Raw genomic sequence first — 264,189 nt, forward strand, 5'->3', positions numbered from 1 at the left:
GGTCACCACCATCATTGACCATGCCCCTACATGTCACATGAAAATTGTGGGGTCAAAGGTCACGCAGGGGTCATAGGGGTCAAAAAGTGATTTCAGCTAAAAATGCATCTTCTCCCACAAATTACGTAGGACAGTGACGCCACTTGCACACATGCATTGTTATTACCCAGTGTCTATGGGGTGTACACAGATTTGGGGTCAAAGGTCATTAAGGGGTCACTTTCGGTATAAATCGAAATATCTTCAAAAACATTTATTAGCTAAGAAAAACATAGGAGAGTGATGGTATGTTCACACATGAATTGTGTTTACCCAATGTATATGTGGTATTTTTTATTTGGGGTCAAAGGTTATTAAGGGTCACTTCCAGTATAAAAACAAAATATCTTCAAAAATGTTTATCGGCCAAGAAAAACATAGCACACTGACGGTATATTCACATGAATTGATGTCACCTAGTGTACACGTGGTATTTTTTTTTTTTGGTCAAACGTCATTAAGGGGTCACTTTCGATGTCTGACCGAATACTTTCAAAATGCTTCTTTTCTCAAATTACACGGCGCAGGGATATGTGCCTGGTGCATATATATTGGCTATAGCCAGTGTCTATGTGGTGTAAAAATAATTGGGATCAAAGGTCATTTAGAGGTCATTTTAATTAAAAGACTTATATCCTTCAAATTCGACATGTATGCACGGCATAGCAGCCGACAAGCCTACACGTGGTAACGCGCAATGGTCGAGGGCTTTTATTACACAGCCGAGAGCTGTGTTTTGTTTCTTACGAGATCGTCTACCTTTCTTCTGTCAACCTTTACATTTGCTCTAGCACTGACATGCTTGTACCGATTTTGACCTAACTTGGTCACCACCATCATTGACCATGCCCCTACATGTCACATGAAAATTGTGGGGTCAAAGGTCACGCAGGGGTCATAGGGGTCAAAAAAGTGATTTCAGCTAAAATGCATCTTCTCCCACAAATTACGTAGGACAGTGACGCCACTTGCACACATGCATTGTTATTACCCAGTGTCTATGGGGTGTACACAGATTTGGGGTCAAAGGTCATTAAGGGGTCACTTTCGGTATAAATCGAAATATCTTCAAAAAAATTTATTAGCTAAGAAAAACATAGGAGAGTGATGGTATGTTCACACATGAATTGTGTTTACCCAATGTATATGTGGTATTTTTTTATTTGGGGTCAAAGGTTATTAAGGGGTCAATTCCTGTATAAAACAAAATATCTTCAAAAATTTTATCGGCCAAGAAAAACATAGCACACTGACGGTATATTCACACATGAATTGATGTCACCTAGTGTACACGTGGTATTTTTTTTCGGCGGGGTCAAACGTCATTAAGGGGTCACTTTCGATGTCTGACCGAATACTTTCAAAATGCTTCTTTTCTCAAATTACACGGCGCAGGGATATGTGCCTGGTGCATATATATTGGCTATAGCCAGTGTCTATGTGGTGTAAAAATAATTGGGATCAAAGGTCATTTAGAGGTCATTTTAATTAAAAGACTTATATCCTTCAAATTCGACATGTATGCACGGCATAGCAGCCGACAAGCCTACACGTGGTAACGCGCAATGGTCGAGGGCTTTTATTACACAGCCGAGAGCTGTGTTTTGTTTCTTACGAGATCGTCTACCTTTCTTCTGTCAACCTTTACATTTGCTCTAGCACTGACATGCTTGTACCGATTTTGACCTAACTTGGTCACCACCATCATTGACCATGCCCCTACATGTCACATGAAAATTGTGGGGTCAAAGGTCACGCAGGGGTCATAGGGGACAAAAAAGTGATTTCAGCTAAAAATGCATCTTCTCCCACAAATTACGTAGGACAGTGACGCCACTTGCACACATGCATTGTTATTACCCAGTGTCTATGGGGTGTACACAGATTTGGGGTCAAAGGTCATTAAGGGGTCACTTTCGGTATAAATCGAAATATCTTCAAAAAAATTTATTAGCTAAGAAAAACATAGGAGAGTGATGGTATGTTCACACATGAATTGTGTTTACCCAATGTATATGTGGTATTTTTTTATTTGGGGTCAAAGGTTATTAAGGGGTCACTTCCTGTATAAAACAAAATATCTTCAAAAATTTTTATCGGCCAAGAAAAACATAGCACACTGACGGTATATTCACACATGAATTGATGTCACCTAGTGTACACGTGGTATTTTTTTTCGGCGGGTCAAACGTCATTAAGGGTCACTTTCGATGTCTGACCGAATACTTTCAAAATGCTTCTTTTCTCAAATTACACGGCGCAGGGATATGTGCCTGGTGCATATATATTGGCTATAGCCAGTGTCTATGTGGTGTAAAAATAATTGGGATCAAAGGTCATTTAGAGGTCATTTTAATTAAAAGACTTATATCCTTCAAATTCGACATGTATGCACGGCATAGCAGCCGACAAGCCTACACGTGGTAACGCGCAATGGTCGAGGGTTTTTATGACACAGCCGAGAGCTGTGTTTTGTTTCTTACGAGATCGTCTACCTTTCTTCTGTCAACCTTTACATTTGCTCTAGCACTGACATGCTTGTACCGATTTTGACCTAACTTGGTCACCACCATCATTGACCATGCCCCTACATGTCACATGAAAATTGTGGGGTCAAAGGTCACGCAGGGTCATAGGGGTCAAAAAGTGATTTCAGCTAAAAATGCATCTTCTCCCACAAATTACGTAGGACAGTGACGCCACTTGCACACATGCATTGTTATTACCCAGTGTCTATGGGGTGTACACAGATTTGGGGTCAAAGGTCATTAAGGGGTCACTTTCGGTATAAATCGAAATATCTTCAAAAACATTTATTAGCTAAGAAAAACATAGGAGAGTGATGGTATGTTCACACATGAATTGTGTTTACCCAATGTATATGTGGTATTTTTTTATTTGGGGTCAAAGGTTATTAAGGGGTCACTTCCTGTATAAAACAAAATATCTTCAAAAATGTTTATCGGCCAAGAAAAACATAGCACACTGACGGTATATTCACACATGAATTGATGTCACCTAGTGTACACGTGGTATTTTTTTCGGCGGGGTCAAACGTCATTAAGGGGTCACTTTCGATGTCTGACCGAATACTTTCAAAATGCTTCTTTTCTCAAATTACACGGCGCAGGGATATGTGCCTGGTGCATATATATTGGCTATAGCCAGTGTCTATGTGGTGTAAAAATAATTGGGATCAAAGGTCATTTAGAGGTCATTTTAATTAAAAGACTTATATCCTTCAAATTCGACATGTATGCACGGCATAGCAGCCGACAAGCCTACACGTGGTAACGCGCAATGGTCGAGGGCTTTTATTACACAGCCGAGAGCTGTGTTTTGTTTCTTACGAGATCGTCTACCTTTCTTCTGTCAACCTTTACATTTGCTCTAGCACTGACATGCTTGTACCGATTTTGACCTAACTTGGTCACCACCATCATTGACCATGCCCCTACATGTCACATGAAAATTGTGGGGTCAAAGGTCACGCAGGGGTCATAGAGGTCAAAAAAGTGATTTCAGCTAAAAATGCATCTTCTCCCACAAATTACGTAGGACAGTGACGCCACTTGCACACATGCATTGTTATTACCCAGTGTCTATGGGGTGTACACAGATTTGGGGTCAAAGGTCATTAAGGGGTCACTTTCGGTATAAATCGAAATATCTTCAAAAAAATTTATTAGCTAAGAAAAACATAGGAGAGTGATGGTATGTTCACACATGAATTGTGTTTACCCAATGTATATGTGGTATTTTTTTATTTGGGGTCAAAGGTTATTAAGGGGTCACTTCCTGTATAAAACAAAATATCTTAAAAAATTTTATCGGCCAAGAAAAACATAGCACACTGACGGTATATTCACACATGAATTGATGTCACCTAGTGTACACGTGGTATTTTTTTTCAGCGGGGTCAAACGTCATTAAGGGGTCACTTTCGATGTCTGACCGAATACTTTCAAAATGCTTCTTTTCTCAAATTACACGGCGCAGGGATATGTGCCTGGTGCATATATATTGGCTATAGCCAGTGTCTATGTGGTGTAAAAATAATTGGGATCAAAGGTCATTTAGAGGTCATTTTAATTAAAAGACTTATATCCTTCAAATTCGACATGTATGCACGGCATAGCAGCCGACAAGCCTACACGTGGTAACGCGCAATGGTCGAGGGCTTTTATTACACAGCCGAGAGCTGTGTTTTGTTTCTTACGAGATCGTCTACCTTTCTTCTGTCAACCTTTACATTTGCTCTAGCACTGACATGCTTGTACCGATTTTGACCTAACTTGGTCACCACCATCATTGACCATGCCCCTACATGTCACATGAAAATTGTGGGGTCAAAGGTCACGCAGGGGTCATAGGGGTCAAAAAGTGATTTCAGCTAAAAATGCATCTTCTCCCACAAATTACGTAGGACAGTGACGCCACTTGCACACATGCATTGTTATTACCCAGTGTCTATGGGGTGTACACAGATTTGGGGTCAAAGGTCATTAAGGGGTCACTTTCGGTATAAATCGAAATATCTTCAAAAAATTTATTAGCTAAGAAAAACATAGGAGAGTGATGGTATGTTCACACATGAATTGTGTTTACCCAATGTATATGTGGTATTTTTTTATTTGGGGTCAAAGGTTATTAAGGGGTCACTTCCTGTATAAAACAAAATATCTTCAAAAATTTTTATCGGCCAAGAAAAATATAGCACACTGACGGTATATTCACACATGAATTGATGTCACCTAGTGTACACGTGGTATTTTTTCGGCGGGGTCAAACGTCATTAAGGGGTCACTTTCGATGTCTGACCGAATACTTTCAAAATGCTTCTTTTCTCAAATTACACGGCGCAGGGATATGTGCCTGGTGCATATATATTGGCTATAGCCAGTGTCTATGTGGTGTAAAAATAATTGGGATCAAAGGTCATTTAGAGGTCATTTTAATTAAAAGACTTATATCCTTCAAATTCGACATGTATGCACGGCATAGCAGCCGACAAGCCTACACGTGGTAACGCGCAATGGTCGAGGGCTTTTATTACACAGCCGAGAGCTGTGTTTTGTTTCTTACGAGATCGTCTACCTTTCTTCTGTCAACCTTTACATTTGCTCTAGCACTGACATGCTTGTACCGATTTTGACCTAACTTGGTCACCACCATCATTGACCATGCCCCTACATGTCACATGAAAATTGTGGGGTCAAAGGTCACGCAGGGGTCATAGGGGTCAAAAAGTGATTTCAGCTAAAATGCATCTTCTCCCACAAATTACGTAGGACAGTGACGCCACTTGCACACATGCATTGTTATTACCCAGTGTCTATGGGGTGTACACAGATTTGGGGTCAAAGGTCATTAAGGGGTCACTTTCGGTATAAATCGAAATATCTTCAAAAAATTTATTAGCTAAGAAAAACATAGGAGAGTGATGGTATGTTCACACATGAATTGTGTTTACCCAATGTATATGTGGTATTTTTTTATTTGGGGTCAAAGGTTATTAAGGGTCACTTCCTGTATAAAACAAAATATCTTCAAAAATTTTTATCGGCTAAGAAAAACATAGCACACTGACGGTATATTCACACATGAATTGATGTCACCTAGTGTACACGTGGTATTTTTTTCGGCGGGGTCAAACGTCATTAAGGGGTCACTTTCGATGTCTGACCGAATACTTTCAAAATGCTTCTTTTCTCAAATTACACGGCGCAGGGATATGTGCCTGGTGCATATATATTGGCTATAGCCAGTGTCTATGTGGTGTAAAAATAATTGGGATCAAAGGTCATTTAGAGGTCATTTTAATTAAAAGACTTATATCCTTCAAATTCGACATGTATGCACGGCATAGCAGCCGACAAGCCTACACGTGGTAACGCGCAATGGTCGAGGGCTTTTATTTACACAGCCGAGAGCTGTGTTTTGTTTCTTACGAGATCGTCTACCTTTCTTCTGTCAACCTTTACATTTGCTCTAGCACTGACATGCTTGTACCGATTTTGACCTAACTTGGTCACCACCATCATTGACCATGCCCCTACATGTCACATGAAAATTGTGGGGTCAAAGGTCACGCAGGGGTCATAGGGGTCAAAAAAGTGATTTCAGCTAAAATGCATCTTCTCCCACAAATTACGTAGGACAGTGACGCCACTTGCACACATGCATTGTTATTACCCAGTGTCTATGGGGTGTACACAGATTTGGGGTCAAAGGTCATTAAGGGTCACTTTCGGTATAAATCGAAATATCTTCAAAAACATTTATTAGCTAAGAAAAACATAGGAGAGTGATGGTATGTTCACACATGAATTGTGTTTACCCAATGTATATGTGGTATTTTTTTATTTGGGGTCAAAGGTTATTAAGGGGTCACTTCCTGTATAAAACAAAATATCTTCAAAAATGTTTATCGGCCAAGAAAAACATAGCACACTGACGGTATATTCACACATGAATTGATGTCACCTAGTGTACACGTGGTATTTTTTTCGGCGGGGTCAAACGTCATTAAGGGGTCACTTTCGATGTCTGACCGAATACTTTCAAAATGCTTCTTTTCTCAAATTACACGGCGCAGGGATATGTGCCTGGTGCATATATATTGGCTATAGCCAGTGTCTATGTGGTGTAAAAATAATTGGGATCAAAGGTCATTTAGAGGTCATTTTAATTAAAAGACTTATATCCTTCAAATTCGACATGTATGCACGGCATAGCAGCCGACAAGCCTACACGTGGTAACGCGCAATGGTCGAGGGCTTTTATTACACAGCCGAGAGCTGTGTTTTGTTTCTTACGAGATCGTCTACCTTTCTTCTGTCAACCTTTACATTTGCTCTAGCACTGACATGCTTGTACCGATTTTGACCTAACTTGGTCACCACCATCATTGACCATGCCCCTACATGTCACATGAAAATTGTGGGGTCAAAGGTCACGCAGGGGTCATAGGGGTCAAAAAAGTGATTTCAGCTAAAAATGCATCTTCTCCCACAAATTACGTAGGACAGTGACGCCACTTGCACACATGCATTGTTATTACCCAGTGTCTATGGGGTGTACACAGATTTGGGGTCAAAGGTCATTAAGGGGTCACTTTCGGTATAAGTCGTAATTTCTTCAAAAACTTTTATTAGCTAAGAAAAACATAGGAGAGTGATGGTATGTTCACACATGAATTGTGTTTACCCAATGTATATGTGGTATTTTTTTATTTGGGGTCAAAGGTTATTAAGGGTCACTTCCTGTATAAAACAAAATATCTTCAAAAATTTTTATCGGCCAAGAAAAACATAGCACACTGACGGTATATTCACACATGAATTGATGTCACCCAGTGTACACGTGGTATTTTTATTTTTCGGCGGGGTCAAACGTCATTAAGGGGTCACTTTCGATGTCTGACCGAATACTTTCAAAATGCTTCTTTTCTCAAATTACACGGCGCAGGGATATGTGCCTGGTGCATATATATTGGCTATAGCCAGTGTCTATGTGGTGTAAAAATAATTGGGATCAAAGGTCATTTAGAGGTCATTTTAATTAAAAGACTTATATCCTTCAAATTCGACATGTATGCACGGCATAGCAGCCGACAAGCCTACACGTGGTAACGCGCAATGGTCGAGGGCTTTTATTTACACAGCCGAGAGCTGTGTTTTGTTTCTTACGAGATCGTCTACCTTTCTTCTGTCAACCTTTACATTTGCTCTAGCACTGACATGCTTGTACCGATTTTGACCTAACTTGGTCACCACCATCATTGACCATGCCCCTACATGTCACATGAAAATTGTGGGGTCAAAGGTCACGCAGGGGTCATAGGGGTCAAAAAAGTGATTTCAGCTAAAAATGCATCTTCTCCCACAAATTACGTAGGACAGTGACGCCACTTGCACACATGCATTGTTATTACCCAGTGTCTATGGGGTGTACACAGATTTGGGGTCAAAGGTCATTAAGGGGTCACTTTCGGTATAAATCGAAATATCTTCAAAAACATTTATTAGCTAAGAAAAACATAGGAGAGTGATGGTATGTTCACACATGAATTGTGTTTACCCAATGTATATGTGGTATTTTTTTTTATTTGGGGTCAAAGGTTATTAAGGGGTCACTTCCTGTATAAAACAAAATATCTTCAAAAATGTTTATCGGCCAAGAAAAACATAGCACACTGACGGTATATTCACACATGAATTGATGTCACCTAGTGTACACGTGGTATTTTTTTCGGCGGGGTCAAACGTCATTAAGGGGTCACTTTCGATGTCTGACCGAATACTTTCAAAATGCTTCTTTTCTCAAATTACACGGCGCAGGGATATGTGCCTGGTGCATATATATTGGCTATAGCCAGTGTCTATGTGGTGTAAAAATAATTGGGATCAAAGGTCATTTAGAGGTCATTTTAATTAAAAGACTTATATCCTTCAAATTCGACATGTATGCACGGCATAGCAGCCGACAAGCCTACACGTGGTAACGCGCAATGGTCGAGGGCTTTTATTACACAGCCGAGAGCTGTGTTTTGTTTCTTACGAGATCGTCTACCTTTCTTCTGTCAACCTTTACATTTGCTCTAGCACTGACATGCTTGTACCGATTTTGACCTAACTTGGTCACCACCATCATTGACCATGCCCCTACATGTCACATGAAAATTGTGGGGTCAAAGGTCACGCAGGGGTCATAGGGGTCAAAAAAGTGATTTCAGCTAAAATGCATCTTCTCCCACAAATTACGTAGGACAGTGACGCCACTTGCACACATGCATTGTTATTACCCAGTGTCTATGGGGTGTACACAGATTTGGGGTCAAAGGTCATTAAGGGGTCACTTTCGGTATAAATCGAAATATCTTCAAAAAATTTATTAGCTAAGAAAAACATAGGAGAGTGATGGTATGTTCACACATGAATTGTGTTTACCCAATGTATATGTGGTATTTTTTTATTTGGGGTCAAAGGTTATTAAGGGTCACTTCCTGTATAAAACAAAATATCTTCAAAAATTTTATCGGCCAAGAAAAACATAGCACACTGACGGTATATTCACACATGAATTGATGTCACCTAGTGTACACGTGGTATTTTTTTCGGCGGGGTCAAACGTCATTAAGGGTCACTTTCGATGTCTGACCGAATACTTTCAAAATGCTTCTTTTCTCAAATTACACGGCGCAGGGATATGTGCCTGGTGCATATATATTGGCTATAGCCAGTGTCTATGTGGTGTAAAAATAATTGGGATCAAAGGTCATTTAGAGGTCATTTTAATTAAAAGACTTATATCCTTCAAATTCGACATGTATGCACGGCATAGCAGCCGACAAGCCTACACGTGGTAACGCGCAATGGTCGAGGGCTTTTATTTACACAGCCGAGAGCTGTGTTTTGTTTCTTACGAGATCGTCTACCTTTCTTCTGTCAACCTTTACATTTGCTCTAGCACTGACATGCTTGTACCGATTTTGACCTAACTTGGTCACCACCATCATTGACCATGCCCCTACATGTCACATGAAAATTGTGGGGTCAAAGGTCACGCAGGGGTCATAGGGGTCAAAAAGTGATTTCAGCTAAAATGCATCTTCTCCCACAAATTACGTAGGACAGTGACGCCACTTGCACACATGCATTGTTATTACCCAGTGTCTATGGGGTGTACACAGATTTGGGGTCAAAGGTCATTAAGGGGTCACTTTCGGTATAAATCGAAATATCTTCAAAAACATTTATTAGCTAAGAAAAACATAGGAGAGTGATGGTATGTTCACACATGAATTGTGTTTACCCAATGTATATGTGGTATTTTTTTTTTATTTGGGGTCAAAGGTTATTAAGGGGTCACTTCCTGTATAAAACAAAATATCTTCAAAAATGTTTATCGGCCAAGAAAAACATAGCACACTGACGGTATATTCACACATGAATTGATGTCACCTAGTGTACACGTGGTATTTTTTTCGGCGGGGTCAAACGTCACTAAGGGGTCACTTTCGATGTCTGACCGAATACTTTCAAAATGCTTCTTTTCTCAAATTACACGGCGCAGGGATATGTGCCTGGTGCATATATATTGGCTATAGCCAGTGTCTATGTGGTGTAAAAATAATTGGGATCAAAGGTCATTTAGAGGTCATTTTAATTAAAAGACTTATATCCTTCAAATTCGACATGTATGCACGGCATAGCAGCCGACAAGCCTACACGTGGTAACGCGCAATGGTCGAGGGCTTTTATTACACAGCCGAGAGCTGTGTTTTGTTTCTTACGAGATCGTCTACCTTTCTTCTGTCAACCTTTACATTTGCTCTAGCACTGACATGCTTGTACCGATTTTGACCTAACTTGGTCACCACCATCATTGACCATGCCCCTACATGTCACATGAAAATTGTGGGGTCAAAGGTCACGCAGGGGTCATAGGGGTCAAAAAGTGATTTCAGCTAAAATGCATCTTCTCCCACAAATTACGTAGGACAGTGACGCCACTTGCACACATGCATTGTTATTACCCAGTGTCTATGGGGTGTACACAGATTTGGGGTCAAAAGGTCATTAAGGGGTCACTTTCGGTATAAATCGAAATATCTTCAAAAAAATTATTAGCTAAGAAAAACATAGGAGAGTGATGGTATGTTCACACATGAATTGTGTTTACCCAATGTATATGTGGTATTTTTTTATTTGGGGTCAAAGGTTATTAAGGGGTCACTTCCTGTATAAAACAAAATATCTTCAAAAATTTTATCGGCCAAGAAAAACATAGCACACTGACGGTATATTCACACATGAATTGATGTCACCTAGTGTACACGTGGTATTTTTTTCGGCGGGGTCAAACGTCATTAAGGGGTCACTTTCGATGTCTGACCGAATACTTTCAAAATGCTTCTTTTCTCAAATTACACGGCGCAGGGATATGTGCCTGGTGCATATATATTGGCTATAGCCAGTGTCTATGTGGTGTAAAAATAATTGGGATCAAAGGTCATTTAGAGGTCATTTTAATTAAAAGACTTATATCCTTCAAATTCGACATGTATGCACGGCATAGCAGCCGACAAGCCTACACGTGGTAACGCGCAATGGTCGAGGGCTTTTATTACACAGCCGAGAGCTGTGTTTTGTTTCTTACGAGATCGTCTACCTTTCTTCTGTCAACCTTTACATTTGCTCTAGCACTGACATGCTTGTACCGATTTTGACCTAACTTGGTCACCACCATCATTGACCATGCCCCTACATGTCACATGAAAATTGTGGGGTCAAAGGTCACGCAGGGGTCATAGGGGTCAAAAAAGTGATTTCAGCTAAAAATGCATCTTCTCCCACAAATTACGTAGGACAGTGACGCCACTTGCACACATGCATTGTTATTACCCAGTGTCTATGGGGTGTACACAGATTTGGGGTCAAAGGTCATTAAGGGGTCACTTTCGGTATAAATCGAAATATCTTCCAAAAAATTTATTAGCTAAGAAAAACGTAGGAGAGTGATGGTATGTTCACACATGAATTGTGTTTACCCAATGTATATGTGGTATTTTTTTTTTTGGTGTCAAAGGTTATTAAGGGTCACTTCCTGTATAAAACAAAATATCTTCAAAAATTTTTATCGGCCAAGAAAAATATAGCACACTGACGGTATATTCACACATGAATTGATGTCACCTAGTGTACACGTGGTATTTTTTTCGGCGGGGTCAAACGTCATTAAGGGGTCACTTTCGATGTCTGACCGAATACTTTCAAAATGCTTCTTTTCTCAAATTACACGGCGCAGGGATATGTGCCTGGTGCATATATATTGGCTATAGCCAGTGTCTATGTGGTGTAAAAATAATTGGGATCAAAGGTCATTTAGAGGTCATTTTAATTAAAAGACTTATATCCTTCAAATTCGACATGTATGCACGGCATAGCAGCCGACAAGCCTACACGTGGTAACGCGCAATGGTCGAGGGCTTTTATTACACAGCCGAGAGCTGTGTTTTGTTTCTTACGAGATCGTCTACCTTTCTTCTGTCAACCTTTACATTTGCTCTAGCACTGACATGCTTGTACCGATTTTGACCTAACTTGGTCACCACCATCATTGACCATGCCCCTACATGTCACATGAAAATTGTGGGGTCAAAGGTCACGCAGGGGTCATAGGGGTCAAAAAGTGATTTCAGCTAAAATGCATCTTCTCCCACAAATTACGTAGGACAGTGACGCCACTTGCACACATGCATTGTTATTACCCAGTGTCTATGGGGTGTACACAGATTTGGGGTCAAAGGTCATTAAGGGGTCACTTTCGGTATAAATCGAAATATCTTAAAAAAAATTTATTAGCTAAGAAAAACATAGGAGAGTGATGGTATGTTCACACATGAATTGTGTTTACCCAATGTATATGTGGTATTTTTTTTATTTGGGGTCAAAGGTTATTAAGGGTCACTTCCTGTATAAAACAAAATATCTTCAAAAATTTTATCGGCCAAGAAAAACATAGCACACTGACGGTATATTCACACATGAATTGATGTCACCTAGTGTACACGTGGTATTTTTTTTCGGCGGGTCAAACGTCATTAAGGGGTCACTTTCGATGTCTGACCGAATACTTTCAAAATGCTTCTTTTCTCAAATTACACGGCGCAGGGATATGTGCCTGGTGCATATATATTGGCTATAGCCAGTGTCTATGTGGTGTAAAAATAATTGGGATCAAAGGTCATTTAGAGGTCATTTTAATTAAAAGACTTATATCCTTCAAATTCGACATGTATGCACGGCATAGCAGCCGACAAGCCTACACGTGGTAACGCGCAATGGTCGAGGGCTTTTATTTACACAGCCGAGAGCTGTGTTTTGTTTCTTACGAGATCGTCTACCTTTCTTCTGTCAACCTTTACATTTGCTCTAGCACTGACATGCTTGTACCGATTTTGACCTAACTTGGTCACCACCATCATTGACCATGCCCCTACATGTCACATGAAAATTGTGGGGTCAAAGGTCACGCAGGGGTAAAAAAAAAAAAAAAAGTGATTTCAGCTAAAAATGCATCTTCTCCCACAAATTACGTAGGACAGTGACGCCACTTGCACACATGCATTGTTATTACCCAGTGTCTATGGGGTGTACACAGATTTGGGGTCAAAGGTCATTAAGGGTCACTTTCGGTATAAATCGAAATATCTTCAAAAACATTTATTAGCTAAGAAAACATAGGAGAGTGATGGTATGTTCACACATGAATTGTGTTTACCCAATGTATATGTGGTATTTTTTTATTTGGGGTCAAAGGTTATTAAGGGTCACTTCCTGTATAAAACAAAATATCTTCAAAAATGTTTATCGGCCAAGAAAAACATAGCACACTGACGGTATATTCACACATGAATTGATGTCACCTAGTGTACACGTGGTATTTTTTTCGGCGGGGTCAAACGTCATTAAGGGGTCACTTTCGATGTCTGACCGAATACTTTCAAAATGCTTCTTTTCTCAAATTACACGGCGCAGGGATATGTGCCTGGTGCATATATATTGGCTATAGCCAGTGTCTATGTGGTGTAAAAATAATTGGGATCAAAGGTCATTTAGAGGTCATTTTAATTAAAAGACTTATATCCTTCAAATTCGACATGTATGCACGGCATAGCAGCCGACAAGCCTACACGTGGTAACGCGCAATGGTCGAGGGCTTTTATTACACAGCCGAGAGCTGTGTTTTGTTTCTTACGAGATCGTCTACCTTTCTTCTGTCAACCTTTACATTTGCTCTAGCACTGACATGCTTGTACCGATTTTGACCTAACTTGGTCACCACCATCATTGACCATGCCCCTACATGTCACATGAAAATTGTGGGGTCAAAGGTCACGCAGGGGTCATAGGGGTCAAAAAGTGATTTCAGCTAAAATGCATCTTCTCCCACAAATTACGTAGGACAGTGACGCCACTTGCACACATGCATTGTTATTACCCAGTGTCTATGGGGTGTACACAGATTTGGGGTCAAAAGGTCATTAAGGGGTCACTTTCGGTATAAATCGAAATATCTTCAAAAAAATTTATTAGCTAAGAAAAACATAGGAGAGTGATGGTATGTTCACACATGAATTGTGTTTACCCAATGTATATGTGGTATTTTTTTTATTTGGGGTCAAAGGTTATTAAGGGTCACTTCCTGTATAAAACAAAATATCTTCAAAAATTTTTATCGGCCAAGAAAAACATAGCACACTGACGGTATATTCACATGAATTGATGTCACCTAGTGTACACGTGGTATTTTTTTCGGCGGGGTCAAACGTCATTAAGGGGTCACTTTCGATGTCTGACCGAATACTTTCAAAATACTTCTTCAAAGGTTCTTTCGATAGTATTGATCAATATTTTCTATAATAGATAATTGTCCTTTCCTTTTGATGCTAAAACGCTCGTTTATGTTGCATCAAGTAAATAATTTACTCAGATCCGTATAAATTGTAACAATTTAGCTCAGTGTCTTCTTTTAAAAAGAACTATGTTACGGGTTACACATTTTGGACTCGGAAGGTTACGGTGATTAACTACTTTCCTGGGACTCCTTTATCGCCGCCTCTTCACTGGGCTCTTCATCGTAAAGGGTACATACCACAAAATAGATTTCCGTAGACTTTACGTGCAAAATAGGGGTCACGTTGTAGGCTTTAAGTCGAGTTACGTCTTACTTTGAAATATATATATATACTTAATCAGAACAAAATTCTGCATAACATATCTGAAAATGACACCAAATTTTAGGTCTACTTTTTGAGAAAAATAGCGCTATATAAAAAGGCCCGATTTTCCCGTGTTATACGTCTGACTGCTAACCGCGTTTTGACCTCGTGTGTTCATGCGCTCATCATCGTAAACATCACTCAAATTTCGCGTTTTCTGTTCAAATTAGTAGAGATCACATTCACAAGTTCTAGCAAAACACGATTTGCAACACTAAAAGTGTTAATATTGTACCGATTTTGCATAATTTTTATGCAAAGTTGGGACTATAGGCGTGATAAACTTTTGCCGGAAACCGCTTCACAGGCGGATTTAGTAGTATGAACCCTAAAACATCTTCATACCATTAATTAAAGAGGGCCATCCTCAAGCGTTTACCACTGAAGCAAAATGTAAAAGGTCATTTTGAGGCGATGTCCAATTTACACCGTGCATTACAATTATTTGAAGATTCTAATTACTTTTGTTGTGATGAGTATTGTATTATTGTATTAATAGGCCTAATATTAAACACGTACTAAATGCAGAGCGATACGAATTCTGTTTTCGGTATGGGAAGCTTGCCCAAGTACAAAGAATACAAAGCATACGATCAGATACATGGTCAAAATAAGCAAAAATACGACTATTAGTAGGCCTATATTCTGGATTCACCAAAATATACCCTGTTTTTTTTTGATATCGAGCACACCATCGTCAAAAACAACCCTATACATCACGAACATAAAATGTTTGCAAACATAGTTTACAAATAACCCCTTTTTAGCGAAATTGGGAACAACCATGCATTGTGTTTACCCAATGTATATGTTGTATTTTTATTTGGGTCAAAGGTCATTAAGGGGTCACTACCGGTTTAAAACGAAATACCAACAAATTTTATCAGCCACGAAAAACAGCACAGTGATAGTATGTTCACAAATGAATTGTGTTTATATATAAGTGGTATTTTTATTTGAGGTCAAAGGTCATTAAGGGGTCACTGCCGGTCCGAGACGAGAAACCTTCAAAATACCTCTTCTGCCACAAATAACATAGCAGAGTGATGCTACATGCACACACGCATTGACATTAGCCAATGTCTATGGAGGGTTAATAAATTTTGGGCTCAAAGGTCATTAAGGGGTCACCCCTCGGCTGTGTTTGTGGTCTTAGACCACAGCTATGTCTAGTTCTTTCTTCTTTCTTCTTTCTGTCAACCATTACATTTGCTCTAGCACTCACATGCTTACATCGATTTTGACCTATCTTGGTCACAATGATCATTGACCGTGCCCCTACATGTCACATGAAACTTGTGGGGTCAAAGGTCACGCAAGGGTCATAGGGGTCAAAAACGTGATTTCGACTCAAAATGCATCTTCTCCTACAAATTACGTAGAACAGTGACGCCACTTGCACACATGCATTGTAATTACCCAGTGTCTATAAGGTGTACACAGATTTGGGGTCAAAAGGTCATTAAGGGTCACTTCCGGTATAAAACGGAATACCTTCAAAAATTTTATTATCTAAGGAAAACATAGGACAATAACGGTATGTTCACATATGAGTTGCAGTTATCCAATGTATATGTGGTATTTTTTTTATTTGGGGTCAAAGGTCATTAAGGGGTCACTTCCGGTATAAAACGAAATACCTTTAAAATGCATCTTCTCCCACAAATTACGTAGGACAGTGACACCACTTGCACACATGCATTGTTATTACCCAGTGCCAATGTGGTGTACACAGATTTGGGGTCAAAGGTCATTAAGGGGTCACTTCCGGTATAAATCGAAATATTTTCAAAAAAATTTATTAGCTAAGAAAAACATAGGAGAGTGATGGTATGTTCACACATGAATTGTGTTTTCCCAATGTATATATGGTATTTTTTTATTTGGGGTCATAGGTCATTAAGGGGTCATTTCCGGTTTGAGACAAAAAACTTTCAAAATGCCCTTCTGCAACAAATAACATGGCAAAGTGGTGCCACGTACACACATACATTGACATTTGCCAATGTCTATGGGGTTTTCATATATTTTGTGGTCAAATGTCATTAAGGGGTAACAACACGGCTGTGTTCGTGGTCTTAGACCACAGCTAAGTCTAGTTCTTCTTCTTTCTGTCAACCTTTACATTTGCTCTAGCACTCACATGCTTATATCGATTTTGACCTAACTTGGTCACAATGATCATTGACCGTGCCCCTACATGTCACATGAAACTTGTGGGGTCAAAGGTCACGCAGGGGTCATAGGGGTCAAATAGCAGAGTGATGCCACGTGCACACGTGCATTGAGATTAGCCAATGTCTATGGAGTGTTCTGAGATTTTGGGGTCAAAGGTCATTAAGGGGTCACACCACGGCTGTGTTCGTGGTCTTAGACCACAGCTAAGTCTAGTTACACAGCCGTGACGTTAGTCACAATGATCATTGACCGTGCCCCTACACGTCACATGAAACTTGTGGGGTCAAAGGTCACGCAGGGGTCATAGGGGTCAAAAACGTGATTTCAACTAAAAATGCATCTTCTCCTACAGATTACGTACGACAGTGACACCACTTGCACACATGCATTGTTATTAACCAGTGTCTATATGGTGTACACAGATTTGGGGTCAAAGGTCATTAAGGGGTCACTTCCGGTATAAAACGAAAAACCTTCACAAATTTTTATTAGCTAAGTAAAACATAGCGCAGTAACGGTATGTTCACATATGATCTGCAGTTACACAATGTATATGTGGTATTTTTTTTAATTGGGGTCAAAGCTCATTAAGGGGTCACTTCCGGTATAAAAAGAAATACCTTTAAAATGCATCTTCTTCCACAAATTATGTGGGACAGAGATGCCACTTGCACACATGCATTGTTATTACCCAGTGTCTATGGGGTGTACACAGATTTGGGGTCAAATGTCATTAAGGGGCCACTTCCGGTATAAATTGAAATATCTTCAAAAAAATTTATTAGCTAAGAAAAACATAGGAGAGTAATGGTATGTTCACACATGAATTGTGTTTAACCAATGTATATATGATATTTTTTTATTTGGGGTCAAAGGTCATTAAGGGGTCATTTCGGTATAAAACGAAATACCTTTAAAATGCATCTTCTCCTACAAATTACTCAGGACAGTGATGCCACTTACACACATGCATTGTTATTACCCAGTGTTTATGGGGTGTACACAGATTTGGGGTCAAAGGTCATTAAGGGGCCACTTCCGGTCTGAGACGAAAAACTTTCAAAATGCCCCTTCTGCCACAAATAACATGTCAAAATAATGCCACGTGCACGCATACATTGACATTAGCCAATGCCTATGGGGTTTTCATATATTTTGGGGTCAAAGGTCATTAAGAGGTCACAACACGGCTGTGTTCGTGGTCTTAGACCACAGCTAATTCTTTCTTTCTTTCTTCTGTCAACCATTACATTTGCTCTAGCACTCACACGCTTACATCAATTTTGACCTAACTTGGTCACAATGATCATTGACCGTGCCCCTACATGTCACATGAAACGCAAGGGGTCAAAGGTCACGCAGGGGTCATAGGGGTCAAAAACGTGATTTCAACTAAAAAAGCATCTTCTCCCACAACTTACGTAGGACAGCGACACCACTAACACACATGCATTGTTATTACCCAGTGTCTATGTGGTGTACACAAATTTGGGGTCAAAGGTCATTAAGGGGTCACTTCCGGTATAAAACGAAATACATTCAAAATTTTTTATTAGCTAAACAAAACATGGTACAGTAACGGTATGTTCACACATGAATTGTGGTTACCCAGTGTATATGTGGTATTTATTTTATTTTGGGTCAAAGGTCATTAAGGGGACACTTCCGGTATAAAAACGAAATACCTTTAAAATGCATCTTCTTCCACAAATTATGTGGGACAGAGACGCCACTTGCACACATGCATTGTTATTACCCAGTGTATATGGGGTGTACACAGATTTGGGGTCAAAGGTCATTAAGGGGTCACTTCCGGTATAAAACGAAATACTTTCAAAAATTTTTATTAGCTAAGTATAACATGGGACAGTAACGGTATGTTCACACATGATCTGTAGTCACCCAATGTATATGTGGTATTTTTTATTTGGGGTCAAATCCCATTAAGGGGTCACTTCCGGTATAAAACGAAATACCTTTAAAATGCATCTTCTTCCACAGATTCTGTAGGACAGTGACGCCACTTGTACACATGCATTGTTATTACCCAGTGTCTATGGGGTGTACACAGATTTGGGGTCAAAGGTCATTAAGGGGTCACTTCCGGTATAAAACGAAAACTTTCAAAAAATTTTATTTGCTAAGAAAAACATAGGACAGTAACGGTATGTTTACACATTAATTGTGGTTACCCAATTCACATGTGTCATTTTTTATTTGGGGTCAAATGTCATTAAGGGGTCACTTCCGGTCTGAGATAGAAAACCTTCAAAATGCCCCTTCTGCCACAAGTAACATGGCAAAGTGATGCCACGTGCACACATGCGTTGACATTATCCAACGTCTATGGGCGTTTTCATATATTTTGGGGTCAAAGGTCATTAAGGGGTAACAACACGGCTGTGTTCGTGGTCTTAGACCACAGCTAAGTCTAGTTCTTCTTCTTTCTTCTTCTGTCAACCATTACATTTGCTCTAGCACTCACACGCTTACATCGATTTTGACCTAACTTGGTCACAATGATCATTGACCGTGCCCCTACATGTCACATGAAACTTGTGGGGTCAATGGTCACGCAGGGGTCATAGGGGTCAAAAACGTGATTTCAACTAAAAATGCATCTTCTCCCACAACTTACGTAGGACAGTGACGCCACTAGCACACATGCATTGTTATCATCCGAATAAAACGAAATACCTTCAAAATTTTTTTATTAGCTAAACAAAATATAGGGCAGTAACGGAATGTTCACATCTGATTTGCAGTTACCTAGTGAATATGTGATATTTTTTTTATATGGGTCAAAGGTCATTAAGGGGTCACTTCCGGTATAAAACGAAATAACCTTTAAAATGCATCTTCTCCCACAAATTACGTAAGACAGTGACGCCACTTGCACACATGTATTGTAATTACCTAGTGTCTATAGGGTGTACACAGATTTGGGGTCAAAGGTCATTAAGGGGTCACTTCCGGTATAAAACGAAATATCTTCAAAAATTTTATTAGCTAAGAAAAACGTAGGACAGTAACGGTATATGCACACATAAATTGTGGTTGCCCAGTGTATATGTGGTATTTTTTAATTTGGGGTCAAAGGTCATCAAGGGGTCACTTCCGGTCTGAGACGAAAAACCTTCAAAATGCCCCTTCTGCCACAAGTATAGTGATGCCACATGCAAATGTACATTGACACTAGCCAATGTCTATGGGACTTTCATGTATTTTGGGGTCAAAGGTCAATAAGGGGTCACAACACGGCTGTGTTCGTGGTCTTAGACCACAGCTAAGTCTAGTTACACAGCCGTGACGTTAGTCACGGCTGTGTCCTTTTTTTTATTTGTTCTTTCTTCTTTCTGTCAACCATTACATTTGCTCTAGCACTCACATGCTTACATCGATTTTGACCTAACTTGGTCACAATGATTATTGACCACGCCCCTACATGTCACATGAAACTCGCGGGGTCAAAGGTCACGCAGGGGTCAAATACGTGATTTCAACTAAAAATGCATCTTCTCCCACAACTTACGTAGGACAGCAACCCCACTTGCACACATGTATTGCTATTACCCAGTGTCTATGTGGTGTACATAGATTTGGGGTCAAAGGTCATTAAGGGGTCACTTCCGGTATAAAACGAAAAACCTTCAAAAATTTTTATTAGCTAAATAAAACATAGCACAGTAACAGTATGTTCACATATGATCTGCAGTCACCTAATGTATATGTGGTATTTTTTTTATTTGGGGTCAAAGCTCATTAAGGGGTCACTTCCGGTATAAAAAGCAATACCTTTAAAATGCATCTTCTTCCACAAATTATGTGGGACAGAGACGCCACTTGCACACAAGCATTGTTATTACCCAGTGTCTATGGGGTGTACACAGATTTGGGGTCAAAGGTCATTAAGGGGTCACTTCCGGTATAAAACGAAATACCTTCAAAAATTTTTATTAGCTAAGTAAAACATGGGACAGTAACGGTATGTTCACACATGATCTGCAGTCACCAAATGTATATGTGGTATTTTTTTTATTTGGGGTCAAAGCTCATTAAGGGGTCACTTCCGGTATAAAACAAAATACCTTTAAATTGCATCTTCTTCCACAGATTCTGTAGGACAGAGACGCCACTTGCACACATGCATTGTTATTACCCAGTGTCTATGGGGTGTACACAGATTTGGGGTCAAAGGTCATTAAGGGGTCACTTCCGGTATAAAACGAAATACCTTCAAATTTTTTTATTAGCTAAACAAAATATAGGGCAGTAACGGTATGTTCACATATGAGTTGCAGTTACCTAGTGTATATGTGATATTTTTTTATTTGGGGTCAAAGGTCATTAAGGGGTCACTTCCGGTATAAAACGAAATACCTTCAAAACATTTTATTAGCTAAGAAAAACAAAGGACAGTAACGGTATGTTCATATATGAATTGTGGTTACCCAGTGTATATGTGGTATTTTTTTTTATTTTGGGTCAAAGGTCAAGGGGTCACTTCCGGTCTGAGACGAAAAACCTTCAAAATGCCCCTTCTGCCAGAAATAACATGGCATAGTGATGCCACGTGTAAATGTGCATTGACATTAGCCAATGTCTATGGGGCTTTCATATATTTTGGGTTCAAAGGTCATTAAGGGGTCACAACACGGCTGTGTTCGTGGTCTTAGACCACAGCTAAGTCTAGTTCTTACACAGCCGTGACGTTAGTCACGGCTGTGTCTTTTTTCTTACAGGTTCTTCTTCTTCTTCTGTCAACCATTACATTTGCTCTAGCACTCACATGCTTACATCGATTTTGACCTAACTTAGTCACAATGATCATTGACCATGCCCCTACATGTCACATGAAACTCGCGGGGTCAAAGGTCACGCAGGGGTCACAGGGGTCAAAAACGTGATTTCAACCAAAAATGCATCTTCTCCCACAACTTACGTAGGACAGCGACCCCACTTATTGCACACATGCATTATTATTACCCAATGTCTATGTGGTGTACACAGATTTGGGGTCAAAGGTCATTAAGGGGTCACTTCCGGTATAAAACGAAATACCTTCAAAAATTTTTATTATCTAAGTAAAACATGGGAAAGTAACGGTATGTTCACATGATCTGCAGTCACCCAATGTATATGTGGTATTTTTTCATTTGGGGTCAAATCTCATTAAGGGGTCACTTCCGGTATAAAACAAAATACCTTTAAAATGCATCTTCTTCCACAGATTCTGTAGGACAGTGACGCCACTTGCACACATGCATTGTTATTACCCAGTGTCTATGGGGTGTACACAGATTTGGGGTCAAAGGTCATTAAGGGGTCACTTCCGGTATAAAACGAAATACCTTCAAAAATTTTTATTAGCTAAGTAAAACATGGGACAGTAACAGTATGTTCACACATGATCTGCAGTCACCCAATGTATATGTGGTATTTACACAGCCGTGACGTTAGTCACGGCTGTGTCTTTTTTCTTACAGGTTCTTTCTTCTTCTGTCAAATTTTACATTGCTCTAGCACTCACATGCTTACATCGATTTTGACCTAACTTAGTCACAATGATCATTCACCGTGCACCTACAAGTTACATGAAACTCATGGGGTCAAAGGTCACGCAGAGGTCATAGGGTCAAAAACGTGATTTCAACTAAAAATGCATCTTCTCCCACAACTTACGTAGGACAGCGACGCCACTAGCACACATGCATTGATATTACCCAGTGTCTATGTGGTGTACACAGATTTGGGGTCAAAGGTCATTAAGGGGTCATTTCCGGTATAAAACGAAATACCTTCAAAAAATTTTATTAGCTAAACAAACTATAGGGCAGTAACGGTATGTTTACATCTAAGTTGCAGTTACCTAATGTATATGTGATATTTTTTTATATGGGTCAAAGGTCATTAAGGGATCACTTCCGGTATAAAACGAAATAACCTTTAAAATGCATGTTCTCCCACAAATTACGTAGGACAGTGACGCCACTTGCACACATGTATTGTAATTACCTAGTGTCTATAGGGTGTACACAGATTTGGGGTCAAAGGTCATTAAGGGGTCACTTCCGGTATAAAACGAAATATCTTCAAAAAATTTTATTAGCTAAGAAAAACGTAGGACAGTAACGGTATATGCACACATAAATTGTGGTTACCCAGTGTATATGTGGTATTTTTTAATTTGGGGTCAAAGGTCATTAAGGGTTCATTTTTTTTATTAGCTAAGAAAAACAAAGGACAGTAACGGTATGTTCATATATGAATTGTGGCTACCCAGTGTATATGTGGTATTTTTTTATTTTGGGTCAAAGGTGATCAAGGGGTCACTTCCGGTCTGAGACGAAAAACCTTCAAAATGCCCCTACTGCCACAAGTAACATGGCATAGTGATGCCACATGCAAATGTACATTGACACTAGCCAATGTCTATGGGACTTTCATATATTTTGGGGTCAAAGGTTAAAAAGGGTCACAGCACGGCTGTGTTCGTGGTCTTAGACCACAGCTAAGTCTAGTTTCTTCTTCTTCTTCTTCTTTCTTCTGTCAACCATTACATTTGCTCTAGCACTCACATGCTTACATCGATTTTGACCTAACTTGGTCACAATGATCATTGACTGTGCCCCTACATGTCACATGAAACTTGTGGGGTCAAAGGTCATGCAGGGGTCACAGGGGTCAAAAACGTGATTTCAACTAAAAATGCATCTTCTCCCACAACTTACGTTGGACAGTGACCCCGCTTGCACACATGCATTGTCATTACCCAGTGTCTATGTGGTGTACACAGATTTGGGGTCAAAGGTCATTAAGGGGTCACTTCCGGTATAAAACGAAATACCTTCAAAAAATTTTATTAGATAAACAAAACATAGGACAGTAACGGTATGTTCACACATGAATTGTGGTAACCTAGTGTATATGTGGTATTTTTTATTTGGGGTCAAAGGTCATTAAGGGGTCACTTCCGGTATAAAACGAAATTCCTTCTAAATGCCTCTTCTGGCATAAATAACATAGCAGAGTGATGCCACGTGCACACGTGCATTGAGATTAGCCAATGTCTATGGAGTGTTCTGAGATTTTGGGGTCAAAGGCCATTAAGGGGTCACACCACGGCTGTGTTCGTGGTCTTAGACCACAGCTAAGTCTAGTTACACAGCCGTGACGTTAGTCTTACAGGTTCTTTCTTCTTCTTCTTCTGTCAATTTTTACATTGCTCTAGCACTCACATGCTTACATCGATTTTGATCTAACTTAGTCACAATGATCATTGACCGTGCCCCTACATGTTACATGAAACTCATGGGGTCAAAGGTCACGCAGAGGTCATAGGGGTCAAAAACGTGATTTCAACTAAAAATGCATCTTCTCCCACAACTTACGTACGACAGCGACCCCAGTTGCACACATGCATTGTTATTACCCAGTGTCTATGTGGTGTACACAGATTTGGGGTCAACGGTCATTAAGGGGTCACTTCCGGTATAAAACGAAAAACCTTCAAACATTTTTATTAGCTAAGTAAAACATAGCACAGTAACGGTATGTTCACATATGATCCGCAGTCACCCAATGTATATGTGGTATTTTTTTTATTTGAGGTCAAAGCTCATTAAGGGGTCACTTCCGGTATAAAAAGAAATACCTTTAAAATGCATCTTCTTCCACAAATTATGTGGGACAGAGGCGCCACTTGCACACATGCATTGTTATTACCCAGTGTCTATGGGGTGTACACAGATTTGGGGTCAAAGGTCTTTAAGGGGTCACTTCCGGTATAAAACGAAATACTTTCAAAAATTTTTATTAGCTAAGTAAAACATGGGACAGTAACGGTATGTTAACACATGATCTGCAGTCACCCAATGTATATGTGGTATTTTTTTTATTTGGGGTCAAATCTCATTAAGGGGTCACTTCCGGTATAAAACGAAATACATTTAAAATGCATCTTCTTCCACAGATTCTGTAGGACAGTGACGCCATTTGCACACATGCATTGTTATTACCCATTGTCTACGGGGTGTACACAGATTTGGGGTCAAAGTTCATTAAGGGGTCACTTCCGGTATAAAACGAAAAACCTTCAAAAATATTTATTTGCTAAGAAAAACATAGGACAGTAACGGTATGTTTACAAATAAATTGTAGTTACTCTGTGCATATGTGGTATTTTTTTATTTAGGGTCAAAGGTCATTAAGGGGCTACTTCCGGTATAAAACGAAATACCTTTAAAATGCTTCTTCTCCCACAAATTACGTAGGACAGTGACACCACTTGCACACATGAATTGTTATTACCCAGTGTCTATGGGGTCCTCACAGATTTGGGGTCAAAGGTCATTAAGGGGTCACTTCCGATATAAAACGAAAAACCTTCAAATTTTTTTATTTGCTAAGAAAAACATAGGACAGTAACGGTATGTTCACACATGAATTGTGGTTACCCAATTCATATGTGGTATTTTTATTTCGGGTCAAAGGTCATTAAGGGGTCACTTCCGGCCTGAAACGAAAAACCTTCAAAATGCCCTTCTGCCACAAATAACATAGCAAAGTGATGCCACGTGCACCCATGCATTGACATTAGCCAATGTCTATGGGGTTTTCATATATTTTGGGGTCAAAGGTCATTGGGGTTACAACACGGCTGTGTTCGTGGTCTTAGACCACAGCTAAGTCTAGTTTCTTCTTCTTCTTCTGTCAACCATTACATTTGCTCTAGCACTCACATGCTTACATCGATTTTGACCTAACTTGGTCACAATGATCATTGACCGTGCCCCTACATGTCATATGAAACTTGTGGGGTCAAAGGTCACGCAGGGGTCATAGGGGTCAAAAACGTGATTTCAACTAAAAATGCATCTTCTCCCACAACTTACGTATGACAGCAACGCCACTTGCACACATGAATTGCTATTAACCTGTGTCTATGTGGTGTACACAGATTTGGGGTCAAAGGTCATTAAGGGGTCACTTCCGGTATAAAACGAAATACCTTCAAAATTTTTTATTGGCTAAACAAAATATAGGGCACTAACGGTATGTTCACATATGAGTTGCAGTTACCTAGTGTATATGTGATATTTTTTATATGGGGTCAAAGGTCATTAAGGGGTCACTTCCGGTATAAAACGAAATAATCTTTAAAATGCATCTTCTCCCACAAATTACGTAGGACAGTGACGCCACTTGCCCACAAACATTGTAATTACCTAGTGTCTATGGGGTGTACACAGATTTGGGGTCAAAGGTCATTAAGGGGTCACTTCCGGTATAAAACGAAATATCTTCAAAAATTTTATTAGCTAAGAAAAACGTAGGACAGTAGCGGTATATGCACACATAAATTGTGGTTGCCCAGTGTATATGTGGTATTTTTTAATTTGGGGTCAAAAGGTCATTAAGGGGTCACTTCCGGTATAAAACGAAATACTTATAAAATGCATCTTCCACAAATTACGTAGGACAGTGACGCCACTTGCACACATGCATTGGTGTTACCCAGTGTGTATGGGGTGTACACAGATTTGGGGTCAAAGGTCATTAAGGGGTCACTTCCGGTATAAAACGAAATACCTTCAAAAAATTTTATTAGCTAAGAAAAACAAAGGACAGTAACGGTACGTTCATATATGAATTGTGGTTACCCAGTGTATATGTGGTATTTTTTATTTTGGGTCAAAAGGTCATCAAGGGGTCACTTCCGGTCTGAGACGAAAAACCTTCAAAATGCCCTTCTGCCAGAAATAACATGGCATAGTGATGCCACATGCAAATGTGCATTGACATTAGCCAATGGGGCTTTCATATATTTTGGGGTCAAAGGTCATGAAGGGGTCACAACACGGCTGTGTTCGTGGTCTTAGACCACAGCTAAGTCTAGTTACTTTTTATGATACAAACAAAGGTAGGGTTAACAAAGGTAGAGTTAAGCTAGATTTACGGTTAGCGTTAAGGCAGACCCACTGATAAGTTATTATGCCGCCATCAAAGTACAAGGACTTCAGCTGGGGGCAGGGGCGACCACGAGAATGTGACATTTGGGCCCCGTCCATCATGCAGCTGTGTTTGGTGACTTTTGTGTCTCAAAACTTTTCGGTTTTGGGAACTAAGTTGGGTCCCCGCCTCCATCATATACTTGCTCTCTCTGAGTGCGTCAAGGAGATATATAATTAACAATAGATATGTTGCGATATCCAAACGCCGTGATCGTAAGCCCTTCTATCTATTAGCCGCTTTGTGCTCCTTCGAGACGAAGGAGCACAAAGCGGCTCGGAACCGAGAGTAGCGATATGATAGCAGGCCTTGCCGTCTAGATTTTAAAGGCGAGTGGTCAATCACTCGCTAGCATGATGCTAGGCGAGTGGTCGAATCACTCTCTACATTTTAATCAAAGCACTCGCTAGGTCTGAAATATCATTCACATAATTATACTAATATGAAACAATATTACACACTGTTCACAAAGCTTCACAACCTTTCTTTCGTATCCAGGTTTAAGGCTAACTTATTACGGTAGATCGGATACAGGATACACTGAAGTGCTGAAACTTGAATGTAAATTGATATTGGATTCAATTTTGGGCGATTCGCAGCGAGTGATATTTAGTGTCTTTGGCGAGTTGAAAAGCGTTCTCTAGAAATTGAGTTTGGGCGAGCAGTGGCGAGCGAGAGCGATCGCTCGCCTCAAACGGCAAGGCCTGTGATAGCGGTATGGAATATCGCAATCTCTCTACTATCATAAAATGGCAACATCATAAATAACCATGGTGTCTTTTGAGTGAGACAAGGAAATTAATAACGGATTTTGGAAGTTCGAAATAATGTACACTGTTAAAAAACTAAACTATGAGCTTAGCAACTGTTGATTGAAAATCATGCAACTTGCTTGAATTTTTAAAATGATAATTGCTATGTTCATATGGCTACTAAACATCACTGTTTAATTAATTACTTTTAAACCCCATGTTAACACTGACATACATAACCAAACTGTTGTTGACATACCATTGTTGACAAGGTCCACCAAGCTGTCCACCTTTCTTTTAAGAACGTTCACATCAAGGGCCAAATCCAAGAAATCCAAGTACATTTCTTCCTTCACCTTTGCTGCTGTTGGCTCCCTTTGTATCTATACCAGATAAAATTAAATCACAAATGAAAGGAAATAGTTCAATTTCACCAAATATGCCTACTATTTTGATCTTGGTAGAGTGCCGTTGACTCCACCTGTGGCGTTTCATGACAGAATTCCGACCCAGTTTGACACAAGAGTTGTATTTGAACATGTTGAAGGTTCCATTGAATTTGTGCTAAAGCCATAATAGGCTCATAATGTACGATCTCAAAATACAGTCATAAACACAAGTTTGGAATATTTTTATTTTTTTTCATGGTCCCGCTTTTAATTACAGATTTCTTGCCATCAATGACTCGTTAACCATGCAAAATGGATCACGGATGTCTGGGAAGGTCTTAGGTACCATTCCACATCACAAAATACATGATGTAGGACAATGGCTTCTTATGCCTGATCAATAAACCACCGGGCATCCTTTTCGCAGTTATTTTAGCGATATGATTCATAAGGTTACACTGGCTTTGCATTACCGTATGAAGAAGCCAGCTTTACTTTGATGCATCTGTCTGTTGTATACAATATTTCTGGTGCGAGTTAAGCAGTATACAGACTTTTTATTGTACGTACAATATTGTATGTACAATATGTACGTTATTTATTCTATTGCCATTCTATTTCCAGTAATGTTTAAGTTCTAACGAATGTTTGATGACGTAAAATCGATAATATATTTCTGCTAGATATTGCATGTAACATATTATCGATTTTTCGTCATCAAACATTCGTTAGAACTTAAACATTACTGGAAATAGAATGGCAATAGATTAAATAACGTACATATTGTACATACAATATTGTACGTACAATACTCGGAGTCTGAAGCTAGCTTAAGCGCGGATTTATACGCTTGCATTATTGACTTACGTAATCACGGCAACAAACAGAAGCATATTGGTGCCGCTTTAGGAATTACTTATATTTCGTGATCCACAGCCTCATCCCCCCACTTTTCTCTAAAAAAGTTGAGATTTTTATATCACTGGAAACCTCTGGCTACATAATGTTTATGTACAAAATATTTCTTGCAGATTAATTCGTTTAGCAAAGATATCGTGAAATTTGAATTTCGTTCTGGTGCACCAGAACGAAATTACAACGTATTGTCTATGGAGCAGTGTAATACACATAATCATGCATAACTCGCAAACGCAATATCGGAATCAACTGAAATTTTGGGAATATGCTTTTTCGTGGACATGTACTGAAAAATATGAAAAATGTCATAAAAAGAGGATGCTAGGATCACGAAATACTCCTTTAAGGTGCAGTTTTTAAAATTTTGAAGAGACCTCCAGAGACCGGAAATACAACACCTAGACCAAGGTCAGGTCGGCCCCGAAAGACAACCGCCAGCGAAGACCGATCTCTCCTGAGACTTTGACGCAATGGCCGCACGAAACCTGCATCGCGGCTACGAACACATGACGAACAGAATGGCTGAGGTCCATAAACTCGCCTGTTACCAGGAAACTTGTGAACACTAGACTGGTTAGTGCAGGTTTTCGCGCAAGACGACCAATAAGAAAGCCGATACTTCTGCAAAAGCACCGGCATGTGCGCTTGCTTTTTCACCGAGACATAGGAATTTGACAGAAAGGCCACTGGCGCAATGTGATCTTCAGTGACGAGGCTCGGTTCCTCCGCTATAGGCAAGATGGCCAATTCAAGGTCCGAAGACAGGTTGGTCAAGCCCTGCTTGAGGATTGTATCCTGCCTAGAGTCCAGGGATATGGTGGTGGAATCACAGTATGGGGAGCATTTCACAGTATGTCGGACAGAGTGGCGTAGGTCGTAGGGGCACGGGGGGGCCCAATCGTGCCCCCCGTGCCCCCAATCGATCTGAAATTTTAGAGAATCCCATAGGAAAATTGCCGAAAAACGGCTTGTGCCCCCCAATCAGACCCGGTGCCCCCAACTTGCACCTCATCCAAATGTATTGTGTTTATACGTCAAGATAGCAAAGTTCAACATAATTTTTATTTTGACTTTATGTCCTCCCATAGAACTACATGGCTAAAATAACCAGTGTGATTTCTTCACTTTACCTTGTTATTTCAGCTTAACATGGACAGCACATTTCCCGGCAGTTATTACTAATATTATTTCAACATTTTCAATAAAGAATAACAAAATTAAAAATTTGACGGGTTACAAAATACAAACAAAACATCTTCAGGTCTGGTATTTTAGAGAGTAATTGGAAGGGATATGAGCTTGCTACTGATTCCAAAATCTCAATTTCGATAGGGAAAAAGTAGGTATGAGATTTTTCATAGGACCATCCTCGTTTAAAATTAGTCTGCCTGGAGAAAAAAGGTCACCTATACATATGGCCAACTTAAATGTGTAACATGACGGTACATATTTACTGGTATAAAACTTTTATTAAAAGTCTTAATTTAATAAATATATTAACTCAACAAGCACACTTTGCTCAAAATATTAGCACTACTTTTTAAAACATTCCATTTTAATTTTTAAATGTTCACCTCTGTAAATCTGTGTCTGATATGTTGTGCTGAGGTAAAGTGCTGAGGATGCAAGGTTTCAGACATGTAACAAATGCTTCCATGTCTTGAAAGTATTGCATCACTTTCGGGTCATCTATATGCATTTCATCTTTTATTGCCATATGGGCCAGGTCATTTCTAATTCCAGCTACCTGCAGTACAGAAATAAACAGGAAAACAACTTAAAAAACGCGGACAGTGAGACTATATTTTTAAGACAGTGAACGGTTTTGTAAAACAAGGACACCAAAGTGATACCTGTCAATCGTAAATCGGTATAGGTACTAGTTAATGATTTGTATCTCTCTTTCATTTTTATTCGGGGGTACAAAACACGCCACCCACGCACCCCCCCCCCCACATACACACACCCACGCATATAATTCATTGTTAATGGCCTTGCTAGTTTCTTTAAGACGGTGAAGAATACATACCAAGATCATAAAATAATAAATCAAACTGATTTGACAGAAATGGCCTTCTGCCTCAGAGATCTGTTAAATTCTCATTCATTTGATCTCCTAGGTGGTGAGGAGGACCAGAAGAGAATGTTCTGAAAGCCATTAACATGGCTCCCAGTTGGAATTAATTCAATATCTTACCTTCATAATGATGTCATAACAGGCTTTATCTCCATTGTGAAACCAAGTAAACCTATTCATAACCATCAAAAGCGACGCCGAGTCAAAGTCTGACATGTCGTTATATTGCCTACTTGCTGACGAAGCACTACCTTGTTTCTGTGGTAGTCTAAGAGCGAAAGCTTTGGCTACCTCCACATGGCTCCGCCCTAGATTTGATTGCTTGACGTTAGACCAGAGGATGATTTAAGCACTTCCCAGCAAGTCTTGCGGTTAGCACAGCTGTGTGCGTAAACATGACACCACTGCCCGCCCACTGCATACACACGTGCATGGTTAAATTTGAATTTGGACAGATATATTTACAATAAATACACCTTCAAATAGTTGGTCGATTTCACATTTTATGTTATCTACAGAAGGTGTGAATTATCATTCATGCATACATCACTTTAGATCTGAAATCGACCAAATAATGACGACACACGGGCAATTCTAAAACAACATCTTTTGCACAGAGTTCAATGGGATTTGAAAAGTAAAGTGGCAGTTGAAACTCTAGTGATAACACATTTACAGTGCATCATGGGGCTTCCTTAAATCATCCTCTGACGTTAGACCATGTAATTTGTGGATTTGATATAGCAGGGACTGTTTGTGGTCGGTACAGAGCAGTCTCAACAGCTTGACCCCACCCAACACAATTTTGACATGATACTATTTGGCCTGTTGATTTGGGCTTTTTACCATTCGGACACTGTACTGTACAAGGTGGCAATACATTTTGTTGGTTGACATGCCAGACTTTGAGACAATTGTTTACACATGGTATTGCTTCACTGGTGATTAGATGAAGTGCCTTGTGAAGACTAACGTATGCTCCGGAATCCTTGGTAACTGCAGCCATAGTTTAACTGCAGAATGGAAAACAAGCAAGCGAAACATTGATAAAAGTAAAACACAGAAAGGGGATGTGTTCAGACGCAACTTTACGGTAGAGGATGTATGCAGTGACTTTACCGCCTCAGTTCTCTCTATTTTGTATTATCATACTGCAGTTACTGTCCGTTTTCCTATACACAATACACAGTGCTCTTTCCATTGACGCGTGACCTCTACAAATAGTGTATGTTAGAAGTATAGGATATTTCCTAGTTAACGTCACTGTGTGAAAAATAACCGGCCAATATTTAAAGTATTCTCTGAAATTCTAGAAAATATTGTTTTGTAACATGTCCTAAATTTTTAGCTAATTTTGGTGTTTGGAAATATTCGCACGTTGGTGTTTTAGTGTATGTTATAGGTAATAGGACATTGCCTAGTTAACGTCACTGTGTGAAAAATAACCGGCCAATATTTAAAGTATTCTCTGGAATTCTAGAAAATATAGTTTTGTAACATGTCCTAAATTTTTAGCTAATTTAGGTGTTTGGAAGTATTCGCACTTTTTATGTTTTAGGAAGGATATGTAAACGACAGATAACACCAAAAAAATATGAAGAAATTATTTCCAAACCGTGTTAAGTCAACAATCATTATGTTGCTCATTTTCAAGAATGCTGGTTAACAATAAGCAGGCTATTGTCTCATTTCGTGAACAAAGGCCACATACTATTGTTACCTTGCGTATGCTTTATAATCGGTTACCCAACTGAAACTATAATACCAGCTCATTGCGATACCGCACAGGTAAATCAGAAACATGTGTTGTGTGGATTTAACCAGAGAAGATCTGATTTAATCATTTCAGCTGTTTTCAATGAGTGTTATCTTGGTTTAATAGCTTTTAATGGGGTTTAAGTCCTGCAAAGGTCGTGGTGAATTCTACTGTAGACATGACTGCATCATGTTGAGCATTGTGCATTACTTATGGCGTTGATATTGCTGTTGCTGTACAAAAACAACAACTTTATTTTCTAATTTCGGACATGACGCAGTGATTTTCTCACCATGCTCAGTAGGCCTATTACTCACGTTGCGTCACATAATTAGGCATCCAATGAATCAAGAGTGTTTTAATGAACATGGTCACCTTTTTTTAAATGCAGATTGCTGATACTTAGATTTAGTGGTTTCTGAAAGCATCATTTTTGGGAAAATGTGATTATTTTTGACAAAAACAATAAGAGCTGTTTGGCTATGTTGGAACCACAACTGCTTTTTGTTTCACAACAAAGAGCACTTTAACTCTGATAAAAATTTAGTTTGATAAATCACGGAATTTCATTGAAAGAGACACACACCCACCCCACACCCACGCTACACATACAATCTGAAATAAATATACATGAACGCATTACTTACCAGCAAGAGAGTTCCATATAAAACAAATGACAGGTTTCCCGTATGACCAAGCACGGCCCAACGGTGTAAACTGACACAATAAGTTGAACAAAACACGATAAATTCACCGGCTTATTCATTTTCATGATAAAAAGAAGAAAAATAGCACGTCTGAGAGAAACAGTCTGCCTTCTGCAAAGCTTATGGATTTTCCACATATTAATCAGAACAATAACTGATATATTTACATTAGATAATAATGTGTCTTTTTCGTTGTAGAAGTCACGACCTTGTCACGGTATATGCGAGTGGTTGCTTTTCAAATAGCTCAAAGTTCTCATTGCTTAGATCAGCAGATTAAAACTTTTAAAATTACTCGAAGTCCCGGATGGACATGTCGTATTTATATACAGGTTATAGTAGACCGGGAAGCTTTAGGTTCTTAGCAAATTTCTGTGCACTTCATAGTGTATGAGTTATGCATTGCGACGATACTTGGCAATTTTCCAGGACAGACTTGTACACGATTTTATTATCTAATTTCTAATCAGGCACAGAAAAAGTATCGAAAAAAATTCAGTTGTCCATATCCCTCTAGCTTTAAAGTAGCGATTTCAATCCAAATTATTGTTTAAATGTTTATACAATGAACAATCGTGTAGTGTCGAAGTGCAAATGGTAGACCGACATATAAAGGGTTAAAAACCCTCCCCCTAATAACTTACTTGACTTAACTGCACAGGACGTTGTGCCCCTTTGACCCTGCCGAGTAAGCCTCCTCCAGTCAGTTCTGTCTGTTGCTTGTGTCTTTGCTTCATGTGGGGTAATTCCCAAGTCCCTCTGAATTTGGTCCTTCCATCTGGTTGGTGGACGGCCTGGTGGTCTTTTCTTGCTGAAGTCATTAATGTAGGCTTGGTGGGGAAGCCGTTGTTGAGGCATCCTGAAGATATGCCCAGCCCATTTCAAACGTCTCCGGTAGATAACATCGTTGATGGAGCTAGTGATGTTGAGACTCTGTCTAATGGAATTGTTGCGGATTTTGTCAAGTAGGGAAACTCCAAGCATTGCCCTAAGGCATTGCATTTCAAAAACATCCAGTCTGTGTCGATCGGATTCACGTATCGTCCAGGATTCTGACCCATAGGTGGCAATAGGGAGGATGAGCGACTGGTAAATCCTTACTTTCAGCGATCTGGTGATGTCATGGTTAGACCAGATGGTATTTTTCAATCTACAAAATGCCCAGGCTGCCAACTTTGTGCGACGTTTAATATCCTCTGCTACTGAGGGCACACTACTACCCAGAAAGACGAAGTTATTTACTTTGTCAATAGGTATTTGGTTCAGCATGATATCTCTTGGCGAGCCCTCCTAATACCAACTGATTCTTCAGTAATTTTGTCTGTGGTGTCTCTGAACTATGCCAATACTGTAGTAAAAGCTTCTCACAGACATCCCAATTGAAAAAAACATGAACGGACCCACACTTAGGAAAACCCTAACAAACATCTCAAATGACAATGCTATTCTGCAATTATGTGCTTCTCACACCCACTCAAATAGCTTGAACATTCATGAACTGACACCACACCAAAGAGAAGCCTTTATACATTATGTCAATATTGCAGTAAGGGCTTCAATATGACAAGCCAATTAAAAATACATGAACGACGAATACGCACCAAGGAAAAACCTTAGAAATGTCAATACTGCAATAAAGGCTTCTCGAATAAACATAGAAGAACAGGGGTGTATTCATGAATGCTTAAATGGTGGTATACTTAAGGGTACTACACCCTGCCCAATTTTGTGCCTATTTTTGCATTTTTCTCAAAAATTATAGCGCATTGGTGACAAGATAGATATGTATATTATAGGACTACAACTACTGCAATGGAAATGTTATTTCAGCACAGACAACAGTTGTGGAGTTACAGTCAAAAATGAGGGGAAACCAGTATTTGATCAATAAATCAATAACTACTTGCCTTGATTTGCTAAATTTTCAGTGCAGTAGTTGTAGTCCTTGCCCCTATAATATACATATCTTACTTGTATCAAATGCGCTATATTTTTTGAGAAAAATGCAAAAATAGGCACCAAATTGGCCAGGGGTGTAGTACCCCTTAAGTAGCTTGAAAATGCATGATTGGACACACACCTAAAACCTAAAAAAGGAGCCTAATATTGCAATAAAGGTTCCAAGACGAAAGTGCACGAGCGGCGGATACACACCACAGAGAAATCTTACCATATAATAGTACGAACGTATTCATACTATCGAGAAACCTTACAAATGTCCAATGGTAATACTCGTATTACAAAAATACGGGCTTCTCGATTAAGTTGTCCATGGTACAACATGAACGAATTCACACTAAAGAGAAGCCTCTTGCAAATGTTAATATTGCAATACATGCTTCTCAAAGAAGAAGGTTTCCGTGGCTAAACATGAAGTCATGAAGAAAAACTTTGCATTTGCCAATTTTGCTATAAAGGTGTCATGCAGACATAGTTATGTCTGCTTTGAAAGCACACAAAAGGAGCCTGGCAGACCAATGAGAGGCCATATTCACTATATTCATGTCTTAACTGCAATAAAGGCTTCTATAGTTCACCGTATTCGGCTTAACTGTAATAAAGGCTTCTATAGTTCACCTCCGTATTTATGTCTTTAATGTAAATAAATAAATAATATTGCCATTGTGAATCATCACAATCAGATCGCATCAACTATAGGCATTATGCAACCGGAATAGCGCAAACATATCCGCACTTAGATTGTAACATCCACCATTTATCTATGCAGCTCCCCAAATTCCATTGGGTGAAGGAAGTTTTTGATAACCAAACAACTAATCAACGAATTTTTTGAAAGCAGGAGGAAACCGGAGATCCCGGAGAATAACCTGCGAGAGCGAGCATGGAATCGGGATAAACCAAGTGCACACGAGTCCTTGGGCCGCGCCGGGGCTTGAACCCGGGACCTCAGTGGTGTAAAGCGAGGGAACTACCGCTGCGCTAACTCGCCTTTATTGCAGTTAATAAAGGCTTCTATGTAATAAAGGCTTCTATAGTTCACCGTATTCATGTGTTTACTGTAATAAAGTCTTCTATAGTTCACCTTATTCATGCCTTTACTGTAAAGACTTTTATAGTTCACCGTATTGATGTCTTTAGTGCAATAAAGTCTTCTATAGTTCACCATATTCATGTCTTAACTGTAATAAAGGCTTCTATAGTTCGCCTTGTCTTTACAGTAATAAAGGCCTTTTAGTTCACCTTATTCATGCTTTAATGTGAAGGCTTCTTTAAGTTCAACGTATTTATGTCTTCAATGTAATAAAGTCTTCTATAGTTCACCTTATTCATGTCTTTACTGTAATAAAGGCTTTTATAGTTCACCTTATTCATTCCTTTACTGTAAAGGCTTCTATAGTTGAATGTATTCATGTTTTTAATGTAATAAAGGCGTCTATAGTTCACCGCTTCTTTGTCTTTACTGCAATAAAGGGTTCTATAGTCAGATAGTTCACCGTATTCATGTCTTCTTCTTCTTCTTCTTCTTCGTTATACTGCTTAACTTCCCAACGAAGAGATAACACAAGCAGGGATGTGGTGTGCGCAGTTAGTTTAGTCCTTCAGATGACTGTCCTGCTCACGCAGGTAGTCTATGGTGGCAGCTTTAAATTGATCTGGGTTGGATATTGAAGAGATGGTATCAGGGAGATTGTTCCAATCCCTTACTGTTCGGTTTATGAATGAATATTTGTGGCAATCAATCCTTGCGTGCTGTTCAATATAGTTGTTGGTTCCAGATCTCCGGGTTTGCCTTTGGGCTGGCGTCAGGTAGTTTTGCACAGGTATAGCAAGGTGCACCCCTATGGCTTTATGTAGAATTCCAAGTCTGTTTGCTTTCCTTCTAGTGGACAAGTTTCATTTCAGCTCCCGTATGAGTCCCTGAACACTTGTCTTCCAGTCGTAATTATTGTAGACCATTCTGGCCGCCCTTCTTTGAACTTTTCCTACTTTTTTAGTAAGATCTTGTGTGTATGGGTCCCACACAGCCGAGCAGTACTCGACTGTGGGGCGTACCAGGGTCTTATAGGCTGAAGACTTGATCTCCTTGGTGCAGGAACCCAGATTACGACGAACAAAACCTACCGTTTTGTTTGCTGTTGAAGTGATTCTGTTTATATGTGTATTCCATTTGAGATCATCCTGTATGTCTACCCCCAGATAGGTATGAGTTCTTGTTTCCTGAAGTGTGATATTACCCAATTTGTATTTGGTTATGAGGGGTGATCTAGAGGCTGGGATCCGGAGAACAAAGCACTTCTCGGCATTGAATTTCATTTGCCAGTGCTTTTCCCACAAGGACAGAGACTCAGGGTCTTTTTGGAGCAATGCAGCATCCTGAGCAGATGAGATATTTTTATAGATGACACAATCATCTGCAAATAATCTCACAGTTGAATAGAGATTGTTAGGAAGATCGTTAATATAAGCTAAAAATAATAAGGGTCCTAAAACTGTACCTTGCGGTACTCCGGATTCCACACTAGACCATTGAGAGTGTTCACCTCCAACCACCACACGCTGTTTCCTCCCTTTCAGGAAGGCTGCAATCCATCCATTGACTTTACCACCTACACCGTACTGTTTAAGCTTGAGCAATAATCTGTTATGGGGCACGACGTCGAACGCCTTCGAGAAGTCCATTATCACACAGTCTGTTTGGATGTTTTTATTACGTGAGGTGGTAAAGTCATGGACAGTCTGAATGAGCTGGGTGTCACATGAGTGGGCTACCCTGAAACCATGCTGTTGTGTTGTTAATATGTTGTTTGCATCAAAATGTGAGAATGAACTACATGCTCAAGTATTTTGCATGACACAGATGTTAAGGATACTGGCCTGTAATAACTGGCTTTTGTGCGTTCACCCTTCTTATAGATTGGAGAAATGTTTGCTGTTTTCCAATCTAGAGGCAGCTGACCTGTGTTTAACGATTGTTGATATATAAAGGATAATATGGGTGCTAACTCAGGGGCCAGTTCTTTAAGGATACGTGGCGGGATATCATCAGGGCCGGTGGCCTTATTAGGATTCAGATTTTTGAGCAGCTTTTGTATGCCCGGCACAGAAATCTGAATGTTACCAGTGGGGGGCAATTTACATGGTGTCATGTCTGGAATTGACGCCATATCCTCTGTCGTGAAGACAGACTTGAACTGGTTATTCAACAGTTCTGCTTTCTTGGTGTTATCTGATATCAGAATGCCACGATCCTTAAGAGCAGGTATACCTGTTGTGTCCTTCTTAAGCTTTTTTTATGAAGGACCAGAATTGCTTCATAGACTCCATACAGAATTCCTTAACATACCTTCTATAGGCAGCTCTTGTCAGCCTGTTTGTGTTCTTTCTTTGTTCCCTAAATTGCTCCCAGTCACTTTCGTTCCCAGTTTTGCGGGCTGTATTATAGGCCCTCTGCTTACGCTTTTGGAGCCTTTTGACTTTATTGTTTATCCATGGGTGTTTGTTGGTACTATTTATCATTTTGGATGGAATGAATTTGTCCATGGTATTCAGTAATTTGGCAGGCTGCTAACTCCGCCACCTTGTTCTTTATACTTTGGAAGTTAACAACCATGGCCTTTAAGGTTGGTCTGGAGGACGGTTTTGGGTTTTTGTTTTTCTTAACACTAGCCCTGTCAGTGTGCATACTCTTCTTCGGCGAAGATGTAGCCACTGGTGGGCTCAGGGGCACTTCATTACTACAACTACTCGTGCTCGTATTACTCAGTGTTGAATAACTATTTGTGAGTTCAATTGACCACTGAGAAAAAAGTGAAGTTAGCTAAAGTTAGCTATTCCACAGTTACAACAGGTCCATGATATGTTTGAGGAGTCAAGAATTTCATAATTTAAAGAGTTTATGCCCATACATGAAGTATGGTACCAGCCATCACATTCGTCGCACTGTATGGCCTTCTGTTCCCATGTGCAGGGCTCGTGACAAATAACACAAGGAAATTTGGAACAAGACTCATCGGCAGGTGGACCAGGATTTATCTCACAATCACCCGCCTATCGCAAGCCAAGGGGTCCAAAAGCGTGGAACAGCTACGCGTAGCTTCTTTCTCGTTACGAGCAGCTGTTTGACCAATCAAAATAGTCAAATTTAATCACGTGGTTGGGTCGTTAGCTGCGCGTAGTATAGTTATAGGTATCCTCTTTCACAATTATTATCTTATAATTAATTTACGGAATTAGCATAGATAACGAACGGGTAAAGGAGGCCAAATCACAGCACGTGTCAAGAGAACATGTTGCTAATGCCTGGCTAAAATGACACAAAGCATATTTATTTAGTGTTTCCAAGTTTACACCGTGTTTAATAGCAAGTAACTTTATACTCGTGTATTAGCGGTGCAGGGGATATGAAGGTCAAACAACAACTAGGAGCCTACTACTGATGTAAAGCGATGTGTAAAGATATTGCAGGGAAAGCGATATCACATGCCACTGTGTAGATATGGAGAGAGTAAAATGGGTCATCATTTTTTTCGGAAGGGGGGGGTCCTAAATTTACAAAAGGTCGGCGTCAATAAAATTGCGGCCCTCACTATTTCGGCATCAAAATGTTATGCCCCCCGACTCCCACCACCGATACACCTTACCCCTAGACAGGCTAAAATTGTATTGAAATCAGTCTTTTGAATACAATAAACACACTATCTGTAGTCATCTTGTGACTCCCTACATTTTGTCATTATCAATTTATGACCCCCTCCCCGTTATTTTTCTTTCCAAAAAAGTATGACCCCCTATACTTGGGATCCCCTTCCGAAGAAAATGATAGCCCCCTAAATATAGAACAATCATCATTCTGTTCAGATATTACTTTAATAGCACCTATAACATTTTTTGCTGATATACTACAGATATTTTCATTTACAAAACGTAACAACGTACTGTTTGTGGGTGGGGATGTTTACATCAGCTCCACGTGTTTAAAACCGCGAATCTGATTGGTTGATAAGCTGCACGTAACGAGAAAGAAGCTACGCGTAGCAGTTCCACGCTTTTGGACCCCTTGGCTTGCCATACCCGCCTGCATCAGCAGGAATAGGCCCAGGTACATCAAAATGGATCTGTTCATTGCTTTGATAAACTTTCTATTACGTCCTGGTATCAGGATTTGGATAGGGAATTTTTCAAAGTTGTATTGAGTTAGTTCATGCATGTTTGGTTTCAAGCCCACTCCTAATAGTAAATCAAAGAATAAGTTACTCCAGTATGCATACTTAATGGTGTGGTTTACATAATCATTCATATATGAACATTTGCACTAAATGATGTATACAAATTAACACATGGGTAGTATGAGTTTATCACTGGGTTACTGTATAGAGAAGATGTTTCAACAGTAATGAAATCCTCGTTCACGTTCCCCACGCGCCGAGACAGGAGCTCGTTTATCATCTGGATCTTGATTCAGTTGCTCGGTCACTATCTCAGCCGGAAAAACTACAAAGATCACAGTAATCCACGTGAACATGTTTGCCATAGGGGAAACACCAGCATCAACCAGTCTAGGGTCTATGAACCAGTACTACTCCTACACCATTGTACACTGACCTTGTATGTCTGGCTTTTGTACACATATGGTACAGTTGATCATGCCTTGCATTGGAATTGTGTACAAATATCTGGTGTTTTCATCCTATTATTTAACATTCATAACATCGAGACTTAGGAATAAAATTAATGCAGTGGGACAATATGAATGTTTCCTGTAAGAAAATCAAATATCAGTCCTAAGTCTCAACTATTAGCTCGTTGGCTGCAGTTTTAAAATGACCATTTTGTGTGTGTGGCAATGGGGACTTTGCCTTTAAAATTAGGTTATATTGATCAAATTTCCCAATCATAGTGCATTGTAGGAATGCCTTTAAGCCTCCTCTGTACCAGCCCGTTGCGGCACTTTAGCACTCCATGATGCCACTCGGCAGTTCACACGGTGAAAGGTCTCTTCTCACGTGTCAAAATGACCACCGGCTGTTGTTTCCACAATCCAAGTATGAAGAGCAGGATATCTCCACGAATCCAACAAATATCCGACCACAAATAGTTCCAAGATGTTCTAGGACAGTCACTTTTTAACTGAAAAATGATGGAAAAATAGGGACTTTTGAAGGCAGGAGTTCAGAGCGATGTTGAGAGAGAACTGCTACTGCTTGAGGGCGCATATCTTTAGTGCATCATATTCAGGCGGCATAGGTCACGCGGCACGTGACGTTCGAGGCTGGCGAAAACACAAGGCTGACAGCCCCATTCAAAATACACGGTTAGCATTTATAAATTGAAAAATAACATACGTACAGTGTGGTACATTGTCGTAACCCAACGGTTTTAGAGTAAGATAATTTTGCTTTGACACCACATAACAAAACTTATAGAATTGTTTGTGAAGATTTCATGATTATGTGTTAATCCAATGGCCGACAAAAATTGCGATATCGCTTCCACCACCGCCTGATCATATTCATGTCTTTACTATAATAAAGGTTTCTATAGTTCACCTCCGTTTTTATGTCTTTATTGTAATAAAGGCTTCTATAGTTCACCTTATTCATGTGTTACTGCAGTTAAGGCTTCTATGGTTAACCTTATTTATGCCTTTACTGTAAATGAACTATGAACTTCAAATGTAATAACGGATTCTATAGTTCACCGTATTCATGTTTTTGCTGTAATAAAAGCTTCTGTAGTTAACTTATTCATGTTTTTACTACATGTTTATTAGAGGCTTCTACAGTTCACCCTATAGTCTTCTCTTTATTGTAATAAAGGCTTTAATAGTTCAAGCGAATTAAAACGGTGGATACACACAATTGAGAAATCTTTGATAATATTGCTGCAAAGGTTTGGTACGTAGCGCGTACGAAATACAAATTAGGAAGTCAGTGTCTTTTTTATTGACCCAAGGGCATTATAACAGTTGTGTTGGTGAATGGTGATCAGATCATGATTAGCATGTTTATCTTACCTTTAGTACTATAGTAGATTCTGTTGAACTTCCCAAAAATTAGGCCACTGAGAGTCGACAAGATATTATGATAAATTTCTCCTGTCTCTTTAGTTGACTTCCTATTAATTTCTGTTTCTCTGTTCAGTTGCAATACGATTGATCAATCACAATGAGCAAGGGGTTGGGCAATAATTATAATGTACCCCCGGGTTGGTTAATTGGGTGGGTACCGCGCCGTTTCGATTATTACGCCTAAAATGGTACAGTAGAAACATGCAACATTAACTTCTTGACGTGATGACACATTTATAAGTGTTATAAAGGGCTTTTCCCTTGGCATGTGTAAGGGGGGGGGGTAATATCCTTGGCACATCAGGGAGGGGGGTAAAGATTTGTAAAGCACAGCTAGGAGAATGGGGCACGCGATGCAAAGACCTTTTGGGAATCTTCAATAAAAAATACTGTAAAAAATACTGTCCAAACGTTGCTATTGGCAAAATCGGAGCCCGGAATCGGAGTACTTTGATGTATTTTACCCCCATGGAGCCCAAAACGTGACCTTTGAACTTTTTGGTTATAACTCAAGAACGTTACGTCCTAGATACATTTTTTGAATCCTTGTGACTAAAGGAATACATTGGAATGGTTTTTAACACAATTTGCCCCTTCGATCACCTTTTCCCGCCAAAAGCTACTCTGGTTCAAATTGCTATCGGGCATTTTTGTGCAGCCCATGATGTCAACTAGTTAGGGGCTGTGCAATAATCATGAGCCCTGGGGGGAGGGTAAAATTGGGGGGGGGGGGGCAAGAAAGGTTTGGGAAGACGAAAGGGGGGGCAGGCCAGTTTTGGCAAGCCGAGGGGGGGGTAATGGGCACGTCAGGGAGGGGTAAAGATTTGTAAAGCACAGCTAGGAGAATGGGGCACGCGATGCAAAGACCTTTTGGGAATCTTCAATAAAAAATACTGTAAAAAATACTGTCCAAACGTTGCTATTGGCAAAATCGGAGCCCGGAATCGGAGTACTTTGATGTATTTTACCCCCATGGAGCCAAAAACGTGACCTTTGAACTTTTTGGTTATAACTCAAGAACGTTACGTCCTAGATACATTTTTTGAATCCTTGTGACTAAAGGAATACATTGGAATGGTTTTTAACACAATTTGCCCCTTCGATCACCTTTTCCCGCCAAAAGCTACTCTGGTTCAATTGCTATCGGGCATTTTTGTGCAGCCCATGATGTCAACTAGTTAGGGGCTGTGCAATAATCATGAGCCCGGGGGAGGGTAAAATTGGGTGGGGGGGGGGCAAGAAATTTTGACAAGCCAAAAGGGGGGGCAAGCAATTTTGGCAAGCCGAGGGGGGGGGGCGATTTTTGGCACACATTCATGGGGCGCCTTTTAAATAAAACGCTCTAACAGTCTTAGCAAAACAGTATGGAAACGCTTAAATATGCAAATTTTCCTGCTTGCTGCGCTTGCAACATGTATTAGACCATTTGGCGGGCCGTTCGGAAACTTTACCCCCGGGGGGCTTATTGCACAGCCCCTTACCTATGGTAAAAGTGCATCTTTTGCTCACCCCCGTGGTACCGTCCAACCCCACCCCACCCGAGCTGCTCACACACTATCATGAAAATGAAGTTTGATTAGTGTTTTTTAACCTCTTGGACTGGGGGTCAAAACGTTTTGTATGTCGAGGGGGGTCAAAAAGTTTTATATGTCGAGAGAGGGGTCAAAAGTTTCGGGTTCTTGGTGGCGGGAGTCAAAAAAGTTTTTACTCCAAAAATTTAGCTTCCCCCCTCACCAAAGTATTTCTGAACACTCCATATAAAACGTCATTCCTTAAAGGAGTATTTCGTGATCCTAGAATCCTCTATTTATGTCATTTTTCATTAGATATCCACGAAAAAAACCTATTCCCAAAATTTCAGTTGATTCCGATTTTGCGTTCGCGAGTTCTGCATGATTATGTGTATTACACTGTTCCATAGACAACGCGTTGTAATTTCGTTCTGGTGCACCAGAACGAAATATTTTGTACATAAACATTATGTAGCCAGAGGTTTCCAGTGATATAAAAATCTCAACTTTTTTTGAGAAAAGTGGGGGGATGAGGCTGTGGATCACGAAATGCCCCTTTAAGCCGGCATGTTTTTATTCCGAGATTATTACCCGGCGCACGTGTATAAAGTCAACCTCCCTAAACATACAAGCCTAGGGGGATGGGGTCGGGGTGTAGGGAGCAACATGATAAGCCATGATTGTTTTATAGCAATTGATCAATTTTCAAAATGGTGCATCTTGATCTGGTCAAAAAGTTGGGATCCCAAAACTACACTGATGAAGGAGGCATTCGAGAGTGATCGTGCAAGCACAAGCTGAAAAGGTATAGGGGCCTATAGGCCTACTTGTTATAAAACAAACCAAGCAATTGTTTTATTAAATTTCAATTCATACTTTATACTTAAGGAAACCCAGTAGGAACTGTCAAAATGATGTCACATGGGGTAGTAGAAAAACATACTTACATTGTACCTTCTCGGGACCTTCTTTTATATTTTTACATTGTATTTCAATAGGATGATTTTTTAGTGGTGTGCGCCCTTATGCATGTTTTTTTCCGGCCGGGTCATGCATGTACAATGTACCTTATCTAAAATGCTATAAAAATCAACCAGCCGGAACTTAACTGATGACGTCAATTATATAGCTGAACTAACTCTTTGACCACAAAATATCGTCATTATTCCGAAGTTATGGAGGTATACTAGTCTCAGGGAAAAGGTAAGGGCAAGTCTTTTTATGAATTGTTTGACCTTGGGAGTTGGTATTCGCGTTACAATGCATACTCAACACACAGTGCTCAAGATTATTACTTGCTGATGCTCTATACGTGCAACACGTGTATTGAAGCTTATTGAAGTAGGCTATATACCAGGCCGTATGTACTTACTTGCCATCAGCCAGAAACCATTCATCATCTAGTATTCATCTAGTTATAGCAGTTGAACGCCGAAACAAGCAGGAAAAGCTAGGAAGGGTTTTACAAATCTCTGTGGTTTTACTGATTGGGATGATACCTTGGAAGTAGTTGAGTACAGAACGTAAAAAAAGCAGTGATTTATAGTTGGAATCCTCTATCTCGTCGCCTATTTTATTCTTTCCCACGCTTTGAACTTGAAGTAAGTCATGTGAGTAGAGGGCAAAATTTGTGAGTTTTTGCGTTGCTTGTATATATAAAAATCTTGTAGAATTTTTGCAATAAGTATTTATGTTTTTCTATTGTATTTCACCTATAAAGTAAAAAAATGTGATCAGGTACGTAAAATGGCAGCATTTCCCAATTTTTTGACAAATTTTCTGACTCGCCAGGAGGGAACCCGACGGCATCGCGCGGGCACAAGACTGCGGAACCCCGGGTGCGGAACTCGTCTTACATGATAGTAAGGGACCGTTCACAAACACTTGTGGGGGACCTGATGAAAAAAAAAATCATCGGGAAAATTTTTCCACCCTTTCCAGATCTCAAAAAAAATCAGCCCCCCCCCCTCTTTTGACATGAAAATTATGGGTCAACCCCATAGAAAAGCATATAGCTATTAAACTCAATTTTTCCGGGAAATACTGTGGTCAATTTTTCACCCCCCTAGGAGGGTCAAAACGTTTAAGGGCCCCCCCATTTTGCATCAGGCGCCTCTAACAAGTGTTTGTGAACGGTCCCTAAGTATATTGGTCGTTATGACTATCAGGTGTTGTGCGGGCACACCCTCCAGACAGGTCTTTGAAAAATCTCTTCTGTAAACATTGTTGACTGACGCTCTATTGCGTACCGGGTATTGAATAGTATATTCGTGTACCGTGTAGGAGGCCTGTAGACACGTAATTATTTAAGTCAGGTTCAGTCATGGTAGGTATTATAGTTTATGTAAAATTATAAGGGGCTGGCATTTTCTTCGAAATGGGGGTCCCAAATTTACAAAAAGTCTGCGTCAACAAACTTGCGACCCACCCCCTATTTCGGCAACAAATATTTTATGACCCCCCGCCCCACACCCCCCAACCGATATACCTAATACTCCAATTTGCCAAAATTGTATTGAAATCAGTCTTTTTGAATAAAATAAACACTATCTGTGGTCATCTTGTGACTCCTACATTTTGGTCATCAAAAATTGTATGGACCCCTCTATTTTTCTTTCTAAAAATTTATGAACCCCCAGTAGGCCTATATTTGTACCCCCCCTTCAGAAGAAAATGCCAGCCCCATGCTGGTCAAAGGTCTCCGACTTTTCTCGTGGTGTGACACGCAAGGCTCAAATTGATTGTATGCGTAAACCTTCCCTCCTTCGGGTTTGTGGATAATGTGGAGTATGTCAGGCCAATACGGGGGGTGGGGGTGCGACCGGCATAAGTCAAATTGCCTTAGATTGTTGAAAATTCACGAAATTTGGTAGGAAAGATCAACGATGCAAGACAAAAGTGTGGTCCGTTCATGTTGAACCCGGGACCTCATTCACTAAAGGCAAGTACCCTAACCACTAGGCCACGCGGGTCATTCGGGGTCACCTGGGGTCAAATTGCCATAGATAGTGGCAGGTTCATGAAATTTGGCGGGAACGACCACCGAAACGAGGTAAAAAAATGTCAAAGTCTTTTTTTTTTTTTGGGGGGTAATTCGAGGTCTTCTGGGGTCAAGTTGTCATAGATTATTGGAAGCTCAAGAAATTGGGTGGGAAATTAACGACCACCTAAGCACGACAAAAATTTCAAGGTCATTTTGGGGTCATTCGAGGTCAGCTGAAGTCAAATTGCCATTGTTGCAGGTTCGTGAAATTTGGTGGGAACGACCACCGAAGCAAGACAAAAAATGCAAGCTCATGTTGGGGGTCAATCAGGGTCATCTTCATAGGTCAAGTCCCCATAGATTATTGCAGGTTCATGAAATTGGGTGGGAACAACCACTGCAAAGCGAGGCAAAAATGTCAAGGTTATTTTGGGGTCAATCGAATCGGGGTTATATTGCAATATTAGTAAAACCTCTGGAATGTTTTCTGGTCAGTTGACAAAATAATGAGGCCAAATTGAAATGAAAAAAAAATCCCACCCGGACGGGGCACTCGTATGCTTCGTGTAGGCCCCTATCTATCAATAGGTAGACCTCTTTTGACCCCCATTTATCTTCCTTTTTAGCTTACAACACTTGCTCGGTAACTGTTTAAACTCGCCTTCATTCTGTATTCAAGTATGAAACTTGGCCTTGCATAAAATCCGATGGTCCTTTACCGCCGAAACCTAAGCCGGTTCAATTGTTATTATGCATTTTTATGTAGGCCCCCTACCCCCTTGATATCAACTACCTCCGAGCAGTGCAGCTTTGCCCGTCCCTGTTATGCGGCTCACACACTATAACAGGAGGCTATATATTAGACTTTTTTGTGTTATGAATATTCATGAGTTCATAAATATTAATTACTGATTTAAACCTATGATCTCAACACAAAATTTAGACGTACCTCAAAATTTTCGGTCACAACTTTGACCTTCATCAGGAGGCTGGCAACCGAAGTTCGGGATCAGTGACCTTTTGGACACTTGACCCCAAACCTTGGTCGTACACTCTGGGTAACTTGTATCGGCCGCGGCCCCCGTCGCGATTGAGTGATGGTTGGTTGACTCTGATGTAAATTGACTCCTTCACACCCCTTTCAAAGTATCCTGCGTACCGGTCAAGGATTTTGACCTTGTCCAAATCAACTTGGTGGCCGGGGGATTCAATGTGGATGTGCTGGGAGACTTCCGACGAGATTGTACCCGGACGACGGTGTTCTAGGAATCTGGTTTTTAACGATCTTTCCGTCTCACCAATATATGATTCCGAACGCTGACCCCTCATGATTTCCCCTGATATGGATATAATATACTGGTCCGGCAATGCCCTTTCTCTCAATTTTGTCTTTGGGCGAGACAAGTAACTGCCGCAGAGTTTGAGTAGGTTTGAAAATCCGAAGCTGCCGATAATTCTACGTAGAGCTTCGGATGTTCCCTTTACGTAGGGCAGAACTACTTGTCCCTTTTGTCTCGATGTTTGTTTTGTTCATGTTGCTGTTCTTGGATTTAGCTTCCTTGGATTTGTAGCTTTGTCAAAAGACCAATTTGGATAACCGCACTTCTTACAAAATGTCTTAAGTGCACTGTTACCGGGACTGTTACTGTGCGACTTTTCCTGCTCTATGTCCTCTTGTTCAGATATGATGCTATCCGTTCTGTGGTGTAGGGTTTGAATTACACCCAGTTTATGTTGAATGGGCTGATTTGATTGGAAGTTCAAATATTGATCCGTATGGGTTGGTTTCCTGTAGATTTTTATTGTCAGCGTACCATCTCCCTGGATAGCTGTGTGTATATCAAGAAAAGCTGTTTTCCTCGCCTTCTGTTGTGAACTTGATGTCAGGATCTAATGAATTTAGGTGATCCGTAAACTCCTGCGCGTATTGTTTCTTTAGCTTTCTATGGGTATCATCGACATAACGGAACCGCCACAATGGGGGTGGGGAGCTGATCTTATGGCTTCCTGTTCTAATTGTTCCATATACAAGTTGCAGACGATCGGGGATACCGGTGATCCCATAGCCGCGCTATGGATTTGTTGGTAATAATTTCCATTGTATAAAGTAGGGCCTAGGTACAATTTAAAGGATGTCTCCGGCGATCACAACAATATGCCTTATATGATAGAAAATTATCAAGCACGAATCGCGTTGTTTTGCGAGGATGGTCGTGCAGAGCTGCCAACTCTCCCTCTTTTCGCAGGAGACTCCCTACTTTTAAACCTTCAGAACCCTTAATTTTTGGTCATCTCCCTGAAAAGGAAATGGTTTCATCCATTAAGATGTACACATTTTGACAAATCTCCCTGATTGCAACAGGAAATCTCCCTTTTTTCAAGATTCAAATGTTGGCAGCTCTGGTCGTGAAATATTGATAAATGTCTCATTTAAGACAGATCATCAGACCATCACGATATGCAAAGTAGGATCAGGGGTTACTAACCATAACCCTAATCATAACATCTAACCCTATCCCTAACCCCCGTAAACCCTGATCCTATGTAGCATATCTTGTTCTAAATGAGACATCTACCGCAATATTCCAGTCTCATTTGCTGCGGCACCCAGATTCAAAACAAGCCGGGGGCATTCCCATTTGGGAGGTGACGCGACGAGTATGTAGATCTATTTTTAGCATCGCTGTCAAGCAAAGACCACATTGGGTTTTTTCATGGACATCGTGCTTTATTCGTGCTTTATCAGTGTCACCAAAAGACCCGTAATTTTAGATTTATCACCTAAAATCTATGTTCTCACGTCACCCCAACATGCCAACTGTTCCGGTTTTTTAGGTGCAAACATGGACTGTAGAAAAGGTCCGTCTAGCGTCTCTAACCCAACATGCCTAAAGAGCCCGGTGTCGGCAATACGCCTGTGTATATTCATAGTTAAGTGTCGCTCCTCGGGAAACCAGCCTGATTCACTTATCAGCACGCAATCAGGGAGGCGTATGCCTATTATATCCTGTTCAATATTGGTTAGTAAATGGCAATAATTACGGGTAAAAACAGGGTAACCCGCTGACGTGGAGGTGTAGTGACAGTATTGTGAACACTCTTGCACAATTTGTGAATGATACTAAGTGACACACCGTCAGATTTGCAGCTGGCATGAGTTTACGGGCAAAATGAGCCCACAAAAATAAATTACCCGCTATCACTAAAAAACATCACAAAAGAAACTTAATCCACCTAACTGTGAATACAACAATGCATAAATATACTGGTAATTGGAAAAAAAAAAGACCAAAAAGCTAGTAAAAAAAGTGCTTCAGCTGTTTATATATTGCACTTTCCATTTATTAGGCCAAAAATGGAATGCTCTGGAAAACAGCAGACACTACTTTTATGACCAGACAGTAACATGAGTAGATTTATTTCGCCTTAGGCATGGATAGTCTTGCAAATATGGGCGAAGTTTCCCTCTGGCCATCCGATATGCCATGAGCAAGCAGGACTACAACTGGTATCTACTGGTCAGTTTATACTCTCATTTCCACATAGATCTGTTGTTTCTAGTTGTGAGTTTAAGTGATTCTTCAGGTAGTTTGTCAAATTTCTGGCAATTATTATATTGCAAGGTAATTAATATTCTTGCTAGAAAGCAACGATACCTATAATTCGCTATTCATTGGTTTTTTTAATGTTTATATTTACAGGTTTGCTTAAAATGGTTCTGCAGCGAACACGAAGAGAATGGGATTACCTTGATCCTCAAGTGTGTAAATATTGTAGACGCGTGTTCTACAATAGACAACGCCGTTATCTGCGGCATCTAAGACATCATGAGCTTTCAATTATTCCATATTGGTATGACTACAAACGTGCACGTGAATCAAAAGTAAGGAAAGAGAAATTCAACAAATATGTTTACAAACCCGTTACCAATAAATCATCAGTAATATCAGTAATAGTTACCAGCAGGCCAAAGAAGATAAATAAGGCTTCATCATCTGTGACACGTCGTGACAAAGTAGATGCAGGACATGTGTCACTGTCATTTACAAACGAGTCTTCAGATAATCACAACGTTCAAGAAGGAATCTTATCACCATCCGGGTCACCATCAGTGACATACCAGGCAGAACATATGCCACCGTCATTGGCAAGCAAGTCTTCACATCATTACAAGGCCCCAAAACGAGTTTCGTTACCGTTAGTGACAGCTCGCGACAAGTTTCTGGAAGGACATGTGTCACTGGCCTCTACAAATGATTCTTCACGTCATGAGAAACATGTGAAAGGACTTGTGTCACCGTCATTGTCTCGCGAATCTTCAAATAATGACAAGGTTACGGCAATGTCTCCGATATTAACTGTTGATAGCTCGCATCGGCACAAAGTCCAGACAGGACATTTGTCGACATCATGGACATGTGAATATCAATATGACCATGAAGGCTTCACAAGTTCAGTCCGCGTGGAAACACATTTCAAAGAAAAGTCAGATAAAAGTATTTACCTCAAAGAATGCTTCGCCAATCCAACCAACTTTGATACTCCTGAACAGATGCACACGGCACGGAGGCCTTATAAATGTCAGTATTGTAGTAAAGACTTGTCTAATTTGTCTGATTTGATAGCACATAAAAGAATACACACCCAGAAAAAGCTCTACAGATGCCAATACTGTCATAAAAGTTTCATACGGTCACGTAACTTACAAAAACATGAAGAGATCCACACCAAGCAGACAATATGCAATATTGGCTTCTCACCAGCCAAAGATGCCGTGGGATTACCCAAAAGGATCGACACTACAGAGGAGCCTTGCAAATGTGAGCGTTCATGTACCTGTTTGCGACATATGTCCAATTTGATAGTAGACAAAAAAGCGCGCACGGACGAGATGTATTCATGCCCATATTGCAATAAAGGTTTCACTACATCAAGCAAATTGAAAGTACATGAGCGACAGATGCACACCACAGAGAAACCTTTTAAATGTCAACATTGCAACAAAGCCTACACACAGTCACATTACTTGAAAAAGCATGAATCGATCCACACTGAGTCTTATAAATGTCAATATTGCAGCAAAATCTTGTCTTCCGCCGGTCACTTGCGACGACATGAACGTATTCACAATAAAGTAAATATTGATCTCAAGCCAAACAAATGTCAATATTGCAATAAAGGCTTCGCACGGGCAAATGAGTTGAAAAGACATGAACGGACCCACACCACAGACAAAAAAGCGCGCACGGACGAGAAGATGTACCGGTACCCATGCCCATACTGTTACTACGGCTGCAATTATCCAAGCCTATTGAAAGTACACGTACGACGGAAACACACCAAAGAGAAACCTTATAAATGTCAATACTGCTATCAAGGCTTCGCAGATTCCAGTTCTAAGACACTACATGAATGGATCCATTTCAGCGACAAGCCAAACAAATGTAGATATTGCAATAAAAGCTTCGCACGGTCAAATGACATGAAAAGGCATGAAAGGACCCACACCAAAGAGAAGCCTTACAGTTGTAAATATTGCAACAAAACCTACGCACAGTCACATAACTTGCAAAAACACGAATGGACCCACACTGAGTCGTATAATTGTCAATATTGCAGTAAAACCTTGTCTTCCGCCGGTCACTTGCGACGACATGAACTTATTCATAATAAAGTAGATACGAGTTCAATGGAAAAACACGAGCAAACCCACACGAAAGAGAAGAAAATTCACAAATGTCAATATTGTTGTAAAGGCTTCACACGATCGTCTAACTTACAAAAACATGAACGAATCCACACAAAGCCTATGAAGTGCCAAATCTGCAATAGAGGCTTCGCAAATTCAGATAACTTGAACCGACATGTACGTATCCATACCAATGAAACGCCTTACAAATGTCAATTCTGTAATAAAAGGCTTCAAACAAACGACCAGCTTAAAAAGCCACGAACGAATACACACTTTGGAAAAACCTTACAAATGTCAATACTGCGATAAGGGTTTCGCAGCCTCAAATAACGTGAAAGACCATGAACGGATCCACACCAAAGAGAAACCCTACACCTGCCAATATTGTAATAAAAGTTTCTCGACGACAAGCACAGTGAAAGTGCATGAGCGGATACACACCAAAGAGAAATCTTATAAATGTCAATACTGCTATCAAGTCTTCGCAGATTCCGGTTCTAAGAAACTACATGACTCGGTCCATTTCAGCGACAAGCCAAACAAATGTAGATATTGCAATAAAAGCTTCGCACGGCCATATGACATGAAAAGGCATGAACGGACCCACACAAAAGAGAAGCCTTACAGTTGTAAATATTGCAACAAAACCTACACACAGTCACATAACTTAAAAAAACATGAATTGACCCACACCGAGTCTTATAATTGTAAATATTGCAGTAAAGGTTTGTCTTCCGCCGGTCACTTGCGACGACATGAACTTATTCATAATAAAGTAGATACGAGTTCAATGGAAAAACACGAGCAAACCCACACGAAAGAGAAGAAATTTACAAATGTCAATATTGTTGTAAAGGCTTCACCCGATCGTCTAACTTACAAAAACATGAACGAATCCACACAAAGCCTTACAAGTGCCAAATCTACAATAGAGGCTTCGCAAATTCAGATAACTTAAACCGACATGTACGTATTCATACCAATGAAACGCCTTACAAATGTCAATTCTGTAATAAACGACCAGCTTAAAAAGCCACGAACGAATACACACTTTGGAAAAGCCTTACAAATGTCAATACTGCGGTTTCGCAGCCTCAAATAACGTGAAAGTCCATGAATGGATCCACACCAAAGAGAAACCCTACACCTGCCAATATTGTAATAAACGTTTCTCGACCACAAGTACAGTGAAAGTGCATGAGCGGATACACCCCAAAGAGAAATCTTATAAATGTCAATACTGCAATCGAGGCTTCGCGGCTTTAGGTCCCATGAAAGCGCACGAATGGACCTATAGCCGTGATAGCACCGACAGGCCTTACATTTGCCAATACTGCAAAGGTTTTTCTTCCTGTTCCTCAATACGACGACATGAACTTAAGCACTTAAAGAAGCCTTAATAATAAAATGTCAATATTATAATAGAGATTTCATGGAAAACCCTGAAAGAACTAATGAGACTGATGGTAATAAGAAACTTTATTGCTAGTCAACTTATGTCACTTAAAGCCATAGTTTACGATCGTTTTTGAGTTTGGTCATTTTTTACATTATTTTGTTTTCAGAATCTTCCTCTATTTGATAGGCTCATCTCCCTCCCCAACATATTTTTTCATCAATTTTTTGACCAAAATCTATATTTTTGACAAAAATCATGTTGAAAATGGCGATTCATATTAAAGGGGTTTGACCAGATCGACAGCCGCATCCTACCCTACTAGGCAGCCGACAGCCGCATCGACAGCCGCATCCTACTTAGACTACCCCGTAGTCCACTTGCCCATTGTGCATACTCTGGATATTGTATTTAAGCTTAAAACTCTGATTTAATTAATGTGTGCACAATTGATAGATTTTCACATCTGATCAGTCACCCTACTCCCTCTGTTTGTTAGCTTCCCAAGTGGACTACTGACATTGCCTTGCGGTTAAGATTTTTAACACGGGACTCTAGGGAGAGTTAGGCCAATTTCTGGCCTAACTAAAATTGGGCATGATGTAATGCATCTTTAAATGGATCTGCCGTGTGATTGGTCGCCCATACCTCGCTATGGTTTAAATCGTCTGGGCCCGCGCCATTCATTGCGGCGCTTTTGTGTAGACGCGAAAGTTAATCTCTCATCAAACATCTATCGCGTACTTGTGGTTAATGGACTGATAAACAAGTATGCTTGACAGTGTGTTTTAGAGAGCAAAGTCCAGGGGGTAAAGTTCTGCTTACAATTCAAAGTTCATAGTCGAAATTTCGGGGTTCGCTATCAATAAACTGGTAGATTCCAAAATCAGAATTGTTCAGTATTAAAGTGAGCCGTATATAATTATGCAAGATAATATTGCATTCAATTACTTTTATTGTCACTAATCGTCTGATATTTTTAACTCTTTATGACCATTTTACTATTGAATACTTTAATTTTAATAAACATCAGTATAATTTTGAGTTCAACGAAATGGGTTCATCATGACTAATAATAACATATTTTTAATAAAATTCGACTATGGCATAGTCTACATCCTACTTTATTCTATCAACATTTGCCGTCGGAAGAAACAAAACAAAATAGAAACAAATCTGACCAGCCACCCTTTGATTTCTTTTTATCCGGTTACACTAAACTTGACCATTCACGCAAATCATTTTTTAATCTTTGACAATAAATTGCCTTTCTTTATTTTTTCTTCTTTTGTTCATTTCTTTTCATACAATTATTGTAAATATTATTAAAGGGGGGTAACCCTATTGGTTTTGGATATGGATTGTCTTTAAAATTACATAATAATATCAAATATCGCCCCCTTTATGCTGCTTTGTGAAAAAACGAGAGCATTTTCGGCGTAAATGTGAATAAATAGCCAAATTTGCAATCCAATACCTTGGTATACGTGAATTGCATTCTGGGTAGGCAAGCAACAACAACCATTTCCGTTCGTATGACGAATTTAATGCTGACATGCTGTACAATCAATGCCCGGCCCGTATTGAACGAAAAATATTTGTTTTTTTTGTATCGTTTTAGGAAAAAAGGAAACAAAATATATTTCCTCTTGCAATATGTACATTTCAAATGAATATAAAAAAGTTTGGGTTAAAAATGGAGAGGGAAAAAAACATTCCGACACCGGATTTTGAACCGCTACCTGATTTACCTCTCGGGTAGAAACATGAAGCGCGCTAACCGACTGAGCTAATCGGCCCGCTGCCTCCATCGTGGAAATTTTATAATTAAATACGGCACACCGTTTAGACACGTCTCCTCAGCAGTTAGTGTGGTTCGCTTTTTTCACAGAATGTGTATGACGCGAAACCAAAGTAGCTGTTGAGGCGACTGATATTACGAGCTATTTCGTTCATAATTCCCGGCCCAGAAATCAAAGTATTTACCATTGTTTACAAACTGGTATACCTGTAAAAGCCGCTGTGTTTCATGATTTCTCCGGAAATACATCGACTTGGAGCGTCAAATTTCAGGATAGTAATGAGAAAAATAGTATCTATTATGTGATACTAAAACCTCATCAACAATGAAAAAAATGGGGGGGATGATGCTGTCGATCGGGTTACGGACCTTTAAGGGGGTACTACACCCCTGTGGTAAATTTGTGACTATTTTTGCATTTTTCTCAAAAAATAATAACACACTGGTAACAAAAGTTATGGATATTATTGGGGCAAGGAATCTAATTACTACACTGAAATTTCAGTGACTAAAGACAAGCGGTTCAGTTTATATGATAGAAAATGAGGTACATTCTAGCTGTACCTCTTTTCTTATCATAAATAACGAACCGCTTGTCTTGAGTCACTGAAATTCCAGTGTAGAAATTGGATTCCTTGCCCCTATGATATACGTAACTTTTGTTACCACTGTGTTATTAGTTTTTTGAGAAAATTACAAAAATAGACACAAATTTATTGAGGGGTGTAGTACCCCCTTAACATAGCATAATTATGTCTACTTAATACATAATATTCCAATATCATGATGTATTTTACAATATTTCCATTTTTGGTGGACCGCATATATATTAGTGTATGTTACTGGTTTACTTAGTTACTAGCTTACTAAATGACTAACTATTTGGTCTTAAATGGGCATATCTCGAAATGCCACGAAGCTATAACCTTCAGAGTGGTGTCAAATGAAAGTGAGAGAAAAAAAAGAAATACAATAAAAATAAAACACTGGTATCATTGTATATTATTCTAGATTTGTGTTGTATTATAGCAAAACAATGCCAAAACAATTAAAACATTTTGCTAGATGTTTTTCATTGCGATTAATATCCCACATGTGATTTTTGTAATAGTACAGATAATTTGAGAAACTTTATGTGTCAATTGTTACATCTTGTTTAAAAGGGCATTTCGTAATCCACAGCATCATCCCCCCACTTTTCTCAAAAAAAGTTGAAAGAGACATAGGCGGGGTAGACTATGCCATGTTTGGCTTTGATAAATAAAAGCATGTTATTAATGTTAATCATGATGAAAGCATTTAGTTGAACTCGAAATTATACTGATATTTATTACATCAAAATACTAGTATAAAATTGTTATGAAAAAGTTTATATAATTATATTAGTGACAGTAAAAAGTAAAGTGTACGTAGGCTTATATTATTGAATGCAACATATCATAATGTCATAATTGTATTGGCACTTCAGTACTGAACAATTCTGAGTTTAGAATCTGCCAGTTTATTAATCGCGAAATTCCATGTTAAAAATAGACTATGGACTTTCAATTTTAAACGGGATTTTGAACGGGTAAAGTCCCTAACACTCATACTGTCAATCATACTTTAACCGCAAGCAAATACAAGACGCGCTCATGCACACACTGACGCGTTCATGCAATTACACAACACAAAAGCCGCATACTTGTGTACCATGTAGTTATTAATGGTATGACATGCAGGTACCCGGAGGATTTAAACCATAACGAGATCTGGGCGACCAATCACAAGCCAGATCCATTTAAAGATGCATTACATCATGGCCAATTTTAGTAGGCCAGATTTCCGACAATCTCATCCATAGAAGCTCATAGACAGCCGTGTTAAGCATGAAAACCACAATCCAAAGTCAGTCGTCCACTCGGGAAGCTAACAAACAGAGCGAGTAGGGTGACTGAAAAGATCAGATGTGAAAATCTATTTTTGTGCACACATTAATTAAATCAGAGTTTTAAGCTTAAATACAATATCCAGAGTATGCACAATGGGCAAGTGGACTACGGGGTAGTCTATAGACGGGGAGCTCTTTTCATTAGCCTATCAGTAAAGCTATATAGTCAATAAGTGCATAATAAAACCGTCATCATTATTGTTACCATGGTTACATGACAATTATACTATTGTGGATACGTCATCACATAATACTCATCAAAATATAAAGCACTCTGCTCGATACAGCGGATAATTCATGCTCAAAATATAAATTTAAAGACATTGTGATATATACATTCAATGACCATGACAACGTGTGACAAAATGAATGGAATAGAGCTGAATGGAATTGTAACTATTCAGTCTTTTGCCTTTCCCGTTTAGTGTAGCAGCATCGTGATGCAAATCTACAAAGCAAAATCCATAGATAAATAAAAGTAACTACTGAAACTAACATGACTATTCCAAGAAAACTATAAACGTCAATCAAGCTATATTGAATGACATTAAGATCGAATGCAGATGTTCGAAGATGTGAAACTCCTCCATGCCTGACAACTTTCTCCATCCAATACACAGTGCGTTGTGGAGCCGGCAGATGTTCGTCATGGAAGATGTTCGAAAGTCGACTCATTTTGGATTGGTAACTGTTAAAAGTATTAAAAAGTTATACAATAATTAACTGATCATCACACTCTCCGGTTTTATTATAAATGTTAATTTTTACTGTAATTAAAGCACTTCAGGCTTAGTCTTTCACAGGGCATTTATGTACACCAATGGTCATTACAATGGTGCAAAAAGTAGAAATTAGAACAAAATTGAGGGCGTTGCTGTGGAGCAAATTACTCATTATGGCTTTAACTAATCAATTATTTTGATTCAAACCTTGATCTTTCCTGTGATAAAATTTCACAGTACGGGCGAACTCTAATTATATTATAGGTCTGCATTTTCATAATAATTTAGCATCTCTAGGCCAATAATCTTCTACTGCAAACAAGCATCCCCGTTAGAGCGCCAATAAGATAATGCATAAGTCCGTTCAACATAACCTGATCATTTTGATCAAGAGGGCACACAACTTGACATCGAGAGCTGCATGTTTGGGTTTTCTACTACAATGCATTTTCTTACCTTGAAGTTGGGATCGTAAGATTGTTTTATAAGATTCATAAGAATCTTTACCTTTTTATACGCAGCGCTCTCTGGCGACCGACACCGAATGAATTACTGGCCAATGACGTGATCGTTTCCGAAAGCGCCAGGAATGACGATCAATCTCATTGGCACAATTAAAATATCGCTAGTAATGGAACCTATTATTACCAGCTTATCAGTTTACCTGTCATTTCTTAACACAGTTTCCACAGCCTGGATTAAAACGTCGCTCGTTAAAGATCTCAAATCAAGTTGTAAGCCGACACCTTTAACTTCAAGACGCTTAGCATTGTCCCACTGATCACTTTGTACCGGAATGCAAATCACCGGAATGCCGTGATAGATGGCCTCAAACACGCTGTTGATACCACATTGACAAATCAGTAAGCGGGTCTTCGGATGTCCTGCACATTTCAGAAAAATACACGAGATTTGAGTCACTTAAGGGGTATTAGACCCTGCCCAATTTGTGTCCATTTTGCATTTTTCTCAAAAATATAGCGCATTGGTGACGAGTAAGATATGTATATTATAGGGGCAAGGACTACAACTACTGCACTGGAAATTTCATTTCAGCACAGACAACAGTTGTGGAGTTACAGTCAAAAATGAGGGAAAACCAATATTTAATCAATAAATCAATAACTACTTGCTTTGAGTTGCTGAATTTTCAGTACAGTAGTTGTAGTCATTGCCCCTATAATATACATATCTTACTTGTCACCAATGTGCTATAATTTTTGAGAAAAATGCAAAAATAGGCACAAAATTGGACAGGGGTGTAGTACCCCCTTAAGTAATTTGTTTGCTCAGTAATTTGAATGCAAAACAATAAGGTTGTCAGGAATTTAGGAGAATTTGAGAAAAAACACCCATAATCTGAATGAGAGGATGGAAAATGAGGACAGAAAGATGCTTTCTATGTGCTTATTATTATCATTTCTTGAACAATGGAGAAGCTCCCAGAATAGAACGTGTTCACACAGCAGCAGCAAATGCCGCTAATATCATGAATATAGGCATAAGTGAAAGTTGAAAGGCATAGCTAGCGTTGAGAATGAAATTTAAAAAAGAAATAAGGGGGACGTATACGAGGAAACTAAGGTGACCTCACATATTCTCTCCCCCCCGAATCTGATTTTACCTAGAATATCATTTTGCGGTAGCCATTCTAACATTTTCACATTGGCAGGTAGAGTGGTCGGTGGTTGTCCAGCTGACTTTGAGATGACGTTTTGTGGAAGCTTAGCAAAGGCGTCGGCAAACACGTCCACCATGTGTGTATCCATGGCAGTGACGTAGCTTCCCATGGAGAATACAATGATTCCATTATTGCCAGAACTTTGCATAAAATCCTCCAGATCCTAATAGTAATAAAGAGATAAAATATCATAATGTCATAAATTTTCAAATATTATACCCGGGATAGTATACCAAACATACGAACCTTCAGCGGGAACAACAACTACATACAAATTGTACCTGGAAAGTGCGTCTGTGAACATGTGAAAAAGAAACCGTTATTATAATGGTTTCCGTCCGTGAAATATTATAATGGTTTCCGTCCGTGAAAAAGAAACCATTATTATAATCGTTTTCGTCCGTGAAAAAGAAACAATTGTTATTTTAAATGGTTTCTTTTTCATGGACGCACTTTTCAATTCAGATGATTTCATTTGACAAGAAATGGCATAATAGCACGCATGTTGCAATGTTGCAGATTGGTACATTGCTCATAGAACTCAACACCAAGATATGTGACACCTTCCTGAGTATCACCCGCAAGAGGAAGCCAAGCAACTACTTATATACCATCTTTGGAGAGGTTCTTGGCAGAGTCAACCGACATGAATATCTAGGTGTTATCATATCCCATAATCTCAATGGCTCACCAAATCATTAATTAAGTTAACCAAACAGTAGGCCTTCCTAGAAAAACACCTGAACCATGCCACAAAGATGTGAAGGTGAGAGCCTACAAGTCGTTGTTATGTCCTTGCTTATGGGATACACTGCCGAAGTCTGGAACCCGTAAACAACAAGGTTTGTGTATGCAGACTACCGTATATAGAACGATTTCTGTTACACCTCTCCTAAACAACTTCGGATTGGATTCCCTTCACACTCGCCGTCACTGCAAAAACCATCATGTTATTCAACTGTCACAACCACCCAGTCAATTTCAGACTTCTTCCATCATTCCAACCATCAGCCACCTACATAACAAGGCAAAAATCCTATGTTCAAAAACAGCATCCCAACTGCTACCAATAAATTCTCCTTCTATCGAAAAGTATCAGGATATAGAACCAATAACCAACTACCGCAGTCACTGCTCAAACCTCTGCCGCCTTCAAGGACTCGGATATGCCTACTATCAGGATGCTGCGTCCCCAGCAAGCTGCAATTCAAGCTTCAAATAAGATCTAAGCACCTTATACATTGTGCACTGATCTTCGTTTTGTTTGGAATTGTTTGTTTCTTCACTCTTAACATAGTGTACCAGTACTGGCTATGACGTCACCTCTCAGTCATCCTAGTAATAAAGCTTCCAGTTAAGCTTTTTAGGATTAAGCCATATACCAAGTACCAAGTCAGTGTGGCGAAATTTCTTCAACATGTTCAAGAACTGTCATCTTATCGGTTTCAGTTATATCCTGAATGAGATTCCCAGGCTCCGATGCTATACCCATACAGCCAACATAAGGTACATGTATAGAAAGAGAAGGGGCCTCAAGGAAGGAAGAAAGGCCGCTTCCGAAAAAGATTTCAAATACCACTGTCTTCATGGTCTTACCTTTGCTAGTGGTCGAGCTGGGTTTGCTGTAATACCTCCAACAGATATAACGTTTGGTTGGTATGGACGCGGAAAATCTAACACGAAATTGCCGTAAATAAACCAAATTTCTGCCTGGGATAAAGTTTCAAATGTTGAAATCTCCGGGTTTATGTTGTACTTTTGTTTCAGTTCATCAAGATATCTGTAAGTGATTTTCGACAGTTGCCGCTGAAATATGGAGTATATGGTATTTTTTAGCCTCTGTGTGAAGGTCATTTGATGCAAATAGCCGGTAAATAACTCCGGGCTGTAAGCGGGATTTACCGGGTTACAATACATCCGTATGCCACCTGACGGTGGTATTGCTGGCATAAAGGTCACAAAACGGACGTCTATGTATTGGGCAATTAACACGGAACATGCAAATACATTATGCACAAAGACTAGATCAAATTTTCCTTTTGCAAGTCTTTGCAAAAGAGCTTCATCGTTTAAAACATCTTTACAAAACGTTTCCATTTATCTTGGACGCATTAGATCCGAACTTACTGTTCATCTGTGTTGGTAGACATCATAATTTATGATTTTAAACTTTTGATCTCAACACAAGATTAGACATACCTCAAATTTTCGGTCGTAACTTCGACCTTCATTGGGAGACTGGCAACCCAAGTTTAAGATCCGAACTTGATTATGTCGAAGTAACTGCCATTTAACATAAGTTTGGACCACTTGATCGCAGTCTCCTGGGTCCTGTCTGATGAAATCGATGACTTATAATACTCTGCAGTGTATGAATGGTTTAACATGACTTTCCTGATAGAGGCGTCTCGATCAGCAGGCATTACTAAATGATTGCGTTCTATCATAGCTTTAGCTGCACTTGTCATGGAGATCATATGGCTGCCATCGGAATCGACTCCTAATACGAGCAGATACTTATCACCTGAACACCACACAGGGAACAGTGACATCAATGAGAAGAGTACACGTAAGAATATATTCAGGTAAAGCAAAATAAGAGTTTTGAGTTTCACGGTGAAAACAAGTTGTGGATATATCTTCATGCGTGTAGGCCTACTAGCTCCTACTACACCCGGTTGAAACATTGAACTACTACAGCAGCAACGTAATTATAAGCGCACACATTATACATCTGGCCACTGAAGCATGCACATTTCAGCGCAGCGTAGAACTGACCGAAAGTCTATTTTGCATAGTGCTAGTGCAAAACATAAGCCAAGGATTCTCAACCTAAACTGAGTAAAGTTAATGATAGATTTTATCGTATTTAAAATCTATGAGTTAATAGAGTGCCATTTTTGAGGACTCTGAAACCCTCAGTGAGGGGTGGTGCAAAGATTTTTGGCAGGCCAATTGAGGGGGGAGGGAGGCAAGCAACTACTTATATACCATCTTTGGAGAGGTTCTTGTCAGAGTCAACCGACATGAATATCTAGGTTTTATCATATCCCATAGTCTCAATGGCTCACCAAATCATTAATTAAGTTAACCAAACACTGCGCTTTCCTAGAAGAACACCTGAACCATGCCACAAAGATGTGAAGGTGAGAGCCTACGAGTTGTTGTTATGTCCTTGCTTATGGGATACACTGCCGAAGTCTGGAACCCGTAAACAACAAGGTTTGTGTATGCAGACTACCGTATACAGAACGATTTCTGTTACACCTCTCCTAAACAACTTCGGATTGGATTCCCTTCACACTCGCCGTCACTGCAAAAACCATCATGTTCTTCAACTTTCACAACCACCCAGTCAATTTCAGACTTCTTCCATCATTCCAACCATCAGCCACCTACATAACAAGGCAAAAATCCTATGTTCAAAAACAGCATCCCAACTGCTACCAATAAATTCTCCTTCTATCGAAAAGTATCAGGATATAGAACCAATAACCAACTACCGCAGTCACTGCTCAAACCTCTGCCGCCTTCAAGGACTCGGATATGCCTACTATCAGGATGATGCGTCCCCAGCAGGCTGCAATTCAAGCTTCAAATAAGATCTAAGCACCTTATACATTGTGCACTGATCTTCGTTTTGTTTGGAATTGTTTGTTTCTTCACTCTTAACATAGTGTACCAGTACTGGCTATGACGTCACCTCTCAGTCATCCTAGTAATAAAGCTTCCAGTTAAGCTTTTTAGGATTAAGCCATATACCAAGTACCAAGTCACTGTGGCGAAATTTCTTCAACTTGTTCAAGAACTGTCATCTTATCGGTTTCAGTTATATCCTGAATGAGATTCCCAGGCTCCGATGCTATACCCATATAGCCAACATAAGGTACATGTATAGAAAGAGAATGGGCCTCAAGGAAGGAAGAAAGGGCGCTTCCGAAAAAGATTTCAAATACCACTGTCTTCATGGTCTTACCTTTGCTAGTGGTCGAGCTGGGTTTGCTGTAATACCTCCAACAGATATAACGTTTGGTTGGTATGGACGCGGAAAATCTAACACGAAATTGCCGTAAATAAACCAAATTTCCGCCTGCGATAAAGTTTCAAATGTTGAAATCTCCGGGTTTATGTTGTACTTTTGTTTCAGTTCATCAAGATATCTGTAAGTGATTTTCGACAGTTGCCGCTGAAATATGGAGTATATGGTATTTTTCAGCCTCTGTGTGAAGGTCATTTGATGCGAATAGTCGGTAAATAACTCCGGGCTGTAAGCGGGATTTACCGGGTTACAATACATCCGTATGCCACCTGACGGTGGTATTGCTGGCATAAAAGTCACAAAATGGACGCCTATGTATTGGGCAATTAACACGGAACATGCAAATATATTATGCACAAAGACTAGATCAAATTTTCCTTTTGCAAGTCTTTGCAAAAGAGCTTCATCGTTTAAAACATGTTCACAAAACGTTTCCATTATCTTGGACGCATTAGATCCGAACTTGATTATGTCAAAGTAACTGCCATTTAACACTAGTTTGGACCACTTGATCGCAGTCTCCTGGGACCTGTCTGATGATATCGATGACTCATAATACTCTGCAGTGTATGAGTGGTTTAACATGACTTTCCTGATAGAGGCGTCTCGATCAGCAGGCATTACTAAAGTCACACTATGATTGCGTTCTATCATAGCTTTAGCTGCACTTGTCATGGAGATCATATGGCTGCCATCGGAATCGACTCCTAATACGAGCAGATACTTATCCCCTGAACACCACACAGGGAACAGTGGCATCAATAAGAAGAGTACACGAAGGAATATTTTCAGGTCAAGCATAATAAGAGTTTTGAGTTTCACGGTGAAAGCAAGTTGTGGATATATCATCATGCGTGTAGGCCTATAGCCCTACTACACCCGGTTGAAACATAAACTAGTTTCCTATTGACCTACTGTGCAAGGGCCCTATTGAACTACTACTGCAGCAACGTAATTATATTAAAGCTCACACATTATATATCTGGCCACTGAAGCATGCACATTTCAGTGCGGCGTAGAACTGACCGAAAGTCCTATTTGCATATAGTGCAAAACATAAGCCAAGGATTCTCAGCCTAAACTGAGTAAAGTTATTAATAGATTTTACCGTATTTAAAATATATGAGTTAATAGAGTGCCATTTTTGAGAACTAGAAACCCTCAGTAAGGGGTGGTGCAAAGATTTTTGGCAGGCCAGTTGAGTGGGGAGGGAGGCAAGCGAGGCTACTTATATACCATCTTTGGAGAGGTTCTTGTCAGAGTCAACCGACATGAATATCTAGGTCTTATCATATCCCATATAGTCTCAATGGCTCACCAAATCATTAATTAAGTTAACCAAACACTGCGCTTTCCTAGAAGAACACCTGAACCATGCCACAAAGATGTGAAGGTGAGAGCCTACGAGTCGTTGTTATGTCCTTGCTTATGGGATACACTGCCGAAGTCTGGAACCCGTAAACAACAAGGTTTGTGTATGCAGACTACCGTATATAGAACGATTTCTGTTACACCTCTCCTAAACAACTTCGGATTGGACTCCCTTCACACTCGCCGGCTCACCGTCACTGCAAAAACCATCATGTTCTTCAACTTTCACAACCACCCAGTCAATTTCAGACTTCTTCCATCATTCCAACCATCAGCCACCTACATAACAAGGCAAAAATCCTATGTTCAAAAACAGCATCCCAACTGCTACCAATAAATTCTCCTTCTATCGAAAAGTATCAGGATATAGAACCAATAACCAACTACCGCAGTCACTGCTCAAACCTCTGCCGCCTTCAAGGACTCGGATATGCCTACTATCAGGATGCTGCGTCCCCAGCAGGCTGCAATTCAAGCTTCAAATAAGATCTAATCACCTTATACATTGTGCACTGATCTTCGTTTTGTTTGGAATTGTTTGTTTCTTCACTCTTAACATAGTGTACCAGTACAGTAACTGGCTATGACGTCACCTCTCAGTCATCCTAGTAATAAAGCTTCCAGTTAAGCTTTTTAGGATTAAGCCATATACCAAGTACCAAGTCAGTGTGACGAAATTTCTTCAACATGTTCAAGAACTGTCATCTTATCGGTTTCAGTTATGTCCTGAAAGAGATGCCCAGGCTGCGATGCTATACCCATATAGCCAACATAAGGTACATGTATAGAAAGAGAAGGGGCCTCAAGGAAGGAAGAAAGGGCGCTTCCGAAAAAGATTTCAAATACCGCGGTCTTCATGGTCTTACCTTTGCTAGTGGTCGAGCTGGACTTGCTGTAATACCTCCAACAGATATAACGTTTGGTTGGTAAGGACGCGGAAAATCTAACACGAAATTGCCGTAAATAAACCAAATTTCCGCCTGCGATAAAGTTTCAAATGTTGAAATCTCCGGGTTTATGTTGTACTTTTGTTTCAGTTCATCAAGATATCTGTAAGTGATTTTCGACAGTTGCCGCTGAAATATGGAGTATATGGTATTTTTCAGCCTCTGTGTGAAGGTCATTTGATTCGAATAGCCGGTAAATAACTCCGGGCTGTAAGCGGGATTTACCGGGTTACAATACATCCGTATGCCACCTGACGGTGGTATTGCTGGCATAAAAGTCACAAAACGGACGCCTATGTATTGGGCAATTAACACGGAACATGCCAATATATTATGCACAAAGACTAGATCAAATTTTCCTTTTGCAAGTCTTTGCAAAAGAGGTTCATCGTTTAAAACATCTTCACAAAACGTTTCCATTATCTTGGACGCATTAGATCCGAACTTGATTATATCGAAGTAACTGCCATTTAACATAAGTTTGGACCACTTGATCGCAGTCTCCTGGGTCCTGTCTGATGAAATCGATGACTTATAATACTCTGCAATGTATGAGTGGTTGAACATAACTTTCCTGATAGAGGCGTCTCGATCAGCAGGCATTACTAAAGTCACATTATGATTGCGTTCTATCATGGCTTTAGCAGCACTTGTCATGGAGATCATATGGCTGCCATCGGAATCGACTCCTAATACGAGCAGATACTTATCCCCTGAACACCACACAGGGAAGAGTGACATCAATGAGAAGAGTACACGTAGGAATATTTTCAGGTAAAGCATAATAAGAGTTTTGAGTTTCACGGTGAAAGCAAGTTGTGGATATATCTTCATGCGTGTAGGCCTACTATATAGCTCCTACTACACCCGGTTGAAACATTAGATTCCTATTGACCTACTGTACAAGCGCCCTATTGAACTATTGAACGTTGAACTACTAAAGCCGCAACGTAATTATAAGCGCACACAAATAGGCCCTTCGCACTTGGTTATTAGTTTCCTGTTTACCGCCCGCATCCAAAATAAAAAATCTCAAAATAATTAATTATTTTATTTTTATTTCTAATTTTCTCATTTAAAATAACTTTCAACTACTTCTACTTGCCATTTTCTGACTTTAGTAATATCAACAATAATGATGAATAAACAAGGAGCTGAGTACACTCCATCTTCTTGACTTATTTATAAAATCAAATATTGTTGTGAAATAATTAAATGCCCGCTCAAGTCAAAACGAGTCGATAGTTGCTTGTAATAGTTCAAACTAAATAAACAAAATAAAAGATAATTAATAATTAAAAGTCACCTTGTCCCTTTTTCAAAATCTTTAACAGGAAACTAATAATCAAGTGCGAAGGGTCTTATATATATGGCCACTGAAGCATGCACATTTCAGCGCAGCGCCATGGTAGAACTAACCGAAAGTCTAAAGGCAGCAATTTTTTTTTTCACCGCCTTCGTCGGCAAAGTATTTATTTTTCAATTTTAATGTAAATCCTTTTATACAAAGTTGGGTGGGGGAAATTTTTTTTCACTCATCACTCATCAGTGAGGCAAATTTTTTTTTTTCGTCTCACTAGTGGGCGATTTTTTTTTCACTAGTGGGCGAAGTTTTTTTTTTCAAAAACTCCCATGCCCCACCTGGAAATCTAATAATGTGCCCCTAAAGTTGATAGAGTGCCATTTTTGAGGACGCTGAAACCCTCAGTAAGGAAGGGGTGGTGCAAAGATTTTTGGCAGGCCAAAATGTTGGGGGGGAGGCAAGCATTTTTTAGCAGATCGAAAGGGGGGGGGGTCAAGCGATTTTTGGCAGGTCGAAAGCCTGGATCGAAAGGGGGGAAGCGATTTTTGGCACAGATATTTTTGGCACCGTTTCTATATTACGCCCTAAAAAGGTGTAGGAAAACGTTAGGAGCACGATTAAATATTCAAAATTTCCTGCTCGCTGCGCTCGCATTATGATAAATCCAGGTTCCCAAAAAATCTTGCAGGGGGGGGCAAAGGTTGTTTGGCACGTCAAAAAGAGGGAGGGCAAAGATTTTTGGCACGGCCAAAGGGGGACGCAAACAATTTTGGCAGACCATTTTGAGAATTCACCACCCTGGTGGTACACATAATTATTGCACCACCCCTAGTTGTTAAATAGACTTGTTTAAAGTAATTGCAGCCGTTATGTCGTCCCTGTTGTAGATATCCTTGTTTTGTGTAATGTTTGTCCTATTCCCAGGGTCTCATGATTAAGTTTAAGTCCCTTGTTATCATTTTAAGCAAAATTTCTTTTACAAGGATGTTAGAAAAAATAAAAATTTAAACAACAATTTATAATAGTCATAGTTCATTAAATTTACAACCGTATGACAAAACAGGCGAAAATAGTAACTTTTTGCACAAGATTTGCAATTTAAAGAGAATTGGCCATTGTTCATTCTAGCCATTTAATGACATAACATTCGAAAAATATTATAAGGAACACTTGAGGTTTTGACTTTTAAAACCTACATTTTGGTCAAAAAATGTGCTTGGATAGGTAGTTTTCAACATTGAATTGCGTTATCTGGTGACCTAGTGACGAAAAGTATTTTTGGGGAAGTGTTAGCTTTTGTTTGATATAAAAAAAATCTGATTGGATGAAGGGAACACTTGAGATTTCGACAAAAACCAATCAAAGAGGCCCATTTTTCAGCTAGAAGCTCCACAGCTCTTACATTGCTATGCACTCAACCGTGTAGTGCAGTCAAAGACTGCGTGAAGACAATTCATTGCTTGTTGTTCTCTGCTTGGAAGCTCTTGGACGCAAATGTGTGTTCAGGTCCCGGTCCCCGCACTCCGTGCATCCGCGGGTATTCATGCTTGTCGAAAATTTCGCGAAATAAGGGGTGTTTTCAGATGAAGAAACGCGATTCGCGAAACACACAAAAAAGGGGTGTTTTTTCAAACCACGTGTTCGCGAAATTTAAAAAAAAAGGGTATTTTCATCGAGCAGCCTACGCGTTTCTGCCAGAAAGGGGTATATTAGAAATATCGTTCGCGTTTTAGCGAAAATAGGGGTATTGTCGAAGGGCAAATAATTCGCGAAATCGCTTTAAAAAAGGGGTCTTTTTCCCCTAAAAACTTCGCGAAATGAGGTGCAAAAGGGGGTGTACTTGGGCAGGATATCGCCAGGATAGACGCGGATGCACTATCAGTCCCCTCTTCATCAAATAGTCGATGCCGGAACAATGAATAGGAATGGAGCTAGAACATCCCCCTGCAATAGGACCTACTCCAGTAGTCACTAGGAAGGGATCCGAGATGTTGCCATCTAGCAATACGACGCTTTGTGAATTAGTATTTGGGTTCGATAATGAACCCCGCAAAACTAACCGAGTATATGGAAAATGCCATACGGCCGGGCGGTTTCACAAGTTGCCGGCTCTATCATGCCACTCGCCACCTGAGCTGGTAAGCAGGTAAGTATAAATACCGCCCTCTTTAATTTGGATCAAATAAGAAATTGTGTGAACCAATAGGAGCTTTGGTCAAAACTTTCTGACACCACATCTTACACAGACCTTTCATCTGTCACTTGCATTGGGGCGGCGGATGTCTCAATGAAAATAGGCCATGTGGATTGGGAAAGGAGTATATTTCGTGATCTAACATCCTCTTTTTATGACATTTTTTCGGTAGATATCCACGAAAAAAGTTTATTCCCAAAATTTCAGTTGATTCCGATTTTGCGTTTGCGAGTTATGCATGATGTGTATTACATTGCTCTATAGACAATGTGTTGTAATTTCGTTCTTGTGTACCAGAACCATTAGCATTTTGCCGAAAGGGGTTTCCCCCAATTGACGCACATGGCCAGAACCTAATTCAAATTTCACGAGACTGTTGCTATTAAAACGAATTAATCTGCAAGAAATTTTTGCACATAAACATTATGTTGTCAGAGCCTTCCAGTGGTATAAAAATCTCCCGGAAAAAACTCAACTGTTTTTTGAGAAAAGTGGGGGATGATGTTGTGGATCACGAAAATATCAGACTGAAAATATCACAGTGGCTTAGTCAGGGGGAGGTAGCGGGCAGAGTCCCACTCCCACCACCAGAAACATTTCAAGGATAAAATGGGGACGGTATGGAGTGTCCTTAAAATGACTAAAAATGGGACAAAACTTGACAAATGTTACGAAAATTTAGATTTAGCTTCGCCCCCCACCCCACCACCCCTCACACCAAAATCCTGGAGGTCTACGCTACTGAAATATCAGCATCGGCATCGGTAAATTTTCCCCGGAATTTTTCTTGAAGATTAATGAAGTGCCTTCTTGAAAATGGTGTAATTTGGATCTTTCCAACAATAATGTATTGGAAGACGGATGGGTTTTTTTGTGTCAATAATTTTGTTGTGTTCTTTGTATTTGACTACACCCAATAAATTATGTTTGTAAATTCTTAATCTGATTCAGAATCTGTGCTATAATATATGCCAGCGTTAAATTATATTCTGTTGATGAAACTGTATTTTACAAGGACACTAGCGTATACCGGTACTAGGATTTCACACAGTCATTCACTTCGTTCATGCTTCACTCAACAATTTAGTGCTGATAAGCGTAAAGTCTGTGATAAAGTCTAGATAATCCACCTGTCACAAAAGTTATGTCTAGAAAGAGTTCATAACACGGAATAGGCCTGGAAGCGGCGCTAGAAATTAGCATGAGGCCACATTGATATGTAAATAGCGTATTGTTATTTAAATTTGCGCCCAGACGTATTGAGGGCGACAGTCATGTTATCCAGACGGAGAATGGCTGCATATATGCCGGGCATGTGAATTTGCTGAGTGAAGGCTGATAATCACCTTTCTGTATAGGTGATAAGCTAGTATATTTCGTGTACCAGTTGGTTATAACAAAAAATTAGTATCTTATTAAGGGGGTACTACACCCCTGTGGTAAATTTGTGACTATTTTTGCATTTTTCTCAAAAAATAATAAGACATTGGTAACAAAAGTTATGTATATTATTGGGGCAAGGAATCCAATTACTACACTGAAATTTCAGTGTCTCAAGAAAAGCGGTTCAGTATATATGATAGGAAACGAGGTACATCCTAGCGGTACCTTATTTCTTATCATATATAACAAACCGCTTGTCTTGGGTCACTGAAATTCCAGTGTAGTAATTGGATTCCTTGCCCCTATAATATACATAACTTTTGTTACCACGTTGTTATTCGTTTTTGAGAAAAATGCAAAAATAGACACTATTTTATCAAGGGGTGTAGTACCCCCTTAAATATATTAAATGTATAAACTTTGAAAGTTACATGAATTTGAAGAGCAGAGCTTCGAAATCTAGCTAAGTCAGGTGATGTGAAATTCTGCTGCGTGACCCCTCTGCGTGGTAGAATTATATTCATAAAACATTGAATTTAACAGATATCATGGGCAGCCAACCACGATTTATCAGCATTTAAAATATATGTTAATTAACAAAGATAAATAATAAAGAGTACAAATGGCAATTAACTAGTAAACAAGCCTGAAATCTTAAAATGTTGCCACGTGTTTTCCCGAACACATGATATGTCACCATGTGACCACTATTCAGATTTACCGTAAATATTTGGAGTATGCTTGCACATCATGCACATACACTGTGCATTTCTTTACCTCCGTATAAAATCAATAATTCATGCTGGGAGCCAAGTAACATTGTCTGCTCAGCGCAGATTGGTATTTTATTTTACTTGAGAGCATAATAGAAATACATAAAACGAATAATGGCGCCATGATGGAAGGTCAGGTCGGGTATCAAAGGTTATTATAACTTAAATACTACTTGTATTTCGCACCTTGCCTCTGTCACATATTTCCTTCATATTATTGACAGCAAGTCCTAATTTTGACTTTGCTACTGCAAAATGTCATTTCATATCAAATTAGTAGACTTTCTTTGAAAAAACATATCACTGGTGCCTGATGGGAATACCCGTCCGCCATTTCATTAAACTGGATCGTTTTCGCCTGGTTTGCGCCCAGATGTATTGGGGGCGTGCTATACTCTCATTGAACAGGCAAAGTTCGCAAAACTAACAACGTTGTTATTTGCCAAACTCAATTAACATGATCCAAGGGGTCGAACATGAATTATTCATAACGAGCTATAACGGATCGATAACTGGCCTCACTTTCTAGCTAGTAAACCAGCTGAATTTTTCATAGATTTTGCGTTGCTAATAGAACAACCGTGAATTTAGTGTCACCCCCTTGTTCATAACACAGCATATCCACCAGGCAGTCACACGGTCGTACTGTGGCGGTCGTAGCGATACTGTACAACTAAATGATGACTTAAATGTTGGATTATTGATGTTGTTCTACTGTGTCTTCGTTTTGGAATGATCAGACCTCAGTGCTGCAAGTGCCTTCACTGACAATATCGAGGCTGCAGTTCTATATGTTGGCGAAAACTGATTTCTATCAATTACTCAAGTTTAGAAGTTTAGCATCATTTGTTAAGGTGCGTACCGAGCGGTCAACTGTGCTAATACCTGGCCCAGATTTTCGGCCACGTTGTAACCATTTTGCTCCTGTTGAGCTGCTGTAGTGAATTGCTAATTACTTTGCCATTGTGAAACTTGAGAGAGCGAATGACATACTAGTATTAACGATGATGTCGTTGACATTGTGGCTATGTGTCATGATGTTGGGAGTTGTGCAGACTCAGGCCAGTTCGAGGGGAAAAAGAGCTGTAAATGCAGATGAACAGTAAGTTCCAGTATTTGTTCCTCAACATAACCAGTTTCTCATTCATTTGTTTTTGTATGTCATGTAGATCATGTAGATGTTTAGATATATGCAATGAATGGTGGAACAGCCCCCGGTGGAACCCCGGGTGGAACAGAGGTAAGTTTACATTGCATCCACGTCTTGAAAGAGTTTCAGGAGGTCATCATCACTATTTTTTGACAGGGATCCCCGGGGGAGGCACTCCCTATCTGAAATGGCAGGGATGTGCCTCGGCCATGTTAAAAGTAGGGGCATTTAGGTCAAATGTACAATTACAAAAATATGGGGTCATTCAGTACACAACCTGAATAAAAATGGGGTCATTCGGTATGAAACTTTGAAAAAAGGATGGTCATTTTGGGTAACAAAAAGTAAAATGGGACTGGAGTCATTGAGTACAGGATAGCCAAAAGAGTGGCATTAAATACACATAAATAAGTGCCAAACTGCGTAAAAACAACTAGGCCACCTTGGAAATGTGAAAAATCTCATTATTTCTGGAGAAGAACACAAATGCCACCTAAATTTAGGGAATTAAAGGGGGGTCATTGTGTAGGCTATAGCAGGAAATAGAAAAAGGGGTCATTGAGTACATGAATTTTCTTAAAGGGGGTCATTGGGTAATAGGTAGGACCATTAACACAAAAAGGGGTCATTGGGTACAAGCCGGTTTGAAAAGGGGGTCTATCCCGAGGCACATGATGCATATCTGTCATGGAAGTGCCCCCCGGCAGGGATCTATCTGATAATATTTATTTTTGGTGGATAAGTCAAATTGAGAAAATATCAATTACTTGTTGTACTAATATTTTGCAGTAAACTTCGGGCTTTCCTTTTATATCTTCAATTTTCTTTCTTTCTCTTTCCATGTTAATGGCCCATTCAGTGATTTGCTCATCTGGACGATCGTAAAAATCATCAAATGAGATCTTTTGTAGTGTGTATGAAAGACGAAATAAGACATTTTACATGAATCTGTAATTGTACTGACAGAGTATAATAATTATAGCTTCATGTGCAAATGTATTTCAATGGAGCTTCAATTTTTTCAATGCCTACTGTTTCCTTGTTTTTTTTTGCCCAAATTTTTCATTTTAGAAAATATAATGATAATTTTAATGACTTATCCTTCACTTTTAATGTTATACATGATATGTTTATCATAGGCGAACATACTATAAGGCCAATCAGAGTCGATTTTGAGTTTCCCGTCACCCGCCCTCATTTCATTTTCTGACCCTCACTTGAATTCATTATTGTGATTTTCCAAAAAATACTGATAAAAACTGGTTATATTTGCAAAAAAAATGATGAATATCCATTTATTTTTTGTGGAAAAATCAAAATCAAAACATACATTTTGCTGTCAACTTTGTAAACTCTATACTTTTGAATCTCATTTGGGCTAAACATGGTAAATAACAACACATTTTACATGCGTGTTGGAATGAAAGGCAGAAAAATAATGAATGATGAAAAAGTTACCTCACTTGTTTTCAGAAATTATGTGACGGGAAACTCAAAATTGACTGTTAGTGGCCTAATACATGTAATATGGCATTTTAGCTGACTTGAGCATTTAAATGAGCTTGGTGGTCCTATCAGGACCCTTAAAGTGTGTCACCACATCGAATGACCATTTTAAACAACTAAAAGATAGCCCAACATAATACCTATTCGCCATAGAAATGATTGGATAACTACCATAATAGATGAATACAATTTTTGAATATATCGCCCTGCACTACAAGCAGGTTGCACTCATCACTTGTGTATGTCTGCAATCGTAGATTGAATACAATAATGCCATAAAAAGGCTTCGGCAAACATAGAATGTTAAAATATGCTCACATTTAATATAGGTTTATCTAGACTATTTTAAAGGCTTGCGAATTAGGGATTATTGGCATGTGCAAAGGGAGGAGGCCGAGGATTATACAGACCGAGAATGGGCAAGCAATTTTTGACAGGTCGGGGAGGGCAAGTTTTGCTGTTTGAAACTGTACTACCCGGACGCTCATAATTATTGCACAACCCTTGTTTGGAAATAAATAAAAGCATTTTGTAAGTTGCCACTACAGTATGTCAAATTTCCTGCCAATAATTCGGAAGCATACCAGGCCTTGCACTTTGCAGTTGTATTTATGAATTGTATGAAATTCCTTAATGGTTGAAAGGTTCCCAGGGTTGGCCAAAATGCAGCATGCCTCTTGAACTCAGTCATTGGAAAGCAACTTAGTAAGCTTTACACTTAAGTTTAGGGCAAATTAACAAACCACAAAGAATAGTGAAATTGGCCATTGATTTATTTGAGCTAGACCTACTCTATACAATCAGTTGGTTCAATTCACACTTCTGGTGTTTGTTTAGTGGCTACTTGGTGTCAGTGTGAGTGCTATGTAGGTATAAAGTGGTGAAAAATAAAGGCAATTTTTAATCTATTTTTGAAGTGAAACATAATGTGCAAACTGTAATCTGGTACCAAAATGACCCTTTTTCACAGCTCTCTAGAGAAGTTGAGAACTTTACCCAGCTGTACATATAGTACCGGTAGTGGTTGACTAACTTGACTATTAAAAGTTCATAATAATACCATCGTATTGTGCGATCAAAAGTCGAGTTTAAATGTGATAAATACCAATAGTGGAGTTAAAATTGACTAAAGTCAACTTCTGTAAAGACAACTTCTGTATGTACTGAAGTAGTCAAGTAGCAGACCTCATATTGCTCTGTGTCAGAGGCTCTACAGCACTAACATATTAGTTAACCCAAAACAAACTCGCTCTTGAAATTCAAACTTAAATACAAAGCAAAACCAAAGGCTAATATTTGACATCCACTCTGTCAAATAACATCACAAAGACCTACATGTTGATCATCATGTACACCTTACATGCTTACAAAGGAATAGGTGGGTGGGTAAACATTGTAAAAAAGAAGTCAACAAGAAGCCAGTAAATTAGACGTTTATGGGTCTATTAGCAAACAAATAAAAATCATAAACCATCATTTGATGTGTATTTTGTAATTAACCGCAAATTGATGACTGTGTATGAAAGAATATCTTTTACAACCTTCGATTACATGCGAATTGCGCCAGGAGTGTGATGTTTGATTTCCTTTTAAACCCATAATGTAGTCCTATGTTCTGTTCTTATATGAAATTGGTAATTTTTTTTTCAAATATGATATTTTTGCATTTGTAATGTTTGCACATGTCCCAACGTGTACCTAAATTTATGGAATCGGCCAAATTCGTTGTCTTTGTACAGTCAACAGAGCAAAGTTTGACATAAAGTCATAATTTTTTTATTATAATTTTTTTATTATGACTTTATGTCCTCCCATAAAATGGCCAAAATAACCAGTGGAATTCCTTTCACTTTACCTTGTTATTTCAGCTTGAAATGGACAGCAACCCTTCCCCATAGTTATTACTAAATAATATATTATTTCAACATTTTGAATAAAGAAAATTTCATGGAAATCATACATTAGGGCTTTAATTATTGATAATTTTGCAGGTGCTCATCAATCCTGCCCATACATTCAAGGCCCAGCTCAGTTTCAATGTATTATTGATCATTTCCCATGTTTTCTGTTAATTCAGCGTTTGTTAAGTGGATTAACAAAATTGTTTGCGAAAATAAAACCCTCCCCAAAATAACCACAGTAGCCAGAATTACGGATGTACCCCTGGTGTAAAGTTCTCATGGGTCATACCAGAATTTTGGCCAATTCCCAAAAGAAGGGAGATTGTGGACCCATTCAATCCAAATCATGTTGGCAATGTCCCAGAGATGCTGAGGCTCTTGAGTTTTGCATGCAGTTCAAGCTGATCCATGGAATCTATCAGAACTGACCCACTTATAACTCCAATTGCGATTTCTACAAATTGAAAACTTGCGCTCAGCGAAGGAGGGAGAGGAGATAACTACTGGCTGGCTATTGATATTTGACAGGTGGTCAGTGGTTCTAACTAGAGCTGTGGTGGGTGGTTTACCTCTACAGCAGTTTCCCAAATTGGGATATTCCGCAATTAATGCTAGTACTTTGGCTACAAAGTGGCCCATACATGTAGGTGCTTGCTTGCAGATAGGTTTAATACTGACCTTGGCTCTCTACTAATGTTCAAAACCAGGCAGAGAGGACAACAACAACTTTGCTGTTCATCCCTACAGCCATGGGTTTATTAATTTTAAAGAACTGTGTTCTGCCAGATATAGGCCTACCCAAGGCCTACATACAAGGGCTGTAACTTGAGAACCTAACAGCAACACCAAGAAGTAACTACAACTACAACAACAACAACAACAAATTAAAATTATCACCATCATTTTTGAGTAAATTATAAGATTTTGGAGTTGGAGGCATGATACCTGTCAGCTCTGTCAAAGTGTGTAACTTTGTCCAGGTTGAACCAGACACCTAAATGCAGAAAATGCAGCAACCCTTTAGCTCTCTGAGAAGAGTCATTGAAAAGGTTATTAAAGTAAAATTCAGAAATTTAACAACTAAAAATAGTCTTTTCACTTGACCTAGATTGAATTTCCCAAAATGTTGGTGTCTCCCATATTTAATGCTCAGATGACACCACTTTCAATTAACAGCCAAGCATTTTATTACAAGGAACCTTGGCTATAAACAGGAGAAAATAAATAAGTAAGTATACAAACAATGAAAATAAGTGAAGGAATGAATACCAAATTTATTTCTTTTTACACTCAACAGTTTTGGTTTTATGATGCAAGGGAACTCAATGCGAGTGGCATATTACTTTTGTACTCGAGGGGGGCAGCTGGGGGAAAATACGCCTATGCCAGGGGAGGAGGAAGATGGGGATTGAAATACTGGTCCTCCATTGAATGAAGCATGTAGACTGTACAAACAAGCAACTTATTTGGAGAAATGGGGCCCCGGCAAGAGTTGCACACCGCTGGTTCTTGGTACTACGAGTACATGTACATCTAACATCATGTAACAGAAATTGCTCAGGAGCAGTGTTTACAAATGTATACTCAGAGGCTGTATGTCGCAATTTTGGCCCAGTGAAATTTATAATATGCTATTGCAATTAGTCAAGTCAAGTTGGGGGGGGGGAATTCTTCATTTGGCACACCCAGCAATATCCAGAGTAAAAAGTCCTTCAAAGAGTTTTGAGATATTTTCTGAAAAAATTCAAGAGCTATCCTAAAAACAACTGAACCAATACTAGGCTTGTTTGTACTCATGTTAATGCATTTTTTATGCTGATTGCTGATTCCAAATAATTGGTCATAAAACTGTACAAATCTGAAATTTATGAATTTTTAAATATGTGACCCATCACATCAAAACCAACCACCTCGCGGCTGGCTTCATTAGCAGATAACAATGAAAGACAATGAGAAAATATAAAGAAAATAAAACGAAATTTGAGCCTGTTTTGCCTCATAAAATATTTTTACTGTATCTGATTTCAACAAGTATTAGTAAGGTGTCATTTTAAAGCTAAAAAACAGCAGTTTATTCTAGTATTTAAATCTCCATTTGCATTTCTGCCGCGAAGTGGTCTGTTTTGATGTGGTGGGTCACATATATTTGGAACTTTTTGTCTGCAATTGACGCCAATGTGGAGAGGGTGAATAGAACAATGTGTCCTATTGTTGTTTAATTTTATTCATACAATCAACGGCTGGAAAAAGTGCACAATTTCCCAGGAACATAGTTGAGATTTCCCACTATTTCTTATTTATTTCTTTATTTAGAACTTGACAATTTTAATGGTGGGTGAATGCATCTTGATAGCAAGTTTGTATTGGTTAGTAGGTCAGGGTCACCCAAGTCATCCAGGGGTCATCTGAGGTCAAATTAGTCAAAACTGTCATATGGGCATGAATCTTGGTGGGTGGGTGCATCTTGACCTGAGACAGAACAAATTTGTATTGGTTAGTTGGTCAAGGTCACCCGAGGTGATCCAGGGGTCATCTGAGGTCAAATTGGTAAAAACTGTTTTTCTCAGAGACTAGGGGATGCACATTTCTCAGACTTGGGTGATGGGTGCATCTTGACCCCAGACAGAACAAGTTTGTATTGGTTAGTGGGTCAGGGTCTCCCAAGATCATCCAGGGGTCACCTGCGGTCAAATTGGTGGGTAAAGTCAACATTTAGGGAAGGTTATTTCTATGTCACCGTGGGTCATCTGAGGTCAAATGAGTATGAACTGTCCTATGGGCATGAAACTTGGCGGGTACAGTTACCCTCAGCCAGGTAGGCCTAATCGCCACAGCCGAGAAGACATTGCACATTATTATATAGATGGCTCTCCTATGGGATGGTCATAAAACATGACCTCAGTCATGATCAAAAGAGTGACAAAAATAGAAATGGGACATATTTGACAGTGAAGTCTTCACTGTCGTGAAGTGAGTGAATACTAGCATTTTGTGGAAAAGTAGGCCTATCTATTTCTTATGGAAATGTAGAATGCTAAAATATTGGTTAAGGCCCTTTACAATTGATTCTTAGTTTCCTGTTTCCCGCCCACGTCCAAAGTAGATAATTGCAAAATATTTAATTATTTAATTTATATTTTGGATTTTCTCTTTTAAAATAACTTTTAATGACTCCCATTTGCTACTTTCTGACTTTGATCATATCAACTATAATGATGAATAAACAAAGAACATAACTGTACCATTTATACTTATGTATAAAATCAAACAACGTTGTAAAATAATTAAATGCATGTTCCTTGTCAAAACGGGTTGATGTATGTTGCGACCACTTGTTTCAAAATAAAGAAAATAATAGATAATTAATAATTAAAAGTCACCTCATCTCTTGTTTTCAACCATGAAACAGGAAACTAAGAATCAATTGTGAAGGGCTAAAAAGGGCACTGCAAATTGCAGTCTGTCCATTTAGTCAATGACCACATAATTTCACACAACTGGCTAAAAACATTCATGTTAATGATATAATTGAAATCCCATAATTATTCCTTCAGGCTGCTATGTTGTTTTGATCTTTTTAATGCATAATAAAATGATTTGTTTACTTGGGACATTGAATGTGTGGTTTCTGTGTTTTTGTTCCCATTGGCACATTAATTTACACCAAGCTATTATGTGGAGAGAGAGTAAGCGTTTTGAGGCCTGTAGAAAAACTAGTTCTAGTTCCTCTGGCGCCGAGCGCGTCGGGAACTAGTACTTCTGAGTTAAATTAGTATAGGACCAGTGGATTTTGTAATGTTAGAGAGGGGTTGCATGGTCCCATATAGGCACTGAACAAGTGCTGGCCTGTAGTATAAATCCTGTAGGAAGCATTCCAAGTAAATTCTAAGGGGCATGATAGCATATCTAAATACCCCACTGTCTCCACATCAGTTTAATGAAATTTTAGTGCAAAATGATGTGTAAATTCTAAGGGGTCTCATATGTGTTATGGTGCAAATTTAGGGTAAATAGGTAGCAAAAATGATCAAAAATGTCAGAAATATTTGAAGATCAAAGTTCTTGTCAAAGAATACTTCAATTACTGGTTTTGCAAAAGTTCACATTCTCCAAAATCTCTAAAATGGCTGCATTGTATGTTTCCTGATTGGAAATGGTTTTTTGTTTGTTTCGCTAGTAGGCCTAAATACTATTTATTACTACTGGCTCGTGCCATCACTAGCTACAGACATAATCCCATGGTTCATTCTCAAGAAAGACATATTTTTGTCGTCTATATCACAACCAGATGGAAAATATCGGGTTTTCCTATATCAAATCATTGAATATATGGGCGCATACGTTTTCAAAATTCTGTAGGCCTACATGTGTTGGACTTGCACTTCGCATTTGAAGGGGTAACGGAAAGTGCATAAATATGTGCGTAAATATGTGTGATTTGTGCGTTAAAGTAAGCCCTGTTGGTCAATGACTTATTTTTACCATGTTTACACTTTTCATCAAGGGGTACGTCCCCCATAGAAGGAGAATAAAACCAAAGCTAATGTGGGCAAAAACATATCATATAGGCACTTCCTTTCCTCAGCAGTTGACCATATTGACTAAAGATCTTTATATTAGATTATTTGTTCCCAATTTATGAACAATGCAGTATGTGATTTGAGACTATAATTATAGGCCTAAATAATCAACTGTCCTTTTGTTGTCTGCAGACAACTTTATTTACATGTATGAGGTAGCCAAACATAGACTCAGTACACCGGTCGATCTTACCGTTTCCGATGTTGATTAAGATACTTCTTGCATCGATCCCGAGATGCGGAAAAAACCAATAGTCATTTTGTCCCACATAAATGAATAAATAACAAAACCCCGATCCCCGGTGGACTCACCCAAAAGGTGACGTCACACCATATGATCGCCTTTATCCTCCTTGGTCTCCGACTGACACAGACGTGCCTATCGATTGTTCATAGCACTGTGTATCAATTTCTCGACCAAAGCGAGATATACGGTTGTAGTTTCACACCTTAGGTAAAACCAAACCGGTATTGTTCGGCTGAGGATAGTTTTGACGGCATTTTCTGACGAAAAGTGACAAAAACGATCCAAAACTTAGCTACATATCGTGCCTCCGTTTGTATACGGGACACACGAGCAATTCAAAATGGCCGCTCGTTGACGCCATTCATTTTGTTTCCCACGTAAACAACCATTGCAGCCTGTAAGTTACAATAGATGTTTGTACATACACATTGTATTTCATGTACGGTAGGTTATTGTTGCTATGTTAGGGTGATTACTCTATCGTTATGTCTTCATTACCGTCCAATAAAGACGAGTTAATCAGATATTCATACGGTGGGGATTGGTAGGGACCCGTCTGACATTTTAGTAATAAAGTTAGCCAGTCCTTACTTTACCACTAACGTTAGCGACCAGCCTCCGTGCTCAGGTTTGCTTACTGGGCTTGAGTCGGCGTGTTGGGGGGTAGTGCCCCCTCCCTTTCTCCTCGCTTCGCCTCGGCCCTGTCGGGCTTGCCCTTCCCTGGTGACGGAGCGGGACCCACACCCGCTCTGTTTCACCCACAGGGAGTGCTCACGATCTTCTAGATGTCTTTCTTTGCTTAGGACTCTCCGAGTTCCAGCTTGACGATTTGGATAGGCTCCGTCATCGCCATAAGACGAAGAAGAAATCTACCAAGGGCACTGGTAAGGTCGATCACGGTGGATTCTGCTGTGACAGCCCCTATGGGTCATGGCAGGTCTGCTTAAGGGGCTCCGGTCCCGGACAAGCAGGCGGTTCCTTCGGGACTGCTAAGCGCGTCCAAAGGCTCAGCAGCCAGCGAAAGCACTGACTATACGTCGGAGCAAAGTAGCAGGCAGCAGAGCGGTAACCACCAGCGAAAACCCTAGCGGGTTTTGCAGCAGGAGGATACCAGTCGACACGGTAGATTCTGCTGTGACAGCCCCTATGGGTCATGGCAGGTCTGCTTAAGGGGGCTCCGGTCCCCGGACAATCCCAGGCGGTTCCGGCGGCGACCTCGCTAGCGCGTCCAAAGGCTCAGCAGCGAGCGAAAGCACTGACTATACGTCGGAGCAAAGTAGCAGGCAGCAGAGCGGTAACCACCAGCGAAAACCCTAGCGGGTTTGTAGCAGGAGGATACCAGTCCTCTAGCGAAAATCCTCACGGGTTTTTAGCAGGAGGACACCCGTCTGTTGCAGGCATATCTACAGGCTCAAACAGCCACAGTAGTAGCCAGCGACGGGCAGCATGCAAGGGTACCCGGGCTTGCCTGGGTTGAACCCTAGCATGCATGGGTTCAACAGAGACGATACCGCGGCTAACGCTGTGGGTGTAGTCTTAGCAGAACCAACTGGGGTTGTCACACGGCAGCGTTCCATGGCGGGACCGCCGAGTGATACCCTGGGCCCTAGAATAGCTGCTGGCTGTCCACAGGGACTGGCTGGCGATTATTCAGGGGTTGGGCTGCAGTCTCTCACGGGACAGCGACCCAGGTGCATTCGGTGGCAGCTACAAAGACGAAGCTACGGCTTGACTTCAGTGGTAGCCGCTATGCACCCGCCCATAGCTGCCGTGAGGGGTCCGCCACACACAGCGACCTTGGGCGAAGCTCTAGAGGGTACAGTAAGTAGCTTGAACAGCCTAGCTGATCAACAACCCACTTATGTCCTCGAGAGCCAGCGGAGCGTGGGGGATCCATTACCGTCAATGGGTCAATTACCTCTCTTGATCGATCACTGTCAAATCAACAGGGCATAGCTCCATTGATTGACGCTGCCTATTCAGGTGGCGAGGTGATTGATCGGGGTATGCACGCTCAGCTACCCGTGGTACTAGGCAAGCTCCCTCTAGCCAAGGGACAGCCGGTATAGCGGGTACCCATACACACGGCTTGATCCCCTTGCGGGGAACGCAGTGAGGCATGGGTACAGGGGTACGCAGCCGGGAGCCCTCCCGGGCACCTACGCTAGTCCCGCGCCGGTACCACGCCAGCACACAGCTTGATGCCCCAAGCAGGGAACGCAGTGTGGCGAGGGTACAGCGGTCCACAGTTGGGAACCCTCACGGGTACCCACGCTGATACCGCGACCGGTACCGCAGCACTCGCTTTAGTCGCCACAGTCTCTGTGGCAACAAGGGGGAGGCGGTGCTGGTACTGCAGTACCATGGGGTTACCCTGGTGGCGGATCCTTTCAGGGTCAGCTGCCGGCTGGGTATGCCCGTGGTACCCGCCGCAGGGTGTTTCTTCCACGGCCTAGCACCGTGGCAAGTGTCGCCAGCGATGGCCACGCAGTACCAACATCAGCTGTTGACCAGGCCAGCCGGCATGGAGCTAACCCAGATCATGATCAGGGTAGGCCCCGCGCTGCTAGCGCTAGGACGACGGCTGCGAGAGCATGCGGACCCAGTGGTGCCATGGCGGATACCTCAGGGTCTTGCGGGAGTACTCCCTCTTCTGCTGGCAGGTAGTCGGCGAGCCACACAGTGGTTATGCCTTCTTACCCGCTTTCAGATGCCCGTCCTCAGTTACCGTCATCATCGGAGCATGATACGGATACTGTGGGCGAGGGAAAGGAGTCGGAAGCTGAGTCCGGTAGTGACATCACTACAGTCTCCTTCCCCGCTGCCCCGCGAGGGGGAGCAACAGCACTGATCTTCCTCCGGACACCCCTAAGGGGGAGTCCATGGAGGAGGACCAGGGATCCTTTCAGTAGGATGCTCAGCTGCTGCTTCCTCACTGGGGACGCCTGCACTCTCATTCCCGCAAACCTCACGGGTAGATATCGTGGGCTGTCGAGCTCAGTAGAGCTATGACGCCGCTGCTTGCACGCTTCCTCTGCGTGTAACGCGGGAGGACCACGGGACCTACCTGAGGGGATCCGAGAGGGACCCAGATGTCGCTGCGTATCACGCTCAGACAACATCTGAGCTCTTCCATGAGGTGAGCCTATTAGCGGTGCTAACAGCTAGCCTCAACGAGAGCTCCATGGGCCTAGCCCATAGGGTGTCCACTCAGCGCCGGGGAGGGGCCTGCCACTCCAATCGCTCAACGCGATGGAAAGGCAGGGTCCTTTTTCTCTTTGGATGCTTCTGCGCCACGGTGGAGGACCGTGCAAATAAGCTACCAACGGGAGCACTCTGAAGAGGTCGGAAACTGCCCTTACCATGGGTAGGAGCTCCGACTTCAGCAGGCCGTGCACCACCAACAGTACCCCGAGCCCACTACCTCTGCAGCACCCATTTCTGGGAGGCGCAAGGGTAGCACAGGATCAGCTGGCAAGCCCCAAGAAGAGCAAGCGCTCTTCCAAGGGAAGCTAGGCAGAGCATTCCTGGGGGCTCAGCGGTTTTTCCACAGGGGATCTCCCAGTGGACGACCGCTTATGGCTTTCACCCAGAGGTGGGAAACCATCTCTCTGAGCGCCTGGGTATGGTCAGTGGTGAGTGGGGGTTACAGACTGGCAACCCAGTCTCCCCACATTCGTCTGCACATTTCAGAGGTCCACAGTAGTACCGTCCAGACGGCCCCCAGCGTCCGGGCACTACTGACAGGGATCACACAGCTTCTCACGGCGGGCGATTGTCCCGGTCTACCCCCCGCTTCTACGGGTGATCTTGGAGCCATTGGCTCCAAGGAAGACAGCGGCGACGGGAGCCCCATCCGGAACCGCAGGCTGTTGAACACGCTCTTCAGGCCCAAAAGGTTCAGAATGGGGACTCTCGCCTCGGTGCTAGCCTGCCCCATCAGGGGCATGGGAACAGCATCGCTAGATCTCTCGGACGCCTATCTGCATATGCCAATCGCCTCTCAAGATCGGAGGCATCTGCGCTTCTAGGTACAGGATCAAAATTACCAGTTTTGATACCGCCATCCGCCTGTCCATCTCTCCCAGGGTGTTTAACACTCTTGGTCAGAGCGGTGGCAGCGTGCCTGAAGCACAGGGGTGTCAACATCAGTTGCTACCTGGACGTTTGGCTCATATACGGACGCACTCCACTGAAGACTACGGGTCTCATGGGGTTGATAGTCCGTGGGTGCGGGACCCTGGATTTTTGATCAGCTCAAAAAGTCCAGCGTGGTCCCGACGCAGACACCACTATTTGTAGGGGCCCGGATCACCCTCACGGAGGGGTTCGCGGTGCTCTCACCCGGCGGTGACGAACATGGTGCGGTGTGCCTGACTCTTGGCCGAGTCTCGGGCAAAACCCGCTGTGGCATGGATGAAGGTGGTAGGCCTAATGGCCAGTATGGTAGACCTCGTACTGTACTGCCGCTTTACGTTAGGGCTTACCCAACTACACCTTCTAGCCTGCTTGCAGGCCCAGTCGTCACCAATATCCCTCGCGGTTCCGTTGTCGGAGATCGCGAGAGGAACTCTGGTGGTGGACCCATCAGCCCAATTTGACCCAGGGTGTCAGGTTTCCTGCACCCCGATATGTCACGTGGTGACAACCATAGCCAAAACGGGCTGGGGGTCCACATCCACGGAGACTCCGTCTCGGGCCTATGGGGGCCATAGAGACAGAGTTTCACATCAACCTCCCTCGCTTACGAGGAGGTGATCGTGGAATCACATACCGTTGTCCTGACGGATAGCACAACCGTGGTAGCCTACCCCATCAGACAAGGGGCCTCCGGGCCACCACGATTGAGCCTGCATGCACGACACCTGATAGGGTGGTGCAAGTTCAGGCAGATTACGATGAGAGCGATACACATCGGGCGTCACCAGCATCCTCGCGCACAATCTGTCACGAGGAAGGGTGTCGGGACCAGCAGAATGGTCCCTTGCTCCGCAGGTCGCTCAGACGATCTTCAAGGGATGTACCACCCTCGAAAGATCTGTTCGCATCTCATCGCAATCATCCACTGCCGGTGTACTGCTCAAGGGTCGCGGACCCCCAAGCATTCACCGTGGACGCCTGTCCATAGACTGGGGAGGATGACAGCTTATGCAGTCCCTCCGATCTCACTACTCATGAGGGTGGTGGCCAAGATCGGGTGGGAAGACTGCATTGTCATTCTGCTAGCGGCAAGGCCGCTGGCACTCCCCGAGGTACCAGATCTACTCCGGATGCCCGGAGCGGAGGTACCCAGTCTATCACTAGAGCACCTGCAGTTAGTTGCATGGCCCTTACCAGGGAACACGCAGCGGAGGGATACTTTTCATCAGAAGCTGTTTTTCTCATCGCCGGGCTAGACGGAAGTCTACCCTCCGTGCGTATAGCCAGAGTCTGGCTCCATACTACGCTTGGTGCAATGAGACAAATAGCTCTCCCGCTAGAGCCTCTGTGCTGCTAGTTCCGGAGTTTCTGACAGAAAAGTTCCAAGCAAGACTTCAGCGGGCCACTGGGGCCAGCTATAAGTCAGCTGTCCTCTCCATTCACCGAGGTTTCGAGACGGGTCGACTATCATAGCCGATGGTTACCTTATTAGTCTACGCCTCGACGGTATGTTCAACGAGTGTCTACCAAAAGGAAAGTGATCCTCCTAAGGGATCCCAACACAGTCTTAGATTACCTTAAGGGTCACCCTTTTGACCTTCCGTCCAAAAGCGACGCTTAAATACGTAACTCTCAAGATGGCTTTCCGGTTTGGCGTTGGCTTCGGACGGCGGTGCTGAGTTGCACACGGTCTCGAGGTTAGCTTCCGTGTTCACAAACACTGGAGCGACACTGTTTCGGGCGCTCTGTTCTCGTGACTACGAACGGGCGCGGTGCATACCGACATTCGTCCCTCTCCAATCCCCAGGGTTGGGCAAGGTTCGCTGAAGCCAAAGATAGGCTGGGGTGTCCGATAAGGCGCTGCAGCACTATTTCGTCCGAACACAAGCCTTGCGAGGGGCTCACGACCGCATCATCACCCTTACAGAGCCTTTTCGGTCCAGCCGCTGTCGCAATGGCTGGTCCAGGTGTTGGTGGGGTCCGGGGATCGCGAAGGTTTCGCGTCCCCACGACCCACTCGACACGAGCTATCTCATCATCTTGGGTATACCGCTCGGTTGTCCCTTGAGGAGATCTAGCAGGCGGTGTCCCGGAAGCCACCTTCGCCCTTCTCTACGATACTTCCGCTTTACGTTAGTAATCAGAGACGGGCGGGAGGTTTACCGGGACATTGTTCGGGCGATCATAATACGGTGGTGTACGGGTACCAGGTTTTCAGACTATACAGAATACTCAGCATGGTAAGAACCAGTGTCGCTATTCTTAACCACCAAACTTATTAAGTAAGGAGGTTTATGTCTGTGATCGCGTGGTCTTTTTTGTTTCCCGACCGTTGGGGGAAAAATATTTTCTGACCTCGCGAAAACCATCGTTACCCGCTCCCGATCCCTGATCAGATGCTGACCAATCTTGTACCTCCATCCGTCGGTTACTTGCTAGATCGATCTTTCAGATGTTGATGCAAGAAGTATCTTAATCAACATCGAAACGGTAAGATCGACCGGTGTACTGAGTCTAGTCCCAAACAAAAATGTTTGGTAGACTCATAACCGTGCGATCTTACCTTTCCGATGTTGATTATCCCGACCCCGCCACCCCTACAAGTTTGGTCCGGTAGGGGATCCCAAGTCGGATAAGGGCGATCATATGGTGTGACGTCACCTTTTGGGTGAGTCCACCGGGGATCGGGGTTTTTGTTATTTATTCATTTATGTGGGACAAAATGACTATTGGTTTTTTCCGCATCTCGGGATCGATGCAAGAAGTATCTTAATCAACATCGGAAAGGTAAGATCGCACCGGTTATGAGTCTACCAAACATTTTTGTTTGGGACTATTTTGCCTTATTAAAACCAAGATGCTTTCCTCATCATCTGACCCGGATTAAATGAAGTCATCATCTGGGCCCATCCTCATGTACAAGACTATCCTATGTGAGCCTACACATGCCCCATGCAGTCTCATAATTGTGACACAGTTCAGTAACCTGATGTCCATATAGGCCTATAACCTTTTGAACTGAGGGTACAGTGACTTGATAAATGAAGGTCATTAAATGTCACAGTCAAGGTTACACATAGGTAAGTAGCAATATGCCACCAGTGGCAGCTGAAGTATTACAATTGAAGGGGGGGAACAAGCATATTTTGTGCCACATTTTACTGTGAACAATTGCATGTATTGCACAGCCCAGTCCGAGTCCCAGGGGGGTACTTAGTACAAATGACCATACGGGGACGTGCCGCTAATATGGGTAGCATTTTTCGGCCTTTTGGTATATCAATGACCCCTTTTTCTAAGCCAATTTTGGTATATGAATGGGTCCTTTCTTCAAAATGTTTTCAATTTTTTTGAAAAATAGCCCAATTTTGCTTCAATCTATAGCCAAAATTTCTATATTTTCCACAAAATTTTGGGAAAATTTGTAAAAACTGCGACAATTGGGTTAAATTTTGCCAAAAATTTTGACTTATGGTATATCAATGGGTCCAAATTTCTTGAAAAATTGGTATATTTATGGGTCCACTTTCAAATTCTCAGCGGCACACCCCTACCAAAATCAAACTTGACTACCCCCGGTCCGAAAGTGCCAGTAACATGTAGGCCTACTATCATGTTCACATTTTGAGTTACACCCAGTGTAAACTTACGCTATTAAACGTTGATAAAAATTCCACAAATATTTTCCCTACTTAAATTGCATGTTCGTTTACACTGCAAAAGTCAAGTGTTGCTCGGGTCGTCATTATAGTTTACACACAAATGAAGTTAAGTTTAAATTGAACTACAGTAGACTTCAGGCTCTGTGTAAACGGGGTCAATGTGAACACAGCTTCTTATGATGTAGGCCCTATAGATCTAGGCCTATTGGGTTTCTAAAAAAACTCCTTGATGAAGATCCCGCGTGTTTGTGTTTGTGTGTACATAGACTGAACTACCTGTTGTAGGCTATGCTGATTATGTAGTGATGCCAATGGACAGATTTTAAGGGATCTAAAATGAGCGTTTATTATGCTTTCGACAGTATTTTTGTGGGACATGAGAGCACCTCGGACCTGTCGAATTGCATTCTGAATACTGAAGCATGTCTTTCTGATATCAAATAATTTTCATTTTTGAAAATCACAATATAATACAAATTTTGTGACAAATTATAAAAATTTGATATTTTTCAAATTTTTGATATATAACAGTCCTCGGTAAATTATATAAATCTAATGATATATTCTTAAAGTGTATGTAGCAGGAGGAAAAGCCGACGGTCAATTGAAAATTTTGACCTTTCATATTGAAGATATGGATTTTTTCCCAAAAGACCTATTTTTTTTTGGTGTTTTGGGAAAAAAAATCCATATCTTCAATACCAAAGGTCAAAATTTTCAATTGATCGTCGGCTTTTCATCCCACCTACATACACTTTAAGTATAAATCATCAGATTTATAAAGTTTACTTCAAGTACTGTTAAATATCAAAAATATCAATTTTAATGATTTGCCATAAAATGTGTATTAAATTGCTAATTTCAAAAATCAAAATTATTTGATATCAGAATGACATTCTTCGTATTCAGAATGCAATTCGATATGTCTGATGTGCTGATGTCCCAAAATAAATACTGTCCAAACGTTCATACCCCAGCCCTTAAGCAAGTCATGATACAATTTCCAATGAAAGAGAGCCTGGAATTGCATTGCATATGGTCATTTTCACGGTAAAGGGTGTAACTTTTGATTTTTAGGGTCAAAATTTCAAACCACTTAAATATATTTCTGTTTACTGAAATCATGCATAGAAGCAACTTAATTTCAAGTAAAATAATGTTTCAAGGCTTAAACCTTTTGATTTCTAATAAAAAATTTGACATTTGCATAACATTTTGGTTAAAATTTAAGAAAAAAATGTATTTTACATAACCTCAGAAAATGTTGACATGAAAGCTGGAATACATGTGAAATTCCATTCCAAAGTAAGTCAACAGATATAAGTTAAATTTTATACCATGTTTTGCTATGTTTGTAATTGCAGTTTTGAAAATTTTTAACATCAAGTGTCATTTACAATGGAAATTTCCAAACCTTAAACATATTTTTAAGTTTTAATTGGGTTCCTAAAATAATTTGAATGTCTAACTTCATGTACAAATACTACTTGATGAAAGGAACCTCCCAGCCAAGTTTCACAGAAATTGGAGTTATTTTTTAGAATTGGCAATTCAAGCGATTTGTGTTTCGGAGGCTTCAGTTAACAACACAGGTGATCATAAAAGTAAAATATTTAGCTAACTACTACAAGTTGACATAAAAAAATAGGTAAAAATATCACAATTACCAATTTTCATGCTTTGCTTCTAAGTATTGAATTTCAGTTGTGACAAAATTAAATTATCACAGCAAGTCATTTTTTTTGTTTCGTAGGCTTCATGTTAACAATTGTTAAACATTGCAGAAGTAGTTTTTTGAAAACAACAGTGTTGGGATCATCTAAGCTGTTATTTTCTTGTGTGTATTGAATCAATGATTCTATGCGGCAGATATTGTAGATTTATCACACATTAATTTTTTCACCCATTTGTTAAGTATGGTGTTTTTTGCATGTGAAGCCTCCGAAACAGGCTTTTTAAGGTATCAGTATATTTTTCAAACATTAACCATAATGTCAATTTTTTTTAAATTTATGACATTCTGCACATATCAAGTAATAATTACAATGCAGATATCAGTATGAAACACACCAATTTAGATATGCATAGATGATAATTAAGTTTACTGTTGTTTCGAGGCTTCATTTGTTTCGGAGGCTTCAATTGTTAACGGAAAGTTTGTATTGGGTCCCATTTTCAAACGGTGATATATATCTCCACGATTTAAAAACATGTGACTTGAGGATCTAGTTTGCTACATTTTAATAAATAGATTGGATGAGCTCTTTTATTTATATTTGCACAAGCTTGCTGAACAGTTTGTTTCGAGGCTTCAAAAAGTTAACGGAAAAACGGCTATTTGAAGTCAAGATTTTATAAAAATTTTAAAAGCTTGCAAATCGGCTAATTTTTGTTACCCATTTCAAGTTAAGATAACAACTGTTATGAATCAAGAAGAAGTGAAGAAATAACCAAGAATTATGAACCAAAGCTACACCCACAAAGTTTGTTAACAATTGTTAACGGAAAATGAAGCCTCCAAACGATAAATATCAAGTCCGGTTCTCAAAAATACAGGGCCGTTCACAATTAAATCTAATGTGGCAGTGTTTACTGAACATATGACTGTACTTTCAGGATAAGAAAAATTATCCATGAACTAACTGAAGAAAACACAGGGTTTTACAAAAATGTTACTGTTTTTATAGTTTTTCAAAATGGCAATATTAAGTACATTTAAGCCTGCTAAAACTGAACGCAGTAACTCCCAAAGCTGATTATGCTACCCAAGGTAGCTGCTAACTAGATGACTTATGTGGCCAAAAATTATGGAATTCTGTGGCTTTATTAGAACACTACGGATTAAAATGTTAAAAATCCAAAGTTACACCCTTTACCGTGAAAATGACCATATGCAAATTAATGGTAATTTAAGTACAGTTTTTTCTGGTAGAATGGTTTCATCATGTGGTAGAATGGTTTCACCATCAAGCAGATGCTGCCAGTGTCTGGCTTCCTGGTTTGAACTTGATAAGGATCAAAAGGTGATAATGAGACCACTCTGTAGTGTTACATCAGATGCATATTCAGACTGGCATTTAACACTTGGAAGTATGTAGGCCCTAAAGTCCGATGTATACTCCACTTCGCGACCGCGATTTCACAGGCCACAAAGTAATTTGAGCTGAAATTTTACGACTTCCGCGAAGGAATTTCCTTCGTGGAGCAGGTTTCTTCACTTCGCGGAGAGTTGGATTTGGTTCAACTTTTGGGGGGTAGGCCAGCGAAGTTTCTATATGAAAGCACAGAGCGGGCAACAATTCTTCGCGATACTCAGCGATATTTTGATGAAGTATACATGAATGCCTTCGCGCGAAACTGCAAGTTAATTTTTTCATCACAGCTTCTCGCGAAGTGGAGTATACATCGACTTAAGTGGTGGGGTTTTGAACTTCAGTGAAATAATAGGCCTATTTACCAAATTTATTCAGTGCTTAAAAAGCACTGGCTCAGTGCTGAGATAGCCCAAGTAGCTCAGCTGTATGTGCTTTGTGCTCACTCTGCCCACAATTAATCTGAAGGTTTTCAAACTTGATAAGACCGATACCAACATTTCTAAACTTTGGATGTTTCGGCTCTCATCTGCACAAACATTTAAGCTTTTAGATGAAATAACACAGAGCATGGTAGTACCATATAGAGCCTGAAGGGATTTTCAAAGGATCCTGACCATTTATTCAGAAGCATATTGGCCTAACCACAACATGTGTTATCCAAGAAAATGTAGTGAGTGAAAGTCGATTTTGGATTTTGCATCCAGTATAATCTCGTTAAGTCTGAGAGGTCAGGGAAGGTCAGTCTACAGATCAGGAGTGCATATCATGCATATGGAACTATTATATAATGCACTCAACAACTGGAATTTTCGGATTTTAAAGAAAAATAAGTTTTTGAATAGATTCTTAACATTCTTTCTACAGAATATGTCCAGAATCCTTCCTTTCTTCTCCCTTTTCCTAAACTTGTACTCTATGCCATTTGGGTCATGAGGGTTTGTTTAAAGACCTGCAAATCAGGATGCACAGTTGCACACCCATAAGGCCCTTTACAATTGATTCTTAGTTTCCTGTTTCCCGCCCGCATCCAAAGTAGAGAATTGCAAAATATTTAATTATTTTATTTATATTTTGGATTTTCTCTTTTAAAGTAACTTTTAATGACTTCCATTTGCTACTTTCTGACTTTGATCATATCAACTATAATGATGAATAAACAAAGAACATTATTACTTATGTATAAAATCAAACAAAGTTGTAAAATAATTAAATGCGTGTTCCTAATCAAAACGGGTTGATGTAGGTTGCGACCACTTGTTTTAAAATAAAGAAAATAATAGATAATTAATAATTAACAATTAAAAGTCACCTCATCCCCTGTTTTCAACCATGAAACAGGAAACTAAGAATCAATTGTGAAGGGCCTAAAAACAGGAGGACACCCAGCAATTGAGACGATGACAACATCATGTATGCTAGGCTTTATACCATATAATGACCATGTCTTGTTTGTCGGTATATGGTATAAGTCGAAAGTTGGATAATAAAAAGTCTGGTTTGGGATTATTCATGATCATAATCAATTCGTGGAGCCGTTACGCAAACGATTTGGAAAAAAATCTATGAATTTCACTTTAAAGGGGCATTTTGTGATCCACAGTCTAACCCCCCACTTTTCACAAGAGATTTAAAACGAATTATTGATTTTGATCGACATCAGACTGATTTAGCTTCATTTATCACAAATACATGTATGGGTCACTAATGAAATGAAGCAAATTGGCATGGTAGGGACCACCGAAGGATAGTCAAAGTGTCAAAAAGTCCATGGATGCATATTGCTAGAAACAAGCACACCGGCTTTAATAAAATATTAACATTTAACAATATTTGATCTTTGCAGACCCAAGATGGTAACCAATAATGGGCATCTAATATTCCAGACTGGGGCTAATCACAACATCACGTTCAAGACAGGAGGAGGCAATGGTCGTATTGTCATTGATACATTTGATCTAGTGGAAATGGCCAAGATGGTAAGATTACTAATTTCCTCAATGATTTAGGTAGTTTCTAGGTTTCAAGAGTGTTTATTCCTGCATTGAGCCAGTAGCATTGACACCTTGGTAAGGGAGGAGGCTCTTGAACAGGCCAGTAACAAGGGGGAAGTGAGGGGGCAGATCAAGCCTTGAAATAAGTGGGTGCGGGGAGCAAATTTGCTCTCGTAAAGCCACCAATTGCTCCTGGTCCTTGTACAATTCACATGAACCAGGAGCAATTTTCTAGAACAAATTGCTCCTGGTTCCAGTTTTGCACTTGATGCAATAGTGCTGGTATTATATGCAGAAAAGGATTACTATTTGAAAATTGCTCCTGTTTCTGCAGAAAATGCTCCTGGTTCTTGTAAAATCCCATTGAACCAGGAGCAATGTTCAAAAACAAATTGCTCCTGGTTCCAGTTTGCTTATTTCAAGGCTTGGGGCAGATGCACCCCCTCATCACCAAAGCCCAAAAAGGTCCCCTTGTTTGAATTTGCTAGGTAGTTGGCTCAAAGCCCCCATGCCAAATCACCAAGGATTCCTAACTAGGAAAGGGATTCCAAAGTGACCCATTGCAGTGCTGAAAGTACTGAAAAATGATCCCTAGCTTTGCTGTCAACTCAACTTTGTAGCTTCAGTGAGTATGATGAGCAAATTCTTGGATTAGGGGAACAGATTTTGTTTGTATTTACTTTGAAATTGGCTAGCTTGTCGAACATCAACTTGAGATGATGTCACTTGATGATGTCATCAAAGTCTGTGTAATGAAGCGCAAACAAATATGTTTACAGTTCTGGGAGATCTTTCATTAGAGATGTGTATATGTGTACCTGGGATGTTATGGATAGTACTACATGTGTATGTGGTTCAGGTTGCTGATGACGTCAGAGGATGACATTAGATGGTACCTGGTGAATGATTGTGGTTAGAATTTATGGTAATTTGTTGGAAGAAGGCATATATCCAAGATTTGATTTATGTTATTTAAACATTGTTTGACCATCCTGCACAATGTCATAATTACCATGTACCCAAGTATATTGAGGGTATTGAGCCAATGAACAGCTAGGTTAAGTTTGCAGATCACAACGGCCCCAAATAGGAGTCTCAAAGCACAGATCGTGAGCTTAACCATTTACATGTAAATTTTTTTTGTACATGTGTCCTTAGACTATCTGGCGAGCTATCACGGTGTCGGACAGGACTGAACCCATGCTAATTGAGTATATTTCTGCAGAACTAAACATTGTATGTTCTTGTATTTCCACAAACTTTTTATCCTGTACAAAATGACCTCCACTGAAAGACCAAAGACTAATCTGAAGATCCAACAGGATGATCCCAGAGTTCAATGAAACAAGTCCCAAAGTGGGGCAACTATATGACTTTGAAATGTACCTGCCAATATCCCACAATACTTCCCCATTAGGGTAAAACACTGAATCTTATTAGTGTCTGATTCAATTTCAGGATGCATCGCTGTCTGCAATGTGCAATGCATTTTGGGGTTGACTGGGCGGTATTTTTACATAACAAATGATGTTGGATAACTACAACATTCTTGCGCTGTAGGGTCTGTCTATACATTAAAGGACCATGACAACTGATAGCGTACCATTTAGATAACCATGGTGAAACATTGTGGAGGAGAATGTTACTAAGCTATTAAGTATAGAAACACAGCCAGCTGTGTGATTGTTATAGCCGCTAGCTATTGATCTGAGATTTGTCAGCATTTAACCTTATTACATCCATGGTGATGTAAAATGGAGGTTGAAAATGAATGGAATCTAGGGCTGTGATCAAACGCTACGTGTCTCTATTCAAAAGACTGAGGGTGTAGTCGGAGAAGATATTTTACCCTTCCCAGAATCCTTTGCAACATGACATATCACCTCTTTACAGCAGATGACATGCCTGTTACTAGTACTTTGCACAGGTCTTGGGGCACAGGTTCTCTTTGTTTTTATGTTGAGGAAAGACTGGCACATGGGTCGATAGCTAAGAAATAAACATCTTTTGCAAGATCTGGACGTACTCTGTTCACTCAGGTACTTCTTGTCATTATGGACCCATGTTGCACCAGATAGCAAATCAGTACAGACAACTGAAATGGAAGAAATGCATTATGGGAAGTGTACCTTCGCTGGTATGTAGTGCTGTAAATGGTATTGATCATCATATTGTCAGCCTGCTACGCTAATTGCCTAAATCATTTTTACATGTTTCTCATTTGCAATTTTGATTTTCTGAGTAAATAAACCATTAATTAATTTCCGCCACATGAATGTGACATGAAAACCCACTATTATATCTTTGCTGAATTCAACTGCAAAAAACAAAAATGGGCACTTGTCCCCCTCCCCTTCAAACTTACATTGAGACCACATATGGATCAATCTTTATTTCATTCAAAATACAACAAAACAACAACAGTAATACATACACATTTGAATAGGGCTGTCGTCGGCACCATTTTTTAATGTTGACATGTCGATATAATCGTATACCCATGGCCTGAAACAAACACCCCCTTAACCCCCTAAGCACTACCTGCCGATCTAACATTGCCTCTGATTGGTCAATTAGTTTACATAATGTTTTCACCAATCAGAATGGAGCTTTGCAAATAATTTACCCCATTTTGTTTGCCATAACACATTGTCCTTTGCTGGGAGCTTATAAGGTTGCCAGTGTGTACAGTACATTTGTATACCGTATTTCCTCGAATAGTCGGCATTAGTCGCCCCCTTCAATTAATTGCCCCCACCACTTTTTTCAACCAAGATGTTTAAAAAATGCTGATATTTCCATGCTATCTTGTGTAGTTAGCTTACCAAGGTGCACACATTACACATACAGTACATGGTCGCTAATGGCATCTGTAATTGGCAAAAATCTGGTCGTAAACTGGAATCGAACCAGAAGTCATCGTTCCTAAGTTCATAGTTCGTCATTTCAGCGTGAGTTTTAAGCTTACCTAAATGATTTAAATGGGAATTATTGTTTTAAAAATGACCTCTAATAAATGCCCCATTTTGGAAAATGCAACGCTCCAAAGGGGTGACTATTCAAGAAAATATGGCTCTGGAAATACAGTGAGTCCTCACCCTTTCACGTACAACATCCTCTAGATAAAAGGGAACATATGAACACACTCCTTTCTTTTTTTCCCTTTTTTTTACATACATGTAGATGATGTATGATTGTGTAACTTTTCTAGTATTTTGTAGTCATCACCTTGAAGCTCAAAGGGTAAAATGTGCAATTACAAGGAGGGCAGGGAGTTTGTCCTCAGTTGATTTAGTTGTACTTTAATGTCCTGGGGAAAATGAACTTTTTGCTGAGAAGTGACTTTACACTTAGAATAGCCAGTAGCGTTTTAAATATTAAGGGAAAAGTACAGGTATAACGCTGTTATTTTTGCAAGGGTTTTATTTTGACGAGTGGACGTGCAGGCTCGAAAATAACAGCATGTGAAAACACATTGTTTATAAAGTTACTTAATTATACACTTAGGCCTACATAAATTCAGCAAAATAAATTACTTGCATAATTTCCAAAAAAAACCCAAAATCACACAAATTCTGCAAACAGCGTGAAAAAGTAGATCTACCTCTGAAAATACTTGTGAAGTGCGGCCAGAATACAAATTTAGTGACTGATTGTTACAGTTCCCCAAAATAACACTGTAAGATATCCTTTTGATCTTTTGTGTGTCAGACCTATAGCTGTTGTTAAGTCAAGTGCATGTAAACACCCCCTGAGGTTAAATATACAATGAATTGTAGTTGACTTGCTTCAAAATTCATTTGTTTCTCCATGACATGTTTTTCCAAATTTTCAGGTCTGAAAGTAGAATAATCAGGTATTGTTGTTTATATTGAAGCCATTTTATGGTTTTTATTTTTTATTATATACCCATAGTTATTGGTAAAATGGTACACATGTAGAAGTTCACTTCAATCAGTTTTATGCTTCATCTTGTTGATGGGCTATTCACTATAAATTCAGTAATCTTCAGTACAGATCTGTAGAGGGTGTTCTGACCAGCAAGAGGGGTCTGTCTCATATACCCACATGTAATATACCAAGTGCCTTTGATCATGATCAATTTAAGTGTGTGGGGGTGTGTGTGTGGGTGGGGAGGGGGACATTGAGCACACATTGCCCAAACATGGCTTAAAAGAACAAAAAGTGGCTCATTCCTCTAAAAAGTAGGCCGGGGGGGACATGCCCCAGTCCCCTTCCCCATGATTGACACCCCATGGACTGACCATAACTAGAATGGTTCCGGACTGATTTTTATACATGCATGTTTGTATAGGCCCCTACAGCCAATATGAAAAACAAAACTCAAAGTGGAAAATCTGAGTCGGCTTGTCAGGCCCTCTAGAACAGACGTTTATTTTTCAAAATTTTTGTTTGTCCCATTGTAAAGACCACTTGACATCATTGTTTATTAACAAAGGCGAGGGACTTGTCTATCGATATGCTCGAACGAACCGCTACACTGTTCAATGGCTTTCTTGTACTCAGTAGCGTAACTTTGGTTTTAGGTGCCCGCGGGCATTAATAGCTAGGTGCCCCACTGATTTTTAAAAAATGAAGCGCTTATGCGGTGCAATTTTCGAAGCACGCAAAGCGTGCGAGCCTTACGGCGTGGGGTTCAGGGGCCCGATTAAGGGCCCCTGGTGGGGGTCCAGGTGGCGAAGCCCCCGGAAGCTCTTGTGTTTTCCAATACAGAAATTAATACGTAAGTTTGGTAGATTTTGATGTTATTGCAAACGAAAATAAGACAATTTAATGATTTTTTTAATCAATGATAATACATATACATAACTCTAGGGGCACCTGAATAAGTCTGATTTCATCAGTTTCTGGAATGCATCGCAGTATGAGAATTTTGCAAGCAAACTATATAAAAAGTCTTGAAGTTGAAAGGGGCACATTTTTGCAGTTGGAATGGAAGGGAAATCTTAGCTGGAACCAATGGGCACCCAATCTGAGTGGGCACTCTTCGGGTGCCCCCTCAGCTTGGGTGCCCGCGGGTTTGCACACCCTGAGCCCATAGGAGTTACGCCACTGCTTGTACTCTATGAAATGTGGTGGGCGATTTAAAATACATGTGCCCTGAGCAAACTACAATGCGTACGCACACTGCAGGGCAAAGTTTGCGCACATACTGTCGGGCAATGATGTCACATGTCAAGTGGTCTATATTTTATTGCTTTGGAAAAAATATGCTAGAGCAAATTTAAGTTATGAATTCACCATCAAACAAGTCATATAATCTAAAGTTTCTTGACCTTACTACTACACTGACTACAATTACATTTATGATTTATGCACCAAAACAAAACATTGATGACCCTACTAAAGAGGTCAAAGGAGGACTTCCAGCCTGTATCACTGGGTTCAACTCCAGGGTGCCACTTGGTGGAACTCTGAGGAATTCTGCTCCCACATGGTACTGTCTGGTACCGGGGCTGGTACTGATTGATCCTTGATTGTATTTCCCTGGATGGTTCTTTGACATGACAGGCTCATATATTAATGCATGGTGTGGAATTTTTGATTCCAAGAATTCAGGAGGGAAGCCCATAATTAATATAAATATAAAAACATTGTTTATAAATTCAGTGATCCATGGCTCTGGGAGGGTAAGTGTAAACAAATTAAAATTGTTTATAAATTGCCCAAAAGTTAAAAGTCATTCAAATTATCATTTAGGTATACAATGTAGGTATTTTTGAAATGAAAACTTGAATAGCAAACAATGAGTTTTGACAAAGTTGAAGCACTGGTTTATCCCGTGGTTTATACATGTATGAAATCCAGGCAGTGCTTGGCACATGGTATTTCTATAAAAATAACAATGGCTATACCAATTAAAATATGTATGATTGTCAAGGTTATATATATAGCCAGATAAACTTCAATTAACAATCCTGTTTTAATGCCATTCAAAAGCCAGTGAAAAGCAACTCTTTGTACCAAAAGTTCCATACTTTGTAGTACCTGGCTTTACAGTTCTTTGCACCTTGTCTGCTTACGCCTGAATAAATTTATTGTTACCTAGTGTTTGTATACACATGTATAGAAGTCAAGTTTAGAGGATTTTGTGCTGTGTCACCTTGGCATTCATACAATCAATCACTGCTTTTTTCATGGAAAAACCCACATTTTTAGCCAAGAAATACTTGGGGTTGTCCTTTGGCATAATAAAACAAGGAAGTTTAGGGTTAGGATTGGTCATTGGAGTTCAGTTATTTTTATTGATTTGTGTTTCCTACATTCCTATACTTGCAATGAGTAAACTGTTATTGTTGTAACACTTGTACTAAAATAATAATAATAATGTATGGTGTCTGAAGCTCATTGAGCATTCTTTTGAGATCAGCACATTAAACATAGCTCCTGATTGACACATCATTCTGCTGGATATTTTCACGCTACATTTATTTCATTCACTGATTCAGACCATGAAGACCATTTATATTTCCATTAGTCTACGAAAGACAGGTCCAAATCACGAAATTAAAAACCAGCAAAATAGCTTGCAATTGGCAAAGTATGAAAAATTACTACTTTTAAATAGCTTTGTTATTTTATATTAATTTGGCCATATAACCAAGGAGAATTCTGGTCTAAAACAAGCCTAACAAGATGCTCTTGATCCCAGTGAGGCAGGTATTTGGAGCCAGTAGGGCAGGGTCGTCCCCGTGTTTCCAATTGCAACCTGGCACCCCTTGCGCCTCCACCATCATTCATTGATTTTAATTTTTATGCTTCTGTCGTCCATCTGTCCAAGGTTGTGTTTGCAATTTCTCGGAACTGGTAAGGCATGTGTAATGTCGGTCCGGATTGATCCCGGGATCGGTTTGCGGTATTTTGGGTTACCCCACAGAGTAATCTTCAGGCTATAGACGAATTCCCTCAACATTGGCCTAGCACTTATTTAGTATGGAGGGGACGGTTGGTGACAGGCCCCTCTGACATACGCGGGAGTGTGCTCAAAGGCTGCTTCCCATCTGTGCGCTTCACAGACACCCCTCCCCTCATGAGGAACTGGAAACAGTTCCACATAGACCAAACTCTGACATTTTGCCCTAGTATTATGCATTGCAGGGTACACAATGTATGTCAGCACACACATTCTCTTTGCAAAAATAATTATACAAAAAAAATGATTTTTGATGATTTTCTGATTTAAGTGTAGAACTTTATGGCCTTTTAAAGTAATAAAATAATGTAGGCCAGTATAGGCCTTAATGAATATTTCAGGATAAATATTATAATAAAGTAAGAAGTTTTTTTTTGGTTTGAAAAATTATCTGGTGAAGGAAAAGCCTCCTCCCTTGAAATCAGAAACATTAAGTTGGTTGACAGGTGGTTGTTTAAAGGTCAGTCATGTTATGGGCAAATGAACACTTTTATGTCTTACCTGAGCCCCACCTTGAACAATGTTGGAATGTTATTGTAAGGGGGTCTCCAGAGTTCAGGTAACACTTGATTAAAGGGGCCTTATCTAGTAAAGGATGTTACCTTTTATTTGTACAAGACTGCACAAAAAGACAGCGTAAAACCTTTTGTTTCAGTTGTTAAACTGAACATTCCACTTCATTTCATTGTTTTTTTAAATGTCCATTGCATTATGATGTTGTAACTCAGAGTCTGGGTCCCCAGATTATTGTTGGTAAAACTGCCAGTTTTTTGCCCACATAATTAAAGATAGTTTAGTTGAAAGAGCAAAAATCACAAAAAGTAACTTAATTCAGCAGGTGGATTGACAGATGAGTATGGGAACTTTAATTGAACCAGTGCGTGTTTTTGTGCAATAACTTGATATGCGGGGCTTCATTATTCATGTTTGCCTTTCCGCCTATTTTTGATGTTTCCCTCCAAATTAGCTAAAAAAATGGATTGTCAAAAAATAAAATTATCATCATGACATGCAAAACTGAAAAATCACTCTTTGACTTTGTGGCCCAATATTAAATTAATAATATTGTACATTTGCTCATTGGTGGCACCAGGATTTTTTTCAGGGGGGGGGGGGGCAAAGTGAAAATCAAGGCCTTGGGACTTAGGTGCTGTATTTGTGACAGAATCTGGGATTTTAATGAAAAGATGGAACTTGTCATTTCATACATACAATCAAAATTATTAGTCGAACTTGATGGCTGAAATCTTGACATCATAGTCAAACTTGAAAGATGAATTCTTTATGCTATGTCTTTATATGTGTGAATCTATGTGGTGTTCATAACATGTGCACTGATCAACCTTAGTAACAACGGTTATTTCAAAATAAGTAACAACATACATACAAGTGATAAATGAAAGTTGCTGTTCAAATTGAACATAATAAAATGAAAAATTGAAATTGAAAAATAAGGACCTTTGGGTGACAAATCAAATGGGAAAAAATGAGCTTGTGTTCGAGAAAAAATATTGGGTCTTTGGGCGACAGCGATGCTGAAAAAGGGGTCTTAACAGCCTTGCATATGGTCGCATGTCACAAATAGGTCACCCAAAAATGGAGGAGCCGTAACATGAAAATGCTTTCTTCACACTTCAAGTTTGGTTTATTCTAAAAGTATAGTACCTATTGTGGAAAGTTTGGTGTCATTTTGTAGATAATTATGTTTTTTATCAAATACAAAAAACCCCAAGTCAATTGGACAACTACTTTGAGATTTATACTTCAATATGTAAGATTTGTCAATGGGGGAGCCGGGGCGGGGGAGCTGGGGCGGGGGAGCCCCATAGAGTTGTACACAAAATTGTGAAAAAATGGCAAACTTCAAACCTTTGTATCTTAAAAAGTACAACTAGCATGGACCACAAATTGCACATACATCATCCTGGATTGTAGATCTACCTCATAGTAGATCAACCTTAACAAAATATGTAACTAATTAATTGCCTAATTAAATGCTAATTAAGACAGTTTTTCCTATATGTTACTGTACAAAGTGTACACGTAATGCTCTGACATTTCTAAATGGCCTATCTTTGGCCCAAGCATCCTGCTTATTCAAAAGTACACATATTTTTAAGGAAATTTGATGAGGAATTCAATTATGCTATTAGTTTTAGTGCCAGAAATGGAGGAAAAAAGTTTTGATTGATAAATGTCATAAAAATTGTAAAATTATTTTACAATTTTTGACCACCCTATATGTTTAACACAAGGGATACCAAACTCTTTCTTCCTAATTTGTTTGATGGGCCCATGAAATGTCTTTCTGAATCCATATTTATTTTGAGCTACATAGCTTTCAGAAATGAAAAATATGGGGTTCACTGTGACAAGAAAGATACTAATTTTGTTGATGTTCCACCCTGTATATTTCTTACCCACCCTGTATTATGATGTTATAGTTTGTTGATTTGGCATCCTTGTAATATAAGCTTTCCAGAAATATATACTTATAATGGTCTAAAATGTATTTATTAAAAGTTGTGTTGAAGTGAATAACAATTGGTGATATTTTCCTCATTTTACATTATGTTACACAAAAGATGACCAATTCATGACATGCGACCATATATATGCATGATGGTGACCTCCAAAGTGGGAGTGCCCCCCCCGACCTAAATGCAATTAGTCTTATTTTAAATTTGAATTTTTTAGAAGTAGTTTACATAACCTGTACTAGTAGTATGTATCTGACATTAACTTTTAGGTAGTCTTGGAGTACATACATTTACATTGCAGAGAGTGTCATTGGTCAGGAACCTTTTTCATCCCAGCTTTTCAGGTTGCACAAATATAAGTTTGCCCTTCCAACTCTGCACGCATCCCAACTGCATAATACTTTCACAGCTTGAAGCGCATTTTTGCGATAGAAACTTTATTTGTCAATCACACAGGTTCTTCCGTCTAGTCATGATATTGGTTTCAAATTGGTGGCCATTGGGACTGGATTCAGGCTGTGAGGTTGTGTTATACTTGTAAATCAAAACCATTATCACTAGAAATTGTGTCAATTATTTTGGGCAAATATTATATTTTAAAAGAGAGGGCATGTGGAGGTGAGAGTACTTTATTAAAATTGGGAATAATTCTGATCTGGTTAAACTCATTCAGGCTGTTTTAATGAATTTGGAATAACGTAATTGAAGTGAGTATGGTATAAGGTGAGATGGTAAATATTATATTATCTCTACATGTATATTGTGTAACGTTCAGCTCAGAGGTTAATCCATCTCCTTTGTTATTGCTAGTACTCATATTGTATTGTGGGAAGAAATTTGGGTACAAATTGACTGAAGTGGCCAACCTCCGGGGTCACTCCCATTGTGGCCTGTACACCATCCGCGATAATCAACTTTTGAAAAGCACCCTAAACAAGGATTTAACCCTTGGCTAAAACGATACCCTAAACAGGTAAGGTAACACGCACCTGTTAAACAGGGATTTCATTCCTTGCATCAAATTTCGTACCCTAAATTTCATTTCCGCGTATTAGCATTGCAATTTTGCTACCCTTTTTTCCAATTTTTCATGTTTTTGACACCCTAAACGCGATCTGCCACAGTATTGTGCCTACCCATGAAAAACTACCCTTTTACGTGTTGTTTTTATTATCGCGGATGGTGTACAGGCCACAGGATCCATATATTACACAGTATCACCCAAAAATAAGCTGAGCTGATATGTTGATTTTAGTTTCCTGAAACCATTTAGGCCCCTATTTGTATGTTTGAGAACTTGTGTGTATTTTATTTTACATCCCAAGTGCAGTTCTCCACCCATATTGAAAATACAAGATTGTATTTTAAAAGTGTGTCCATAGACCTTTTCAGAGTCTAGATGGTGTGATGTCATTTTCGGCATCTTATGCATGGGTAAAGTAACCTAAGATGAGTACACTGCAGATCAGCACTATGACGATATTGTAGCCATATTGATTTACCAGCTTTTACCCACAAGATGGCAAAAGTATGGAATTCATACACATAAACATTAAAAATACAGTGTGTCTGACACACAAAATCTGCACATGCAATCAGAAGTTTTAGGGGTTGATTTTATTTTTAACATTTTCTGATAGAATATAGTTGTACAGATGCATTATGGGTACTTAGCAGACTTTGTCACTTAAAAAATTCAAAAGAGGGCGAAGTATAAGGGAAATGGTGCTAATTTAAATAGTCAAATACAGTAATTTGTTTTTTAACACACTTGATGCTTTCAGCACATATTTCCATGTTTGATATATGTTTTTGACTAGGATAGAAGGCATGTTGCTGGTACAGGAGAACCCTAGATTGTCAGAGGTCACTACAAGATCAGAGTGAATCTGTCTTTATAGAAGACACATGTTATTTAAAGGGATGTAAAACTATGTTCGAGGATATCCATCTGACACAGCATTTGGGCCCATTGTGTAGGCCCTATGGCCTCAACAGCAGGTATTGGACACTTTACTTGGAACACCACCGATAACAGATATCATAATTTCGGTCTTTTCCCTTCAAGTTAGGTGATGGCCAATAGATATACTATCATCTAAATTGGCCTACAGGGGCCTACATTGTTTTCCATTTGATGTTGTACTTTTAGGCATTTACATAATACAATTACTAAAGTATGTGATGTCAACATCTGTTCACTTCCTAGATTCATGACATGGCAGTGGCACTTTAAGTTTAAATGTGGGCCTATTTATTATGACAAGCATGGTTTGGGCTGCTTGCAAGCATGACCCATTCATCAAAATCTAGGTCTACAAACTCATGTTAGGAGACTAGTCTGGTGGAATGGGACTTCTAGTTCTAGTTTAGACCCTCAGTAATGTGATGGGAGGGGCAACCCATAGACTAAAGCCAAGAATTTTCTGCTTTACAAATGCTAAATTCCGCTTTTCTCCGCTTTGTAATTTTAGCACATTTCTGACATAATAAAATTTCACAAGAATCTTGTGACGATCATCGCGATTTGCAAAGTTGGGATGGGTGATTGGGTATGGCTGCAAAGGGAGGTAGGACAGGCGTTGTGCGGTAAATCTATGACGGATTTTACTTTATTTTGATGAATTTGGAAGACCCATTTCATTTATTATATTATTTATTTCTTTTCAATTGTATTTTTCCTTTTTCTAGGTCATTTTGCTTATTTTTTTATATTTTTTTCTCAGAAATGCGTTTTCTGCTTTACCTCCGAATTCCACGATTTTCGCGGAATTTCCGCATCGCGGTAAATTCTTTGTTTTACCATAGACCCAATGGTAAACTTAACTCCTGAAAACCTAAACGTATCGAAGCCACCTGTTGCATGTTGGACAAGTTCATGATGTTTAAAGAGAGATTTTCTGTACAAAATATTTCATGTAGGCCTTAAAGGAGTATTTCGTGATCCTAGCATCCTCTTTTTATGACATTTTTCAGTACACATCCACGAAAAAAGCATATTCCCAAAATTTCAGTTGATTCCGATATTGCGTTTACGAGTTATGCATGATTATGTGTATTACTGTCACTGCTCCATAGACAATACGTTGTAATTTCGTTCTGGTGCACCAGAACGAAATTCAAATTTCACGATATCTTTGCTAAACGAATTAATCTGCAAGAAATATTTTGTACATAAACATTATGTAGCCAGAGGTTTCCAGTGATATAAAAATCTCAACTTTTTTTGAGAAAAGTGGGGGATGAGGCTGTGGATCACGAAATGCCCTTTTAAGCTTGATTCAGACTCCACATCGCAGCACCATGGAATGCTGCGATGCGTTTAAAACGGCACAGCAAGGAAATTAAAAATACTGCAACGATATATCACCACCATGATGTGAAGTCTGCATCACCTTTTATGGTCATTCTGCCAACCTTGATTTTTCAGCAGCCAATCACCACAAGTGTGCACGGCCACGGTATCGCAGCACGATGTGAAGAAGTTGTACAAATTGCAACTGTCATCGCCGACAAAATTTCCACCGTGCGATGAGAATTTCCATCGCTGAGCTTGTAAAAACCTAGCTCGGATTTCATTGCAGCCGGGATGTGGAGTCTGAATTGGACTTAACTTCTCAACCAATGATCAACAACTATGACACGCTATACAGTCAGTGGAAGGATGTTCACCCCTTAAGCCCGGTCCTGACTCCACATCGCAGCGCGATGCGATGCTATAAAAACTGTAATCTGAGCCAGGTTTTTACGAGCTCAGCGGTGAAAATTCTCATCGCTCGGTGAAAATTTTGGTCTCGATGGCGGAGTTGAACAATGTTCAGCTTTTTCGCATCGCGCTGCGATATCGCAGCCGTGCACGCTTCTGATTGGCTGCTGGAAAATCAAGGTCGGTAGTATGACCTTAAAAGAAGATGCATACCTCACATGCTTTTAAAACATCGCAACATCGCGCGATAAAATTAAAATGTACATTTAATTTCATCGCCGATGCCGCGATGTTTGAAAAGCATCGCATCGCTGCCATGAAGTGGAGTCAGGATCGGGCTTTACCCTGTACACTTGTTGACATGTAGGCCCTATGTGTTACCTTTAACAAATTTATGACACAAATTATGTGATATAATTGTGAACTTATGCTTAAAATAATGATATATGCCTATTTTAAGTGCTTCTACAATGTAGAATGTTTCATAATTATGCAGGTTTTGTTAAAAAAGTATACAGTGAAAAAGTCTATATCGGCTGACTGTTTGTGGACAAAAATGGTGGATACAACAGAGTAGCCATGTTGTTTATAGGCCTACTTTATACATGTATCTTAGGCCTATACCTTTGCATCGATCATCAGAGTTTGTCTTTGCTAGATTGCTTTCACCATTACCAAATGTGGTTATTAGCAAATATTATGCCTTTTCAAAACAATACTTTGTTCTAAATATGTCAAAATGAATTTTGATTTTTTTTTAAATCCCAAGTTTAGTTGACATACAGCATTATGCTAAAAATGTTTCTTACAAACATTAGTAACATGAAATAAATTCTAGGCAAAATGTGCATTTAGTGATCATCCAAAAATGAGAAGAAAAAAGAATCCTAATGGGCACCAATTAATGTCAAAGTGGAAGTGCATTACATGTATGCCAAACATTGCCCTAGATTTTGCATGAAAATCAATGCCTTATGGTCAGGCATAATATACATGTACATGTATTTTTTTTGATGGGGGTACTTTTTGGTTTAAATCTTTTTACATGCATTCACAAAAATGTGTACATCTTCTGGTAGGCTTGGTGTGTTGCACTCGACTCCTGCTGCCCCACCCCCTTGGTGAAAGTATTAGGCGTATTATTGAAAAGGCCCAAGTTGCCGCTAACCAGTACAGGTCCTGGTTCTAACATAGGGCTATATATTAGTGTGACTGGTGTTTGGTACAAATAGGCATTTTGATGGATAGGACATTTTCAGTGCCAGGTAGTACAAGATGTCATTACTACTACATGTACATCACAGCCACCTTCTTCTAAAGTGCCCTCTCTGAAAAGGTCAGTGCCTTGATATCCCTAAAGTCGCATTCACATGGTCTGAAGTAAAGGCAGGAGTAAGTGTTGCATGGAGTTAACGCTGGTCGGAGTAGCCAACCCACGAAGATGGTAGAGTAGTGGCTGTATAGGCCTAAACGATTGAACGCAGTCATTTACTCTTGCTAAATAGCATACATTAGTATCTGGGTAGGAGTATTTATTTGGTAGGAGTAGATGACTGTTTGAACTATGTTACGCTGAGAACATTGTGTATTTATAGTGTGTAGGATCTAGGCCTACTCATTAATGTAGAATGCTTCAAACAAAATGAACACCTATTTTAACCTAATTTTGAACCATATTCATCATCAGCAATACATGTATTTATCAATCAGAATAAGTGTGATAAAGTCTGATTCAAACTCCACATCGCAGCCATGATGAAATCTGAGCCAGGTTTTTACAAGCTCAGCAGTGAAAATCGTCATTGAGCAATGGAATTTCATTAGCGATGAAAGTTGAATTTTATACAACTTTCTTCGCATTGCGCTGCAGTATCGCAGTGGTGCATGCTCGTGATTGGCTGCTGGAAAATCAAGGTCAGCAGGATCACCATAGAAGGAGATGCAGACCCACATGCTTTTAAAACATTGCAGCATCGTGTGATGAGATTAAAATGTACATTTTTTTAATTTCATTGCGCGATGCTGAAATGCTTTAAAAGCATTTTAGCATCGCATCTGACTGTGATGTGGAGTCTGAAATCAGACGTAATCCACAGAGTTGGGGCTAACCGTCTATATTTCAGCTTTTCTTACTCTGACCAAAAGCATGACACCTGCAGTAAAAAAAAGTTAGTAGCAGTAGTTGAGTAATGAGTGCTGGCACACTGTTATTTGCTGTTAGTGTCAAAAAGTGTATGCCTGGGAGTATTACTACCGTGTGAACACAACTTTAGAGAGCAAAATGTCAATTCAGAAGATTCCCTGTCAGAGTATAATGGTTGTTGAGAATCCCTAATCCTTGGCATGGTCAAGGTTCACTGTGATTTGATGTGAAAAACAGAAGATGTGGGTCCCCTGGCTGAAATTTGATACACTTTTGATACACCACTTTTGATACGTATGAAAAATGTATGAAATAAAAGGCTTTGAATTGGAACCCTCATTTCATACACTTTTATGTATCAAAACTGTATCAAATTAACAGTGCATACACATTGTATACATATCAAAAGTGTATCAAATGCCAAGATAATGTATCAAAAAAGTATCAAATGAAATGTATCCTTTCATTTCATACATATTTGATACATAATTATATCAAAAGTGTATCAAATAAGTAACTGTATCAAATCAGGGTTCCAATTTAAACTGTATCAAATTAGCGTTCAAATTTTTATCCTTTCATTTCATACACATTTCATACATAATTTATATCAAAAGTGTATCGAATATGTTACTGTATCAAATGAGGGTTCCAATTTAAACTGTATCAAATTAACATTGAAATTTTTATCCTTTCATTTCATACACATTTCATTCATAATTTATATCAAAAGTGTATTGAATATGTTACTGTATCAAATCAGGGTTCCAATTTAAACTGTATCAAATTAGCGTTCAAATTTTTATCCTTTCATTTCATACACATTTCATACATCATTTATATCAAAAGTGTATCGAATATGTTACTGTATCAAATGAGGGTTCCAATTTAAACTGTATCAAATTAGCATTGAAATTTTTATCCTTTCATTTCATACACATTTCATACATAATTTATATCAAAAGCGTATCGAATGTGTTACTGTATCAAATGAGGGTTCCAATTTAAACTGTATCAAATTTTCGTTGAAATTTTTATCCTTTCATTTCATACACATTTCATACATAATTTATATCAAAAGTGTATTGAATATGTTACTGTATCAAATGAGGGTTCCAATTTAAACTGTATCAAATTTATATTTCAAATTTTTATCCTTTCATTTCATACACATTTCATACATAATTTATATCAAAAGTGTATCGAATATGTTACTGTATCAAATGAGGGTTCCAATTTAAACTGTATCAAATTTAGCGTTCAAATTTTTATCCTTTCATTTCATACACATTTCATACATAATTTATATCAAAAGTGTATCGAATATGTTACTGTATCAAATGAGGGTTCCAATTTAAACTGTATCAAATTTATGCTCAAATTTTTATCCTTTCATTTCATACATATTTCATACATAATTATATCAAAAGTGTATGAAATATGTAACTGTATCATATCAGCGTTCATATTTAAACTATCAAATTAACATTCAAATTTTTATCCTTTTATTTCATACACATTTCATACATAATTTATATCAAAAGTGTATCGAATATGTTACTGTATCAAATCAGGGTTCCAATTTAAACTGTATCAAATTTATGCTCAAATTTTTATCCTTTCATTTCATACACATTTCATACATCATTTATATCAAAAGTGTATCGAATATGTTACTGTATCAAATGAGGGTTCCAATTTAAACTGTATCAAATTTATGTTCAAATTTTTATCCTTTCATTTCATACACATTTCATACATAATTTATATCAAAAGTGTATCGAATATGTTACTGTATCAAATGAGGGTTCCAATTTAAACTGTATCAAATTTATGCTCAAATTTTTATCCTTTCATTTCATACATATTTCATACATAATTATATCAAAAGTGTATGAAATATGTAACTGTATCAAATCAGCGCTCCAATTTAAACTGTATCAAATTAGCGCTCAAATTTTATCCTTTCATTTCATACACATTTCATACATAATTATATCAAAAGTGTATGAAATATGTAACTGTATCAAATCAGGGTTCCAATTTAAACTGTATCAAATTAGCGTCGAAATTTTTATCCTTTCATTTCATACACATTTCATACATAATTTATATCAAAAGTGTATCGAATATGTTACTGTATCAAATCAGGGTTCCAATTTAAACTGTATCAAATTAGAGTTTAAATTTTTATCCTTTCATTTCATACACATTTCATACATAATTTATATCAAAAGTGTATCGAATATGTTACTGTATCAAATGAGGGTTCCAATTTAAACTATCAAATTTATGCTCAAATTTTTATCCTTTCATTTCATACACATTTCATACATAATTTATATCAAAAGTGTATCGAATATGTTACTGTATCAAATGAGGGTTCCAATTTAAACTGTATCAAATTTATGTTCAAATTTTTATCCTTTCATTTCATACATATTTCATACATAATTATATCAAAAGTGTATGAAATATGTAACTGTATCAAATCAGCGTTCCAATTTAAACTATCAAATTAACATTCAAATTTTTATCCTTTCATTTCATACACATTTCATACATAATTTATATCAAAAGTGTATCGAATATGTTACTGTATCAAATGAGGGTTCCAATTTAAACTGTATCAAATTTATGATCAAATTTTTATCCTTTCATTTCATACACATTTCATACATAATTTATATCAAAAGTGTATCGAATATGTTACTGTATCAAATGAGGGTTCCAATTTAAACTGTATCAAATTTATGCTTCAAATTTTTATCCTTTCATTTCATACATATTTCAAACATAATTATATCAAAAGTGTATGAAATATGTAACTGTATCAAATCAGCGCTTCCAATTTAAACTGTATCAAATTAGCGCTCAAATTTTATCCTTTCATTTCATACACATTTCATACATAATTATATCAAAAGTGTATGAAATATGTAACTGTATCAAATCAGGGTTCCAATTTAAACTGTATCAAATTAGCGTTGAAATTTTGATCCTTTCATTTCATACACATTTCATACATAATTATATCAAAAGTGTATCAAATATGTCACTGTATGAAATCAGCGTGCCAATTTAAACTGTATCAAATTAGCATTGAAATTCTTATCCTTTCATTTTATACACATTTTATACATAATTATATCAAAAGTGTATCAAATATGTCACTGTATCAAATCAGCGTTCCAATTCTAATGCTGGCCTGCTGGACCGCCTATTTTTGATACATGCCATTTGATACACCTTTGATATAGTTTTTGATACACTTTTGATACAGTTTTTTATACACTTTTGATAGTTTTTTGATACACTTTTGATAGTTTTTTGATACACTTTTGATACAGTTTTTGATACACTTTTGATACAGTTTTGATACAGTTTTTTATACACTTTTGATACAGTTTTTCAAATTTCAAAATTGGTCCAATCAAGCTCAAATTCAAGAATTATCCGTACATGATCTAAACATATTTGCAAACATTAATGACCCCAAAGTGAAGGGGTCAAAGGTCAAATTTTGAAATTAGTCTAATCAAGCTCAAATTCAACACTGCCCTCTACTGCTAATGCTGACCTCTAGCACTTTCCCCCATCACAAGCAGCTCAATGCACTTTCCCTATCAACGCTCAAAATTACAACGCAATAGGATAAATGTGTGAGAAAGTCTTGCAAAAAAGAAGCAAAACCCAACCAAAATGGAACATACATACATCAGAAGGCCTGCTTGGAATACAGTGCTTGTCACTGAAGTTGTTACCCTCAATAAAGAGACAAAAAGGCTACCAATAACATCTACTATACAGGCATGTGCTATATTCATGCTTAATACATATACATTGAGGCCCTATATATAATATATAGTAAGCTTACCTTATCAGAACAAAGTCAGATATTTCCTCTTTGATCACAGTCCCTGATTACAACTACATTGTAACCTAATGTGCAGTCTGCAAGCATGTTTGTATCGTCATCATGATAAATAAAACACCATAATTTGCTCTAAAATACAGTACATTTCCAAATGCAAATCCTGGTGTTAACTGCATACATGCCACATGGGCAAATTTGAAAATGATGAGTCATTATCTAGACATGTGATCAGTTATTGATACAGTTTTGATACACTACAAAAGGTCAGTTTATGAAAGCCCAATTTGATACACTTTTGATATACCTCTAGCCACCCAAAATAAACTAAGTCCAATTTAATACGGTTTTGATACACTAAAAAACAGGCAAAGTCCAATTTAATACACTTTTGATACACTGTATGCAGCCAGAATTTGACTAAGTCCAATTTGATACACTTTTGATATACCTCTAGACACCAAAAATTAACTAAGTTCAATTTGATACACTTTACATACACTAAAAAACAGGCAAAGTCCAATTTAATACACTTTTGATACACTGTATGCAGCCAGAATTTGACTAAGTCCAATTTGATACACTTTTGATATACATCTAGCACCAAAAAGTTCACTTTGATACACTTTACATACACTGAAAAACTGCAAAGTTCAAATTTGATACACTTTTGATACATTTTTGATACAGTTAGGTGGTATTTGATACAGTTTTGATACCTTATATTTTCAGTTGATACATTTTCAATACACCCTTTGTATATCAAAACTGTATTAAATTGCTGTTTGATACAGTTTTAATACACTTTGATACACTTTTGATACACTTCTTGCTGTATAGAATTTCTGCTAGGGTCTACTCTCTTCAGAGTATGTATTGAACAAGTTTATTTTTGTAGCTCAAGTTGTATGCCACCATGATGCCACAGCATCAAAATCACAGTACATGTATAGGCCTACATGTATGCATGTACATAAATCAGCCTAAATCAAACTTTTTGGCCATCATTCATGTTGTAAACATGGTAAATATCAGGCCATTCATTTGTGTAGACTCTGTGCCAGAAATACATGCAGGCCTATAAAGCATGTGCTTAAAAGTAACCCTTTTCAGTGTGTGTTGACCCTAGGGCCCGAAATACATTGTGTAAGCATGTTAAGCATTTGCTTAAAAAGTATAGTCTTGATTAGCAGTGACGTAACTTGTGACACCATCACGGCATCTTTTAAGACCCCACCCCCATCATTGATCAGGGGCGGATTTAGAGGGGGGCGCCCCCTCTATTTTTTGCAGATCGGCGCCTTACTCTGTGTATTTTTGCAGAGCGGTGCCTGACTTTGTGTGGGCGCCGAGCCGCGGTGGCTCGGTGCCCCCTCTATTGAAAATTCCTGGATCCGCCCCTGTTGATGACCACTGACCAGTTTGAAAATTAACTAAAAGCTCAACAACAGTTTTGCTGAAAAAATTGACAGCCTTGGGTTGTTTGTCTTCCACAATTTACAAGTACTTATTGTGTAACCACAGTGTAAATTGCCTGTGGTCTGTTCCACATGAATACTCATGTCAGTGACCCTTTGGTAATGACCTAAACCCAGACCTAAGTTTTCACAGCTATTTTAAAATTGTTTAAAAACATGAACAGTGCTGTTATTCAAGTTGTTGCTTTTTACTAAATCTTAGGCATCTGCATTTTTATTTATTTCTAGTTATCTTGTACTGCTTTCGCTCAATTCAAGTGATTTTTCAGGTTTGTCACCGGCACACACCAATTTTTCCATAAAAGTTCATTCTCATTGGACTGTGTTATCGACCAATGTTGGAAATAAGGCCAAAAAAAATAATGGTTTGTCTCAAAGCTCACGAGTGGTTTGAAAACAAATGCGAAATGCAATTTTTTTTTATTTATTTTTTTTTATTCCCGACTTTTTTCATGGTAGAGAAAAAAATCTGATTTTTGCCGAAATTTTCTGGAAAAAAAAACTAAAAAAAAAAATTCTGCATTTCTTTTTTTCCAAATCTCACGAATTTACAAATCAGGGCTGTGAGCTTTGAGACAAACCTTTTTTTTTTTTGCCTAACATGCAGTGACCCTTCTAAAGATTTGTTGGGCCAATTTTAGCTGTGAATTAATGTTAGGCACAGGAACTTGCAGGGTCCCCTGGTTGGAAAATATCCTTTTTTTTTCTTTTTTAATTCTTTTGAGCCCTTGCACCAATACTTGGAAACCCTGGGCTCTTCCCTGGGCCAGGCACGCACAACCTTTTATAGGGAGAACACTGGAAATACCGGTACATGTATGTGCACATGCATGTAAACAGTCATGCATGTTAACTTGAATGGACCTGAAAAAATGAAGGCACCGTTAATTACTGGTTGTAAGACTAGGATTAAGACTGAATTCATACTTCACTTTGCGTACGCAATTTATAAAAATTGAGGTGCAATTTTACGATTTCCGCAATAAGAAGCCTTTGCTCAAGTTATAATTTGTTCAAGATTGTATTAGATAGAAATTGCTCCTCCAGCCAGTGGCATAGCCAGGAAGGTAGGGGGCAGAGTGCCCCTACAGAAAAAATTTCAGGGACAAAATGGGGACAGTAAAGAGCAAAATGTCGAAATGACCAAATATGGGACAAAAAAGTCACAAATGGGGAAAAATCTGGCTTTGCCTCCTAAATGGGGCCCCATGGGGACTTGCCCCCTAAAATGGGGACAAAAAAATGGCTTTGCCCCTCACACCAAAATCCAGGCTATGCCACTGCCTTCAGCTCAGAAGATATTTCTATTGTTGATTTTATTACAAGCAGGTTTTGTGGTTAGCAGTAATTTGTAGGGGTCTGTTTCTTGTCTCTTAATAATCTCACAGTGAATAGTCTAGTGTGTCTACATTGTTTGAGGGCTCACTTTATTAAATGCAACACTCCTAGATCCTCATAGGACACACCCCAACCTCTAGAAATGCACTTACTCAGATGTAGTGAGCAAAGAAGCATTTTATTTAGTTACCAAATTGCAGAACCATTATTTAAAAGCCTGTGAAAATATTTTAACCATATTTCAATAATGTAGATGTTGCAAATCTGTTCAGAACAGTTAAAAAAGCGCAAAATTAATGCACAAAAATATCCTGCTCTACAGTAAAATTGTAAACCAAATTCACCTTTATAAGCCTTTAAGTCCAGGGGTGATGCTGCCTAGGATCCTATCTTGAAGTTCACCCATTTGGTCATCAACATCATACACACTTTATACAGGTCATGGAGGGGGGGGGGGGCACTTGACATAAAAAAAAAAACCATTATGGGTGCATACAAGCTTAAGACCCCCATTTTCGGACTACACAGGTCTGAAAGATCATGAATCTGACCAAAATAGAGTGCTGAAAGACCTTGCATGTTTGTAATTTTAGCTCCCACAATTGCCCAAAGTGTGACATAATCATGAGAGTATGTGACATGGACACAATGCAGAGGAAAATACAATGGCACTTAGTATGTTAAAGTTCAAGTTGAGAGACAGTTTAAAAGTGTTTTGATGCACAGTGGTTTTGATGAAAAGTAATGAACATGGTGAAGATTCAGAAAAGTCTCTCATAATATGAATATAAATCAGCAAATTAAGCTGCTTGAGATAGTTCATGTCACCTTGTGGTTTACCTCAAGTTCCTCCAGCATTGATAAATAACCCATTTGTCAAAGTTTGAGGAGTCCCTATTCTATTACTGCAGGTAAATTACATCTTTGAATCTCGAAATACTTTTTGATTACAATATAACTGATTCTACAAAAAGTAGCTCTCCAGGGATCATCATCATCAGCAGGCGACTACAAGCTTTCTCCAACTAATGCGAACTTGGGCAAGCGAAACTATTGTGTTTGGCTGCAGCATCCCTTCAGTATCTCCCAGGAGGTGCTGGACATACTGTAAGTACAGTGTGAGCGGCCGTCCCGGTTTCCTCTTCCCATGTGGTGGGATATATAGCGCATATTCTTTCACAGGCTCTCCATCTTCAAGACGCAGTATATGGCCGAGAAATTTGAGTTGATGAATCTTGACTCTGGCAACCAGTGGAGTGGTGTTGGTCAGGTTGTAGATGGTTTCATTTGGAATCCGATCCACACGCTTGATGTTTAACATGATTCTGTAGCAAGATGTTGCAAATGCATTGATCATGTTTTCCATGTCCTTGGTAATTACCCACTCGCACCCGTACAGAAAGACAGTAACACACGTTGTCTGAAACAGCTTGATTTTTGTTTCGATTGGCAGGGATGGGCTTCTCCAAAGGCGTTCCAGTTTCCAGAAAGCTGCCCAGGCTAGTGCCTTTCTTCTTTTTAGGTCTCCAACACTAAAGCCCACCTTGGAACTGTCTGTGACATGGTTGATGGTACTATCATAGACTTCAAGTGCTGGTTGGGCGTTACAGTTTGCAGTCATATATTCTGTCTTAGGTGTGCTGATGACAAGGCCTAGATCTGCTGCTGCAGTTGCAGTCCTAGTAAGCTGTGACTGGGCCCGGGCTAGAAGATTCCAGCAGGGCAATATCATCAGCAAAATCCAGGTCATTCAGCATCTTGGCAGGATATCTGCTTGACTGAGAGATGCATACTGACAAATATATAAGGATATAAGGATATTTTGTGAGAGTTATATGAGCCACAGGTCTCTTGAGCCCTGCACTCTTATAACAAAGCTTAAAATCAAACATTTAAAATGATTTAAAAAATATACTTTTATGTATTTTACATTATGTCTTACAATTTTTCATTTTGTCCAGGTGAAAAGCAACAAGGATGCCATTACATCGATTCAACAAAATCCCTCTGTGCCAACAGATCTACAGACCACTCTGAATCAACTAACAAGAGATGTGCAAGACTTGAAGTCAAGAGTAACAGCACTAGAAAATGCTGATACTATACCGCCTGATCTTCTGCAACGGGTAAGACTTGTGTTATTTGGGATTTTTTTTGTAACTGAGTGATAGCCTATACTGCTTCAACCTAGACGTACAAACCAAATCTGTGGCATCGGGGGTCGATGCTTTGCGTCACACGCACTGCGTGTTAAAAAACGCAACGCATAAAGAGCCTGGTGCACTTGGCAAGTACAAATCATGCAGCAGTTGGCACGCCAAAGAAGCATTTACACACGCATTGCACCGAAATAATTATTCTCATACCTCCAGTTTCCGAGGTCTATTTACTTTGTTCTGAGTTGACGAACTATAGGTTGCATGTATTGGCATTCAGTTCTGACTGATGTCTGAGGTGGGACAATTTAAAAATAAATTATAGTGCACTGCCAGACCCACAAGCAAGCACACTTTGCAGAAAGTCACTAATCACAGTGGCCCAAATCATTCTATAGACCATTTTGAGATCAGTGCAAGCCCTCGTCAACCTAAATAAACCATTACAACCAGGATGAGCTCATCAAGTTGTGTTCAGGTCAATTCAGCTACCTGAATGAGTTAACTGACCAACTACCATAGTAGAGCACCTTATCGATTGGGCTACCTGAATGAGTGACTGTACTGCTATACAAGTCTTACTGAACTGATGTTGCTGATTGTCCAAACTGGAAACAGTTGCTGTAAAATCACTCTGACATATTGGTATTTCAACAAAACCTAACAAGTTTGATACTGGAACTCCCAAGCTGCCTTTAGCTGTCATTTGAGACTTTTGTACCGCATCTGCAAGAAAAGTTACAAAAAATTTAAAACAAGGAGTGTTTGTCGCCCACCCTGTCTACAAAAGAACGAGGAGGACACAGGCCTCGAAATAACTTTTCAAACTTGTGCCATCCAATTGCACCCTTCTTTTGATTGTAGGTGTAATGTGTTTGAAATGGAGAATATAAAGTACAATAGAATGCATCATTTAACAAGTTGTATGGCATTTCTGCACCCAACTTTGAGGTTACCGAGTCTCATCTTAAGTTAATAGTGCTGTACGTTAGTAAGTTTACATGGTTTTGTCGCCAGCATACAGACAAACTTCCCTTCTGCACATCAATGTGGGATTAGGTTATTGTGCACGATTCGAAACTGCCACTGCGATATATACACATGGCATTGCTCTCAACTTGAGAGGATAAGCACTATAGTGATTTGTGGGAGGATACTGAACCATGACTGCACATTCTACCTGTAAGTGTACATTTAAGTTACCTTTATTGAAAGGTAAACTTTGATTAAATAATTATCTTTTTGAATTTTATTCTTTCAGGTGACACAACTAGAGACTCAGGTATCATCACTCAACAGTGTAAGTAATGGCTGGAATGAATGTTTGACATTCCCTTGACTATATAAGAAGAGTATTAAAAGAGGAGGGGCCATGAGAGGGCATTTTCTTCCCAATTTTGGGCTTTGACCTAAATCTGGGGTCCATTTCACTAAACTTTACGAAGGCTCGTAAGTCTCGAAATTGTTCATAACTTATGACGAGTCGTAAGTACCATTTCACTAAACTTACGAACGGTACCCTTCGTAAGTAATGGGGATTTACTACAGGGATCCTTCGTAAAGTTATGTCTAGTATAGACCACTTTACATCAATGTTTATCAACATAGGCGAGGGATTGGTCTTTCGATATGCTCGAACGAACCGCTTCACTGTTCAATGGCTTTCTTGTACTATATGAAATGTGGTGGGAGATTTAAAATACACATGCCCTGAGCAAACTACGATGCGCACGCACACTGCAGGGCAAAGAACAATGGAAAGTGCCATAATGCGTGCGCATACTGCCGGGCAATGACGTCACATGTCAAGTGGTCTATTGGGTATTCGTAAATTTATGAACAGTTACTTGAGTTACGAACTTACGAATGGTTAAAAGTTCAGTGAAATGGACCCCTGGAATCTTAGTCCAAATAATAATGACTTTATTGGCTAAAACACTCAAACACTCAATTTCAGGAATTTGATTCTATTATCGTACTGACGTGAGTATAGTCCCACCTTTGAGTAAAGTCCCACCCCCAAATTTCTGAAAAATTTCTGAAATTAAAAAAAAAAAAAAAAATTGTAGGCCTGTGTGTTTTGAATAAATTTGTACTCATGTCATACTCTATTAATGATTTCAAAATGCATTGAATTTGTATGCATTTTGAAATCATTAATGAATGATCCTAGCATTTAGGTCTAGGTCCAGGGACACTCTAAAGCCAAATAAATAAATAATTTTTTTTTTTTTTTTTAAATTCGAGTATAGTCCCACCCCCCAATTTTGAAAAATGTTCACCCAAAATCGGGGTGGGACTATACTCGAGTCAGTACGGTACCTCCCAAGCACTGATGCTGAGTTCAGATGCAAAATACAACAGTAATACTATATCTCATTGGCTGGCTGGTGTTATTTATTATCAATATTTTTTATTTATAGTTTAATTTTCAATTTAGAGTACTAAGTACTTCTTTTATTTATGAATGGACACAAGCTTTTACTGTATACTACAACTTGTGTTCACATCACAGAATTAAAGACAGAGAATCGGGACTCGACCGCCATCTTGATACAGGAATGGAGCAAAAATTGGGGGTATTTGGTTTCCCTCAAAATGCACTTGAGGCATTCGTTGTCATGCAAGAGCAACATGGATGAAGGGCGCATTTGAGAGACGTACTTGATGCGACTTGCACGCGAGTACCAAGACGCTTCAGATGAGATACAGAATTGTTTTTGTTCGTCTCCGCGCACCGTCGGCAAGGACTCGAATACCCCCAATTTTCTCCCCATAGCTGAGGGCGCGATTGTATGTGGCGGTATAGGGAGTCTCGGTTCTCCTTCTCTAATTCTGTGGTTCACATACATTTGTGGCTCCCCCCAATAAGCTGATTAAATCCCCACATCAGAACTGTTGCCCCTACATTTCCCCCATGCAGTAAAAACCTAAAATGTGGAAAATATCCATTTGGGGCAAATTTGCGCAAAATTGGTTGATTATGCCCCTCATGAAATTCACTTTCCCCAATCCCCCCAACAAAATCCCGGCACCGTCACTGCCTGTAAGGTACACATGCTTGTGTCCGTGGAAAATCCATGGTCCAAACCTACATGTATAATATGCAAAATTCACAAGCCAGGCCAGCTGATAGCCTATAAAAAGCATGCTAGCTCTTACACAGTTAAAAGGAAGCAAAAACAGCAAGATATAAAAAGTGCACATGAAGTTTTCATTTCTAACTTGTGAGAACACTGCATTCATTGACAGTATTTTCAAAACATTTAACCCACGTAGGGCATTAATCATTTTATGCTTATCAATATCATAAAATATATCCTACACTACATACATTATTTTGTTGAAAACTAGGTTTATTTGAAAACTTTTTTCTTCAGATTCTTCATCAAATTTCAACTGTACCATCATTCATGTTTTTATATAATTTTATGTTTAATTTTGCAATATTTTACTTCTTAGAAAGATTTATGTCACTATATATTATTATTAAGCAGGAAATAAATGTTTCGAGATATATTTATTGGATGATTTGACGTCATTATGACAACATAAAGTGTGTGGTTAGAATTGGACAAGCATTTAAATCCAAAGTGTTGAGTAACTTGTTTTATCTATATACATAATACAATACTAGGAAACAAGTACATAACACAAAATGTTCATGTTCTTCCCCATACCTAAAAAACAAAAAAAAACAGTCAAAATATAGCATTTTAAATGAAAGAAGTTTGCATTTAAAGAAAATTGCTAGGTTTGCAACATTGTTGTTAATAAGCACAAATCTTGATATTGCAGTACTTGTGTGCTTTTGCCAACAATGACATGTAAACACTGGATTTTTTTCTTGTTTTGAAATTCATTCACATGCTGCTTCATCACTGTCAGATATGTTGAGATAATTGTGACCTTTAAAGAAGTCTATTGTGACTTCAGTGTTATATAATTGTTCATTCCCACAATGCTCCATACTTCTTATGGATATCACAGAAACAAAACACCTGAAATCAAAGTGCTCTTTATCAGTGGCGTAACTAGGGGGGGGGGGGGAACCACCCTTAGGGGCGCCAAATTGACCAATTCAGTGATCGATTCTGCGCCCCTCCAAGCAATGAAAGTCAAAAGTTTTGCACGCTTTGCGCGCATTTCAGCACAAAATCAATTGAAAGAACATTTTAAGACTGATATTCAACTTCTATAGTAACCAAAATTCATTAGTGGTAGGCCTTATTAGTAGGGGGGGCAATTTTGTTTCTTGCTCCTGGCGCTACCAACCCTAGTTACACCACTGCTCTTTATGTGACCAATCCTTCACCAAAGTAAGAGAACATTAATTGTTTAAGTTAAGTTTGACTATAAATTTAGGCCCAGGCCCGTGCGCAGGGGGGTGCAGGGGGTGCAGGGGGCAGGGGGTGCAGGGGGGGGGTGGGGGGGTGCAGGGGGGGTGCAGGGGGACCTGTAGGCAATGTCCTCATTCTCAGTGCATGACTGCCAAAATTTTGAAAATTATACAAAAAGTCCCAAATTTTCAGAATTTGTGAGCGTAGCGAGCCACAAAATCAGGTTTTTTACGCTTTTTTGGACAAAAAAGGTCAAAATTTTGGGAAGAAAGTCCACTTTTCACAAAATTGCCCCCCTCCCTCGGGAAAAAAAGTCCACTTTTTCAAAATCAGCACCCCCCAAATGAAATCCTGCGTACGGGCCTGTTTAGGCCAGTACACTCTTCTTTACAAGTCAGTTGATTGTTCAATCAAGTCAATCAACCAATCATCAATCAATCCAGGCCCATAACCAGGATTTTTTTGGGGGATGGGGGCTGATTTTGAAAAAGTGGACATTGGGGGTAGATTTTGAAAAAGTAGACTTTTTTACAAAATTTGGAACTTTTTTGACCAAAAAGGGCCAAAAAACCTATTTTTTTGCTCGCCACACTCACAAATGGGAGTTTTTGGGTCAAAAGGGTGATTTTGGGCATTTGGCGATTGGGGGGATCTCCCCCCTCACCACCTGGATACGGGCCCGAATCAATCAATCGATCAGCATGAGGGCCATAGTATGTTACAAAATTGGGACAAGCATCAAGAATTACGCTCATCAAAATAAAATCAATCAATCAATTATGTATGTTGCAGAATATTGTGAAAATTTGGGGTATACATGTATAAAGTAAGAAATTGCTCAAAAATTGGGGAGAGTTGCAGCCTTGGTGTCTTCTTCCTTCCTCCGGTAACCTAGGAGTCGCAGCTTTGGGGTCTCCATCCTACTCTCTTATACTTGAATTCTCGCATTGCATCATGGGATAATGGACCATTATGGCTTCAAAGTACATATCTTGGTGTCCTATGTCTGAGAGGATACTGCTGTAGGGGAAAGATGTAAAGGAAATACATAGAGAATGTTAATGTGACTGGCAGTGACTGGCACTAAAATGTACCTAATATGTAATGCTAGATTCATATTTTCTAGGAAATGAGTATTGCTGGTACCAATTGGTTCAAGTTGTTTGACTTCTTAAGTTCAGTGCCATATACCAGACTTGTACAATAAAAAAAACACAAAAACTGAAAAAGGGTAAACATATCCCCAAGGGAGGCAAAATCACAGATCCGCTATTGTGCTATCAAAAGGTAGTTCTCCCTGCAAATGCATGTGCAAAATGTGCATTTTTGTTTCTCGTACTTTTGTAGCAATGTGCCGTAAGGCTTTCGCAAAGCGTACATGGTAATTAAAGCATGCGTTTGACAGGTGTACGCATACACAGCACACGCTTTGCGGGTAGAACCTTGTTTTTGAAATGACCGTGCGATCAGCGTATATACTGTGAGAGTTGTGGTGAGAATCAAATTATTCTTGTAATATTCCCAGGAATCACATTATCAAGGTTGATTCATTCACTGTGCAACATGGATTCATGCACTATGCAACAAGTTGGAACCCTGGACTGCATGTCTGTGCAGTTAAATAACTTCCAAGTAATATCTACTTTGGTGTCTTGTTTATGCAGCCGTCAAAGGGAATCTTGACCCTACCCTCCTCAAGACTTCACCAAGTCGTTGGTGAAAATGCGTCTAATCTTAAACTTACAGATACCATAGGGTGAATCTTGACCCAATGAGTTTACAGATGCTGTGAATCTTCAACCAAACAACTAATTGCAAAAGTGAATCTTTGACTAATCTTTACCCTTGCGTGGAGTGTTATATATATGATTTTACATAGAACCAGCACTCACAGATCAGGTGAATCTTGACCTAATAATTTTTTTCTTGTGGTGAATCTTGAACTAATATTTTTAGACAGAAGGTGAATCTTTGCCTAAAAATAATTTTTGAAGGGTGAATCAAAGGTGAATGGCTTGAGGAGGGTAGGTTCAAGACTCCCTTTGACGGCTGCATATAAGACACAGTTGATGAGTTCACCATCAATTAATAAATATTGTATCAGTAATTACCAGGTGTATTTATTTGAAGCGTGCAATTATTAGGATAAAAGAAATCAATAGCTGACAGATTTGTACATAATGGTTCATCAGTCAAGTGTTAAATGACATTACTAGACTAAATTTATTTCATATACATGCAGAGGTATAGGGAAGTTAAAAATGCAGCTCAATTGTTTAAAATAATGGTGAAAATTGATGCATGGGTTTATATGCATTTCTGCTATCTTGTAATTGTAATTTTTTCATTACTCGTTTATTCAAATCCTGTGCTTTTGGCAAGTGTTAGTGAACATAGCATTTTTCAGCATTTGCAGGACCAGTGATACCGTAATATACAGTCTAGCAGACTTCGGGCCTTTGCCCCCAGGTTGTGGGGCTGGCTTATATGCCTCAAAAGATGAATAATCAGCCTATTTTGGGCATATATTAGCCACTCGGCACCCTGTGTTTGGAGGTTTTTGTGTACGCTTAATCCCCAATTCCAATTTGAAGAAAACAGTACAACTGCAACCAAAAATGCAAATTGCACCATAGAATATATAATATGCATTTATCTTCCAGGCCAGTCTACCTTTATTCTATAATTTATTGTTTCCTCAATAGAGATGAAAAGAAGCGGAACTTAACAAACAGAGAAGCTTTGGAATATCATGATTTGATTTCATTATCAAAAAATGAAAATACAAATAATACATAGTATTAGTAATACACTCTTGGCTTGCTTGAATATATATCCAAAGATTGTAAATAATTTCATTTTTGAATCACTTTTTACAGGGTTTATCCAACAATGACTGCAACAACAATCCTTGTAGAAATGGTGGTACTTGCATCAATTTATATCAAGGATACCAGTGTCGATGCACACCAGGATACCAGGTGAGTATTATATAGTACCAGTATTCACAATAAGTCATTGTCAATAAGTTCGTTACAACATAGATCATCTTATTGGTAGTGTTTCTTATTGTGGTGTCCAAACAAATTCTGAAATTTGAATTTATTTGAAATTTTGAGTGATAACACTCTCAGAAGGCTGGACAAACTGTGATCCCGCCCTAGCTTCCATACCCACATATTTTAATGTTGGAGGGTCTGATGACAACATGGCTTTGTCCAACATTGAATTGGGGAGCAGGGCAGAGATTCACCAAAAGATTCACCAAAAGTGTTCCATAATTGTAATATCAATAACTCATGAATTGATCATAATAAATTGGATCACATCATATTAAGTAAATTTGCATGCAAAGTCAAAGTTATTTTAGGAAGTGGTTCTGGCCCTCCCTCAGAGCAGCCATTTCACAAGCAATTGCACCAGACACCTGTGCTGACCCAAACAGACTTATTCCAATCACCCTTCTTATAACAATTGCATTTGAAACATGCTCATCTGCAAGGCACAGTTATGTAAACCCCTACATGTATGCTTATTCGTAGAATGACCTTTCAACTTTGCAGGTACAAATACTCATACCCACCAACTCTGTGTGGGGATTGCTTTAAATGAAAGTAAATGAACTTTGGCATTAAAATGAGACCCTTTTGGGTGATATTAAGGCAAACAATTTAACAGCACTTAAATCCCACAGTAACAATAGACCTCATGAAATGGATCATTTGTGGATCAAATCAGGCAGAAAGATATGCTCATTGCTGGGTGAAATATTATGACCCATATCGAACCTGTGTTGACTTTCATGCCTGCTTGGTAATATGGGACCGATTTATCATAGTTGATTAAACATAGTTGACTGTGGGATATTAAAGGGATTATGTTTTAGCTTGAATGCTTGAAATTACAATCCATGTAAAGCATGTGTCTAATGTGTTGACAATTAAATCTCTTTATAATGATTTTTACTTTTGTTAGAATTTAGACTTCTTTTTCCTAATAATATTTTTTCTGAAATAATAATGATAAAGATGGAAAACAAAACTAGAGAATAATATTTAGACAAGCGTTGAAAATTTTCAAGGTTAATAATTTGTTTTTCATTACCCAAATTTACACAAATATACATTATTTATTTTCAATCCAATATAAGGTTGTTTTTCCAAACTTCACACTGCTGGTCAGGTTGTCACCATTATCAGGTTTTGCAAGAACTTTTCGCTTAGTTATATTTGGATAATTTACCATTCTTCTATCATTTAACATTTAAAAAAGACAATATATTTGAAGATTTATTCTCTGGCTTTTGACCCTGCCTTACATTCTTGACTGGAAGTTGACAGTTGTATGTGGCACAATTCCAAGAACATCAATGTCTTATTCCAGGGTATTAAAGCTGAATTTGTTTAAACAAACTGACTTTTATTAAAGGTGGGTCTTATTTTATTGCATGGTGTTTTCTAAATGAAATAGCTCTCTTGGTTTGGTAGAAGTATAAACATTTCTGACAAATGCCATTGCACACACCTTCTTGAACACACCTTGAACACACCTTCTTCTTGGGCTCTTGTTGAAGGAAAAAAAGTCCGAATGTAACCCATCCAATTTCATCACAATACCCTCTACAATTGCATTATTATTCTCTTGGGTATACCACTTTTTGGGGCATATACCGTAAAACCCCGTCTACAAGGATATACCTAAGAAACGCCCTCAATAAAATTGGTTGCTTGTTGTATTTGGAGTTTGAACAAATATATACTGGCACTGGGTGGCTATGCATTCCATCTAAGTATGTTGTAACACCAATCAATTGTATTGACATAATAACGACTGTTTCAGTATATCAGGATCGTATAGCTCAATTGATAGAGCGTCAGACTTTGGAACTGAAGACATGCTGAAGAGAGCATGGTCCGGGCACCGTTCCGTTTTTTCATTCTCGCTTTAATTTTAACTTTTGACATGTTCTTTTTATCTTTCTTCAAATCTACCTTTCTACTTTTAATTTTAGGTGCTTTTTTTATTTTTTTTTTTAGTTTTTTTTATTAATTTTGTGGTTTTATAGAAACTAGTAAAAGCATTTATTCTAAATAATAGCGAAACCCACGGTTAGACAGATGTGTTGTAACTACTTGTCTGTCCTCGCCTTTGCAATAAAACCTATGTTGCACCTTTGTGCCATCCCAATTCTTGAGGTAGGGTGCGTTTTTGGCTTAAGCACGATTTTGTTTCTACTTGAAATGAAATCAAAATAAATATTGTTCTGTTGCCACAATTGCAGTTTTTTCAATAAAAAAAAAATAGATGAGGAATAATAATTATTCCTTATTTGAATCTATTGTCCCATCAAGAATAGAGTGTCTTCAAAACTTCAATCAATTCATCTGACAAAGGAAACTATTCTGGTCATTCAATTTTGTTTCGCTTGCACCTGTTATATCACAGGCGTTGGTAGAGAAGGCACACTTCTCTTGTCTTCACCGAAGTAGTGATGTAAACACTAACATGATTAATTACCATAGCTAGCAATGGACATACACTATTTTTTGTTCCACTTGAACCCATACTATAGGCTATTCGCTGTCGATGTGACGTAATTAATCGGATTAACTACCATAGCAATTGATGAATACAATTTCAATATATAGCCCTGCACTTCATCGTTCACGTGGCACCTATGCATTACACCATAGTTGTCAAAGAAATGCTAATCATTCGCCATGTAAGATTAGTATTTATGAGAAGAGTGGTATTCAATCTATGTTTGGTGACATACGCTGGTGATTAGTGCAATCTGCTTGATGGTAGTTATTGCGATTATTACGTCACTTCGACAGCGAATTGTAGTATAGACGAATCCAACAAGCCAAGTGATGGTCAGAATTTAGTCGGCCATTATACGCTGGTGAAGTTGCGTAATTAATCGGATTAATTACCATAGCAATAGGTGAAAACAATTTTGAACATATCGCGCTGCGCTACAAGCAGGTTACACTCATCACCTGTACTGTGTATGTCTGCAATCATAGATTGAATACAATACTGGTCTTTTCAAAGATCTTACAGGTGCAGCATGATATGGTTCAATGAAGAGGTACCGCCTGAACGATCAGTGTATAACGCGTATATTCAAAAATTGTTTTCACCTATTGCTATGGTAGTTAATCCGATTATTACGTAACTTTCGCCAGCGTATTGGAATAAAACAGGAGGATGTGAGTTCATAAGGGCAATGTCGGGGATAGGTCACAATCGATGTGGAGAGATGAGAGGTCCGACCAACAGCCATAGCGATTCAACTAATTCCAGCGGACGGTCTGTGGCTAGTAAGGAATCGCCTTTGACCACATGCGCAGATCTGTCTCGTCAGGAAGATATTTAATATCCCGAATTTATAATAGGCCTATGCCTACCAGTTCCATCGTATAACCGATCTGCTAGAGAATATTTGTTACCATATTTAATAAATTCAGATTTATCGTATAATAAAATGTAGCCAAATGTATATTATGTGTCACACGGTTTTCTGCTGAACCACTAGCAGGCTATGTTACCACATCTATGACAATGACAAAGGTGAATTTTGATGATTTTTACGATCGTCCGGATGAGCAAATCACTGAATGGGTCTTTAGTTCCCTCCTCTCCTTATCCTGCCAATATTATATGAATCAAAGAAAAATAAAGAAAAATAAAATTAAACAAGAAAAAAAGACAAAGAAAAGAAACAATAAAAGAAAAACAATAGAATAAATTAAACTAAATATGAAAAAAAATGATCACGAAAGGAGTCTTTAGAAAATGCAAGAAAATATAAATGAAAAGTTTGAACAATATTTTGTTTATAAAAGTTTGTGTGACCGTGATGAGGCTCGAACTCACCATCTTCCGATCTAAAGAACCAAAGTCTTATGCCTTGCCAAGTGAGCTATGCTCGTGAGATGCTAAATAAAGATAAAATAATACATTGTATACCTGCTTGTGTCGGTAAATGATTTGCTCAAATTCCATAATGATATAATATTGTGGAGGGCGCTAGCGTGAAATATGCTATCATCACAGTCGCTTCTATTCCTTATAGACGGGTTTCTACGGTATTGTACATAACATCTTAATAAAATGAAGTTCAGTCTTAATTTGTTACTGCGGTACAAATTTGAGCTTTCATCCGATGCCAAAGTGTGCGGGTGACTGTGTGTTGGGGTCGAGGTTGTCAATTGGGTCTGGGGGAAGGTTATTCAGTACAAATGATAATATGGGGGATATGCCTCAAACATGAGTCTCATTTTTAGCCATTTGGTATATCAATGAACCCTTTTAGGCCAGTTTTGGTATGTGGATGGGTTTGTTTTTTCAAAATCTTCCCACTTTCCCCCCGAAAAATAAGCCAATTTCTACCTTTAGCCAGAATTTTTGCAATTGCCCTACAATTTCAGGCAAAGTTGCAAGCTTTGGCAATTTACATTAAATTTGACCTAAAAATTCATGAGTTTTGATATTCAAGAAGGTAAATGTATGACCTCCCACAAAGATTGACTCAATGCTAAATACCATTGTTATATGATTTCATTGTTCCATTATTGTTTGAATTTGGAAGTATTGAAAAGATTCTCTATTTTACCATTGTGTGATAGTGTGAATTCCTCTGTCTGGTGTACAAATGAATCAGGCACCCCGAGCAATGTCAAGTCCTAGATATAAACAATATTCACATGCTTAATTTGTTCTTAACAAATGGGTATCTTTGCATCTGTTAATCTCCAGACCTAATTAGACCCACGAACTAGGGCTTTGCAATTGGTAATTTGTCACTATCATCTTGACCTAATTCTGTGCATTTTGTTGTTTCTTGCCCTCCTCTGCATGCTACCTGTGTTTTACTTGTTTCCCCACATCAACAGTGGTGCAGATTTATTTTTGACATCTAGCCCGTTTTAATTTTGGTGACAGAAAAAGTTTATGGTACAAATGTGCACGAAGCACCCAGAAGATATTGCCATATTCATTGTTGCTAAATGGTGAATATGGTGCAAAAGTGGAACAAATTTGTGTGAAGATTGCAACAATTTGCACTTTTCTAAGGCTAAAATGGCCAAATATGAAGTATATATATTGGGTGGTGATGATTGTATGGACCATCCTGTTATCAAAATATTAGTGGGGATATATCCCCCTTTCCCCCCAGGATTTACACCTAAAGTTTGCTCAGCTCGTAATGGTGGGAATTGTTAGGCTTTTACCACTACGCCGAAAAGTAGACCCACATTTTGACCAGTCTGGTCTATATTGCAAAGGTAAAATAAAGTAGACAAAGTATAGGGCTTGAATTAATAAGTCCTAATACTTCTGGCGAGATGTCACAAGACAATTCTCAAAATGAAATATATTTATATTAATCCTTGATGTTATAAGGCTTGTTATAATGATTACGAGCTGATCAAACTATATGCACATTAAGATCATAACTTGCTCTTTCTTTTTAGTTTTATGTATTCAAGGTATTCTCTTGTATTGATTCTTGATGTGCCCTCATCTGATGGATTCACCATTACTTACTTTTACTGAACTTGATGTGTATGAAGCATAAAACTTGTACTTAACCTAAAACCAAAGATTTGATATAAACTGTGCTTGACATGATTTTGTATTGTAGGGTACGACATGCAATGATGACGTCAATGAGTGTTCTATTATAGGTGGTACCATAGATGCTTGTCAAAATGGAGGAACATGTATGAACACTAGAGGCAGCTACAGGTAAGTCAAAACTTTCCAATTTCAGTGTGATTTTGTAGTAGAATGAAGAAAAATACTGAAGACCAGTTTATTGCAGTGTAATAAGAATCTTTCAGATAATTTGAATTTTGCAGGGTTATCTTTCATTGGGGTGATCATGTGCAATGATAGCAGGTGGATATGGTTTTTGACAGTGATGAAAGTCTGGTTTTCCTTCTGACCTATAAAAATGGTAGAATGTATACACTTTAAGGCTCGGATATACATGTAGTGTTTTTACATATTTTTTATGGGATCTGAGAGCACATCAGACAAATCGAATTGCATTTTGAATACGAGGAATGTCCTTCGGATATCAAATTATTTTTTTGAATTTCGTGATATAATACAGAATTTGTAGCAAATGATTAACAATTGATATTTTTATAAAATGACTCATAGATTTTGAAAACAAGAGGAATAAGAAGGGTGAATAAAACAGTATGTTTTTGTGACCCAATCTGATCCACTCAGGCTAAAGTCTGAAACTTTGCAAATTCAGTTTCTACCATTACTAACTTGCTCAGTACCAATACTTCCTGATGTTGAATCCCCAGATCTCTTGAATACTTTGGCTGCACAGTTTTGATGTTTTCTCCTCTCCTTTTACTTTTTTTTACCTTTTGCTTAAATGTCTGTTTCATTATTGCCAACTTTAGCCTGATTGGACCATAACTGGTCACATCTCTCAAACAGATCAACAATTTGAGTCAGTTAGACCTTTTGGCATGGTAGGGCAATAATCAGGGTTGCCAAACCCGCGATTTGGTAGCCCAATTGGGTGACTTTTGAAGATTTTCCCTTGACTTTTGACAATTTCCTGTCCCATAGAAACCAATGGTTAAGAAAAAAATTTGGGCGACTTTTCAACATTGGCCCCCGCAACTTCCGATAGTTTCCTCTCCCATAAAAACCAATGGTAAAGAGAAAAATTGGGCGACTTTTTTATTATTTGACCCTGCAACCCTGGCAATAATAGTCAACTCAACCTGGAAATATGTTGAACCTGGAAGTATACCCTGAATGATAAAAGTTACGTGTGCTTGCTTGTCTATTTGTGTAAGCCATTTTTATTTCAGTTATGTCTATTGTCAGAATATAACAATACCAAATTTTTTTAGATTCTATCTTGTTATGCCTTCAAAACATGGCTTCAAGTGTAAGTTGTTTTGATCCAGTCAATGCACTCCAGTGTCAGGATAATAGTATTAAAGTCAATTGTTCAAATTCAGCAATGGTTTTATTCACAACATTTGATGTGGTTGAATGATCATGGCTGCTTGTTGATCAAAAGAGGCACAAATTCATAGCTGATTAGTAAGAATTGTGTCATTATTTGATTAATTTCGTTTGAGCCCAATATGTAGTGGTGGCACCAGGATTTTTTTTTGGGGGGGTGAGGGGGCATTGGCAGTGGCGTGCGCAAAGGGGGGGTGAGGGGGGCCAGGCCCCACTTTTGTTGGTTATTCGGGGGAAAAACATCAAAATATGCTCCTAATCAGACTCCATTTGGGGAAACTGAACAACCTGGCCCCACCACTTTTAATGTGCTGCGCACGCCACTGGGCATTGGGGGAAAAGTGAATTCCAGGGAGAGGTAAAATCAACAAATTTTATGCAAAATTGCTGCATTTTATTGAAAATTTTCATAATTTTGGTTTAGTGCTGCCACTGCCAATATAGAATTCATAATCTTGGCTATTCTTCTGTTATCCATATGATGTGACAGGTTGCATCATATTTTAAAAATCATCACCATTATGATGACAGCATCTTTACCTTAAGGTTTGTATGAACCCTGAAATTATGTAAACTATAGGCCTCGTTACTGCTAAATTGTTGGTACCCCTGTGTATGTATAAAGAAGTTGCCATTTTCACTCCTGCTTTGGACACCTGACACTTTGTATTTAACACAAATAATTTACACAATGATAATGAAAACCTGCGAGTGCTAAATTAGCCCTATAACCATACCGTGTACTACAAAATACTACTTGATATATGCGCTGTTCGTGCGTGCATCCCACGTGGAGTGATGACGCAATCGCACTAAGTGATATATAGGCACGGTTTCGCTGGCCAGCGAAGCCCAATACCCGTGGCAAGGTGTCGCCGACCATTTGCTTGGCATGCGAGGGGTCTTGGGTTCGAATCCCACCCACAGCAGACAACTTCTTTCTTTCTCTTCTCTCTTTATTACTTCCTTCTTTCCCTTTCCGTCGCCGAAAAGCCCTTAGGCCATTAGGGTTAAGAGAGGCGCTACTTCGATCGCAAGAGTGAGGACAGTGTGAGCTCGGTACCTGTGTAAGAGTAGAGTAGAAGGAGAGAAAGAAACAGGTACATCGAAATATTAACTTCATTAATTTGAAAATGGCTTCTTGTTTTCTTTGTTGTAGGTGTCAATGTGCAGCTAATTGGAATGGTCCAAGATGCAGTATTCAATGGGATGACTGTAGCTCTGCATCATCACAAGATTTATGTTTACATGGATACTGTGTTAACAAACCTAGAACACAGTCTAATACTGTGAGTGCAATCTCTTCACAAGCTAAGGCCAAAAAATATGTTTGGTTGCTCTCAGAGACCGACCCAAAAAATTGGAAATTTTGGGTGTTTTTTTTAATCACTTTTTTGAAGAAACCTTAAATTTGGACAATGTCAAGGACATTTTATATTTCTTATTCACTCATTTTATTTATTAAATGCATATTTGTTGAAAAACAAGAAGTATTTCCATTTAAATTCAGTCCAAAAATTATTTACCCTAAAATGATCAAGCATTTGTTAATACAGTAAGTCTTCTCAAAATAGAAGAAAAGCCCATGAAAAAAAAGATCGACCTACCAACCCTCCAAACTTTTGGCTTGGAAGGGCAACCAAACAATTAATTTTTTTTGGCCTAAGCATCAGTACACATTGATCTTCACAGCAGCCTCAAAATAGTTTTTCTAATTTGTGTCACCAAATTGCACATAATTGAAGTTGAGGTGCAATGTCGTTTTAAAATAGGAGTATTAAATCATGAAGCTCAATAAAATGCTTAGTTATACTGAATCACAATTTTGCACCCAGGGACGGAAGGTTTGTGAAAGGGGGCACTCATTCTGGAGGAGCCCATAATTTGCACCACCCTTTGAGAGTTTTATCACAACAGGCAAATTTTAAAAAGTGCATCACAGTAGCCCAAGATATTTACAATTCACCAGGATCCATTTGGTTGAAACTGTGAAGTTAGATGCAATAAAGAATTAAAGAGTTTAACTTCAACTATTTTTTGCTCACCTGGAATGTTTTTTGCTATAGATCAACTTCCATCTTCAGCATATGGTGATGGATGTATGATATCTTGTCTACAATCGGAATAGTCCTTTCTGATGATGTCATATGAGTGGCAAGATAACACCTTAGGGTATTATGATGTTATGCCCCCTGAACATCAGAAGGGCTCTCCAACGGTAACAAAAACGTTTTCCCGGATAGTTCTTGAAGCAATACACATAAGGACTCAGAAACCAAGACTGAACCATGAGTAAGGACTAGAAATAGATCCTATTTAGGATAACTTACTGATACCAGGGGAGGGCATAACATCCATCTTATCAATCATATGACATCAGAAGAAAGAAATATTCCGATTGTCAAGATATTATCACAGCGTCACCATTTGCAGAAGATGTAAGTGGATCTATTGAAAACATTCCAGGTTAATGAAAAATAATGTTGTGTTGAAGTTATAGATTCTGCATCTGCCACTGCATATGAATATCCACTCGTATAAATTTGATTCAATCTAAATCCTGTACCTTCTGAGTTTAATAGTTATTGTTTATCTTGATTTGAATCCGATAGCCTCGATATGACTGCATATGCTACGATGGATGGCGCAGTGATCCAAACAGCAACAATCCAGCATGTACTATTGATGTAGATGAGTGCTCAGATAGAAACAGACCTTGTTCAACTCAACCGTTAGTAGATTGTATCAATGTTCCAGGGACGTATTACTGTGGCAGCTGCCCTACAGGTGAGATACAAGTGTTTGGGGGTGCATTTGTAAGTGCCTTCCTCCAAATGAGGACATTTATATGATATTTTAATCGCAACCCTGGTCATGCACCAAACGGGGGACTTTTATGATTTTCTGTTTGGTGCAAGAGGTTGCAAATAGTTACAAAAATGCTATAGAGCTGACCTCCTTCATGGCATGGTTATAGATAGTGTGATTTGATGTGTGCAAAGTACATGCCCACATCATGGCGACTGACTTTGGGAATGTTTCCATGAGCGTGAATAGTACAGTATGGGGTCAAATTTGATGTCCTCATTTGGCAGAGCTTACATAAATTAATATTGGTGATTTACTTCCACCAACAAGGCGTGTGCTGTTGTTGGGGAACAACCTGCCTGGACGGCGACCATGCTTGTTTACAAAGCTGGCTGAAGTGGTGAGAGGAGACCGCAACACCAACCCATACATGTGGGATGGGGTAGGGTGAGCAACCAAGGACACTCCGTAACTGAGGACCTACCTACCAGCGTGTATTGCAAACTAATGCTTGTAAGACAATCTCTAGTTTGCCAGTGTCAGGTCATATCTCAGTTGGATAGTAAAAAAAGTATGATGGGTCCACATCTTGGAGCTTAGCTTCAGGTGTGCAATGTACTTGGTTAGATTAGCCTTACTAGTATAGGGCCTTTTGACTGTGGTGATCCAAAACCATATATCATAAAACCTGGCTATATCCAGAGAACTGCTAAACCCTGTGACTGCTATTCCCCATGGAGCGGTTAGTGGGTTTTAGCGGTTCTCGGATATAGTGTGTTTAAAAGGCCCTATAGTAGGGCTAGGTTAGATAGGTGTGCAGGTAGTTACAAGTAGGGGTGCCGCAGGGTGCATGCTAAAAGTGTTAACGACATCTATAAAAACAGACTGTTAAGATTGAGAGAGAGAGGAACAAAGATAGAGAATGATATCAAGGGAGAGGTTTTCTCAAGTATTCTAATACGTGACACAGTAAAATACTTGAGTTGCAATTCAATATTTGACCATGGACATATTTTAGTACCGCCATCATTTGTCAAACTTTATATTGTCAAGGTCTTTTACTACATATTTTGATTGACTGAACACAAATTACTGTTTTATTATACTGATGAGGTAAGAGCAATCAGACCAAAATAATTGGTCCATATTGGTCCAAATTAGCTACTGATTAGTGGTTCCACACCAATAGATTTGACCTCATTAGTGACCAGCTACAAGGAATACTATAATTGAGCCAAGGTGTATGACATGAAAGGACTTCACAGATCTTTGCTCAGATTTTGATATCTTTTCATGGAAATTTACAGGGTTATCCAAATATTGCTAATTATAGGACCAATAAAGTTTGATAATTGAATTTTTATTGAATGGTTTATCTTTGAATCATAATTAAAAATGACTTGCTATGTATGAATGAGTGCTTAATTTCCTTGTTTAATATAGCCTTTTGTTCGTGCAGGCCTTCAAAGGTTTCAAACAATACCTTATTGAACTAAAAAAATTACCATATTGTAATGTGCTGCAAATATAGTTATCATTTTAAGGTATCTGGTATTAGAATGGCACCCTTTTGTATAAAAATGGGTATTTTGTCCAAGTATTTCAGGAAAGAAAATACCACAATTTCTCCTATAAACCGAAGCCCTTAATTTGGTAAAAACATTGAAAATTGTGTTTAATTTGGCTAAAAATCTGGGTCGAAAATGGGTCAGAATTGTATGGAAAATTGGCAATTGGGGTATAAATATGGGTGTACTTTCTGATTCTTAAAGACACATCAGGCTAAATCAGAATGCCTTAACATTCAATCAAGTTCAAATTTTGCATTTGAAACAAGCGTGTGTTTTTTAACGTTTATGTGCACTGGCTACTCTGGGGAAAGATTAAAATTTGTTCAAGCATGTTTTTGCTTGCAAAGTTACCTTTTCAGATCCTTGATTAGCATCAACGTAGTTTGCGACACCTGCACTGTCATTCAGCAGATCAAAATTATGTTTATAAATTTTGTAAAAGGCAAATATGAAGTTAAATTTTCAAGGAAATACACAAGTAAAGTATTTATTTTATTCTTTGTTGCTAGGTTTTGTATAAGACTGAGGATATGTATTTTCCTGAAATAGGAGAACAGGTGCTTTGCCTTTTGCAATCTTTATCAGTGTTTGCCTAATGAAAGACATTAACATCAGTTATTATTCGGTAGTGCTGATGGGTTTTTTCTAAAAACAATCAAATTTTTATGGTTTCTGTTTCTCTATTCAAATACTCTAAAGTGGTCGTTTTCCCGGGGGTAATTTCCACGCTTTAAGGATTTTGAATTACTGCTTATTTTCAAATTCATGATTTGAGTGTTCTTATACATAGACCTAACGTAAAAGAACATATTCACACGTTTAATTTTTATAATGGCTGCTTGGAACACAAACAGTGCAAAAAATGTTGCATGAAAACTTCCACTTCTACAGTATGCGCACAAAATAAAAATGATATTAATCAAAACCATTCTAATTGTTTCGCTTTCTATTTCTGTTAATGCATATAGGTTATACTGGCAATGGCAATACCTGTACAGATGTTAACGAGTGCTTACAGAACAATGGAGGCTGTTCATTGGCTCCTTTAGTGCAGTGTATAAATACAATTGGATCAAGGAATTGTGGGACATGTCCAGCAGGTAAGACTAGCAATGGGACAGACAGGACAGACTGTCTTGGTTAACACCTGAACATTTTTTAGTCAATAATACTGGTAGGTCAAAGCTTTATTAGGGCAATGTTTATAAAAACAAAATCATGAATGAATTTTGGCATAAAATCCCACTTGTGAGATAAGCTCCTTGTGGGACAGAAGTGATATGGACCAGCTGGACACCAAGGACCAGATTGTATCATATATTTTGTTTGTAAGCAACACTTTCTGAGATACTAATAAATTCTGAGGTGAATAATGTATGTTGTTTATTAGCTCCCATGGTAGTGTATAAAAGGAAGGAATTTTGTGACATATACTGTCCCGCAGGGAGTGCAACTTTTGAATTCAAGTATCATTAGCTTGATTGAATTTAACTTTAAGCATTAGATAATGTTTACCATTTATGAGAGCCTCTTTCCAGTTGCACCTACATGTAATGCTTTGAAAACAAATTGTTTGTTAAAACACCTGTTTACACTTATCCTGGTAAGTTTACACTTATAAATTTGTGCAAATTGTGCTCTCCATTTTGGACCTATTGTTTTAACCACCTGTTCAGATACTAAAGAATGCAGAATTGAACAATAACAGCTGCTGAATCAAGGAATTATAAGATATGTCCTGCAGATAAGACAAGTGATTGCAATTGCCATATCTGCAGAAACAATGACAAATTTGAGTACAAAATTCACCTTGATTATAACAGAATTAGTGTAAAAGTCCATTTTCGTGTGGGTGGATGTCATTCCAGAACTGCTTGAGAATAACATAATAGTTTCAAAATCAGTGCACTAACATTTCATTTCTTTCTCTATTTTAGGATATGTAGGTAATGGTGAAATATGTACATATATTGGGTTGTGTAATCAGAATAATGGGGGCTGCAGTCCTTCAGCAATTTGTACTGAAAACTCTGGTAAGTTGAACAATTGAACCATACATTCAAGAGTGTACTCTAATTTTATGGCCATTAGCCAGTCAGGCAGGTAACTCATTGAAGTTACCAGCACGACAGAAATGTTACCAGCCATTGCGATACTACCAGTTTACCATCCTCAATTTCATACCCATCAGGGAGGGTGTGTACATTCGTTGAAAATTTACCTGCCCGACAGAAAAGTCACGGTCCTGGCATTGGGGTGGGTGTTGAAGTTCATCCCTGCAAAATTTCCATTATTCGGTTGGTTGTAGCATGACTGTAATTGCTGATGAAAATTAGCCATCTTGTTTGTACATATTTTGTCTTTGTATCATGTTTATTAAGTGGAATCCGTAATACCTATGGCGTATGTATAACCAGAAGTGATTATGACACAATGACTCGAGGTGCTGACCATGTGAACGCTCTCATCATTATAATCATTCCTAATCTGGAAATTACAACATGATGACGAAAAAAATACTAGTGTGGACTGTGTCTAAACTGTTGTTTTTTTTTGTTCAAAAAATTAAGCTTTGTTGGGTTCTGGAAGTTTACAGAGTTGCATGTTTGTCTGTAATTCACTATACAGTGCCTTTGTATGTTTAAAGTATACAATGCCTATGTAAATATATCTCAAATATTCTCAAATTTTGCATTATTTTTCCTACTTGGTAGGTGTTCCAGGAGGCCGAATATGTACATGCCAACCAGGTTACACAGGCAATGGTGTAGGACTCAATGGATGCTTGCAATCAGGTGGAGGCACTGGTGGCGGTGGTGGCGCCACCACGTGTAACGACAACCCATGCGAGAATGGACGATGTGTTTCCACAGGGTCAAACTCCTACGAGTGTGAATGTGATATTGGCTGGGAGGGTGTTAATTGCGATAGGGAGACTGTTGAGTGTGCGTCCAACCCATGTCAGAATGGTGGATCTTGTACTGACAGGGAGAATGGGTATGGGTATGATTGCCAGTGTGTTAGTGGCTATGGAGGTGACAATTGTGAGGAAGAGTTATATGGTAAGCTGCCATTATGTTTCTATTCCTATAATCTTATTTTAAGCTGAATTTGTACTCGATCGTTGAGCGATTGCATTGTATTAATGTTTTGAATTACTTCATCCCCGAAAGTTAATAATCAAGAAAGGTAAATTAATTTAATAGATCCAGTTGGTTGAAAATGATTGGTTCATGCATTCACGTCCTACTATACAATCTTTTAATCTACCTTACTCTACACCCTGTTTCTCATTTAACACTATTCTTTTTCAGCACTTTCTTATATTTACAAAACAATTCAATGTACTCCTAGTAAAAATTGTTTTATGTTTTGAATATGGTTTTATTTTTGGACTACCAATAAAATTACAATATGCTTTCTGACCTCCAAATATCAGCAGAAAAGTATCTGTTCCTGACATTAGATTAGCCATCAAGGTGGCTGATGCCTACTGGTTATAAAATTGCTTTTTATTTATGCGTTAAATACTTTTGTTGTATTTTGCATTGATATATCTTGTAATTTCTCTACTTACAAGGCTTTTTTGTTTTTGTTATTATTGTATAATTGAAGCATTATATATAGGGTGCCACAACATCATGCTTTGCGTTAAGTGGGATCCTCATGCATCCACTGCTTCTCATACTTTTGTCATATTTTTAAATGTTCCTCACTGTTTTTATGAAAAGAAATTATTTTTTTGTATTATGTTTATAATTGAATGGATGAAATTATCCTGAAACTGAACTGATGAAAAGACTCAAACAGTTAAGTCAAAGCTATTAATACTTACAATGTATATTTGAGTTAACTTAAGAAATAGTATTCAAATATTTAATCCTTCAACATGGGTGTCAACTGCAAATGACAAGTATCAAAGTTTCTTTAATAATTCGAAAATTTCAGAATTTGACATTTTCATGACCATATTTGGAATCAGCATGAAAAGTGCATTACGATGAGAACAAGCTCACTATTGATTTTGATTTAAACTTTTGATCCAAACACAAGGAATTAATTCCTACCTCGGAATTTTCAGATGGTACTCCATCTTTCATCAGCGAGTGAGTGACTGTATCAGGTCGTGATCTTTTGACCTTTGACCTGATAACAGACTCGTAGACTCCTGAGAGTTTGAACCGGCCCCCATCTTTGTTGAGAGATGGTTGGTTGGCTTTGATGTGAACTGCTTCCTTGACTCCACGTTGGCACCACCTGCTGTCCCTATCGAGTATGTGAACTTTATCCAAGTCCACAAAATGTCCAGGAGACTCGATATGGATGTGGTTTGAGACCTCTGATGCTGTACTGCTGGGCCTCCTATGTTCCTGAAACCGTGTTTTAAGGAGCGCTCAGTTTCACCAATATAAGATTCTTTGCACTGTCCGGTTACAGTTTTGCCCTGGCATGGGATGTAGTATACCGGACCTGTAATGTCTTTCTTTTCTGTTCAAACTCTCAGGAGTCTACGAGTCTGTTATCAGGTCAAAGGTCAAAAAGATCACGACCTGATACAGTCACTCACTCGCTGATGAAAGATGGAGTACCATCTGAAAATTCCGAGGTAGGAATTAATTCCTTGTGTTTGGATCAAAAGTTTAAATCAAAATCATGATTTATACCAACACAGATGAACTTTCATGAACGAAAGCTCACTATTGGTTCAGTGGTTCTGAAATTCTTCATGATATTTTGATGGAAAAAATTTCGAAACATTTAAGTTTTACTAAATGCTACAACATAAAAAGTTGTTAAAAATTGTTAAAACAATTAATTGTATTCTTTATCTTTATTTTATACAGCATGTGGTGCATGGCTCAGTGGTCCGATAGGAGAATTTGAGTTTCCAAGAGAGGGGAACCCTTATCCCCATGGAGTTTCCTGTGCATGGGTCATTACTATTCCTCAATCAGATAAGGTAGGTTTCATTTGGTTTTTAATGTAACTTATTTTGGCTTGATTTTTTTTCAAACTTAACCTGCTTTATCATTGAAAATCAATGCTTAGTTGAGAAAGTTGGAATGTAAGGTCATACTATTAAATAGTTTGGAAATGAAACAATGCTTTTTATTTGAAAAGTATTATTTAATTTATATAAAACAGCTACATCAGAAAACCAGCTTCAATCCAAGTGTGTATTACTGAAAACTAAGTTAGTAGACAATTCATTGATCGATTGTAATTTAGCATCAGTCTTTGCATGTGATAGTTTTTACCATCACATTGCTGGGCTATAATAGTATGTGTGTGCCAAGCATTAAGTCGACTCGTAGACTGACAGAGTTAGCTATGTGGTAGACCCACAAATGTGAAGTGTACGTGTCACAGCAAAACATGGTTCTAATGAAAAATGTATTCATACCTTAAATAGTAATTTAAGTAATATGAGTGATATAAAACAAATATTTACTGTCTTTAATGTGTGTAATATTTGAAATATAATCACTTGGTGAAAGATGCATTGTTCCATTCCACTTGCTCTTCTGGGATTGTGGAATATTTCACCTCATGATTATATTTTGATTGTCACACTCACAGACAGTTAATTTGTTATTAACTCTCATGTGGACTGAATAATTAAATGTAGTAACTGATAAATAACTTTTCTCTATTTCCAAAAAAATTGCTCTGCCCATTGTTTATTTGGCATTGGAAGTGAAACACAAGAGAAGCTTGTCCTTCCGAGGGGACGTGAAGCAGTAGGTCATGTGTACAGAGAGCCATACCTGTACATATACATCACAGTCAGTTTTAAAAAGAGTAAGGTGTTACCCCTGACTGTTCCAACGTGTCCCTGCGCTGTTTGGATATTCACAATCTTAGTACTGACAGAAAGTGCAGTGTAAGGTAATTGTCTGGAGGAAGTGAAATGATTCTGATATTCATATAAACAGCAGTGCTGTGATCTTGATCAAGTCAAGTGGCACTGAAAGCACAAAATGTATGTCCTCCATGATGTGATAGGATCAGATTGTGGAATATCACATACAGCACATTCAATAAAAAAAAAAAAAAAGTAGGATGCTGACCCCAGTCTGTCCCAATGTGTCTCTGCGCTGTTTGAATATTCTCAATCTTAAGTCCTGACAGAAAGCGCAGAGCAAATTAGCCGTTGGAGGAAGTGACCTGATTCTGATATTCATATAAACAACAGTGTGGTGATGTAGATTAAGTTGTGGTATATGTATGTATACATGGTTAAACTTAATTGCTGTACTTATTTTACCACAGGTAATTGAGATAACATTTGCTAGATTCGACATAGAGGAACATAACAACTGCATGTATGACTTCTTGCAAATCAACGATGGACACACGGCTGCCCATCATCCCATTGGACGTTACTGTAATGCAAATCCGCCACCACACGGCGATCCCATAAGAAGCACACATGATCAGTTATACTTCTGGTTTTTCTCTGATGCCAGTATATCTGGTACTGGTTTTAAGATACAGTGGCGCAGTGTGGATCCCGGTGAGTGCATAGGTGGAAATCTTGGGTTACTGTGGGTCATGACGCATATTCTGGAAATTACAAAATGCTCTGAGTATGTTTTAAATTGATTAAGGGATCAGATAGGAACATTTGCACAGTATTTTTATGGGACCTGAGAGCATATCAAACACATCAAATTACATTCTAAATACATGGAATGTCCTTCTGCATGATATCAAATAATTTTAGATTTTTTGAAATTTATAATATAAATTTTATGGCAAATTATTAAAAATTGATATTTTTTACATTTAACAGTCCTCGAAGTAGACTTTATATATCCAAGGATATATACTTTAAGCATATGTAGCTGGGAGAAAAAGCAACCCATCATTTAAAAATTTGGTATTGAAGATAAAAATTGTTTTGAAATTTGGGAAAAAATGTGTATCTTCAATACGTAAGGGGGCAAATTCAATTCATGTCCCCATTTATCAATTTTTCGTCTGTGTCAAGGTGGCGTATTGTGGCTGCTTCGAGAACCGCAAGATTTTTAGTTTTCATTATGTTTTTATTCTTATTCTTAATATAGTATGTGGTGGTGAGATTACCGATCAAACCTTTGGTAGCATCAGCTCCCCTGGGTGGCCTGGTGTGTACCCTCATAGCCGTGACTGCTTCTGGAGGATAACAGTAGATGCTGGACTCAAGATAACTATTGCTTTTGGTACACTTAGAATAGAAACGCATGACACATGTGACTATGACTATTTAGAGGTAAGTTTTTCCTTAGATCCTGAAGGATGGTTTGGTCATATGACTATCATTTGATGTAGGTCATGTGACTGTGTAATGTCATGTGACTGACTATTTAGAGGTAAGATTTTCCTTAGATCCTGAAGGATGGTTTGGTCATATGACTATCATTTGATGTAGGTCATGTGACTGTGTAATGTCATGTGACTGACTATTTAGAGGTAAGATTTTCCTTAGATCCTGAAGGATGGTTTGGTCATATGACTATCATTTGATGCAGGTCATGTGAGCGTGTAATGTCATGTAACTGTGACTAATTAGAGTTAAAATTGTCCTTAGATCCTGAAGGATGGTTTGGTCGTATGACTATCATTTGATGTAGGTCATGTGACCATGTAATGTCATGTAACTATGACTATTTAAAGGTAAGATTATCCTTAGATCCTGAAGGATGGTTTGGTCATATGACTATCATTTAATGTAGGTCATGTGACCATGTAATGTCATGTGACTGACTATTTAGAGGTAAGATTTTCCTTAGATCCTGAAGGATGTGTGGTCATATGTGACATGATCAAGGGGAATGAGTCACATGTCAACCCTGGTCGAAAATGAGGTTTACATATGTTTCTAAAAAGGACATTTAGAGCTTTCTGAAACTGAAAACCTCATATTGATACGAATTTTCTTTGCAAAGTTACATCAATTTATCAATCGCTGAAAACAATATAAAACAAAAGAATTTTAACACATTCTTTGCCAATATCTCAAAATCAATATTAGCGACATCCAACTCATTTCCCTTGATCGTGTCAAATATAACTATTATGTTTAAATTTTGAATGGTTTGTCAGAAAACATTTTGAAAATGCACGTTTTTGTCTCTTTTTTCAAGAAATTAGTAAAATATTGAACTTTTTCTTTTATCTACTGTAAAGTACTAAATGAATGATTAGGATTGAGCTATTTTTTCATTTGGCAGAACTTGATAAATTTTTTAATCCCAAAAAATTTAGTGTAAGGCCTGTATCAAAGAAGATATCACAGAAATTCACAGTACATAATGGGTTGGTTGAATAGTGTCAACTTACGATAAACATAGAGACTTACAATGTGTTGTAAAGTTTGTACATTGAATATTGTTTATTTATTTGATTTTATATTTCCATAGTTACATGATGGAATAGAAGAAGATGCACCTTCCCTGGGTAAATATTGTAGTTCACAGTTGCCATCTCCAGTAGAAACAACTGGTCCTTATGCGACAGTCCGTTTCCATAGTGATGCTACAGAGAATGATCAAGGATTCCACATTACCTTCACTTCGGATTCAAGTAAGATATTTTTTAATTGTAGATTTTTAGGGATAGCTTCAAAACTCAACTGCCACTCAACTGGCAATGCTCTGGCAGCTACAACCACCGATTTAATTGCGTTCTATTGTTCCAAACATTAGAAACCAGACCTAATTGATAGTTCTATCATGGCACCATGTGGTCAATACCATACCATTTATAATTGGTATTGTTGGGCCTTATTTAACATCAGGAAGTAATTTTGCACGGGCCACAGATATAATTGAAGACAGAATTAAAAAGACTAGTTTGCGTATGACGTCTTGTCTACCAGACCAAAAATGCCATACTGTGCAGGTCAGTAACCAATCAGCCTTTGCCGTGACGTCGGACGCAAACTAGTCTTTTTTATTCGGTATTCTATTATAGTTGAATCTATGTCAACACATACTGCTTGCAACATACTAACCAGGGGACAATTTTCCTGGGCAAAAGGAAAAGGTGTGTATGGGTATATTCAGTTAGTTTTCAATTTTTATTTTGTAGGTATGTTGCTGCTCAGTTTGAATTGGACCAGTGTTGCACATATAGGTGTTATTTTTGCACAAATATATCAAAGAGTGCATGATGTGAATGTGGGATCTGAATATATATTCATAGTTACACAACCAGATTCCTACTGCAGCTGCCGGCACAGGTACACTGTTGCCATGGTACTTGCCTGCAACACTAGGGGAACATAAGTGTAGTACCAGTGCAATATAACTATTGGTGGGTCATGTGCAATAGCAGCATTGGTATGTACTCTATAGGTACTCTGTGTGTACCAGTCAGATATCTTGGTGACTGTTTACTTGGTGTGTATGTGCATATGGCTGCAATAGAGAGGGTAGTGAGGGGTGTAACCTAAAGCACTTACTGACCACCCTATCCTTGACAGAGAGGTATCGTCTGCCATCTGGATGCCCGAACTGTTCTGAATCTCAGGATGCTTTCAGTTTAGGTCATGTATAGTGCACAACCCCACTGCTCTGCTTAGGTGTGTATCTGGGGTGAGGGGGCCAGCAACCCCCCACATGAAGGTGCTGTGTACCACTGATTGGCCCATGTGGTTGTCTTTTATAGTGCCTATGTGCCTTTATAAGTTCTTGACCTGTGTCACTCCTCATGGGCTACTGTTCACTCTGGCATTTTATAAAAAAAATAGGAATGTTGCAGTGTATATTGTAAAAATGAAGACTGTATACTTTGTCTCATAATATCCTTCTACTCTTTTCATACTACAGTTGCACCTGGGTGTGGGGGAGTGTTCACAGATGATAATGCCATCATCATCTCTCCAAATTTTCCGAACGCATATCCACATGATGTTGATTGTATATGGACCATACAGGTGCCTCAAGAATCGGACACTATTTTGCTTGAAATCACAGACCTTACCATAGAGGAGCATATCGATTGTGGGTATGACTATCTTGAGGTAAGCACATATTTCAGTGGGAAAGACTAAGTAAATCAGAGGGACCAAAAATAGCTACATTGTATATTTTTGTATTTGGTAGAGACCTTGCAGGGCAAAGCTTATGGGAGGGGAAGTCAATGTATTTCGCTTAGTGCCGGTTGACTCAGAAAGTCAATATAGCTGAATACTTTTAGTGATGTATGGTTGTTTGTCAGTTGTTCTTATTTCTGAAATTTCTCCAATTTCTTATCTGATATGCAACCAGGGTTGTAGCTATGGTGGCCGGCCCTGCCCAGCTCTCTAATTGGATAGTAAAATTGGACATAATGTGAGCCAAGGAGAGGCAAATGTATCACACTGTGGCATACATCATAGAGTTCTGAGAATTATTTTATCACTCTTTTTTTTTTTTTTTCAGGTACGTGATGGGTTTGATGCAAGCGCACCATTTGTTGGACGTTATTGTCATTCAGACAGTATCCCACCTCCTTTCAGATCATCTGGCAACACCTTATGGCTGAAATTCTCATCTGATGGGTCTGTCAGTGAGGGTGGATTCAGAGCTACTTATGCAACATGTAAGTCTACTAATATTCAATTATTATATACTTATGTACACAACCATCTGATGGGTCTGTCAGTGAGGGTGGATTCAGAGCTACTTATGCAACATGTAAGTGTACTAATATAAAGTCTGCATAAAAAGTAACACAGCTGTTATAAATATGCCTATAGCTTCAGAACTAATAATTGTTTTCACATTATTTCAACATAGAAAGAAGGATGATTTATTTACACGCATTTTGATACCCCATTTGTCAAATGTCGTCCAATACTATTAACAACACAGTAGTGCTTTTGAAGAAAAATACCTGAATTTAAAAGTTGCAGCGATCAATGGTTATTTTGCCAGCACTGTAGCACGTAAACCCACCATTATCTTTGCACTTCAAATAAATACAAATAACTGCAACTATTATATTCGGGTATTTTTCTTTCAAACTACTGCTGTATTGTTAATATTGAACAAAATTTGGTATTAAAAACTTCGGTCGAAGTTTTGCCACAAGTTTAAAAAAATAACGGCTAGTTCATGAAAAAGAAGAAGTGAAATTTAGCAAAACGCGACGAGGTTTATTTGCCCGTAAGAGAGCTCTATTGTTCCGCTATTGTATCCGCTATTGTATCCACTATTGTATTCTATTCATAAAAGCTACTGCAAGAATCGCGCAATCCCTGATATTGCTGATGTCTACCCGGCGCCGCATTTATTAACAATCAAAATTATCCCATACTCTTACATTTATAGTCTTATTCTCACCTTTTATATAATATTAAGAAATTGCAATTATGAAAACTACAAACTTTGAAAGTGAAAATATATTTACCATCGAAAATATATCATACTTAAATTCTATAGAGTCTATAATATATCCAACCCAGAAGTGCCCATTTATTTAAATTGTTGTAATAGCGCCCAAATATCCCCACAAATATCTTATACACGATTTTATTGATTCATTTTGGGCTAAATCAAAAGTCAGAAGTAGTTAAAAGGGCAACATCCTCACCATTACTTGCTGCTTTACAAATTATCCTCGCTTGACCAAACACGCATAGTACGTTGATCGAAAAACCTAGCGTGGTTGTCTTAACAATGCAAAAGAGATGTACAGCTTACCCACTAATACTAGCTCATTTACAAAAACCTATTGACCAGTTACGTAGTCCATCGATAGTGCGGACACTCTTCACTCGCAAACCACCAAAATTCGTGCTATTTTGGCGTTGGAAAAGAAATCTCGTGAATAGAGTGCCCTCTCTACTATCTGCCTACATGTTTACGTTCTAGAAATGCCAACTAAAATCATCCAACAACTTCATTTTAAGAATTATTTCAGTATAGAAATCAATAGGAACAGAAAGAGTATGGTCTACACATTCCAGGAAAATGTTTTATTTGTTTCTTCCGCCATTCTATATTTCCCTAAAATTATCACATTTTTTCTCCAAAATCCTATGTAAATGATTCTCCACGCTACGCAGAAATTATGTGCGATAAATCATACAAATTTGCCACAATTTTACATCACTTTAGACAGTATTGCAATATCTTGATGATTTTTAGGCATTTTCAACGGCAACTTGAGTATATTCAGAAATCAAATATCGCGCCAAGGGGATGACACTCTTATTCACGCATTCATTTACAACGCAAACTTGTATCGAATCCCGGTGGTTTGCGACCAATGATATGTCCGCACCCCTGGATTTATTCATCCCTGGTATGAATTATTTATTAGGTTTGTCAAGGCAATAACTTTTTGTTTTGATTGTTCGGGTTTTGACAACCCTGGATAACTCAAGAAAGCCTCTATTGAAGCTTATTTCCATTGGGGTCCATTTGAACACCGGGACGGGTTGGGAACCACGATCCGTTTTGTAATAATATAAAAGCACTTGCAATAGAATCCCGCTGAGTTCAATGAACTGCGCCCTGAAACCGATGGAGAGGTGCCCCATAAAGAAGCTATTCCATTGACCTCTATTAACAGGTCAGTGAGCTCTCCATACACAAATGAACAAGTACAATAGGACAAGGCCAGCACCTATTACCTGCTTTGTAACATGTTATCAGGGCTACGACACTGAAAAATTTGCATGGCAAAATTACCCGTCTCCTCCGTAGCCAATTTGGTTTCGCTCCATCGAAATCAAGCTAATCACGGAGGAGACTACCCTCCTTTGTGTTTGTTCATTTGTGTATGGAGAGCCCTTTTTGGAGTCCGTAATGACTTAGGCTACGCTCTCAGCTAGAGTCCGACGCTGCATTGCACTAGAAATACCTTTTCTGTGAAATCGCTATAGAGCCAACCGGGAACACGTATTCGTTTTGAAAATATAGCATTAAAATTAGTATCAACCTTGTGGCCCCCGTGCAGTGGAAAACCTTAATTCTTTCATTAAAAGGAAATGAAAAAAAAAAACACGGATCTACCTGTGCACCTATAAAATGGGCACAGCAATTTGTCTCAAATATGAATGAATTTTAAGAAACATACGGGATATGATGAACATTGACCTGACGCCATGATAGTAGGATCTAGTAGTCGCTTTTATATACAATGTATATACCGTATTGTCATAATACCAATATTTGTCATTATATATAATGAGTAATATTTAGCAACGTAAATGTGCAGTTCATATGCACAAACGAATACTGATCTTTATGATATTCCGGTTTTTGTACATCACATATAACATGTCACATAGGAGGTCATACGTGTTGACCTTCATCTATTGTATTTGTTCATCTGTGTATGGAGAGGATTAGCGCCATTAAAACTCCATCAGTATTAGGGCGTAGTTCAGTGAACTCATCGTATTGCTATTCCAATTACTTTGATAATACAGATAATATGTATTAATGGGTCGAGGCGATTTCATTGAAAAACCTAATAAATTATTCATAACAGTTACGTAATCAATCGATAGTGCGGACACTTTTCATTTGCAAACCACCAAAATTAAGTGATCTTTTAGCGTTGGAAAAGAAAATACGTGAATAGAGTGCCCTCTCAAGAATATCAACTCTCTGATGTTATTTTGAAGTCGTGAAGATTAGTAATCGTCTGTGCATATGAACTGCGATTTATGATGCAAAATATTAGTTCTATATAATATAAAATTACAAATACTGGTATTATGATACACGGTATAGGTGATATATAAAACGACTAATAAAATCATGTCATCATGGCGTCATGTCAAAGGTTCATTATATCCCGTATGTTTGTCTAAATTCATATATATATTTGAAAAAAATTCTACACCCATTTAATATGTACTCAGGTGGAACCTTGCCTTTTTAATTTTCATTTCTTTTTATGTAACAAATTCAGGTTTTTCCATTACGCTGGGCAGCCGAACAATAATTTAATGCTAACATTGAATGAACGCAGAATCAAGAATGGGCGTTTCTAGTACATACAGCGTCCTGACTCTAACTGAGGACCTAGCCTAAGTCCCATGGGCTCCAAGAGTGGCTCTCCATACACACATGAACAAATACAATGACGGGTCGCCATTGCACTCCATACACAAATGATCAAATACAATGGAGAGTCCGACTGCCATGCAAATGAGCCAAGTGCCTCTCAAGGGTCTGCTCTGTGATATCACACTGATCAGACTGATCTTTATGTTATTACAGCGAGGCTCACATACAATGTTCAACAAAAAGTGAACGATGTTATAACTTGGAGGGCTAACAAACCAACACCGCCAAATTCGACTGACGTGTGAACAACGTGGGATGCTATGAGGAAATTGAATACTCGTTGTCTGATCATGCATGTGTGTTTATGGTTCGGATAGCGGTTACTTAGCAACTCTCGTTCCGCCTTGGGGTTATTGAATACACTCTATATAAAGTCATCAATATGTCGTTTCCAGTCCTTGGCTGAACTATTGGGTTCAGCTATTAATTTTTTTAATAATTCTGTTAACCCCATAGCATTAAAAAACTAGTATTTTGATAAATAAAATAGCTGGATGCGGTATGCAGCTGATTGGACGGTGGTTACGGGTCGTTAAAACCACTAACCGCTAAATATGGATATCCAACTAGTTTACCCAGGGTTACAAAGAACCGCTAACCGCTAAATATGGATATCCAACTAGTTTGCCCTCGAGCTTCAAAAACCACTCACCCCGAAATATGGATATCCAACTAGTTTGCCCATGAGAGGGCTACAAAGCACCATTAACCGCGAAATATGGATATCCAACTAGTTCACCTCGCATGGCTACAAAGAACCACTTAGCGCCAATATTTTTTACCTCAAAAAAGAATTAATATCTACCAAAAAACGTTTCAAATCGTAAAAAGCGGCCAAAGTTTATAAAATCTTTCCTGTGTGGCTTTTCACCCTTTTTTAAACTTGGTCCCATTTAGTAAAGTAGTATTAACATGAAGAATGAGTCCTAATTTTTACATGCAACAATGTACTCTTATAGGTTTAAGACTGTTCAAAGCGGTGCAATATGACGAGGCTACAGATGTATTATCAAAAAACATTTCAAGGTTTATGTTTTATTATATTGCGTGATCATAAAGAGTAGTAGAGTATTATTATATATATACTTAGCAAATTGACTGTGTGTCAACCTGCTACATATAGGCCGTACATCTGTACATAAGGCGAGAATCATTACATGACGATGAAGAATTTAACAAAGTGAGTATTTGCTACAAAATACATTATAACGCCTATACTGAAAAAAACTTCAATTACGCATACGAACATTAATTCATTTGCTCTACAAAATAAACATTGACAACTAAGAAAACCAACAAGTAGCCTATAGATGACTTCAGTATGGGTCTTTAAAACTTTCATAAATGGGACCAAGTTTAAAAAAGGGTGAAAAGCCACACAGGGAAGATTTTTAAAATTTGTCCGCTTTTTACGTTTTGAAAAGTTTTTTGGTAGATCAAAATATGCGTAAATAAATCATCCTCCTTTTTATGTTGAAATATATTGTGAAAACAATGATTAGTTCTGAAGCTATAGGTGTATTTATAACAGATGAGTTACTTTTTGTGGAGACTTTATAATTATTATATGTACACAACCTCATTTCTTAAAAGTTGGACCATGATGTACGATCCCACATCAATATTGTAGTATAAGATAGTTGTGATGATTTATTGCTTTTAATGCAGTTTGGATGAGAAAGTTAGGCCCCTACGATATAAGCTTCTCAACATGGATCCCCCTGACTATGTATTCAATTCTTTAACCAATATAACCAATATAAATGAGTAATGATGTGTCAGGTTACAAAAACTCATACTCCTTAACTGAGGCCAACTTTTGAGTTATGATTATTGAATGGAGGTATGAACTTAGCCATTGGGCATGAGATTATTTTGGCGGAAACTTTTTAAATTCTTATTTGATTCTTCACTTCTTTTTTTTGCAGACTGCGGTGGCGTTTTCACCGAGGCACCAGGGGAAGTATCATCACCGTATTTCCCAGATCCATATCCAAACAACAAAGAATGTGAATATGTCATCACGGCAGAACAAGGATTGTCTGTTCAGTTGACCTTCATAACCTTTGACATAGAAGGTCATGCAGACTGTGCTTTTGACTTTTTAGAGGTATGGTTTGTTAATTCTAATTGTTTTGTTGTTTTGTTGTTTGATAGTACTTTGAATTTTACTGTTTCAAGTTTATTTACAAAATATTTAATTTACAGATTAGAATAATGTATGGTTGTATTGTTGAAGGCTGGGGGTTTGGACAAAGTGTGATTTTTAGTTCAGAGGAGGGGAAAGTTAAGGAAAAGCCAAAGTAGGGGGATGACCACTCTTGCACAACCTCTTTTATCCTGCCATGACGAATCCAACCACTGACCATTAAAATTGAGACAACAAAAGATTAATTGATGTAGGGTGATATTACAATGAAAAATATGGTATCTGAGGAGTACATAATCCTGTTGAGTAATATGTTTATGCCAGACTTTACATTTTTAGGTTCTCAATTTTTGACTTATATGATTGGATTTGTTTGGGGCTTTGTTCTTGTTGCGGAAAACACTCTGGGAAAAAAATTGTAGTGGCAGAAAACAGTGCAGAAATGTGTTTGTAAGACATCGATATCTTTGCCTTGACTCAGTGCTATTAACGAGATGGTCTGAAAAGAAAAAAGATTCAGAGTGCAAAATGCAAAGCAGAAATGTTTTCCCACATGGAAAGATCACTCAGCTGGATAACAGAGAATTCTGTAGAAAGGATGTCTGGATAAGGAAGGTTGGTCAATATTTGAGAATTACACAGTCAGGGGTGTGAGAGTTCAGATTTTTAGATCTTGATTTTTAACTCTTTTTCTGCACTTCCTTTGTACAAAAGTATAGGAGCTTTCCAAATTTCAAGACTTTTTCAGACTTTTTTTATCTGTGGTCACTCACACCCCCGCACAGTGCTGTTGAGTGTTGTTCAGTGCTGTTGAGTGTTGTTCAGTGCTGTTGTATAGACTGCTGCCCTCATACGTCAACCTTATGGAGTGATGACTGAAAAATACATGAAAAAAGTGACAGATTTTACAACAGGATTCCTGTGGCATAGAGCATGCACAGTTGTGTTTTTTCTTTAAAGATCAATCGGCTTGATAACACAGAGGACTTTATAAAAGAGATCGGGATAATGGACATTGAGCTGTACATAATTATTTGATTTGATTTCATGTTATAGGTCCGTGATGGCGGCACATCAGATGCTACCCTCATTTCTACTCTTTGTGGCAGTGCATTACCACAACCAATCATTGGCACTGCACGCAGCTTATACCTCAAGTTTTCCACAGATGGAAATGTTGCCAACCATGGATTCAGAGCTAGTTATGAATTTATTGACGCTTTTCCAAGTAAGGATAGCAAATTGTTACAAGAATTTAAATTTACAGAATGTGTGTCCATTCAAGTCCCTTTTGTTTTGAAAGCCATACAGTGTTTGGCTTACCTTGGTCAATGCAATAGCCTTGTACGGTGCATGCGGATCGAAAGCGTTGTGTAGTCATAGCATATCTGTGCGTTAACAAATTGCACAATATGCAATGCGATGCGACGTGATTGCTAACACAAGTGAAATAGTGGAATAAAATCCATCAAAAATGCAGTTGGGGTTTACAAATCTGGATTTTCATTGCTTGTATTTATAAAAAACATTACAAAGCACATACGAGGGGGTATCCAAAAGTTTTTGACATCACCCAGAAGGGAAGGAGCTATATTGTTGAAATTTTGTCAGTGTAATCACTGGTCCTTATGTACATTATGGTCCAAAAATGGTTTCATAAGTATGTTTACTTTTTTTTTACAAGTGGCGCTAGATGGGCAGTAGGCGCATAACCTTTTCATGATAAGATCCTCCACTTTCTTGAGTTTCTTCACTGAGGCTGCATCATTCGAAAGTGATGGACATCCACTTCTTTGCTCATCTGTGAGGGACATGTGGCCAGTTTGGAAATTCCTTTTTCAAAAGCAACAGTGCCATATGATGGGCAATCATCACCGTAGATAGCTTTCATTTCATTATAGATTTTCTGAGCATTGTAGGCCTAACCCTTCAAATGCAGGAACTTAATCATGCAGCGTGCGTCAATTTTTACCATTTTACAGGTTATGCGCCTACTGCCCATCTAGCGGCACCTGTAAAGGAAGTAAACATACTTATGAAACCATTTTTTGACCATAATGTACATAAAACTTTTGGATACCCCCGTACATATCAAAAAAGCTCAATTCCACAAAAGAACCAACGTCTGGAGTACACATGTTATATGACTGATTCAATTCCCGTTCATGCATGTCGCCAGTTCGAGGCTCTCCTCGCATATGGCAAAACTAGTTCAATGGGCGAACATAGCAATCAAAATGGTTTGATATTCTTATAATTAATTCTCATGCCAAAATGTGATTGTTTGCAGATGGTTGTGGTGGGCTGTACACAGAGCTTACAGGACTGTTCAGTTCCCCCTTGCACCCTGATACTTACCCACATGGAGTACACTGTGTCTATGCCATACAGGTTGAACCAGGACGTGTTATAAGACTCATGTTCAATGCATTTAATTTGGAGTCGCATTCCAGTTGTAATTATGATTATGTGGCGATTTATGACAATTCTACTACATCGCATGACGGTGATCTTGGAAGGTAAGTCTATTGATAATATCAATTGAATACCTGAGTGGAAGAAGGACGCAACTTTATTTTACAAAAATGAGTTTATCATATTTTACCTGTACCATTGCCAGATTTATCTCTTCCCTGCAAAAAGTGACATAGTATATCATTTCAAAGGTGACACTTTAAATCATCCCCAAGTCACATGGTTTATGAATGTTCTCTGTATTCCTAAACCATGTGACTTGGGGATGATTTGAAGTGACCGCCACTTAAGATGAGTCTGGTATTTATTATTAACTATTTTTCAAAAAGAGACATGTTGCAGCCGACAAGTGCATCCTTTTGATATGTATGCACACATCTTTACGACATAACAAACCTTATTTTCGACATATTCAACTTTGAACTTTGCTACAATTACTTCTGTACTTGCAGATATTGGGGGACTGCAATATAAATCTCATTTGTCATGTAAATTTCTCTGCTTCTTTTAGATATTGTGGGAGCACACCACCTCATACTATAACTACTGAAGGTAACCTCATGACAGTAGTCTTCCACACAGATTCCAGTGTTGCAAGAGAGGGATTTACAGCATCTTACATATCACTTGATGCATCTACGAGTGAGTCTATCTGCACAAGTCTACTCTCTTAATTTTTTCCATTGAATGTTCAATCAAAGATTGATGTTTCAATCTTTTTGCCAATATTTGAATTGTCAATCTTTTAAATCAGTCAAAAAGAGTAATTCTCAAAGACAAATCTTTTCCAATTGAATATTCAGTTTGATTTCTAGTATATAGGAGGCCGGTCGAGTGCAGATCTGTCGGAACACGCTTTTTAATATGGAATAAATGCTAACCTCATCGTGACATCATCCAAGCAGCAAAGTTCATTTCCCATTGAAAAAGCGTTATCCGACGGATCTGCAGTCGACCATTCTGATAGTATGCACCATTTCTGTCTCCCTTATTTAGATGACCTCAAGCCTTTTTGGAGAAAATGTATCCTTTCTCCTCTCTCCTTTACATAGACCTCTGGGTAATTCCAACCACAAAATGGTTTCAGGAACAGTAAACGTTTATAATCTATGTGAAATTTGGGTAATTAATGTTTTATTGTATATTTTCATGTATTATATTGCAGTTTGTGGTGGACAGATATACAGTGATACAGGAATCATAACATCACCAAACTTCCCACAGAATTACCCACATAATAGAGAATGTGTATGGACTATCAATGCTGATGCAGGCATACTTGTACAATTTAACTTTACCAGCTTTTCTTTGGAGGGAGGAAATGGATGTCCATTTGATTATGTAGAAATAAGGTATGTCTGATGATGTCACAGAAATATATACAGGACAATCGAGACTACTTGCCAACTTTACTCTGGAATGGAGGCAATGTGGAGTATTCATGTTTGTCCCATAGTGTATTTATTTGGAGTCATCATTAGGCTAAAAATGGTTTGGCAACTTCATGTTTTATTTCCTTTTTTTATAGAACAATTGATATTTGTACTTCAGTTGTGTAAATGAACCACACTCGCAAAATGACATCTTATTCAAAATTAAGTTTTAAAAAAATCTTATAAAAAAAACCGCATTCCTCATTTATTTTTGAAACTGCCATGGGCTTTAACATGTTTAAGACATAACATTTTTAGCCTTACCTGTTCTTGACACTCGCAAACTAAACTATGATCAGATCTTAATAGTCAAGAATTATTTGTTTTTTGTTACTGCACGAGTCAATTAAGTCCGAACTTACACCTGCATAAATTCACAAATGCACGTCAGTCACGCAAAGCACAATTCGCTTAGGTGCTACGCCCAGCTGTGTGTACGCTATTCTATATCAATAGACAATGTTATGAATCCCGTCTGTTATAAGCTGATCAGAGTATAGGCATAATGGGGGTAATAGCTTTTTAATCCATTTGATCCAAAATTCTATAAAAGTAGGAAAGTAGAGATATGTTTTTTGTTGTTTTTGTTTGTTCCCAGGAATGGAGGTTTTGCCAACTCACCCCTCATTGGTAGATACTGTGGCCCAACTATCACTCCATCAACATTTGTATCCCATAGCAACAGAATGTATGTGAAATTTAGGACTGATGGGTCTGTTTCACGCACAGGATTCCGCATTGTGTTTGACGCAACTGCAACAGGTAAGGGGTCGGAGCTCAGTGGTGGTGCATTTATCTGGGTGGGGTGGAGCATGGGGGAACCGGAAAATTTGCCGAAATTGCACCCCTCACCGTGGCACCACTGCTGGAGCTGCTGGAAGCAACTTTGGGCAACTGCTGAATACAGTAATGACAACTGTAATCAGGAGAGGAGCATCTCAACTTTTGACCCTAAATGGCATATTCATGTGTAGCAAATTTCACCCCTTATCGGTGTAAGATATTAGAAATTTTACACCTAAATGTCATAAAACACTAAAACGGACCCCTAAATGGCTTAATGTGTAATGACAATAGTCTCACTATGAGTATAAAGAGAATATACCGGAACTACATTGCACTCATTTTCTTTGTTTTGGTTTATTACTTGTGTACCTGAGAAGGCCTACCATCTCCAAAACCATATCTGTATCAGATGACAAACAGCCTGTGAATAAGTGACCCTTAACATCGAAAACAGGTTGAAATTGCACCCTAGTGATGAGTATGTGTACCAAATAATATCCCAAGTGAACCGGGGGTGGGGGAAGGTAATGAGCCTGACTTTAATGAACCTTTCCGCGTTGCTGATAACATTAACCCTTGGATTTACCTTAACTGTAATAGCCTTAATGTATAGCCTAACCCTAATAACCATTTTGGATTGTATTGCAATGGAAATACATGAGGCTTGTGATGTTTTTTTTTCATCCCACAGGATTCTGAATAAAGTTTGATGGTACATGTAAATTCATTTACTTAACGCCTTGAACAATTGAAAGCTTAAAAACCCTCAAAAAGAGCTTGGCTACAAACAGGGAAAAGTGTCACAATTTGTGGACCAGAATAACATAGGGCCTAAATAAAGAAAAACTCAACAAAAAATGTGGCTTAGACTATTTTATTTACATATAATTATTATTATGTTAATCTTATTGATATCCATAAACTTGGCATGTTTATGAATATTAATGAGCTTATTTGCATATTCCATATTATTTGTATTTTCAAACCTTACCTTATTAAACCTTGTAATTTACTCACCTTTGTGTGGGGGCCACCTTAATTACAAGCCGCGTAGTTCTAGTTGTGTTTGCTGGGTGTGAGTTTTTATTCAGATTTTGACCTTCAGATAGTCGTCATAGCTGGAGTTGTATAGCCTTTTGATGCCCACTGTACTAGTTGACATGTGGGAAAAAAGTCTTGCAACCCTGCGATCCACCTATAGCTAAGCTAAGCTAAGCTGTCACAGTTCAAGAGGACGTTGGCTCAAGGAATGTAGTCATTCCATCCATAATTTTATATCCTAGACTATTCTATATTCAGTAAATACATGAGGAGTTATGTCTGGAGATGATATCACTCTCATAGTCTCTCATGGTCTGCCTCATCTATTGCCTCCACTTATTGATAGTATTGTGCCTTTTCTTTCTGCCCAGGTTGTGGAGGAACTCTGACAACACCCACAGGAAGTTTTGCTTCACCTAATTATCCCAACCCATACCACCATAATGCTGAGTGCTTCTGGCTTATAACTGCATCTGAGGGTAGCAGTATTATCCTATCATTTGCTGACATGGACATGGAAGGACACAGCAGCTGTTATTATGACTATGTCAAGGTAAAATCCATAGAGATTGGGCCCAGAATAACACCATCTTGGTTTGTCATGGAGAATAAAATAATGTATCTCAAACCTTAGGATCCTTGCGTGCCAAGCACACAAAACCTCAGACAGATAGCCATGTGGGGGTTTCGCCGGCCCGGCCAGCGATCCATGCATATTTTAGACTTTGTGTGATTATGTCATGGCATCATGTGAGATGCATGCATGTGCAGTGGTTAACCTTGTGGTATTTACTGTTGTTAGGGCTAAACAAGAGGGAGACTGCCCTTACCAAAGGTCGAGGCCTTATCTAAGCCTCGACTTAGCCTCAGAAAATAAGCCTCATGAATAGCCTCATATCCTTAGCCTCGTCTTAGCCTTACCTTAGCCTCACCTTAGCCTGAAAATTAGCCTAATTATGCAAATTAGATAAGCCTCAAATAATTAGCCTCAAATAATTAGCCTCAAATCATTAGCCTCAAATCATTAGCCTCGCATTATTAGCCTCGTAATATTAGCCTCAGAAATAACTAGCCTCGCCTTAGCCTTACCTTAGCCTCACCTTAGCCTGAAAATTAGCCTAATTATGCAAATTAGATAAGCCTCAAATAATTAGCCTCAAATAATTAGCCTCGTAATATTAGCCTCGTAAATAACTAGCCTCGTCTTAGCCTTATCTTAGCCTCGTCTTAGCCTGAAAATTAGCCTAATTATTTAAATTAGTTAAGCCTCGCAATATTTAGAGGCTAAGCTAAGACAAGGCTAATAATTTGAGGCTATTTTACTTAGGCTAAACATTACATGCATGCAGGGACGGTTGGGCTATTTATTGATCCAGCTAGGTGATAAGTGTTACTGATAATTTTGGGGTGTTATGAAGTGGGGGTAGGGTTATTTGGTGAGTTGCATTTGGAGAGTTCCAATATGGTGAGTTGTCAATTGGAAAATCCAACTATGGTGAGTTGTCATTTGGTAAGAGTTCCAATATGGTGCAAGTTGTCACCTTGAGCATACTAGTATTGGAAAGTTTTATTTGTAAAGTTGGGATATGGTGTGCTGTCAATGTTACGGGACAGTTGTATTTTGAAGTGGGAGGGGTAATTTGTAGAGTTGTCACCTTTAGCGTATTGGAAGAGTTTATCTTTATGACACGTACACCATATCCCAATGTCACCAAACAACTCTTTTAATATGCTGAAGGTGACAACTCACCATAAGAACTCTCAAAATGACCATCCCCCACTTAAAAGTACAAACATCCCCTACCACATGTCCACATCTCAACTTTTACCAAATAGAACTCCCGCATATAACTCTTTCAAATCGGGTGTAGGTGAAAACTCACCACACTTGAACTCTCCAGATGACCCTCCCCCACTTCAAAGTAGAAACATCTCCAATACATTGACATATATTGCATGCACACCACTTCATCCCAACTTAACATAACACTTCCAATATGACAACCTATCATATTTCATTATTTGAACTTTCCCAACAACATTAACTCACCATATTTGAACTCTCTAAATAACCCACCCCCAATTTAAAGTACAAACATCCCCAAACATCAATTAACATAACACCCTAACAACATCAGTGCAGTAACACGCTTTCACCAGGGTCAGCCAGCATCAAACTGCAGTATACATGTCTGCAGACTACAATACATGCATGTCTGCTGAATTCGACAACCTCAAAAAGGCCATATTTCCTGATGAAAAAGAAGCAATAAAATACATACTTTGAAACTTACGAAAAGCTGATTTTTCTTCCAGAGATATGGTTGCCATGCTCCCCATGAACTAGGCACCAGTAAAAAAGCCTAAAATACCCTTTAAACTGTTAATTTTTCAAAATTATTGGCAATTCTGAGCAGCATACAGTAGTCTGCTCCCTGACAGTTGGTGACCTCTGACCTATCATGTGACCATATTTTTGAGGCTAATAATAGCCTCAATAAAGTTGAGGTTAATTTTAGCCTCAAAATTAAAGCAGGCCAAGACGAGGTTAATTTTTTAGCCTCAAAAACATTTCAGGCTAAGACGAGGTTAATTTCTTAGCCTTGTCACCGAGAAGGTTAATTTCTTAGCCTCGATGGCTAAGTTGAGGTTAATTTTTAGCCTCAAAAGATATCGAGGCCAAGTTGAGGCTAAGGTAAGGCTTATTTAGCCTCGACTTATGGTAAGGGTGAGCTTTCTGATAGTAAGACAACATTTATAGGCATGAGAAATTGGTGTAGCTCAAACCCCAAATGCAATCTGTTTGTAAATAATAAACAAGCAGAAGAAATTGAAACAGATTGAAGGCAATACTTACTTGAACTTTGAAAATAATGGTTAAGTTATTATACTTAGTGGGTTGATAGGATGAAAAACTTTAATTCCTCACAGGGAGAATGGCAATTTATTTCTCGCATTTACAGCCCTAGCTACTATGGGCTATTTGCGGGGAGGAGATAAGTTTAAGTGACCACTTATGGGTTCGAATTTCAACCAGCCTAATCATGAAGCTCCTGTGGCCCAGTGGTTAAGGCGCAGGTCGCGTAAACCTGAGGTTCTGGGTTCGATTCTACTTGTCTCCTTTATTATTTGCGACTGCAAACCTGGTGAAAAATTCTGTTTATTTATATAATTCCCGTCGATCATGCCACTGTTTTAACATGTAAAAACTTTAATCTTTCCCCAGAGAAGCCAGTGCACAAAAAACGTTGACAAAAAAACCCAGTGCATTTGGCCGGATTATGAACCGGCGACCTTCGTAATACTAGCAAGATGCTCTAGCCAACTGAGCCACAGGATAGTATACTTAGTTCAGCGTGCCTCTGTGGCTCAGTTGGCTAGAGCATTGTGCTAGTATTATGAAGGTCGCCGGTTCGAATCTGGCCAGATGCACTTTGGTTTTTTTTAACATATATGTGCGCTGGCTGCTCTAGGGAAAGATTAAAATTTGTTCAGTGGTATTGTTTATAACAGCAAAAAATTGCAAAAGCACTTAAACAGGCATTACCAACTGAAAACGAGATGAAAATGGGGATGTTTTTGGTGTTGGGGATGGGCATAATTACATATAATGCATTCTTAAAAAGGTCTTTTCAAATTTGACTAGATTCTTATATCTCACTAGATTTCTGGTCAAAACATGTCAAATTTGACTCACTTTTTCACACCATTCAGGTCCAATTTAACATCATTTCTCTAGTGACATCTTATGTTGTTGTTCTAGGATTATCTAGTCAAATTCAAGCAGACCTTTTGAAGAGTACATATGATTATACAAATGTATCTTTGATTATTGTTGTAAACTCTGGAAAATACACAATATTAATACCTTCAGTTAAATGAAAAAGACTTGAACTTCTTTTACCTACTTTGATATGTGTTTGTTTTAACAGATATTTGATGGCCCCCAAGAGACAGACCCATTGTTAGGCACATACTGTGGTATTACACTACCGGCTCCATTGACATCTAGTGGCAGCAACATGAGAATCAAAATGAGAACAGATTACTCAGTTACAGGGAGGGGTTTCCATGCAGCTTATGTAACAAGTAAGTACACAACCATTGGACTATTCCAGGCTATTTTCCACCCCCCCCCCCAGATGTCAAGGTTCAATCAAAGATCTTATACAATGAGATAAGACACTCCGTACAATTAACGTGCAAACCGCCTATACCGATGTGAGGACAGAAAATGTGACTCTTGTGCTAGTCTCGGGCGCGGGTCACACTGTATGCGGTTATGAATGACGAGTGTCAGGACCTTAGCACAAGAGTCACATTTTCTGTCCTCCGGAATGTCGCGGGCTTGGTTCAATTAAAAAAAAATATGGGATTTTCCATGAGTAATTTCGCAAAATTATATGTGATTTCTCAAGCCACCCATTAACAGTAGGCCTACGGTTTCCAAGCCAAAAATTTAGGGGGTACATTTCGGAATTAGGATTATATACATTTATACCAAAGAGCTATGTGAAATCCTAAATTTTGACATTTCCTGATGGGAACTCCCAACCAATATTGAGGGGGAAAGGTGTATGAAATCTAAATATCATCTTTGGGGAATGTGTGGACAATTTCTGGAATACCCCATTGCTAACCATACAAATTTTGGGAGTATATGGAAGTAAATTTAGCCAAAGATTCTGGAACTTCAAATGGGTCTCCATAATCAGTCGTCTTGGGGCATTTAAATAAAGGCACTTTAATTTAATGCCCACGTGACCAGATGGGTGCTGACATTACAGCGTCTAGACATGATGTCTGGAAAAGTGACCTTTGGCACAATGGGTGGTCTTCCTGTGTATTTCAATTGGAAACGTGGGATGCATGTCCAAATTTTCTAGCAAATTTGTAATTTGTTTACAACTTTGTAGTATTATTGTAAGAGTTTCCGTCGATAACTTTTTTTTTCCGTCGATCAAAACTTTCTGCCAGAAATGATGTAAGCCAACCATCAATTTCTACCACACACTGATTATAAGTGGATTATTCAACAAGAGCAGGAACATTTTATATAAAACTATACTTGGTTTTATTTTTACAGGTTGCAACACACGTCTGACAGCCCGATCAGGTGTCATAGCGAGCCCAAACTTCCCACTGCCGCACCCTCACAATCGCGACTGTCTATGGATCATTGAAACCACAGCAGGAAACAAAATCAACATCACTTTTAATAATCTGGCACTAGAGAATCATGGCTCATGTGTTTATGACTATGTCAAGGTTTGTATTGTATGTCATGGCTGTGTTACATGGCTCCTGTGTTTATGATTGTCAAAGTTTGTATTGTATGTGAGGAGCGTGTTTCAAAATCAATGTCACAATTAATCTTACACAGTAAGAAATATTTTAAACAACTCGATTGTTGAATTGCCAGGTTTAAATGTGCAAGTTTTTATATAGTTGTTTAAGCCTGGCACTTAAACAACCCGATTTGTTAAAAATTGTAAGCATTTGGTTAAAATATTTTCTGCTGTGTAAGTCTTGTGAATGGAGGCCTGAGACTGGGGATGCACCATGATGCCAGACACAGGGCACATTTCACAATAACTTATGGTCACGGTTGTATGATGTGATCATTTATCAAGTCTTCGAACAAAACATTACATAATGTTTAATTTTTTATTTCATTCTAGACTTGGACAATACCAACAGTTATTACTGAAAACTGTAGATGTTACTTACTTATTTATTGTTTGATGTGATCATTTATGAAGTTCTCGAACAAAACATTTACATAATGTTTAATTTTTTATTTGATTCTAGACCTGGACAATACCAACAGCTATTACTGAAAACTGTAAATGTTACTTATTTATTTATTTATTTATTTATTTATTTATTTATTTATTTATTTATTTATTTATTTATTTATTTATTTATTTATTTATTTATTTATTTATTTATTTATTTTATTTATTTATTTATTTATTTATTTATTTATTTATTTATTTATTTATTTATTTATTTATTTATTTATTTATTTATTTATTTATTTATTTATTTATTCATCATGTCTACTGAATGATAAAAATAAAAATACAAAAAATATCACTAGTTTGAGGTCGTATCACACTTGGTCTGCGGCCTCATGTGATACAACCTCAAACCAGTGATATTTTTCATATTGCATGAACAAACAGGGGATAACAGTACTAATATATAAAATCAATTGTTATAGCAGATTCAAGCCATGTCATGGGACGTTTTACCAACAAATCCAGGCTCCTGTTGGCAATCATCTGTACCTTGTCTTTAGCGTGATATGCATGATGATCGCCCACGCCCGGTAGCCTGGATTTGTTTAAAAAATGTCCCATGATGGGTTGAATCTGCTATAAATGATGTAGCTTACAGTAGCACAGACAGCTTTTTCATTCTGGTATCTCTATGACTAGAACTTCCAGAAGTTTTCATATAGAATATTTTTGTTTTTCTATAGATATATGATGGTGAAACTACATCTACAACTGTATTGGATACCCTGTGTGGCTCACCTAATGTTGATGGTTTAGCATATAGTAGCACAGACAATTTAATGGCTGTGCAGTTCCACTCTGATGGCTCTGTTGCTAGTGCTGGATTTAGAGCATCCTATGTTGCCTGGGGTAAGAAACATATTGACGTTCATAAAAAAATTCTTTGAGTGTTTCTGTCATTAACACACCGGTGTATGGTTCTAGTTTATCCTTGATTATCACAGGTATTGAGCTTGTTCAATCGGAGTCGCAACTAGGCAACTTGATGTGAGGACAGTGAAGTCAGTTTACGATGTACTGACGCTTGCGGCTGTGTTATTTTTCTGCAATTAGCATATTCATGAGATCCACCTTTTTTGCCATTGTCAAGTGATGTCATTTTCAGCTAAGTCTTTAATCACAGGCAATGCTTATGTAACCTGTCCTGTGGCAGCGTCATTTTTCTGCTTCTAATAGTAATAAGGTTAACCCTGTGCAATAGCGGTGATGTCTCCACTTCTTACATTGTGCTGGTATAGGAGTTACATGGGCCTGTCTCAAGTAACAGGTATATAATGTAACTACACAGTTATTGTTCTCGGTGACAAAAGTCCAGTCATTTTCAATTTTGTTGAAATTATACCGCCCATCCAATGTGGTCAAAATTCTTCCAATAAGTTTACCTATCGAGTGACTTAACATGCATGCATATGGGAAATTGAGCATCAAAAGTATCCAAAATGTGCACCAAAATTAAATTATGACGCTATTTCATAGTGGGCAGATGTATAGATATTAAAAATACTTCACAATAACCACCTGTAAATGCCTTTAAAAGGCCAAGTTTGACTCAAAATCATATTTGATGAGTGCCCTGGGCGCTTATTGGAATAAATACGGTAGTTTCAAGAAATTTATGTTGGTGCTTGTTTTTATTCCTGCTAATACTGTATTGTCATTATTTTTCATCAGGTTGTGGGGCTGATTTCACTACAGATTCAGGACAACTGAACAGTCCAGGCTACCCAAATCTGTATGGCCATAGACGAGAGTGTCATTGGACTATAAGAGTCTCATACGGTCATTCAATCGTGCTAACTATACATGAACTGGATGTAGAAAGTGCACATGAATGTGTATATGATGCATTGCAGGTAGGTTAGAGACCAGTAGTACATTACAACAAAAAGTACTCCCTTCATGGGCAAACTGTTTTAATTAGGATCAGCTCTCCATGTTTCATATGGGTACATCGGGACAATTCGCAGCAAGTTCTTTGTCTAGAAGACAGACATCCTAGGCTATTTAATAAAAGGCACTTAATTTGATGCCCATGTGACCCATGGGCGCCGCCATAACAAGACCACCAAGTGATCAGTAGATGTGATACATTAATGCTAACAGATAGGAACGTTTCTGACAAATTTCATCAAAATTACTACAAATGTAATTGGCTAATTCATTAAACATTGGGGGATTCTGCTTTTCTAGTATGTTTTCAAGAACTAAATTTTTACCGACAGAAAAAAAAGTTGTCAATAGAAACTCTTACAATAATGCTACAAAGTTGCAAAAAAACAACAAAATTTGCTAGAATATTTGGACATGCATCCCACATTTCCAATTGAAATACACCGGAGACTACCCGCTGTGCCAGAAGTCACTTTTCCAGACTTCCTGTCTACCTGCTATAATGCCATCCCCCATCTGTTCATGTGGGCATTAAATTAAGTGCCTTTATTTAAATAGCCTAAGATGACTGGAAGAACTGAATGTCAGGTTATAGGTGACTTTTTCCCACAAGAATAAAATAAGGACACTGTGGGGGCTCATACTCGCCCCTTCACGCGCGCACTAGCGTCTATACTGAGCGCCTTACTAATTGAGCTAATTTGATTGTTTCTTATTTGCCTTTCAATTAGGTGTATTCTGGGCATGACACAGATGGGTTGCAGTTAGCACAAGTATGCCATACTCAAACATCACCTCAGCAAGTATCTACCACAGGAAACGAAATGTTCATAAGATTTTTTACTGATGCATCTGTTAATGGATCGAGGTTTTAATGCCACATGGCAATCTGTAAATGGAGGTAAGAAACACAACTAAATAAGCCTTGTCTTTCAAAAAAGAAGGTATGTTACAAATCGCATTCCTCTCAAGATGTTTATAGGTGCTGTGCTATTGATGTGTGATGTGAATTTAAGTCTTGGGATCAGGGGTGTCCACAGGACTCCTAATAGCCCCAAAATAGACTGATTTTTTAAAGATTTTGCATAAGCACCTACCCAGGGTGAGGGTGCATGCTCCCTAAAGCAAGCCTGGATACACCTCAGTGGGATGTTTGTCATTTTATGAATGTAATATGACATATGATATGCAATATACGTGTCCAATGTAAGGTGAATTGATCTAACCATGCAGCCCACTATACTGATTTCATACACTCCTATATCAAAGCAGCCAATCAGAAAAGCTGTTAGAAAAGTACGAAACATGCATTGCTTGTGTATATTGTGCACTCCGCTGCATTACGCCAAGAGTGATTCACAGCGTTCAAGGCCGCGTAGAGATTGATTCATTTTTCGGGCGGGTTGACGCATTTATATTTCGTCGCCAGAGTGCTACACTATCGTAAGTGACATTTTTGGCCAAAATGAGATTTTTACGAATTAGGGAAGGCCATATAAAAACGCACATTTTAAACCAGGTTTTAAGTTTCAAAATTGCTTAATTATTTTTTAATTAATCAAATAAAATATCGTAAGTGCAATGCAATTTTAATTGATGCATGCAAGACTATCGTATGTGCCACTTACGATAGTCTTGCACGCTAATTTTGTTTTTCATTTCCTGCAAGACCATCGTATGTGCCACATACGCTACTTTATTGGGCCTAAACAACAAAATCACGGAATGCTACACCATCGTAAGTGCAAAACAGTCTCTAACACACCACTGGCTGTAACACTGACGGCTGTATGCGTTATCATCATGCTGGCTATAAGTTCATAGCTCTCATGACTTGTAATAGAGACGATAAATCCGGTGTTTTTAGTTTTAGATTCAGTAAGAAATCTTGAGAGATAACATTACGGCAAAAGGTGTCTTGCTATTGTAAATATTATGTGCCAAAATAAATTAACACTTGTTAAGAAACATAAAATGACAAAATATTGGATATTTGAGCCGATATTATGCATATCCTAATTTAGCAATGAATGCTACACTATCAGATGTGGCACATACGATAGTGTTGCACTCTACACTTATTTCTATTTGAGTGCAACACTATCGTATATGTGGCACATACGATAGTGTTGCACTCTACACTCATTTCAATTTGAGTGTAACACTATCGTATGTGGCACTTACGACATCTAAATCAGTAAATAATTCATTGATTTATTAACTTTAACACCATTTATATAGTTTATATTATTAAAATCAAATTGCTTTACATTCCCATGTCATGTTATGGCTACTTGAAACAAACGGCTACGCTTAAACACAAAATGCTCCTCCTGTAAAACTGTCCAAACTGCACTTACGATAGTGTAGCACTCTGCCGACGATTTGGTTCTGTTTTCCAACATTTTTAGTGATAATTTGTTATATAAAATAAGTAAAAATCATGTGTTTTTTTTCTTCGTGTATGAAATAGATTAATAAACTTGACATTTATTGCTGCTCGAGAAATGAGACAAAATAATGCACTTGCGCTGATGTTGATGCGTCTAATGCACTCCCCCCTTCAGGGGCTCTTGCATTAGACGCATCAACATCAGCGTGTGTGCTTTATTTTGTCTAATTTCTCTCCCAACAAGTAATACACGTTCATTAAGCTATAATTGGCGGATCTGAAGATGCAAAATTGTCACTCAGTATCTGTTGCTTGGTCAGGTCCTCTATGTGCTGTGCAATGCAGCGGTTCCGAATATTGAACCATTCTTGAGTCACAAAAATCGCCTTCCAAGTTTTTAGGTTTTTTTTTGTTTTGCCCCAGGGTCTGGAAATAATTAGTGATAAAAATGTTTTAAAAAATCTAAAAATCGCTAAGTATCGCTGCAACACATTTTATTTCTAAAAGTTAATACAGTAAAACCTCCATATAACAAAATCTGATACAAGAAAACCCCTGTTATAAAGAATTATTTTTCCAGAACCAAGATAATTCTTTTGTTATTTATTGTTTTTACAACCCTGATATAACAAAATTTGGATATAAAGAACTAATTTCTCTGTCCCTGACATTACTTTGTTATAATGAGTTTCCACTGTATAACAATCTATGAAAGAGTTATGTAATTAAGTCATCCAAATAAGTTGAGAAAAGATGTGTTTATTTTTAATGGTGTCTGCTTTATTTAGGTCTTGTGTGGTGGTTATTAATATTTGTGTGGAATTTATTTAATTTCAGGTTGTGGGGGTAACTTCTCCACTCCAACAGGTAATATCCATTCGCACAATTACCCAAATAATTATGACCATAATACAGACTGCACATGGTTGATAACAGTAGACAGCACCAAGAGTATCAATATTACCTTCTTGGCCTTTAATCTGGAAGCTTCCGGCAGCTCTTGTTATTATGACTATGTCAAGGTAAGATCAGGAACTGTATTTTGAATCTAATTTAGGAGAGTGATTTTTAGCCCTCCTTAGTTGACCATTCTCTGCTTACATTCTATTGTAAATGCTCTAAACAGCTCTCCTTAAAGGCTCCAGAAGAGCTATTTAATTCTCTCCTGCTAATTCCAAAAGACATTCCGTGTAAGATATTTACATGTCTTGAAAATAAAGCAAGCTCTCTGGCCGCAAGCCTGTTAATATTAGCAAAGGCCCCTTAAACTTGGAAATTGTGGCTTATTTCCAACACTAATAAATAACCATTTATAAGGCAGACAAATAAAGTTAAACTTTTTGGGGAATTAAATATGAGAAAGGTCTCCACATACATAAATGACAGCCAGTGAAAAACTTTCACTGACCAACCAGGATTTGAACCTGGGACCTTCGGATTACCAGACCAATGCTCTACCAACTGAGCTATGAGTTAGATAGACCCATTAGCTCAGCTAATGAGTCAGAGAAGACTGAGCTAATGAGTCAGATAGAGAAGGGCAGTGATGTTATTATCTATAGGCCTTTGATTTCGGAATGATTTCCTAACCTCTTTCTGAAAGCTTCTTTGATGAGAAGATGAGGATGGATATTGAACTGAGGGCCTATAGATAACATCACTACTCTTCTCTATCTGACTTGTTAGCTGAGTTGATAGAGCATCGATCTGATGATCCGAAGATCCCAGGTTCATTTGTGGCTGCCTGCATAGGTACACCGCCGCCAAGGTACCTGACTGGTACACATGAGTACCTACACAGTACCAATGCTGATACTGCATAGGATCCACCAACAGTGGTACTGTACTAGTACTACACTGGTACTATAGTACCTGTGCAGGCAGCTGTATAACAGGAATCTGGTAGTGTAAGTGTCATGGGCTGTAGCCTCTATTCAATTGACGCATTTGCAATATATATTCTTGTAAAAGGTATTCTTCCAGCCATACTTAATTTACTTCTTTGTGTTGGCACTGTTAATGTCACAAATGTATTCCTCTAGCACATCATCGTCAACTAATTCAAAGCCAAAATTTGCTATTTAGGGTAGAAAACAGAGAGTTTGATCAGACCTCCAAATAAAATAAATAAACAAACTGACAAGACAGATCAATCAAATGATAGGAATGTAAACATGCGTTACCTAATTTCTTCTGTTTGTTCAAATAGGTTTATGATGGTCCAAATGAAAACTCTCCACTTCTGTTGGTAGATTGTGGAGCAGGACTACCCAGTCCACCCTCATACTTTTCCAGTGGAAACCAAATGTATATCCGAATGAGAGCTGATGGCAGTATCAGCAGGAGTGGTTTCAATGCTAACTATATATCTGGTAAGTTATTTGAAAACAAGGGCATAAACAATCTATTAGTCATGAAAATATATGAATGAACCCCGTCCATACATATGCAACATTCTGTGTGCTTTTATTGTCCTCTACAAGTACAAATACAATCATTTTAAACTACAAAATACCATTTCCTAATCATTGTTTTTTAAAGTTTTTTTATCGCCAGTTGTGAGAAACATTTACTTGCTCATACATTCCATCGTGTTTGGATGCGCAAACATCATGTACAATGAGCATACATTGTTCGTGCTTTGCTTAAATAGCGCACAAGCATACATGCGCATATCCAACTCGTGAGCGTCCATGGGTTCTAGCACAGCTTGTTTACAACTGGAATGCCGGGCATTAACATTGTTTATGCCCAACTATTGACCAATCATGCACAAACTTATATAGCCTGTATGTACTAATTAGACGGTTTCTTGATTATTTTAGCCATGTGGTATACATATGTGGCATAATAACATTTGTTCATGTTGATTCTGATTTTACAAAGGTTCTTGTTGGTTGGCTGCTTGATTGATTGATTGATTCATTCTTTTTTTGACTGACTGATAAGCTGATTGATTGACTGACTTAACTAACTGACTGAAATTATAACTAACATTGGAACAATTACGCATTTTGCGGTCAATTATGAGATATTAATGACCACGATTTGCGTTCGCATTTTCACAAATGATAAAATATGATTGGATCGCATGTATTGCGTTTATTAATGAGGTTATGAATTATAGGTTAATAACTGCGCATTAGTTATTTGGAGGGCATTGTGAAAAATCTAAAAATTTTGCCTTTGGAACCGAGGAATATCCCGATACGCCTCGAGGTTCAAAGCAAAATGTTTAGATTTTTCACAATGCCCGATATATAACTGATGCAAAGTTATTAACCTAATTCATAACCGCTCATTTTAACTCATCACTCAACCAAATCTCAAGATTTTATTCTCCGAAATTTGTTGAAATAAACAATTTTTATCAAAACTTATATTTCGCCCTTCAAAAAGTCGAACAGGCTAAAACGGACTTACCATTTACAGCACTGCGGAATCACGCCATGTGCAAATATGGTAGTTGTGCGCGCGTGAAGTGTTCCGGTGCAACAGATATGCACACGCGGAAGTCATTGATGGATATCAATAACCTCCGCGCCGGTGTGCGTATATCATATAACGAGCAATTTAATTGGGACGCACATATGGCTTAATATGCGGAGGTTATGAATTTGCAATATAGTTGGAAGTATCATGAAAATATAGAAAGGTGTGCTTGTAATTTACAAGATAAATGCATCTAAATTTTGATTTTGTTCCTTTTCAAGTTTTGTACCAATAATTTGATTTCAGTGTGTGGTGGACGCCTTGATGCATCTCAAGGAGGAGTTATTACATCAGAGAATTATCCTAATCGTTATCCACGTGGTCAGAATTGTACATGGATTATAGAATCACCGAATCCAGGTACAGTATCTTATAGTAGACTGACGCCTCAGTCGGTCAATGATATGGTTGACTACTAACACCTGAATGTGTAATTCTAGTGTCAGGCTTTAATTACCCCAGATTTTACCCGTTATCATCATGCGCAGTAATTTTATTTCCTATGTATTTGTATACCTGTTTCATATCTAATGCTCTCTTTTTAATATATAATTTATGAGTGTAATTATTTTCATCGATGTAAAACACAGATGATCATCTCAATGCAACCTTATAATTATGATTATTTATGAATGCCATTAATAAGATCATTTCTTTCATGGCAATATTTATGGAAATAGGGAGCAAGCATGACACACCAGTTAAGGTCTTTGCCTTTGGTGAAAGAGGTCCCGGGTTCAATTCCCCACAGGACCCCCTCCCCCAAAAAATATGTAATTCCACTCTTCCTGTGACTCATCTGGTGAAGGTGAGGTCATCTGGTGAAGGTGGGGCAGATGACCCATGATAAAATATAATATGATTGAATAAGAATATACATTTTTAATCATTTGCCATAAAATGTGTATTATATCGCGAAATTCAAAAAAAAATCAAATTATTTGATATCAGAAGGACTTTCTTTGTATCAGAATACAATTCGATATGTCTGATAAAATACTGTTCAAACGCTCATACCCCAGCAATTAAAGCAACATATAATTATTGTGATTGCCATTTATGACCTTACATGTACATGCAATAGGCACCCACATGCTGCTCTGGTCTGCATTGCAACAGGCTGAAATAGTTCAGCATATTCAAGTGTCATCACACAGAATGGATAGAATTCTGTATTGATGGTCTTTATAACTTACTTACAAAAATATCCAAACTTAGTTATGTGTATGTGTTAAAGGCAGTCTTGATACAGAAATTTCTTTTTGAAGAGTAACAGGCAGTCATAAAATTAAAGTCATGCCATTTTAATATGGCTTTTTGATACTTTTTTCTCATTACAGTTGACCGAGTCATCCTAACATTCACCCATTTGGATATCAGTGTATCGGATAATTGTGCCAATGATTCAGTGACTGTCCGCAATGGAAATGATGTAACAGCACCTTTAGTGGATACCTACTGTGGCACCTCCTCACCACCACCACTTATATCATTTGGAGCTGCCTTCACTCTTCAATTCATCTCTGATCAAATCAATGAGTGGAACGTTTATAACAAGGGATTTAGGGTGACTTATTCAACATCAATTTCATGTGAGTATATGGTCTTTACATTCCACATGGCTTTATTAGTGAAGGACGGTTGACATTTTTCACAGACATCACTGATAAATGAATGTTATAATATTTTGATTTAAACCTTTGACAAGCGCATACTACCGTGATGTTGCAAAGTCAGAGCTAACAATACATATGGCGCAAAGTTTGTTCATAAATTTCCACTCGGCAACAGCGTCGCCTCAGTAGCCAATCAGGGACAAGGGTGTTTCAATGCAGTAAATATGCGATGTACAATTAAAATATGCTCTCGTCAAAGTCCCTGATTGGCCTCAACAGCTGATCAGGGACAAGTGTGTTTCAATGCAGTAAATACCGTAAACGTTCACCTAATGGCGCACCTGGGCTCCTTTGCCTTGGGGTAAATTTCATGTACAAATAGAGAGCTCCCTACTCTAGAAATCCCATCAAGAAATAAGGGTACATGCCCTTATTTGCTGGTTTTTTTTTTTTTTTATGGGAGGGCACTTTTAGTTTGTGTCTAAAATTCCAGTTATGTCAAGGGAGCCCATTGCGCCATTAGGCGAACGTTTACGGTATGTGATGTACACTTAAAATACACTCTCATCAAAGGTTTACAGGAAAAGAATAAGATAGGCCCAGTGTTGAAGCCCTTTGCACCCAAATACCTGGAATGGGTGTTTTTTTGTTTGTTTTTTACATGGACTCAATATCAATTTTGTTTTCATTAATGATTGAGATTAGGAGGTTATTCATGCACAATTCGTCGGCTGTATTCCATAGTGGCGTATAGTGATTTTTGGTCATTTTTTTTTAAATTGGCACATATGTTTTTAATAATGTTCTCTTTCATTTTTCTAAGTCTCATTAGTCAAAACTGGCTAATTAATAAGTAATTAATTAATTAAATGTATCGTATAGCTACAAAGTGCAATTTTGTGTTTCCATAGTGGCGTATCGACCATACGCCACTTTTTATACACATTTTATAATTATGAAATATCGGCAAAAATAAAAAACATTGTATGTCATAGTGGCGTACACGTATCGGACCTATATGCCACTATGGAATACAAACGACGAAAAGTAACGCCATAGGGATTACACTGCGACCGAGGTGGCGTATAAGGTTAACGTTAGGTTAGGGTATTGCGTTTTGCTTGTTTTCCATAGTGACGTATAGTTTTGTGCTTTTTGTTTTCAGTTTGCCAGATATAGTATGTATTTATTTCTTTTGAAAAATATATAACAATAAAATCTATATTACTACAGAAATTTCACATCATTTACAAAATATAATGAATGTCTGATTTACACAACTCAATTTTAAATTGGCATTTCTTCAAACCCGATTTTCTCGAAAAGTTGTTTATTCGCGGCGCCCCACTATACGCCACTATGGAATACAGACGACGAATTAATAAAAAAAAAATGCCATGCTTAAAATGTAGAAGGAGAAATATATACATTATTTTGATTTGTTGTGTCTTTGATATTATCAGCATGTGGTGGTGCACTGACCAGTATGTCAGGTGCATTTGCTAGTCCAGGCTACCCAGACAGCTATCCTACAGATACAGAGTGTGTGTGGACTATACCATCATCCCCAGGCAACAGGGTACAGGTTACATTTAGGTAAGGAGATTTCTTCGGTCACCTCACATACTGACCTAAAAAAAAGTGTTTCACATACAGAGCTATTATACAATACTGGTTTTAAATTTAGCCTCAGACTTACTGCAAAATTAATTATACTCAAAGGATATTTTTTATGAAAAAGACACTTGATTGACACTTTGATTGACAGTGGCATCAGACGCTAACTAGTCTTTTTCTAATTCTGTCTTGGATTTAATATATACAAAACATTAGACATAAAAACTTCAAAATCTTCCCATTAAGTAATACATTACTATTGATCCATTCTATTTATCTCTCAGTGCATTTGCACTTCAAGATTCACCAGGATGCACAGCTGATTACTTGGAAATACGACAAGGCAACTCCACTGGCGCCCTCATTGGCCGATTCTGTGGAGCCACTTTCCCCACCAATGCCACTACTAGAGGAAGTATGTGGATACGGTTTTATTCCGATAGTTCTTCACCAGGAAGTGGTTTCCTCGCACAGTTTGGACATGGTAAGATACATTCATCCAACTTGGGACTTGAAAGTGAACTGTAAATCAGAATTTATATGGTGGTTGAATGTTTGTAGGCCTGTAAAAATGAAGCAAGGCAAAAGTTAGAGAAGACCATAGAAAAAGAAGCTTATCGCAGACTTAGTTATGCTGCCTTTTCCAAATTGTGTAACTAGAGATGAGGGCAAGCTGTACACCTGAGCTCTTTCAGAATATTGAATGCTCCACACCAGCTTGGATTAGGGATTTTAGGTGGTTCCATTGGAGATGGTCTATGGCTATACTGACTATTTCACAATTGTAATTTCACAACCATGGCATGACCATTTCATAATAGTCATGATGAAAATTTCACAATAGTCACGATAACAATGTCATAATAGTCATGATGACAATTTCATAATAGTCATGACAATTTCATAATAGTCATGATGACAATTTCATAATAGTATGATGGCAATTTCATAATAGTATGATGACAATTTCATAATAGTACATGATGACAATTTCATAATAGTCATGACAATTTCATAATAGTCATAATGACAATTTCATAATAGTATGATGACAATTTCATAATAGTACATGATGACAATTTCATAATAGTCATGACAATTTCATAATAGTCATTGACAATTTCATAATAGTCATGATGACAATTTCATAATAGTACATGATGACAATTTCATAATAGTCATGACAATTTCATAATAGTCATGACAATTTCATAATAGTCATTGACAATTTCATAATAGTCATGATGACAATTTCATAATAGTCATGATGACAATTTCACAGCGATGATGATGATAATAATAATAATGATAATTTAATCTTCTATAGCGCATTACAAACAAATCTCAATGCGCTTTACAAAGCATGCATAAAAGCATATACACACATGGCAACAATATTTAAATATACAGCATTAAGATATGAACTAACATTTTAAAATTAACAAAGATAATAAGTTGATGTATATTGCACAGTTGCGTCAGAGGCGAGCAAAGGGTGATAGTAGCATGTGAAATATACAACAATGAACATGCAAAATGAAAAAGCAAAAAGAACACAAGATGCATATTTCACACAAGGAGTAAAACAAAAAAGCACACACAGAAGCAGCAAAAATTTGAAATTTGAAATGATAAACCATTTCATAATAATCATGATGACAATTTCATAATAATAGGCTTGATAATAATAGTGATGTTGATCATTTCATAATAGTCATAATGACAATTTAATAATATTCATGATGACCATTTGATAATAGTCATAATGACAATTTCATAATAGTCATGATGATCATTTCATAATAGTCATGATGACCATTTCATAATATTCATGATGACCATTTCATAATAGTCATAATGACAATTTCATAATAGCCTTGATGATAATTTCATAATAGTATGATGACAATTTCATAATAGCCTTGATGATAATTTCATAATAGTATGATGACAATTTCATAATAGCCTTGATGATAATTTCATAATAGTATGATGACAATTTCATAATCATAGTTATGATGACAATTTCATTAAAGTCATGATGACAACTTCATAATAGTGATGTTGATCATTTCATAATAGTCATAATTACAATTTTATAATATAGCTATGATGACAATTTCATAATAATAGGCATGATAATAATAGTGATGTTGATCATTTCATAATAGTCATAATGACAATTTAATAATAGTCATGATGACCATTTCATAATTTCATAATAGTATGATGACAATTTCATAATCATAGTTATGATGACAATTTCATTAAAGTCATGATGACAACTTCATAATAGTGATGTTGATCATTTCATAATAGTCATAATTACAATTTCATAATATAGCCATGATGACATTTTCATAATATATCCATGATGACAATTTCTCCACAGTTTATGGTGGTACCATAAGACCACCAGGAGGTCAAATAGCCTCCCCATTCTACCCCGATCTATATCCACCAAATCTAAATATTCAGTGGGTTATCTTAGTGGCCGGACAAAGCCATATTCGGATGACATTCCTAGACTTTTCTTTAGAAGACCAAATCTATATATATTGTCTTACTGATTACCTTACTGTGAGTATGGAGATGTTTTAGTTTTCTTCACAAGTTCAATTTTTTGAGATGGTGTGAATTGTTGCATCTACAGCCAACTACTCATAAAGCAATAATATGTGATTTGCATAAAGAATAGATTCCTATAATTTGTACTTTGTTCTCAAAATTACAAAAAAATGACTTAGGCAATTAGCGTAGCAGGCTGACGATATATTATGTTGCGGAGCTTCACGCAGCTGGGATGCATAAATAAGACGTATGACAAATAATGATATGCACACAATTTATACATCACTGATTCATATCAATGACACAAGTACACCCCAGCTGACATTCACAAGATGTGTTAGCAAGCACCCATTTTATTAATAACACTTTTTAAAATAAATTTGGTCAAATATCAATTAATATAGAAATTACTTTATATATGATCTCTTTATCATGAATTGCAACATTACACAGTAAAAAAAAGTTCACTGTTGGAATGATTTAAGCACCTAGACCACTAATTAAATCAAAATTGTTACTATTAGGAGTAATTGTTGTATTGTGCAAAAAATATGTTACTAGCTTAGAAAATTGAACTTTGAGTGAAGAAAACTCTATAATACCTGTAGGGTCAACAAGGAGAACTAACAATAATCTTAGTTGGTGAGAGTGGTTTAGATTGCATGCGCTAAATTTCATTGGTTTCTGGATGTCATCTATGAGGTAATTCTTCTTTTGTATGGTCATCTCAAAATTACCCCCAAAGTGTGCTGTATGTGCGTAATATACACTTGTGTATATTCCTTACATATGCATGCTTAATTACAATTATATGCTCTGCAAAAGCCTTCTGGCATGTTACTAGAAAAGCAAGAAAAACAAACAAAAATGCACTTTTTTACACATGAATTGGCAGGAAGAAATAACCTTGAACCAATTTTCTTTTCTGAATTATCACCAAAATACGAAGAAAACTGAGATTACGTCCATCTTGGGATTGTGTTCCCAATTGGATTTACATGAGAATTCATAATGCCCTGCATAAATAATTAAGATTTGTCTTTCTCGACATGAAAATGCAGTGTCTAGCTTATTTAGTGTAGGAGCTAGTTACTACATTATTAGTAAATATTTTAAAGTGCAAAAACTGGACATGTGTGGTGAATAGTGTATTTTGGGATTGATGGATCTCTGAATGTCCCTTTAATTAAATTAAATTTTGGATTTATAAAGCGCCTTTCTCCAGATCTTAGAGGACTCAAAGCGCTGTAATTTCGCTGCAATGGTGAATCATCACAATTTGATCGCATCAACTAGGTTGCTGCCGAACTACGCACACCTATCCGCATTTAGATTGTAACATCCACCAATTATCTGTGCAGCTCCCCAAATTCCATTGGGTTAAGGACGTTTTTGATAACCAAACAACTAATCACCGATTTTTGCGATACAGGAGGAAACCGGAGATCCCGGAGAAAACCTGTGAGAGCGAGCATGGAATCGGGATAAACCAAGTGCATATGAGTCCTTGGGCCGCGCCGGGGCTTGAACCCGGGACCTCAGTGGTGCAAAGCGAGGGAATTACCGCTGTGCTAACTCGCCCTCCCCTTTGAAGCCCAGCGTTGCAGGTGTCTATATACAGGAGCGGATCCAGGAATTTTCAATAGGGGGCACCAAACCACCGCTGCTGCAGTTTGGCCCCCACACAAAGTCAAGTGCCGCTCTGCAAAAATTAGTGGACAAGGTGCTGCTCTGCAAAAATTAGGTGGGGCCGGGTGCGCCCCCATCCTAAATCCGCCCCTGCTATATATGGGACAAGATCAAGGGAATAAGTCAGATGTCGCTAATATTGTTTTTGTGATGTTCAAATTCTGTTCAGTGTTCAAATTCTTTTGCTTTGAATTGTTTGCAGCCATTGATAAATTGCTCATAACTCAGTAACCAGATTTCCAATTTTGATGTGGTTTGAATCAAGCATGTAGCATTCATGAACTGCCAGAAAATGATGTAAATAACTTTTAATTTAAAATTGCACACATGTGACTCATTCCCCATGATCATGTCACATTATATGCGCTATTAACTCTGGTGATGGGAGCTCACTAACTTATGCTATATGTTATCTCTTCTTTCTTTTCTTGGTAGCTTATGGTGGTGTTTTAACTCAGCCTGATAATCAGCTTGCCTCACCCAGGTATCCCATTAATTATGATAATAATCTCAATGTCCTGTGGACGTTGGAAAGCTCGGGAAATAATCGAATTAGAGCTACGTTCATTGATTTTGAACTGGAGGGTGTATTTTGGCAATCCAATTTGTGTTTCTGGGACATTGTAAGAGTAAGTATAATGCATGAATCTATTTAGATCTGATCTGGTCTACTAGCTAACTAATCTAATCTTTTAATTCAATCTCATCTGATCTGATCTGTTCTGTTCTGATCTGATCTAAATGTGATGATAATCTATTCTAACCTTATCTATTCTAGCTAATGTAATTTCATCTTGTTTAATTTAATCTAATTTCATCTTGTTTACTTGAAGGTGGTACTACATCCCCTGATAAATATTGTGACTAATTTTGCATTTTTCTCAAAATATATCTACACACTGGCAACAAAAGTTATGTATATTATTATTACTTCACTGAAATTTCAGTGATTCAACACAAGTGGTTCATTATATATGTTAAGGAAAGAGGTACATTCTAGTGGTACCTCTGTTCTCATAAATAACGTACCGCTTGTCTTGAGTCACTGTAATTACAGTGTTTCCTTGCCTCTATAATATACATAATCTTTGTTACCAGTGTGTTATTATATTTTCAGAAAAATGCAAAAAATAGTCACAAATTTATCAAGGGGTTTAGTACCACCTTAAGGGCTCTGGTATGAACGTTTCAACAATATTTTTTGTGGGAAATGAGAGCACAATCGGACATCGAATTGCATTCTGAATACAAGGAATTCTGATATCAAATAATTTTGATTTTTTGAAATTAGCGATATAATACTAATTTTATGACAACTTACTCAAATTTAAAATTTAAAGTCGTCGAAGTAAACTTTATAAATCTAATGATATGTACATGCAATATGTAGCTGGGATGAAAAGCTGATGAAGAATTGAAAATTTTGACCATTCATATTGAAAAAGCCAGTTTCCTGGGAAAGTGGATCAGATGCTCACGCCTGATGAAGTCCTCCGACGAGATGGATTTAAATATTAGTAAGTTAAAACTTACTGGTTTTGCCAAGCACAAATTACTAATTGATTTGATATACAAACCTGATGAATATATTCACTGACTAAGTAACTTGTCCTTTAAATCTCCCAATTGTATGTGCTTTTAAAAGTCTTAGTTACTTACAGTCCTGGTCAGTTTTGCTGCCCTATTTTATGTCAATATTGAGTGTCATTGAAAAGGGGTGTTTGAAACTCGTTGAAAACCACAAAAAGGGTTTTTTATGGGACAAAAATTTCCCTTGATTTTGCATGAAAAAGAGGGGTAAATTTGATGAAATATCATTGCAAAGGGGGTCTATGAACAATTTGATAACACACATGGTTGCCAACTGTTGAGTTGGGGGCCAGGGGGGTAACAAGATGTATGCAAGACATCCGAATATTACTGTCCCTTAGTTAGCATCGCTCCACAAAATATACACTCTCAACAGAAACATACACCAATGCTGATTCCTATTATAGTTACTGTAAGAATCTTTTTCTTTTTCAATAGATTTACGATGGTCCAGACACCAACTCGCCTGAATTGTTGACCGCATGTGGTGAAAGCATCCCTGACCCTGTAGAAAGCACTGGTAATGTTATGACGATTACCTTTATCACAGATGCCTCTGTTGTCAGGAGAGGGTTCCTGATAGAATGGGCTGAAGTACCAGCAATACCAACAGATGCAGGTATGTGTTGTTTACATGTACCGTATTTCGTCAAATAGTCGCCCCCCCCTCAAATAAACGCCCCCCCCAATTTTTTCAACCAAGATGTTTCAAAAATGCTGATATTTCCATGCCATCTTATGTAGTAAGCTTACCAAGTTCCCCTCATGGTCAATAATAGTGTCAATAATTGGCGAAAATCTGGATTGGAAACTTGGAAGTGAGCCAGAAGTCAGTGTTTCTAGCTCATATTTCATCATTTTAGCGTTTTTTATCGTTCTAAAATTGACCTTGAATAAACGCCCCCCCCTTGGGAAAATGTAACGCCCCTGGGGGCGTTTATTTGACGAAATACGGTATGTGGTTCCAAAATTACACTTCAGCTGACATAATCAGGGACACATGTCATTTCACAAAGACCTGGGAACAGTAGATATGTGACTGAGAAGAGTTATGCTCATGTTTCATTGGTCTTTTGCAAAATTTTTCCAAATATTTTTGCAAATTAAGCTGTAATATCAGGACTCTTTATAACTATGGTACTGTATTGACTCTATTAAACACCCCCTTCTATTAAATGCCCTCCATCTTTTTCAAAAAAGAAAAAGTGACCAAAACGTAGACATTTCTATGCCATAGCATGTAAGCATTGTAGTAAGCTTAAAACTGGTATGTCAAGATCACAAGATTGATAGACAAATCCTATATTCTAACTTACATTTCCATGTAATTCATCGCCACATTATAGCAGAATGTTCATATATTTAACTTAATAAATTTCATTCTTGCATTAAAATGCACTTACAAATCTAATTTTGTGGTATTTTTACAATAATATATATATGGGGTCCTTGTATACGCCTCCATCCATGTTGTATTTCAAAACCGGAAGTCGGATTTCGCAAGTTCCAGAATTCATATTTTGTGGGGTTTTTTCATTGAAAATTCACTTCCAATAAATGCCCCCTTTTTCGAAAATGCAACACCTCCAGGGCGTTTAAGAGCAAATTTTTTCTACGTTGACAAGCTTTTGGACACGTCATCTCTTGGATTTTGCTCCAAGTCTGGGAGATAGAAGCTATTGGGCCCCAATGCAAAAAAAGATATTTTAAAAATTCAGCATCCCTTTGTTGCCATGGTAACAGGCCTACCTTGTTTTTGTTGATTTTAGGTTAAAAACACCCTAATTTCTCTGATTTCACTCGTGAAAAAGTACAAACTTGGCAAAAACCGTACATAAAGGTGGTAGATTTTTTGCCCAAACGGACTTCACAGTTGAGTAACCCTAGCAATTGTCTTACAATTACCCAATTTTAATGAGTCAGTGTTGCCAGATTGATACCCTGTTGCCACGTTGAAATTTCACATTTTCAGAAGTTGAAAAAACAAGAATTTTCATGGTCAACTTTAAGTTCTTACACCCGCCCTCGAGGTGAATTATTTTTCTTCATTCTTGGTAAAGATAACAATGACATTATGCCCTTTCAGGTAATAGAGGAAAAACTTTGGGCATATACAGAATTTGGGCATCACGTGACATAGAAATAATGCGATCCGATTCAATAGAAAAAACATGTTAAATACATCTGCCTGATCCAATCATAGTAATGTTGACATTTAAATGTAGAATTTTGTTTCCAAAATTACATCTGAGATACTTTTAAAACCCAAACATGTTTATCAAAACAAAATGGATGACTTTAAGGTATATACTCCTGGTCATAAAAAAAACCCTATCTTGTACTACTTCGCTGAAAATGTTAATGGTGTTGCATTAGACCGGTTAAAATGAGGGAAGTACCACTAAGAAAATGAGAAATTCTCATATGGTTTTTCTGCACCAGTTCTGCATGGGTAAAAAGCCTGTAACCTGAGAATTTTAATGTGAGGGCACTTTTTTCAAAATGGCCACCAAAATCCAATGTAAAGCAATTATACGATTAAAATTATCAGGTAATGGATATAATTGACCACAATTTGGATTAGTATTGATGGCAGTAATGTATAACTATGTCAAGGAATTAATTGGAAGGTGCCAAGAGGTCACAGTTGAGGGCGCTTTTCAAAATGACTGCCAAAACCCAATGAAAACCATATGATATGCATACACTTAAAATGATCACTTAAGAGGTATAATGTACCCAATTTTGAATTAGTATTTTTGGCAGTAAGTATAAAGAAGTCACAAAATTATTGGGAAGGTACCAGAAGGTCACAGCTGAAGGCGGTTTTCAAAATGGCCATCAAAAGTTTATGAAAAACACATAATGGTCACTTATGATGTATAATTTTCCAGATTTTGGATGAGTATTGCTGGTAGTAAAGTATAAATAAGTCAAGGTATTAATAGGAAGGTACCAAGAGGTCACAGTTGAGGGCGCTTTAAAAATTGAAGAAAATGGTTCGGGGGATGCAAAGGTAATGGTCCTAGCTCCCCTAGTATATTTCTTTTGTTTTGGATCAACATTTTGAAAAATAATTGAATTTTGGTATCCTTGCTTTAAAAAGCTAGCACTAAAATTGGATTTTATGGCTCATCATCGAGATAGTTATCATTCAATAATGATATTACTTTCAGCCGGTCTTGATCTCGGTCTCGGACTGCCTGGTCTCAGTCTCAGTCTCGGATAGGCCGGTCTCGACTACAACACTGTTGTACACTTACCACACCATGTAATCTCATGTAAATAACACAACACTGCACACAAGTTAAAGTTAGTGTCAGTGTTGTAGTCGAGATCGGCATATCCGAGACCAAGACCGAGACCAGGCAGTCCGAGACCGAGACCAAGACCGAAACAGGCAGGTCCGAGACCAAGACCGAGACCGAGATCGGGCTTCAAAGTAATGTCATTAATGAATGATAACTATCTTGGTGAACGGTACATGATGTCAGAGCCATATGAATAAAATTTTAGAGCTAGCTTTTTAAACAAGGACACAAAAATTCAATTATTTTTTAAAACATTTGATCCAAAACAAGAGAAATATACTAGGGGAGCTAGGACCACCTCCTTTGCAACCCCCAACCGAACCAAACTAGCTTTTTTAGGTTCCTGAGGTGACCCCAAAACATACTTCATAGGATTATGGCGGCTATTTTGAAAGCGCCCTTGGTACCTTCCTATAAATACCTTGACTTATTTATCATAGGTTTAGGAACCGGGGGGCTTGGGCTCAGCCCCCTCAATAATTTTGGTGCGGACTCCCCGCGCCCCCCCCCCCCCCAGTGTGGCCCACACACAAATTTTCAGCCCCCCACCAAATGCTGAAAATCTTCCGAAGCCAATGTTTATACTTTACTGCCAGCAATACTCATCAAAATCTGGTAAATTATACATCATAAGTGACCATTTTAACTGCATACATATGATTTGCATAAACTTTTGGCGGCCATTTTGAAAAGCGCCCTCAGCTGTGACCTTCTGGTACCTTCCTAATAATACTGTGACTTATTTATACTTACTGCCAATAATACTAATTCAAAATCTGGTAATTTATACCTCATAAGTGATCATTTTAAGCGTAGCCATGATTTTCATTGGATTTTGGCGGCCATTTTGAAAAGCGCCCTCAACTGTGACCTCTTGGCACCTTCCATTTAATTCCTTGACATAATTATACATTACTGCCATCAATACTAATCCAAATTGTGGTCAATTATACCTATTACCTGACTATTTTAACCGTATAATTGACGCGATTCCAAATACAGCGCGCCACCTACGATCACGCCTGGCTGATCTACTTCGCGCAGAGCATCATGGGTAAAAGTCGACATCCATGACGCTGCGTCGACGATGTTATCCATCGACCGGCTTTCCGAGGCGCTTGGGAAAATACTTTAGGCTCTCGCTTACAAAAAAAAGAAAACACTTTCAGGTCTTAAGCTTTGTTGTAAGTAGGCCTATAATAGACTTGATTAAAAAATATGATTGAGGATAGGCCTACTTAGACCCTCATAATAGTCATATGCATATCCTTTTAAAAAAAACCCCAATTTTTAAACCTTGTTTGTTTTAAGGGTAGACGAGGAGTTGTTGGTCGAAGCAACCCAAAAAATCGATTTTCATTCTCTAGATCAATAAATTATTGACAAATAACACCTTGATGTTTTGCAAAGGTTCATTCTACAAATTATATAATTTGAAAATTTGCTTAATTTATTGTTGTTAATGAGTTATGTACATTTTACAAAAGTGTTGTTGTTTCAGCCCTCTTTACAACATAACTCAAGAACCACAGGACCTACAAAATTATTTCTGTGATATTTGAATTCTTCTACACGCTCGCAAGGAAATGAGCAATGCAATTTTTGCCAAAGCTCATTACCATTCGCAAGATGTTGTGAACTACCAAATCGCAACACTTTAAAATAGTGTATTACCTTAAGTAGGCCTAATTCTCAATATTTAGAATAACGAAATACTAGTATTCAATACATATTTTAACAGCATGGACAGCGGAAAGTTTTTTTTCTGCCTCCTTTTAATTAAGTTAATTTCGACAGTTATGGTTTAGGCCTACCTCTGTGAATGTTCAGAGTGTTAGGCCTATTCCCACAAAAATAATGGGCATTAAACCCTTATTTTCAAACTTTTCCTAACCCGATCCGAGGCGCTTGGGACAATACTTTAGGCTCTCGCTTACAAGAAAAGAAAACACTGAAAAACATGATTGGGGATAGGCCTACTTAATCCCATGAATATATCCTTTAAAAAAAACCCCAATTTTAAACCTTGTTTGTTTAAAGTAAAGTAGGCCTAATCCTCAATATTTAGAATAACGAAAGATTCAATACATGTTTTAACAGCATGGACAACGTAAAGCATTTATTTTTGTTTAATAGGCCTACGATTAAAACGTTTTCGAATATTATTTCAAATGTAGGGCCTACTCTATTCCTATAGTCAACCATCTACGGTTAAAACTCGATGTCAAAAATGTTGATGTCTCTGATCGACCATCTAGGCCTATAAACCCGATGTCAAAATGTCAATTTTCGAGTTTGGGTAGGCCTATAAAAGCAAATGCTTTTGATGCAAGACAATTTCAAACAGGAAATTAAATCTAAAACACAAATTTGTGCCTTTTTTTATTTCTTGTTTGGATATCTTTTCCCATAATTATTACCATGCGTGATACATGATTAAGATAAAAGCTTTTGGTTTTCATAAATCATGTAAATGTTTTGAACGCTTGTCTTATTTTTATAGGCCTAGATGTTTTACATTTATAACCTTTTTACAAACTTGAATAGATATGAATTAATTGTTTTAAAGCATTTTTCGTGTGACGTTCCGGGATGACGCTTTTGAAACGCTCTTTGTAGCATGATGTAGGCCTACTGTATGATCACGAAAGGTCGTAAATTTAGAAGCCATTTCCTTCTTATAGCCCTATAAACAAAACACTTTCACGGTCCCCAATGTATAATGTCGGGAGAAAATAGGCCTATATACTTGCACTAAACAAATAAACCTGTTAATTTTTAAAATAAACTCTCGTGGTGCAATTCTGTCAACCAAATTACATAGGCTTATGAACCGGGGCTGGTGGCTCAGACCCCGCTCAGACCCTCAATAAATTTGGTGCGGGGCTCGAATAGGACTACCCTTCTGTATGAATAGGCACGTTTTCATTTTCATTTAGACATATAATGGCCTCCAAACTACATTGTTAAGCATGTTAAGTTATCTTGGTTTTGTCAAAAACATCAACTGCAAATTGCCCCTTGTACAGTAGGCCTATATCCTTCACCGTAAGTCGGTGTGTGCGTGTGGGGCGGGGGATGTCTCGGTTCGCGCCTTCAGTCTCAAATGAAGCAGGCCTAAACAATGCGTTCATCCCTCCAATAAAGTCCATCCCTCTTTACTTTGTAGGTTGAGTCCTTGATCTATGGGCCTGATCCATGATGCAAGAAATGTCGACCCGCCGAATTTAAACCTTTCCAATTTGGTCAAAGTCCACAATGCCGTAAAGGTTCGGCTACACTACAGTTCAGTTCTTTCCACAGTGTTGACTTATAAAAAACATGTATAGGCCTAGGCCTAGGCCTAGGTGTTTAAAATTATCCAATATTGAATATTTAGTCGAAAAAGTTTTGATTTTTCAATGTTGTGCCGACCGATAATATGACTAAAAAGAAACTCATTCCAACCAACGTGTGTTATTTGGGAGTAGGCCTAGCTAGGCCTACATTAAGAGTAAATTTCCTTGGGTTACCGGGTATGAATTATTAAAGGGAAATTTGAAATAAAGATGGTATGACATGCAAGAAAGCGGAAGTAAAAATAAAATATGAAAAAGAAACATGAATTATATTAAAATCGGACATGACAATTGTCAAATTCAAACCTTAATTGTGACCAGTGTTTACTCTCTCTGGAAATTGAGTGCGCCAAATGAAGCATTTCTCCCCAAAATTGATTCAATTTTGTCTCAGTAATTCCTCAAATTGACTAATTGTAATACAGCATTGCAAATTTTTGTGGGCCAAATATAATTTTTACTGGGCCAAATTTGAGACATACAACCTCTGAGTAAACACTGATTGTGACACGATCTGGTTCATGGGGGCCAAAGGAGGCATTTTTGAAAATTGTGTTACTGTAATCATTATTATACATTACACGCATAATAGGCTATCATTTTAAACTGAAAACACCAAAGGTCTAGCATACTTGGTTCTAAAGTTATGAAGTTTTTATGCATATTTTCTTGATATGCCTTAAAATAATGATCTTTTAAAATTCATGTACTCTTTTGCAGTTAGAAATTTTCTTCATCTTTATTATAATGCTAGAACTCTATGAGGTATTATTGAACTTATGCATTAAAGTCTCAAATTGAAATATTAACAAAAAATAAATGTTATATTTATGCGGTAGGCTATGCCTACAAAGTGTTTTTATTGCGATCGTAATTTTTTTAATGTTTGATAGTAATATAGGCCTAGGCCTAATTAAAAATAGGCCCTACAAATTTAGGCTAAAAATAAAATAAGGACAAATCAAACAATTACAATAATAACAAAAACGGCAAACCAATGTGATGCATGTTTATAAGTAATGAGACATTAAGAATCTTTTTAAAATTTACTTGAATTTCTTTGCTGGGCCTATCTCGTGCGTCGGGCCGCTAAGCGCCTTCGTGCAAAAAAAACCCCATTTTTAGAAAATGTAGGCCGATTACAAAAACGCAACACCTATAATAGTATGGATGTTCTTAAGTATGCTGGTGTTATATTATTATCGTATTACAATAAATTTAGAAAGAATTAAAACAATTTATTCTTATAACCAAAATAAAACCTATGCGGTTTCCATTTTAAAAAAAAGGACAGGCCTAGGCCTACTTCGCATTGACTAGGCTCGCGCGTATCAGGCTGAAAAGCATCGTAAAGTTTAAAAACAAAAAAGGGCGGTTTTAGAAAATGAATAACAAAAAGGAAACACATAGGCCTAGTATCAACATCAAGTTTGAGGGTTTGAGAAAAGGACATCGGTGAATATCAAACTGCAATATTTCACTTCAACACAGAAAATCTCAAAAAATTCAAAAGTACTATAAAACATTGTGTTTTAGAGTAATAAATAATCATAAGCATGGTCAGCTATGGTTGATGAAAAGGATGTCGACCCCAGACACGGAAATGCCAATTTTCACTGCCGTCGTTGGTGGCGCGCTGTATTTGGAATCGCGAGAATTGCTTTACATTGGATTTTGGTGGCCATTTTGAAAAAAGCGCCCTCACATTAAAATTCTCAGGTTACCTCATACTTGTTCCCCATGCAAAACTGGTCTAGAAAAACCATATGAGAATCTCTTCTTTTATTAGCGGGGCTTCCCTCCTTTTTAACTGGTCTAATGCAACACCATTAACATTTTCAGCGAAGTAGTGCATGATGGGGAGTTTTTATGACCAGGAGTATATACCTTAAAGTCATCCATTTTGTTTTGATAAACATGGTTGGGTTTTAAAAGTATCTCAGATGTAATTTGGGCAACAAAACTCTACAAATCAAACTCCAGCATTACTACGATTGGATCAGGGAGATGTATTTAGCATGTTTTTTCTACTGAATCAGATCGCATTATTTACACGTCACGTGATGCCCAAATTCTGTATATGCCCAAAATTTTTCTTCCATTACCTGAAAGGGCACAATGTCATTGTTATATTTACCAAGAATGAAGAAAAATAATTCACCTCGAGGGCGGGCGTAAGAACTTAAAGTTGACCATGAAAATTCTTGTTTTTTCAACTTCTGAAAATGTGAAATTTCAATGTGGCAACAGGGTATCAATCTGGCAACACTGACTCATTAAAATTGGGTAATTGTAAGACAATTGCTAAGGTTACTCAACTGTGAAGTCCGTTTGGGCAAAAAATCTACTACCTTTATGTGCGGTTTTTGCAAAGTTTGTACTTTTTCACGAGTGAAATCAGAGAAATTATGGTGTTTTTTAACCTAAATTCAACAAAAACAAGGTAGGCCTATTACCATGGCAACAAAGGGATGCTGAATTTTTAAAATATCAGTTTTTCAATATATATACCACATTGTGATACTTTGCAGGCTGCGGTAGTACATTGATAGCATCGGACACCCAAGCTAACTTCAGCTCACCAGGCTACCCAGTGAGTTATCAGAATAACCTAGACTGTAGATGGATTATTGAATCACCAGTGGGTACTACTATCCGTTTCAACATTACAGACATAAGCATAGAGTATCATTACATTTGCTACTATGATTCTGTTAAGGTGTATGATGGTAAGTGTACAGCTCAAAGCTCTTTATTTCTGAAGTCAAAATAACTTAATATTCTGACCTTTGAGGTTTTTATAATCACTTAATGGTGGTGATGTAGGCCCACTGCATTGCTTCTTTTTTCTGTCTTTCCTGCATTTAATTGGTAATGTTATTATTTTTTTCATATTAAGGACTTGAAAACTGATAAAAACATAAAGCTGGGCACCCTATTTAATGTTAGCTTTGGACAATTAATTATTTTATTGATTTTTCACCCAGGTAAGTCAGGTGGAAATAAAGAAAAAAAATTAATATCCACAGCTAATGCTAAATAGAGCGCCTCCGCCTAATGAAGATCGACTAATTATTAATATTATGTAAGTTGCACTATTCTTCAAATAACTCACAGCGTGGGGTTGAATATTTCAGGTTTCTGCCATGCCCCTGATGACTTAAATGATTCCTCCAATTACACCATATTCAAATGTCCATGTTTTATTTTTCTAGGCTTAACAACAGACATGAGAGAACTGGGTTCATTCTGTGGCCGTGTTCTGCCTCCTGCACCACTCTATTCCTCATCCAATGCTCTACTGGTTGTCTTCCATTCTGATTCCTATGTGAATGACACAGGATTTGCTGCCACGTATCAATCATGTAAGTATATCACTCAAGAGTTTCATTTGTGACACGATCTGGTCCATGGGGGCCAAAGGCGGTAAATTTGAAATTGAGATAAAGGTAAAAATATGGAGTAAAAAACAATAAAATACATAAGAAAATAGACATCAAAAAACTTCATAACTTTAGAACCAAGTATGCTAGACCTTTGGTGTTTTCAGTAAATGATAGCCTACTGTATGTATAATGTAATAATTACAGTAACTCAATTGTCAAAAATGCATCCTTTGGCCCCCATGGACCAGATCGTGTCACATTTATAGTTGTTTTTCAGATCAATAGTGATATTTTCCTAACTATTTCTGAGTTTTCGATAACATGTTATGTCACCTTGCGTACAGATGTCCAGGCTCACTGCACTTTGTGCAGGACTCATTCCCATAGTTTGGTGTTTGTTTGAATAGCTAGTCACATCCATGATCCAGAGAATACATTCCTATGTCCGGATTTATTGCATTGTGACAACACCATGACAGCATTTTTCAAAATAATGTGTGTACCAAAACCATCCAGAAAGAGTTTTGATTCATGGGGTCCAAAGAACCCACTTCAGACAGCTTAAGGGAGGTTCCCTTTACAGTCAAATAAACTTGAGATTATCAAAACTTATGTGCTTTCATGCATCATCATTAACCCTAACACTGAACACTGCTGTTTGCTATCAGAAGTTAAAGAAGAAACAGAAAAGGAGAGAACAAATTTGTTCTTGTTATCTTTTTTGTTTCTATAGCATGACAAAGCAAGATCGACACTTTGACCATATGGGGTTACGCCATCATTGTCAAGTATGGGATCTGTGTATATGTGACACGATCTGGTCCATGGGGGCCAAAGGAGGCATTTTTGAAAATTGAGTTTCTTTAATTATTACATTATACTTACAATAGGCTACCATTTACTGAAAACACCAAAGGCTTGGTTCTGAAGTTCTGAAGTTGTTTGATGTATATTTTCTTATGTATTTTATTGTTTTTTACTCCATATTTTTACCTTTATCTCAGTTTCAAATTTGCCGCCTTTGGACCAGATCATGTCACATATGTACCCTCATATGACCAAACTAGTTTTTAGTAAGCAGACAGGATCAGGTGCTTCTTACCTTACTAGGATTTAATAAAATGTGTCTGATTGCTTCTACAGATTGTGGTGGGTCATACAATACCCAGCATGGTATCATATCAAGTCCTCTATATCCTAGCAATTATCCAGCCAACCAGAATTGTACATGGACCATCCAGGTGCTAGCTGGTTATACTATCTTGGTGGATTTCAGACGTATGGCTATCCAGAGTTCCAGTGGATGTAGCAATGATTACTTAGAGGTAAGATTCAAATTGGCAGCAATAACTTGTTTTTTATCCATCTTTTGTTCATTGTACGAGGGGGTATCCAAAAGTTTTTGACATCACCCAGAAGGGAAAGAGCTACACCGATGAAATTTTGTCAGTGTAATCACTGGTCCTTATGTACATTATGGTCCAAAAATGGTCTCATAAGTATGTTTACTTTTTTTCAGAGGTGGCGCTAGATGGGAAGTAGTCGCATAACCTTTTCATGATAAGATCTTCCACTTTCTTGAGTTTTTTCACTGTAGCCGCATCACCCGTAAGTGATGGACATCCACTTCTTGGCTCATCTGTGAGGGACATGTGGCCAGTTTGGAAATTTCTTTTTCAAAAAGCAATAGTGCCATATCATGGACAATCATCACCGTAGATTGCTTTCATTTCATCATAGATTTTCTGAGCATTTGTAAGCCTAACCCTTCAAATGCAGGAACTTAATCACGCCGCGTGCCTCAATTTTCACCATCTTGCAGGTTATGCGCCTACTGTAAAGAAAGTAAACATACTTATGAGACCATTTTTGGACCATAATGTACATTAGGACCAGTGATTACACTGACAAAATTTCATCAGTATAGCTCTTTCACTTCTGGGTGATGTCAAAAACTTTTGGATACCCCCTCGTATTTCTCTATTTTTTTCAATCCGTCTTTACTTGTAACATTTGATGTTGAAGTCATAGATAACAAAATGAAAAGAAAAGAGTTATGAATTTCCATGTTTGTTGTCTACAAAACTCAAAAATTTCAAATGTCACCATGTGAAGGGTTTTCACAGATCACATCACTTATTTATTATGTCTCAAATGTTTATTGTTTTCAACCTGGTGAGCATACAAATGGGAGCAATATACAAAGTGTTAACACCACAACTTTCAAGCACAAAGAGTGCAGTGTCTAATCCATAGCATTTATTCAGAAATGTTGGCATTTTCTTAGAACTAAAGATTTGTACTTGGGTACTTATCACTGCAGTCTTCTTACAAAATTTGTTCGGCTTATATATATAAGGCAACCAAATAAGACTCATCACTCATGTGTATTGATATAGAATGGCATGCACATAGTTGATGGTTTGTGCATAATGCCTGACTGATGCATGCTTTAATGTGAACTTACACAAGCATGAGTTGCAACTTTGACCTCTACAGTAACAGAAACACAACCACACCAACATGTGTTGAAGTCCGCTATATTGGGCCATACCAGTTGAAATCCATACTCCCCCTATTGAAGACATGACCTTAAACTGCTCCCCCAATGAGTGTTGATTTCAAGTCAAGTCACCCATTCAGGTTACCCATCTGAAATTCACAATCCCTGTGTGGAAGATTAAGATAATATGGATTCCAACTGGAATAGCCCATTAACTTAGACAAATTCTAACCGATTCTACTTTTTGTATTGTTATCTAGTTACGTAGTGGCCTATCATCCACCTCGCCACCCCTTGGCAATGCCAATGGACGCTACTGTGGAACCAGCCAACCATCAAGGTTAGAGACACCAAGTAACACACTCAGGTTGACATTTATATCTGATGGTAGTGGACCAGGCACGGCTGGCTTCCAACTCTCATTCCTGGCTGTACAAGAAGGTTAGTTTGAAAGGCATTATTATAACGCAGTAAGCTGTATCTTGGGAGTTTTGGTACAGTGATTTGTAAAATAGCATGATCCTCCCATTTGTTAGCACTACCATCATGACCATAAAAAGGATGGACTTATATAATTTGATCAGCTGATATGTGGTCAAACTGTTAAGAGGGCACATGGCTCAGTGGTTATGGCCTTGGACTCATAATCTGAGAGCTTGCTCGACGTGCGTGGGTTCGATTCCCCGTCCCACCACCGTGTTGCGCCCTTGGGCAAGGCGCTTTGCCTCGCTTGCCTCACCCCACCCAGTTGCAATGGGAAGCTGTTAGGGGTAGTCACAGTCATTGTACTGATGGACCCTGCGCCACTTGTAGGCTGCAAACGTGGTTCCGACATATTCTAATGACGGCGGAATAAATGTAAAGCACTTTGAGGCTGTTTACGGCATAAAGCGCTATACAAATCTCTACATCTTTTTATTTATTTAACTCACGGCAAGCCAAGACTGGTAGTGTGGTAAGCTTAATCTGGACATGTTATTCGTCAGTGCATTTACAAGTGTTGAAAGGATTTATTCAGTCACTATGTCTGTCTCTCCCAGAGTTGATATTGATTCAAGCACCTTGAATTTTAAGCTGTTGCAATGGTCATAGAATTACTTAATACTAAATTCAATTCTCTTTCCAGGTTGTGAAGATGTTCTAGCTAAAGGTTTGGCCATCTCATCAGACCGTGATTTTGTAGTTATGAATTATACCAAGTACGGAGTTACCGTGAAAATGTACTAGTTTTTTTTTTGTGATGTTTAAAATGAACTCTCCATTTATTTGTCTGATGGTTATTCATTTCTTGACAGGTTGTGGAGGTCATCGAGTTTTGAGTCAAGCAGATTATGGATTTGAAGGGTATGAATTGACGTCACAGAATTACCCCCAGAATTACCCGCCAAATGCAGAGTGTGTATGGATCATCACGGCACCTGCCACAGAAGCTATCCAATTAGACTTCATGGATCCATTCTATATTGAACCTTTGGGAGGGTAAGTCTCAATTTTGCTATTTTAGGTTATTTATTTCTCAAAAACCTAAAAATTAATGTTTTTGAACTCCAAACAAAACCAAAAATGCTTTCTGTGTTTTTGTCTGGATATCTGCATGATAGAAGAACTTATATGGGCTATTTATAGCATCTATTAAAGTGTAAAAATGGCCTTCTGAGTCATTGCTGTAAGCCTTGCGTTTTTCTGGATATCTTGGTGTCTTGCTGATTAAAGTGTCTCTCAAAAGCATAGGTTTACTTATTAGTTTGAAATACTTTACGGTATTTTGAACATATATTTTGATAAGTAATAAATCTTATAAAGAAATACATAACTCCAAAATGAAAATAAAACGGTCTTACCTAATTTGATTGTGAATTGAAGTTCAGTTTGCCATTTGAACAGGATTGTTGAAGTATTTTTATTGTTAAAAACTTAGATTTCACTTAATAATGTTATGATTTTTTCAAAGAACTTTGTAAAAAATAAAAAAAACATTAAGTCGTCAACACCACAAGATTTCTTTTGCACAGGTTCACAGTTGCCAAGGTACCAGGCTGGTACACACAGAGTACCTACAATGTACACAGTATCAATGCTGTTACTGCAGTGGCACTGCACTGGTACTCCCCTGGTACTGCATATTGCCATTGACGACAGTGTACCTGTGCAGACTGCCCCAATAGGAATCTGGTAACATATGTCAGAACTTAATTTATGCTTATGGAACAATTGAAAGTATTTTCCACTATCTGGTTTCAAGTGATACAAAGTTGTTGAATTCTGCATTATGTTTTTCATAGCCACCATACAAATCTAGTGTAGAAATTATAGGGAAGGTTCCAAGTTAAGTGTCAGATAATGTGCCGTTAAGACAAGGAATTGTCTTCTAGTGTAGACATTGAAATTATATTATTTGACCATGTTACAATGACAAAACTATTTCTGCCAAACAGGAAAGGTAACGAGGAGATAAAACCCGGTACCACTACCACTCCCCTCCCAGAAATCAGGTATACCTTCATGATTTGTTTTCACAGGTTTTATCATCTAGCTGCTATTTGCTGCAAACACTTTGGGAGCTTGTAATGCTGACATTAATGACTGCTAGCTATAGGTATTATGTATAGAGGCTACTTAAATTGTCTCATCTGTCTTGCAATGTTCAGTTTTATGTGTTAACCTGTATGTTAATTACTTTAACTTTGCATTTGGCTTAGAATATGAGTTGATGTCTTAAAAAGCACATAATGGTAACTGCTTGGGGCACATTAAAGTCAACTGCATGGGCTGCTTGGTGCACAAAAGGTGTAACCGGTGCCGCTAAGGTTAAACAAAAGTAGTTAACCCATTTGTGCTCCAGACAGCCAATTTAGTTAGCCTTTTGTGCTCAAAGCAGATGATAGATCTCTTATATGGAGACTGGGTCATGATATTGTATAGTATCAGGTGTGGATTGCAGGGCAGGGGTACCAGCCCTCAGCAAGTCTGCAAAATCTTGCTAGATCAGTCTATTTTAACCAATTTTCACTTCTCAGCACCTGGTAATTTGACCATTTTTGAATCACGAGTCTGCACCTGCACCTGATTATATAACTCGCTCAGATTCTATAGTCATTTGTTTGGTGCAATATTGCACCATGTGACCATTTATTATATCTGCCATAAAGCTAACCATCTTGATGTTGAAAAGTTATGCTGTTATCTATTCGATACACATGCAATTGACGTTACCATCACATGTATATTTGGTTAGATAATGGACAATTTCATTTTTTTAGTTTTCATGCAACTCACTTGAAATTTATATTTCACATCAACTTGACAAACATGTACCAAATGACAAGAATGAATTATATGAAACAAAATGCAAATTGCTTTATGTGATAGGAAAACATATCAAGTTTCTCACTGCATGTCACTCATAAGTTGTTTTAATGTTTGAATACTATTGCCAGAATGTCTTACTAATCTGAGCTAGATGATAAGTGTTTGAAGCAGCTAGGCAGAATATCAATACTCCAGGATGGGAAATGGTTTAGCTATTGGGTCTGGTCTTCACAATCCCATGGGTAGCATATGTGGGGACACCCCCACCCCCAAATATAGAAATTTTGACAATTGATATTTTCATCACACAGTGGCATAGCCAGTAGACCAAGGAGACTTCAGTCCATTGAGAAATCATGGACCCTCGTTGCATCGCAAGTCATCAGAAACACAATAGTCACAGAGCTGTGTGTACTGACAGTCCATAATAATTATTATTAACAAAATTTGCCAAAATCTGGCCTGTTTCAATCCAAAAGTAACCTAATTTGGGCCCATTTTAAAAGCATTAATGTTTCAAATTTACACACACATTGAAATCAGGAGGCCACTGAGTGGGGGAGGTGGGTGTCACGTCACTGACAAAACATGTTTGACATGAACACTCATGGGTGAAATAACAGGTTCTTATTTTGTCAGTACATTCACAAAAAGTATTTGTCCCCCTGTTCGGAAAACCTGGCTATGCCACTGATGGTGAATATGGTCGGGTGCTGCATGGGCTTGGTTTCAGTGTGGAGTCTCAGTACAAGCACATTAATGTCTGCATTTTGTTTATAATAATTAACACTTTCAACACAGTAAAAGTAAGTCTTGCTAAATGAATTTGCATTTCTTCATTTGGGCACAAATGAATTGCATTAGTAATATTAATAGAAGCTTATGCTGGCGGTGCACTGCCATATTCAATGAAAATGGTGATAATTTATGTTCTTTTAAGCTTTTGTTGTATTTTTGCAAAATATTTGTATTAAATGTGACATCATCAAGTAAAATTAATAACCTGTTGCTTGATTTGATATACAGATTAGGCAACAAAAAAAAAGGTTTGTCTCAAAGCTCGCGTGCGCATTTGTAAAATCACACAATTTGACAAAAAAGAAATGCGGAAATTTTTTTTATTTCAAAATTTTCAAATTTTTTTAGTTTTTTCCAGAAAAATTGGGCGAAAATCAGACTTAAAAATAATCGCATTTCACATTGGTTTTCAAACCACTTGTGAGCTTTGAGACAAACCTTTTTTTTTTTTGGCCTTAGCCTAATTATTTTATATGTGGGTGATTGTAGAATCTGTTGCAAAATGCTGATAAAAAAGAGAGACGGGAAGAAAACATGGAGTTGGAGTTGGAACTGGGTGGAAATACAACTCTCTTTTTTGTCCTAATTCAAATTTTGAATTGTGAAAACTTGTTGTCCATGGGTGAGAATATATAACAAAATTTTTTTTAAAAAGGACAATAATTTTGCTTCACAAATTATTGCTTTTTCTTGATTGTGTCATATAATGTGCTGGTGAAGTTAACTAAATCATACTAATGTAATGCTAGCTGTTGCTCAAATGATTCTTGGTATTTGGTTCTGTACTATATAAACATGGTGGTTGGTGCGGCTCATCTTCTTATAGGAATGCAAAGGTACTGCTGCCATTGTAAGCTTCATCATCATGTGGGTAAAACTGTTACAAACATAACCAAGATAATAATCATTCAACATAATAACCATAAATTGATTTGCCTGTTTCTGCATGGCAGTGGAGGAGATAATACGACCCAGAGCCTGAATACAGATTTCACTACAACTACTGCTCCACCAGAGAATGTTACATATAGGTATTAAGTTTTTACTTGTTGCTCTATTCCTTGATTAAAAGATAAAAAATACAGTGAAGTGTATTCTATCAAGCTAGAGGCATGTGTAACGAGTTACTTACATGGTCAAGTCACAAGTCAAGGTGACTCAGTAGTTGAGTCACAAAGTCGAGTCATAAGCTGATGAGCGTGAATCAAAATAAGTCAAGTGAGACATATTAGTCAAGTTGAGTCCTAGGTGAATCAAGCACCATCACCAGCACAGTGTGAAGTAATAGTCCCTCAAGTCATTTTATGCTGTGTGATTTTAAATTCATAACCTCATTAATATATGCATCAAGTGCGATCCAATCACAGATAATAACTTTTAAATACGCGGACGCAAATGCAAGTCATTGAAAAAGTATAATGACTGCATCTCGTGACGTAGCTAAAAGTACGCTCTACAATGACCGCGTTACGCGTTCGAACAATTTACGTGGATGCTGGCCGCTGTATTTCGACATCGCATGATTGCGTGCTAGTGTGATTGGTCGCTAGCGTTATTTTCTTAATGGGCTATTCGATTTTTTACAGGGAAAACAACAGATAAAGTTTAAATTGTGTTCTGTTTTCAAATTAAAAGAAGAAAATGTGACGTAAATTGAATTAAAAAGTGAAAAGTGATTTATGAATGAGGTTAATGACTTTGCATCAGTTATTTTGTCGGTATTGTGAAATATCTAAACATTGTGGTTTGGACCTCGGGATATTCCTCGGTTCCAAAGCACAATGTTTAGATATTTCACAATACCCTCAAAACAACTGATGCACAGTCATTAACCTCTAATCGTTGAAGTGATATTAATTATGATGACTACAAAACAGATTTGTTACGACTTTGGCTAAGGGTGTTTTTTTTATAAGGAATGTCCAACTCCTTTTTCACACAACTTCTGTGTGGTATTTGAATTAATCAACCAATAGATAATGTGGTATATGAATCAGTACTCTGGCATATCTTCAACAGTTACTCTTAAACTTGGGATCAACATAAGTTGCAGATACTTGGCTTATCAATTTTGCTGGTTGTTCTTGTTTACTGCTGGTACTTTCCAGCTTTGTAATTTCTATCACAATGTTTGCTCTGATTGGAAATTAAGACTGAGCATTAGGCTATACCAGGTGAAATCCATACACCGCCTATATGGAAGACATGACCTATTCTCCCACATAAGGGGGTGTAGATTTCAATTGGTGCTGTCCATTCAGGTAACCTCATTTGAAATTCACACTTCCTGTGTGGAAGATTAAGGTCTTGTCTTCCATAGGGGGTGTGTCAAATGGAATAAACCATTCTGAATGGGCTATTCCATTTAAAATCCTCACTACCCCTGTGGAAGATTTTGGAAATATCTTCCACAGGGGGAGTATGAATTTCAAAGTACATTAGGTAGCTCCATTTCAAACTCACCCTCACTCTGTGGAACATTCAGGTTGAATCTTTCTCAGAGGGTGTATGATATTCAAATGGAACTGCTTAAATTGTGCTACTTCCATTTGAAATTCATACTCCCCTGTGGAAGATATTTCCAAAATCTTCCACAGGGGAGTGTGGATTTTAAAAGGAATAGCCCAATTTCATCAACATTCTGATTGAGATCTGTAATAGGAGTAACCAATGCATAATACATCACATCAGTGTACTAGTAATGATATATTAATTTGGCTGTTTGTGCATGGCAGTGAAGGAGCTAATACGACGTCACAGAGCCCTGATATGGATTCCGGTACAACTCGTCCACCAGTGAATATTACGGCTAGGTATTTAGATTTTGTTTGCTGTGTGTAAGCTGGGCCAGGTGTGTAGCCGGCCTTGTATAAGATTGCAAAACTTCTGATCTAGCTTATAGTGTATGGGTGTGAAGGTAGTGGGACAATTAGTATTTCTTGCTGCCTGTTAGGCCCATATCCAGAGTGTGCAGGGTGTGATGTACCCTTCCCAATTCACCTGAAGGTCCACTTTTTTCACAATATTTTTTAAAATGTACTAAAATGTGCTTTCTGGAGGCCAAAAAAAAAAAGGTTTGTCTCACATCCCCCATGCGCATTGGATTTCTGATGGTTAAAACATTCAAAAATTAAATTTTATTTCACTATTGTTATTTTATTTTCAAAAATGAAGACAAATTGCCATTGGCAAAACATAATGGGCCAAAACCGGTGAGTTTTAAAGGGGCAAAAGACCTAGCTGAACACCTAATTTATTGATAAAATAAAAACTGCATACCACATTGGATTTGTAATCGCGGGGGACATGAGATAAACCTTTTGGGGAGGGGGCTGAGTAAAATTGTTTACTGGCAAGTGATTGTTTTCCAAAAGAGTCAATTTCTTGGAAGTCCCATCCCCAAAAATATCCTGGCTATGGGCCTGCTGTCTGATGCCATGCATCGTAATTGTTGAATTTGCGTGGATTTGGTGATGGTAACTTAACATAAACTTCTGTATTTCTTTGATGAATTCATATCACTGTAATTACTTGTGAGCTATCTGAAAACTTGAAAAATTGATCTATTTCTTTAACTTTGTTGGCCCAACAAATCAATATCTGTGTTTTCACACTTATGTAATGAAAATACAACGTAAACCTGGAAGTCAAATCTAAGGCCATCATTAAGTGGATTTTAAGAGCACCTTACTAGAAAAAGGAGATAATGATAAACGGTAACGATTAACAGAATTTATAGCGCCTTAGCATAAGTATGATCCTGGATTCACTTTTTTGTTTAGTTAATTTGTTATTATTCTGTAATAAGAAAGGAATAAAAACAAGATTACCAAAAGTAGATTCTATAAGATATTATTTGAGTGGTACCAAATAGACAGGGCATATATGATAGATATCAAAATGCCTTGCATTAAATCTTGCATAGTGTAAATTCACCTGTCAAATTGAGAAACATCACTAAATGACTCATATGAATTCTTCATGCTTTACTCAAAACCTTGAACAAGTTGGATAGATGGTTCACCAAAAAAGTCTATTAGTAAGAGCTTATTAACAATTCCTAAACAAATTGGTGTTAATCAAAATTTAGAAGTGTGTGCGTTATTAGAAATGCCTACTTCTTCGACACACCTTTTTGTTTTGTGGATCTACTCTGAATATCTTCTGCAGCTTCTCTTACTTGTACTGTTCTTAAGGTGTGGTGGAATGTACCTCAAGTGTTGTAATTTCTGTCTCTGAAGTTGGATTAGGAAATCAAGCTGAATCATTATAATTTTGTTAAGTGTTACTGTCTGTGTAATGCATGTATCATTACTGTTCCTTGCAATCATGCTATGTTTTATGCATTTTGAATTTTTCAGGTTTATGTACTTAAAATTGTGTGTATTTTATGCATATTAGTTCATAAATACTGAGCACAAGCATGAGTATTAATCTGAATAAGTTGATGATAATATTTGTGGCCCAACATGGCCACTATGATAGCACACTTGTTTGCCTTCTATCAGATTAAAACAACTTGGTCTCTAATGGACCTTAAATTTTCTTGCATCATGTTCATTAAGCACTTTGGGCAACTTCACTGTCTTGTGCCGTGTGTGTGTGTCTAATTTTGACAGCTTTGCATAATTTGCATTTGTTGATGTATGTATGATATTTGCAACTGTAGCAGCACTTCAAATTTATATTTTACTAATCACTTAAGCTTTTTGTTTTTTTAGGTGTTCGTAACAAATTTGAACATAATCTTTTTCTTTTGACAGAGCCTAAGGCCAATGGAAGTGTATTTTTAGTTTCCTAGTACCCACTCTTGTCAGGTTATCAATTTGACCAAACCTTCATTCTTTAGAATTGACCAATAAGGCCAAAAAAAGCTTTGTCTCAAAGCTCACAAGTGGTTTGAAAACAAATGCGAAATGTCAATTTTGTTTTATTCCCGACTTGGTATTTTTATGCTATTTTGAGAAGGAAATCTGATTTTCTCTGTATTTTTCCAGAAAAAATTAAAATAAAAAAAAAATTTTTTGAAAAAAAAAAATCCATATCTCTTTTTTTTTTTTTTTTCAAATCACACGATTTTACAAATCTGCCATACGAGCTTTGAGACAAACCTTTTTTTTTTTTTACCTAATAATTCAAAAGAATGTCTAGGTCAAAACACGGTTAATGGTCAAGAAGGGTTTTGTAGATGATGAAAGTTTTAGCATTACCTTATTTGCTGAATTTGCATGGTTGTGGTATTTACCATTTTAATGAAGCATATTTTTTTTCACAAGTCATATGTTGATATTGTCTAATGATAATCAAATGATCAAATACATGTTTTAAGCACTTGCAACACTCTACAGCTACTCAGGATGCATTCAAAATGACATTTCATGACATCAGCTATAGTATTTATCACAGGATTAGTTCAAAATTCAGAAAATCAGCTTCCATTGGCCTGATGAGTAGGTTGTAGTTTCAATCTGTGAAGTTGGATATATTTTGTCTACATGTTAAATTAAATATGCTCTTCACATTTTCAATCTAACTCTAACCCTAATATTAACCTCAAGGGTCAATGTAACCTTAACCCTAACTGTAAATCCTAACTCTAACACTACAGCCTAACACTAACCCTTACCTAAGGTGTGACCCAACTCTAACCCTGTCACTTATCCAATGTCAATCCTTCAGACAAAGGTTCAATGGACATAATCATGCTCAATTTGCCATGGAAGTGATGATATAGCAGGATTAACTACCATAGCAATAGACAGAACTTAGGAATAATTTTTCCTTTCTGGGAACTATTGACCAAATTTCAGCAAATAAGGAAATTTCTGCCATTTTCAACAGTGTGTTTATCACTATTAAAGGTAACCTGATCCTTGCTGGGGTATAAAAATAGCATTGAGGCACTAATATGAGTATTAGAGAACACAAAGTGACAATTACACATGAAAATTAGAAAATAATGTGCAATTTGCCAGTCACTTCATTTATTTTCTGCCACTTCTTAACATTTTCTGGGAACTGCATTCAAGTTCCCACATTACTGCCTTTTTCTATGCCCTGGCAATAGATGTGTGGGTGATTCTCTGAAAAGAGTAACTTTTAAGTCCCGCGACTTCCGGCGCTCATAAAAGTTTTAAAAGCGGATTTTTTCTTTCTTTTTTGGCTTAGTCATGGACTTTTGTATGTATAAAATAGTTAAGAACATCCAAGTGGGGAAAAATTAATTTCTTGGAGTCAAAAATTCTTCAATATCTGACGACCCTCCTGAATACCCCATGTCCCGATGTCACGCACCTAATTTGAGTGATTTTGTAGTATTTTTGTGAGCAAGTGTGGGAAGTGAAAATTACCACTGACTGGGGTAAATATCATGTCTAAGAAGGTTTAAATGCTTAAAACCACTTCTAAAGTCAATATTATGGAATAATTCAAAAATTTGTGTCAAAAAATTGCTGTCCCTTGGTTTTGCATCATTGCCGTCACATTGGCATCAAAACGACTGGAGGTGAAGACCAAATATCAGAGGTCAATAATTTGACCCTGTACGATGCCTTTACAGACGACGAAAAACATCAACCCGAATAGGTGCACATTGGCACTCTTTTCCTGCCAATTTTAGGGTATCTTCAAGTATACACGCTGCGTTACCTTTATTCAACATCATCTCCAAACGTTTCTGATCAATTTGATATAAGTCTTATTGTTGAAATTTTCCGGAAAATAATGATGGTTGAATATGTCCCACAAGCTGTTGTGGTGATATGTAACACGTGGGTAAGATTAACCCTGCTATTAATCGTAAGCAATGTCTGAACCATCATCTCCGCTACATCAGTTGGCGTCACAATTTGCCGTGGCGGAGATGATTCTCTATAGGAATTCGTGTAGAAATATCATCTCCGTCACATCACCATCATCTCCATCACATCACCGGATCTTGAGATACAGCGAAGTCCAGTTTAGTTTATCAGAAAATGCTTACCAATTCTAGACCTTCTCATCTGTATGAATTTAATTTTCAAGTAGTGTGAAAACATTACTGAAATCAAATGTCTGTGACGGAGATGATTCTCTATAGGAATTTGTGTAGAAATATCATCTCCGCCACATCACTATCATCTCCATCACAGCATTGTCATCTCCATCACAATTGTTGTTGACCTTTATTTGACCTTTGACTCAGACAACATGGAATTTACTATTTGGAAATGTAATTGATATTGTATGTGTTTACTATGTCAATAGAAATTTATTTAGTTATTTCAAGCAAAATTATGAATATACTTAAGTTTGTATAAAAAAATACTAACAGACATGACATTTTCCGTACAGCCTGCCTCTCATTGTCCCAACTAAATGACGAAAGTACAAAATCATATTTTTTTTAAATGAAAAAAGCAAACATGAATCAAGCAACTTACAAGTTATCCATAAAACTCATAATTAAGAGTTTTAACAAATTTTTGTCCTTATTTCTTTTTGGCCTAAATGTGACGGAGATGATGCTCACCTGGCACAACCTGCAGATTACGCCCTCTATAATATAGAGGGCCCTAAAGATTGCGCCAAATATTGTTTTCATGCACTAGAGACTTACATCCTTACAGATATGTAAAGGAAACATTTTTATAATCATTTTCAAATTCATATTTGCCTATCTTCAAATAGTACACCTTTTCAGAGAAATACCCGTGTACAATTTTTGAATATGTCGCCCTGCAATGCAGCGTTCACACAGTATCTATGCATACATCTATGATAGATGTCAAAGAACAGGGATAAAGACCTGGATCGTAATTCTATAGAATTCTTTTTATCATGCTGATCACTCGCAACTGAAAGATTTGTATCTTTGAAAAGAGCGGTATTGTATTCAAGCTATGATTGCAGACATGCACAGGTGATAAGTGCAACCTGCTTGTAGTGCAGGGCGATATATTCAAAATTGTATATTTCTATTGCTATGGTAGTTAATCCCGTTACATCATCTCTTTTATGGTGAATAAGGAACACAAAAACAACAGCAACAACAAAACTTGTGTTTTCCCACAGTGTGGCTAGTTTTATGACTAGTTTTGTGCCTAGTTTTAATATGAAAATAACACTTCTGTCTTTTACTGTATTGTTCTGATTTGGCAGTAGTACATTCTGCTCCAAATGACAAAAATATAAATTTTCCAAACTATTACACACTTATTCAAGTACCAGGCCTATATTCTCCATTATAAGCTTATGTCTTACTCAAAATTTATTGTCTTTATGCCAGCTGCCAACATGACTACCTGGACATCCGTGATGGTAACTCAGAAAACTCAAGAAGGCTAGCCAGACTCTGTGGATCCCAGACACCAAACACTATTATATCATCAAGCAATGCCATATTCATCAAATTCAGGACTGATGCAAACAACGCCAACAAGGGGTTTAAATTGAAATATAGAATAGGTGAGTAATGGACTGTAGTTAGGGGTAGCTCTATACTCTCCCATCTCTTGACTTAAGTAAGCATGAACATCACCATCAGTTTTGTTCATATTGGGCATCATGTTTCCCTCATACATCCAAAATCCCTGTTCATATCCGTCTGGCCATCAAACAGCATTGTGCCATCATGTGGCCAATCACAGTGATCACATAATTGTGATATCGCAATGATAGTATGGAGGCCACACACAAAGAAAATAATATTGGGAAATTATGCTTATATACATTGGTGTTAGATTCTTAATTTCCTTAACGCTTAATATTTATAAATGTATCCGCTTCTAACATGATCAAATGGTTTTTCATGTGGATTTGTAGCAGATGGATTGGGCATTTGTCAGGCCATCCACACTCAGATTTAAGCTTATTTAGGCAATGTAAATGCATCATTAAGACATGGGGAAAATATTGCATCGCAATAGTAAAAATAATATCGCAGTGTTATGGTAGGTGTCAAAATCGCACATCCTTACTGACTAGATAAGTCTTCCTGGGCACTTGTGCAATTTATGCATTTCAGATTTTGATACCTATACCATTTATATTTATGAGAGCATAAGCATAAACAGGGGTCTTGGGTAAATGTTTTTGGATGAAAACTGATGTAACTAATCACCCTTTTTGGATGCTGTTGCTCATTCCAAATGTGTCAAACAGCATTTTCTTTGATTGGTCTGCATGGGTACATGACTGTCTGAGAGAATAAATAGATGTTATTATAAGTCATTTGTGACATGAGTTGATCCAATCAGACCAAAGTCAGAATTAACCACATAACCAATATAATTACATAAACCTTTATGTCTACATCAATATGCTAACTATGTTCTAAATATTGTACTCATAACAGCAATTTGTGGTGGTACATTCAGTGGAACAGAAGGCCAGATCACCTCACCCAATTACCCCAGTAATTATGCATCTGACTCAGAGTGCAGGTGGTATCTGCAAGGTCCTACTGGCCACTATATGACCTTCACTTTTACCAGCTTCAATATTGTGACTGATAATAACAACTGTACTGTAGGAGACTTCTTGGAGATTTATGACGGACGAAATGAAAACGGTATGTGACAAATTGTCTGGAGAGCATATTTTATTTGTTTGTTTTGCTTTTGTTTTGTCTTTGTGTGTTTTGTCCTTGCATTCCAACTGTAAAGAACATGGAAGAAAATTCCATCCCCAGTTCAAAAAGATAAGAAATGTCTCCTATCCATCAGCCTGTGGTTCATTTCATGTGTATCACCCACAGTAAAAAAAAACCCTCAAAATATATGAGAACTCCTCGTTAACAACAAATCAAACAAAATCACTAGAGCAGCTCCAAAAATGCTGGTATTCTTTGTTTTCACCTCATTGGGTAAATGAGTAAAGCTGGCCTTAAGGATATTATTTGTGGAGGTTTTAGAAAGCTATTTGTTGCATTTTTCTTGGAAAAGAGGTTTGAAAGTTTTTGTATGTCTTTTTTCTGTGCCTTTTACAGCTTAATGCTAAGATTTGTTACAACTACATATCATTGCTTTGTTATCTTGAGTAGAATTTAATTAGAGTTATGTTGGCCTTAGCTAAAAGGCCACATTTTGTAAAAGTGTTCCCTATATTCTGATCGCCATAATCTCAAATCTTATTTGATTTTTTCCAATCTTTCCCCCAACAGCTACAAGTCTAGGTAGACTATGTGGATCATCAACACCATTCCCAATTGATACATCAGATAGCTTTGCTTATCTTAGATTCAAATCCGATGGGTTAAATACAGCGGGAGGATTCCAATTACAATACAGAACAAGTATAGAAGGTAAGATATGCCATATGTATCAAATTGGCTTCAATGGATACATCGTTATTGCTAATCTCAGATTCAATCTTTATGGGTAAAATACAGCTAACTTTCTTCACATGTCAAAATATCGAGAGCTATAAAATGAAAACATCATAGCTGACAGCATCGTCTGACGATCAAGCAGTTCCTCAAAAGTGCCCCTGGTAAAGCTAAAAAAATTATGTCTCGAAGTCTTGGCGTGTCCATGTCAGCTGAAACGGCAAATTCATATTTTACTTCCTCTTCTTTTTTTATAGTTTTTTCCTGTAAATTCATCAAATTCTGAAAAAAAAAATTGGAAGAAAAGTTACACAATTCGATACTCGCATTGTTTAGGTATAATAAAACAATTGGTATTTGTACTTCAATTGTGTAAATCAACCACAGTTTTATGCTGTGTACTTTTGAACACTCGAAGATGACATCTTAATTCAAAATTTAGTTTAAAAAAAAATTAAAAAATTAAAATCTTAAAACAAAAAACCTCATTCTGCATTCGTTTTTGTAACTGCCATGGGCTTTGAGTGTTTGTTTGTTTAGCCTAAGTGAAATAAGCAATTAGTGTTGGAATCTTAATTTTAAGTTATTCTTAAGTAAAATGAAATTTGAAAATATTGTAGGGCAAAATATTAATTGCGTAAAATACCACTTACACATTACAAGTTTTGTAATCTGGTTTCTCCTTCCTTCAACAGTGTGTGGTGGGGACTTAGTAACACCTTCAGGGTCATTCAACTCGCCCAACTATCCAGGAGAGTATGCACATGCACGTGTTTGCACATGGAGCATCACGGTAGCAGCAGGTCATATGGTGACACTCAGATTTACAGATTTTGATATTGAAGAAGTTGATGGATGCTATTATGACAGTGTACAGGTAAGCTTTAAATTTTTATGTTCAATATAACTGAAGTTTAACACTTTTGATCCAAATACAAAGAAATTATTCCTACCTGTTATGTTCAATATGTTTGCCATGATTTTGAGTGGCGCATGTGCCATCAGTTACGGAATCCCTGGTCTAGAGTACTTAAATAGTGAGTTATAAAGCAAGAAAAGTTTAAGGTAGGTCATGCCGGCGTGTCCAGGATCAGAGGGGCTTTCAGAGTTATGCAGGGGACTTAATGGCTAAAATCCCCCCAAAACGGCTGATTTTACATGATTTTTAACAAAGTGCGGGGGGCTTCAACCCCGAATCCCCCTGGACATGCCACTGGTCATGAGGTTCTTGCAAAAGTGTAACTCAACAGTATGTACATAGCATTGAATGTATTTTTCATGTGAACCCAAACTGTTTATGTTATATTTAGGTGTACAATGGTTTGGTTGATGACTCTCCATTGATTGGTAGCTACTGTGGTACCAATCCACCAAGCGTGATTCAGTCTAGTGGTAATACTATGAGGGTCGTGTTTACATCAGATGGTAGCATTAGTGGAGGAGGGTTCTTGGCCACATATGATGCACAAGATTCTGCTGGTATGTTGATACTATTTTTATTTCAGTGGCATTTATCTTTCAATTCATAAGATATGGTTTGTAGGCCGTAATCAGAAATTGGATTATTTAAATTGGTATGTTTGGATAGATGATAAACCTGGAAATAAAAATGGCTGCACTAATATTCAATTTAAGCTACAGATATTTCACTTCCTAATGACATTGACCAATTTTGTAATCCTTTGCAAGTTATTTCATAGTTTGTGGAAGAAATAAACCATCTCCCTGAGATAAGCAAGATTTTTTTTCAGTCCTAGCTTAAACATTAACTATTAATAGTAATGATTTTCTCTAACTTAGAATCCCCATTATTCTTTGCTCTATTTTACAGTTTGTGGAGGCAGTAAAACCATCTCCCCTGGTGATAACCAAGAGTTTGTATTCAGTCCTGGCTTTAGCATTGCCAATTACAGTAATAATGTGCAGTGTGAATGGGTTATTGAAAATACAGCAGTGCAGAATACTTCTCTATACTTGACATGGGATCCAAGTTTCAACGTGGAAGGATCAGCAGTAAATTGTCTAAATGACTATGTGGAGATACGGTCAGGTAAGGGTCTGTTTGGGATGTTTGTTAATTGCTTTTAGCCTGGTCCAAAAACATTAAGTACATTGTATTGCAATCATGCTGTTGCAATTGATGATTCATGTTTTCTATATCTTAATGTTTTTATCAATGATCAATATTATGAGCTAACATGACTTAAAAAGCTCGGTAGTCTGTAATTGTTGCCAATATTTGGCTAAAAATCAATGCATAAATATTCAGGGTACTTTTATTTTCCAGACCTTCTGCCTTGAAACCCAGTTGCAAATTACAATGATTTTGTGATTTCTTTCAGGACTTGACATGTCAGGTCAACTGATAGGGCGATATTGTGGTGAAACAGTTCCAGAGCCAATATCAGCTCCATATCGCAGCTTGTACATACAATTCAGGTCTGATGCTAGTGAGCAAAGAACAGGATTTAAGCTGTATTATTCAGCTTCAGGTAAGAGTCAAGGAATTTAAAATTGGAGCATAAAGAATGTGTACAGCTTAATGCTACTAGAAATATGCCATATTGGAATGTCTTATGACATAGAAGGTTGTACATATCCTCATTATATCTTGCAGATGAATGTGAGATAAGCATGTTCTATATTTGTTTTTTATGAAATTCGTATTGCTACTTTGGCAGATTTTCGATTTCTTATTGAAAACTTAAATTTGATAACTTTTTCATGGACCATTTGAACCCATGCCATGCACCACCATTTGAAGAACCCTGGTGTATACCTTTCAAAAAACAATAACAATATATTCCCCTTAACTGGTACAGACATCCTGATATTCATTTGAGCCTGGCCCATAGACTGAATAAGCTAAAATAGAATTCACAGAAATGACATCTATTGATAGAAAGCATGTGCAAATTAAAGGGTTTCTCCCCTTTCTCAAAAGTTTATAATGCTTAAAAATCATCTACATAATCCTAGTTATAGTATAGTAAGGGATTATAATTACATCTCATTTCAAAATCTTTCACCCACGATAAAAAAAAATTAGTTCAGCAATTATATGGTATATTAATATTTTTGTGTCTGATATTTTAAACAAATACAGAATGTGGAGGATTGCAGTCTGGCACAAATGGTGTCATAACCAGTCCAAATTATCCAGGCAATTACAATCATACCAACCATTGTGCCTGGCTTATCATAACACCTGAAGGAACCACCATTACTGTAAGTAAATCCATCTCCTCTTAAAAAAGTGGTTTTCTTGACTTAACAGGGTGCCTTATCTGACAGCTGGCATTCCGCAGGGCACCTCTTCTAAAACCATACCTTGCAGGTTGGGATTAAGAGAGGTAACTGCTTCCCAGCTAGAGTACCAGTGCAGTACCATCCACTACCAATGTGTGTACTGTACATGTGATTCCAATGTGTGTATCCTAACCCACACATGTACTCTAGAGTATCAATGAAGTAGCTGGGCAGCTGTGTACCTCTGGGGGTGACATTACTAGGAATCTGGTTGTGTTAGTTTAGAGCTACACTTACCCACTCATTAATTTGATAAAGGAACTTTTTGGCATCAAAATACACAGGAGGAATGTGACAAGTATAATATGACATCCGTTTCTTGAAGTAGCGAAAAACATTTCAATTCAGCTCTGGACCATTGCATACACCCCTATACCCAGTCATTTGTCATGAAACTAATAAATAACTGTTTTATTTTGCGCACCTTTTACAGCTGACCTTTACAGATTTTGCCATTGAGACCCAGACACACTGCGGTTTTGACCGTGTGTACGCATTAAATGGACGGAACCTGGATTCACCTCAGATATCTGGTGAGAATCCATGGTGTGGTCAGCAAGCACCACAGCCTGTGACATCATCCAGCAATCAGGTTCTCTTGGTATTCCAAACTGATAGTAGTGTTAGTGATAGAGGATTTAGGCTGGAATGGACTACTGCACAAAGAGGTCAGTCAATGTAAAGGATTGTCAAATTTGCAATTTTTAAAACATGAGTTATTATGAAAATAAGACTCAAGCTTATTTGATATGAAATAATAGCTAACTCGCTATGGAATATTTCAGTGACATTCGTCTAAGTGCCCCCATGAGGGCAGATCGACGTTGACACTGCAATCTTTTTCCTGTTCACTGAACCACATAAACAACAGAAATTACCCATCGTGCAACCCCGCATGCAACACTAGTTCGCCAAATAATTGTGTCCAACTAGATTCTCATGATAAAGTTATCCAGCTTGGGATTGATTCAAATACAGGTTTTCCTATCTACAATCAAAGAAATTAATGTTAGTACACTCTGGCAAAATAACTATAAATCGATGCCCCTCTCCCCCAATTCAATGTTGATGAAAGTAATTTTGACATTGGGCTCTCCAGTCCCCCCCAACATTGGTTGAGGGGGAATGGGGGAGGGAAGGGGAAAGGGGAAGGTTTGTACTTCTCATCAAACATAGTTATACTAATTTCACTGAACTCTCAGAGCAGCAATGAAGAGTTCCAACATATTGTCAAAGTGTGCCAACTATTTATTTCTTTGATTGTAGGTATGAGGCTACCAGGCCATTTGTGTTTCTAAATTTCATTTTGTGTTTCTAAATAGTCAATTTGTTGAATTAAATTCCAACAAAATATCTAAATCACCATCTTAACATTCTGGCTTAGATTGGGATGATTTTGCCTTCAGATACACTGTATTTTGATTGATTATGTGTGTACATGTAAATTCCAAATTTTGACTTGGATTTCATCATTTTAATGAGTGCCACGGAAAAGTGACGACTTTAACACACTGGATGCCAATTTGGTAATTAGGAGCTGTGATTTTTAGGCCATCTTTCTGGATCAGTCTTGATTATACACTATAATATACAAATATATACTGCCATGAGAGGTTCTGGTTAAAACTATGGGCCCGAGGTGAGATCAATAGTACTATTTTTCCTGAGGGCGCAGCCCAAGGAAAATAGTATTAATTGATCTCAACGAGACCATAGTTTTAACCAGAACTTCGAATAAAGGCAGTAAATATTTGTTTTATATACTTCATTAATATGTTCTTTGTTCATTGATTGGTTAAAAGATTGGTTATTTGACGTTGCTCTCCAGCTTCTATCCTGAGTGAACAGCACGACCAATTTAAGCACAACCTATATTTTGCCCGTCAAAAAAATCGAATAGGCTAAATCGGGCTAACCAATTACAGCAGCGCGAAATCACGCTATGGCGGTTTCAAGCGTGCGTGAACTGTTCCGTCGCATCGAATGCGCGCACGCCGGAAGGCATGGTCAAAAGTACTATTTACGGCTTGGAGGTACTATTTACGGCTCATCCGGGACATTGAAAATACTATTTACGGCTTAGAGGTACTATTTACGGATAGGAGTACCGATAGTAGAACTATTTTTGGTCATGTGATCCACTTTTAACCAATCAATGAACAGGAATATATTAATGAAGTATATAATGGCAATTATGTTTCCAGAAGAACTTAGTTATAATGATGAATTGCTGAATACTTTTTTTATGAAGTGAATAAGCCTTTGTAGTGCAATGATTCTTCCTATAAAAAAGTGGTTTTTTTAATTTATAAAGATAATGTTTCTTTTTCCCCAGGTTGTGGTGGCAATTTCCATGGCAACCAAGGCACCATAGCATCAGACAACTTTGGATCCGGCCAGTATGATCTTAATACTGAATGTGTCTGGACTATTACCGTGGAAACGGGTTATCATGTGGTACTGACCTTTAACAGTAATTTTGATGTGCAATCAGGTGACAATGTGAAGGTAAGTAGTACTATAGTAGTTAGCTCATTCTTATAGTTTCAGACCTGAAACTTTTCAGCTTTTTAGCAGATTTCAGGTTTTGTTGTTGCTCATATTTATGTGTTTTCTTTTAATTTCAGCCCAACTTGAGATATTTTACCCCAATTTCATGCTGTTTTAAAGCATTTTTTAGCATTTTTAGCTTTTTTTCACTAAAGGTCAGTTTCAGGTCTGTTATTTGTTTGGCGAAAAATATGAGACTTGTAGCATTGTGTATAGATTTAGAATGGAATGCACACAGTTGGGCACAGCACTTGTTGCTAATTTGGCTTTGTGTAATGCATGACTGGAGCATGTTTAGTATGCGAGTTGGGACTTCATTGATGTGTTATGGGCCAAACAAACTATAACCTCCCATATGTGCTCAATCAGTTTAACGTACGGTTACATATGAGAAGCTATTGATGATATTTGAGTTTCAGACTACTTCAAATTATTTTGATTTGGGGTATTGTCAATTCTGATTAAAATATCATATAATTTACATTTTATTCCTTCTTGATTGAAATGTACTTTTAAAAGTCTCTTCATAACTAATCTAAGACAAGATTTCAGACAGTGCTTGATAGTGTGTACTATGTCCTGAAATTACAATGTCAATTGTTGATGCTGAAGACAAAATTGTGCGTTACATTCCCAAGTACACAAACATGATATATAGTCCACACCAAATAGGTATGCGATAGACTCTTTTCATGTTCATTCATTTGTGGAAACAGCCTTGAGCATGTGAAATGGGAAAAGGTTTTAAGCGCTCCACAGACTCCAAGTATTAGACGTACAATATTGTATGTAACATATCTACGTTATATAATCTATTGCCATTCTATTTCCAGTAATGTTTAAGTTCTATCGAATGTTTGATGACGAAAAATCGATAATATGTTACATATAATATCTAGTAGAAATATATTATCGATTTTACGTCATCAAACATTCGTTAGAACTTAAACATTACTGGAAATAGAATGGCAATAGATTAAACAACGTAGATATGTTACATACAATATTTTACGTACAATAAAAAGTCTGAATACTGCTTTAGAAGCCCCACAAGCTATGGAGCATAGACTGTCTCATCTCAATAACAAGTGATAATTTTAATAAGAGCCAACATCCTTTATATCAATTTAGTTCAAATACATATTTATTACCAAAATATTGATGTTATTGCTCCTTTTCCACCTGATGGTGGCATTCACAACAGGTCTATGACGGCAGTGATGATGATTCATCTCTACTTGGCACTTACAGTGGAAGCACTGCTCCAGCCGCTGTCACATCATCATTGAATGTTATGAGAGTCAAGTTCCAATCAGATGCCAATAACCAAGGCAATGGTTTCCAAGCAACATGGAGCACAGGTAATCATATGGGATGTGGTGTAATCAAGCAAATCATTAATGATCAGGAGTTTTTCAAATTTCATATTGAGGACTCAATGCAACAAAGCCTTATCTCCATTAGCTCCCTTGGGTGATGTTGTGTATAAATGCAGTTGTGCTTATGAATAACATTCACAAAATTGTCATGCTCGCAAGTGTTTCTTTTTCCTAGATAAGCGATTATGGTGCTTTCCAAATCGCTAAAAATTTTTGCTGCAAAATATTGTGCGTCACAGTAATTATAATAACTGGTTATTCCCAGTAGAGGTAAATATCAAAAGTTTATTATCCACTGACTCTCTACATTGCTGCATTTGAATTGTGGGACAGATGTAGTGAACGGCAATGACCTCCTAGCCAGTTCCGATCAGGGTAACACCTGGCTGTCTGTATAACCTACCCTGTGCATCATGGATTTGAGTTGGGCTTACTATTATAAACTTGTTTGATGTTAGTTTGGTCCATTTTTTGTGACACTTTCTTGACACTCAAGATTTGCGCAGCCTTAAGTGTAGGAGTAAACAGAGTGAAAAAGAACTGAGTAAATTATGTCTGTTTTATGTCTGACATCAAATAATAATTTTGATACTCAAAATATTTATACAGCCTTGAAATGTGTACTCCCCATTCCAGAAAAATACAGCACTAATTTTTTTAGATTAAAAAATATTATCAACTTGTGCCAAATAAAACACAGCTTAGTCCTAATTACTCATTTAGTTCTAACTGACAATAAAAGTTAATTTCACTATTTGGCAAAAAATTTATGAATTAAGAGCCAAACCTCACAATCAGGTCTAAAGACTTGTGGGAAGTCTAATTTCTATTTATATTCTAATATTTGGAAAAGGCATGTTTCATTCTTTTATAATCAATCATTTAATTAAAGTAACACAAAAAAAGTGAAAATTAGAATTTTGAATGCTTTGACTTTTTCCAATTATTTGATTTATGTGACCCGATTGTCAAAAAACTGCCAAAAATGCATGCTTTTTGCTATTTTTCAAGAAATTAGTAAAATAGTGAACCTTTTCTATTATCTACAGTTATGATTAGGATTGAGCTATGTTTCATTTGGCAGAACTTGATAATATTTTTATAAATCAAAAAAAAATTAGTGCTGTATTTTTCTGGAATTGGGAGTAGGCCAACATATAAGTGACAGTATAAATTGTGTCCATATTGGTACATTTTTTGGTAAATTTGTACTGAAGATATACATTTGTTTCCAAAACACCTAAAATATTTAGGTCTTTTAATTTTTTTTAAATAATTTGTCATAAAATTCATATGTGACACAATCTGGTCCATGGGGGCCAAAGGAGGCATTTTTGAAAAATGAGTTACTGTAATTATTACATTATACATACAATAGGCTATCATTTACTGAAAACACCAAAGGTCCAGCATACTTGGTTCTAAAGTTATGAAGTTTTTTGATGTCTATTTTCTTATGTATTTTCTTGTTTTTTTACTCCATATTTTTACCTTTATCTCAGTTTCAAATTTGCCGCCTTTGGCCCCCATGGACCAGATCAAAATTATTTAATAGCAGAAGGATATTCTTTGTATCCGCAAAAATACTGTGCAAACATCATTTTCTGAGCCAAAGTTAAATCGGCTAAGATTATGTTGAGAAAGTTAATTAGGCTATAGATATAAATAGGAAAGTTGACTGGACTATAACTTTGTCCTCTCCAAACAAAAACAAATTGCATGTGATTATAGTCACATTGCTCATTTCATTAGGCCCACGGGTCGGAAATATTCATTTTATTTATATATTTTTCATTTAATTACAAGAATTCACTTTGGGAGTACAGATCACATTCACAAAACGAGCGCAAATCATTTGTGTACATATTTTCATGATCACTCCTGAATCACTAATGTTGTCTTTCATTTATTCCTATCTTATTGACATCATGCCTCTTGCATGTTTCTGTTTGCTTTCGGGATTCTGATGCTGCTGCTAATCTCTGTAAACAAAGGCGTTCGTAACATACTCAATGAACGTTTTTGGCATGAACATCTGGCATCTCAAGCAATGGTAGAGGAGCTTTAACATTTCTCCTGAAAAGTCCAATGAAGATGACTTTTATTCTGGAAATTCCGATGTAGCTGTCTCCTCGTCCGCTTCGAAACAACGGTCTGGATACTATCTTAATATAAATTTGTTGACGGTTCCATTGAATTAATCACAAGTTTGTCAAGATGTCCAGTTCCTATAGAAACACAATGCCACTGTGGATGGTTATAAGGCAACATGTTTTGTTGTGGTAGGGAGAAGGTATTATGAGGACATTCAGCCGTATCTGACGACATTGCTCTGTATATCGTGTCTCTGCTGTTTGCAGTCTGTTTGCGATGGTGATGGGACGGCTTTAGGTGGTGTGATATTAAAAATGGGTCGCATTGGAAGAACTGGCAAAGATGGTAGAGGTTAGATAGTTACTGCTTGGTGAAGGTGATAAGGGATGTCACAATGTAATTTTGTAGGAACTGGTTAAGGTGATGGAGAGATGCAAGCCATGTCCAATGCCTTTATTACGGTAATATTATAAAATTAACAAAGGTGGTGGAGTGTTTGTAATCTGATAGGTGATGGTGGCAGACAGACTGTGGTTAACATGGTTGATATGGTTAACATGGTGTAGGTTACCGTTATCATTACCATGTGGGCAAGTTATAATTTCGGATTCCGTCTTGAATTGGAAAGATGAAAGTGAAACAAATTGTGTTTAAAGTTATTTCTTTTGATTAGAAACTTTCATTCCATTGTTTATACTTTATTATTATATCATTTTCATCTTGCTCTAGTGTATTTCAATGGAAATGGGCTATTCTTGAGTTGGAAAGATGTGAATGAAATGGACACATATTTATATCTGTTGATTAGAAACAGTAATTGCAGTGGTTAAAAAAACAGGGAGAGCGGTGGCCTAGCGGAACAGGCACTGACTCATAATCGGAAGGTTGCGGGTTCAAGCCCCGGAGACGCCATCGTGTTGTGCCCTTGAGTACGGCACTTTATCTCGATTACTCCTCTCCACCCATGTGTTTAAATGGGTACCAGCATTCTTAAATGCTGGGAAGGTAACAGACTCCCTGTGGAGGAGGTGTAGCGATCCCCCTATAGCAACATTACATGGAGGAGTCTGGCCCAATCACCAATGAAAGAGAGATGGGCACTCCGATCACTGTTTATACAGGATTGTCTCTTTTTTGTGTTTGATGTTAGTTTGATCCATTTTTTCGTGACACTTTCTTGACACTCAAGATTAGAAATAGTAATTCCAGTGATATTTTTTCAGTTTATAGATCATTTGTATGTTGCTATAGTGTGTTTTAATGAAATATTCCTATCTGGTGGCCATTTTGGATGCCATTTTTAATTTTGCTGGCTCTGAATTTCTTACCCAAACTTTTTCTGAATGAATTGAATGTATACGCATATATAACATGAAAATTCAAGATAAATTTAGCTTATAGTGCTGCAGAATGGTGAAACCATCTTTAAAGTTTTGTGAAAAGTGTGAAATTTGGCTCAGATGTAGTATTCAGTCTGGTGAACAATTCTAGGGGAGGGCCAAAATATTTTTTTCAATATGGCCGCCATTTTCAAAATGGCGCCAAATTGCCAAAAAAAAAAAAAAAATCACCATGAAATTGGGTAAAGTAGCCATTTTTCGTCTGATGTTGTGAGGTATTTATTGGAATTGTAGTATATAACACGTTTTCAATTTAATGCACAGATTAAATAATTTAAAATGGCTGTCATTATTCAAAATGGCCGCCATATCGACTAATTTTCACCATGAAATATACCTTAAAATCAGATATCAGGAATTTGCACAAGTAGCATGTTAATTTGTATGCCAACACATATGCAGCCCATGCATAAACCACATGCACATACACACCCCTACACCCACCATACACACCCCATACCCCACAGACATATCAAAATGCTAAACTACTATTTACCACTATAATATGAATTCACTTCAGTTAATATTCTAAAATAGTCAATGAAACTTAAACAGCAACAAATATATTAAATCATGTCAACAATAATTTTTATGGCCCTTATGGGTATCCATGTTATTTGAAGAAATGTTGGTGGTGCTATTTTGGGGTACAGGCTGTATTTACAACATACTCAAGCAGATGGCTTGGCAATGCGGAAGAAGCAATTGCATCTGAGGATAACACTTCACAAAATATGGTGTCCTGGGCAGTTTTCCATGCCAGTAATACAGACCACGACCCTGGCAACCCTACAGATATCAGCTCACTTCTACCTCTGTTTGCTGAAAAGGCAACATCTCCTGCAATGATACGCCATGTTATGAACATTGTCAAGCAGAATGTGGACTTTCTCAATCCTGGTCAGACTCCTGTTATTACATATAATCAGCCATTGTTTGCTCTTTCCAAGCAGATCCAGTGGATATGGCTGCAGTTAGAACCATTGGTGACTGGTTAGATGAAAGTGGATGGACAAGCGCACTAGTAGAATCTGATATAACGTCACCAGGAACAGCAGACTCCTTCCTCAAAGCATCACATTTGAAAAGAACAAGACATGCTCACCAGGTCACAGCTTGTAGTTGGTATATGTTAATGCAGAGTTAAGAAAAGTATACAGGAAGCTTATCACCGGATGAAATACCAGAAGAATTTGATACATTGGTTGCAAACGTATGCAAGAAAGCCCACAATTCCATTACTGGTGGATCACATTGGAATTTGAGTTAGTCATCTTCAGCTTTGTGAGGTCACTTCCGAAAGCCAGCTTCCAGCTCTACATTGAAGCTCTTGGTCGGCTTATGCCTTGGTTTTTCGCCCTTGACCACCCGCACTAATAGCCGTTGGTTGCCCGTACACCTGCGAGATATGAAGACACTTAAGATTGTCCATCCTTCCGTTGCAGAACAATTTGAAAGTGGCAAATTTGTCATGAAGAAGAACCATCGTTCATTTTTTTCCATAGCTCTGGATCATGCTCATGAGCAAAATAACAGTATTGTAAAAGGTGACGGTGGAGCTATATGACTCACAGAAAACACATCACATGCGGTGGATGGTTGCAGGACCAGAACCTGCCTGAGTCATTGGTGAGTTTGAAGAGTCAGTTAAGAGTATTGTGCAGGAGAAGATCAAGGGACATGATGTCAAACACCATGAGCAAGTGAAGTCAGTGCAGGTCACATTTGTCAAACAAGTGAAGTCTCTCTGCCATACCATAGAAGAGATGGGTAACCCCTTTGAAGAGCATTCCAATGATCTGTTGGTTCTTGACACCAGGGATATTGTTGGAGAGGAAGTAGTCTCCACAGTTCGCAACATCCAAAAGCTAGGAGAGGAACAGTACATGTATATACATGCTTTATAGAAGAGTGCCTTAACAAGAGAACAAAGTCTCTGTTTCACACATTGAAACGTAACAAGTTGCTACTGTTCTGCTGCCCTGCACCTGTAGTGAAGTTGAATTAGAAGCTGTAGATAGCATCCCCGAAGAAGACATGCACCCTGTTCTCCAGGTTGTACGTGTCTTGTCAAACTCGTGATAGAAACATTGAGGAGTTTTTTTGTCATGAGAATAAGAGTTATCCTGCGTCACTATCACGTTTTGGAGAGCTTCGCTCCGGTACAAAGGCAGATCTTATTGAATGTTTCAAGGATACATATACCACCCCACCACAAGATGTCCCAGAGGTTGATGCTATTCTCCTTGATGGTATTAACATACTGAAGCCTGCTGCCGCCAAAACTTTCAGCGAGTACTCAGAGCTCATGTTCTTGCCCTACATTCGGTACCAGCTCATGAAGGCCAGTAGAGTCGATATTGTCTGGGACGAATACATTCCAGATAGTCTTAAAGCAGCAACAAGAAAGAAGCGTGGAAAGGGAACAAGCCAAACACCAAGGTAACTGGCAGGCTTTCCTAAGAATCAATGAGAATAAGGTGAAACACCTTGCTTTTCTGGCACAACAGTCTATCACACTTCCCACAGAAGGGAAGGTCATCTCTACATTTGGCAAATCGGTTTTGCTGAATTCCCAGGCACCGTGTACACTTGAGGAAGCTGATACTAGGCTGCTATTACATGCAGTAGATGCTGTTCCTTCTGGATACCAGCGAGTCATATGGTTCGTACCGTAGACACAGATGTGATAGTCTTGTGCATAGCCATATTTGCCCAAATGAACCTCACCGAAATGTGGGTATTATTTGGCACCGGTAAATATCGTAGGCTCATACCAGCTCATATCATATAGCCCAGACATTGGGACCAGAGAAAGCTATGTTTCTGCTGATGTTCCATGCCTTTAATGGGTGTGATCAGACATCATATTTTCAAAACAGAGTAAAGAAAACAGCATGCATGGGAAGCAAGCAAAATCTTCACAGATGCAGTAGATGCATTTGCAGCATTTAGTAGAGTGCCTCCTAGGGAGCAGAAGTTGAAGCAGTATATGGCAACAATTAAACGATTCGTTGTTGTCATGTATGACAGAACAAGCTGCAGTGATAGTGTTGACAATTGTCGTAGGGAACTTTTCACTGAGAAGGGAAGGTCAATGGTATTAATTCCACCCACCCCAGCAGCACTCTTAGATTATGCCAAAAGAGCATCATATCAGGCTGGATATGTCAGGGGACAAGCGTTACCGCGAGCTCCAGAATTGCCAGACCCGGCTGATTGGGGATGGACAAAGAAGAATAACTGTGTGACAACCTTTGTGGACAACGCTGCCCGAAGCTTGCAAATCTTGCCAAAAACTTCTCAAGTGTGGTTGCAACTTAAACAGAGGGTGCCTTGGTCGCTGCAAATGTTTAAAATCTGGACTACCATTTACAACATACTGGGCATGCCATGGAGACTGCGAGTGCCAATAAATTGATGATCAGGCAACTGTCTGAATTCTGTGGAACTTATGTTCAATTGGAAGGTATTTGTGATGCCTCATGCCAAAAGAAGGGACTTTGCTGATGATTTAAGTTATTAATTATTATCATTTTATCTATTAGAGCATATAATAAGCTTTAAAATGACAGTTTATTTATTGAAATTGGTCAAGGCAATCAGGTTTTATAACAGAAAATCTGTTGGAAATTCTTATATTTGTTTTACTTTTTTGCTGCTTATTTTCACTAGTTTCTTGAAAAGTGTTGTGCCACAAGTCCCCCTTTCGACATACCACATCACATCTATAACATGGACAATAAACAAAGAATCAACAATTAACAAAAGTAATGATGCATATACTTGAAGAATTAAGCGAAATTTAAGATTGTAAACGTAAAATTAAGTATTGTTGCTCTGAAATGGCGGCCATTTTGAATTTAGCGGCCATTTTGGATTCTTTTTGAGTTGAATAATTTTATAACCAACCAGACATGGGCTATTTACCCGTTTTCAGCTACATACATGCAGAAAAATACCACTACAGATTGTTAACATGAACTTATGTAGTATTACTATGGTTGTAGCGGCCATTTTGAATTTTGGCGGCCATCTTGGATTATGAGCCGAAATAATTTTGGCCCTCTATCCAGATATGTTTAGTATATGATCACCGACATCTGTGCCAATTTTACACTTTTCACAAAAATTTAACAATTTTTTTGTATTGGGCACCATTCTGCAGCACTATTAAGCTCAGTGACATAGCCATTTGAAAGGAAAGTATAAATCATGTTGGGTCTAAAGGTGTGTTAACACTTTGATGACCAAAATTTTTTATTTTGTCCAATTTCTTTAAAACAATATAATCCAAGCTAATTGAATAGACAGTAGTATGTTTTTCCAAGTCTGTGTTCATCCAAGTCCATGATGCCCACAGACAGTCTGTGGCTATGTGTAATCATGTTAACAAACAAATTTGTATTTACTCGAATGTAAGTTCATACGTGCTGGTAATAAACAATTTCCAAAAGTATTAAAGTGACTTTCAGCACAAAAGTTCACTAACCTTGAATTTTCGATGTGTGACACTCATTTTCATCAGAAGAAGTCCTAAATGTTGTGATTCGACCAAAAGTTGCCAATGATCAACAAAAGGGCAAGTCCATCACAACATCTTAGGACTTCTTCTGATGAAGATGTGTGTCACACATCGAAAATTCAAGGTTAGTGAATTTTTGTGCTGAAAGTCAGTTTAAACTTTTGGAAATTTGTATTTGTTTATTTTCGCCAAACACTAGGTTGCGGTGCAGTGTTCAACAATTATACACTAGGCAGAATAGTGAGCCCTGGATTCCCTAATAGAGATTATCCAAACAGCTTGTCATGTGACTATGTAATCAACTGGACATCGGGAAAGAATTTAGCTTTGAGATTTGATAGAAGATTTGGCATTGAAGGTAAGCATTCCAGCAAACACAAAATGTTTGACAAAAAATGTTCAAATGTTGGGTTATATTAATAATAAAGGGTATATTGACATTATGATAAAGGGTATAAAAGATTTTAATGACATTCAAAAACATTTTTGAAAACTTGCTGTAAAACATAATGCTGACAAACTATTTTGTAAAAATGTATGCCGTTTACAACAACAACATTTTGACAACGTTTTAAAAATGTTATAGTGTTTTTCCATATAAAAAATGTTTTCATGACCTTTGTATTAAATCAGATTTTTGCATTTTTGTAAAAAACATAGGTGTGCTAAATAATAAGAGATAACACAACATAGTAAAGATAAAGATTTTAGTCAATTTTGGAGGAGTTTGTCTATATGGACTCTTGCAGTGTGTCTGTACCGAACTATGTGCAATTATATGGAGCTTTATATTTATCATCACTGTCATTTTCTTATTTTTGCCAATTTTCATATGAAATAACACATAAAATGACAATAGTTCTTAACTTTTAAACCATTCATACAATTTTCTTACCTCTTTACGGTGATTACTTTGAGACCTTTGTAATGAATTTTTGGGGTTTTTTTGGACATGAGTTTTTGTATCATTTCAAAGTATACAGGAGAGACACTATTTTGGTTTCCATAATGTGACATTTCAACAAAACACAATTTGAATGAATGAATTTTGTACATTAACAATTGCAATATTTGTATTAATTTGTGCCTTTTGAAATAACTTTCGAATTCTTTTCACAACATTTCAGAATCAAGCAATTGTGTATCTGATGGTTTGGACATCTTCTCTGGCACAACCAACACAGGGACATCACTTGGCAGACTATGTGGTAGTGAGTCTCCTGATGTGATCCAAACAGATGGCTCAGTCTTCCTCAATTTTCATTCAGACAGCACTGTAACTGGAAGTGGTTTTGGCCTCATATTTGAAGAAGGTAACTTATGCATGGGATTATATGGACAATAAATGTACCTTTCAGTTTTAACTAGCAGGTGGAATTTACCAGTCCATTTATTGATTGTTGATTATCATGACAAAACTTACACCCAATCCACACATAATTTTTCATTGTTGTGTCATAAATTTCCAATTATGACATGATTATAATAAATGAATGATGGGAGCGTTCATACGGTCAACACTTTATCGCTATGTCATTGGTTCAGGTCATACCACGCACCAAGGAAATTACGTGTGTCGTTATTCATGATGTTAAAGTCAAATTTGGTTCATTGAATAAACATGTATACAAGGATGAAATGAGGACACACTAGACATTTTTGTATTTTTGTATTTAATTACGACATGACCATGCTATGGACTGGCCCAATGATGGAAATTATAATCATTCGCAATTGACCTTTTCGGTAAATCCCATAAGCCTTTGCGAGTACACCTGAGATGTCGTCATTTGATGTCACAACATCTCAGTTGTACTCGCAAAGGCTTACGGGATTTACCAAAAAGGTCAATTGTAGTATTATGCAAACGACATTTTTCGGACACATGATACTCATTTTGTAAATTTGTAAACAATTTTATCATGACTCGTTATCAACTGGAAAATCACACTCCTGTGGACTGGGTCTAGAACACTGAAAATCTTACAGATGTATTAATATCAAACTAACTGAGAACCTTTGTAATTAATGAGCTTTGTTTGATTAGAATTGGGCCAAATCATGAATTCATGTTTTCTATTTCTTTCTGTAAAGGATGTGGAGGTGTATTTACAGGTTCAGCTGGAATTATCCAGACACCACCTCACTTAGAAACCTACAGACACAATGAAAACTGCACATGGGTGATAACAGTCAGTGCAAACAGAGCAATAGAATTTAAGTAAGTGTAACACCAGTAAATATGTTATAGTTGTATTCCACAAGAATCATCCTGGGTATCATTACGAATAGCAATAGAAGCAAATATTTGAAGCAGTTTAAGAAACACTTGTTACACTGTCAATCTCTTGTTACATAAGTATACTGATGGAGAAATTAAGTAAATTGTGCCATAGTTTTTGTTTCATACTTCATATTCTGATAATAATATATTGAGATAAAAATAACAAGTTCCTCTAAAAAAAAAAAAATTAAAAAAAAAAGAATCATCCTGGGCCCACTGTGTTTCTTCATTTGTAGGTCATGTTGAGGGTTGGGTAAGGTTTTATTTTTTTCCTTTTTGCTAATGTGCTAAATTCCATTGGTTTCTGGATTTTGTCTATCACAATGACATGATAGAGGGTAGTGATCGCTAGTGATCAAAGTAGTGGATCTGCCTATCCTCAATCACACAATAGAAGAAAAAATTCCTATTGTTCATTCTCTAAATGGAAGACTATATTATATATTTACAGTCATGTCATTTAGCTTGCATGAAATCAGGACTTAAATTCATGAAAGCAAATTGGACTGAAAACCTCCCTTTTCCTTTTTCTTTCGGCAAGGCTTTGTGCCAATCGGATGTCATACAGACTTAAGGCAGCTGTGTACTCTAGACATTGTTTCTTTCGCAAAATTGAGGTTTTTTTTATATGTTTGTACTATTTTGTTATGTTTTTTATAAATACAAGGAATGAAAATCCAGATTTGTAAACTCCAACTGCAATATTTTAAGGATTTTATTTCACTATTCCACTCGTGTTTGAAATTGAAAAGGAAAGAAAATCTTTGTTGTACCAGCAGGGTACACGAGCGCAACAACGCATCGCGTTCGCGTGATCGCGTAATTTGTTTTTTTGTTATGATGTACCTAACAAATATTGCCAAAAACTCACTTTTTGTGATTTTCTTCATAATTGTTGTTTTTACCCCAAATCTGTATTTATATTAAGATTTATTGATGTCTTGCCTTCATAAAAATGTATACTTTTATATGTCTTATGCTTGAATAATTACAAAGTTATTGCACTTTTACTACATGCATGTCTGAGAGTACACACAGCCTCCTTAAGTGGGAAAACTGGTTATAGGTGTTAATATAACAAAATTATCATTAAAAAGTTTGAATAAAATATAAGCTAATATAAATGCATCAACCTGCAAGAATTTGTCCGAAAGCACTCCGGGTAGCATGCGCCCTTGCATTATACTCAATCAGTGCATGGTTTGCATTTTTATAACGTTTGCTCTGATAGGCTCTCGCTATCCAAGAGTGTATAAATAATGAATAAACCAGTATTTGTTTCCTCCCTTCCCAGATTTACCATGTTTGATTTGGAGTATGGAGGTGAAGGCTGTGCATATGACTTTGTAGAAGTATTAGATGGAAATGACTTTGGTGCGTCATCTCTTACGGGTCGACTCTGTGGTACGGACACTCCGCAGACTCTCATCAGTACAGGCAACACCTTATTTATCAACTTTGTTTCGGATCGCTCAGCAGGTGGCCGGGGTTTCCAGGCAGCCTACCAAGAGGTGTTTGGTATGTAAAGAAAAGAAACATGCTGATGTTTTGAAAGTGTATGCACAACCCGGGGGGTACTCAAATTTGATTTTGGTAGGGATGTGCCGCTGAGAATTTGAAAGTGGACCCATAAATATACCAATTTTTCAAGAAATTTTGACCCATTGATATACCAAAAGTCAAAATTTTCGGCCAAATTGAACCCAAATTGTCTTAGTTTCTAAAAATTTTCCCAATTTTTTTTGGAAAATTTCGAAAAATTACAAATTTTTGAAAAAGGACCCATTCATGTACCAAAATTGGCTTAGAAAAAGGGGTCATTGATATACCAAAAGGCCAAAAATGCTACCCATATTAGCGGCATGTCCCCGTATGGTCGTTTGTACTAAGTACCCCCCTGGGATGCACAAAGGTTTCATAATGTTGACATAAAAATACTGATATGATATAATTTTTAATCTTATAAATAGGAAATATTGGTGCGTTTTAAATTGAAGAAGATGCTGTACACCTTACTTGGGTTTAGGATTTGGGTTTAGGATTTGGGTTTAGGATTTGGGTTTAGGATTTGGGTTTAGGATTTGGGTTTAGGATTTGGGTTTAGGATTTGGGTTTAGGATTTGGGTTTAGGATTTGGGTTTAGGATTTGGGTTTAGGATTTGGGTTTAGGAAATGATTTGGGTTTAGAGTATTTGGGTGGGTTTAGGATTTGGGTTTAAAGTATTTGAGTGGGTTTAGGATTTGGGTTTAGGATATGATTTGAGTTTAGGATTTGGGTTTAGAGTATTTGGGTGGGTTTAGGATTTGGGTTTAGGATTGAATTAAGATTAGATACAAAATTATTTTATGTTTGCAAGTCTGACGAAGAAAAGGAGGAAGACAAGAGAAAGTTGAAAGTAATAAAGACAAAGTCTGACGAAGAAAAGGAGGAAGAAAAGAGAAGGTTGCAAGTAATAAAGACAAAGTAAGGCTGAATGGACAGAAAGAAGGAAGGAAAGAAGAGGGAGGGAAAGGTTGAAACCAGGAAAGAGAAAGAAGGAAAGATACTAGAAAGAAAGGCAAAACAATTAAATGACTGATAGAAAGAACTAGAAGCAAATAAACAACAAAATAAAAAATGTACAAAGAACAAATGTGTTGACTCATTATGCTCACAGGGTTACCAAACCTGCGATTTAGTAGCCCAATTGGGCGATTTTTGAAGATTTTCCCTGCGACTTATGACAATTTCCTGGCCCATAGAAACCAATGGTTAAAAAAAAAATTGGGTGACTTTTCAACATTGGCTCCCGCGACTTCCGATAGTTTCCTGCCCCATAGAAACCAATGGTAAAGAGAAAAATTGGGCGACTTTTCGATTATTTGAACCGCGATTCGGCCTGAAATCTTATGGCAACCCTGTATGCTCATTACCTCCATGTGTTGAAGTGCTCTATATTATTTCTTGTGCATCTCTTTAGGACCAAGCCAAGGATGTGGTGGAACACTTACACAGCCATCTGGCAGCATCACAAGCTTAGATATTGACAGTGATAACCAATATGAAAACAACCTCAACTGTCGCTATATCGTATCTGTGGAAGCTAACAAAGTTGTTCAGATGACTTTTAGTGGTACATTCGACATAGAAACTGCTCCATCTGGTGACTGTAGCTATGACTATGTAGAGGTATGTGGCTCAATTACAAAGAGAATTGATAAGATGTCGGCATGGGCTGCCCGTGGGGAAAATATAATGAACCCTCCAGATTATTTTGCAATGTGCTTGGCAATTAATCTTGATTTAAAGTATGCATGCTTGTCTTCTGCGTGTAGTAGTCTTCTGCATGTTGTGCCCAAAACATGTGATAAATGGTAATATAAACTCAACCCAGAAAGTATCGAAACGATTATAGATGGTCAGATATATTGGAAACTGAAATATATAGCAAAAACTTATTTAATATATATAAAGCACAGCTTTCTCCAGCGTATTTTGATATCTCTTTTGTTGCTCTACGATATCCGACTTGAAGCCACTCAAGCGCCCATAACTCGACCAATTGATACTTTCTGGGTTGAGTTTATTTGTAACCCTTTAAGCTTGAAGATGCATATTATTATTCAAATTCGGGTTTTGCCAATAAATGCCACAGGTACACTATTTTGGTCTCCAAATGTGACAATTCAATATGGTAGATTTACCATATATACAGACCAATTCTGAATCCGAACTCTAATCTTTGGTCAATTATGGAATAAGACAAGAGACATTTGCCTATCCAATGATCATGGAATATTGGAAGAGTATGGTGTACTTTGGGATTACTTCATCATGCACCAGCCAAACTTCAATTAATTGTTTGTACTATTGACCCTTTTGCATAGTCGTCTGAAAATGAGATGCTTTGTGTTCATACACCTGTCATATGCATGCTTTAATCAAAATGAACACTTTTTTCATAAACATGAAAAACATTGAATGTTGTTCATTTGTTTGCTAGAAGAATCTTGTTTTGAAAGCAAGATGGCAGATCCGTGCAATGGTAAATTGTGCACAATTCATCCTGACAAGGATATACTATATTACCAGCCCCACAGCATCCTGTACATACTTCCTATACCGGTCAGGTCTACTATGTATCGTGTAATGAGAAATGACCATAGAGCCCCATATAGGGCTCTGTTTGTTGAAGAGATTAATTACAGCGGTTCCAATTTTAAACCATTCGAAGAGTCACATTTTTGTACGGGTGAATTTTTAAGCCCTGCCCTGCAGCTGTCAATCACCACATACAAGCAAGAATGTCACAAGCTTCTTATAATTTAGTACTCTCATCTATTACTTGTTGCCTCTTGTGATGCAGGGAGTGCGCTTTTTGTTGTGATGTACACATATTGGTCTAAGAAGTGTGCTAGTTTCGAGTGTTCATCACAGACAAACATTTATTCATTCATTTGTAACAAATTTATTTGTTTTTCAGATTCGTGATGGATTTGGTGATTTTGCTCCTTTACTTGGTAGATTCTGTGGTACTACGGCACCAGCATCACCTATCCTAATGTCTGGAAATGAAGCCTTTGTGTTATTTCATTCAGATGAACAAACAGGCAGGAGTGGATTTACTATTAACTATAGCACTGCTGATCGTAAGTATACGGGATAGGTTTTAGGTCATCTGACAAGACGGTATGGCAACATTGGTGTGTGTCTGTCAGTGTTTTTGGCAAACATTATTTAGTATACTCTTTTATGTAAGGCATTGTTATAAAATTTTGTTTCATAATAACAGTTCACATATTGCAAACAAATTTGGGTCATAGCTGCCATATGGAAACCTCAATTGTAAAATGGTTTGAAAATTAAAAAATTGCCTTGTATAAACAGTTAAAATCCATTGCAACTAAACAATTCTTCCATCACAGCTGGTGCTGTTCACAAAATATATCACGGGAGGACCTGGTCTGGGACCCTATTTTTGGTCTGTCAAAGTTACTTTTGTTAAATAAGTTATATTTGCTTTGGTTTTCATTGATTAGTTTGACCTGTACGTAGCAAGACTCTCAAAATTATGGATGGATTTAGAATGGTGTGCACACAGGTTGGGCACGGCACTTACAGAGAACAACTTACACATCTGGATTTATTCATAAAGTGTTACGATATGCTCAACTCAGCTGCATCTGGCTTCATCATGTTGAGCATATGATGAAACATAATCCATTGATAATTGAAGTTTCAAACTTGTAGGTGCAAACCATTGTAACATAGGGATATGTTAGGACAAGCTAGGTCACCTCCCTGAAATCCTAGTATAAACAGTTAGCAGTTGGTATTAGTTACTGCACAAAAACAGATCTTGGCTACAGTTGGCCTAGCCAACAGTGTGCTTTGGGTACACAAGCCTCAAATGGGACTTTATTCATGCATTTAATAACAAAATTGAATAATATTTGCCACTTTTTAGTTGAACAAAGTATAGTATACTAATGACACACAATGATTTCTTTCTATCTATGACAGGTGAATGTGGAGGAGTTTTCAATGCAACAGACACTCCACAGACCATCACATCACTCAATTATCCAAGTGCATATGCAGCCAACAAGCGATGCAGTTGGGTGATAAGCGCCCCCAATGACTACACGCATGTCAGGATTCGGGTCACTGCTATAGATATCCAGGGCCAGGCTCAGAGTAATTGTAATAATGACTACTTGGAACTGAGGGATTATCCAGCGGTAAGGACTATAATCAGACTGAAATTAAAAGATTAGTTTGCATCTGACAATCAACTCCCCACAGCCCATGATTGGTAAAAGGAAGGTTGAATTGTCTGGTGCCTTCATCGGAGAAAAGGAAATGGCTAAAAATATGTCACTTTTACAAGGCAAAAAGCAACTTTTCTAGGCATTGTTGACATGGTGCCTTCAGGAGAGAAAGTTTCTTATAGAGTATAGACGTAACTTTTGCAACTGTTTGTATGTTTGAAGGTGCAAAATTAACCATAAGGCATGCTGTTTTACCACCGCATTCAGAAATTTTAATCAGCATGACATATCATAAACAATTGTTCTGAGATTGATTGACAGGTGATAACAGACACAACTAGTCTTTTTAATTCAGTTTCAGATTATAACAACATTAATAGATATATTCTGAAGCTTCCAAGGTCAGTATGCACAACACAGGTGTAAGTTTATTTAGACCAGTTTTGAGTAGGATATTTATACTTGAACTTGAGTTAGACCTATGCACTAAAGAAGTCATCCATGGGCAGGAAAAACCTTGTATCTTTGGCCCCTGAAAATGTTTAAAGCAAAACCTCCTATGTAACCTATATTTGCAGTTTCATTTTAAACATTTTCAAGGGCCAATTAAGATACATAGGAGGTTTTTTCCTGCCCATGGATGAAAATTTTACTTTAGCTCAGGTCTAGAATAGCCTTAGACAGTGTGTAATTTGGGTTTAGTAATTGTGAGTAATCACATATGGGGTAAAAATTACTTATCCTAAGGAAAAGTTTTTGAAATTTGTATTCATATTACAGGGTGAGGTTGGCGAGACTCTTCGTTACTGTGGCAACACAATTCCAGATGTATTTGATAGTTCCAGACATGCAGTCCAGGTATATTTCGTTTCAGACAGTTCCATCCAAGGCACAGGATTCTCACTGCAGTATTACATCACAGGTAGGTTTGGGGATATATGTGACCCAATCTGGTCCACGGGCCGGGGGCCAAGGCAGCAAATTTGAAACTGAGATAAAGGCAAAAATATGGAGTAAAAATCAATAAAATACATACATAAGAAATACACATCACAAAACTTCATAACTTCAGAACCAAGTATGCTAGACCTTTGGTGTTTTCAGTATTTGATAGCTATATGTTTCCTGGGGAAAAAGTACAACAAAATATAGACTTTGAAACTTACGAACAGCTGATCTTCCTTCCACAGACATAATTGGTATGCTCCCCATCAACTAGACACCGTTAAAAGACCCTAAAATACCCTTTAAACTGTTAATTTTTCAAAATTTGTGGCAATTTCTGAGCCTATGCAGTATCTGCTTCCTTACAGTTGGTGACCTATGACCTAATATCATGTGACCATAATTAGCCTGAAAAATAATTAGCCAGAATACCAAATCTGGCTAATATATAGCCATATTTTTGATTCTGGTTAATGTTTTAACCAGAATACAAAATCTGGCTAAATATCTTAGCCAGAAAACTTTTCAAGTTAAGACTTTAGCCTGAAATTGGATTCAGGTTATGAATTCTGTTTATTAAATAACCAGAATTGATATTCTGGTTAATTTGTTAACCAGAAACTGATATTCTGGTTAATTTACTGGTCTTAGAATAATTTCTGTTTAGATTCAGGCTAAATTAACCAGAATGTTTGGTAAGGGTAATGTTACTACAAGGTAATTATTATAGTGACTCAATTTTCAAAAATGTCTCTTTTGGCCCCCATGGAGCAGATTGTGTCACATATAATTATTGTTATGAATTCAGCATAGAGATGAATAACAGTTGAATATAAACCATCCCTCTCTGATACGTGAATTGATTCAGGTGATTTGACAAGCATGAGTTGCAACCAAGCTGTTGTCTTATGCTGTGAACAGAGGCAATGTTACTGATTTTTTAGCAGTGAAAAGCTGTTTTTGCCTTGAATATACAGGCACTTTATTCAGATGCACTACCAATCTTGACATGACAAGCAGTATAAAATAAAAATACATGTAATACATCATTCCTTCCATAAATGTAATAACATGAATCTTTTCTTTGCAGATTGTAACAATAATTACACAGTTGATAATGGCAGACTACGGAGCCCTGGGCAAGGTGTGCATTATCATAATGGACATGAATGCAATATGTACATCACAACAGCAAATGATACTTATATATCTCTCTATTTCAACTATTTTGGTCTAGAGTATAGTTCAACCTGCTCGTTTGACTCTCTACAGGTATGGATATATTGGAGAAGGGTTTTCCTTCCTTTAACAATTGTTACCCTGATTTTCCATTTTGTACCCCGATGTTATAGAATACTGACAATTAAAATGTACGATCTTTTAAATGAATTTGGTTAATTTTTTGCTGTACTTGAATTGTGTATACATGGCCCAACTAACATTTTTGGAATCAGCCACCAAAGTGGCTGTGTTTGTAGGACAACAGAGCAATTTCAGGACTGTTCGCGAAAATTTTTCTGATCGATTTTAATTTTCAATCAATCTTTTTGAAACAGGAAAAGGGGGTGATAATTGTAGCATAATTAGCATAATATTTCAATATGTGTTTTTCTTCAGATATACAATGGTACGGATGCATCATCTCCATTAGTATCTACCCTCTGTGGTGGTGCCCTACCAGATCCAGTATTTGCAAATAGTAGTCAGTTGCGCCTCAAATTCAACACAGACCAGAGTATAACAGATACTGGCTTTGATATTACATACACCTCAAGCACCGTAAGAGGTAAGTAAGCAGTCATATTTGTTAGGGCTCATATTGAAATACCCTACCACGTTTTCACACAGAAAGAAGGCAGGATTCCCCTCGCTAAGCGCGCGCCTCAGGAAAGCTTGGTCATAAAACGGATGGATTATATGCATCAGTGATACACCCTGCCCAGGATTTTAACAAAAGAAGGCTAGCACAGGAAAGCTGCAGGATGGCGCACACCTTCCTGTGTAAGGGAATTTCAATATGAGCCCGTATTTATGTGGACTGTTCACAATCTATGCACCATCCAAATATAACTTTTGAACAGGGGGGACATGGGGACATTTCATCCCAAACTTACCCCCCTCCCCATCAAGTTTCTCCCCAATCCAAGCAAAGAAATTCTGTAATATTACACTATTTTTAGGCAATAGTTGCCAGATTTTAGGCATATTTGCTGACCCCCCTCCCTGATATTCACTTTGCCCCTACCCTAGCACATTCTGGTATACCTACCCCTGAGCATGTTGATCTTGTCACTAAGCATGGGCAGCAAAAACGGCTTTCCACTCCAAAAAAGGAATTTGTTACACCAATCACCTCATTGGTCCTCACAATGGGGAGTTTGATTGTAATGTTGGATTCATTGCTATGAGTAACCATACGCTATAGTTAAAGCCCTTAATGTACGATCTTATAATATGAAATTGGTTCATTTTTTTCAAACCTGATTTTTTTGCATATTTGTAATCTTTACATATGTCCCAACTTGCACCTAAATGGAATCGGCCAAATTTGTTGTCTTTGTAGGTCAACAGAGCAAAAGTTCGACATATTATCCTAATATGTCCTCCCATAGAACTGCGTGTTAAATGGCCAAAATAACCAGTGCGGTTTCTTTCACTTTACCTTGTTATTTCAACCTAAAATGGACAACAACCCTTCTTGTCAGTTATTACTAATATTATTTCAACACTTTGAATAAAGAATAACAAAATCAAAATTTGACGGAAATCGTACATTAAGGCTTTAAGCCATAATCTCATGAAGGGATTACAAAATGACCTATCACAATGGTGGATGCAAGGATTTGAAAAAAAGACAAAATTATTTTAAATTCACAGAAATAGGTGTACAATTTTCTTCATATTAAATATGCAATTCAGAAATGTATAAGATGCATGGATACTCAATAAATTGTTACCATGATTTTCTGTATTGGTAGAGTTTAAACCGTTACACACAACTAAATTTGTTCACTTATGTGAGCTTTCGACACGACGACTCTGTGTCTTTTTCAAACTGATGGTGACTGGTTTATTGATCTGGGATGTCACATGACGAGCTGACGATTTTCTGTATTACTTCTAATCTTGATCATGATCTTGCATGACTTTTTTCTTCATTATTTGTTTCAACATAATATTTATAATCAGATAAATGATGCTATATAACGTGGAAAAGAAGTTGATAAATTTGACGAGTATATCAAATCCTCTTTTCAACCCTCTTTTTTAACCAAGGATGTGGTGGTAACTTATCAGGGCGTGAGGGAAGCTTCACCAGTCCCATGTACCCTGGTAATTATACTACTAATCTTAATTGTGAATGGAGTATACAAGTACCTGCAGGTGGTCAGCCTGTGTCACTACAATTAACATACATCAACATAGATGGCCAGGAAGGTGTTTGTAGCAATGACAGATTAGAAGTCTACGATGGGCAGGATAGTACCTCTAGATTATTTGGAAGATATTGTGGCGCGGTAAGTGAATAAATATTCTGCAATTTTTTTATGTTGAAAGGAAGATGTCTGATATAAATAAATATACACAGTTCTATCTATCTTGCAATATGTGATGTGATCAAGCAAAACCAGTCGGAAATCGGATATTTAGATATAGCCAAACAAATTTCTTTTCTTGCATATCATTGTTTTGGAAACACTTCAAATTTCAATTTCAATGGGGTTTTCGGCAAAATATAGGTTTGTATTGTATAAAACTCAAAATTGAATATGCCTAACTTAAGATTGATTTTGCTTGATGACACCACATATGGTCTATTGCCATTTGGTCTAATACCATTTGGTCTAATTCCCGTTTCGTCTATATTCAATTGGTCTATTACCAGGAAGGCTAATTGCTATTTAGTCCAATAATCATATAGTCTAATCCCCATTTGGTCTAATATTGTTTGGTCTAATATCCAGTACATCTACTAATCATATAGTCTAATAACCATTTGGTCTAATATTTTTTCAATAACCATTTGGTCTAATAACTGTTTGGACTAATAACTGTTAGGTCCAATACTACTATGGTCTAATAACCAGTTAGTCTAATACCATTTCGTCTATTTTCGTCTAACGGACCAAATGGTTATATGACCAAATGATTATTGGACGTACTGGATATAGACCTAATGGGTTTAGATTAAATGGATATAGACAAAATGGATATTAGACGAAATGGTATTAGACCAAATGGCAAATCCCCCCACATATTTGTTTCTAAAACACTGATTGTAATGTACCTGTATTGTAGAGTAAAGGAAGATATTGGTACTTGCGGATAAACCCAGCTAGAATGAAGCGCTCATATTTCATGATGTGATTCAATTTATTTAGCCAATCAGAACCACTAAAATTTTATCTATTATATCTTTCTGATTTTAAATGTAAGCTGAGGCTGACCATTTTTAATCTAATAATTATTATAATATTCAAATTTGAGATGTGCTGAGACCACACGATTCTTAGCATTTTCCTTTGAATACAAATACATCAATTTGAGTCACATTTGTAAGTGTTAAGCATTCAGCTGAATTAATATAATGCATGTATACTTAATGAAATTTCATGTTTTCAGGTGAGACTATTTCAAAACAAGTTTACAATATATTTTGTAAATGTTCTACAATGTGATGATGCATAACACTGATATCCCATTTGTGTTTATTCCAGACTTCGCCAGCAATCATTACGTAAATGTTCTCCAATGTGATGATGCATAACACTAATATCGCATTTGTGTTTATTCCAGACTCCGCCAGCAATCATTACGACAACAGGTGTGGGTCGTGCAATGTTTGTGCGCTTTGTTACAGATGGAATAACAGCACAGAGCAATAGTACTATAGGATTCAGAGCTAAGTTTTTCAGCTGAGAAGGTAATTCAAGATTATAGCAAATTAAAGATACTAAAAGAGCCTTAGGAGGCCTATGGAAAGAAAACATTCACACAATTTTGGGTTTAATCCAGCCATATCCAAAAATACCTAAAAATGAATTAGGAAATTTAAATTTCACATAGTCTTCACCAAGAATTGGCATTTTATTTTTGATGCACTGAATTGGACCTGTAATTTAACAACGGAATGATGATGTCAATTCCCTTTGAAAGAGCATGAAAGGTGGCAATGAAAACACACAATGCAGCTACTGCTGATCCATAAAACCACATGGCAGATTTTACAGAGTGCCTGTGTAACTGCAGAGTGTTTGTGCCATGCTTTATTGTACCCATCCACTCTAATGATTTGAGAGAGCATACTGCTATGCCATTGTCTAGGCCAAACTTCAGATGGAGATTAAAATGTTGTGTTGTTACATTAAAATATATAAACATTGGTAGAAAATTTACATTTTGACCAATACTTTATGGTTGGATCAAGTATGTTCAAGAATTATATTGAATGGCCTGAATGTTTTGTTCTTATCATACTCCTCCTTTAATAAAGAAAACATAATATTTCCATTATAAGATAATAAACTCAACCCATAAAGTATCGAAACGATTATAGATGGTCAGATATATCGGGAACTAAAATATATAGCAAAAACTTATTTAATGCATATAAAGAGCAGCTTTCTCCTGCGCATTTTGATACCTCTTTTGTTGCTCTACGATATCATTTGGTCGAGTTATGGGCGTTTGAGTGGCTTCAAGTCGGATTTTGAAAGTTGCACTTAGCTCCTATTCAAGTCAATTGCGTTCGTCGTGTACACCCCCCCCCCCCACACACACACACACAGAATCAAGACAAAGGACACCAATGTGCTCTGTTTACTTAACCATGAACTTTACTTTATTTTACTCCTTCGACTTCCAACTTCAATACTTGCTACCCTTTACTTATCTCTGACTTATCTCATGAACTCTTTCTGCTGACATCTCAATACTTGCTGTGCCCACCATCACACACACTCGTTTGGATTTGGCGGACAAAAGCAATGGTCACAGTACAACGCATTTGGCTTGAATAGGAGCTAAGTGCAACTTTCAAAATCCGACTTGAAGCCACTCAAACGCCCATAACTCGACCAAATAATATCGTAGAGCAACAAAAGAGGTATCAAAATTCGCAGGAGAAAGCTGCGCTTTACATACAAGTTTTTGCTATATATTTCAGTTCCCGATATATCTGACCATCTATAATCGTTTCGATACTTTATGGGTTGAGTTTATTAATAAATAAATTAACTGTGTATCAGATTTAGTAAGTTGAATTTTGTCTATGTGTTTGAATACCCTTCTAAATATACTCCTAATTATTGTATGATATTTTTTAACCAGAGGTGTTATTTACAGAGCTTCCAAGAGGGTTTTTCAATCTTGGGTGGAAATCCTGTGTTCACATAGGATTGCCAAAAAGTGACCCTAAATTGAACCACCAAAATTAAACTCCTTATAAAGTGGACCTCGGACCTGTGACACTCTTCAGTAAATTTGAGTAAAATTTAACTAACACAGTATTGACACATCAGTTTTCCTTTTCTATACTCAAACAATTCTATGCTGTTTTTATTCTTCTCTGGCAGATTTAGATATAGCAAAATGAAGTGACCAAATGAAGATTCCTCTTTTTCCTATGTTGATGTATGTGCAACCACCGAATAGCATCAAATGAAGATGCCTCTTCTGACCTTTGTTGATGTATATGCAACCACCGAATAGCATCAAATGAAGATGCCTCTTCTGACCTTTGTTGATGTATGTGCAACCACTAAATAGCATCAAATGAAGATTCCTCTTCTGACCTTTGTTGATGTATGTGCAACCAGCGAATAGCATCAAATGAAGATTCCTCTTCTGACCTTTGTTGATGTATGTGCAACCAGCGAATAGCATCAAATGAAGATTCCTCTTCTGACCTATGTTGATGTATGTGCAACCACCGAATAGCATTGTATCCTTCCGGCCATTAAATTGGTCCATATTTCGTTGCTATGGCAATTACTTCAGTAACTAATGTTTCCCACCTGTGATAGTGCCAATTTTAAGATTTATAAAAGTACCACCTGTGATAGTGCCAATTTTAAGATTTATAAAAGTACTATTATAATGTATAAAATGTATATAAAAAGAATCACTATGTAGAATAAGAAATGTTTTTATCATGTTTTCATACAATTAAATGATACCAATGTTATATTTTGTGTGAATTTAATAGTGGAAGTGGAAATTTTACTTGATTTTTTTTTGTTTACTTTGATTATCAAGATTTCAAAGGCAAATACTTGAAAATGGTCCTTACGAGGACAACTTGTGCCATGCAAGTGATTATTAAAATCAGTTCAACATTTCCTCTTCCATGATGACCACATGATTCCTTCCCTGGTGGGTATTTTATAAGAATGTTGATCACAGATATAAGTAGGAGTAAATGTCCTACAGGTAAATTAGGTAATTCTTGACCAAGCGTGAATGCTCGGAATGCTAGTGGCTCCGCGATAAACACATGCACACTGTAAATGTGCTGAGGCGTGTGGATCAACATATAGGCGTTGTGTCTGTGCCTAGCTCACTATAAATCATTGCCCTTTTTTATAGCGTGGTTCAGAAGAAAGCATAGGCCCTATATACTAGTATATATATGCCCCTTATATTGAATACATGCTTAGTACCCTACAATGTACATGGATGAAACAGGTACATTCGAGCATGGCAAAGAATTACTTAAATTACCTGTAGAAGAGACTTCAGTGTAGTAGGCCTAGTGTATTGCAGCATGCTCAGCCATTAATCTATAGATAGAGAAAGGTTGGCAATTGAGGTGTATGCCATCACCGTAAGTGTGCTATAAAATGATTGACCATTTCAGTAATTCCCCAAAACCTATGCGATTGGACTCCTACATACATCATGCTGCATGATACATACATCAGTACAGTCCAACGGCAGCGACTGCACTTTCTTAGTCAATCGCTGTTGTATAGCTCTAAGCGCTGAATGTATTGGTTTCTGCATGTCGTCTATCTCACTGTAGACTGCAGTGTCCGCATCACACTTTTCAAGGTGCGCAGTAGCACTTTGTAACTGTAGTGCATGATACACCACGCTGTATGTGCAACTGAATTTGAAGATAAGTTTCGTTCGTGAAAGTTTTAGTAATGAGAATAAATGATATGAAGTTTTTTGTGAAAAAGGGCCCCTGCAGAACTGAGCCTTCATGACAGTGAAGTATAGTTCTAGACAAGCCTGTTTGAGTTTCCCTTCACTGGTGTGAATAGTTTCCTATTTATATCTGTGAATTTTATATTCTGTATAGTTACCTATTTTTTGCTCACAAATTATTTTCATAAATTTTTTAAGCTGATGATCGCAAAATTTGCTGCATTACATGTGTATTCCCAGTGTCCAAGAATGTGTACTGATATATTGTATAGTCATTTCAGATTTACAAAATAGCAACTAATGGATATACAGTCCAACCTCTTTTATCCGGCCATAATGGGACCAAACATTGGCCGGAGAAGTGAATTATGTGTAGTTCTGCATTGAGTGTCTAAAGTGCTTAAATTGGGACAACAAAAGATTATTTGAAGGGGTGATAATGCTGAACATGATATTTGAGTGCTAAATGCAACATCGATGTGTCCTTCAGTGCATATAATTAAGTTGGTGAAACATTAAAAACATGTTTTCTTATGAAGACGTGCAGATAAGAGAGAGATCTGTACAAAAGAGGTCAAGATAAATGAGGTTGGACTGAAGCAAGGAATTTAAGTGCAGTACTTAATTGTATTAGCCCATTGCATGGCTCCGCCAAATGTGGAGAGCCTCGATCGAGATCTGGTAACATTGTATGAATGGGAATTAAACCAGTCATATATTACATAATTCTTCCTTTCATGTCTATTGTTAGTTCAAGGCTCTCCTTGCATATGACAGTATCTTGTAATGGGCGAATTAGGGAATTTGAACAAATTGTGTGCAACATTTTTGTAATTAAATTTTGTGTCTAAATGGAATGATTTAAAGTGATTATTTTTAGTCAAATGCTATTTCAGCACTACTGTAAAATTACCTGTTAACTACCAATCATGCTGCCAGTAATGTTGTGCTTTAATTTTTTTTAATTAGTCCTCCTTGGTAGAATTTAGACAAGTAGGTATCCATTTTAATAAAGTTATTTTTAATTCTCTGTATAAAATGGTAGTTGCAAGAATGTACCAGCTAAGATCTTAATTAATATAAGATCTCTGCAGGATAATATTTTAGAGAAATGTTTTCCAAGTTGTTGGACAGGTACTGTAAAACCATTTTATTTGCTAAGGATTTAATATCACTAGAAGCCTAAATTAATTCAATAAATTAAATATCAGCAAATTTTAAAGTTTTACATTTGAATTGTACTTATGAATTGTTGTATTAGTGAAATTAAATACCCACAAAAATGGTGGGCATTGGCAATTAGCAAAATTAAGTACTACTAGCAAATTTAAATAGCTTTACATGAATAGCTAAGAATAGGCAGCTATAAGAATAGCCAGATATATTGGGAGAGTTATTTTTTCAAAATGGGATATATGCAAAAGCTGACCTGTGTATATTGTATTGATATTGTTATTATTTCATGTAATGTGCTACCTGTGTAATGGCTAATGTGGAAAAGACACTGTATACAGTGAATACTTCATTCAAATGTGGTCTCCTTTGAAAAACAAAATATATACACTTAATGGGGGAAGTGAATTGAAATCAGGGGAGAAAAAAATCAATAAATTTTGCAAAAAATAACTGCTAAAAGTTTTTGTAATATTTAATTTTTACTGGGGTGGGGCAAGAGTTATAACTATGTGCATTTGCCCTCCATATCCTCCCCCCAGTGGCTCTGCCACTGTAAATGATATAAAGCAGCACTTGGTGTATACTTGAACCAGACCTCTTCTGCATCTATAACAGGCATGTACTCTAGGTGTGGGCTAGATAGTTGGTACATTTAGACAAGTAAAGAATACTAGAAGTCTGATTCATAGTACAAAAGGAAAATTATGTTTGTGAGTAAGAGTGTAAAAGAGAGTTATCTACAATGGCTACATAAAATAACTATGTAAGGCCACAGATCTGTGATAAGGCCAAAGAAACAAGAAGGTATGTCTCTGATCTTACAGGAGATTGGAAGTGCAATGCAGTATGTCTTTATTTTCCTGAATGGTTTAGAATTATATTTGTACTTTTTGATGATTTTGTTGGACACTTTCTTTAAATGAAGTTTAAAAAAAGAAATGAGAAAAAATTTATTATTTGTGTGGTTGACCAGAGAATACCTTCTACTTTCTTTGTGATAATCCACAGAAATTGATATAAGAGGAATCCAGACTGCCCAACATCTTAAATTTTGTTCAGAAATGGAGGAAATATTAATTTAAAGCTTTCCTTTTGAATGTTTTTGAAACTTAATACTGCATAATTACAAGAAGACTTGGTGTACTTAAAATACTTCTGTTGCAAAACACATAGATTGCATTGAATAATCGATACAAGAGATTTGATACATTTTTGTTTTTGTTTTGTTCCCTTGCTATTGGCAAGAACATGAGACATCCAAACTTTTCCTCCATGACCGATTATGCTGGTATACTGGGTACCAATTCTCCCTTTATATGTATTTCTGTGGATGATCCAGAAGGTAAAATCTGAAGGTCCAATGTTTTATATTGATATATTACTCAAGTAATCATTTTTATATTTGCTGGATTTGACATTCCCCTTATTTGAAGTAGTTCACTAAAAGTTGGCTATATTGCAGAAAACCTCAATTGTAATACTCACAATATTGTTTAGATTATTGTAAAATAAGTATTCAAAAGTAAAGTAAGTATTGAAAAGTGCTCTTGTGCCAAAAAATGTAGCAATGAAAGTGTGAAAAAGAAGAGAATTGAAGACTTATGAAGGTGTACTCAGTACAAATGAACAGATAAGGGATGTGCTGCAAATATGGGTCTTATTTTAAGGCCTCTGATATAACAATGAACACCCCCTTTCTTTTTTTTACCAATTTGGGTATCAAAATGGGTAGTGGTTTTTCAAATTGTTAAAAAAAACAATTTCACATGAGTGAAACCCAAATTTTGGAGGAAAAAACATTAGATTTTGTAAAAACCAATTTCACATGAGTGAAGCCCAAATTTTTGAAGAAAAAACATTAGATTTTGTAAAAAGTTAACACAGTTGTTAAGGTTTGCCAAACATCTGATGCGGGTATAAAAATGAATCAAATTTTCTTTAAAAATGTAAAATATTATGGGTCAACTTTCATCCTATTGGAGGCACATCCCAACCCAATCCAAACTTGTGTACCCCCCCCCCCCCCCTCATTGAAGAGGAGTGGAAGAAGTACCCATGTGTTTAGAAATAGTTCTATGAATACTATAGTCCAATCCATTCACATCTTCCAAGTATTTTTATATGTGTTCATTAAAAAGGCATTTATGCTAGTAATAAAATGGACACATCACAGGCTATTAACATTAACACCATAACTTCAAATAAGAAAGTGAATGTTGATCCAAATCTTTTATGCAATGGCCTCCATTTAATTAGGCTCAATTTTGCACTGGGTACATCTTCCAATGCAGTCTTCAACTGAACTTCTTTGAAGGTAATTAAATGGAATTGAAAAGAAAATTGTTTTAGTGCCAAAACATGACAGTAAAAGTGTGAATGAAAACTAGAATAACTTTGTAACAGTAATTATTGAAAGCAACTCAAAATAGTATAACACAACTCCCTCTATTATGATGTAAATTGTATACAAAAATATGAATTACCACATAAAAATATAGACATCAATTAAGAAAAGTATTATCATGTATCATGTTGTTATATAATTAATATATACATGCTAACATTTTTAACCAATTTTAGAAAAAAGAAATAATTATATGTGTAGAAAATATATCCGTTTTGGATTTGCTAGCATAGATCCATAGTTGTCTGTGAGTGCTGTCAAAAAGGTAAAGAGGACAGAATCTGAAAATTGTGCACGTAATGCATTGTAAGGTCCGCCATATTTGATTGTCGCAATGACGATTAAAGGGTTGTAATCCAATGGTGTTTTTAAGCCAAAGCGTTACAGACGCATCTACATTTAATGCTTCAGGCACATTATCTCCCATTATTATGTTTTGATGAATCCAAGTGTGTGAAAATATTGGATCAAACACATAATAATGATAAAATTGGATGCTTTACGCCCAATATTTATTGGTCTCGCTATGAGTTTTAAAATATTGGCCTCGACTATGTCTCATCCAATATTTTAAAACTCATAGCTGGACCAATAAATATGGGCTCAATCGATCAAAACGCATCACAAAGAATGCATATAAGCAGGGAGAGATACTCTAATTTGCCTTTTATGTTAACATTGTGTTTACACTCTTTTAAGTCTATAATATCTTGGAATGCAATTCTTTTGTACCTCCGAGATGGTCCTCTGCTGCCTCTTTACACATCAGCACAATTCGCTTAATAAGGTACATAGTAAATAATTCAGAGGTTTCGCTTTCCCCTTAATGGGTAACATGTAAATATGAGTACACATTTTGTTGTTGGCTGTGTAGCAACCAAATCTTATTACCAATCAGGGGCGGATTTAGAGGGGGGGCATGCGCCCCCTTTTATTTTTGCAGAATGGCGACTGAGTATGTGTATTTTTGCAGAGCGGCGCCTGACTTTGTGTGGGCGCTGATCCGCCACAGCAGCGGCGGTGGCTCGGCAACCCCTGTATTGAAAATTCCTGGATCCACCCCTGCCAATGCATGGTATCATTTACAATTACAACCTATTACGTGCAAGAAGTATATTGTACAGGAGGCAGCTAAGGCATCTTTTTTGGACACCTTGTATTATTTTGCTGGTGCATACGTATACCTGTCTTTCCTTTTTTAATATAAAAAAATGCACATAATTTCTAAAACAAAAACAGTTCAAGTTTAGTAGCTTAAGGCTATATTTTGAAGGGTTAGAATGATTGTTACCCTTATGCAGCCTATACACAAACAGTTTGATTGATCAATATCAGAGACCCAAGATACAAGAGTGGATACAAAATATGTCATTGTGCACTGTACACATGAACATTATAATAGTGATTTTATGTCCAACCGTCAATAAGATCACACTATATTGGATCTCTTCAATAATATTGAAGAGCAATATTATTTTGCATCCAATCGTGCATCTAGGGTCCCCTATATTGATCAATTTGATCAATAGATCAATCAATCAAATTGACTGTGTATGTGCCACATTATATTGAACAGTTTAACCACCCAACATTAAATTAGCATGTGTGCTCTTAAAAGTGTTGCAGAATAGACCTTTTCAGGAGGACTGTTACAAAAACACTGATGTGCGACAATAACACCGATCATTTGCAGCTATCAATTAATTTCTGGCAATTTGAATGCATATTCGACCATGGATCCATTTCATTAAACTTTACAAAGCTTTGTAAGTCTTGAATCGTAAGTTCCATTTCACTAAACTTATGAATGGTAACCTTCGTAAGTAATAGGGATTTACTACAGGGACCCTTCGTAAAGTTACATCTAGTATTGCGTATTTGTATCTTTACGAACGGTTAATTGAGTTACGAAAAACTTACGAAGGGTTAAAAGTTTAGTGAAATGGACCCCATGCAGCACAAGATAAGACCAAGGCGATACATGATTGGTGATTTCCGATCAGTTGCTGAAGAGGTTTATTGATTATATGCTTTGTCCAGTGTTATTTGTAATGCAGGAAATATAGGTGCAAGGGAAAATTATGACCTAACATTTTGTACATTTAATGTTATAAAGAAACAATGTTAAGTTCATGAAAGTATTTGCATTTTTAGGAAGGAAATGATGCAAGGATCCAACTTAACTCATTAGAATTGTGAAAAATGGCCCTAGGGTATTAATATGGATTGTGAATCTTGCTGTAATTTTGATTGAAATATATCTTTATAAATAACTAGTTAATTATTGTATATTACTGATTTTCAAATTTGTCTTTCTCCTTAAGAATAGAGTGTAGAAAATTTGATCATTCAATAAGATACTTTTTTGTTGCACATTGTTAAGTTCTTGCCCTAATATTGTGATGCTGTAGACATGCATACACAAAAATGCAGTTGATTATATTAAAATATGGGTTTTTAAATAATTTTCAGTTGTAGTACATGTAGTTAGAAGGAATTTGAAGCATGATATGTAATTTAGACAGCACAGACCAACAAGTAGGCTAATATCTTATACGATACTTTCAGCTATAAGTCCGTCTTATCTCGCCATGTTGGATTTCACAGTGGCATATTTGAAGCCAATATTCCTGCAGGGCGTATACACACACATAAAAGGGCGATATGTCTGAACACTGATGACGCAACATTATAAACGCACTGATTCAAATCTGCCTCTGCAAAATCCAACATGGTGTTACTCTCACGTTGAGATGATGTATACTATAGGCAGGAAATCAACAGTCTTAATAGAAACTTTACATAATCAGAGATTTTAAAGTTTTTAAAGGAACTTTCTAGGTTTTAAAGGCACTAACAGGGATCCCAGTTAAAGTGTGATATTATTTGAAATCCATAGTAGCATACAAGTGAAGGATGGATCATCTATAGATTTCTCATTAGGTTTTATTTTTGCTGTACGGTGCTATCCATATGATGGGCAGATCATGTAAGGCACTTTGCAAAATTTATAGGGATGGTTTATAGCAGGGTTCCTGCTAGGTCCAAAATTATGGGCCCAGTTGGATCCCATAAGCCACCAAATTTTTAAATTGTGGGGTGCTAAAGAAGTTTTAGGGGTCTGTGGACACCCAAATTCTGACATGGTTATCGAATTTGAGTCTCAAATTATGGAGTCCAGATGAACCCCTTAATCTTCAAAATGTGAAATGGATAGGATCCCTCATGATTTTACTGTGCAAACAGACCCTAAAACTTGGTCTAGCGGAACCCTGGTTTATAGTATTTAGAGTTTGTCCGTATGCAAAATTCACAGTGATATAGCACTGGTCTTAATGCAGTTTAATAGAACCTACCATTGATGCAGGAGCTACATTATCATTCTGTAGTCCTTACAACCTTGGTAGCATCAATCATGTTGTTGAAATGGTTATGGTTTTCTCATGATGATGAACCAGAGATCATTTTAAACTTGAAAAAAGTTTTTAGTAATTTGATAAACACATCACAAAATGAAAGTCCACACTTGTTAGAGGAGCAACTATAAAACACTAACATTGGTATGAATGTATGCAGAATGTTGTTAGCTGTAGTTTGATACTGGTGTCAAAAGAATTCAAAACCTGCCAGATTTAAACAATTTTATTAAAATTTGTGCAATTCAAACAGTTGTAAATCGTCATTGGGCAGGGAAAACGTCCTGTGTCATTGGCCCCCAAACATGTTTAAAGCAAATCCTCCTATGTAAACTATTGACAGATTTGTTTTAAACATGTTCAAGACCCACGATGAAATTTAAACAAAGTGGTTTAAAATTACTTGGCCTGAGTTGAACATTGCACTTGCGTGAAGTGACTGGCGGCCAACATGTGTCATCGATTGGTTAAGACCACGCATTGACCATGGGTTTTTTCCAATATGTTGAGCATTGTGCATGGTTGATACATTAATCTTTTTACACCACAATAGACAATACAACTTTTCAAATTGCACAATATTTCATTATCATTTTATGAAAATCAAAAATGTATGATCCCCTGAAGGTATGTGTACTTTCTTTTTGTGCAGTGTTTATGAGAACTACCTGCTGATTGGCCAAAAAGAATTTTTCATTATCGATTTGACCAATCGGCAACATTGTTAGAATAATTTCACCACACACAAAAAAAATGAGGTGAATTATTTGCAAAGCTCCATTCTGATTGGTGATTAAAGTGAAGATATCATGTAATTGACCAATCAGAGGCAATGTTAGATTGGCAGGTAGTGCTCAGGGGGCTGTAAAAAACAGTTAGTAAGGCTATCATAATGTATCATAGTTTTTATGTAAGAAAACCCAGAAGAGTTATTCAATATCATTCCATTGTAAATAAAACATCATGTTTTATGTGACTGTATATCTTTATACTTTATGACAATAAAATGAGCAAAAAACCAAATACTGCACACATTTTATTGTTTTATTTTCTGTAAGATTAACAGACTGAGGTAGCTCCCGATTCCACAAATTTTGTTTGCTTTTGTAATAAGTGCATAAGAACAGCCAATACCAGAAGAAAATCAATAATTGATAATTCTAGACATAAAAATGTTTTGATCACCAAAAGTGTCCAGGAAAGTCCATTATTACTAATACTATAGCCAAGAACTTGTTCATACAGTCATGTCCATGAAAAGTTCAACCTGCATAATATTATTCAGGTCTAATTTTGCAAATTGCTAAGGAATAAAATATAGTTTGCATCATCTAGTATGTCTTGTTACAGACCTATGCCTTTTCTGAATTATTACCAGAGGAATACCTCTGCATGGTTTGACCATGAAGGTAGTAGATGAGAAAGCTGGCACACATTCTATTGCACAATCATAATTGCCGCGCCTTTGAGGTTTCCAGTCAATGTAAACAGCATAAGTCATCTAAATTGATGAAAATGATGCACATTATGTTGTATCTATTTCAGTGGCTAGTTAAAAAGAGGGCTCATGACACGGTTTATTTTGAAACCTCGCGAGTGGAACAGTTGGGTTTGGGGATAAAGAAATAAAATACTAATCGTTCTGACCAGATGAATAGAGGTTATCCGTGTTCTATAAGCTGCATATCCTATCAGCGACTGCTATACCTTGTTTAGGACTTTCAAAAGAAGTACCTGCATGTTCAACCATGAATGTTTCAAAATAGCCATGCAGGTAACTCCGAGGTCATGTATTGAATTGGTTTGGATGAGGAATACTATGCGAACCACCTCCTTTTGTTAGAAGTCACACATGAGTAAAGTGCATAACCACTATACCTTGGTGTGGTTTTGAAATTTGACCACTATATGACCTTGAGGGGGGTCATACCTCTTTTTGGAGCAAAGTGCATTTTGGCCACAAAAGTGACCTTTGAAAACATACTTTGCATATATTTCGTGTAAAAAAAAATCATGATTCTTGAATATTAAAGCTAAAATTAGGTACACATGTTTGATTGTCATTCTTCCTTCCTAACTTCCTGCTATCCTTTCTGATTGTCATTATAAATGGAAACTTTTAAATGTTCCATGTGTCTTGTCCATTTTTGCCACAAAAGTGACCTTTGAAAACCATACTTTGCATCTGTAGCAATGGAAAACACAGTTACTTAGAGGTCAAAGGATATATAGGCCTCTGCTTTTCCAGTTGCTGTCACCAATGTTGGTAAGCAAATGTTCTCAACACAGATCCAAATATGTTGCCTCTACTTCTAATCCAGATGGCCTCTTTGAGCCAACAAGTTGTTTTGTTAGCTTCTTGGTCAATGACTTTGGCCTCCTCCCACCCAATCACGTGATTATTTGTAGCTGTGTGCTCTGCTATGGCCGACTTGTATGTTTCTGTAGTTGATGCTTTCCTCTGTGCCCACCATGAATAAGGATGAGGGGGCGTACAGACTTGATCGGATCTACGATCAGATCATCAATCGGCAAGCAACCCATGTGACGTCATCAAAATCCGTCACAAAGTTTGCCGATAACATCTAGAAACACTACCACTCACCACACCAGAGTGAACAAGATTCCTGATAGGAATCGAAATATTTCTAGTGAGTACATGTACCTAATTTACTATTTGGATCTGTGTTGAGAACATTTGCTTACCAGTGATTTATGAACAATCCTGATGAATCTGTTCAGAGTGTCACCGATGTTGTTAATCATTGAACCAGGTATTCAAATTGCTTCACCTCCTCAATCTGCTGTCCATCTATCACAAACTCATCACTTTTCCACTGTCTGTCTTCTTTGTGTTCAGGAGAAGGCTTTTTTTCTTCGCTGGCCTTTTTGATGCGCTTCAAAAGATCAATCGGCTGTACTCTGCTGCTACACATAAGAGTGGTATCATCGGCATACCTCAGGTTAGTAATCCTTGTACCGCCAAACTTCACTCCACCTTCAAACCCCTCCAAAGCTTAAGCTGTTCTCATGTCTTCAGAGTAGATATAAAAAGATTTGCTCCTTCCGCGGATCTCCTCCATATTCAGTTCTCATGTTTCTTTTCTTGCTTGTTTAAGGCATCTCATATTAATTCTGTTCTAATACAGGTCACTATTAGCATGATTAGAGAAAGAAATGAAAATATTACATGAACAAGTCAAAGAAATGCGATCTCCTTAATATTTAACTGTGCTTCATAATTATTTTATTTTCGAAATTGCATTTCAAGTGTGTATCATAAGCAACCTCACAAGTTAATAAAAACAATTGCATTTTTGATTGAGTATCCTCATAACAAGTAACTTTTATATTATATCAGTTTTACACGTTTATATTAACCAACATATTGCTGGTTAGGCCTATAGGACACATTAACTTGGTTAAGAGCACTATCAGTGATCCCCATGAAAGCATCCAAATATTTGAAATTGGTAGGAATACTGTGATGTGCCCTGAGTAATTACAATTAAATCTATTTCATGAGACATTTTAGGGAATCCCCTCTGATGCATCAAGTTGTTCCAAAACAAATTGAATCATTTCTAATTTTGTATAGTTGGGAAATCCCCTTTTCTGGAATGTTCATCGTGTTGCACAATTGGAAAATCCCCCAAGATAATGTGAAAGGTTAATGTATATAATTATTCTAGGGAAATCCTGGATTACATCATGTTGTGCAGATGTGAATGAAGCAATTGACTATTCATATAATGGGATTTTACAATCCTTGGTATATAAGAAAATGGTCACATAATTCAGTACAGTGAGTGTTGTTGTGGGCTAGTAACAGTGTGCTTACAGTCCATTTCCTTTATAAAAAAGAAAATTAAGAACCAGGAATATTTTATGTTGTCATGATGGTACTCTATCCAGTATCGGAGAAGATCTAGCTTGCGTTAAAGTGCGTACCTCTTCCAAGAAAGGAATATATTCTTATGTCGACTTGCTGAAGTCTGGTTTATGAAACAACATACCTGTCAATGTAAATGGAAACTTTGGACAACTGCAATGCACCATTTTTGGAGATAGTCGACATCTATGCGAAGATTTCATGCAAAGGATATAAAAGGTTGTATTGAGAAAAAATATTTATGATCCTTAGGCGTAGACGAATCATTTGATATTTGAACTCTTTCCATTTTTTACCCCTATGTAACCCTATGGGTCATTTATTTCAAAATGCCCAAGAGTGTCATGATGTCACCCGCCCAATATTCTGAACAAGTAGATCTCAGAGATATAAAAAAACACCAAAAACATTGTGCGGACGCTACTTTTGAGTCAAGTCAAATATTCCTATTCCAGCACCAGGCTATGAAGCTATATGTGATTGCCCATACGGACAGAGATATCCAATATTATCGAAAATGTCAAATTGTATCCTTTTTGGTCTTATCACTACCACACCTTATAAAAAATGCAAAAATTTGCTTTTAATAATTTTGTAGATTTGGTGATTAAGCCAATCCCTGATAGTGCTTCTAATGATGGCAACACTACTATTTTGTACCAAATAAAAATACAAAGATTGCAAAAATATACAAAAGTCATAACTCGAATACTACACATATACTTGGTTTCTTTTTAAATTATGTGCAAAAATATAATACATTAATAACGACTTTAAGTGCACTTTTAATTCATGTATTGATAACTACTATATTATACGAAGTATACTACGAATGATAAACTCAACCAAGAAAGTATCGAAACGATTATAGATGGTCAGATATATCGGGAACTGAAATATATAGCAAAAACGTATTTAATGTATGTAAAGCGCATTTTAATACCTTTTTGTTGCTCAACGATATCATTTGGTCGAGTTATGGGCGCTTGAGTGGCTTCAAGTCGGATTTTGAAAGTTGCACTTCGCTCATATTCAAGCCAAATGCGTTCATCGTGTACACACATACATACACACACCAAAACAAGACAAACTAGAGCAACTGTGCCCTTTGCAAGGGCACGAGGTAAGTTAGGCGGATGATTGTGACGATCTGCTCAAGCAGCAATACTTTGCTGGATAAGATTAATTTTAATAAGACTAATATAGGCCTAAATTGACCGTGGAAAGCTGGTATTTTGAAAATGTGACCTTTGACCTCCGTATGGCCCCTTAATGACCTTAAATGAATTTTAAAGTATTGAAAATATGTTAAGAATGTCATAAGGATCATTGCATTTAAATTTCAGCTCAATTGAAGCATTTTGGAAACTTGGACCTTTGACCCCTTTATGACCCCTTAATGACCTTAAATGAATTTAAAAATATTTTAAACATGTTTAGAATGTCATAAGGATCGTTGCATTTAAATTTCAGCTCAATTGGAGCATTTTGACCCTTTATGACCTTAAATGAATTTTAAAATATTTTTCACTTGTTTAGAATGTCATAAGGATCATTGTGTTTAAATTTCAGCTCAATTGGAGCATTTTGAAAGTCTTGACCTTTGACCCCTTTATGACCCCTTAATGACTTTAAATGAATTTTAGAATATTTTTAAAATGTTTAGAATGTTGTAAGGGTCATTGCATTAAAATTTCAGCGCAATTGGAGCATTTTGAAAAACGTGACCTTTGACCCCCTTTATGACCCCTTAATGACCTTAATTGAATATCAAAATATTTTAAGCATGTTTAGAATGTCATAAGGATCATTGCATATAAATTTCAGTTCAATTGGAGTATTTTCAGTTAAAATGACCTTTTTTGACCCCTGTGACCCCTTGGATGACCTCTGACGTTAAACAACCCATAACTTTTGTTGTCAGCTACCCAATACTGCTTGTGACTGAGTTTGGTTGAAATCCGATTAAGGATGTGGAAGTAGTAGCAAATTGTGAGAAAGAAAGAAGAAATGGCAAGAAAGAAATAAGTTAGGCTGCCCGCCTAACTTAAGGACAGCGATGTGCTCTGTTTACTTAACCATGAACTTTAATTAATTTTATTCCTTCGACTTCCAACTTCAATACTTGCTACCCTTTACTTATCTCTGACTTATCTCATGAACTCTTTCACTGTCTATCACTGCCTGGATTTGGCGGACAAAAGCAATGGTCATTTATTGGTCACAGCATGGAAGAAAGAGATCTCTTTCTTCCATGGTCACAGTACAACGCATTTGGCTTGAATAAGAGCTAAGTGCAACTTTCAAAATCCGACTTGAAGCCACTCAAGCGCCCATAACTCGACCAAAATCGTAGAGCAACAAAAGAGGTATCAAAATGCGCAGGAGAAAGCTGCGCTTTATATACATCAAATACGTTTTTTCTATATATTTCAGTTCCCGATATATCTGACCATCTATAATCGTTTCGATACTTTCTGGGTTGAGTTTATTAATGAATACAGTAAATGAATACAACTTGTAAAATACATGGTGAGTTGATTTGTGGCCAACTTTACTTTTTTCTGGATCTTTACATCCTGAATAAAAAATGTAATATGTTCTTATTATGATAAAGTGTTGTTTTATCCTTAATACAAAGTCTGAATTTCAAATTGATCATTTCAATAATAATATTGTTGAACATTTTCCAGTTTTCAAGTACCATTTTCATATCAACACATGATTGAATGCATGCTTCAGTCATAATTTGTGTGCAATTGAACTTTTTAATCAACAAGAAGAATATACCTGATAAGTAACATTCCTAAACAGTGTATTTTAGTGATTTTCAATGATCTTAAGAAAAATGGATTTGTGTTCACTGTCTGTCAATATTGTTGTTAAATCATACTTTACTTTTCATTAAAAATTCAGATATTGTTAACTTAATCAAACAGTGTGTTTTGTTGTACATTCCGAAGTGAATTTGGGTAAAAGGTGTTTTTAGCCTTGAGTCATTAACGACTCGTAACTACTTTAGTGCAGCAATACATGTATACCATCAAGGCTTTTGAATGTAATAATTATATGCATGAAGACAAAATTCCGAATCTTGAAATACACACCGTCAAGGATTTTGAATGTAACGCTTACAAAGTTTTTACAAACACAAAATTGAGTGTCTAAAACTACCACAATTGAAAAGAAGAAAGACCAGGTCTAGAAACTTCCATCAAACTTCAGTGTGCTCTGACCCCGGCTCTGACTCGACACTAGTATTCCCTTCCTTCATGTTTCTGTAGAACCAGACACGTGATCTATTTGTTTGACGCCATTTTGAAGGACTGTTGGAATCGTAGCCTGCTTCACATCGTCATCTCGAGTCACCCAGTATGTTGTTTGTAAGCCCTTCCCCTGTAATACAAAGTCATTGAAGTCATATGCATTCAATTTCAAGCAAACTACAACGGGCAAAGCAAGCAAAATATTTTTACAATAAAATAGATAAAAAAAGGGTAATCTGAAGTACATAACTGTTTTGTATCAAGGAATTGAACTATTTTTATACAGCATACCTTCATCTCCACCTGTCCCCTTAGAGTAATCTGAAATTCTTGAAATTCTTTCAAGTATGCCTTGGTTGTCCCGCTGATGTGGATTTTCATCGCTACAATAAAAAGTTATGTAAAACTATGATCAAACAAAAGTTCCATGTAAGTTTCTGCTAATAGGCCTATAGCATGTTATTCTTTTTGATTCTCTTTGATTTTCTTAAGTACCAATAGTTCCTCAGTAATACAATATAATGCAACGTATGTGATTGTTTGTATTGTGAACGGCTCTTTTAAGCGCCACCGTTAGAGACGACCGCATACATTCCGTAACATTCGTTCCTATCCATGTACGCCAAATAAACTTGGTCAATTCCTCATGGAGAACACACCCGAAAGGTGTTAATTAGCATCTTGCATGATTACCGAAGTATAAATAGGCAAGACTTTAAGAGGTATAAAATACCTTCGCCATTTGATTCCATTCTAGAAGCGGTGTTCACGGTATCTCCAAACAAGCAATATCGAGGCATTTTCAGTCCCACTACTCCAGCCACACATGGTCCTATATGTAAAACATAAAAATATTGTTAAGCAAGAAAGCCTTTTTTAAACATTTCATGGAATGATATGAAGCAAACTGCTTATTGTCGATAATAGACCACGTTGAACAGAAAATTGAATAGGCCTAATAATGTTTCGTAATAGTGGATCCCTGTCGTGCTAAATAGTATACATGCTACACCGCTTCTTCATTTTTGCTGTCTCTCTTTTTTCATATTGTCGTGTATTGTGTCAGGGCGCACTACTCAGTCCCATGCATTAAAATGATAAACAAACCTGAATGAACTCCTGCTCTCAACTGCAAATTCTTATTTGGTTCATGCTTTATTATAAACGACCCAACTGCATCAATCAACGCACAAGCCATCCCTATTATTTCTCTTGCATGTATGTTACCATTACGAATTGGTAGGCCGGAGACTACCATGTACGCATCGCCTATTGTTTCCACCTGAAAGAGAATTTCAAAACATTACGTCACAGAGCCTTTAAATAATTTGCCATATTTTACCAACGTTTAAGATGACAGACCGAAGGTTTACATAAAAATAATAAACAGACCACCATGTTATGTAAACTGTCAAAGCAAATGATTTGAAGACTGAGAAATGTTACAATTTTGTTTCCAGAGTTTGGTACAACTCATTGTAAATAGCCTAGATAATAATTATGTTGTGTCTTGGGCCAGTGAATTCCTGTAAAGTGTGCTGAGGATTGTCATCTGCTGTGTGTACGTAACACACTATTAATAATTACTGCGCTTTTAAAAGTTTGATCTCACACAGTTTTCCAACTTACCTTGTACACATCGTAATGTTCTATTATACTATCGAAACAAGTATATAGATCGTTTAGTAGAGTTACCACCTTAACAGAATATAGAAAAAGGCACTATGATAATTTAAAAATTTTTGCACCTGTTATTAGCACCTAAATGAGTTTGATTAAGACTAGTTTAGGAGCATAATTCGCCACTTGCACAGTTCCGCCATTATGCACTATGTGCGGGAGAGCCTCGAACTGGCAGCATACATGAATGGGAATTGAACCAGTCATATAACATTCTGTGTAAGGTTACGTAATTCTTCCTTTCATGTATGCTGCCAGTTCGAGGCTCTCCCGCATATAGTGCATAATGGCGGAACCGTGCAAGTGGCGAATGGCTTACGTTTTGGAAAGAACAAATGCCCTACCAGCCGAAGAAAGCTAATGATTTTAGCGGGAAGTCGCGCCGAATAACAACAAAAAGAAATTAGCAGCGTATATCGCAATGGAAAAACAAAACGACACTTGACTTTATTCTGCATCAACAAAGGCGAGGGACTGGTCTATCGATATGCTTGAACGAACCGCTGCACTGTTCAATGTATGAGCAAACTACGATGCGTACGCACACTGCAGGGCAAAGAACAATGGAAATTACCATAATTCGCGCGCATACTGCCGGGCAATGACGTCGCATGTCAAGTGGTAGAATCAAATAATTTACTTCATGATCAAAACATCTTTTTTTTTTTTTTTTTTTTTTAAAGTAACTATGGACATTATTTTGTATTGGCCCCATAATATACCTGTAAAGGTGTACTCTCAGCAGACAAGGCCGTGAAACCAACAATATCACTGAAGAAAATTGTCACGCTGTCATAGTATTCGGGATCCACATGTTTGCCGACTTTGAGCTGGTCAGCCACAGGTCTGTAGTAATAAACACACATATAGCGGGTCCAGTTTTCAGTAAGACCGAACATTTTATGTTAGTTTCAACTAGTCAGCCTTAATTATTTTGTGCTTTATATAAATATTATACCAAACAAGATAACCAAGATCACCTCACATTAAAAAAAAATAACACACTGTTAGTATAAGTTTTCATAATCGTTCTAGAGAATATGACTCGGAAATCTGAAGTACAAAAAATACGAACAAAATTCATTCAAGGACATTCAAGGACGCATATTAAGCAAGCACAACCAAGAGTAAAACATCCATCCATAGCTGCACCCCTGACAAACCTCATTTTATTCCTGAAGGGAGAGTTGAGAATACTCATCAGAATCAAGATCAAGATCTGTATTATATATATATTATTCCTTATTTTATCATTTTCTTTAGTGAAATTCCATAGCCGTGGAGTGGCTGCTTCCTGGCTTGATCTGTAATCGACGTTTTTTAAGGACGTGTACAGATGAAGCAAGTTGTTGGAACCCTCCCTCTCCAGTGCAGCAACTGTTGACATCAGGGAATCACATTACAGTAGTGGTTACTCCCTTCTTTTAGACCAGGAACTGTCGGTATAAGGTGTTGAAACCAACGTGCCAAGCCACAACCCCTTTAATAGTTTATCAAGCAAACCCTTTGTCATGGATCTGCAGGGCAGGACTTGCACTGTTGGAACATCTTGATGTGTGCAAGTTCCATTAGAGGCTGGTCACAAGATCCTGATCTTATGTAGGGAAGTAAAGCTTGGTCATTTATTCTACTTCAGGTAGGTCGAGTGGTGGCATATACGGACGATTCACCAATTCCCAGTTTCCAAAGTGTCTGTTGTTGCGTGCAAGCCATAGAGTGTATGTTGCTCTTAATGCTGTTCTCGCCACAGTATCCAGTGCCTTTTTGGTTTCTTTTGTTTGTGAGGCCAAAGAACTTGAAGCAGGTTGGAAGTGTTTGTTTATGAACCCTCGTGATCCCACCTCTACTGGGAAGTATTTCAGTTCCCATCCTGCTGCTTGTCCTTCCTGGATTAGATCTTCATACTTCATTTTCTTTCTGAGGTTGGCCTGTGCTAAGTTCTCCTCAACAGGTACCGTGAGTTCAATTATGATATGATGCCTTGCTTGTCTTATGGTGAGTAGACATTTATGTCTGGCCTTTTCGATGTTGTCACTATCTCTGAAGGGAACATAGCTGGTCGATTGACTTCATCCCACACTACTTGCCAGTCCTCACAGCTTTGGATGATGTTGTCTTTCTGGGTTCTGTGCCATGCTACATTTCTGATGTTTGCATAACAAGCATCCAAACAAGTTTACAAGTAAATAATTGTCACTGAAACATTAATATGTTCTATTGTTTTGGGTAAGGTAATACTTATAATTCCGCTTATAATACAAACATTGTTTACAATGATACCTGGGTAATAGTTCATATAGCAAGGTCTCCGCTCGTTTCTTTTCCTCTAAGAAGGCAGCCGTCTTTTCTTCCACTAAGGTCTCGAGATTATTTGCATATTGCTCCATACGAGATAATAGATTATCCAAAATATTACTACTTTGGTTGCTGTAATTAATATAGAAACAATATAGGATGTGTTTATCTTAAATCGTCATCATAGACATCACATTACACACCTCTTGAAGTTACCTCTTGAACATGCTGAAAGTGCATGTTCGACATTTTAAAAAAGTAAATCGAAGTTGACGCGTTCCATTAAAAAATCAATGTGCCCATATATCTCTCTGACACGAATACCAATTGTCTCTGTAAACATGTCGGATGTAGTTAACAACTCTGCATTTTAATCATTAAAGAAAACTATCAGTGGCGTAGATTTCTTTTTGACATGGGGGGGGGGGGGCACCGGGATGGAGTTGGAACAATTTTCTTGAAGTACAGTGAATCCAGCACATTTTGGCGACAGAATAAGTTTATTGTACAAATCGCCATTGTTTGCTATTTCGAAGCTAAGCTGTTGAAATATGGTGCATAAGTGGAATAAATTTGCCAAATATGAAGTTAATTTGGTCAGAAACCCATGTACAGGCGTCAACATGGGGGAGGGGGTGATTGTATGGACCATCCTCCCTGATCGTCCCTGGTAAAATATTGGGGGATTTATCCCCCCATCCCCGGGATCTACCCCTGTGGAAACTATACAATTTAACGCTGTCAAGGATTTGCGCTTTATTCACATTTCAATCTTCTGATCATTATTATTATCCAGTGCAGAGCCCAGGGATATATGCTTTTAAATGACGGTTTACTACGCGAAAGTCGCATCCCTTACAAGCAATTTGCTTTAAACCATATAAACGAACGAGTTGCATCGTTTTTCCCAAGTAACAAAACAATTTCATCTCATTATTTTGAATTCAATCACTTGTTTCTAGCGATTTCAAAGCCAAATAGTTATAAATTATTATCTCACCATAACATGCACAGTTATTTAAATTGGAAGCCGATCTCCAGAGCACAAACTATGATTCGTTTGCGCCCATTTGAAATATTTTTATATAAAAAAAATGCAAATGCAAATTGTGGTTGCCTCATGGATGCCCTCGATAGGACACTGGAGCATAATTATTTATTTTGTAACAATAAGAGACATACCGTAAAAACTCGATAGTTAGTTAGCATAATGTGCTTACCATCGAGCGCTTTTAAAACATGGAAACATGAAGAGTCCCATCCACAAAACTGTAAAGGGTTTTGAGTAAATCGTCGATACACATAGTTGTATACGAACAAGCAAATGTGTCTCAACCCCATTAACTTAGTTGGTAAAGCGCCGGACTTTGGTACAATTTCATGTTTTCAAAAGCCCTCGATAGTAAGCACATAATACTAACTGTCGAGTTTATCCGGTAGTTTAGTATTACCTGTTTAGCTTTTTGATGCTGATGGCAAGTTGGTTGATTTTGGGTCTGTCATTGAGATTCTCCGACCAACATTTCGTCATAATCTGCTTCAGATCTTCATTGCATTCTGTGGCCAATACTTGTGGCCTGTAAGGATTCGGACCACCTTGCTTGATTTTGTCGATGATTTCTGTGGGCCATGTACAGTTTTACAGATTAAGAAAATAAAAAAATAAAAACATGTACATGAGATGTCATGTCATTGGCACGAATTTTTCAATTTCAACACTGAACCATAGTCATCGATAAAGGCGTACATTCTATGAGCCATTCATTGACGGAAGAACAAGTGTGCCGTGTGCGAAAATTATGCACACTTTAGCTACAGGGGCTATTTTAACGTATCTCCTGGCACGTTCGTGCAGTGAGATTAAAAATCCGTGCAGTGAAATTAAACATCCGTGTTTAAAATATGCAGTAGAGATGCTTAATATATAGAGCTTTTCTTACGGTCACTTTCAGGTTAAATGTCAGACAGTTTAATGGTGTAGGTGTTAAATGGTGTTAAAATTATTAACACAAAACCTGAACGAATTCATGAAACCCATCCATTTTCCTAAATGAAAATAATACAGTTCACGACACACCCGATACGGGTAACTATAAAATAAAATAAATTTTAATACACAAGTCATATAACATATCATAGTAAAAACCTCTGTAGAGTTTGAATCCTTCTTTATCGAAAAGCAAGTACAGGAAACTTATGTTTTGCCTTTTATTATCAGAAATTTTAATTAAAAGTCCGGTTCAGAGAACTCAGGTAGCTACAAATTTTTCTGTTTCACTATAGATAAAAGCTTTTAGAGTTTGATTCTATCCTTAATGGAAAGCAAGTAAGTATATACAAAAAATTAAGCTAAATTTTGCCTGTAATTAAGTCCAGTTCAGAGCACATATTTACGGCTCGTCTCATGTAGGTATAAAATTAAATATAATTTTGCAATTGATACATGTACCTTACAGATAAAGCTTTTAGTGAAAAACGTGCTAAACTAAAACTTCGTCAGGTGCGAATGACAATTAAAACGTATCCGCATACAACCGCACACCTGGAAGTTCTAGTGTATAATCATGTTGTATATGAAAATCCTGTTTTGTGAGTGTATGCAAATACATAATTAATAATAACTATTCAATCTTAAACCAAGAGAGTAAAATAAATTCAGCGACCTTTTTCAACAAGCCATTTGCAAACTGGAAAACCGACGCAATCTATGTAAAGTGATGGTCATTGATCTAACGGTTCGACTTTTTAGGAAGCGCAAAAATCTCTTAAGTAAAATCCGTTCGAATGTAAATTAATCTTAAAGGAGTTTTATCGTAATTATATGCACAGATTAAAAAAAAAAACATGTCACGTGTCTTGATTACACAAGAACCCGCATCCATTTTTACCTTGAGGTGTAAGGTGCGTGGTTTCCTTGTCAAATGGTCCTCCTCGTGTAATGATTTCTTGCATAATTATCCCCATACTGTAGATATCACTCTCCTTTGTAGGAACTGCATCTGGATTCCTCAAAACTTCTGGAGCATTCCAAAGCTTTTCTATTGGTAAATGTTATGTAGATTAGGTATACGGTCAATAACTATTTCAATTGAAACAAAAAAGAAACTAACAATTTCTATATAGGCCTACTATTCCCAACTATATAACTTTCATAAAAAGCCTGCGTATTGAGTCTGGGTTGCGTAAATGTAATACTTCATCTGTCCGTAACGTGTAAACCAGACTGCATCTTTGTAGTTTACTTTTAGCTTACACTTACCCTCTTCCACATCCCCCACTGTTGGGATACTATCAATGGTGCCGATTTTGTCCAAATCGATATTGTATAGGGGAGCGGGGAAAGATGTTGCATGGGCAATTCACCATATGTATAGGCCTACGCTTTGGTGGCAACATTTTCCTTCAGGATTGTAGAAGTATTTATCATTCACTGTATGTAGTAATTATGATTTCCACAACTGCGAATTTAAACCCCAACCCATTTAATATGTTTCATCTGGTAGGCCTAAAACACTTAGTTAATTATACTACGTTGCTCTTAAACTTACTTGTGTAATACGCATGCGTGCCAACATTTGTTTCTGTAGCTCCCGCTCTGAATTTTGTGAGCCCATGATCGATCAGTTTCAAAACAAATCGACTATCGACAACACAATTGGATGAAGTAAGACGACCATGTACTCCAATGACGCTCTGATGCAGGTATTGTAAGCCCTTAAAGACATATATAAAAGCTTGTAAAAATAATAGCATATAATCTGAATATTAGTGAAGAAACGAAAAGAAAGAAAGATAGAGCAAAATTACCAGTTTGACTGCATGCATGCGTATGACTGCAGCCATTTGTTGTTTGATGTGGTCATTTATTTTACACCTGGACAATACCAACATGTATCACTCAGTAATATAGGCATATTTTAAAGATATTTTTAACCTATATTTTCGTTTCTTTATCACTTTGTTCATGTTATTCATCTTTTTTTTTTTTGCTTTTTTGTGGCAATTTTATTCTATAAACTGTGTATTTGTGTGCAAATTGAGGGCACTATTTACATATATTTTAAATCTAATTTAGCCAAACTTGTAAGTTATTCCCCACATTTCATGATAAAAAGTTTTCTGAAAAAATTTCCTTGCTACTTGTTACTCTTTTTCTGGTTGTTTTAATGCCATTATACCACTGTTTACCCCTTGTAAAGATGAAAACACGATTTAAGATAAATAGCGCCATCAGTGTTCATCTTTTCTTTAAAATGACGTAGTTTTACATGCCATCAAACAGTTTTTACACCTCTCAGACATTATAAGAGTGATTAACTGACTAAGTGGCTAGTGTCAAAATATTAAAGGGGCAATGTCAGATTATTTTTTGTACCTAACATCGAATGCACTAAATTGCACTAGCCGCGTAAAAACGTGTATCACAACGGCCTCGTAGAACGGTATGCGTGGTATACCATAATTGGTGATGAGGCCATCACTTTTTGTTCATAACATCTAAATGGAACATTATTTCAGGCCTAAAATTTCACCGATGAGGAAAAATATGAACTTTATTTCGATATCAAAATTTTGATAGAAAAAGGTGGGGAATTGGAGCATGAGGCTGTCGTTCTGGTTATGTACCTTTAAGGTACCT

At 37.7% G+C, this 264,189-nt stretch overlaps 4 protein-coding genes across 6 annotated transcripts in view; 2 read left to right on the forward strand and 2 right to left on the reverse strand.

The window, feature by feature from the left end:
- The first annotated feature begins 45,467 nt into the window (after positions 1-45,467).
- LOC140142100 (uncharacterized) lies at positions 45,468-54,885 on the forward strand. Of its 2 annotated transcripts, none has more exons than XM_072164057.1 (2): positions 45,468-45,764; positions 50,839-54,885. In XM_072164057.1, the coding sequence occupies exon 2, from the start codon at positions 50,850-50,852 to the stop codon at positions 53,136-53,138; it is 2,289 nt and encodes a 762-aa protein (XP_072020158.1). In that variant the 5' UTR covers positions 45,468-45,764; positions 50,839-50,849; the 3' UTR covers positions 53,139-54,885. The 2 variants fall into 2 exon arrangements, with proteins under 2 accessions (XP_072020158.1, XP_072020159.1); XM_072164058.1 differs by having other exon boundaries at positions 45,468-45,755.
- Positions 54,886-56,051: 1,166 nt separating this feature from the next.
- LOC140142101 (UDP-glucuronosyltransferase 2A3-like) lies at positions 56,052-67,592 on the reverse strand. Of its 2 annotated transcripts, none has more exons than XM_072164059.1 (4): positions 66,636-67,592; positions 60,303-60,522; positions 59,343-59,562; positions 56,052-58,644 (listed from the first exon to the last, which is right to left on the reverse strand). In XM_072164059.1, the coding sequence occupies exons 1-4, from the start codon at positions 67,548-67,550 to the stop codon at positions 58,353-58,355; spliced, it is 1,647 nt and encodes a 548-aa protein (XP_072020160.1). In that variant the 5' UTR covers positions 67,551-67,592; the 3' UTR covers positions 56,052-58,352. The 2 variants fall into 2 exon arrangements, with proteins under 2 accessions (XP_072020160.1, XP_072020161.1); XM_072164060.1 differs by lacking the exon at positions 66,636-67,592 and adding an exon at positions 61,956-62,324.
- A 5,410-nt stretch (positions 67,593-73,002) lies between these two features.
- Positions 73,003-240,335, forward strand: LOC140142103 (cubilin-like). The gene is given in 70 exon segments (XM_072164062.1): positions 73,003-73,471; positions 94,494-94,626; positions 118,556-118,720; positions 120,012-120,050; positions 125,970-126,071; positions 131,744-131,847; positions 134,264-134,393; positions 135,717-135,891; positions 138,452-138,583; positions 139,421-139,516; positions 140,198-140,545; positions 142,328-142,443; positions 143,757-144,000; positions 144,554-144,738; positions 145,889-146,051; positions 147,299-147,492; positions 147,893-148,052; positions 153,466-153,647; positions 154,743-154,914; positions 155,977-156,205; positions 156,673-156,803; positions 157,327-157,513; positions 158,193-158,356; positions 159,793-159,974; positions 163,354-163,510; positions 164,508-164,689; positions 165,909-166,074; positions 166,897-167,078; positions 167,847-167,978; positions 167,980-168,016; positions 170,345-170,529; positions 171,717-171,879; positions 173,246-173,359; positions 174,340-174,591; positions 176,079-176,211; positions 176,517-176,716; positions 180,928-181,121; positions 182,521-182,701; positions 191,263-191,460; positions 191,947-192,096; positions 193,261-193,442; positions 194,881-195,061; positions 195,916-196,099; positions 197,056-197,112; positions 199,681-199,758; positions 201,463-201,540; positions 206,994-207,172; positions 208,062-208,277; positions 208,869-209,009; positions 209,729-209,910; positions 210,344-210,512; positions 210,865-211,083; positions 211,376-211,525; positions 212,140-212,261; positions 212,776-213,010; positions 214,678-214,850; positions 216,097-216,253; positions 224,490-224,648; positions 225,418-225,603; positions 226,385-226,511; positions 227,869-228,092; positions 229,535-229,743; positions 231,038-231,203; positions 232,078-232,295; positions 233,106-233,247; positions 234,361-234,542; positions 234,888-235,056; positions 236,547-236,788; positions 238,068-238,194; positions 239,846-240,335. Coding segments are annotated over 69 exon segments (11,307 nt in total). The 5' UTR covers positions 73,003-73,373; the 3' UTR covers positions 238,191-238,194; positions 239,846-240,335.
- A 14,444-nt stretch (positions 240,336-254,779) lies between these two features.
- LOC140142396 (atrial natriuretic peptide receptor 1-like) overlaps positions 254,780-264,189 on the reverse strand; it is a 94,969-nt gene continuing 85,559 nt past the window's right edge. The window contains exons 15-24 of the mRNA XM_072164366.1: positions 263,099-263,264; positions 262,439-262,588; positions 261,002-261,170; positions 259,536-259,682; positions 257,978-258,101; positions 257,205-257,273; positions 256,683-256,857; positions 256,309-256,407; positions 255,867-255,958; positions 254,780-255,705 (exon numbers count right to left, since the gene is read on the reverse strand). Coding sequence (XP_072020467.1) covers positions 255,580-255,705; positions 255,867-255,958; positions 256,309-256,407; positions 256,683-256,857; positions 257,205-257,273; positions 257,978-258,101; positions 259,536-259,682; positions 261,002-261,170; positions 262,439-262,588; positions 263,099-263,264 — 1,317 coding nt within the window. The 3' untranslated portion in view covers positions 254,780-255,579. The remainder of the gene's footprint in view (positions 255,706-255,866; positions 255,959-256,308; positions 256,408-256,682; positions 256,858-257,204; positions 257,274-257,977; positions 258,102-259,535; positions 259,683-261,001; positions 261,171-262,438; positions 262,589-263,098; positions 263,265-264,189) is intronic.

Source organism: Amphiura filiformis, chromosome 20 (genome assembly GCF_039555335.1).
Source record: "Amphiura filiformis chromosome 20, Afil_fr2py, whole genome shotgun sequence".
Taxonomy (NCBI): domain Eukaryota; kingdom Metazoa; phylum Echinodermata; class Ophiuroidea; order Amphilepidida; family Amphiuridae; genus Amphiura; species Amphiura filiformis.

Bases quoted from the DNA above. Each gene is read 5' to 3' on its own strand.
- LOC140142100 (XM_072164057.1), top strand. From the start codon at position 50,850: ATGGTTCTGCAGCGAACACGAAGAGAATGGGATTACCTTGATCCTCAA.
- LOC140142101 (XM_072164059.1), bottom strand. From the start codon at position 67,550: ATGAAGATATATCCACAACTTGCTTTCACCGTGAAACTCAAAACTCTT. The intron at 60,523-66,635 runs GTAAGACCATGA...TATTACTATTAG, and splicing joins CAGCTCGACCACTAGCAAAG to GATCTGGAGGATTTTATGCA. The intron at 58,645-59,342 runs GTAAACTGATAA...TACTTTTAACAG, and splicing joins ACTGTGTTAAGAAATGACAG to TTACCAATCCAAAATGAGTC.